This window comes from Mirounga angustirostris, unplaced genomic scaffold (assembly GCF_029215605.1).
Source record: "Mirounga angustirostris isolate CCGP_5_RB_7025 unplaced genomic scaffold, mMirAng1.0.hap1 SCAF_3, whole genome shotgun sequence".
Lineage (NCBI taxonomy): Eukaryota > Metazoa > Chordata > Mammalia > Carnivora > Phocidae > Mirounga > Mirounga angustirostris.
The window spans coordinates 153,371,424-153,659,781 of NW_026991711.1; the positions used below are offsets into that span (position 1 = coordinate 153,371,424).

Below are 288,358 nucleotides of genomic sequence, written 5' to 3' on the forward strand. Positions count from 1 at the left end.
GACAAGAGATGGCTTAATTCAAATAAATACCATTTTAGATAATAATAGACTACTATGGGGTTGTTGGGAGGATTCTATGCATATGCATCATTCAGGGTCCCAGTAGGGAAAAGACGGCCCACCCAAGTCAAGTGGTTGAAAAGAGTTTAATAGACAGAAAGAACAGGGGATGGTGCGACAGAATACTTCTCACCCCTAGGCCTTAAGGGGCAAGGGGAGGAATCTGTAGCTGTAGGGGTTGGCTGCTGGTTAGGGATTTTCTTTTTCTTTTTCTTTTTTTTTTTTGGTTAGGGATTTTCATAGCAGGACACAGCTGACTTGCTGTGACAGGGAAAAAAGGGAATAATACTCTGACCTCATTTTTCTCCCTTCCACCTACCTATCTGCTGCCAGTTACTTGTATCTGTAAGCAGAACCCAGCCAGAAGCCAAAAGGCAAGGGAGCCTAAAGACGCAGTCCAGAATGGTCAGCCTCCCAGGGCACAGAAAGGGGGACCCAGAGCAGGGGGCGGACATGTACAGAATGGCTCTGAAGGGCTTACATGGGCTTAATGCCAATGATATCAAAGAGTAAGTGCCCAGTTAATATGAACTGTTATTATAATTATTACAGCCAGCCAATGGGATATATAAATGGAGATAAACTGGGTAGAATGTGTGTGCGGGAGAGGGTAGAGAGATTTCCAAAAAACCCTAGTTTTTCTCCCCAGGAAGAAGAGGTGTGGCTCTCTCAGCATTAGGAAATTCAGGCACAGTGGAGTTTATTGTATTGCCTAGCATCATTTACCTACGTCACGTTAGGAGGCAAATCTCATTCAGTTTGCTAGTCTACCCACTGGCCCATCGAGAGGAGTTCTCTTCAATTTCTAATCATCTTGATGTAACAGAACACTTCGTACACAACATCTTCTAGCAACTCCCGAGATAAGCCTGCAGCTCCATCTCTGAGAGTCAGTCTTGCTCGGCAGGACATGTTGCTCCAGCAAAGCTCTTCTATCCCACTTTCCTCCCACCCAGCTGCCTGCTTCTCTTGGTTCAAATAGCTGTGAAAGGTGCCACTCCCACATAATTCGGCGCAGAGTATTCTGGGGTTTCCTAAGCAGCAAGTTGGCAACCAGCAACAGATGGAGATGCTGCGTAACACCGAGGAGAGGCTGCAAGGAGAGGTAGGCAGTGAGGCACAGAGCCAAGTGGGCAGTCTGGGAGATGGAGGGCCAGAAAGCGGGGAGAGCTCTTGTTGCCAAAATGGAGAGATTCCTGTGAAGTTGCAGACTTCACACTCTCATGTTCCCCTTCTGCCCCTCTTCCCCACAGCCCATCTCCAAACCCAGCAACCCTCATTTGCCCAGTTTTCTTGGACAGGAATGTGCCATCTCTGCCCCTGAGCCTGATTTTCCCTCTCAGGCTAGACTTCAACAAATCCATTGTGCCTTTAAGGAAGAAATCAACATGGTGCAGATGGTATTTCAAACATATTTGTTTCTGTGTCATCTGCTCTGAACATAAATATCAATTCAGTAACTTCACTGTTGTAAGTGATAAGTTGAAACATCATCAGTTGTTTTTTAGTTAAATGACAGTAACAAAATGAAAATCACCATTAAAAAGGCTATATTTGCATATTTTTTATGCTGTCAAAGAACATGGCACTAATGCAGCATAAGGAGAATTCTTAAACAGAAACATTACAGTTTTCAAAATCTAAGGATGATCAAAAAATAAATTCTGAAATTTCATGTATAAAAAGAAACAGGCAATAGTTATTCTACTGGCAGAATAATAAAAGCACTTTCCAATGACATTTTTAATAGCATAGTAATTCAAAATTGTGATTTTGAGAAGGAGTGATTCCATCTACATAAACACTAACTGCATTCTAAATGCTTGGTATTATCATAATGACTGGAAATTAAATTAATAATGCTAGGATAGTTAAAATCTGAGGTAACCTTCTTGAATCTTTTGTATCTACATGAATTATTTCTCATTCCCATTGAACTCTCATCCTGAACTTCATTTGTTGTTTTAATCTTTCAAAGATCTGAACAATTCTTCAATTTTAAGAGTGTGTCACTTTTGAAAGTTACTTTCAAAAGACATTGATAGTAATTTTGAGCCGACCGATCATTTTAACAGCGACGGGGCCCCACTGGTCACACGCATGTGGGTGCGGGCACGTGCAAGGGCACAAACACACACGCAATATCATAATGTTGCCAGTAAGTGTCCCACCCCACTGCTGTCCTTTACCATGATTTGAAACAAAGATGGCGGAACTAAATAGGTACTATTTTAATCCTAAATGAATAGAGGATGTCTTTCAATCTAAGTTATATGATCTGAGCAACATTTCATAAAATTAAGATCTGTAAGTCTGGGGAAAAGTTTTCTCATCCCATCTTGAAGAAGACTTTAAAAGCACTAGGTTTTGGTAAAGAGATTCCTGAGGGAGAGTTTCTTGGTTTCTTTTCTTCTCTTTCAAGTATTCATCAGGATGGTCAGCAAGTCTAATCCCGCTGCTCGGAGCGCCTTTAATGAGACACAGGGCAGCAGGCGGTCTTGGTTTCAACAGGTATGTACCATTTAGGGCTTCAGAGACTCACAGTCAAACTTAGAAGTTGACTGTCTGATGTGGGAGTATCTAGGGTGATTCACAGAGTGGACATCTCTCCTAGGAAATGTAAACACTATCCAAGATATTAAGCAACATGCTTCGCCTCACCACTTGGCAAGCTTCAATTATTATTTTCTAAGTCCTCAGATCTCTTTGTTTCCTAGACTTTGGCACACCTGAAACAGTGATTAGGACATGCAACTCATTATGATACAGCACCAAACCAAGCAGATTGTTCTTCACTCAGGATTTTCCTTCACTGCTAATGCACCCTGCTACCCAAATGCCAGTGTGGTATAGTCCTTGGCTATGATAGCTGTGGCCATCACGGTGCCCAGACAAGACTTGTCAAAGGGTGTGCAAAACATCCACCTTTCCCAATCAGGTATTTGTGCTCTGAGACTTGGTCCTCCTTGCCCCTTCCCCCAGGTCTCCCTACTTCTCAAGAATGGTACCAAGAATGGAAAACACAAGGAAATGTTAAACTGTAAATGTCCACGATCAATTAGAAATTATTTATTCTAAGAGTTTCATTGTTTTTCAACTGGAAAACTATAGTGATGTTTGTTTAAAAAAAAAAAGGACCCAGTGTGCATTATTCATAGGCAATTTGGCTTCATAGATCTCCTTGCAATTTGTTTTTAGAGCAAGCCTCTATGCAGAGATTGAAAGCGCATTGCTAACATCTTGCCTTGGTTCCCATATATTCGATGTGGAGGTCTTTGCAGTAAATCCCTTTATAGTTATCTAAGGCTGTCCTTGCACTGAATTTGTAGTTCCTAATATAGTTCTGTCCCTATAGCCTCCTCTTGGAATAGTTCATTGGACCCAGGACAGATTCAAGTGGACCCAATCCAGATAACAAATACAACCCAATTAAATCTCACTGGATATCCAGTTTACTTTTCTTATCCCAAGGAGGGTAAGAGTAATCAAATTTTAATAATAAACGTGCAAACACATAATAGTAATGTATGCAATTAAAAACAGTTTAATCTCCTATAGTATCTTATAGATTTTTCTCTCTAGCACACTTTGGGTCTGACCGATTCAGTGCCTTCTTCCTACTCATCATTTCTACAAACCATTAATGAAGCAGGTTCTTTCTACCTCTATTTTTAAAATAGGCAGGGGTAGAAGAAGAAGAATGTAGCAGGAGGGGAAGAATGAAGGGGGAAATCGGAGGGGGAGACGAACAATGAGAGACGATGGACTCTGAAAAACTGAGGGTTCTGGAGAGGAGGGGGGTGGGAGGATGGGTTAGCCTGGTGATGGGTATTGAGGAGGGCACATTCTGCATGGAGCACTGGGTGTTATGCACAAACAATGAATCATGGAACACTACATCTAAAACTAATGATGGAATGTATGGGGACTAACATAACAATAAAAAATTTAAAAAAATTTAAATATTAAAAAAAAAACAGGCAGGGGTAGCAATGTAGATCCTTAGGATTAGGTCACATACAATAGCATTTCCCCTCCTCTCTCTCCAATTTTCCATATGACAAAGTTTGGTGGGTAAAATCCAAAGGTACCCGCTCGCCTCACCGGGGAGTGCTCTCTGTTTGCCTTTGCCAGTGGTAATTTATTCTGAATACATCTCGTTCATTTACTGCTGACCTCATGGAAAGCAGGGTTCATTTTACAGTTTCTACCTCAGTAGCTTTGGAAGTACTGTTCTTCGGTAGCTAACATTTTTCTTTTTTACTTGCATCCCTTCACATGAATGGCTAATGATAGAACCAAGACCCATGTCTTGAACAAATGAAATCAGACTAGGTGCACCTTGTTCCTCTATTCCTGCCTAGATTTGTGTTTGAGCTTCATCCTACGTAGCAGTTCGCTTTTGGGCCATTCTGAGCTCTGCCTTGCAGAGCCATTAAACAAGGTTCCCTTCTTTAAAATCAGCTCAGAACTGATATTAATAAGAAATAAAACAAGAGCACGTTTCATTCTGCCTATTTAAAGGGAATGTGTATGCCAACTGTAGATTCCAAGAATGACTTCGCATTCCCTCATTGTCTTAGTGAGCTTTTTTGTGCACCTTTATTTGGCAGTCGGGGTAGCTACAAGGCATTACGTTGCTTTGTCCCAGGTACTGAAAGGGCAGAATGGGAGACGAGGCAGAAAACAACTTTACAGATGGATCTTAGAGTTCCAGTGCCTTTCAGAAACAACAAATCATTTTTAAACTGACAGCTTCTAATTAAATTGATCACGAGATAAAATGTACTCAGTACGTGTCAGATTCACCTGAGTTAAAAAAACAAACAAACAAACAAAAAAACCCTGGTGGGTTGCAAAAGGCATTTAATGCTCCTAAACCTTTCTGAAAGTAGATGCCCTTGAAAGCTCTCATAGCAATGAGTTAAAGGTCTCAGCTGGGGGGCTGCCGACATATTGTAATGACTGTAATTTATAGCACACCGGCTCCATACTACCCTTTGACCCACCAGGGTGCTGCCTGGAAGCTAGTATGGCCTACGGAGGGTTGGAAGGAAGAGAGGGGAAAAGAAACAGGACTCCAAGAGCCTTTCAGCAGCCTCTACGGGGTGAGTTGAGAAGCTGAGACCTTGAGGCCTCTTTCAGAGACCAGTAACTTTCAAACCACGTCCAAACATGTCTTATTCAACTTCTGCTGATTTATGCCATAATAACATAGTTATGTTCATGACTTACATAGCCAGTATTCCAGGTAGATTGGCAGAAGCTCAGAGATGACTTTAATTTCATTCATTCATTCATTCATTCATTCAACAAGTATTAATTGAGTAGCTACAATGTTCCAAGAGCTGTTCTAAGCACTGAGGTCATATAAACAAGACAGTCTTCTTGATCTCATTTAGCTTAACATGGTTTGGGGTGGAGAGGCCAGAGATGGAAAAAAGATGGAGAAACAAGTAAACATATACATGAACAAGTTCATGTCTGATATGATATCACGTATAGAAGTCTGAAATTATCTTGTTCAACTTTTTCCCCCTGGCATCTATACTTTAGGTAGAAAGAGCTATGTGGACAGCTGAGTTCATCAAAATTGGGTGAATAAGGAGGAGAGGGTGACAGGAGAGAAAGACAGGAATCTAAAGATGGCATCCTTTTAATACGTTGTAACATGTGTTCTGGTGTGACTCATAAGTTGTCTCTGAGGATAATTTCAGCAGCAAAATTTCAAAATAATTGGGGCAATGGCAGCATTATTGGAACAAGCATCTGGCTGGCCAATAGGTAACCCTGAAAGATGTACAATTTCTGACATGCTAGGATGAAACAAAAAGTAATGCAAACATCATGATATGGTGGAACAGAATGAATTTTGGGTTAATCTGGATTCAGATTTCGACTGTGGTCCATCCTGGCTCTGTGACCTTGGCCAAATGATCTACACCTGTACAAGTTACTTTACAGTAAAGTAAAGTAAAACTTTATCATAAAACTTATAATAATGACGTATCTCAGAGGCTCAATGTAAGAAATAAGTGAAATAGTATTCATAAAATACCTAAAACTATACCTCTCCCATAAGAGATGAGTAGGAAATTAATACATGTCGGTCTTGTTTTTGTTTTTTTTTTTTAAGATTTCATTTATCTATTTGAGAGAGAAAGAGCATGAGCAGGGGGAGGGGCAGAGGGAGAGGGAGAAGCAGACTCCCCGCTGAGCAAGGAGCCCAGTGTGGGACTCCATCCCAGGACCCCAGGATCATGACCTGAGCCAAAGGCAGACGCCCCAGGTGCCCCAGGCCTCTTAGTCATAAATGATAGTTTTATGTCTATCATACATTATCATAAGCAGTAAACCATAGTATCAATTCTTTTAAAATCTTCTGAGATAGTTAGAAAAAGCCAGTCCTTCAAGGACGGTTTCATTCCTTACTATCAGGTCCAACAAGGGGTTATGTCTGAAATGGAAGAAGTTTTGGTTCTGTGTGTTCAGGATTGATTCTGGCACAGTGTTCCTTTGAGCATGGCCACTATTCAAGTTAGCTTTGGAGGCTTTCTGATACTGCGGAACAACAATTCAACGAAGGATCAAAGGATGGAGAATTCAAGGTTGATTCATGAATTTTAAAGTGAGGATGTCTTACAGGATGGGGCATCATGTGAAGTGGTGAGTGCCAGGGAGATGGAAACTCAAGAGAACAGAAAGACCTTGATTTCAAAGAAAGAAAGAAAAAAAAAATCAACAACTTAATCTCTCTAATGCCTCAGATCCTGACAGAAAAATTTGCAATGATGAAAAGAAGGAAGCAAAATACAGATGACTAGACCAATTCTCCCCACAAGACCAGGTGATGGCACACTATGTCGAGCCTTTCCAGAGATGTCTTTGACAATCTCCCCCACAGGCACCCTCTTGGATACGAGGACTTGAAGTAGGTCTCTTCCCTTTATGTTTTGCTGCCAAATAAACAGGCAGGGATTATGAAGTAAAATAATTTTGTAGAGTACACCACGTGCTTCCACAGATGACATGCAATTTGGGGTTAAGGACCTTTTTTATAAAGCTCTTGGTATGACGCAGGTAGCTGGTTTACTAGGCAAAGTGTTTACAGGTATTGTAAAGAGAAATCAGCTCAGGCACTGAGTTAGGAGTGTGTTTCTCTATTTTTCAATTTTCTGAAAATGAAATCCAATTTGCCTAATTTCAATTTACAGTCCTTTGATTGCAAATGCAATCTGTTTTGAGTGTAAGATCTTGTTCTTCCATGAAGTTTTGCAGGAGCTCACGGGTTATCTGGTGTCTCTTTTGCCCCTTCAAAGCCTTTTCTTATGGTGTCCAGGGTTGACAGTGTGGCAAACGAAGTCGCCACCTTTTGTGGTTAGCCAGCGGGGTGAGCATTCAGGCCCCTTGAGGTGTTTTTGTGTGGCTTTTCAGAGAAGCATTGTCCCACCCCCACTGAACTGTAACAACGAAGGCTCAGTCCCCGTTGCCTTCAATCATCTTCTTACTTTTCCAACTCGGTAACTTTTCTCCATCTCCAGTTTTCTGACACCAGGTCTGGCAGAGGCTTGGGGAAAAAATTCCTCTGGTGTGGGCTGCAGTGAACTTCACTTCCAATTCCCCATTAACGTGCAATCTAAAGTCTTATTCAGAGAAAAATTGTGTTCATGTTTGTGGCCAAAAGGAATGCAGAAAAGTGACAGATGTACGATGAGAGAAGAGGCAGCCTTTAATCATTTTGTTGTCTAAGCAGCTTTGGATCGCCCTTTGAAGAAAACATTTTCTTTGCTGCTTCTGGAAAACTCGAGACTCATCTTCTCGCCCTTTGCAGATTCCTCACCCAGACGGTTAAACTCCACACTGTATGCAAGACTCCTGAACCCGAGATCCTCGCTACAAGGCACTCCAGTTTATACATTCTCATTTCAGAGGAGGCCTTCGGATCCTTTCGCTCTAACTGGATACAGACTCCGTGACTCGGGTGACGCATAATCCTGGGAGAAGGGACGAGAACGTAGGGTAAAGCCCAGAGACTGCCAAACTCGTTTTCATTCGTGATTGGGCCAGAAAGATTTCCTACGGAGGCTAAGTGTTGAAGCCGATAATGTTTCCAAAGTAAAAGCCCTTTCTCCCTTAATCCCTGTGTGACTGCAATTAAGCAGGAGAGTTAATTGTATGTAAATCATGCATTACTGTAATTGGGTGCCAGTGAACATTCATGTACATCTTATTTAAAAGGGAAATATAATGTTATTATGTGGATGCTGGTGCAGGGAAGTCTCAGCCATCTGGGGGGATGTTGGTAACGTCACCGGCTGTTTACAAGACTCCGGTGCGTGAGCGTCATCCAAAGTCACACCGCTCCTGCTGTCCTTCCAAGAACTGAGCTATGTGCCCTTGGAGGGGCTGAGGGGTGGAACCCGGGGGCCCCCATTCCCATTTCTTTCTTAACCTCCGCTTACAGAGCAGTCAATTTTCTTGCGCTACTCATCTTTTCAAACCTAAATGATACTTTCCAGTGGTTTGCTCTGCTTGGCAATTCTGACCCATATTTCCCTAGGCAGACCACAGATGGATTTGTCTTCTGGAAGCAGGGGTTAGTCCGCTTCCTTTTTTAGCATGGCTCTTCGAACGCTGCTCGGGCCGCTTGGAGACTCCAGGATTTTGTTTTCCAAGTGTAGCCAGATCAGATGCTATCCAGCGGCCTGCATTTGTGATTGCCAGGGCGTGTCCAGAGCCCGAGAGGGAGGGCTAGCCCCTGGGTGGACAGGATGAACTGTTCCTTTGTTCTCTATCTGGAGAGCAGATCGAGTGCTTCGGGACAAGGTTGTTCTGCAGAATATAAAGACTCTAATCTGCATATCTTGAGGTCAAGAATTGTGAGGAAGGAAATATGCACATGACAAAGCTCTTTATTTTAAACACATTCTCTTCCTCACCCAGAGGCTTGAAAAATCATGAGAGCCGTGCCTTGGCCTCATTCTGCCCAGCTTGCAAGCCAGCTCCTCACCTACCAACAACCCCGGACATGCAGCACGTCAGCCTTCCAAGGCTTCAGGGCCAGAGGCCTTCTGGGGCATCACCTTCCTGCTTCCTGTTTTCTTGCTGCCTTTCCATACCGTGCAACCCTGCTTAGGGGCTGTACTCGTGCTTCTTCTTCAAAGACTATTTGAACGAACCAACTTTAAATTCCTCTTCCCATAACCACCCCTCTCCTCCCAATCCAATTATTTGCTGTCTCCATTCCTCTCACCTTCTGGGGCCCTTGGCTCCTCTCTTAGCTCTTTCTCATTCGCTTTCTTCTCCCCCCACCCCTCATATTGTCAGTGTGCATTCTGAGGGTGTCTTGCTTGACATGCCATTGGTCCAGAGCTTATGGATATGAACAGGTGGGAAATCACAGCTAGCTAAGAGTTATTTTGTCGGGTAAGTAGTAAGGACCACAGTGACCACAGTGTTTTCAACTTTGTTTTGTAAAGAGACTCCTTGAAGTGACATGTAACAGAACTTGTTAGAAGAATAGACTGTCTTTCCTGGACCAGTTCATTGAGCGAAGTTCTCTGTCCTTTTACAGTAGCTAACTTCAGCTCAGGTGACTACGGGCTGCTATTTATGCATTAAGGAAGTAATACAACAGTCTTACGGTATTTTTAGTTAGTCATACTGTTTTATATTGTGTCCAAGTTTGAAAGTTGGTTCAAGTATTCTGAAGAGTCACGTAATACATTTTTGAGTAAATAAAAGTAAAAATAAGCACATTTCTTAGCTTAGTCATTGCTATTGTCATTTAACATTACACTACTTAAACTAACTCCTGGTTCTGAAAGAAATTGAATGCCTCAATTAATGCCAATGAATGGCTTCTTACTCTTAGCGATCAAGGCAGGGAAGGAGAGTCCCAGTTTGGGGAAGGACCCAGCTCAGAGGTTTGCACCATCATGAGCCGAGTATGACTGAAGTGCGAATTGTTGGGGAATGACAGCGGGGACACAGGGACGCTGTGGGCACGTGATGATGACCTGGCCAGGGGCTCAGACAGAGGCTTCTCGGGCTGCAAAGAGAAACATGGTGAACAGAGGGTAGGGCTGTTTAGGCATCTCTGGATTTAGGCACATGCCAATTAGGCAGAGGGACAATTAAGGAGACACTGTTGATCTGGCCGCCATCCTTCGTGGGCTCACACTGGACAGCGGCCGGGCGCCAGGCTGAGAGTCCCTTGCAAGGGCGCTAGGAGCGCTGAGAGTAGAAGGGCCCCTAGCAAGTCGCAGGGGAGGGGGTGGAAATTAGTGGTCTGGGGAGACAAAGAGAAAGATGCAAAGGAGGGATACTTTGAGATCCTCCGCTGAACTCTGAGGGCCTCACTGATTCATGACGGGGAAGGGTTAAACCTTCCACAGGAACCACACTGTATATGTGTATAGTTTGATAAATTATGCGTACATGACTGTGAAACTTTGTAGCTCATCCTTTAGTAAGGATTCCGTTTATTAAAAACTATTTTAGTGTCTTATAAAAACCTTAACATATATTCACAGAAATTATCAGAAAGGATACGCAAACACCGTGATGTTTATCTCTCGGTGGATTATTTGGCATTTCTGGCTTATCTGTGTTTTCTAATTTTAGTTAAATGTGATTTATGTAATACATGTATTTGTAATTTGGTGTACTGTGGTGACAACTTGAGACAGTATTCTGTGCTTTGTTTTCATAGCTGGACTCCTAAAAAGGCCTGTGTTTTCAACCCTTTGCTCCATGGAGGAGAATTAAGCCAGATTGCGGCAGGGAAGGGCGGTAACAGAGGATGCAGCCTTCGTGAAGTGAAGGAAAAAGGTGGTTAAGATATGGAGAAGGGGAGAAAGCCCAGCAAGTGGTGACCCTCATAGAGAGGAGGGGCATAGAGCCCTCTCAAAATGCCCCGCAGAATGGCTTCACTGTGTGGGTCTGGAGATCAGCTGCCCCCGGAGATCACTGTGGCCAAGCCTCCTGTGGATCAGGAAGAGTGGCAGGCTCATGATGGCAATGGAAGTCCTAGGAACAGAGGACCAGTTCTTGTTTCTGTCCTCTCTCCCGTGTAACACCTGATTTTGGACTTCTCATTAACTCTGAGTTAGCTTCTTGTGCTGAACTGAATTTGGTTTGGAAAATAAAGGAAGGTGTCATTTCCTTCACTCTTTATCTGATGCAAGAGAAATCATGAAAAATAATTAAAAAGGTAGAAGTAAATTAAAAACCTGATTTAAAATAACTCATGTAGTATTACTGGAGATAGATATCAATGAAGGTCACATTCTGAGTAGGTGGAATTATAAAGTAGATTTTCATCCAGAACGAGGCTGGAAGGAGGCCTGAATATGACCAGCTGGGCTGCACATCGCCTATACCTTCCGGATGCTGACTGCACATATTCATTTGTATGTTCATGTGTTAGTTATAAACCAATACCCTTACTTTATATAATCCTTCATCCTTCATATCATGTGAATGCTCATATAAAAATAGCAATTAATTAAATGAAAAGGTTTTTGTTATTGATAGCCAGATGATTAATTATATGAGATGTCTACTCTACTTGAGGAACAGGTGCTGCGTGACGTTGGAGAAGGGAGGTAGCATCTGAAGATAAACATTAGCAGAGAGTCTAATATGACTCTGAGATAATCTCTGTCATATTTTGATAGTCTGCACTGACGTCTCCTCAAGGATTCATGAAAGTAAAGAATTCAGCCCTGCGAAGTCACTGCAATATTGACTTACTCATCCTGTGCCTGGAAACACACACACAAGAGGTTTAACAGTACGTGTTTTATCAGGCTAGACCTCTTTTAAAATGAAAGAATGATCCCTTTTCTTGTTCAGACATGATGCCAGTGAACCCATTTGAAAAAAAAATTAGAGGAGCTGTATTGTTTCTTAACTCTGTATTGCCTCATTTTTCCAGAACCAGCTTTCTTGTCTCCATAAGAGACAATCCTTTGAGTAAGTGTGAAAGCTTGATGCCTCCTAACTCTAGCCATATGATTCCCTTTACGTTTCATTGAACTGGTGAAATACGGTTTCTTCTTCCTAATTCCTTGTACAACAAGTATTTATTATATCCCTGAAAAAAATTCCAGATATCGAAAATATACTTTGTGCATGTCATTGTTCTAAGTGTGACATGAATCATCTTGTCTACTTCTCACAGTAACGATATTGAGTATGGGAAGACGTCTTTGTCTCCGTTTTGAATATGATGCCTACTGAAATTAGGCAGCTTGCCAGAGGTTGAGTAGTTAGTGAAGTGGAACTTAGACTGGGACGCATTTCTGTCTTGCTTCTGAGGCCAAGTTTTAAGTACTACATTCTCCTTGGAGGGATCCAATCCCCACTCCCCACCCAGCCATCCCGAATCACCTCGTTCTATCTTTAGTTCTTTGAATAGAACTTATAACTTTATAGCTTTGTTGTTGTTTTTCTCTATTGTTTAGTTAATCCTCTCCTCTCTCTCCTTTGCTAGAGTGTAAGCTTGAGAGCAGAGATCTGTTACCTACTTCAGCGCTATATAACAGCACCTAGAATAATGTCTGGCATGGTGTAGGCACCCAGTACATGATAGTTGAACAAATGGAAACAATTGGCAAGGTGCTAATTTTCTGCTTTCTTGTTGCTCCCAGGCTAAGGAAAAGACAGCCTTGTGTAGACAATTAAGGAACAACATGGTAAGTGCTGTAACAGAATTGGGAAGACTGCCAATGGGATCATGGAGGCTTCACTGATAAGCTGGTATTTGCTCTGGGTATTGTGGAGAAAAGAAAGGTATAAAGAGAGCAATGAGAAGTGGATAAAATCTCAGAAGCAAGAAGTCAGAATTTGTATAGAGAATGAGGAAGTCATCCAGTGTATCTCACTGTGAAGAGGCACATCTACCTGGCCTTGAGATTCCTCCTGCAGGGTCGCCAAGCACTCTGAACTGACCATTCACATTGCCTTTGTGACATTCTTTGTAATGGTTCATTTACCTCTCTGTCTCCCGCCAGGGATGTGAGATTTTTGATGCAAGGAACCAGGACAATCTGACAGTGAGCTCCTATCAGGCAGGGATTTTGTCTTATTTATCTTTGTATTCTCATAGCTTGGTATGGTGCTGCTAATTGGTGGCCCTCGGTACATGTATAATGCAAAATAAATGTATAATGAATGAATGGGTGAATGACATGGCTTAATAGCAGTTTATTTAAAAAGTTTTAAATTTAAGTTGAGAACAAGCAGCAAAAATAGTTAATGTGGTCTTGGGTAGCAACAATGAAAGGGTAGTGTCTGGTTTCTGAATATATAGAATCTTGGACCTATGGAGATAGAAATGATAAGGAAAATAAGACTGGTGGACCGGTGATGTGAAATGACTTGCTCATGGTTCCACAACAAATTTGTGATGGGAGTAGGAACTTGAATTTAGAGATCGTGGCTTTCAGTTAAATTTGATTTTTTACCAGTTCAACTATATTCTCTTCTGGTGAGACCACAACTGTGCAATTCTGAGCTCTACACTTAAAGAAATGTGTAGACAAAGTAGAATTTGTCCAAGGAAGGCTGATGCAGATGCTAGGGGAGAGTGGAAACTGTATCACGTGAAGATCAGGTGAGAACATTAAGGATATTTCACCTGGAGAAGAAAGTACTTGCAAAAGGGCTGCCAGGTGAGTGGAAAAATCATATGTGTTCTAATATTTTTAAATATATAAGTCATTATTCCTTTGCTCCAGAAAGGAAAAACAAGAGCCATGGGTAGAAATCACAGAGAAGTAAATTTCAACTCAATCTGAGACAAAGAATAATGTCTCAAGATTAGAAGTAACCAAGAATGAAATTCCAAACTATAAGAAATATGCAAGTAGAGGTTGGATGATTATCTGTCAGGACTAGATTGAGTTCCTTTAGAGTAAAGATCCCGTTTTACTTGTATTTCCCTAAGACTTTGAATGGTGCTTGGCACATAGTATATGCTCACTTCCGACTCACTATGTATCTTTTAAAAGGACTTCCTTTATGGGGTAGGTGAGCATGGAGGTGAATAAGAATGCACTGTATTATTAACCCATGGACTTTTCCAACACTTAGGTTTGTGATTCTTTGATAAAAAATCCTGCAAAATAGCATGCCAATATTTAGCAAAGCAAGTCATTTCATACTCTTTACAGGCAAAGGTTGGTGGAATTGCTGTTTCTTTCTTTCTTTTTTTTTTTTTAAAGATTTTATTTATTAATTTGACAGAGAGAGAGACAGCGAGAGAGGGAACACAAGCAGGGGGAGTGGGAGAGGGAGAAGCAGGCTTCCCGCCGAGCAGGGAGCCCGATGCGGGGCTCGATCCCAGGACCCTGGGATCATGACCTGAGCCGAAGGCAGACACTTAACAGACTGAGCCACCCAGGCGCCCCTATTTCTTTTAAACTCTACTAAGCTCTATAGTGTTACGTTGTTGCTCTTCCTTTAGGTGGAAGGGTTTGCCATTGACTACGGTCACTGCTAGTGTATCTCTGCACTTGTTAATCAAACTAAAGTTCCATGTGCAAGTTCAAATGGAGTGTGTTTTGTACAAGTAGCATAAGACCGGTTTACGGAACCACTTGCGTGATGATTATGCCCATAGATTCACACTTTCCAGAGTGCCGACTAACCTAGAAAACCAAGTGTTTCAGCATCCTAAATCTTATTTCGATTGTCACCATTTTTGAATGTTTTAATAAATATCATAAATATCACTTCAGGAAACCTATTTTCACTGAATATTTTATATCCAGAATGTGTTGATTTGATATTTGTCTTTTTTTTTTTTTTTTTTTTTAACACAGGAGTGTCGTTCCTTTTAGTCCATGTGGAGGTCATTTAAAGGAGGCAAAGAAAGCTCTAGATTTACTATATTAGCCACGAAAAGCTGGGGAGAACTAAGCGAGAATAAGGCAATTATTTGATTTGTTATTTACCTCATATTCTTTGAGAATTTTCATATTTTATTTCTTTCCAAAGTGATCATACCTATTTATATGCTCAAGAATTCCTATCAACTTCCCACTAAATTCTTTTAGGTGCTATGGGATTAGTTTGCTTTCTTATCTCAGCATTTAAATATGCTTACAGTGTATTTTTCTGTTTTTTTATGAACTATCATCATCACCACAGTCCCACTTCAAATAATGGGTCAGCATTTGCCATAAAGCTATTCAGAAGGAATTTGGTGGTGATTCCAACTTCTTTTTAAAGAACTCTATGCCATAAATGTAGCAAGGTGCTTCTGAGAATCTATGATTGTGGTGTTTCACTTTTAATGATGTTAATAAATTTTTCTGCAAGTTCTTAATTCCACTCACGTAAATGGAACAGGTTTTGTGCTCTGCGTATTCCTGATATGTAACTTGTTCCCGACCCTTCAGGTAAATGCACTTAACAGCGAGATTCTCAGATGCTTTCCAAATAAAAACCAATATCTTCTTTCCCTCTCTTTTATGAGTTATAGAACACTTTCCCTCCCCTTTTTCTTTGATTTAATTTATATGCCAGGGATTTTTCAGCTCTGGGGATGAAAATGGAAGACCAGGGAAGAAAGTTGATGAAATAGAGATGATTCAAAGATCTGAAATATTTTATCCTCACTCGATATAAAGTAAGTTATTTTTTCTCTTTTCCAATAACCATCATTTCCCTTGATCTTGGAATCACTCAAAACCTAGCCACCGAGTCCTGTATAAACTAATGCTCTGTCTCAAGATGTGGGGAAAGATGAACTACCGGTACCTGCAGATTGTACCAGCTTGATTATATTTACAGTTATGAGATACCGCAAATTTAAGAATGCCAATTTTTTCTCATCACTGAGTATTTATTATATATAACAAATACATGGGAAAGAAAAAACTATATTGTGTGATATAAATAGTTTATTTACATTACAGAAAAAACATCAAGACAATGTATACTATTTCAAATATATCCATACATAATCAAATATAGCTGTAGTACATGTTTTCATTGGTGTAGATTACCACAAATGCAAGGCAACATGTGTAGATCTCTTGTCTTATTCTTTTGTCTATAATACTGTATTGTGTAGTCCCAGCTCTCAGAAGTCCGGCCACTGTGCAGCATGCTCCCTTTAGATTAACCTCGTGGATGCTCTTGTTGTGTTGTCTGAACTGTAGTGCCCTGTATTTTGCTTCTGTCTGTGAATTCTGTTGCTTCTGGGGCATTTCCTAGAAGGTTGGAAAGTTTACAAATCTTAGTCCAGTGCTGTTACCTGAAGTTTGGTCCTACAATTACAGAGTGAAGTTGTTGATTAAGCCAATTGTTAAAATATTTCAGACAAAAGAATTTATTATTAGTAGAAGCTGGGATTATTTTGGAAGGTTTTTTTTTTTTTTTGCGCTTCTCCTTGCCGTTGTCTTTAAGCGTCTGTTGGGGAGCGCTGAAGAGCAGAGGCAGAAGGTGAAGAGGAATACATTTACCTGGTCCTCAACCGCTTACTCAGGAAGGCAGAAGAATGACTCAGCACAAGGCAGTCAAGCAAGTTGTGAGCTCATCTAATCTCACTTTAAATGTCTTCAACAATTTTATATTTTAAATGTCCTCAGGATGAATGTTATATTGACATTTCACTGCTACAAGTTTAAATCCTATCCAACCAGAGAATGAGCCAACTCTTAATATCTGATATGTAATGAAAAGGGATATTGTTTTGGTTCAGCCTGATATTATTTTTATAAATTAGTACCATAAGCTGGAGACATAAATTGGTGCCAACTATTTTGCTTCTATAAAAGCTAAATTGAGTCAAATTATCTGAAAAGCTCTGGTCTGGTGTCTTTTCTCTTAAAATAAACAAATGCTTTGATGATGCAAATAAGAACAATATAAAGTTCATATAAAATCTTATTACAATAAGATGGCTTTCAGAGATTATATATTCATATATATGTTCATATATGAATAAATAAATATATATAATATATATATATATTTTTTACAGAGGTGTGGTAGATCAGTCAAAATGAACATGGAGCTGAAAGTCACATTCCCAGCAAGTGGGAGCTGGAGACAAAAAGATTGAAAATCCATCTTCTCAACAGGGCAACTCTTTTCATTCCAGAGCATGTCTCTAGATGTCTATATTTTTATGACACATGCTCTATTTAGAAGGAGGGCAGATGTTTGACTAAAATAATAAAAACAAGGGGAAGCAATTAGAAAAAAAGAAATTGGGAGGAGGGGAAGAGAGAGAAAAGAAGAGAGACCAGGGGATGGAGAAATTAAAAGAAAATTAAAGAGAATGAAAGGACCTCTGCTTGGTGCAATTTGTCAATCTTTTAGCAACGGCATATGTTGGAATAGGTCTTGACAGACAAGTGTGGTCAAGGTGGTCAGAAAAGGGGAGGGTTAGGGGAGGGGCAGATGACCTAGGTGGAAAATCTGGTTTTTGAGTAGAACATTCTCAAGTGAGTAGAATGAATCCACACTGGGAAGAGTGTGGCTTTTTGACTAGTGTGACTCCTGGAAAGACTTTGGAAGACTTGGACATCCTAAGACAGCTTTATGAAATGCATTACAAAAATGCTAATTTAGCTCATGTACTCTTCCTCAAAAGTAAATGGAGACTAGATGTTGTTTTGTTTTAACATGGAAAATGAAAATGGCCATATGCCTTGAAAAAATGTCTTCCTTCTAATTTGGAGCTCATTTTAGGTTGTCTTGAGCATCGGAACACACGACGTTATGACTAGCCGAGGGGCAGTATGAGCAGGGTGTAAGTGCACAGGATCTGACACCAGGCAGCCTGGACTCCACAGCTGTGTACGCTTAGCAATTGGCTAACTTCTCATACCTCAGGATTCCTATTTTGAAAATGGGGATCACTGTTCCTTCTTCGTATGTTATCAAATGTATATGTGTGTGTACACACATGTATGATACACACACACACATAACATATACACAATGCTTGGTGAAATAAGAACCCTACATATTCCAGCTATTCTTATAACATATGGGAACAGAACTGTGATTAATAACAAACTTGAGAACATCTGCTAAAGTATTGAAAGTTTTGCATTTTTGTCAGTACATGAAGTACAAAGTACAAATCCAATTGTAATGAGATTAGATCTATTGAATGGGAATCTGGTTTTTCATGTGCTGACATGGTGTACATATCGGAAGACTCGAGACCCTTAGAGTAATAAGGCACCGCTTCTTGTGTTTTAGATTCTTTTCTATCTTTCCTTTATACTCAGTATTTTTGGTTTCTTGAGTTATCTTTATGTTCCCCAGAATCTATTTTAGTATAATCCATTGACTCACTTGGCATCTAAACGTGAGAGTCTAGTTGATGAGCTCAGCTTGGCTTTGAGCAGCACAAAGCTCCAGTCGATGATCTTCCCTTAAGCTTTTAGGCCCGGCAAGGATTTATGAACCATATTTTGTCTTTTTCAAGAGCAAATGCCACACTTGTCCTCAAAGAAGATAGGGCAGCACAGCTACGGAGACGTATTATGGCCTTTATTCTCTAAGGATATGGTACTTTCTTTTATTTTCTTGTCTTTAGAAAAATAATTTTGGGGGAAACATTCTGATTTACTGTAGAGCTGTACAAATGAACGAAAGTTTAAATGTCTTGTGAATTTGGCAAAAAACTTAAAAAACTTTCTTGGAACTTTTTCTCAAGTAGTGTGAAATCAGGTCAGAAAGAAGCGTCTTCAATAGTATTTCCGGTTAGACAGGGCATAAATAATACGGATTTGGTTGCCATGAATTTACACACTGATGAAGTTAAGCAAGTAAATACCTGGCCTTACCCCTTTACTCCAAGCACAGTGTCAGACATCACTAATTAACCATGATTTTCTCTCCTATTGAAACTGGATGAGGTCTCTGGATCCCTTTCAATCTTAGTCTCCAGAAACAATTACCATTTGATTGTTCTGGGGGTTTGGTATAAACGCTTGTTGTCATATTTGCTGCATGTTTCCATATATCAAAGGTTTTCATGTACTGCAACATAATCTTTTTTATTGTAGCTATTTTCTTCGAATTTTGTGATTAAAAGCTATTTTAACTTAACGTAAAAATGCACCTGTTGTTTACATCAAATATGTTAAAAATGATTATATCAGCGTTATAATTGGAAATAAGTACCATAAATGAAAGCTATCCTTGAACACTATTCTAGGCCTTGTGTACAATCTCTTCTCACCTCTTTTGGCTTACTGATCTGGGTAAATAAGACAACACTGTCATCTAAATAGTCTGTTAGTAGTTTGAACGAAAACTGACTTTCCATAGCTAAAAGAGAAAAGCATATTTAAACAAAGATTGGCATCACATAGTAGAGAAAAACAGATCTTTGCCTCAAAAATAAATAATCCTCATCAAAAGGCAAAAATAAGGAAAATACTTGGTAGCACTCCAGCATGAAAATCGATGCTATTCACATGCTGTTATGATGAGGAAACAGGACTCCTGAGAATGGATGGCTGCCGAGTCCACAAAGGGACTCCTACGTAGAGTAACCTAAGTAAGGCAAGGAGGAACACCAGATTCCCTTATCTGGGTGGCCATCGAGCACATTACTGACCTTGTGATGCAGAGAACCACCACACAGATGACAGCAATTTGAATGGTCCCAATCACAGCTGCGATTAAGACATACTGAAATCGTACAGGGCCGGGAACAACGTACAGCACACTGTAGTCCTTTTTTTCACAGTGTTGTCCAGTATAACCAGCATCACACCTGGAAGGAAGGATAGTGTCCAGTTACCTGTAGCTGCTGGACTCATTTTTATAGTCGGCCCATACACAGTTATCTTCATTGTGAAATCGGGGCTGTTTATTTCCCTCTTTAAAGAAATGCTGCTTTGTAGATATGGCTTTCGACTGTATCCTTTCAATGAGATTTCCTTGTGTTTTTGGTTTCAAAGGTATAAGGTTTTCTTTTATACTTATAATAAGATTTTGTGACAGGAGGGTTGGTACGTAGTTTGTGATGATGATATAGAGAAGCAGTGGCTGTCCAGAAATACTATTCTTTCCATATTTTTTTTCAGATGAGTTTCACATTTTATTTAACTTGTCCTTTAATCGACCTAAGTCGACATGATTACTTGAGAAAAGGTTTGTTTCTGAGGATATGGGTGTAAATTGGGGCTATTTATTTATTTACTTTTGGATAAAGCATTCCCTGGCTACTGTGAGAATAAATGTTGAAAAATGTTTAGACCAAGGATACAATAAGTGATTTCTTTAATTTGTCGATCCTAAAGTTGTCTACTTATGTTAGAGAGCTAAATTTCAGTAGAAAAAAAAAACCAATTATGGTGTAAGCAACAGAGTTCTGCAAAATAAACCCATGCGCTATTCATCTGAGAATGAACGCTGCTTCTCACTCACTCAAGCCTCATCAGAAAGCATCAGGAGACCATCTGCGTGTTAAAATTAGCATTTGACAACGAAATGAAGAAACTGTTCACATAATAATACCAACAAGGGTCAACTTGTCATTGGCTTTGTGCAATTATTTTAGTGCTTCACTTGGAATTTCTCCATTCTGGGGTCTTTCCTCTTTGCCTTGAAGGGTTTAATAATGGGGACCCTGCTAAGGATGACAGGGCAGCAGGACCAGCCTCCCAGTTATGTTGACTGTACCTGGCTTCACTGGAAGGTGCTACTGTATTCAATTAAGGAAGATATAAAAGGAAGACAGTTCTTGAGCGTAGAGAGAGAAGAAAGAGTGAGGAGGAGGAGGAGGAGAAGAGAGAGAAACTCCTTTCGCTGTGTAACAATACACAACCTATTTCATCATATGCCACTTGTAGATTCCTTTAATAAAAATACATTTGTTTTTCCACCTTGGGTTTACCGTATTTTTACCATCTCAGTAATTATGTTCTATTCATGAATATTCAGCAGATATTTATATTTATTAACTAAGTCCAGACAAGCAATTTCTTTGTGTCTCAACTGAGTTAGAATCTGTGGAGGTACAGCTAATAATCGCACTGTACAAGGCTTGTGGGTAGCCGACCCACAGCAATGAGTAGGTGCCTAGCAAAACCAAGATTGATAAAATTGATTGGACACCTGAAGGACTTTGGAAAAGATGACCTCCCCAAAGCAACGACGTTATCTTATATACCCTAAGTCCTCATCCATTCATTTCAGAAATATTTATTGACCTCCTGTTATGTGCCAAGAGCTATTCTATGTCCATGGGAAAGGGCAATGAATAAAACAGAGGAAGCTGAGTCTTTAAGAAGCTTGTAATGCCCAAAGTACAATTTGAAATTCTACCAGAAGAGTATACATAATGATATGTTACATAGTACTCAGGTATGTAAGGCACACACATTTCATGGTTTTCTAGTGGGTGTCTGTGTGTGTGTGTGTAGGAGAGTCAGTGAAAAGTTTTGCTGCTGATCACCCAGTCAGGCAGAATGCCATGCAATTCTTTGCAAACATCCAGAATTTAGTTCTCTGTGTTTACTTTATACATTTTAAAAATTAAAGAGTGAAAACATTACCTGCAAGATGGCTCCTGCATATTGATAGAATGTTCACACTTCCCATGCATGCAGAAACCATCGTAATGTTCTGGGCAAGGTATGTGGTGTTCTCTTGCACTTTCTTCTAACTTGTTAGCATTCTCTGTGAATACAGATAAAAACAGGCACCCCTTGTAAATAGTTTCTCAGCCCAGTAAGATCAACCAGTACATTAAGAAGCAAAGCTATGGTAGGCAAAGATATTTAAAAGGGCAAGAACTAAAAGGCCATGCTTCAGAAGAAAGAAGAAGAATTGAAAGACAGACATCTTCACAAGTGTGTTTAGAGATGAAACTGCAAAATTACCCAGTGCTTTTCATGCTTTTATGCAATTTTTTCCATATTTAATAGGCAGTGATGTTTCTATAAGTAGTCAGACAGCTTTAATTTTCCTTGGGTAGAGACCGTACATTGATCATAAAATAATTCAAGAAGAACTATCTTATTTTTTGAATTTCAAAGCCCAGCATAATGTCCCTAAGAGTGAATGGCTGCAATACCTTGATACTTTCTCAGTGTGGTAGCTTAAAAGTTAAAATATAGCTGTGTTCAGTTGTTAAACAGATGTTTTCCAAAACTAAATGCAAATTGCAACAAACATATTCTTTCAGGCTTTTTTCATTTACTGTGAAGGGGAATTCTACTAGCACCGTACATTTTCTTATTGCCAAAATAAAGCTATTGAAAGAGCAAACGTTATTTCAGAATCATTTATGGAGATACTAACACAGTACATATTGAATTCTCTAAGTGTATTCCAATGCATAATAGCTGGCCTATGTTAACAATGTGATGTGAAAGCTAAACTTACAATAAAGAAAAAATTTGTGTTCTAAAGTGAACCCTTTCCTCTGTCATTAACAAGTTTTGTTTTCTTATGTTTCTACAAAGATATTAAAATATGTTTTCTGACCTTCAGCTCAAATACATTTGCTTCATATTTGTAATGCTATCTCTAAATAGTCTTGATTATGGTCATCTTATAATATCAAGTTTGCTTTTTTTGAGTCTTTTCCATAATCCGTGACCTGACTTGACAAACTTTAAAATTCTTGCCTAAACACATGAAAAATATAATTGTCTTGACTTCAATCTGAGATGCTCTTCAATCCACAGCAAGAGAAGTAATGGAAGCAGCGGTAATAGAAGATTAAAAATGAACTACTATTTTTATGAAATAAATTATTTCCTATTATTTCACATACAGGCATAGCTTTTATTACAGTGCGTCCTTATAGTTTGGTACTGGCAGTCATGGATGATGCATATATTCATCAGGAGAAAAAATACCTTTAATATGGGTGAATCAGACAAATGCATTATTTATGTTTAAGCAGAGCTGTAAAATATCTATAATTTTAAGATCTAGTTAGTCATCTGCAGAACTTTTAAGTTTGAAGTATATTGTTAAATATGTTAAGTGTTTTCCTGTGTAGGAATATTTATGCACATTTGTATGATGGGTAATATTTCAAATCACAGCTCAAATTAATCAAGGATTTATCATAAGTATGCTAGAGAGACTGGAGATGGCATTTAAATCATTCATTTGTCCTATATTTGTGTCTCTTTACCTATTTAGGTGATATTTTGTTTGTATTATATTCCTACTTTGATGACTGTCGTTAAAATGAATGAACCACTTCCATGGAAAAGACTAAAAATATACAAAATTTTCTCTTTTGGTTTCCCCCATTCTTCCAAGGTACTTTAGAATTTTATGTCATGGTGTTTTTAGTAACAAATTACAGCTGTAATGAGCAAACACACAAAAACTGAAATAAATAATGTTGGGTGAATTTTTCAATATGGGAATATGTGACCAAAACAGAAGCAGGGCGAGGATGCTATTTTGATGCAGCTTGAGATGGCTTGTGGTCATTCCTGAATCTGTGGTGAAGACTAGGCTCATTTGTTGCCGCAGCCAGGAGGCTAGAAGCTAGAGTGGTCAAACCATGCACCTGCTGTTTAAAGGCGACTTTCCCAGTGGGGTTTGCCAGCCCACTGCTGATGTAACGGACCAGCACTGATTTTCACTCTTATTCCTGGATCTTCTCCCCATAACAAGCAATTCAACACTTCTAGTTAGTGTTTGTTAGTAACCCTTCAGTGCTTCCTCACACCTGCATGCAGGAGAATTTTCTGTAACTTCCCTCTCCTTCAGTTATGCATTGTGATTTCAGGCATGGTATTTTTCAAACACATCTTATTAGGACTATTTTTCTTTTTGTCAGTTGCAAAAGAAGATCAAGAATTTTCTTAACTCAAAATCCATTTTTAGGCTATTTTATTTTTAACTCCATCCCTCGCCCCATACTGTTTTTGTTTTTGGATTTGTACCATATTCATAATTATGAACCGAAGTCCAAGGGCAAAGTAAGAGCTTGTTTGAGTGAGGCTGCGGCCTTAGTGTAGTAGGAACCAGATATTTCCACAAGGTTCATTATCCAGACAGGATGATCACGTGTGAGGAGAAGAGTTTCCATCATAAAATCTGCTAATTAGTTTACACCATTCCTTATGAGCTTGGAGTGCTCTGTTATGCTGCTCGTAGGATACTGTCAGATAAGAAAGTTAGAGAGATTGAAAATAAATGAATAGAAGAAATGATCCCTGAGCAAGAAAATGAGGAATCATCAATATATGTCAACAAATTTATAGTCAATCCAATCAAGTAAACCAGTTGATTGAAAACCTGAATATATAACCACTTCTAGTAATGCAATAGACATATTTTAGAAACGAGATTTGAGTATATTAAGAAGAATAGAGACACAGAAAATCTAATATTCCAACCAAGTTTGTGTATGGACGACGGTATTCGTGACCCTGATGTTTATGCCTAGGTATTCAAGCAATCCTGAAGCACTTAAAAGATTTAAAATCAACTAAAAATGATACTTTGGAAGTCCATATGTTTCCTACAGTGCCTGATGATTTAGACATCCATTTCTCTGTCCTCCACTGAAAGAGGTTTAATGTAAGGGTTGTGTTCTTTCTGCTAAAAGAGATAGTGACAACGGTAGAAACTCTCCATGTTTTTGTGTAAAGTCTTCAACTAGTTTCCTACTAAATGTTCACGAATGATTTATGCTGAAAGGGATCCTGACCTTTTTAAGAAACCATTTCTGGTATAATCTGAGTTAATTGCAGCAGAGCTAACAGGGTTGCATGCCCATTGCTAGTCAATGCTCTAGTCAAGAGCTATAGAAGTGGGTCGCTCTAAAGCACAGCTATATGTATTGTTTCTATCCTGGCGCGTTCAGGGAAAGAGATGGGGGAGGGAGGCAAGAGACAGAGGGAATGAAGACTGGCAAGGTTTTAACTTATCATAACTCAAGTAAGGGAAGTGGGTAGAAAAGGGGCAGAGCCAGGCATGGCGGTTCAGAGACTTAAGTCAATATAGCCCAGAGTGTGTGTACGTGTGTGTTTAGCATTATCCCTGCCTTTTTCTTCCCCAAAAGCTGTAAATAAGATGTTGTTCAGATAATTAATCTACCAAGCAACACATTATGGATTGAAGCAGAAATATGACAGTGTAAAACTTGCCTAAAACTATCCATGTACCCAAAGAAAGAATGTTTCCTGGGGCAAGGGTTAGAGCTTGGTGAAAGAAGCTTCTGAAAGTCGTGTTCTCTATTCAAGTGGTCTCCAGGGTGGTGTTGCCCTGAGAAGCCAACCCGAACTTGCGAACCTAGAGTCCCAGGTGCAGAAATGGATGCACAAAACTATTAGCGTCTGATGCTGCTAACTATTCACTCAGTCAACCCATTTCCCTTGTTCTGATGGTCTGTTGTCTGAGCAGTCTTAAAATAATTTGATTTCTTTGTAGCCTACAGTATCACCTGGATTTCTTATCCATTTGACAGTTATATATTTCATATGAGTTGAATTGATTAGTTCTGACTTACTGTGTTTTTTTTTTTTTTTTTTTTTTTTTTTTTTTTTTTTTGGCATAAGTCAGCTTTCTCCAGCCCACTCAGTTCTGGCATTTTGTAAGATCAAACTTCTGCACTTACAAGCTAGAGGACCGGCCGGGCCTGGCCCATGGTGCACTGTAGTCTGGGAGGCCTTGTGGGGGCTGGTCAGATGATATTTCTCTGGAGATAGCACTACTTTGCTTTAATCAGGCCTTTCTTTGGAATATCTACAGATCCCTGTGCCACTGATTCACTTCTGTGTAAGAATTTCAGAGTTAAGTTGGAAAGATCCTGAACTAGAGGTAACATGAAGGATTCAGTAGATGTTTTAGAGAGCCAGATTTCTACTGCACATTTTTAAGCAACTAAAGCTGTTCAGTAAGTGAGTGAGTAGTATACTGAAGTAGTGAATTTCTGGTGGTAAAAAGAAGCCTTCTTACTACTGCTGAGATTCTGTAGAGTGTTACTGTGTAGGAGATTTGATTATTTCAGATCTCTAGGTTCTTTGAACTCTAAAAGTAATATTTATTTCTACTGCTAATGTTTACTTAAAATAAATTACCAATAAATATATACTGATATTTATTGTACAATATTATTCTTGATATGCTGGGAAAAAGAATTAAACAAGTAGGAACATTATTTAGGTATAGTAAATAAAGGAAATCACTTTGGTTTAATTATGGGGACATTTTACTTTATCAAAGGGCATACGATATCTTAAATATTTACAATGTCTATAGTTCGGACATTCTAGCATAAAGTGAACTCTTTTATGCATTATCTTCCTTTGTGGGAACAATATGTTTGTGGATTAAATTCAATTTCTTTTTTTATTTTATTTTATTTTTTGTTTGGGAACACATATATTTAGTAAAATTGCAAAGAAAAACAAGGAAATAGTAAACACAGAATTTACAGTAATGCTTAATTTTGAAGGCAAAAGAGAGGCAACGGGAGAGACTCGAGTTTTTGGTTTTTTTGGGGATTGAATACTTCTTTTTTTAAAATTTTATTTTATTATGTTATGTTAGTCACCATACAATACATCATTAGTTTTTGATGTAGTGTTCCATGACTCATTGTTTTCGTATAACACCCAGTGCTCCATGCAGTACGTGCCTCCCTTAATATCCCTTCACCAGGTTAACCCATCTCCCCCGCCCCCCTCCCCTCTAAAACCCTCAGTTTGTTTCTCAGAGTCCATAGTTTTATGGTTCATCTCTCCCTCCCATTTCCCCCACTTCATTTTTCCCTTCCTTCTCTTAATGTCCTCCATGCTATTCCTTATGATCCACAATAAGTAAAACCATATGATAATTGACTCTCCCTGTTTGACTTATTTCACTTAGCATAATCTCCTCCAGTCCCATCCATGTCGATGTAAAAGTTGGGTATTCATCCTTTCTGATGGCTGAGTAATATTCCATTGAATATATGGACCACATCTTCTTTATCCATTCATCTGTTGAAGGGCATCTTGGCTCTTCCCACAGTTTGGCTATTGCGACATCGCTGCTATGAACATTAGGGTGCATATGGCTCTTCTTTTCACTACATCTGTGTCTTTGGGGTAAATACCCAGGAGTGCAATTGCTAGGTCATAGGGTAGCACTATTTTTAATTTTTTGAGGAACCTCCACACTGTTTTCCAAAGTGGCTGTACCAACTTGCATTCCCACCAAGAGTGTAAGAGGGTTCCCCTTTCTCCAAAACCTCTCCAACATTTGTTGTTTCTTGCCCTGTCCATTTTGGCCATTCTAACTGGTGTAAGGTGGTATCTCAGTGTGGTTTTGATTTGGATTGCCCTGATGGCTAATGATGATGAACATTTTTTCATGTGTCTGTTAGCCATTTGTATGTCTTCTTTGAAGAAGTGTCTGTTCATGTCTTCTGCCCATTTTTTGACTTGATTATTTGTTTTTTGGGTGTTGAGTTTGAGAAGTTCTTTATAGATCTTGGATACCAGCCCTTTATCTGTAGTGTCATTTGCAAATATCTTCTCCCATTCTGTGGGTTGCCTCTTTGTTTTGTTGACTGTTTCCTTTGCTGTGCAGAAGCATTTTATCTTGATGAAGTCCCAAAAGTTCATTTTTGCTTTTGTTTCACTAGCTTTTGGAGATGTATCTTGAAAGAAGTTGCTGTGGCCGATGTCAAAGAGGTTACTGCCTATGTTCTCCTCTAGGATTTGGATGGATTCCTGTCTCACATTGAGGTCTTTCATCCATTTTGAGTTTATCTTTGTGTATGGTGTTAGAGAACAGGTGAGTTTCATTCTTCTGCATGTGGCTGTCCAATTTTCCCAGCACCATTTATTGAAGAGACTGTCTTTTTTCCTTTGCATGTTTTTTCCTGCTTTGTCAAAGATTATTTGACCATAGAGTTGAGGGTCCATATCTGGGTTCTCTATTCTGTTCCATTGGTCTGTATGTCTGTTTTTGTGCCAGTACCATGCTGTCTTGGTGATCACAGCTTTGTAATATAGCTTGAAATTGGGCAATGTGATGCCCCCAGCTTTGTTTTTCTTTTAAATTCAATTTCTAACATCATGCTTTAACATCGCAAATTATCTTTGACAAGCACAGGCACACGCACACGAGTAGTGCCATCTCATTTGTTATGTTTTTAACAAGCTTTTCCTGTGGGCAAAGTGGGCCACATTTTTCCAGAAAACTAAAATTTTCCATTTTGAATATATTTGCATAATACTTCTATTTTTTTTTACATTTAATAATGGTGCAAGGAAACCCCTTGTATTCATGCACTTGCACACCTATTGGGATTACTCGATTTTACCTGTCTCCTACTTACTGCCATAGCGCCAAAGCCATTTGAAAATATGAAAAAAAAATGTCTTTCTTTCTATTATATTTATATTGTGCCTGGGACAGAATCAAATTATGAATTTGGAAGTGAAGTCATGATTATTCCCGTTGTGTTGATTAGAGCTGGTTTCAGAGAAGATATATAATTCTTAGGATTTCCTCTCCTTATCAGGTATATACGAATGAGGTGGCAGGAAAGCCTCATATCTAGCTTGAGTTGCAATAGTTTTTTAAAGACCAGAAAAGCGTTCCTATTGAACAGGTTCTGAATGTAATGCAATAGGAGTTCTTGCAACTTAACAAATTCCATAATAGCTTTACCTGCTGTCATAGTTTCTTCAAAGCACAGATGAGTAGATGAGAAGGGTCTCTCCTTTTTTAAGCCTCTAAGACAGAGACTCAAATGAGAATGCCAGCTACAGGTGACTGGCGAGTGCAAGGGACACGAAAGCATTTCAGGACACAATCAATTCTCAAGTTTTGTAAAGAGCAGAGACTCAGTCACAATGTTCTTAGTTATTTAATCTCTGTTAAAGATTTGGAAAAATAACTTCAAAACAGAAACCAAGTCCTTTGCTACAAACGTAATATTTCTTCTACCAGTTGAACCTATTTTTTTCAGAAGAGTCATTGAAACTATTTGGATCCAAAATTTTCCCAGTTAGGCAGTGATCTGGGTTGGGAGTAGGATGGGCAGAGATTGGGAGAAATTCTTTTTACCCCACCATCGATCAGGCACTAATATAAGATGTGAAATATGATTATCCATATTACCACTTGTGTGTATAAATTTCCTATTGGACATACAAATTAAAATAAAGCAGAGGAAAACTAATTTTCATGTTACTACATTCTCAGGCAAGGCCTTAATGACATTATTCAAAAATTGCTTGAATTTAAATTGGAAAAAGTACTAGCATCTGAAATAGAATAGTAATTTGGAGGCTGGACTGATTGAAATGCAACAATATTGCACGATTATTTGCATGGGGTTTTATTATCTCAGTTTCTACTGGTAATATATTTACATAGATAAAAGCTGAGAAATCTGTACAATCTTGGGAAAGAAACTTGTATGTAAGCATTTTAACTTATGACACCCAAATACAGTTATTACAATTCCAGGACTTGGCATCACAAGGCTAAATCACAGATTTAGCTATAAATTCTCGACCTCCAAAAAATATGTATCATATATGTATATTATATATATATAAGATAAAATAAATATATACTTACCTGTTTATTATTAAAAGAAAAATAAGCAGATTTTTAGCCATTTGCTCTATCCTCTGCCCTGAAATGCCCTGCCTGGCTTCGGATGGCAGAGTCCTCAAAAGTGTGAAGGGAGCAGGCTACTGGGAGAAACTGTACTCGGCCTCTAATGGTCCTTTTCAAACTTCACCATTCAGTCAAGAGCCTATTAACTCTCAGCAAGTGGGTAACTCCTATAGGTTTAGAGGATTTAGCTTGAAGACCTTTTAAAAATATAGTATTTTATGGAACTTTAGATGTCTTTGACAACACTTCATAAATATCAGGCCTTGAGAAGAGGTAGGGATCATTAACCTCTCAGGAGTCCAGAGCTGGAGGTGCCTTAAGCTTATCTGGGGCAATTTGCTAGAGCTTTCCCCACTGAGCTTTTGCTGCAGCGACCCTTCTTACTTCCAAGCTATTCTTCGACGACAAAGTTTACTACAAACTTTAGAGAAAGAAAAAAAAAATTCAGGAAGCCATTTTATGTCAAGAATACACCCCTTCCCTTCTTTCTTTAGTCTTAAACTAAATCTATACATTTCTGGCCAAGTTTATTTGCTCAGTGGCTGACTGGGCATCCTTTCTTAATGAGCCTGTTCAGTGACAATGCTGAAAATGACAGAGCAAGTGACAGAGGGTTCAGGTCCTGTTCACTTCTGCCTTCTGGGCTATGTGAGTGAGCCATTTTTCCCTTCATGGGCTGCATTTGCAGAAATGGTTAAACCGCTCAGATAATCCTTTCTAGGTGACACATTTGTTTTCCCCTGTGACTCTGAAGTTATTAACCAACAGAGAGTGAGGAGGATTTAGGCTGGAGCATTCACTGAAGTGCAGCAGAAATAAAGGTTTTAATAATGTCAATAAGACAAAAAATGGCTTTTGGTAATTTGTTAAATGAATATTTCCTGAGTACCTACTATGTGTCTTGTGCTGTGCTATGCACTGCATGTAACATACTATATCTATTGGCTGTCTCCCCATGATTTTGTTTGTTGTCTTCTAAACATAGCCAAGAAAACAGATTTGCAAGACAAGATGATGATAAATATTATCTACATTCACTGGAGAATCTACAACATGCCCAACATTGTTAATACTTAACATGAGAAAAATGTATTCCTTATTACAGCTCTTTAAGGTAGATTTATAAAAATCCCATTTTGCGTAAATGAGGAAAAGTAAGCTCAAATAGGTTGAATTGCTTATCTTAGAAATTGACACAATCAGTAAGCAGAACCGGGGTCAAAGCCAGCTCTTGCCAGTGTAATATGCAGACCATGTAGTTAAGAACTCATTAAAAAGAAGACAGTATCTGGCCTCCATATCTTATTTATTGTTTGCCCTTTATGATTTTTGATTCTTTATCCCACATGGATCCTACTGCTGCTCTGAAAACCAGTTCTTTTCTTTTCTTTTCTCTTCCTCCTATCCTGGGAGAGATATTTTGTCAGAGGGCAAACCATCATGAATCCCAACTTCTCCATCCTCCTCAAGGGCTCTCTCCATCAGTGATCTCCTTCCTCTCCTGTGTCTTCAATTCTCCTTCACTCTTTGCTCCTTGCCACTAGCATTTAAACATTTTCGAATGTCTTCCTTCTTAAAACAAGAATTTACAAACTTCTCATAATGCATGTGCCTTTGTAGGCCTCTTGTCTCCCTTCTCTTCTTCTTAAGAAGCTAAACTTCATAAAAGTATTGTCTCCACTCCTGTTTCTTTACTTCCTGCACTAACTTCCATTCACTATTTACCCATGGCTCTCTGGTCACCCCTTCAGAAAAACTGCTGTGACCTCGGTCAACCCACAGCATCTTTAGTGATAAAACCAGTAGTCTCCTCTCTGATTTCCAATGTCCCGATCTCTCAGTAATTTGATACAGCTGACCACTTCCACCTTTTTGAAGGTTTCTCTTCCCTAGACTTCCATACTAGGTTTTTGGTTTTTGTTGGTTATTTTTGGGTTTTTTTTTTTTCCTAGACTGTTTTGTAGGCTTCTCTTTTCCAACGGATTCTTCAAGTATTGATGCTTTCTTAAAGTTCTTCTCTTTTTACACTTTAATCATTCTCCCTGCAGGAGCCCATACTAACTCACTAAATGCCTCTGATTTCCAAATTCTGATTAGTCAGCCTAGATCACCTTTTCTGAGTCTTAAAAGGCTAACTTGTATTGTGAGATGACAAGAAAGGACGCACATTATGGGGTGTTCCTAAATTTATTTGTTTAGCGAACCTCTCTTACAGGAATATTTTGTGGGACTGTTCCATCAGACTCCATTCTGGGAAACGCTGCATTGGACCAAGGCATCTTTAGATTTTTCACATAGTGACACACATAGAAAATGATAACATTTGGTTTTAGGTAAAAGAAGGAGACCACCATCCTGGGGGCTCTAGTCACCCAAGCTTCCTGAAAGCTGAGGTGGATTGATGAATTAACATACCAGTTATTCATTCAGGGCACATAAGAAAGCTTTGCATTGGACTCTACGTTCCCTTAGGGCAAAGACTATGTACTGTTTACTGTACTCTCTCCAGGGTATAGAACAAGGACTAGCACAAAATGGGTGTTTACTAAGTAGTATGAATAAATGAATAAATACTATAGGCATAGGCAATATATGTGGAAGCCCCAGGTACCTTGGTGTGGCAGCTTTCAAAAGATTAGTTGTTTGCCTCAAACAGCCAGCTGCATTTTGGTAACGTGTCCTTAAAGTCACAGACAATCCCTACTTTAAATGACAAGGTAAAGGATGCCTGGGCGGCTCGGTTAAGCGTCTGACTCTTGATCTCAGCTCAGGTCTTGATCTCCGGTGGTGAGTTTAAGCCCTGCGTTGGGCTCTATGCTGGGCATAGAGCCTACTAAAAAAAATGGGGGTGCTTGGGTGGTTCAGTCGGTTGAGCGTCTGACTCAATTTCTGCTCAGGTCATGATCTCAGGGTCTTGGGATCACACCCTGCATCTGGCTCCATCCTCGGCAGAGAGTCTGCTTGAGGTTCTCTCTCCCTCACCCACCCTTTCCCTCTGCCCCTGCCCCCTCTCAAATAAGTAAGTAAATCTTTAAAAAAATGACAGGTAAGGTGCAATATGGTGGAGAACTCTAGTGTACTCACTAGAATGTATATATTCAGTATGACAGGAATAGATGCACAAGTAAAAGCCATATTTGCTGTGCATCTTCAGTCTTCTTCAGGGAAAGATAAAAGGCTGGAGAGCAAAAATGTGTTGCTAACCATAAAAGACAAGAAAGATACCTATAAATGACTCGAATATGCAAATATAGGCAATTGATGGGTTGATGAGTTTGCACATTTCTCCTGTATGATGTCATGGCCCAAAAAGGGCAATCTGAGAATTTATAGTGTAGATTTGGATTCATTTGCAAAGTTGGAGTACTGCCATATGTTAGTACTTGACCAAATTAATGTAAGTGATTCTCATTGAAAGGGTTAGAAGGTACACCATCTTTTCTAATATGCAGTGATGAGACAAAATAATTTTAAGAAACAAATATAGTTGATTGTGCTATGAGTATTTCTGAAAGTTGGTTTAACATTTCAAATTAGCATTCTAAATAAAACTGATAATAAAAAAGTCATGGAGTCAATTCTAAGCAGAATTTTATAGTTTTTCTAAGAAGTAATTTCTGAACATAGCATAGCCTCTGAACAGTTTAATGGCATTGAAAAGTTATTCTGTTTTGATGGTATTTCTCAATTATATCTTAGTATATGTCTACAAATCAAATATCTTTGTGTTTAAGCAGAATAAGACAGCTAATAAAGGTGGTATTGTTTCCTAAAATAAAAGCTTTAATGATGTGATAATCCATCATAGATTTCTGGGTAGTTTCTCCATTTAACCTCTTACATTAGAGACATGATAATACGAATGAACAAGTCTTTCTCATGCCCTGTATTATACATTTTTTTACCCTCAGTAAAACTTTCTGTCTAATGGTAATATAATAACCAAATATTTTATTAGTTACTGTACTGGGAGGAATAATGCTCCCCCTCCTGCCTGCCCTGGAACTCACGCCTACCTGGAACTTCAGAATGCAATCTTATTTGGAAATACATAATCAGTTCAGATGAGTTCATACTGAATTAGACCAAACCCTAAATCCAATAAAAAGGCTACATGAAGACACACAAGAAAAGGTTCTTATAAAAAGGCTACATGAAGACACACAAGCGGATAGTCCAGTGAAGATGGAAGCAGAGATCAGAGCTATCCTTCTACAAGCCAAGGAATGCAGGAGCCACCAGAAGCTGGAAGAGGCAAGGAAGGAGTTCCTCCCTCTTTGAGCCTTTGGAGAGAGTGTGGCACTGCTAACCCCACCTTAATTTCAGACTTTTAGTCTCCAGAACTATGAGATTATAAACTTCTGTTTTTTTAAGTCACCCAGTTCATGGTAATTTATTATGACAGCCCTAGCAAACTAATACAGTTACAGTTAAGCAATCAAACCCTTACACTAATGAAATATATTTTCTAATAACCTATATGGAATTAGTGAAAATGAGCTGAAAGATTGGTTTCAGTCAGTATGTGACTTGGGCAGTCTCAGTTTATGTTTATTTTTCCAGCATAATTTTACTCTCAAAAGCTTCTGCATTTGGGTGATAAATGATATGATTACCTTAGTTTAAATTTATGTTGAAATATCCATGGTTCATTGCATTTGTAACACAAAAACTATGTAAAGGTGCTGATATATCAAAGGATGCTAATCACCCCGGTAAAGAAGAATTTTTGAGAGGAGAGGAAAACTTCATGGAAGGGGCTACATTTGTTTTTGACTTATTAATTCATCTTGTAAGAAAGGCAGTCATCTTACATAATCATTTTGTCATACAACAAATGGTGCTGCATTTTACCTTTATTAGAAAGAAGCAAATGACCAAGAATCAAACTGACACCAAAGACCTTTCAAACAAAAAAATTCCAGGTCACAGGTGGGGTATGACCTCCCACTCTATCTGCGATTTCAAAATGCCTGAATAGATAATGCTTTATGGAATTCTTACTCATTAAGAAAATGTTAGTTTATTTAGCATCTTCTGTTTAAGAAGGATGGGAGTTTATAGTACTCCATTAAGAAAATTTGAACATTAAATGTTCTTTGAAGTGTTATCCTTCAGTAAAATGCAAATCTTTTAAATCTAGGACAGTTCATTCCCCAAATATTCTAAATAGCTATGGGTTCATTCTCTCTCTCTCCCTTCTTCCCAGTTTTGAATAACTGATTTGCTTCTGGTACTTCCCTAATTTCTGGTCAGTGATAACTCTGAGTACAAAAAGCTGCTCTAAACATAGTTAATGATGAGGTGTGGCTCTTAGCTTCTTTCCACTTGGACAGCATTTAGGGCTCGAAATTAGTTCTAAATGGTACTTTGTGGTATCCAGTGTTAGTTTACCTTTTAACAAGTCTAACACACTCCCAGTGCATAATTTACACTCTCCAAGTACATGGTTAACCACTCAAGAAATCAATAGGGGTTATAAAACATGTACAAATTTGAATTTGGAGAAAGTCAAACACCTATTTTATTCGTTAGAAATAAAACAGCCGACATTTAGAACTGGAGCTTATAAGGAACCATTTATTTTGAAATAGAAAAAGCCCAAAATGACTCTGTTTAGAGATGGGAGTGGAATGTGGCATAGATAATTCAAACAAAGCACCTCACTCGTTCTATAATGAATCCTATCAGTATCAACCCACGACTTTTGGCTCTTGGTGTGTGACCATGTAGAGCTTTGGATCCATGGTAGATAAGAAACATTTTCTCTTATGATGTTTGGAATTTACTAGATCTTGGTCATATCTATGCCAAATTAATTCATCAACTTACTTGTTCAATTAAAAATATTGACTGATCTCCTCCTATATGCCAATTATTATACAGTGGTGAGTCAAACAGACAAAATTTCTCTCCTGAAGGACATACATGTTAGAGAGACAGAGATGGGCAGCCTACAGAATGAAAAACAAACAAAAACCCAACATCTCAATTAGAAATGTTACATGGAAAAATAGCGTGTTCAGATATAGCAGACTAGGGTGGGAGACCTACTTTAGAGAGTAAGGGAAGGCATAGTAGAGAAGGAAGGATGAAGAAGAGCTGTCCAGAAGAGCCTTGGGAAGACTCCTGGCCTAAGTGAATGGTACAAATGGAAAAATATGCTAATGTAGGGAAGAGGTGTTCCAGGAACCAGCATTGTGGCTATCGTGGAGGGTGTCAGGTGGAATAGAGAGATGGGCAGGATGAATTAGAGAATCAGTGAGTTCCTTTTTACATAGAACTTTGTAAGCCATGTTAAGGAGTACCAATTTAAAGTGCAATCGGCAACGCTTTGGATAGTTTTGAGCAGATCTGACTGATATGGAAAAGAGATCATCAAGTGGAAAAAGAAAGGACAAAGAACAAATAGGAGACCATTGTTGTAGTGTGGGTGAAAGACAATTTCTAAGTCTTGGACTTGGGTAGCAGCAAAGAAGGGAGAAAACGAAACAACAAAACTTCTATTGCACATAAATCTGAAAGGTAGACTGAATATGATTTGTTTGTGAATTGTAACATGGGAGGAATGAATCAAAGATGACTAGGTTTTTGGCTTGTACATCTGGGTAGTGTCTTTTTTGTGTAATGGAGAAGACTGAAAGAGAATCAATTAAGCACTGATGTATAAACACGATGGATCTCTGATTACGATTTTTGAAAACTCTATGTTTATGTTTGGGTATGTATACAACATAATTGATGTTAACTGGAATAAATTCATAGTTTAGTAAGAAAATTATTAAGTGGTGAAATGGTGAAATGTCTATTACTAATATTAAGCAAATTTTTGATTATTAAATGGAAATCTTTAGTAGGTTGAAGGACATCTGAAGTAGGAGGAAGGACATTTATAATGGTCTACAAGGGATTTCAAGATGTAAATTTAAAGACAAGATAAAAAATACCATGAAATGAAAAGAAAAATTAGACTGAAAAAACATCACTGATGAATGCTTTTAAGCAAAGCACTTTTCTCTCTTTTTGAAAAAATTATCTCAAGAAAATATAAAGTATTCAAAGATAAGTTTGTTGTCTTTAATTTCCATTATATAAAATAGGTTCTATTTTGGCCAATAGATTATTAAATTATATTATTATTTCACTCTGTTTAATGATTTGTATTTTTTAAAGTTTTTTTGTAGCTAATATTTTATATGTGACTGCAATACCCCTAAACGTTAGGTAATGAACATGAATGTGTGTGTGTGTGTGTATGTATTTTTTTTCCTTGATATATTAGGAGGTAGAGGCCAGAAATATTCAATTATTCCCTAATGTCATACAGTAGCTCAAAGGCAGAAAACTAGCTCCAGAGGCCATGTGTTCTCATTTTTTTAAATGAACTTTTTTTTAGAATAGTTTATGTTTATAGAAAAGTTACAAAGATAGTACAAAGAGTTCTCATATACCCACAACCCAATTTTTCTGTTTCCCTTCTTTTTTTTTTTTTTAAGAGACTGTTTTCTTTCTTTCTTTTTTTTTTTTTTAAGATTTTTATTTATTTATCTGAGAGAGAATGAGAGACAGAGAGCACGAGAGGGAGGAGGGTCAGAGGAAGAAGCAGACCCCCCGCGGAGCAGGGAGCCCGGTGTGGACTCGATCCCTGGACTCCAGGATCATGACCCGAGCCGAAGGCAGTCGCTTAACCAACTGAGCCACCCAGGCGCCCTTCTGTTTCCCTTCTTAATCTGGAGTTTTCTTCTCAATTTTTCAATGGTAAAGGATTGTCTTAGAGTTGTACATGTAGAGTTAGGGGAAAAAATGAAAGAGGCAGTCATCTGGATAATTCCAGGCCAGAAAACAATTTTGTCTGAAAGATACAGATAATTGAGACAGAAATGGTTTTTTTTTGCCTGGAGAGATCCCTGTGATTGCCTTCCTCCTCCACTTGGATTGTAGGTGTGGCTATGACTATAGGGGTTTCACTTACTAATGGGAAACTGTGTATCATTCAATGTGAAGAATGTGAGGTTTTTGAGAGGGCTAAATTGCTTAGTTTCTATATTTTTTTCTTAAAAATAAAGTATTTTGGGTATTTTTCATTATAAAAGCGATTCATATTGATTTAAGAATAGTATAAAATATAGAAAGTAAAAGAAGGATAGAAAGTCCTCATTGTTTACAACCTAAAGAAAACCACTGTCAACATTTAATTTATTTACTTCTAGCCTTTTTACTACATGTATTGTTTGGGTCTGTTTACTTAGATTAGACGATACGTGGGACATTATTTTTTTTTAAGCTTTGTATCAGTCTGTGTCTAAAAGCTGATAGCAAATAGTAGGACAGTTCTGTTGTTCAGCACGGTATCTGATAAGTAGGCCCTTTAGTCTATCTGGACAAGAACTCTGTTAATTGGCAGTCCACAGCTTATGTTAGTTAGGCAGGGGCTGAGAGTGCAGAGGCCAGAATTTAAGATATCACTGGTGGAAAAGAAAATACAAACTTTCAGAAACTAATATGGTATTATACATAAGGAGGCTTGGAAGCAAAGACTCATGTTATGAATAAATCAACTGCAACATCCTTTATAAAAATGAAAACTGGGAAACTACCAACATTTTCAGCAATAGTATAATATAGTTAAATAAGTTGTGTTGTAACTAAATGATAAAATATTGCTCAAGCAGAAAAAATTGTGAAGGATTTTGGTGACATGGGAAAATGAGTAGGATACTGAAATATATAATGTGTGCAAAATACAAAAGTCTGGAAAGAAATCACCAGAATTTTGACAGCTATTTTGGCAGTCAGTATCTCTGGGTAGCAGAGATAATTTCCTATAATATAAATATTTTATTTTTACAAAAAATACACTAATTAAAAAAAATAAAAGTATCAAGTGATTCTTCCTTTCTGTGTGTGTGGGGAGATTAAAAAGGAATGATTTGGTCTTTGAGTTTAAGATTTACTCTTTGAGTTTAAGAATTTACTCTTACAGGGCACTTGGGTGGCTCAGGTCATGATCTCAGGAGCCTGGAATCGAGCCCCACATAGGTTTCCCCCACTCAGCAGGGAGTCTGTTTGTCTCTCGTTCTCTCCCTCTGTTCCTCCCCCAACTCGTGCCCTCTCTCTCTCTCAAATAAATAAATAAATAAAATCTATCTATTTATCTATCTATCTATCATCTATCTATCTATCATCTATTATCTATCATCTATCTATCTATCTATCTATCTATCTATCTATCATCTATCTATCTATAAAAATTTACTCTTATTTGATTAGCTCAGATTTAAGGCTTTTTATTACTTATTAACAACATCTCATAGTAGAAATGTGAAATCATACTTCCCTTAGCTTATTAAAACTTCAATATTCACCGTCTTCGTGTCCTCATACTGTTTTTAGAAAACAGATTGTCTAGTTCCCAAACTTGACTGAGTGTATTTCCATGCCCTTGGAGCTCCACAATGTTTTCTATCATAGAAGGCAGTGCCAGGGATGAACTAATTGTTTTTGAGGGTCAAAACTTCTTTCATATCTCTATTTTTTTATTGGTCTCAGGTCACTGGAAGCATATTACAGTGTCCCGACTGCGCTTAGACATGACAAGACTGTCCTTTCAGAGCCCTGCCAGGCTTAAACACATACAGTGTGGGAATCCTTGTCTGAGAGTCAGAACAATGAATCTTCCACACCAATTAAAGAAGCTCAGTTTATATAGAGAAGATGAAGTATGCCCAGCAGAGGAACAGCTTTGCAGAATCCCCAGATCCCATCTGTCTTTGTGCTAAACAAAGTTGGACCCATACAAACCTTTTATCATCTTTTCAAGCTAGGCCATTCCAAAGAAATTAGGAGCAAAATATGAGCATGAAGTGCTTTAGGCACACTCATTTCTCTCTTATTCTCTAAGGATTTATCAGTTTCTCTGAAGGGTAGTGAACATAAGGCAAGTTTGCTGTTAGTCTCATAATATACAACTGATATGTTATATGAGTCAAAGAGTTTTGTAATTGACAGTGAATTTTTGGTAATGCTGAAAATAATGTCATTTTTCCTACAAATGAGGAGTTATGTCAAATTAAGTTCAAGATCCAGTTCCTGCACCTACCAGTTGTGGATTTAAAGCAAGCCCCTCTGTGGATCAGTTTCCTCACCTGCAAAATGGGGATAATAATAGGGTTTGCATCACAGGGTTACTGTGAGGAATAAATGAGAATATCCACATAAAACCCTCCAAAGAATAGCTAGCAGATAATAAGCACTTAATAAACTTTTTAGTTATTACTAGTTGTTGTCATCACATGTCCTCATAGTCATGTTTTAAAACATATTATCTAAAGAACCAAACAAGAATGAAGCAATAGACCTAGAAATATTCTCTGTATCCTTGTAAGTCATTTTGCTTTCATTTTTACTGGCATGCACATCTGTGGAGAAATTCCCTGGCTCACATTTACAAGAGATTGTTCAGCAGGGGGAAAAATGCAGACTTTGGAACAGAGAGAGCCCAAATCTCAGCATGAACATTTAATATTGTTAACGGTCTTCTGGCAAGTGACTTCCCTCCTCAAGGCTTCTGTTTCCTCATCGAGAAAGAAGGAAACAGAAAACCAAAATGGCAAATACAATGTGACATGATGACTGGGTAAGGGGAGAGGCCAAACAGCACGTAGAAGAATTTATGCCCAGACTCCAGGGTGAAGGTGGGGAGTGAAGGGCCTCTGCTTCATCATTTTTAAAACGGTTGAAATGATGGTCCTACCCATGAACACTTGTGAGGCAATAAGATTGCAGGCTTGGGAGCTTGACTTAATGTGTGGGTTTAATTTTGGCCCCCCCCACACCACACTCCCCAACTCTGTGACCACAACCACGTTATTTAACCTTTATGAATGTCTGTAAAATATCTATAAAACATTTAAAGCAATATCTGGCCCACAGTAAGTACTCAATAAATTATAGTTCTTTTTAACTAATATACATAATGAGTAAATGAGCTTCTAAATATAAAGAAGCATTTATTAAGCTCAATGCCTGGCACATAGTAAGTGCTCAGTAAATGAAAGTGGCTGTCTTAATCATCTTCATTCCCAGAGGAAGGTTATCTATGCTGAAACATGAAGAATACGTAAGAATTAGACAAATGAAAGAAGCATGTGAGTATTCCATACATATATACAAAAACCCAGATGGCAGATAGAACATGGTTTGTAGGGAAACTGGCAGTTTCTGGAGCATAGGGTAAAGGAAGTGAGGGTAGGGGGTGTGGATTAAGGAGTGCAGTACATGTCATAAAAGCTATCACATCATCCTGCTATAAAGTAGGCACCCACCAAAGGGCACATGCAAATACGTGTAGTGTTCCCACTCATGGAGAGGATGCCTCTCCATCAGGAACTGCAGTTCCACAGTCATGCTGATCTTAGCCAGCCTTTGAAGACATGCTCTTGCTGGTGTTTTATGGAAGAGATTCAGTTATATTCAGTAGTAGATACTTGTAAGAACTCTGTGAAGATGAAGGAGCCCTCGATAAAAGCCAGGGGTAGGATTATAGAGTCAGTAAAGATATACTTCATTTTGACAATCTACAAAGGAGACAAAGCCATGTGTCTCTATCTCTAATAAAATAATCTCTCTTCCATGAAGTCTTATGAAAGAAATGGAATTATCTCTTGGCAAAACAAAAAAAAAAATGTATAACAGATTTAGGTCATTTTTCAAACTAAAGGCAATATTAATAGTGTAATTTGAATCACTTATTAATAACAAGTCTTATGACTTGAAATGTATTCTTATGTCTTAAATACAAGAGTTGCTGACTCAATACGATCTATTCTGATGGGAAACAAGTTTGTTACAAGAAGATAACATCCATATTCCACTTTTTAAAAATAACTATGTTTTTCTATTTGATGGAATGATGAGATTCTATAATACATTGGAAAAAACACGCATAATATTCATTCATTGTGGCAGTGTATCATAATTACTCAGCTTCCTTTTATCATTATTAATGGAAGACTGTGAATAAAAACATACTAATATCCACCAGATGTTCAGAAAAACATAAATATCTCCAAATGTCAGCACATTTTAGCAAAAAGTCAACAAAATTTTGTCTACTTCTTTTTCCTTTTTTAGTTTTCTGAACATGTTCTTTGATATGATATTTTTAATCCTCATAAAGGATTTGCTTTTGGTTTTCTTAATATCTGCCACAAGAGACTGACTACATAGTTCAAATGTAGCCAACATACGTCTTGCTACCCTTTTCCCTATTACTCTATATGCCAAGAGGCAGGCTGGTGTAATAGAAAGAGATCAGCCAGCCTTGCGGTCAAAGTATCAGTTTACACATTTTCTCGACTTCTTATGGCTAGGTGACCTTGGGAAAATTGCTTAAACTTTCTGAGCCTAAATTTCTTTATCTTTACAATGGTGATAATAATTCTTTCTTTGAAGGGTCTTTTCAAAGAGAAGCACTAATAAAATGCCAAGCATTCGGCCATATTCAATAAAAGGTAGCAATTATATTACTCATCTGAAGACCATTCTGATTTCTTGGGTTCCTCTGACTATTGCATTTTCCCTTTTCTTCCACACTGATACCTCCAGCCTATTAAAAAGGTTTTTTTCTAGTGTTTCCCTTCAGTAATCATTCTAGAAGCTTACTCTGTTAGCCCCAGCGCCCTCATAAATATGCTGTGCAAGGATGAGGGCAGGCTTCGTTACGCTTTTTAACACCCAACATGCAATTTTGATGTAGGCACCACCTGACAGATTTCTGGTAGCTCCTGCTGTTGGGTAAACACTATTCCCACATGGACCCCATAAAATGGCTAGTAAGAGCTGCGTAAGACAATTTGTTAATTTTTCTTTTTCCTGTGATGAACTCTATAGTCTTAACTTGGAAAGGAACAAATGACCTATAGTAAAAATAACACCTGGGTACCTGGTCCCCATGAATGGGCTGCCTGTTTGGATGAGGCTAATTAACCTTTCCAGGAGCAAGGAGCACCCTAACGGTGCAGAAAAAATATACTTGGTAGAGTGGTACCCTGGTGTCCTGGAAGGATAATTCATTTAATATAAAGGAGTTATTTATCCCCATCTGGTAGTTTACATGCTGTGGTTTACTAGAGGAATTTTTCCAAAGTAATCATTTTGTACCAAGGCAATAGTACAAATATGAAATAGCAAAGAGGTAAGAATTATAAGTCTTTCTAATACAATCTTTAAAATTTCACATGAAAAACAATCATGAGGCCCTTGATTTCTATGTCAATATTTAGAAGGAAGCAAATACCTGATAGGAAGTTGTCTCTCTCTCTCTCTCTCTCTCCCCCCTCCCTTTTTTTTTCATCTGCGAGTCCTTTTTCTTCTAGCTGGTTCATTTCTATTACTAGTCAAGTATTGTGGGATTTGATTTCATTTTGGTTTGAATTTGGCCAGGTGGTCTATGACCTGAAGTGCCACAGATGTATGAAGAGGTAGTGAAGATGTGTTCTTCCATGTATTAATTCATTGCTACTCTATCAGTTTATTTTATTTTGATATAGAAATTGGCTGATACTATACAAAATCTCCCTTCCCTGGAATTCATAGAGCAGCTTATTTATATGTAGATGTAGCTATATGACATTTTCAAATGCCATACATTTGCATATGAAGGTCTCTTTCTTCCCCTTTTAGTAAACAGTCTTTGCTATTACTTCCAAAGCAATGTTTAGAATTATATTTTCTATACAAGTCCTTCCTTAAAATGTTCTTTAAATGCCCAGTAGAGATAAAAAATTAAACCCTCAAACTGGAATACATTTTTTAGGGGTGAAAATTTATATATATATATATATACATATATATGTCTTTTAGCACCTTCTGTTTCTGTAATTTTGCACTAAAAGTTTTGTAAAATATTAATATGGTCAAAATTTCTTAAGAACAAAGCAAAAGTGACATTAATTTGTTATGGAGCTTCCTTTAAAAGTTTACATAGTTTTGTTTCTAGAACGATGACTGTCAGTCTTATTTATTTATTCAACAAATAATTATTTAGTGTCTACTATATGCCAGGCATTTTTTCCAGACACTGCATTTACAGAACAAGAAAAATTCCCTGCCTTCAGGAAGTTTATATTGTACCAAAAGAAGACAGAAAACAAAAAGGTAAAAACACAAATACAATTCTGTTCTCACTCAACACTGTGAAGAAAATCAAACATAATATTGGCAGAGAGAATTCATAGGGTGCAAGTGGACCTCAAGTATGGTAGTCAAGCAGGCTTTCTCCTGAACGGTGTGAAGAGTCCTGCTAGGGGAAGTTAAGAGGGAAGGACATCTCTGAGAACATAGAAAAGGCTAGGTTAGACGTTAACTGTCCAGAAAAACAAGTTGCAATAAGAAGGGCGTTTTTCAATGCAACTCTCAAAGTGAAATGACCATTTCTTTGACTTCAGAGTTTTAAGAAACGTGAAGAAGGAAGAAAGGAAACAAAGGAGAGAGGATAGTGAGCGTTTCCACAATTTCCACTTGCTTCCAGAACTCTCTGTTATAGGCCCCACTGCTCTCCAGGGATTTATTCTTGGTAGTCTTTGCTTTTCCCTGTACCTGAGTTCCCTGGCACTCTGAGACTCAGCTTCTACTTGAAGATATTACTTCATTATTTTTAACTTCACTTCTCTCCAGACCTCCAGCCTCATATGTTTACGTCAATGCTGATTCCCTTGAGCAAAGCAGGGGGAAAAAAACCAATGACATATTCTCTTCTTTCTCATACTGAGGAAACTTCACACCGATTCTCCTTCTCTTGGCATTCATATCTGCTCAGTTAGCAAATATGGTGACCTTTTATCTCCTGAATCCTCACAAAGTCTGTTTCTCTGCTGTGATCACCATCTACAACATTCAAGCTTCATTGTCCTCTCTTTGGTTAATACCGTATTCTCCTACCTCATCTTGCCTAGGGTCCTTCCCCTCTAGCCTTATTTCCCACTTTGCTGTCAGTGTTTTGCTGTTTTTTTAAAATTTTTTAAGATTTTATTTTATTATTATTTTTTTATTTTTTGACAGAGAGAGAGAGAGAGAATGCCAAGCAGGGGGAGTGGGAGAAGCAGGCTTCCTGCCGAGCAGGGAGCCCGATGTGGGACTCGATCCCAGGACCCTGGGATCATGACCTGAGCCGAAGGCAGACACTTAACGACTGAGCCACCCAGGCACCCAGTGTTTTTTTTTTTTTAATTTAAAAATTAAAAAAAAAATTTTAATAAAAATATGACATCATTTAAGATTCTTCAGTGTACCTCTATTGAGCAGAGGGCAAATTTCTACTTTCCTTGTAAATGAGGAAAGAGCCTTGTTTGAAGATCCAAACCACTATTCCAATTTTAGTCCATTTATTCCTCCTCCTTATTCCATGCTTCAGCCACTCCGAAGTATTTGCATTCCCTAAAAATGCCTGCTCATCAAAGCCTTTTTGCATTTATCAATGCTGTTCCTTATGTTTTTAATGATCTTTTCTCTCCTTTGCCAGGTGAGCCCAATACAAGTACCACCTTCTCCGTGACGCCCCTGACTTCTTGTATTGCCAGGCACAGTTACTCCATCAGCTTGACTCTCTGCTCTATTACATAAGTATCTCTGAGTTATATACTTATTTCTAGAAAGGACTCCTTATACTTCCTCTCTGGGCAGGTTGTGAGGAGATAAGTCAGTGTATTGTATATATAATAGATGACACAAAGTGAATAAAAATAAATATGGTTTTCTATTATTTTGTTTCTACTTCAATACTCCTAATGCTTTATTTTTTATTTGTTGTAAAAAAGTTATTTGAATAATCATCATTTAGTATGAGTGCTTATTAGAGTGACATGCCTCTCTGAATTTAAAGTTAGAGAGAGGCTTGGGTATAGTTTGCCTCTGAATTTCCTGTTTCCAAAAAGTAAAAGCAAGAAAGGAAGAAAGGAAAGAAACAAAGAAACAAAGAAACAAAGAAGGAAAGAAAGAAGAAAACATTACCAGTATCAGCGAGGTACTGATCACCCCTCATAAGATGTTCATCAATTAAAATTCTGAAGCCAAATAACTAACTAATCACAATCTCTTGAAGGCACTTTGTCTTCCACATGAGCAGATTTTGTGGGTCTCAGGTTATATCTGCCACTCTGAAGTCCCGGGTACCACCATCCCGAGAACCAGTACATTTTACTTCAAGGGTGTCACAGTTAAACTTATGTCACTTGATAGTGTCTGAAAATAACTGGCACTGTTCTAGGCTTATAATTTATTTTGATGAACTTGGAGCAACAATGTTGACTATAGCAAGAATGATTCTGAGGAGACACTGTACTAATTTGCTAACCATTTTCAGGATTTCATGATATTTATGCAAATTCTGGGGAAAATCATTCTTTTTTTTTTTTAAATGTTTTTATTTATTTATTTATTCATGAGAGTCGGGGGGGGGGCAGAGGCAGAGGGAGAAGCAGGCTCCCCGCCTAGCAGGGAGCCTGATGCGGGACTCGATCCCAGGACCCTAGGATCATGACCTGAGCTGAAGGCAGACGCTCAACCATCTGAGCCACCCAGGCGCCCCTGGGGAAAGTCATTCTTTAGCAAGGACTGAACACTTCAGTCTGTGGCTTTGTATGTCATCGCTGTATAGGTTATACATGAGACTCTTACCTGGGAGACATTGAGATCACCAATATAAGACTTGTGATTTACACATAAGAACACTAAGGCTAGCCATCAAAAAAAAAAATATATGAATCTTACCATTTGCAACAATGTGGATGGAACTAGGGAGTATTATGCTAAGCAAAATAAGTCAGTCAGAGAAAGATAATTATCATATGACTTCACTCATATGTGGAAGATAAGAAACAAGACAGAGGATCAAAGGGGAAGGGAGGGAAAAATGAAACAAGACGAAACCAGAGAGGGAGACAAACCATAAGAGACAACCTCAGGAAACAAACTGAGGGTTGCTGGAGTGGAGGGGGGTGGGAGGGATGGGGTGGCTGGGTGATAGACATTGGGGAGGGTAAGTAATATGGTGAGCCCTGTGAATTGTGTAAGACTGATGAATCACAGACCTGTACCCCTGAAACAAATAATACATTATATGTTAATAAAAAAAAAGAATAAAATCAGATGAAATCAGAGAGGGAGACAAACCATAAGACTCTTGACTATAGGAAACAAACTAAGGGTTGCTAGAGGGGAGTTGGGTGGAGGGATGGGGTAATTGGGTGATAGACATTAAGGAGGGCACTTGATATAATGAGCATATACATACAACTGGGTATGCAACTGATGAATCACTAAATTCTACCTCTGAAACGAATAATATACTATATGTTAATTAATTAAATTTAATAATAAAAACAAACAAATAAAAACACTAAGGCTCAGGGAGGTTATGACCAAATGCAGGAGCTAACACGGTCTCCCTGAGGACTACCATGTAGCAATGATCAGAATCAAGGGTGCAGTAAATCTCAATCCTGTGATTTTCCGACCTGGGTGGAAATGCTTCTCTCTCGAAGATACTATAACCCATTTCACAGGTGTTAGCAGGAGATAATGGACACAGGTAAAAGGGGAACAAAAGGTGAGGAGGGTAGATGAAGAGTTATATTAGTTTTAAAATTATATTAGATATAAAAGAAAACATGTAAAACTAAGATCAGTAAAAAATTTGACTTGCCCATTTTAGGAATTATGACTTTTATATTAAGAATAATAGATGAGATGTACCATCATATTTTTTAAGTTTCTGATGCTGAATCATATTTTCCTATCAAAATTTTAAATTAATTCAGAATTTTTCATGGAACATAATATTTCTAGGCATTTGAATAGTGACAGTTTTATCAGAAGAGCTTTTCTTTAACTCTTAATTTTAAAAGGTTTCTTTCATTTGTAAGGTGTTTTTAACCCTTTGGAATCATTTCCCAAGACAGGAATATTGTGGAATTTATAATGAAAGTCATTTACCAGAAATTAGTTGGTAACAGAACTTGCAATAGACACGGAAACCCCCAATATATGCATTTTCCATTAAGCATGGGGAGACACTGAGCATAGTAATTTCCTGGTGAGAACCGTGGCCCATGGCAAGATTTCACAGCCTCTTATACATTTGATAACTTCAAAAACATCCTATACCCTAATGCTCTAGAAACACAATGCAAAGAGGAAATGACCAGTAATAGACATTGGTAGATCAGGATAATATGACAAATTGGATGAACTGACAGGTAGGTGATGAATAATTTTAACATGACCCTAAAAATAGTGGAGGGATGTTTGCACATTGACACTTCTTTAAAGGCAGATGGATATGCATGACCTGCGCTTTCAGACAGGTGTCAGGAATATTGATGGTTGGTATGGGAATGATCATTTTCTTGGCAATGTTGCAGTAGACAGTTTGCATGATTAATGATGCAACTTAGTCTCTTTTTTTCTTCCTAGGGGCAGAAAGGAATATGAACTTTTGTCACCCTGAGGAATGTAAGAACTCTGCCTGAAGGGAAAGGCAGGAGAGCTCTGTTCACCTGAAAGCACCGATTTCTTTTTGGGGGGTGAAGAAATAGTAAAATGTATAAATGATCTTGGCATCTGAGATGATCTTGGCACCTGGTAAGATGATTATAACATGCTCCTTATTAACAGTGTTCTACCCCAGGGCCTAGAAGCCTTGTGCAGCTGGGAAATGTGGAGTGCAGTAAGCCTGGGCTCTGGCAAAAGCGAAAGTGACCTGGGGCTTTGGGATGGATCTGATCACATACAGTGTTTGAGTGAATATTGAGAACCACTCAAAAGAAACAGCACAAGACCAAGGCAGGAAGTAAGAGGTGAGATCATCTTCGTCATGTTTGTATTCATTTCAGGTTTGCAGAGACAATTTTCTGATTCAAATCAATTCAATATTGTTTCTAAATCCTGAACCTAGTGAGAAAGAGCTTTTCTTTTCCAAGAATAATATGTTTTCTCAGGTTTTTAAAATGTCACACAGAATAGTGAATGAACTATGCTTTTTCAAGACTCAAAATTAAATACAAAGTCTAATAATAGTTTGTGGATGTATTCTGCTAAACCCTGAGTAGCGTTATCTACTAAAAATATCATGGTAAGTAATGGTAAATATAAACTATGGAAACAAACTACAAAAGTTTTTTTCTTTTCTTTTTAAAGGAAGAAAGGGCAACCGTGGAAATCAAGTCCCAATGTGGGGAAAAGCATTTTCTTTTTTTTTTATATTGAGAGTTATTAGCTAATAGATTTAGGTGATTAAGAAAGCAGGCAAAAAAAAAAAAGCTGATAATTTATATCTACAAAGAAATTTAAATACAGAATAGTGGCTCATTTATATGAGGGGAAGGGAAGGTGTAAGAATTTAATCTTTATGAACACAAGGGACTAGATTATTTCTTTATTTTTTGTTTACCAGAGAGAGGACAAGAGTTACAACTTAAAATTCCTCTTTTGCCTTACTAGAAATATTTATGTATTTATTGATGAAATTCTCAGTAGGTAAAACTCATAACCAAAATGTGGGAATGATGGAGTGTGTCTTATCTAGAATAGGCCCTTAACATTTGTAACTCATAATTTTAATTGGTATACTGCTACATTCAAATTCTGTAATAGAGTTCTCTTAACAGGGCTAAGTAACATTACCTTAGAATAATATAATTTTTACTCAAATTCTGAAATATTCTATACATGTTGAGTACAATGAACTCTTCCATTACTTGGGAACATATTAGGGGGGGAAAAAAAAACCATTGTAACAATATGAATAGTTGACCCAAATAGCTCTTGTGCTTTTGGAAAAAGGAGTTTGAACAAGGTATAAGCCAATCAGCAGGGAACAGAACTACCTGGGGCATAAATTCAAAGCTTTAGATGTAGTCAAAAGAAGATTGAGTCAAATAGTTTTGTCATTTATTTTTTTAATATCACTCAATTAATATATCCATATGCAGAATTAGAAAAAAATGGAAATTTAGAACCTAAAAACCTTCAGTTTGAATTTTGTTAAAATTAGATCAAATTATATTATCCAAATTAAATAATTATTTCAATCTGAAAAATAATTAAAACTTTGATGACAATATGGAAAACATGTCAGAATAGGTTTTCACATCCTAAATTTGTGCCAATAATAATACCTTGTAACTGCATAGTGAGTCACATCTCACAAAAGGACTTTCATTTCTAAAACATGTGAAAAAGGCAGAAAATATATAATCTTCATTTTAAAGATTTCAGAGAGGCTAGGAGACTTTCCAAGATCATGTAACATTTGTAAATTGAGCAGCTAGGTTTAGAATTTAGGTCTTTTGATACTCTGTCCAGTGTGTTTTCCACAAAATCAAAACATTTCAGTAGGGAATTAACAAACTATATACAGAATAACTTTCAATAAATGGATTTCAATAAATGGATACTTCTACGTTATTTTGTTTGTCCATCCCAGAAAGATTTACTGCATTTTTTTTTTTTTTAACAATTAACTTTTGGCATAAAGCTAGTGTAGATGAAAAAAAAATTGTCCCCTCTTTCCGAGATAGGCTGGTTTCAAAAAGAACATAAAATCTTAAAAACGTTAACACAAAGCTCTCAGTCAATCTCAGAAACTCCTCTTTCTTAGATACCTTTTTGTTCTAGTATAAAGGCCAATAGTACACATAATCTATGAATTGGTAGTAGTATAATCTAAGACAGAAAATAGCATTGCTGTGAAAGTTATTCATTTGTTTCAATACTAAAGTAATTACTGTAGCAAAGACTTGCTCATTTATCATTTCCTGTTGTCTCTGCTATTTTTTCAAGTTGTCTTTTTAAACAAATATCCTCATTGTCCTTGTTACAAAACCAATAACTTTATTTTACTAGCTACGACAGCAAACCGATGCAGCAAGGTTTATTCCGCATTCCAAGGAGGTCTGTACCTGGGAGCTTCTAAACAGTATTGCCCATTAGTGTCCTTCCCTGAGGAGTGTGGCACAGTCTAGGTGACCACGAATTACATTTAAGAGACATCTTCAGTTTCCCTCTCCATTTCAAATATGAAGGTTTTCATGAATACCTGAGATCTAACGTCTTCTCAAGCATTTTGTTCCATGAACAGCACAATTTTAGTCTTAAGAATTGCTGTTGGATACTTTAATAGAATTTAGCCAGTTGATTTGAAATATATTCCTATGAACAAAGGTTTACAAATATTTATTCTGTGAAAGTGCCTGATAATAAAAAGAAGCTTTGAAATACTTTGTTTTGGCTTCTCAAAGAATATCATTAAAGATCTTTCAAACAAGTCAGCAATTTGGTCAAAATTTGTAAGGAACAGCAAATGTGAACTAAAAGGTGACACAGCTTTGAATAGAAGCAAGCAGGGACCCAGGTTATTAGGATACTAGTGAGGAATAGTGAATAAGATAAGAGGTCCAATTATGACTGAGACTTTCCTCAATTACTTATGATAACTAAGAATATAACTTCCTTGTTAGCTAGATGAAGTTTTATTATTCTGATAAGGCTTTTCAGGAACCAATATTCCCTCTTATTCGTGAAACCCTGAAGCACATTTCTATTAATGGGACTGCTGTCATTTTAGAAAAAGCATGTGTGTGTTCGAAGCAGTGAAATAAAAAGTTTGGACTAAGCCAATGATCCTTGGTCTGGGATTGTATCTCCTTTTGGGGCACAGGAGAATTGAAAAATGCTCAGGAAGCCCAGCTCCGGACTTCATAGTGTCACTTAATTTCTAGAACCCATGTCATATATGCTTGACCATAATTTCTAACACTACAGAGCAGGATTTTCAAACCTTGGCACTATTTGGCATTTGGCTTTGTTGTGGAGCCCTGTCTTGTGCATTGAGGGATGTTTAGCAGCATCCCTGTCCTCCACCCACTAGATGCAAGCAGTACCCCCTCTCTCCCAGACAATCAAATATGTCTTTAGACATTGTCATATGTCACCCTATTTGAGGACCTCTGTCATAAGGTAATGGTCAACAAGTTTCGCTCAAGTTCATGATTTCTGAACTAAAGCTACATACTTGGTCATAGAATCCTAAACCCAGAAAAAAATACATATAATATTATTACCAAATTTTACTCATGGGAAAACTGAGGTTCTGAGAGGCTAAATACCTATTTAAGTTTCAAGTTAGCTTGAAGTTAGCTTGCACTAGAGATGAGACTAAGGCAAAAGTTTCTACATTCCTATTCCAGCCTCTTTCTTCGACAAAATGCTATTTGCAAGTCATGTGCTCTGAAACTCAAATGGAATTAAGAAATAAATATGACTACTCATGTTATTGGAGAAGAGTTTTGTGGAATTTTCAAAACAAGAGATAACAAAGATGATTTCTAGTTGATTTTGGTATAAACTAATAATCTTATTCCAGTGGTATTATTGTCCTGATGATGATGATGATAATCATGATTATAATGAGGATGACAATGGTTTTCTTAGGGTAACATTACAATTAGCTTTGTTTCCTAAGCATATACCAATTCAAGGCCAAAGTGAACAGCTAAGAAACATGCTAAATTGCAGAAAGCACCCAGCTAGAAAGTTAGAATATAGGCCTGATAATCTACTGAGATAACTGAGAGTTAATGGTTGTTTATTGTTGTTGATGGGGTGTTATGATTACTGTTGATTATCATACTTATAGAAGACAGTGTGGATACTTTACTAAAACTACCCCATAGATAAGCTTCCCTGGCCTGCTAGTTCTTTCTCATGCTTCCACAGCTAGATTTCATTAAAAAATCAGAAACCAGAACAAAGGCATATGTGCCAACCGTGGGGAAGGATGAGTAGCTAGGGACGTGGGGACAGAAATGGGATTTGCGCAGAGATTATTTCAAACAACTGGAAACCTCCAGCTTCCCTGGGGCTCTTTAAATAACAGAGAAATAAATAGGAAAAAGAACCAGTGGTGTAAGATTTGTAAAATAATTGTGACAGTACATGAACAGTCGGTCGGCAGGAGTGGATTTGGATGTGGACTGCCTGACAAAACACTAATTGCTTGTGGGTTTAAACTCTGTAGACTAAAAACATGCTCTTTCTGGAATACTTAATTTCTGGAGGACAAATAGGGCTCCTTTTTAAGCTTTACTTTAGGAGTGACTTTGAAACATTTATTTAAACATTTTTTTTAGTTAGACACTTATTTCCATTATTAAATGAAATTTTTAATGAAATACTCCTGGGAGGAGTTTTCTGATGTATGACATGCACAGCTTTGAATCTTAGAAAATGTAAAAGGAAATGGAGAAACAGTGGATATTTTTTTTAGTGGCATGGAATGTGTTTCACAGGAATTATTAGGTAACACTGTTAAACATTGATAATGCATTCACAGCTCTTTGCAGAACTCTCCATCTCGTTCTGTGTGGGATAATTAATAAATTCACTCTATTTGTTTTATGAAATTAAACATTAACACTGTCACCAGAAAGGACATTTGTTAGCATAAATGCTAAGAATTATCTTAGTAAATACCAAAATATCAAACTCGCCTTCTAAGTTTTATTCATTCTTCTTTGTTATTGGTCAGATGTCTGGATTATATGTTAAAGAATGGCCTTCAGAGTTAACTTTGTGTAAAAACTTTTGTAGGTGTCACAGTGAAGAAGGACCTACCTATCCAATATGGCTAATGCTGACATTCTGTACTAATGTTGTCATTTCTAGGGTTATTGAGTGAGATCTCAGAGGAATTCAGAAGTAAGGAGAACAAGATTGCTCTGTACTTTTTGAGAGCACCAGAATGCCTTAAAGTCATGAAAAGCTTCTGGGAGAACAGGCCTAACTTTACCCTGATTATATTTATTATATCTAGGAAAAGAGGTAGATTGGACAAGCATTAGCCAGAAATGGAAATGGAAGCTCAGACAAAGGAGAATAACACAGGGCAATAGTGAGAGGTAAGCTCTGAGGATGTCCTGGTCAAAGGTATTTATCCTGATTTGAGGGTAGGGGTGTAGTCATTTGCATCTTAGCTTGATACCTTAGACAATTGAAAAAATATATCTTCTATTCAGGCTCATTCATTATGACTGGACTTCTCAGAGAATTCAACTCTAAGAAGAGGATGCATTGGTCAGGGGGCCCAAGTCCTCCAGGTAATGCTTTCTCATTGCAAATAAATACACAGATATTGAATTTGGTTAATTTGAGTTCACTGCTGAACAACAGCTTACTCTTGGTGTGTTGAAAATTTAGATTTCTAAGTCTACAAGTCCAAATGCTTTTATAATGAATTTAGTCAATATCCAATTCCTGCCCTGTCCTGTCCGAGTTGTCTATCTCCACTGAATCACTATGTCCATGATGTGCTGCCATTGTTGGTTCTCTACCCTAGACTAAGCTTATCTTTCTGCCCCCAATTTCCAACCACTTCCCAAAGCTCACCAGGAACTGTGCTCCATAATCAGCAAACTCCCCCTTATCTTCAGAAGTTTTGTGGAAATTCTCATCTCTCTTCTTACATCCAGAAGTACTAGCTTTCTCCTAGAATACCACACCCCTTGAGTCTTCTCACAAAGAGGCCATATGCTCTCCCCTCTTCTGTATCTTAGGACTCAGAGATAGGGGTGGGTGCTGACCTTCTTGGTCCTTATTATTATTTTCAGGTTACTGGATCACCTCTTCCCTTAAGCCTTATCACTGATTTCCATACATTGTTATGCTTGGAGTTTGGCTCACAAGTTAGATTTCTTTTGATTACATTTGAGTTCAAACTAAAAGTCGAAGCAATTTCCAAATGGACAACTAACAAGCTATGGCCCATGAAATAAGTAACAGTGTTTAGAAACACAATTTTTCTGAGATATTTTTAGTTTCACAGATATTTAAAAATACTTTTAGTTGATTATATTTGTACACAGTCTCCAATCATCAAGATGAGAGAATTGAATTTTTAATGTGCTTGATAATATGGGTTCATATATTTGAAGCAGATCAGACTCATTAAAAAAAAGCAGCAATCAAAGTGCTCTGGATATTTCATTTTTTTGGAAACTTCTTGAATTCTATTTATTAGTTTTGTGGAAAACAGTGTGTCTTGAAATTACACAGAGCATTCGGACATATCCCACTCTTCTTCCAGTTTCTCACATTCGGGCCATACTAATACCACTTTTCCTGGGAATGGAAATAACATGCTTGAGGTAAAAAGGTAAGTTAAGGTGGAGAAATATGTCCCTTTCATGAGTGATATCTAGATGTTTGAGTTCATCTAGCTTTTCCTCTTCTCCTCCTGTGCTAAACAAAACAACAAAAACTGATCATCAAGGAAAGACAACTCTTTTCCTTGATGATCAGTTTTTGTTGTAAGCATTTATTTTGACCTTGATGCTCTGACTCTTCAAGGTGTGTGAGCGTATGTGTGTGTGTGTGTGTGTGTGCGTGCTTATTGATGATATATAAACATTAGCTTTTCTGAGTCGAAATAATGTTTTCATAACAGACATAAATTCTTATATACCACATTCCTGTTATTTTTGCTTGATACCTTCCCATCACTATAATCACCCATTACACAGGTTTCTTTTAAATAATGAATATGTAGGTCTTTCATACATATATCCTGGGATATAAATGACTAATTTTAAAGATCAAGTAGAAAAGAAACATAAGTGATATCGTGATCTTGCCATTCTGTCATATCTTATGTCCTCCTACTAAATTTCTATTTGAATCTCATGTTTTAATAATCTGGTGGTCATGTTTTTTTAAAGTGATCAAACTATACTATACATAAAATTATGTCGACTGGAGGAAAACTGAAAAGTTAGTCATGTGAAAATTTAGACACATCAGTGTGCTGAAGACTTGTAAATGGTAGGTGCTCAATGAATACTTTTTTTATAGATGAATCAAAAAGTCAGCCAGAATATCTTGCAACAAGTTGTTATATGTCTTGAGTAGGAGAAAAATAAACCTTTGTAATTGTATGAGTTCACAAATGAAAATATTTGTACAAAAACTCTGAATATATATCGTATGGACACACCATAGCCCATACAGTGTGTTAAATTTCCCATAAATAAATTTTCAATTGTCAGACCAAAAATAAAATAATAACAACAGCTAGCTTACTAGTTTCTCGCTAATATCATCTATAATGTCTTTTAATTCAATCTTTAACCCTAAGGAAGTAGGCTTATTATATCCACTGAACAGACGAAGAAACTGAGGCTCAGAAAGGTCAATTAATTGGCTCACGGTTAAATAATCAAAAGCATGGCCAGGGTTTAAACTCAACCCTGTCCAATTTTTAGCGGTCTTAAACCATTAAACTCTCCGCCACACCTTTATAGAAGAGAAAAGTAGATGAGTAACACCTCAAGGTGAACAATCTGTTTCAGGAAGGAGCATTTCAAACAGGAAAAAGTGCACATAAATGATGCAGAATGCATTTATGAACTGGGGCATAAACACAAAGTTTTCCAGAGTCTACCAGGGCCCAAGGCAACTCTTCAGTAGAAAACCTTCATCTGTATTGCAAATACTATTTCTGTGTTTATCTATAACCATGAACATAACATAATATTACAGATGACTGGCTACATGATTTTATGGGGAAAACAATGAAAGCACAGAAGTTCAAGAGAGCAGGAAAAATTGTGAGTTAGAGTTCATAGAAAGCTTTATGAATTTTGCAACACTCTAATGTAAATCCCAGAGGGGAAAATACTTGAATTGAGACACTTTCCCTGAGAAATCTTGAGAAAATCTTGACATCTTAATTCATTTCTCGAGCTTAAATATTCTAGGCTAGCCTGGTGGCACAGTAATAGTCTGGGCAAACATTTTTATTTATTTCACTGTTGATACCAATATTTGCGCTACATGCTGCTGCCTGCATTTGCTACTATTTATTTCTTTCCTACAGATCAAATTATTGGCCTAGACATAACATGCTTTCCGGGGAAGTGTTCCTTGTGTTCACGAGCGAATGAAAAAAGCTCCCATTTTAAATGCAGATTTTTTTCCACATGACTGAATTAATTCATGTTATAAATATGATTTGTAACTGCTGGATATTCATGTCGATACATACATAGTGGAAGAGCAATCGAGGCAAATAGTAGATAAATCAAGCAAGTGCTATATTTGCATGGGTGGGTGGTCAACGTGCCAAAATGCTGCGTCCAGTTCTGGGTCAACCACTTAGCTTTTCGGAGCTACCATTTTACTTCCCTTAGTATTTGTAACCCTGTTTTATTGGATTGACCTGAGAGCAAATAAGGTAATGTGAACAGATCTTTGTAAACCTAGAGAGTATTGCACACATCTTTTCTATTAATGTAGGATTACTTGGTAGCAAACACTTCTCTTTGGTTTCTCTTGTCTATGTGGGGAAATAGAAAACAGAACAGCAAAACTTAGGAATCAAACAAGATAGTGCTTGTAGGATGCTTGTGAGATACAGACAAATCAAAGAGAGGAGTAACTCTTTGGAGCATTTCACAGCAATGTAGATGTCGCGGTGAAACATTTTTGAGTCTGAAACTCTCAAGGGGTTAACCTCTAAGGTGCAGAGTGGGTCCCAAAGTCTCTAAGAATGTTAGATAGTGACACTTCTCCCCTGGTCCCATACCATTCACACTTTGCTGGGTTCTGGAATTAGCGATGATGTTTTGAACCTCAGCTCTATCACATACTCCCTTTTTAGTTAATCTCCCTGAACCTCCATTTCTCACCTGTCAAATGCATATAATATCTCCCTCACATTTCTGTCGCCAAGACTGAAGGAGACAGGCCTTTGTCAATTGCAAAGGCCTCCACAGAGAACAAGTTATTATGACAATTCACTTAGACTAGATACCCTTTCAAGATGTCAGTTCCCTCTTAGTGTGAACAACTGAAGAATAATAGGATGGAATTCAGTGGAATAACAGGATGTATGGAATTTGGTTTAAATGTATATTTCTGGTTTCTTTCTTTCTTTTTTTAGACCTGAGCTTAATATTTAAATTATTGCTTAAAGATAAGGGAGAGGTTTCTAAAGAGAAAATTTCCTAAAAAAATTAAGCCTCCCTCAATGTTACAAGCAATGGTGAATGGCCACAGTATAATGCACAATAAGAAGACACAGACTCCATGCATGCCTGTACCTAGACTCAGAGCTGGGGAGACCCTGGTTCCCTCCCAAGGCTGTGGAGATGACTCAGGGCTAACTTTTCTCATTAACTGCTAATAAAAGCAGGGGAAATTTCTTTTCCCCATATAGATACTATAATTTAACATATTCTTTATCTTTTTTCAAGCTTTCTGACTGTTCTTCTAATCCAGCTCCTGTTAAACTTGTAGATACATGAGGAAGATAAGCTGAACACACTCCGCCTCCTAGCCATTTCCCTTAGGACTCGGTGTTATTTTTTTCCAACTTGGAAATATACATAAATATAACTCATTATTTAATCTGCCACAGAAAGACTATCATTGATTTACACATATTCTAATGCGATGCTCTAGAATCTTATAAAAATTGTTATAAAAAATCCCCAGCCATGTGAAAAGCCTTGGCATATTTTATAAAAATCACTATTGAAGATATTATCCATTCTATGTCTCCCAGCTATAAGAAGATCTGTGCCAAATATTTCTTTTGAGAACTGAACATTAGAGAAATTATGTGTTTGGTTTCTGAACTAATTATTTATTCTTTTTTTTTTTATCAGGCGATGGAAACCTAAGCTCCATTTTGGCAGAGCCCTAGAATGAGGAGTTCACCTTTGTAAAGCCCAGTGGAGTGCATATAGCAGGGACTCTAAATATTTTCTGAATGAATTGATTTGATCATATTTTCTCTTTTTACACTGGTTACAAGGAAGCTTAGGGCTAAATGCAGTAACTATAATAGTCCATGTTGCTGATATATTTATTTTCCTCTACAGTTCTGCCTTATGCTTTCACTTTCTCTTTAAACGATCTCATTGAATATATTTTAATTATAAGCCGCTACAAATCCTTTCGGAAACTGGTGCAAAATGTCATAAAAGAAAACTCATTTTATTTTCTAGATGATAAAAGACAAAATCGTTTAAATTCATGGTTTGTTTTGTTTTTCATGTGTGTGTTTATGTGTATGTGTATATTTTTTACATCTAACAATTTATAAAATCAAGTACATTTTCCCTGGAAAAATACGCAGCTACTTTTCCGGAAGCATGATCAGACTTCTAGGCAGAAAAGCAATACAATCAGAAAATACACACACCAGATGAGGAAAAACAAAATGGTTGAACTTCATTTTTTCATTCTAAGACATGAGGGGAAATTTTTTAAAAAAGAAAATGTTGCAGATTTCAAGAGGTATAAAACATTTGCTATTTATAAAATATGCTATTTATAAAAACTTCCAGAAGGAAAGTTTAATATTAGCATTTTGAAACAATGGAAATCCCTGAAAGCTTCAGTTCTGTGGTTTTATAAAATGTTGTTCTCTGAGCCTTTTTTGCAAGTAAAGAGAAAGACCTAAATGTAAGCCCAAGTCTTAGACTGATGAAGGGAGAATGACATTAAGTAGCCAGTTTAGCTTATCAGACAGAGATCCTGTCACTCTGCCTTGAAACAGAGATCCAAAGCTCTTGACTCAGGACTCACTACTGCCTTGGGTCTCATTAAAGAAGAGAGGGCAGAATAGAGACCCAAGTCAAGCACAACCAGAAAGGAATGCTGGCTGGGATGATCTGGCAAATTCTTTGGCTTCCTAGAGTCCGTTTCAGGTCTATCTTGGACTTCATAGCTCTGCACAAGTTCGGTCACCCTGTAGTTGACCTCCTCTTAGCCTTGTTGGGGGCATGGCTCTCTTTGTATTTGTTTTTTTGTGAATTGGCCCTTGCCCGTCCTTACTGCAGTCTCTATTTTGTAAATGATATTAAATATGAGACACAGCATATTTATTTTTAGATTTAGGTTCTCTTTATATTATTTTTCATTTTTGTAATCAGTAATGTGTGGTTTTTGTACTAACATCGTTAAGGTAGGCTTAAACAGGAAAAATAGGGGTGTTGCTAAAGGTTTTTAACCTCTAGTATTAACAACATCTAAGAAAAAAACGAGTGTGTTAAGATCTGTACTTCCCTCCAGTGGGAGCGTCCATCGATGTTTGTCTAACAAGGGAAGTGACTGTGACATTAAATGAACTTGTGAGCAGATAGCAAACTTCTAGGAATGTGAGTCACACAGTTTTTGTTTTCCCTCCTTGGAGAGTTTTGAAAACGTGAAACAAAAATTAAGAGGACAGTGACATACTGAGTCTCCATTTGGTTCCTTTTATTTTTCCAAAGTTTGTATCCCAAAATTTATGAAACTGCAAATACTATTGAAAGCCTGGAAATGTTGAGGGACGTGGCTATTATTTATATATTGTCTAATGAGGGGTATACATTGTATTTTTAATAAGATTACCGTTGAAGATAAAGACATCTAAATTAACTTCCATGGTAGTTTTAAAGTATGTAATCAATGCTTAATTAGAAATTGCAGGCTTCAATTGACATTATCTTTGTTCCTGTCTTAAATTTGGATTTCAACAAACATGTATTTTTAAACTTTACTTTTATCTTAAAAGTTTTTCTGTGGAATTTACTAGATAAATCTGATGTCAAGCTCGCAGACCTTGGACAACACTGAGGGTCTGAACAGTTTTCATTCACACGGATATAAAAACACATTCTCTTTCCTTCTCATGTTCAATAAAGGGGTAAGATAGGAAATAATGCCAACTAAAAGCATTGACATTGAAGGTCAGAAATTATCTCTTTGAAATCAAATTCAAGTATGAATTCTTTGGAACAAAAAAATATTTAACTCCCAAACTCTTTGAAAGTGGGCAATCTGTAAATAGGTAATATGAATGACAATGACAGAGTGGTAAACTCCAATATGATATGTAATGTACAGTTTTATAAACTCACATATATTTGCATATTGATGCTAATTAACTTGAAAAGCTTTTTGTTTCAGGGAGAAGCTTGATTTTCCTATGAGTTCAATGATGAATATTTCAATAGAGAAGTTATTCATATAATGTTACATTTTTGAAGATTTTTTTCCAAGTGAATTAGTTTGCAAAACAAGTATAAAGGTATTTTAAGCACAGTTAGTTACTCTTTATATGAAAGGGAAATCCTTATGAAATCTTCAAACACTTTAGGCTACAGTAAAATTAAATATGCCAGGTAGTGGCTTACAGTACCTTCAAGATATAGCTATTGTTTATAACAAAATATAGAATTTAAATTTGATTTCATTTAACATTTAAAATGTATATTATTAGTTTCAGACCTTGATTTTTCATTATCTTTTATCACTTTAATACTTTCCTGTGGATCAGCATATTTCAAAGTGCATTCTTGGGAATCCTAGTACTGCAAAAGTGCTGCAAAGGCATGTGTTATTTATCAAATAAGTTTGATAAAAGCTATATACTATAAGGAATCATTCAAAATTATCTTAGGTGTGATAATAACGTAATTTTATTTAAAAAGGGTTGATCTTTTAGAGTTGAAGGCTAAAGTATTTATGAATAAAATGATGCAATTTCTGGGATTTCTTTCCACATACTTTGAAAATGCTGAAAGAGGATGCAGTTGGAGATGGGGCTAGGTTAGTCATGGGTTGATGTTACTGCATTTGAGTGATGAATACATGGGGTTCATTATACTAACCAGCCTACATCTATGTGTATTTTGTATCTATTAGAACAAAAATTAAAAAAATAAATAAATAAAAGATGCGTATCTCTTAAAGATTTTACAGTGCACACCAGAGCTATGAGGTGTTCTGGGTAAGAAAGTCATTTGTTTATCTGGGCTTCTCCCAAACTTATTGATCATGGACTGTTCTTTTCAAGGAACACCTGCTAATAGCTCTCCTGGACATTTGGGAACAGCTATACAATAGTAGAACTAATGTTTTTCCATGTATAATTGTCCATGATACTTCCAGGCTTCTAGCACATGAATAGTTTTATTTACATGTTGAAAACCACTAAGATAAAAGTGAAAAATTAAAAAAAAAATTTTTGTTATTTCTAAATTCTAACAGGTGTGAGGGATCCATAGTATAACATCTGATTAACTTTTTTCAATTTCATTGAGAGTAATTTTGTATATAAATATGATGTCAGAAATACTGTAGAAATACAATTTCAGAAAAAAATGAACGATAATACATATTTTGAAAGATAAGAGAATTTCTTGATTGACTATTGGCCATAAATTTAGTTAGAGCTGTTTAATAGTTGAGTGAAAAGCTCTTTAAAACACAAAACTCCAAATATCATTATCCACATCAATAATTTTACTTTATATTTTTAATCCTAAGTTTTTATAAAATTTAATAATTTGTTAAAATCCTATTTGCATACCCATAAATTATTTCTCACCCTGGAAAAATTATATTAGATAGAAATAATTCTCAAAATAATATTCTATAATAGCTAAATAAAATTTATATTTTATATAAATGCTTGATAATTCTGCATGTCAGAAGCTACATTGTACTTTTAAAATAATAATTTACTTAAATATAAATTATATTTATTAAAATAATAATAAGTTAATATTTTAAAAGTAAGTTACAGATAGCTTTTTAACTTTGCATTTAAAGAGAGATAGCCTGTATTATTTATAGCTGTCCTTTCTAGTTATTTTAGAGACTAGCAAAATTTTTTATCGTTGACTTTAATGAAAATTCAAACAAGAATGTTTGCATTCATTACAATATACTGCCAAAAACTACATTAATTTCCACTGATGCCCATTAATTTGATAAATGTTTTGTCATTTGTACCATTTGCACTGTCGAAACAAGTTAGTTATATCTTACTGACATTTTTGACAATTGCTTTAACTCTGGCAAAAAAAAAAGGCATTTTATTTGCTTCAAAAAAATTCACTATTGTCTATTGAAAGTTTGAACCAAGCAAGAGAAGATTAGTACATGTCAGAAGTCTTGCAAGATTCAAATTAGGATCAATGGTAAGAAAAAAATGATTCCCCCAGGACTCTTTTATAGAAGTGCTCATATTCTATTGTAGAAAATATTATAATATACCTGCATAATCCGTTCTTGCATAATGCCCATCTTCAGATTTAGTAGTTGTAGTTGTGTTATCTGTGTTAAAAAAAATTAACAACGAAGATTGATTAATTGCTTCCTAAACATCAAATGTTAAATTTATATTATTCTTCTAATAGTACCTTCACTGTGATTAAGGAAATTTTATAACTATAGTTCTAAGCTACCTTTATGCAAAGACATATTTACATCAATTTGCTTGAGAGTGAATAATAAAATGGTATCAGCTTTCTAGAGTTTGGGGCAAAGAGAAGGTTCACAATTATAACTGAGATAAGGTGGGTAAAGGAATAACAAGTCAAAACCCAAGAAAATGTTTGTTTCTGAATAAGAAACAAAATAAAACATTCTCGTACATCCTGCTTTAAAAAATGTACTTGAGGGACACCTGGGTGGCTCAGTTGGTTAAGCGACTGCCTTCGGCTCAGGTCATGATCCTGGAGTCCCTGGATCGAGTCCCGCATCGGGCTCCCTGCTCAGCAGGGAGTCTGCTTCTCCCTCTGACCCTCCCCCCTCTCATGCTCTCTCTCTCTCATTCTCTCTCTCAAATAAATAAATAAAAATATTTTTTAAAAATGTACTTGAAATATTTCTATTGATTCAATACATAAAAATGGTGTCATTTGTTTTTAATTTCAAGGTTTTCTAATAAATCCTCAGATTCTTTGCTAAAGACGATTTTGACTTTTTTTTTTTTTTTTCCCTGTGCAAGGAGAATGTCTGCTGAATATTGGCTTCTGTGTTTATGGCATTGTGAAGATACAGTCCCGTTATATAGAAAAAGATATAGACTGTTGCTCATAGGCTCTCAAACTCCTATAATCACCATAAATGCTACAGCAGACTTTAGTATCCATTATAAATCAGAACCGTCTTCCGGAAAGGAAATAGCTTGCCTAATAAGGAGTTATCTTCACTTTTCATTTCTACACTAAGACTAAAAACATTCTTTGAGATGAATTTTGGTATGAACATTACCTTGACATCGACCCAACGACATAACTTCAATTTTCTCCTGTTTCTGACATGATGCTTCTTTGATTTGACATGCATTATCATAAGATTTCCCATCAGAAGCACAGAGGGGATTGAAGTTGGTTTGAGAACAGTCGATGTTGCACACACACCTAAAGGAAGAGAGAAACAAAAATGGGTGAAGGGGTTTAATTGTATGGTGATGGGTAGTAACGAGACTTATGATGGTGATCACTTTGAAGTGCATACAAATATCAATTTATAATGTCATGTGCCTGAAACTTGTATAATGTCATATACCAATTTACCTCAATCAAAAAAAAAGTAACATTAATAGTGTTGCTATCACATTATACATTAACCACAGAGTGGAAGAATTGCTAGATTGGCAACATACAAGTCCACAAAACTGAATTGTATCCTTCCAGGGAAGTTCCTTCATTTTCCTACCAGAGATGAAAAGAAGCACAGAACTAATTGAAAATAATTCAAAAGATTGATAAATGGATAAAAAAAAAAATAAAAAGGGGAAACGCAGAAAATAATCATCAGTAAATCTCTGCCATTGGAACTTTTGAAACATGTACATAAACTTCCATGCTGATGTTGGCAGAATTTGAATAGGCTGAGGTAGCCATGAAAGTCTGCTTTACAATTTCCTCAAATGAGATCTTACTGTGTTACTTTATTCTCAGGATATTTGAATGGTGAGAGCGTGAGGAAAATGATTCAGAGGACATTTGCAAGAAAGTAAGCCAGGAGATTATTTGGAGTGTAATCAGGAGTTATATTTCTTCAGCTACATGAAGATGCACAAGACATGTGCTAAGCGGGAATCTTTGGTGGTCCTTAACTTTTGTGGGGGGGGCAGCGCAAAACCCTTTGAGAATCAAATGAAAGGTATGGCTCTCTCTTCAGAAATACTCATACTCACACAAAACAACTTTTTTGCATAAAATTACAGAGTATTTGTGGGCCGCTTGATGCCTGTCCCATGGATCCCTTTCCCAGATATATGCTATTTTTTCTAATTCTAGTTTTAAGTAATAAATACAAGTTGATTACCACTCATGATTTTAATACTTTTCTATAATATACATACAAATTTGAATTAATGAGAATTAGGTTGCCTGAATTAGAAGAATGAGATATTTTCAAGCAAACTTTATATGACTTTTCCTATGTTATCATTCTCTGTAGACAAAGTAGACTGTTTCACTCAGAATATTTTTATATGTGTGTAAATATGTTATTGCCTTAGAATATAAACTCATATTTTAGATTTCTGTTAATTAATTTTCTATTAATATTTACATTATTTTTCTAAATGGATTATATGCTTCCCAAAGTGGTGAAGCACACATTTTACTTCTGTAGATCTTACTTAGAGCTGGGCATATAATATAATGATTACAATAACAACTAGCTTACTACATGCTGGGTTCTTAACATGCATTGCTTTATTTAATCTTTACAACAGCCATTTCATAGACCAACGATAGCGCAATTATAAGATCAGAGAGCTAGTAAATTGTGGAACAAGGGCCACCTACGGGTGTGTTAAAGCAACATATAACCCCTTTCCTCTCACCATGGGCTGTGTATTAGAATTTCCTGGAAAACTTTTAAATATACTGATTCACAAGCAGGTTTCTGGCCCTAATAACTCTGGGGGTAGAGCTTAGGATTCTACCTTTTTAGGCAGTCAGACTGGCACCAGATTCACTTCCTGGGAATCAGTGCTTGATCCGTTTGTTGATTAAGTGAGAGAAGGTTTGTCTACACAACAGTGCTTCTCGGAGTGTAGTCCTTAGACCATCTGTATCAGAATTACCTAGATCTCTGTTAAAAGTACTGGCAGAAATTGTGCCAATGCACTTAATTTTTTTTTTTTTTTTTTGGTCAGAGAATTGCTTTAGGAACACTTGGTTATTTTTACTTTCGCATGCTTAGGAACAAATAGCTAGGACAGATGGTTACCATCTCCAAATGCATAAGTCATTGAGGAGTGGTGTTCCTACCTCGGTCGCGATGTAGCTACTGAGATCACAACATTGTTACCTGGCCTGATTCTTGGCATCTGAGAGATCTGAGATTGAGAGTTGCCTACATGTTCAAGACTTTTTGGTCCTTTTCACCGTGCATTTGGGGAAGTTACTTTGTAGATGAGCCTTGTTTTCCTTAACAATCTGTAGTAAATAAAGAGGTGAGGAGACGGACATTGTGTGTTTTTTAAAAGTTGGTTCTAATTGCCTTCAAGCCAGTTTACTATTGTTGTGTTAGACTCTGGGACTATCTCCTTGAAAGACACCAGCATAATTATCTGTTACTAACAGCAGAACAGACAGAAAGTCATATTTTCTCATCTATCTAAAAAGTAAATCACATAGGGTACAAGGGTATCTTCAAATTATTTTTAGTATCTGAGTTTATTAAACCTAATTAGTTCAAAAACCATGCAGGATTCCAGGACCATAGTCTGACACTCTATCGGTAGTCGCTAAATTATCTTTGTATTCCCCGCACCACCCAATACTTTCCATACACTCATCATTCAGTAACTGCATGTAGTAGATAAATAAATGAAATGAATAAATATAGTGACATGATCTTATATTCTTAAAAAAAGATGAAACGAATATAAATCATCATTACTATATTGTCATAAAAACAGACATAGAGTAGCTAATTTTCTTGGCAGATATTAAGTGTTCTCACTGAGATCAGATAATGACAATAATAATAGTAGCTTACTTAATGATAGTGCTGTATGCTTTATATGCCATTACTCCTTTCATCCTTCTATCTCGGTGAGGTGGCTACTATTACTATCTCTATCTTACAGATGAGAAAATTGAAGCTTAGAGAAGTCACATAGCTTTTATGGGGAAGAACCAATTTCCAATATAGGCAGTTTGATGCTGTTCTACATACTGTTCCGTACAGTGAAAAACAAGGCAAACCCAAATTCCTATTATAAACTAATTAAAGGAATACCTTGGATGACTAGACTTGAAAAAATAAGACTAGGTCTACTCTTAGAGTATTTATCATGATGTTATGAATCTAAGTCATAATGCCTCTTAGTCTCTGTCTTCCCAAACAAGTGATCCAGACTTTTTAGTATCATAGGGATATATCAGTGAATATTCATTTGAAGGCATTCTGAACTAATACCCGGGAATTAGAACAAATAACAAATTGATATGAATTAAGTTAATCTGACTACTTAAGACATCAATTGCTTAGACTATTTTATCCTTAACAAAATTCTACATAATGTTGTTTCTACTTTTTTACAAAAATACAGGTTTTACACACACATGCACACACATGCACACACATACAAACTCTCCAACTGACTCCAAGTTTTAGCACCAAATCTTAGCACCAAGTCACTCCTTCAAAACTTTTAAAGAGCCTGGAATTTTTGAAAGTTCAGATTCATGGGGCAGAGAGATTTTGCATGTTGACACGAGTACACGAATTTGTGTGTGTGTGTGTGTGTGTGAAGAATGGGCTCTGTGGTGGCATTTACTGCATTCTTTTTTTTTTTTTTAAAGATTTTATTTATTTATTTGAGAGAGAGAGTGAGAGAGAGAGCACAAGAGGGGGGAGTGGGAGAGGGAGAAGCAGACTCCCTGCTGAGCAGGGAGCCCGATGCGGGACTCCATCCTGGGACTCCAGGATCATGACCTGAGCCAAAGGCAGTCGCTTAACCAACTGAGCCACCCAGGCGCCCGGCATTTACTGCATTCTTAATGTGCCTGTTTATTAGTTCATACCTTCACTTTCTGCAACCTTCTTAAAGGCTATCTGTCTTTTTTACCTTTGAATTTCTGGAACCTAGTAGAGGGCATCATAGCAAGTCATCAATAAATGGTTACTGAATGAATTACTGAAAGAAAGGCAGGATAGACTTGGACGAAGTTAAAGAGATTAGTTTTTGTCTGGACATTAACACATAGGAGAAAGAACTAGTGATATGTTCATATAAACTCTCACTTAACTCTGTGCTAATTGGCACTTGAAGAAGGCCACTTGCCTCTTTTAATTTGTGTCCCACAGACAGAGGAGACAGAGCACTAGCCCATAGCGACCTCAATGACATCAGAATACAGTTGTGAAAGGGACATGTTTCACCATGCAACTCACTACTTATATTTTATGGTATTTGGGCGCAGTTTTTAAGAACCAGTATAATTTAAACATGGTAGTGACTTGTCAGTTTATTGCTATTTCAAACCATTGAAAAATACAAGGCTCCAATAACAAGGTGACAGAATTATCATATACTGTAATGGTGAAATTGCAGGTCACTCTATGTTTTAGCAGCTTATGTAAATTAATCCAGGGGTTTTCTTTTTACAGAAATGAAAGGCAGATATTTTTGAAAACAGAAACTATCCCTTCTTCACTGCTTTTGGCAAATAATTGCATTATTATTCATTCTGAGAGGAGTAACTAGTTAATTACAGCATGTCACAAGTATTTTATGTGAGCCAAGGATTTGTAAGCCTGAGGACTGCATGGATGCCTTTAAGGGCCCTGTGTGTGTGTGTGTGTGTGTTTTTTTCCTCTTCTTCTTTTTCCCACCCTATCTCAGTCTTTTGACATTTTGACACTGCGATTACATAGATCTCTTTTCTTCTAGGCTACAGAGAAAAAGAACCAGCCCTACTTGAAAATAATAATTTTAGGGTTTGTATGTGGAAATACTACCCTCTGAAATCCTTCAAAGAAAGTTAACATTGACTGAAAACCTTAGTTCTCTGAATTGTAAGAAAGAAGAGAAGCATCCAATAATTTAAAAAGACCACTTGATGGAGTAAAGAACTGAAGTTATAGGAAGTGAAAGGTGGTGTCTACGATGGCCCACATGCATTTATAAGTATCTCATGAGTATTTTGGAGGCTTTACATTACCTTAGTTCCCTGCCTCTCTCGAAATGGCTCCTCCGAAGGTGCTCAGCAATGAGGTACAGAAACCTTTCCCTTACATTTAGGAATGCCTCATTGTCCTCCAGAGTGTGAGGATGCAAAAGCTGCCAGGTAGCAAATTACTTATTCATGAGTCTGGTGGGTGCCTGTCCTCAAATTTCACTAGATTTCGTCTCATCTATTAAACATGTCTATCACTGGTTCCTTCCCAAGGTCCTTGACTTGCCCATTCCAAATTTTGTCCATACCACATCCCTAATCAGTTCTAAAGTACCCAATTGTACTGCAGTGAGGATGGCTTTCTGGGTTGTTTTGAACCTTGACTGGTTTCTTTCCCTTGAGCCCGGCTGTCCCTGGGGCTGTTATGCAGACCCTTTCTAGCCTGGCCAGACAATGAGGTCAGGGCCACTGTCTGTGCTCTCCATCAGGACTGTAATGGATGAGCTGCATTATATTAATAACAGTGAAAACAGTGTGTATTTTTCATTCAAGACTCTTGTGATACTTTAAGCCCATTTACTCATTAACTCTCATGTAACTCCTTTTGATGGAACTTGATTATAATTATTTTATCTGTAAAGAAACTACAATTCAGGAATGACTGGGTTGTGAGGGAAAAAATGAAATAAGAGATATGAAAATCCACTGAAAACAAAAAGCCTATAGAGTGTGGAAAAGCATTGACTGGGAGGTAATACTAGTAAGTCTGCTATATTGTTACTCAGGCGATATATGTGAGCTTGTTTATTTCTTTGTTTTTGTTTTTAAATTTGAGAAGGGCTATCCTTTTAGCTTTGAAATCTAGGATGATGGAATAATGCCCTTCTCCAGACATATTACCAAGGACTACAGTGAGGCTTTCCAAGGGGGACGAGAGTTATCTTGTACATGGAAAAAACTTAGTTGCCATTAATATCTCTCTCTTTATAAGGAGGTAAAGTATAGAAGTTGGTCTGTTAGATGGAAGCTCTTGGGACTATTGAGAAAAAGCCAAGGGCAACAAATAGCCAGTCAATGGATGTCTGAATGAAGAAAAATGAAGCTGAGAGACCCTTCCCCGGGGTGGTGTCAGAACTTTCAAAAGCAGAATTGCCTATTGAACAAGTGCAACCATTCCTGGGTAAAAGACTGATGGCCATGTATCAGAATGATGTCTAATACAATAAAGGTAGATGAGGAATGGAACTAGAGCCTGGAATTTGGTATCAGATAGACCTGTGTTTAATGGAGGCTTGATCAGTTACTGTATGGCATTGAACTAGTTACTTAACTTCCCTGAGCCTGTGAAAATGGAGCTACTAACTCAAGATTGTGGGGATTAAATGGAATGAGGCACATAAATTGCTTAATAAAGTTTCCGAGAAGTTGTAATTACCCAATAATTATTGGTCATCATAATTTTTGGCTTAGTGGTTTCTAATCTTGGATGCAAAGAAAAATTTTCTGTGGAATAGTTCGACCTTGGGCAGCAACGCAGAGATTTCCACTTAGGAGGTCTCGTGTGAGGCTGCAGTAACTAACTGGAGTTGTCAAAAATACTGCAGGGGATTCTGATGTGCAGATGTGGTGAGCTGCAATTACAGAAAATGCTCTTTCTCACCCTCTAAGACTAAGAGACTTTCTAATTTAGTGTATGTTACATCCATATGAGAAATTCTGATGCGTTGGGTCTGAGGTAGGACTCAAGCAAAATTTTCAGCAAGTTCCTTGGCTCTTTCTAAGGCAGATAGCTTGCATGGCCTATTGAGAAACCTCAAATATTTTGGCTCGAAAACACCCTTTTTTCTCTCCCCTTCATTCCAACAGAAGGAATTTAATATTCTCATTTAATGTACATGATTCAGTGACCTGCGGGAAAAGGTTTTCCTCCATGTGCTATAGGTGACAGGTATGTGGTGTCAGATGACAGGGACAGGTGCCTACATGCACTGATACAAAACCATCATTGTTGGAGCCGTTAGCAGAAGTGATTCACCAAGTAAAACCAAGGTAGAGTGGTGGGAAAGGACGTGAAGCTATGGAGGGGCTCCCCTGTGCCAGGCGCTTAGCTCCAACTTCCACAATACTGCTAGGTTCTAATGCTTATGAGATAGGGAGGAAAAGGAGGAAACTAACTATGTCCGAAGGTGAGAGGGATTTAACAGATCTGGGATGGAGCACATGAAGTGGGGAAATGTGCGGACGCAGACCTTAACACGGAGCTGGGGAGCTGCAAATAGATCAGTCTGATTGGAATGAACTCTTCTCAACCAAAGTGGCAGGATACAGCACTCTAGACAGATTGTAAAGGGGCTCGATTCCACCTAAGGAGTGTGGCCTTTATCTTCTGCACAATGAAGAGTCCCGAAAGCTTTTTGAGCACAGGGTGATAAGAAGGTCAACATGATGGAAGGGGTGTTTTAGGGAGATTACACTTGCAGGGGAGTGCAGGCGGAGGGACTAATCACCAGGCTATTGCTGTAAACTTGGGGGCTAGATAGGAAAACTCAGGGCAGCGGTGTTCACTCCAATGAAGAAAAGGAAGAATCCATGGCGCTTAGTGGCTCCATACTTAAGGTGTATTATAACGAGGTACTAAGGCACAAATGTCACCACCATGCCCTTCCTGCTCTACCCTTTCCTGCTTTTTTCCTGATTTGTGTTGTGGTCCAAAGAGGAAACTGATGCGAGGGGCAGCCGGGCAGCTGTGTGTGGGACTCAGGAAGGCATGATTTCCTGGTAGGGAGAGTTTTCTTTCTTTGCTGTTGGGACAGGGGCAAACAGAGTTCCATCATGATAGCTGTATCATGTCAGCACCCTTATCTGCAGTTTAAGGAGAATGATTCTTTGTAGTACTGTGTATCCTGCTTGATTCCAGGACTGGTTTAAGATGACTTCAACAAAACTGGCAGCAGGTACCTATTAATGCCTGCTGCCTCGGAGAGCAAACGAGGCTCCCTCCAAGGCAGCAAGTGACCCCACGCCCCTCTTCCATGTAGACAATACAGATGAAGCAGGGTTTGACTGGAGCTCCCTTTTCATGTATCATGCTTGCATTTTTCTCAGGATTATTTTTTCCTTCTTGAAGTAGCTGCATTTACATCTTAAAATAATCAAAGTAAACAATTCTTCTTACTCATATACATTTTTAAAAGCATCCTGAAGCAAAAATCCCTCATTAGCATTATGTGTACGCTCTTGCTCATTAAGCTGGAAAACATATTCAATAACCAAGGGTGACTCTGCGATTACTAAGAAGTGCGGTCTCTCTCTGATTGGATGGCTCTTACTACACAGCGAAGTCAGAAAGCATGAAAACCCCAGAATAAAAACTTGGAAGTTAAAACAATACAATGAACTCGACATTTGAATAAGGAGATGTACTGAATTCCCACTCGCTCCTTTCCGTCAGGATCCTGTTGCATATTCTGGCACTTTCCTTCAGGCCCAGCTGCAGGATTCCTACTTTGCAAACTGGCTTGAGAGGTAGGCTTTCGACCGACCAAAGACTTTCAGGAATAAATATGTATGAACATCATTACAGTCTAGATTTTCCACAAAACTACAATTTAATATCATACCCTTGGATTTCATCCATGAGATATAAAAAAAATAGATGAATACTAGCTCTGCATTGTGATAAAACTGCTACTTTGAAAATATTGTTCAATACATTGTTCAGGTGGTTTTCATGATAATGGTTTCAGGTCCTGGCCTGAACTCATTCCATTCATAATTAAAATTTGCATTACATGATCTCCCTTATGCTTATGTCATTCTTTATTTTTCATTTATTAGTCTAAGGGTCAATATAATTTAAATTTGTTTTTAAAATAACATTAAATATACATTATAACATGCTATCAAAAATTTCATTATGTGAATAATGAAAAAATATAATAAAAATATTCACGGCGGGGGGTACATGGGTGGCTCAGTTGGTTAAACGTCTGCCTTTGGCTCAGGTCATGTACCTGGGTCCTGGGATGGAGCCCTGAGTCCAGCGCCTTGCTCAGTGGGGAGTTTGCTTCTCCTTCTCCCTTTGCCCCTCCACCCAGCCCATGCTCTCTCTCTCTCAAATAAATAAATAAATAAATAAAATCTTTAAAAAAAATTCATGGGGATGCTATGTTGTAACCCTACAAAGGGAAGGTGGGCAATATGACTGAGGAGGGAGGATGCCCTAACCTTATCTGTAATGTTATGGTTCTTAAGAAACAACTAAAAGTAAATATGCTAAAATGTTTATATTTGTTAAAACTAGGTGGTGAATGTCCAAGTGTTATATTATTTTTGATAATTTCAAAATAAAAATAAAAATATGAGATTAGACATTTTGCTTAAAATGATTAAATTACCAAGCTTGGTAGATATTTTTTTTCACTAATTTGATCTGGATAATTTATTTCTAAATTATTTAAACAAAATTTAAAAAAATATATGTATATGTATGGAGAAATCCCAGTGGAATAAAATCACATTTCTTTGTAAATAACTACTTAAAATTGATCTTCTGTCCGTATAAAAATGACTTTCAAGAAGAGTTTATGATACGAAGAGACTCATCTCTGTGTTTCTTCCTCTCTCCTCATCTTACTTGCTCGCCCACTGAAATGTGAAACTCGTGAACACATGGTGGCATTTTCGTTAACGGGCCCAAGCCAGCATTCTTCATTGACTTCCTGCTGCATTGCCGGTGAGTTTTGATTGCTCCGAAGCAGGGCTGTATGGCAGTGCTGTCGGCCAGGAATAGTCATGAGCTATTCTGAAACCCTTGGGATGAAGGACTCTCAGTTAGAAATGTTTGAACATTTTGCCTTGAAATAAGAATACTGTAGTTTCTCAAAAACATTAAGCTTAAAAGGTAAGAAGGGGAAGGAGGTATGCCTGCCTCCCTGCGGCCAGCTCCTGGGGAAGGTCCTGTTGTTGAAGGTGTTGGGAGGGCTGCAGCCATTGCTGCTGTTCTTTGTTCATTTGTTTTCTTTGCCCTCTTCGGCACGTTCATTTTCATTTATCACACATCTCATTTAATTCAGTCTAATCCCCTCAGTGCAGTTGAGCTCCCACTTGGTGCGAGGTACGGGGCTAAACATCAGAGACGCCAGGATGGCTCGGGTGATCCCTACTGGCAGCGGAGATCACAACTAAAGGAGAAAAACAAATATCTGTACAACGGTGTCATCAGAGCGAGACTTTGTGGGAGTGAACAGCAATGTTTTGAGAGCACTGAGGAGGAATAATGACTTCTACCTAGAGGCTCTAGGAAGGTTTCATAGAGAATGTGACTCTTGAACTGGAAGTTTAAGGGGAAGTAGAATTTCCACAGAGAGTTTCCATGATGACTCGTAGCCAGAGGACTTTGAAATCCATTACTCCACTGAGGATACCTCCCTAACAACTCATTTCTCATTCTCGTCCCTCAGCGGATGCCTCTCTTATGTGTTCATGTATACAGTAAGTGATACATCAAAACATTTTTCTCCTTCCCTAAAACTCTTGCGTCATGTTCCATGTCGGAAATGACGGCATATGTGTCCTCTTTGGGCCCCAGAGCCACAGAGGTTTCTGGAAGTCAAGCCAGGCCATTGAAAGAACCCCACTCAGGAGTCAGGGCTCTGGGGTCTGGTTTGGATGATATCATTCTCCACCTGCTGGCCCTCTGGCTGCAGGATACTGAAGGACAAGCTGACCCAGTAAGATGATGTCCAGGGTGGTCAGCTCTAAAATTCTGACACTTTGTTTCCTGATATTCATATTATTAATTATTTCCATTTATCTAGCACATCCTTGCCTTCCAATCATCCTACAGTCTTTGCTGCTGCTTCTCTGCTAAAGCCTCTATTAGATGAGTTTGACATTCATCAGAATGCTTCCTTCCTAGGGCGGATGCTTCTGCTACTGGGTTGTTTGCTCTTTCATCATCTATAGCCTTCCCACTTGCCCTCTGACCTGTCTGGCGTTACACGTCTCTGCAGCTGAGTGGGAAGAATATGGACTCATGAACTGTGTAATAAGGGCCTCAGCCCACTGTTTGTATCTAATAAATGATGAATAAATAATAGACTTGAATTAAAATCTTAATTCTGCAAGTTGACACATCTGTAAAAGGTGGAAAATAACTTCTGGCTCATAATAACACCTACCCCAAAAGGTTTTTCTGAGAGTATAAATCAGGAAGAATGGAAGCAACTTCATGGGATATTTGGATCGCTTCCCTTGTTCACAGAGAGTTCATTCTTCCTTTTGTATTAGATTAGTCTAGTCCTTGCCAGGCTGGTGACCAAACGACAATATTTTCCCACATACCCTTAATTGATCAACTGCAGATAAGCTTTGACCCAATGTGGATGAAAGAACCACTTGCCATCCATATTTATCTAAAATCTATAAATTAAGGTTTTTTTCCTGCCATATTTGGGAGTACAAAAAGTTTAACATCTCTCTCGCTCTCTCTCTCTCTTTTTTTTTTTTGGTTAAAAAAGAAAGAAGCTATCAATAGATAGCATTTCTAATGTATTCTATTTTATTTTATTATTTTATTTTATCTTGGGGGGGTGGGGGCAGGAGTGGCACAGAGAGAGAGAGAGAGAGAGAGAGAGAGAGAATCTTAAGCAGGCTCCATGCTTAGGGTGGAGCCTGACACAGGGCTCCATCTCATGACCCTGAGATCATGACCTAAGCTGAAATCAAGAATCAGGCGCTTAACTGAGACACCCAGGCACCCCTAATGTATTCTATTTTATTTATTTATTTATTTATTAAAAGATTTTTTATTTATTTATCTGAGAGAATGGGAGACAGAGAGCATGAGAGGGGGAGGGTCAGAGGGAGAAGCAGACTCCCCGCTGAGCAGGGAGCCTGATGCGGGACTCGATCCCGGGACTCCAGGATCATGACCTGAGCCGAAGGCAGTCGCTTAACCAACTGAGCCACCCAGGTGCCCCTAATGTATTCTATTTTAAAGATGAGATATTTGGCATTGTCCTCTCGATTTTAATATCTTTAAATTTTGTGTAACTTTCAAAAAGTAGAAACCTATTTACCAGAATCATTTTAAACTTACTTATCTGAGTTACCAGAAATATTATAAATTCTTGTAAAAGTTTAGAATATCATTATACTGACTAATGCTAAAAATAAGTTAGTTTCACTCCTACCTTTTTTTTAGCCCTTGTTATCTCCGTCCTCTTCTTCCTTCCCTTTCTCTCTTTACTACTTGCTCTCTCTCTAAAGTGTACAGTCTAAGTTCTTAGGAAAACACTTCCTGCCACTGATGGAGCTTACCATGTAACAGAGAAGCTTACTGTTCAGAACATAGAAAGGTTCAAAATTTCTGCTAATAATGTAGAAAAACATTTTTAAAATATGCTTTCTATTAAGACGATGTAAATGTATTTATTTGCGAAGACAAAATAAATGAAATGAAAGAGAAATGAATCTACTTGCTTTTTTTTTTTTTTTTTTTTTTTTTTTTAAAGATTTTATTTATTTGTTTGACAGAGAGATAGAGAGAGAACACAAGTAGGCAGAGGGAGAGGGAGAAGCAGGCTCCCCACAGAGCAGGGAGCCCGATGCGGGACTCGATCCCAGGACGCTGGGATCATGACCTGAGCCGAAGGCAGTCGCTCAACCGACTGAGCCACCCAGGCGCCCGAATCTACTTGCTTTTAAACACAGTAGAAACAAACTCAATTTATAGATTTCAGATAAATATACAGAGCAACATGCAAAAGTCACATTGAATTCTTCTCCTCTCATTCATTTTTTCATGCTAGAGTTATTTGCTAATGGTGCTATTCTTTTTACTCTAATTAAAATGTCTGCACTTCTGTTCTTAAGCATGGCTGTGCAAAATGGTCCTGCTCTTGATTTCATCTCGGAAGGCTTTTTTTTTTTTTTTTAAAGATTTTTATTTATTTATTTGTCAGAGAGAGAGAGAGCACAAGTGGGGAGAGCAGCAGAGGGAGAGGGAGAAGCAGGCTCCCCACTGAGCAGGGAGCCCGATGTGGGACTTGATCCCAGGACCCTGGGATCATGACCTGAGCTGAAGGCAGACGCTTAACGACTGAGCCACCCGGGCGTCCCTCGGAAGGCTTTTTAAGCTGCATAATCAAATGTGAACTTTCTTTTAGTAATAGCGAATGGCCACTACAGGAACACGATTTATTTTTTAAAAGAGGATTTTGAATTACTTCTAAGAGGAGAGATTGTTTTAATGAAACCAATAAGCTATTGACTATAACAAACACGAGAATTATCATAAGTAATTACTTGAAACTTGGAAATTGATTCATTATTTTAACTTTGTTGTGACTATTATATATAGTATATATTAGGGATTTGATTTATCCTTACCCATGCTATCCTATCCATTTCATAAATTGTCAATCTTCTATCTTAAGTAAGTTATATTACAATCTCTTTGAATTAAAAACAATATTATTATCATATATTATCTTTTATTTTCTTCAAAATAAGTACCTTTAAGTGTCATACTGTAAATGAGCATATCATAAAGCATAAATAAGTCCTATTTAAATAAATCAGCTTATAGTTGATTATAATTTAAAATCATTGAATACATGTATTCTACACCTTTTTCACTTACAAATGATCTACCGAGGTTTGACGATTGTCATGCAGGCAGACTTGGGGCTTGCTGAGATCATTATCAGGTACATATCAAGGCACCAATGGGACCAATGCCAACAATCCATACAGGATGCTCTCATTATTCATCCAGATGTTGTATCAGTCAGGGGTCCCTTCAACATGAGCTGGAGTTCAAGCTTATGTTTTCCTTGATGAAATGTTAGCCCTAAATAAATAAACTGTTCTGAACTCTAGTTTGGGATTTTTCTAATATGAAAAAAAACAACAACACTTTTTAAATGCGAAGTTCTAATCAAGGTAACATAATATAATTAAAAATACACAAAACTTCTAGAAAGAAATGGGATGACTTTAGCTTTGTATTTATACTCCTAGATCAGAGAGTAACTTGGATCACAAGAAATTCAAAATACTGTATTGAGAAAAATTATCAGTAAATAAATTGGAATACCAAGGTATAGAAAATTAGTAAGAGTATATAGAAATTAAAAATAATCTTTTCTGGAACATAGATAAAAAATTAGGGACTAATCCAGAATTAGGACATTATAATGCTCAGAATCAAAACAGCTAAGGATATGTATGCACATACTCTATACTATAAGTCATCAGGGAAATGAAAGGGCCTCTCAATCGCTCTATTTCTCCTCTGCCTCCCTTGAGTTGGTTCACAGCACAGCCCAGGTGATGCTTTTAAAATGTAAATAGGATCAAATCATTTCCTTGCTCAAAACCCAGCAAAGCCTCCCCATCAACCTTAGAATAAAATCTATGGTTCTTACTATGGTTGATGAGGCCCTGCATAATCTGGCCCTTGGCTACCTCTCCAATTTCATTTCTTGTCCATCTTTCCCACCTTTTCCCTGCTCCAACCACACTGGATTTTTACTGCTTCCCAAACACACCATATATACTTCTGCTACGGGATATTTCACTTGCTCTTCCCTCTGCCTGGCATGTTCTAAATAATGTACTAAGGACTTCTTTACAGAGAAGTCCTCCTCAACTACCCTGTCAAAATCAGCACACTTCTATCTCTGAATCCTGACATTATATTGCATATTTAAATTGCCTGTTTTCTCCACTTCAGTGTGTACTATGTGTAAAAAGCGACTTTGTTTTGTCTACTGCTGTTTTTTTCTCAGGCCTAGAACAATATCTGACACATAATAGGCACTCAATAAATATTTGTTAAATAAATGAATAAATAAATAAATATACTTCTGACTTTAAAATATGCTTATATTTTAGTCACCTAGACAAAGTTTTGATTTGAATTATATGATTAATTAGATCGATGCATATTATTTTGCTTCAATTATCAGGAAAAGTATTTCTGATTCTTATATACAATAAATATTTATTAATTTCTGTTAAAGTTGTGCAGTAAATATTTGCTAAATAAATGGAATGCCACCATGTACAAGTTATTAGACAATGGTACTTATAAAAAAAAAGAAAAGGCCAGCTCTGCCTGTTAGTTGGATTGAGTTGTTTTTAACACGTTTGATAGATTTCATGTCCCAAGAATCAGTCTCCAGTTAGGGTAAAGGTCCCCACAGTTTGACAGCCTTAGGCTTCATGCAGTACATACAATTAGACTTTTCATTATCTATGTACATTTTTGGCAGTGAAATCCATATTATATAACTTCAATCTTTTTTTTTAATTGCAATGCTTAAAATGGTGTGGACTCCCCATCTGTTAGAATCTTCTTCTGAACAAAAACTCAAATCAACCCTCTTTCTTTTAATGATTATTTAATTTGTACCAACCTTTGTTATTACTATCCTTAACATCACTTCTTCTTTAAAGTATGAGTCAGCGTTTACTGCAGTGGTAGAGAATGATTGAAAGCTACTGTCTGCCATAAGCCTTTGCCAATCAAGCAGTTTCTTCATCCTTAAGTGATTCAATTTATTTGTCTAATTTAAGTAATTTGGTCATTTGATCATTCTGATCTGAATTCCAATTATACTTATATCAACAGATCTATTTCATTTTAAAGATGCAGCAGTAACCACTGAAAACTGAATAAACCTGGGCCTGTACTGGTTAAAAGTGCTCTCTGTAGGTTCAAAAATTTAGATAGAACAAGGAGACAAATATTTATCCATGTATTGCTTATATTACATGCAACTATTACTAAATCAGGAGGCATGTTAAATACTACATAAATATCTTGGAGTGAAAGACTTTGCATTTTCACAGACATTTTTTTTAATTTTACCTATGGTTTCTGGAGACTACTATTTATAGGGTCTACTCTGCAGTAAATGTGGGTAACCAACAAGCAAATGCAACAAGCAATACCTCCTTTTGCTTAGCAAGATTTCTTAGGCAACAGCAATGATCTACTTTTCGGATACATATGTTGTGCCCAGGCAGCCAGCATGTGGCGAGGGTGGTTTTTAGGGAATACTAGGGATTGGACTATATGTTGCTATATAAAGTCATATTTACAAAGATGATTTAAAAAGTTAAATCTAAAAATTGTAACTGTGACTTGTTGGAATATTATTGTTGACAGAGGGACATTAGGATGTATGAATAGCATTCTGGAGGTTGTCGTTAAACTTTTCTTGCCAGGCTAGTCAGGACTAAAAACTGGTTACAGGGTTTTAGATATTAATTCTGAAGGTGATCCATTTGGCTACATATTCTGCAACATGTGTGTCCCTTTGAAAGAATTTATGATTAAAGGCTGAAACTGGGGCAAAATTGCACAGTTTATAAACTAGTCTATTTCTTTAAAGGCTAAAGAATGATCATCTTTTTGATAATGTTTTTAAATCTCAGGAAACAAGCCTATGAAATATACTTTACAGGAATCTTATTTAAGCAACCTATACTAAAGAAAATTTCGACTCTATTTTTAAAAGAATAATCTATATGCAGGAAACAATGGTCATTTAATAAGTAGATCAAAACATACGAGTAAGTGTGACATTTAGAGGACAGCTCCTTTCTATGGAAGGTGCACACCATTTTACTTGGTATCATTTTCAAGACAGTGGTACGAGAGCTGTCAGGTGGTTTGAGAGACTAGGGTCCGTCCTCTTTTCCTTGAAGCATAACGCCCGTGTCCCGAAGTGGTGGTGGTGTCTCACTATAGCATAGCGCAGTGTCATAGCTCCAGCAGTCACTTTGTCAGCCTAACCCAACTGCACTGTACACTTGCAGTCATAGATAATGAAAAGTTTCACAGGACAAGATTTTAAAATGAATGTTGGCGGAATATAAGGGCCATACAGAGATGAACCAATATATCTATACCATGTCTTGAGTCACACAGGAGGATACTCACTTTTTAACTTATCAATTCTAAAGACTGCTTTCAATGGAGAATGATGCTGGTACCAAGTGTTGGAGTGGTGGCCATATCATAAAAAAGAACTTGCATATGGACCAAAGATGATAGAATCCCATGAATTGAGAGGTAGGATTAACTTAACTCTGTTAACAAATTATTAGAAACATGCAAAGATGTATTAGACTACAGGGAACTGAATGGGATGATTCGCATTTCCAGTCAACATAATCGAATTAGTGAATATATATCTTCCTTCTTTTATTAACAATTCATAATTAGATTAGATTGGTCAAGGGCCATTTACTCGTTCAATCTTTTTGAACACTATGGTTTGACCATAGTAACCCAAAACTCTTTGACAACTATCTGTGTAAAGCGTTCAGTCAAATAACTAATATAATTTTAATCCCATGCCTTATCTACTGGGACATGAACTGTGAATCACTGATCCTCCTGGTCTGAGAGCCTGCTCTCAATTGGTGAGATGAACCTAGGACCCTGTGAGTTCACCTCATGGCCTTTCACACTTTCACACATGCTCTTTTACCAGCTGGTTATTAGAAGTTCAGTGAAATTGGACATTTCTCTATTTCAGCCAGCAAGTGAGATTCAGAGTCCAAAAGGTGATTCCTTCAAACGGAGGAAGAAGAAAGAAACTAGGTTACATTTTCTTTAACATTACCAAATTTTATATCTTCCCCTGGATAATAATAAGGCCGCATGGCAGAAAGCTATAAAAGAAAAATTACAAAAGGCAGAATCTTGATATACTCATTCGTTCATTTACTCAGTAGATTTCTGTTAAAGATCTAACTTGTGGCCTCATTGTTTTGTTTTCTTTTGTTTTTGTTTTTTGTTTTTTGTTTTTTTGGCACAAGGTAAACATGCCTCTACCTACAGTTAAGGGCAAAGGGCAAAAAATTAATTAGAGAGTGCTGTTCTAGAGGCATGGGCAAGGTTGAGAGATTAACTGAGTGTGGATGTGGAGTGTCAAGGCTTCCTTGAAGAGGAATGGAAGTTGATAGCATTTAGTTGGGCTCAGGAGTGGGAGACAAATCTACAAACTGAAGGGAAGAGCTTGTGCCCAGGCACAGAGGCATGAAGCCTCTGCTCAAGGAGCTGCAGGTGGCTTGGTAGACCTGGAAGTCCTGTGTGCCAAGAAAGGAGTAGAGTAAGGTTGCAGAGGTAAGTGGAGTCAGATCATGGGTAGATTCACGACTGGCTAGGGACTTTGAACTTTACTGGGAAGGCTCACAGAACTTTGTAGAATGGAAGCAGAAGAGTAACAGGGGTAATGGGAATGGGTTGGAAAGATGGGGCCAAGAAGCAGGGAGACCCGTTCAAAATCCACGCACCCATATAGAGGAGAAATGGTGAGGCCTGAAAGATCTGGTTACCTCTGTAACCAGCTGACCCTTCTTTTCCTCTTTTCACTTTCTGTGTTAGTGTTCTTTCCTGGTTTTCTTGTTCTTCTCTGGTCCACCCTTCTCAGCCTGTTTAACCTCTCTTTTTCTCTCTCATACTCTACAGTTTGGCATTCTTCAAAGCTCAGTCCTATTTTCCCCTTCCTTCTCTTTTCATTGTGTTTCTCTAGGAAATCTCTTCTATTCACCACCTGACAGGTTCAAATTTATTTTTCCAGCCCAGAATCCACTAGAATCCAACCCCTGAAGTCCAGCTGCCTACTTGACATTCCCACTTAGGTGTGTCACAGGCACCATCAATTAACATTAAAAATTAAACTCTTGTTCTTTTTCCAGAAATTTACTTCTACTTCAGTTTTCCCACCTACATCAACCACATGAGCAAACCAGAGCTGAAAAAGCAGGGTCGGTGCTTCCTTTCTCTCTTACCTCTCACCAGATCTACTCCTCACTCACTCCACTGCTACCTAAAATGGCGAGCTTATCTGAGATGACAAACCTCTGCTTGTTGGCAGAGTGAGAGCAACGGACCGGGGGTGGGGGGTGGGGGGTGGGGTATGCGGGGTTGGGGGTGATTCACTATTTGATTCTGTGAGGATGATAAGTTCTGTTCAAGTCTGAAAAAATGCAAGCTCTGTTAGGGGCAATTTTAATTCCTCTGAGCCTCAGATTACTACTCTCGGTCAATAAACAGATATTCTTTCTAATTGGTAAAGTCATTAAAAATAACCAGAAAAAAATTCTATATAACTATTTTAGACTTTTCATTCAGAAAAAATTAAAGAGGGTCCACATTTTCCCTTTGCTTATAAGCCTTTAGCTTATTCTTATTAGTTTTTTTAACCTTATACATAAAGATACTATAAATAACCACTTCCTGATTCTCCCTTCTTCTCAGTTTTGCAAACAGTTTTTGTTTATTCACACTCTGAGCATTTAATCTAATGTATTTGTCTTTCTTTCTCTCATTTTATTTTATTCAATCATTATTTAAAAGGGGATTTGATTGGTTTTGTCCAACGAAATTGGCATCTTGCAGTTATCAGTGTCAGGGGGGGATTGGCTGGGAATGACATTAGATCTTCTCTTTCTTTTCTCCCTCTCTTGCCCTTCCCCACTCAAGTCCCCTGATGATTTCTCTGTGAAACTTTGATCCAATTACAGTTACAGTTTTTCTATGAAATTAGACAAATTGTATTTTTGGTTTATTTGCTGTATTTTTTCAAAGCAGCAAAATTAACTTTGCTACATTTATGAAGTAGCCAGGATATACTAAGATCTTAATCTTAATTCACTGTACCTATGGAATCAAACCAGTTCCTTCCAACCACAACAACAGCAATATTATTACATAATATTATTACTCTCTATTACACACCTTCACACAACATCTACTGTAATTCTTGGTATTTATTTTAAGGCAAAACATTCTTGGAAATAATTCTTCTGGAAGGAAATATCTGGTGAAATTTTATGCTAACATTTACTTTGTTTTATTTATAACAACACTTATTTTTTTTTAAAGATTTTATTTATTTGAGAGAGAGAGAGAGAGAAAGCATGAGCAGGGGGAGGGGCAGAAGGAGAAAGAGGCTCCCTGCTCAGTAGGGGCTTGATCTCCGGACCCTGGGATCATGACCTGAGCCATGGGCAGACTCTTACTGACTAAGCCACCCAGGCGCCCCATAACATTTATTCTTATAAGTTAAAAAAAGTAAATAAATATGTAAAAGTCTAACATTTTATTACTTGTCACTATTTGGATGGTTATGAGCACTATCACAAAATATTGTGTTGAAGACTATTTTTTCTATTAATGATCATTTGCCAACTACTTGATTTCAATAAAAGAGGAGAGCCATTAAAACAGATGATGCCATTTTTTTTACGTTTATTATTGGAACTCTTAACATAAAAGATGTTAATAGATTACTGAACACAGAATCACTGAGAAGTATTAGGAATATCTTCACCTAGATATGCTATGTAGAATTTGTCTCACAGTGCCTTCAGATGTTTAAATAATGGGCACTCTGATCTAACAATTTAAATTCTCAATTCTCAATCTAACAATTTAAAGATTTTATTTATTTATTTGAGAGAGAGAATGAGATAGAGAGCATGAGAGGGGGAGGGTCAGAGAGAGAGGCAGACTCCCTGCTGAGCAGGGAGCCCGATGCGGGACTCGATCCAGGGACTCCAGGATCATGACCTGAGCCGAAGGCAGTCGCTTAACCAACTGAGCCACCCAGGCGCCCCTCAATCTAACAATTTAAATAACAAAAAATAAAAGCACATTGCATACCAGGAAATTAACTGACAATTCTGAGCTTAAGGAAGGAAAAGATAACTCTACCATAATGGGTGTACATTTAGAAAAAAATGTTAGTGTAAAAATAGCTTTCAGAATTTGTTTTCAGAATTGCTTCCTTCCTCTGAAATGATTATTATAACATGCACAAGATATTGCGCTTATAAATATTGTCTTTTTTTATCTTTAGGGTTCTTGTATTTTGTATTGACTTTTCATGATGGTTTATCTATATTAAAGTTTGCACATTTTTCTTTACTGGGAATAAGAAGCATTTAGAAGTTGCTAGGTGGCAATTCAAGACGACAGAAAAAGTTACTCAAATAATTAAAATAACACTTAAATAAACTATGCTCAAAATGATCAGAACATTATATGGAGAACTGGTTTGGCATGATGAGAATTATTTTAAAGGCCTTCAGGTTTCATAATATGAAGAAACTTACTGTAATACTATTTTTGTTTGCTCATGCAGAGAAAGTGCTCTGTTTTGGAAACGTGTCTGAGCCGACACACACTAAAATAGTAGGTTTCATATGCTTCTAGGAAAGGATTGTGTTGGGAGCTCAACCAAGATGTTCTGCCACTAAAATAAAATAATAACAGCTTTTTTTCCAATTCTCTGAGAAAAACAGAATATTTTTTTCTGATTTGTAAGTTTTTCTCCTCCAGTTTTTCTTTTTTTTTCTTTCTTTCTTTTTTTTAGTTTCCTTGGTTCTTCAATTTGTAATTGGCATGGGCTGCTATGTGATGATAAAATGAATGAACCAAGAGTACATAAGAAAGAAATGAATCTTGTAGGTGTTAATTCTCAAATATATGTTATGAATCATTATTCTTTATGTGTAGAAACTTGCATACATATAAAGAGAGTCATGTTTCTGCAGGTGAATTTCCTCCTAGTTCTTTTAATCAATTAAAATACCATTATTTCATGAGAATCTGCAAAGAATGTCATAATGTTCAGGTGCTCAAGCACTTAAGCATGACTGAGAACACTGAATTAAAATGTTAAATTTATTTATTAGGATTTTTTTTTTTAATTTTTTGAGTGTAAATTGCTATCCAGAGATTTTCAGCTATATTTGAGAATCATGGTTAAGTATGACGACAGTACTCTATACTGTTTGGGCTCAACATTTTCTCTGAAATAGCAAAGAAAATTACAAAGAAGTTAGAAAACACATTAACTCATGTCTGTGTTGGGGAAGTTATTTTCAAAAAGCTTTATGTTAAGAGACACTATTATTGGCTGCACATCTAATCTAACTCAAGACCTTGAAGATGGTCTCTGGTTTGCATTCCATTAAAAGTTTTTAATGAGATTTCAACAAAAAATAATAATAAAAAGCATTCCATTTCACCTTTGCTTCCCTTTAACAATTCAGAGTATCAATTATAACATAACCTTCATTTGCCTTGCAACCATCCCTGTGCTCTCAACAGCATATTAAATTGTATGTGAACACTTTAAGGGCAAAATAAATGTCTTGTTTTACTTTTTAACTTCTGTACCATTTTAAAGTGACCTCTCCAATGTGTAACACTCAACTATATCTACTGAATAGTATTTATAAGCACTTGTTTTATTTTACAAGCATTTTGAATAGTTGGAAAAGTATTTTAAAAAGTTTAAGAATACATAGTTCATTTTCACATCTTAAAGACAGACTGCATCTCTCCATATACAGGTGGTGTCTTTCTTTCTAAATTATCACATAATACTATTGTGGGATTGGCATAGTTGCTTAGTGAACTTCCTTTTATTTTACCAGTCACTGGCCTAGGAGGACTGATCACAGGATTCTTAGAAGAAATAGGCTAAGGCAAAATGTCAAAGAAAGAAAAAGGAATTTTGATTATTAAAAGATCCAGAGTTTGCCACCCCCTTGAAGGAGTGTAGAAATTAAGGAAGCAAAATAAAATTCGAAAAGAAAGGAAAATGAAAATATATAGGAAAAGCTGAAGGATAAAACAGATGAAACACCTTTGGTGCCCAGAGAACTATCATTTTTAAAAGCAGACTCAGCAGTTCCTACCCTCTGTTGATCAGTGAACAAATATACCATTAATCTGCTTTCACAATAGTGTTTCTCAAAGTCTGGTCTGCAAAGAAGATGAAATGAGGGCCTCTGGGAGTTTGCCGCAAATGGGCTGGGGTCAGCCCCAATGCAAGCAACAGTATAAGGCATGGGGACTTCAGACTGATTAGCTAGGATCGTTTGCCTGGAGGGTATCACTGTTTCAGGAATATTTTTGTTAATTTAACTTAACCATGTAGAAAATGAGACTGAGTTTTTATTTATTATCAGTGGATTGTCTAAACCACTTGACTTTGGTGAAGAGTTTCAACATAGCTCTTAAGTGACACCCAAAGAAAGAGATAAGCCCTTGTATTATACAAGGAAAAGTTCATGTTACAGCAAGGATCATACCAAATTGATTTATACTCTATTTTCCTTTTTTTTTTGTTGTTATTTTTTAAAAAGGGAAGATTTAGTTAATGGTATCTTGCCTATGTATGCCATTGATTTTAATTAACAGGGAATGAAACTGTTAGCTCTTTCCCCCCTAAAATTCAAACTTACATAAAACTTATATATTAAGCTAACCGATTTATGGAGGATACAAACAAAAACAAAACAAACATATATTCCAGAGTACCTACAATTTGTGGGCTGAATTTGGTGACTGGAATGGGGAAGCAAAGTTTAGGAATCACATGAAGAAAAGCATGGCAGGAATTAGGATCAAAGAGGGCCTGGAATTTTGTTAACGAGCAAGGATTTGGATGACCCTAAAGATTGTCTTTTTAGGTATTGATTTTATGGTAAACTTGGGCCTCTGATCGAAAGAACCACAGCAGGGGCACTGGGGTGGCTCAGTTGGTTAAACATCTGTCTTCAGCTCAGATCATGATCCCAGGGTCCTGAGATGGAGCCCCACGTCAGGCTCTCTGCTCAGTGGGGAGCCTGCTTCTCCCTCCCCCTCTGCCTGCCACTTCCCCCTGCTTGTGCTCTCTCCCTCTTTGTCAAATAAATAAATAAAATCTTAAAAAAAAAGAAAAGATACCACATACCCTCCCCATATAGTGAGTGCTGTAAATTGTAAAATTGATGAATCACAGACCTGTACCCCTGAAACAAATAATACATTATATGTTAATAGAAAAAATGTAAACAGGCTAGAAAAAAAAAAAAAAAAAAAAGAAAGAACCGTAGTATGCCAGAGGCCAGTTTAAAGGATGACTATGGCTGGACATGAAATAAAGCGATATAAAAATAAAGTTTGAGTCTAAGATTCAGGACTCCATGGACCATAGCTAAGAGTGAAAAAATGTAAGCAGACACATGAAATTTGGAGAATTGTTCAAAGGATCATCATAACCATGAGCTATGGAGGATTTCAAACAGAGAAAGAGCAGTGTTGGATGGGGGTATGGCAAACCTGACAATATTCTGAAAATCTGAGTGAACCAAAGAGGATAGAGATCTTCAAACATGAAACTAATTCAGGAACTATACCTTTGGCTCATAGCTTAGTTCTCTCATAATTCAGTTGCTATTGTTCCACTGTCTTTTGGAATTGAAATTTTCAGAGAAGTCCGAGGTCACTCTCACTTTGTTACATTGTAGGTACATAAACAGGAACTACATTTCCCAGAAATCCCTTTTCTGCTTTGGTTCTGGGCCACAAGAAAACTGGCTAGGAGTGAGCCCCAGCCATGATACTCTGAGAGCATCGGTGAAGCTGCAGGCCACACTGACTGTCACGGATCTGTTGCTACCTCACTTCATTGTGGGGCAGCAGCTGAGCCTGCAGCATCTCAAGCTCCCACTAGACTCCTCCATCAGCTTCTCTGTCCTGAGCAACGGGGTGTGCAGCTCCGCAGTACAACATACAAACTTCTGCAGATCACCTGCATCGTTGAGGATGGAGGCTTTGAGAGACAGATGTGTGTTCCAGTTGGTCCCTGACAGTTCCAGGCTGTCCCTGCTGTCTGCCTTGTCTCTTACCCAGCTTTTCTTTCTTACTGATGACCCTGCTGGCCTATAGCAATATCAGGGCCAACACCAGATGCAGAGGCAGCCATCTTTCTTCTTACTTCTTCCCAGTTCCCACAAATGTGTAAGATCTTATTCCTATATAAAATCCCTAATTCTATAACATTCACAGTGGTGCTATTTTCTGGACTGAACCCTTTTGAGGGGGTAGGTTGCTTGTTTCTTTCTACCTAGGAGTTCATCAGGTTTTTTTTTTTTTTTTTTCCTCTATATTAATAAAAACATTTCCAGAATATGTCTTGGGATCTATTCACTAATTCATTGATTCTGCCTGAGAATGTTTTCTTTTAAACAGCACTCAGGTTTTGGATTGTTTGTTTACAACTCAAGAAAGTAGTTTCTGATTATCTGTTTAGCTCCAATTGTTTACTAATAATTTTTATTTATTTTAAAAATATATTTTTAAATCTCATTACAATAATCCTATGAGTTATGTATCTCCCAATGAGAATATTAAGTATTATGTTGCATTTCCCAATGTCATGAGTATGAAAAATAGAGGAGATGTTGGGGATTTTTATTTAGTTGGTGTTTTGGCTTGCTTATTCATTTATGAATAAGTCCTGATTTACCTCAGTCTAGTTTGGCAATATACAAGGTGTGTGGATTATGATTTGTATTCCCTGACCTTTTCCCCTTCTACGTCTGACTGGTAAATTGATGACCACATCGCCTACTCCCAGGTCCAATGCCTAGGCTTTTATCTAAAATGACCAGTCCTTCCACCTTTCCTGTAAGACACTTTGAGTAGTTGAGTACACAAAATTCGACAATCATGAATATGCCCAGCATCTCTCTATGTCACCCCCTACCTGTAGGATTTGTGCATGTGTGCACGAGTGGGGGACTGCACCAACACCAGGTACTTCCTGCTTCTTGTTTAACTATATTCCAGGAACCGTAGTTTCTGCCTGCCCTTCAAGAGAGAGAGGTGACAATGGGAATGAGGAGGGGGCCAACAGAATTTTTGGCTTTCTCCAAAAGTGGCTTTATGTATATAGGAAAGGCTGGCCAGTTTTCTGATTGGTTGCTTTTATGTTTTTCAAAACATGCTGGAGGTAGGAATGGGCAGTCTTTGTTTCTGCAGGCAAAGAATTAGTGGGTGCTGACTGCATTTTTAAATCCAGTTTTTTTTCCCCTAAAAATTGTAAAATACCTGCAGGTTTTGGTAGTTTTTTGTTTTTTGGTTTTTTTTATACATTATCTATCTATCTATCTATCATCTATCTATCTATCTATCTATCTATCTATCTATCTATCATCTACCTATCATCTATCTATCTATCACTTATATTTCTAGTTGCTTTATTACTAGGAAAAAGTTTCATTAGGTTTGCTAGCCAGACCCAATATTAAACTGGGACCTCTTTCTCCTCACCACACCCAGAATCCCCTTTTTAAGGATGTTTCTGTTATCCTTAGATTACCTGAATTTGGGACAGACTATACTTGTTGTAGGAAGGGTTGGCAACTCACATTGATGAAAGATAATCACAAGTTTCAAAGTGATTAAAAGTCATGTTAAAGGAAGATTAACACTAAATAGAGTCTTTCCTCTGAAATTCTGTGAAAGAACACTGTAGGGGGAGGGTTTCGAGACCAAAGCTGGACCAGATCACAGATGTATTTGCAACAAATCTCCCTTATGCACTTATTTATTATTGTGAAAGCACAATAGTCCCATATTTCTTTATTCATGAAATAATTTTGAAGGTATTTCCCATATAAGAGGGTTTTTCATAGTTGATTTATTATACATACTGAAGGGGAATTATATTTTATGGATACTTTCTGTTCCTCATTTTGTTACAAGTTGCGTTAAGTCAACACAAGCTGTATTAAGCCAACACATTATTTCAATTTAAACATAGCATAAGATTATAGTCTGTAAAAAATTCATGAGTGCCCTTCAGTATTTTGTTAGTTTTGTTGTGTTTTTTAAATTTGATGGGTTCTTGTCTTTTTACAAGTAAAATAAAAAAGAAGCTATGAAATTTATCAAATTAAGTGGAGTACTTCCTTATGTTAGTATCATACACCGTAGAGCTGTGTCAGGCATGTAGAGAACATTGGTAGTTCTTGAATGGAATTCTAAAACTATTCTACAATAAAATTTAAAAAATTTGAGTTAGAATTTACCTGTTATAAATTGTTTATAGCAAGGGCACCTGGGTGGCTCAGTCATTAAGCGCCTGCCTTCGGCTCAGGTCATGATCTCAGGGTCCTGGGATCGAGCCCTGCATCAGGCTCCCTGCTCGGCGGGAAGCCTGCTTCTCCCTCTCCCACTCCTACTCCCCCTGCTTGTATTCCCTCTCTCGCTGTGTCTCTCTCTGTCAAATAAAAAAAAATTGTTTATAGCGGACATATTTTCTAATATTGAGGACATGTTTTAAAATATACACTCTGAATATCGGGTCAGTGTTTCCTGTGCATTTTTTTTTTTTTTTTTTTTTACTTTAAGGATAAAGAAGATGAACGCCAGAGTTTACTCTTTCAAGCACTTAATTTAGAGTCTATCCTCAGTGTTATTTAACAGTTGTCCAATGGTTTCTACAAACATCTTAAATTCAGTGTCTACTTCTATGTCAGTGACCACTGAAAGGCTATAGCATGAAAAATAAACATAAATTGGACTCTGAGAAGAATAATGTTGCCACCTCTTTATGCACAGAGTTTTCTAAATGAAGCTCATTGCATGGATAATTTCCTATAACTACAGGGGTCCGGAGCTGGCTGGTCGGCTGGGAGAAAATTAACAAGGAAGAGAAAGGCATGCACAAAGAGCGAAAGGATAAGGTATGCTGTTGCCTAATGTAAAAGGAGATAGACTAATGTTCCCATGAAGGGAGGTGATCAGAAGTTTACTCAGTCGGGACTAAATAATTGATCTGGAGAAAATGCACTGGCAGTCAGTGAGAAATCCATACTTTAAGCTATGTCGGGTGTTGTGTTGGTGACTGAGAAAGTGCCTATGGTTGTTTTGCTTGAATCATGCCCACTTTTCTAGGACTGTTAATGGTGGTTCAATTTCAATTTAAAGCATTTCTATCAAGCTTTTGAATTATTGAGTAGGGGATAATGATGGGCCTACGATCAAGTTGTGAACTTACTGATTAAGTCAGTGCTGGGAAACATCTTATCTGAGAAAGAAATGCAACACACAGGAAAGTCTTTCACTATAATATAGGATTTTTGTTGAAAAAAAAAAGCGCATGCTTGGAGCACCTGGTGGCTCAGTTGGTTAAGCCTCCAGCTCTTGTCTGTGGCTCAGGTCATGATCTCAGGGTGGTGAGATGGAGTCCTGCGACGGGCTGTGTGCTCAGTGGGGAGTCTGCTGGAAATTCTCTCTCTCCCTCTCCCTCGGGCCCTCCCTCCCATTCTCTCTTGCTCTCAAATAAATAAATTTAAAAAAGGGAAGAAAGAAAAAAAAAGCATGCTGGATGAGGAAGACATAGAAAACAGCACAGTTCAAATCCAAGAAGTTGGTGAATCTCTCAGCCATCAGTTATAAAGGGTAGAAATGTCTTTCTGTGTAATGAAAAGCAACATTTCCGCTTCAACATATTATCATGGTATAAAATTCAGTACTTGAGTTTTCTATAGGAAAAGATCTGAAGATGTGCCACAGTGATAGAAAATCTGTCTGGAAGCAGTACTTTGATTTCTGGCATATGTCTTTTTAAATTGGGAGATTTAGGAATGCATAAACAGATTTCCCAGTACTTCCTTCCTATCTAGGTGTGGTACTGGCCTAAAGTGAAGCAGGATATGGGATGGGTGCTGGCTTGAGGGGGCGTGATAAACAGTGGGTAGGTGGAACGGCTGAGTGCAGTGTAGCGATGCAGCTCACCGGGTTTGTAGCTTTGTGCAAAAAGAAAAATACATACTTGACCGAACTCTTTAACCAACACATTTATTTCTAAACTGCAGAGTTGAGTTGTTGCTTGGTTATTCATACATTCATACAGGAAACATGATGAAAATACAATGCATTTATCATTCAAATGCTGGTAAGAAATTGGTAAAGAAATAAACACACATGGTTTGTGAACTTCTGCCCTCCTCTCCATCCCCCTAAGCTCCTGCCTGGCTCTCACTTTTGCTCGGTTCACATTATCATAAATTGGAAACAATAAATATCATTCCTTTCTTGACCACACATTAGCCAATAGGTATTCTATCGTGAGGAAGTAGACCACTGTGAGGACACTTTGCTGCCAGAATCTCCCTGGAGCTGTTGGTTAGGGTACAATGTGCTTTGTTTTGTTGGGGTCTCCGGAGAGGAGGGAAAGCTGAAGTGTGAAGACAAAGGTGAAGAAAGGCATAACCCTACCGTAGCTCAGAATGGGCACTTTGCTGCTATAATAGATGACTATGTGTCAACGGGCATTAATATTTGATGTGCATCATCGTATTATCCTGTATGTGTACCTTCACAATACTGTGAAGAAGCAGGTTGCTCTAGACAAGGATTTATATGGCCAAATGCAGTGGCTTTTACTTGGTGAAATTAGCACACATCCTGTTCTTACAACGTCAAAAGGGATGCTTCTGTTTATCCTGAATAAACAGGCAGAGGCTGGGTCCAGCCTTTTTTTTTTTTTTCAAACACTGTATTATCTTGAGTGCATAAACAAGACTGACAAAATAGTTTTTCTTAAATGGCACACTGATGCATTTTGTATTCTGCTCCGTGGAAACAAAGACTTAGCTTCCGTCGTTATAAAAGACCCTTGAAACAGATCTGGAAGTGAAAGCTTATGTATTATGGGATAGACCAATGAAGAAAACTGAAGAAAATGCTTAGATCTACAAAGGCTTCTGCTCATTTTTATTTTCTTTTTCTGAAAATTGAATACAAGCTCTTAGAAGCATTATTTGCTCACACAATGCCTGACCACATGTGCAAACCATTAAAAGGGCGTAGTTCCCCTACCATTTTGATGTAGTCCAAAATAAAAATATAAATGCTAATGGAACAGTTTCTCCAGATATGCTCCAGCTGTCCTTTATATCATTAATTCTCTTCTCAAATACAGTGATTCATTCATGATAATAACCTAAGTCAGACTTTTTAGAGGTCAGAAAAAACCCATGCGTGAAGGGAGGACAGTCCATGATAAGGGGGTAAAAAAAGAAACCAGCATATGTGGTTTGTGGAAAGATAAGAATCTGAAATGACAAAGGCAGTCAGTCATAAGATCTTGCAACATTTGAGGAATACATTAAGGTCAATTTCTCCTATTGATTGTTTTTCACAAAGACCACTCACCAGAATATAAATCAAGCTTCCACATAATTTATTCATTCATCCATTCACTCATTCCATAAGCATGTTTTCAGTGCTTGCTCTGGGTTGCATATTACATATGACAAAGGACTGCCAGGATGCATATCCGGGAGGAATCCTGTCCTTGAGGAGATTACCATCTAGTACAGTACTGAAGACAATATGCACATAAGTAACTATAGAATACAAGGGAGAAAGGAGCAACTCAAAAGAGAAAAATGATATGAATGTGGTAGGCAGCATCTAACATGGCCCTTAATGACCCCAGCCACCTGGTATTCATTTCCTTGTGTAATCCCCTCCCTTTGAGTGTGGGGCTGGACTCAGGAACTCTTCTTAGCAAAAGTGATGGGCAGGGCTGGTTTCATGGATATATGACCTGTCCACAAAGGGCCCTGTACTTGATTTAATGGTCTGTTGTCATCAACTTGAAATTTTTATCTTTGAATTTCGTAAGTGAAATTCAGTGACACAATGGAACTTGCACATCAGCAGAAGAATGAGATTCAGTATGTGTGTTGTCTGTCTCCTTTTCTTGGCCATCCTATTCCCATATAAGTGTTGGTGATGCTCCATGAGCACAGAATTCCAAGGGGAGCCTTGATTCATGGGAATTCAGTGAGCCTCAAAGCAAGTACAAAGTCAGCAGTTTACTTCTACAGTTGAGTAAATGGGACATGGACAGCCTGACCTGATGTCTTTCTGTTCAACCAAGAACTTGCTTAGAGCACAGGAAGAAGGCAATAGCATCTTAAGAAGCATGAATGTCCAAGGGACTCGATCATTGTATTTTTTTGCATGTTACTTCCCTCAATTAACCGACCACTTGCACTAAAAATTATGACTTAGCAGGAAAAAGAAAGGATGTCCTTTTGGATGTCCTTGTCTTTTTGATCCTTCCTTACTTACCAGTAAACCAAAGGTAGAGAAGGTTGGTAGACTGTGTGAGCATCAAGACATAAAATAAAAGCAGTTGAGTTAGTTTTGTACAGCAGTTTCCACTGTTCTGGTAAGGATGAAATATACGTGTGTGTATGAACTACAAAGTATGATCGTATAATTTTAGTGGCTTTATATACAAATGAAAAGCTCCTACATTTGCATTTACTTGGCTTTGTACAATATAAAAATTAACAGTAAAATACATACTCATAATTTAAAATTTTAACCTTTTTCTATTCAGAATGACATAGCAAATAAAAATCACTATGACAACTCAAGAAAGAGAGACTAACAGAAGAAAGGAAGAATGCCTTTAATAGAACTTTTCTCTGCCTTTTGAACCAGGGACATCACATTTTCCTTTTGCATCGGGCCAAGCAAAGGACAAGCATGATGATGACATGTCACTTCTAAAATTAGGTTATTGAAATATTCTGGCTTTAGTGATAGAAGAAATGGCATTGCAGGTAGAGGAGACTATGTAATCTAAGCTAGGGCAACATTTCTCAAATCTTTTGATCACAAGACCCTTACAGTCTTAACAAATACTGAGGGCCTCAAAGAACTTTTATTTATGCAAATTATTGACATTCACCACAATAGAAACTAAAGCTGAGGCATTAAAAAAATTGTATTTATTAATTCATTTAAAATCAATAATATACTTATTGCATATTGACATAAATAACATTTTAATAAAATGATATATTTTAAGAATAATTTTAGTGAGAAGAATGGCAATGTGTACATTTTTGAAAATCCCTTAATGTTTAACTTAACAAAAGAAAGCTAGATAGAATTGAATCTGTTGAATAACATATTAAGTAGCCTGTAGAAAGCTCCACTATGCATTTATCTGAAAATGAGAATGAAAAAGCCAAATATCTTAGCCCCTGGACCACACATTGGGAACAACTGGTCTAAGCCATGAAGATAGGAGAGATCAGAGTACATATTCATTAAAGCATGCTATAAAAGGAAAAAAAAAATCTCAGGAAGATGGATCTCAGAAGACTTGAGTATCATACTCAATATTTTCTTTAATAGAGGATTTGGCAGAAATTCTTTGTTGTTAATCCCAAATCTACTCCTACTCTCCTTACTTGTTAAAGAATTCTTGATCCTAGTCAGATATTGGAAGCTCATGTTTTTTGGGGGGGGTGCATGTTGATTGGTCTTCTCCCTTTCCCATGATTGTTAGAAGCCCAAAGATGCGACAGAAGTTGTAATGAAAAGAGGTCTGCCATTGCAAGTGGTGATGGCAATGTGTAAGTTCTCTTTCAGACAGAGCTTTGCTCCTTTCTGCCCTTGGATGCTGGGCTGTAAGAATATGATGCATGAGCTTGCTGTAACAATCCTGTTTAATGATGAGAAGGCCAAGGGAATCTGAGAGAGCTGATTCAGAGCCTGGATCTGGTTAAGCCAGTGAATTGTTGAAGATTATGAAACCATGAACTGACAAGCCCATTGATGTCTATGAAGATTGAACTGATTGGATTTGAGGCACCAACTACATGGCTATTAAAATAGCCCAAATAATATGGGTCTGAAATATACCAGTATCAACAGAAACAAAAGAGAATAGAACAGGCATGAAAGAATTACAGCAGTAAAATCTGTAGGACTTGGCAGCTGAGTAGATGGACATTGGTGTGTATGGACAGGGGAATGGAAAGGAAACATCAACAATGACACCGTTAATTGTTCACTTGAGGGATGAGAAAAATGGTGGTGCCAGAGACCCCGCAGATGTAGTAAGTTCGGGGTGGGGGGAGATGATGGATTAAATTTGGACACACGGAGTGAAGGAGATACCTAAAATACACGGCACATGGTTGGAGCTCAATAAATGTTTGTCATACTATAGGACAGAATCGATCTGATATCTATAGGGTTTGTTTCCTCATATCCTTCATCCTTTTATTAAAATGTTGCCTTCTTATGAAAGCCTCTCTTTTTTAAAATTTTTAAAAATTATGTTAATCACCATACATTACATCATTAGTTTTTGATGTAGTGTTCCATGATTCATCGTTTGGATATAACACCCGGTGCTCCATGCAGAACGTGCCCTCCTCAATACCCATCACCAGGCTAACCCATCCTCCCACCCCCCTCCCCTCTAGAACCCTCAGTTTGTTTCTCAGAGTCCATAGTCTCTCATGGGTCGTCTCCCCCTCCGATTTCCCCCACGAAAGCCTTTCTTGAGCACTCTATCTGAAATTATAATATTCACTCCTCACTTCCTTAATATGTGTTCAATACGTCCTAATAAGTTCCATGTTACTTTCATGCTCTTTTTTTTAACCTGTGCATTTATCGCTAATAAACTACTTATGTTTACTTATTTATCATGTTTTCCTAATAGAAAGTAAGTTCAATAATGAAACTTTTTATTTGTTTTGTTCACTTCTGTAACTCCAGCACCTTGATCAACATCCGACACAGAGTGGATAATAAATATGTGTTAAATGAATAAATGAATGCTCAGGCCATGGGAGTCAGAGCTGCAAAATATTTGTTGATCATATACCTAAAGGTAGCAATTGAAACCTCAGGACTAGATGAATGTAATATAATTGGATACTGAACTCACAAAGATAGTATCAGATATTTGCTGAGTACCAAGCATTGTCCTAGACGTCCTATTAAGTCTTAGCATCTAACACTTATAAACATCCTGTGTGTAGACAGTTAGCTCTCCCACTTTGCAGATAGAGACACTGAGGCTCAGAAAGTTTAGGTAATGCAACTAACATCCCAAAACTTGTGAGGGAGCTGGGCCTTTATGTGAAAGACCAGAATAAGCTCTTGTGGAGAACCTTTAACAGAAATTTCACCTCTGGGGGCACCTGGGTGGCTCAGTCGTTGAGCGTCTGCCTTCAGCTCAGGTCATGATCCCAGGGTCCTGGGATCGAGTCCCACATCGGGCTCTCTGCTCGGCCGGAAGCCTGCTTCTCTCTCTCCCACTCCCCCTGCTTGTGTTCCCTCTCTCGCTGTGTCTCTCTCTGTCAAATAAATAAAATCTTAAAAAAAAAAAAAAGAAATTTCACCTCTAACAGATTTTAAATTGTGTTCAGCCATGTATGTAGTTTTCAAAGAAAATGATCTAGAGTTGTTCCTGCTTTCTGGCTTTGTAAAAGGTAGAAGTGACCCCTTTGTAAACTTTCAGGAAAAATAATTCCTAACTTTGAAATCAGAAGATTATTCAGATAACTATACATACTTGTACACACCTCTTCTAAAGTCTGAATAAAGCAATAGTAAAGATTGATCAAATAAAAAATCAACATTCAGAAATAAAAGTAATTGGTCTATTGAAGAGGTAGAGCACTGTTAGCCTCATTGGTTTTCCACCTGGAACTGTAGTGAAGTGACCTGGAGGACCTTCAGAAAGGTATATTACTGGCCGTGTAGGAGAGATCACACTTTTCTTAAAGTCATGTGTGGGCTGTAAGTTAAAGTTATGTGACTTAGAAGGTCAGTCCTGACATCTTTTCCTTTAATGCCTCAGAGGTGTTCTTCACAAAGAAAATGACTACATGCTTATTTCATCTAAAACAGACTCAGCGTAAGGATGGTTTTCCTCCTTCCATGAAAAAGCAGGCTATTAGTGGAGATAAGGACTCTCAGCTTCACAACATGTTTTTACATTTCATTCATGGACAGGAGATGGAAAAACAAGATGAAAATGATTCTTTTATTGAGCATTCAATTAAAAAATGTCATGACTTCACCACTAGTTTGTATAAATCCTGGAAATGAGTTTTAAACGAGAGTGTGTTATTATGTTGAGGAAAAGATGGAAGTGTATAACCTTGGGCAGATCATTTAACTTCTCTCTGCTTTACATTTACAGGCAGTAATACAAAGAGACAGGATTATATGATCTCCAAAGTGGATTTAACGCACTATGATTATTTGAGAGGCAATTTAGTGTGGTAGTGAGGAGCCTGGGCTCTGGAACCAGATTGCCTACATTTAGATCCTGCTTCATTCCACTTATTAGCCATAATATATGAAATAGGGTTTATTGTGGCCCTGTAAGCCTCAGTTTCCTCACTGATGAAGTGAGGATAACAACCCTCATAGGATCCTTTTGCATATTAAACATAATCATCTTTGTAAACTATTTAGCATTGGATTTAATACAAAATCAATAAACAGTAGTGTGAACAATTGCTATTTACTTTATATTGTAAATTAAACTCTCTTTTTCCCTCTAACAACCACAAAAAATAACTTTCCTAAGAATTCGGGATGGTGTTATTTTTCATGGTTTAAACTCTTTAATCTATTTAACATCTATACTATTTTTTGAAGTATAACAAAAAATTCAAAGCATTCATTTCATTTATTCAATCCCAAACAATCAGTTCGATTGTTTTCACTTCCTCTCCATCCCCCACCTCAGTGGAAAAAGTGCTAGGATTCAAGGCCTATTTAAAAGGTTGCTTTGGAGACATGAATTTCTGAGATAAGCTAGGACACCATCATACAAGTCACCAATAATGAGAATGAATAGTATTTCTCCAAATCACAGTCTGAACTATAAGGTATTACAATATAGGTAAAGAGAAACATTTCTGAGATATATGTTTATGAATAAAAAATTCAAACAGAACTCAAGTTAATGAATATTCTTATTAACCTTCATAATACCCTTATATAATAAATGTTCCAATTCACTTTACAGGGATGAAAACACGGAGATGCAAGAAGGTTAAGGAGCTTGCCTAAGGCCACCAGAAGTAAGTGGCAACACCAAAATTTAAGCTCAGACAGTCTAACTTCAGTATCTGCGCTCTCAGACTGATTTTAGCACAAAAATCCTCTTTTCATTCAGCCTTCTGCCTTCTGTTTGTTTTATATAAAATCTATGGTTTCTCAAGACACTGATCTGCCTCATTATATCTATCTATCTATCTATATGGCATATATCTCTCCATACAATCACCTGTCCATCTATCCACCCATCTATCCATCCATCAAAGCATGCTTTTGTCTATTAAAATATGACCAGCAAGATTTGAATTCTTGGCTCGTGGCCAATGAATATAGTTTTCTCAGATATATTTTAAGTATAATTCCTCAGACTTAAAATTAGGTCACTACAAGTAGTCAAAGATTGAGCTAAAAAATATATTTGTCTCCCCCCCTTCCTCCCTCTTCCTCATCCCTCCATGGGAAAAAAATCATGGATATGTTGCACATTATAGGAATAAAAATGAGTTTACCTCTTTTTTTTTTTCCTTTTACTAGTCTCTATTTTGTAGGCCTCAAATGGAAAATTAATTTCTGCTTTATTCTTATAAGCTCAGTTTTATCTCTCTAAATATATCCTTCTTATCAGAAACCAATCAAGCATTTTTCTCTCCCCTGTTTATAAACTGTCGTCCTATTTATGCTTCTTTTTTTTTATTTTAAAGATTTTATTTATTTATTTGACACACAAGCAGAGGGAGTGGGAGAGGGAGAAGCAGGCTTCCCGCTGAGCAGGGAGCCCGATGCGGGGCTCGATCCCAGGACCCTGGGATCATGACCTGAGCTGAAGGCAGACTCTTAATGACTGAGCCACCCAGGTGCCCCTATTTTATGCTTGTGATTCTGATTATCTCCAGTACTTTTTCTTCTTTTTTACAGTACTATGGTGCTGGAGATCTGGAAGTACCACTGACTGTCTTCTCAACTTCCTGATCCTCAGCAAGTCAACCCAATTCATGTTAGGCCTGAAGACGAGGCAGGGAGAGTGACACAGCCGGCCAGCTGGAGGACTTCACCAGTCTCCCTAAAGGAGATGGCCTAGCCTATTTCTCACTGGGTGGAGTGTGGATGGGCAGGTCGATACATCTGCAGTTAAGTTTTCAGGGCCACCCTACTGAAAGGCCTTTGGGGATAAGCATGTTGGAAGCTTGGCCAATGTTTTGATCCATTTGGGCTGCTATAATAAAAATACTATAAACTGGGTGGCTTATACAAACAGAATTAATTTCTCACAGCTCTTGAGAAGTCCGAGATCATGGCACCAGTGTCTAGTGGTGTCCACTTCCTCACAGATAGCTGTCTGTAACATCACAAGGCAGAAGAGGTGCGCTAGCATTCTGAGTTCTTTTTTATAATGACACTAATCTCATTCATTAAGGCTCCATTCTCATGATGTAATCACCTTCCAGAGGCCCCACGTCCTACTACCATCACTTTGGAGGTTAGGTTTCAACATAAGATTTTGGAGGGAAACAAATGTTCAGACCATAGCAGTATGGATCATTTGCCAACTTTGAGTCTCTGTCTTCTTTAATGACCCTTAATTTCTCCATTGTTTCCTATCTCAAGAGTCAATTTCACTCCACATCTATGTTTTCTCACTGATATCATGTTTATCAGTTAGGATAAGATGTTATGTTGTAGTAATAAACATCCTACCTCAATATCTCAGTGGCTTAATGCAGCAAAGATCTATTTCTTGTCCATGTTATGTTTCACCCAAGGGCCCAGGATGATGAAGCAGTCACCTACTTGAACACCGAGAGTTACTATGCCAGAAAAACAAAAGAATTTGGCAGAGTTGTGTGTTGGTAATCAAATACTCAGTCCCTGGTCAAGGTATTGGACTAGACACATGAGTTATCCCAACGTCAAGGGAGCCAGAAAGTACAACCCTGTAACACAGTCCTATTTTCTCTACTCTGGATCTGGGAAATCAGAAATATTTAGTGAGGAACAGGGCGGTAATTTTATCTTTTAATTAAACAAATGGAGGACAGTGGCTCCTTAGTTTTTTTCTTCTTTGGTCTATTTTTAATTTCTTGTCTCTTAATTAACATATACTGATATATTTCTGTTTTTTTTTTTATTTAGTTTGTCCTTTCTTTCCAGCATCACATTATTTTTCGCAAATATTTTGTGTCCTTTTACCTAGCAGTCTAACATTTTGCTATTCCAGTGTCTATTTTCATTGCTCGTTCCCAAATTCACTTTATTAGATGTCTCTGAACTCCTGCAGCTCTTTCCGTCTGCACCACACAACTTAACCTTTAATCATCTGCCTACAGGGCATTCCATGGGTTTCTGCCTTTTATCAACTGAATCAGAATGTAACTTTTTCTCATCACCTTCCTCTCATGCTCCAAATCAACTCCACCTCCTGATCCCAATTCCCCTTATTCTTCCCCAGTGCTCAGCCTCAAAAATCTTAATTTCTCTTTGACTCTTTTTCTAATCTCTTGCTTCTCATAATTGTGCCGTTACCAAACTCTTCTGCACGTACCCATTGTGCTCACGTGGATCAAATGACATAGCGAAAGTGACAAGCACATCGCAGACTCCAAATACAAGGGGATATTGCTCTTTATCCCTTTCGCTGGTTTTCTTTCCTTCATTTATTTATTCATCATTCATGTATTCATGTACTTACTCAGGCCCTAAGTGCTTTCTTGGAACTGTGCTTGTTACTGAGGGAGCCACAAATTATATACTGCTCTCCGGGAGGTTATGTTTCAGTTGAGGAAATCACATATCTACACTTCCAGGTAACTAACTACTGAGAAGATTGAAACGAGGGAAAGTGCTGTGGGATATGGGAGAAGGGGGCAGTGACCCTGTTCTGGAGTGGTCTCGTAAAGTTCAGGAGGGAGGGGCAGTGCAGATGACTAAATCATATCACTTCCAGATTAACACATCGGAAGGCTTCTCACTATACTTAGAATAAAATCAACATTTGTCACTAAGGCCTGCTAGAAGCTTCATGATCAGGCCCCCTTTTCAACTTCATCTAAGACCTTCTTTTTAATTTTCTGGCTCTAGCTGCACTAAGCTTCAATCAGTTCCTTCAGCACACCAAGCTCACCTGCACTTTTGTGCCTTTGGACCAGATGTTCTCTTTGCTCAGAATTCTGCTTCTACAGATTTTTGTGAGGCTGGATCTTGCCCCCTATTTGACTCCAATGACAATCGCAGAGAGGCATACCCAATCTTAAGTAGCAGCTCCTTCTCCCAGGACCTCGATTTTCAGAACATTTATTACCTGAAAGTATCTTGCTTGCTTACTACTTTATTTCTTTATCACTTATCCCCCCCTATATCTCCTCTTCCTAGCATGTCTACGTCACCCTCTTGGATGAGAAGCTCCCCAAAACATAAGCTCTCTATGGGCTGGAACTTTGTGTCATACGTGGTATTGTCATGGCTTCAGACAGAGGATGACCCATTATACATGCTAAATAAATATCTACTGCTACTGTACAGCTTTCTTGATTCCAATCTCTCTCTTTTAGGGCCATTACCGAACTTTATTACTGGTTTCTTTCTCCTTAATGCTACTTTTACAATATAGCAAATGTTCTGGCCAGAGGGAGGGATATATGTGGAATCGAGAAATGCCGTTTCCAAGACTGGCTGATAAAAATTCCCATGTATGATCTTTTCTTCTCTTTTGCTTCCTATTAAATGAGTGAATAGAACCTCAGTGATTTAGGGAAGGGCAGGCCCATGATATGGAAAGAGACACAGTTCTTAAAAGACCATGTGAAGACTCTCTGATTAAAAACACTTGCTTGGACTGTGATAAGAGGAAGAAGTAAGTGTGTGTGTGTATGTGTGTGTGTGTTATACCTCTAAGAATTTGACACTTATCTGTTATAACATTTAGTGTTGTTAGGTAGAAGCTAGACTTGAGCAGTGGAAGGAACACCGCAAGGCAGAGCCCCAAGCTCCTTGAAGGGGTATGATAGAGACAGGAGCTGGAGGCAGGGCCGGTGATAAATAAGCTACACATTAAAAGCCCAGGGGCAAAACATCCTGACCTTGTGTCTTCCAAGACCTTGGGTCTGACAAATCAAGAGCCACAGGTGCAGAGCATGGGCTCTCCTCTTCCACCTCTGCCCCAGGGTAACCCCTAGATTCATTATAATGCACTTGCATTGCAGGAACAACCCTACCGGATGAAGAAAGGTTGCCATGAGCATTCTGGTACAAACCTTGTAGGGTCAAAAACTCCCCTCCCAACCTGTGGGAGGAGTTTCCAGATGATTGAAAGCAGCGCTCATTGGAGACCTCCTCACTATACATCACTGCTCCTCTCAGCCCAGACAGACCCAATAATACCCAATACCAAAACTATTTAGGGTCGGTTCCACTTTGTGGAACCTGACCACTCCCCGACCTTGAGAGTGTACTTTTTGCTTTAGTAAATTGCTTTGTCCTTGCTATTTTCCTTCTGGCTGTCTTTATTTCAGCATGGATCCCCATGTAAATCTTGTGGGGAATCCAAGGACTGAGACCTCCATTCATACAATGCAGACTCTCCGACCAGTAACAGTGTTACCCTAACTATAATATACCCTAATATATTTGACAACTAAGTCTTCCATCATTTGGCTATGAATACTTTTTCAACCTTTCATTTACTATACACAATCTCAGTCATAAGCTATTCTTCCCTCTGAAAGAACAGTTTTCTTAACTAACTTAATTCTACCTTGACATCTACTCTCTAGCATTATGCAAGAAAAAGGGCACGCAGCTTGGAATTATGTTAAAAAAAATCTGAGGTTGAACTCGAGAACTGCCCCTACCTAGCAACATATGTTTGGCATGTTACTGATCTCCCCAAAACTTGGTTTCCTCCTTTCTATAAGTGGAGGAAAATTAAGACCTAACTTACCATACCTTTGTGAAAGATTAAATGAGATGACCCACTTGGCTTCTATAGAGGGTGCACTTGACTTCCAGCCTAATTAAACATATGTTTCTTTCTCTGTTTCCCCAAGAAAATGTAAAACTCCTCTGAGTCTTGCAAGTCCTCCACTATGCCCCCAGGTTTCTGGGGCACAATGTTTACAAAATAGATCAGAGTATGTCCTCTGGGTTCAAATCTTGACTTTGAACCTTAATAGCTAAGTAAATTTAGATGAGTTACTTAACACCTTTGTGCTTCAATTTCATCATATTTAAAACTGGAATGTTAATAATACCTAAATTTTAGTTTTATGAAGATTACACCAGTTAATCAACACATAGCCCTTAGAGGAGCACAGGGAACAAAGTAAGTGCTCACTAATGCTTAATTATTATTTTCAAGAAAAGTATAATCAATTAAAATTAAACTGCATATTTCAAGCAAATATTTTATTTCTTTGTCATAATTGACAATTCGATGTTATATTTGAATGTTTTACAGTACTACATTTATGGGGCACTTGGGTGGCTCAGTCAGTTGAGTGTTTGATTCTTGGTTTCAGCTCAGGTCATGATCTCAGGGTCGGGGGATCAAGCCCCACATTGGGCTCTGCACTCAGTGGGTAGTCTGCTTGAGAATTCTCTTCCTCTGCCCCTCCCCCCACTGTCTCTCTCTCATAAATAAATCTTAAAAATAAATAAAGTACTATGTTTATGTAGATATCTATGCTTATTACAGAAATATATCACTAATTTTTGCTAATGTGAAGCTAGCATTTTACTTTTTATTATTTTTGCATTTCCCCCAATTTTTGTGTATCTTTTAATAGCTGCTGATTATAGACACTATAGCTAGTTGTGGGCTAACATTACTTTTATTATCCTGGATAGTACAATTTTGATAGTAGAAAGCTCATTTTATTTAATTTATTTTTTTTAAGATTTTATTTATTTATTTGACACAGAGAGCGAGAGAGTACAAGCAGGGGGAGCAGGAGAAGGAGAGGGAGAAGCAGGTTCCCCGCTGAGCAGGGACCCCAATGCCGGACTCGATCCCAGGACCCTGGGATCATGACCTGAGCTGAAGGCAGATGCTTAACCATCTGAGCCACCCAGGCGCCCCAATAGAAAGCTCATTTTAGAATGAGCTCAGAGAACAGAGTAAACTACTATGTCAGACTTTGAAAAGACTGCAATGAATAAAAAAAGAGCTGTGGTAAACAATCTTTAGAAGATCATCCGTCCGAAGTGCATCATCCTGATTTCTTATGTTTCATTCATAGCTTAGTGATGAAGGTATGAATGGATCCACTCCTGATTAATTTTACTAGGCATCGGCTGGGGGTCTAGAAAAATCAGATATCCCTTTCCTTCATTTCATTTCTTTTCTTTTTCTTCTTCTTCTTCTTCTTTTTTTTTTTTTTACTATAATAAGCATTTAGATCTCCAGTAATATTGATTGTTCGATTGGGTGTTGCATGTAATTTTGCAGTTTGTTCAATCACTATTAGATAGTACACATCCTGTTTGTAGGGGAATGTGTTTGGAACAGACTGATGTTGGTTACCGAGGATGGCTTGCTGATTTGTTGTTTAGATGAACCAACACATACAATATATTACTATTTGGAAGTAAACCACTGAAGACTAGCAATGGTTTCTACCCAATTTAAAACACCTTTGGGAGGACAGTTTCTCTGTAAATAATGCTTATACCTCAGAAAGCTATTTATTATGAATGCTCTGGATACAGACAATGAAATGTTTTCAGTACACATACTATCCAGTCTCTTGGCATTAACCAAGAAAAATGTCTAATGTAGACTTAGAAGGGATTGACGCTTTGGTAAATTTTTTAGATCAAAAATGTTAGGACAGTACTCTCAAATCCATTTGTTTTGAGAAGTGCATAAATTTTAAAAGGATAATTAGAATATGGGCCACAGAAATCATGCTCAAATCTAAGTATATTCTCCATCAATTTGATTAGCATTCCCAACAATCTCCAAACTCAGCCTTAACGTTAAGTGAAATTTTTAAGAGAGAGGCTCTGTTGATGTGTAAAATATGATTCGATTATCATTAGAAACGTATACAGACACATGTATGCACACGTACATAAACACAGAGTTGGGGCGGGGAATATACCTTTTACAGTGGTTATCTTGGAATGGTGGGATGATGGGATGACATCTTAATGGAGTTTTTATATTTCTAGTTTTTTTTCAAATTCTCTATGATAAACATGTACCACTTTTATAATTAGGAAAAAAATCCATCTTAATGTAAACTTCAAGAAGATACATTAGATTGAGAAATAAGAGGCTTGACATGATATGTTTAAGTGCCAAATAGAAAGATAGAACAGGGCAGTGCCCCTAGGACAGGGATTAAAACCCACTGGCATGTGGGTCATTTTAGTTGCCCTTTAATTCAGTGATTTTCTCCTCTTTCTCTACATATCACAGTTTCTGTTGTTACAGTAAGAATATGCATTTGTGACAAACTCTCTTTTGCTATTTGGAAAGGGGCATGTAGTCCATCAGCTATTCCCAGAGATAGTAAGGACAACTTTACTTGTCGGATGGCTTACTGGACAGGGAGGGCCCTTGCTCCTCAAGGCTCCTCAGTGCTCTCTGCCCTTTGCAATGATGCTGAGAATGGCCCACCAGCACTCGAGCAAGGAGGAGTGTTAAATGGCTCGTCTCTAACAGCTGTGTCACGTGCCTCCTGCCTGGAAAAGAAAAGATCTGAAACCTATCCGTGGTTACTGTATAAATAGTGTTTACCCTGGTCCATAATCAGGGTGGCTGCTATCATTTCAATACCAGCTACCCAAAGCTGAAGCAGCTCAAAATAACCAGGTTTTGGTGAAGATATGTCTGTTCTTAGCCACCCTATGCCTAATAACCTCACCTAATTGGGCACGCATATTGTCCTAAGGATATTCTCCACAGATAATTCAATGCTTCCACAAAAAAACAAAACAACAACAAAAAAGGAAAACCACACAGTTTCTAAGGAAGTAAAGTATATATACCTAGTGAGAAAGAAAATACACTGAGGCCATCATAGACAATGTGGACCTTTTAGTGGTGGATTTCATCACTTAAGTCTTGGTTTTCATGTTCTATTTCAAGAAAAAAAATGTGAAATTCAGTATATGTGTGTGTGTACACATAATTTTTGCTACACACACACACTATGTCACTAAATATCTGAGAAGACAGGGAGTGGTGGTCTCTGGAGTCAGTCTGAAGGGGTTCAAATCCTAGCACTGCCACTTCCTATTGGGCTTTGGGCAAACCACTTTGTTTAACTACTCTGTGCGTCAGTTTCCTTTCTTATAAAATTGGAATTATTAGTGTATCTAACTTCATGAGATTATGAAAAGGATTAAATAGCTCCATGAATGTAAACATTATAATGGTGCCTGCAACATGGGAAACAAGCTTTTGAAAGTTCTGATATTTTGGTTAACTATGAGATTCATATTTTTATTTCTGAGACTGGGGTGTTACACTGGGATGCTGGAACATGGAACAGGTGTTCTCTGATTCTGAGGGACAGGAATCTTTGACTCGGAGTATACTAGAAACTGAGACTCAGGGGCACCTGGGTGGCTCAGTGGGTTGTGTCTGCCTTGGGCTCAAGTTATGATCTCTGGGTCCTGGGATCGAGTCCCGCATCGGGTTTCCTGCTCGGTGGGGAGTCTGCTTCTCTCTCTCTCTCTCTATCCCCCTCTGCCCCTCCTCCCCGCTTGTTCTCTCTCTCTCTCTCAAATAAATAAATAAAATCTAAAAAAAAAAAAAAAGAAAGAAACTGAGACTCAGAAAAGTCAAGAGGAAACTGAGCGTGAGCGTTTGGTGAGTGAGCACCAGAAGTAAGGCAACACGCCATTAGCAAGGGACAGTGCAAAATAAGATTCAAACAGCAAGTAAGAAGAGAAACCGGTAACAACAACAACAAAAAGTTAGTGGTAGAAACACCATATGTATTTAGGAATTTTGTTTCTTTTGTTCTGCCCTCATGCAATATTTCATTATTTTTATGTAAAATGGAAGTTTACATGATTTATACTGCATGAGTTAAATAAAGTATAAAAACATATACAACATATGTGAAAGTTGAGAATAGTTTATTCTTTGCTTCTGGGCAGTTCACCCCAGATTATGTTCGTTATCTGTCATACCCTGATTAAGTTTCATTAATCCCTGTATGATAGCAGAGTGGTGGCATCGCTACTGAGAAAGAATCAGAAGGTTCCAGAACTTAGGTGAAAATCCGAGCCCTTTCCAAAGAGCCAAGCAACACAGAAGACCTGAGGTAAGCCTTTGTTTTAAAGACCATGGTTTGTTTTCAAATTTCAATTTTATTTTTTAAGGTCTACTTTTCACAAAGTATAAATAAAGGTCCATTTTTGGAAGGTGGGTTAGTTGTCTATTTGTTGCTTGTTTTTTCAGATTGCCTGTTGTGCATTTGAAGGGTACTGTTATTCATTTATCTTTTGAAGTAACACTTAAAGTGTTCAGATTCCATTTGCGGGTTTGTCTACTTATTGGCAGCCACACTAGAAAGAAGTCTGGGTCACAGATAAGGTATTTGTTGTCACAGATCTTTGTACAGACCATGTAACAAATACTAGTCTTCTTTAACTCTCATTGCATTGTAAATCTTATTTCATTGTGCGGAATTAAAATAGAATACAAGATTTTTTCCCCTTGATTCAGATAAGTAGAGGAATACATAAAAGAAGGAAATAAAATCAAACTTTTACATTTGGTTATGGATTAGCTATAAATATCAGCATTTTCTCTTGAAATTGTAGGAATGGAAATATGTGTTACCCCAAATCAAGAGCTGCATATTTCATTCTCTGAAAAAATTTTCTGGGCAAATGGAGGCATGGAAGAGAGAAGAGATTTGTCTTATAAATAAATAACATCTTAAAGAAAAATAAAAGGGGTGCCTGGGTGTCTCAGTCAGTTAAGCGTCTACCTTCGGCTCAGGTCATGATCCCAGGGTCCTGGGATTGAGCCCCGCATCAGGCTCCCTGCTTCTCTCCCTCTCCCTCTGCCTGCCCCTCCCCCCCAGCTTGTGCTCTCTCTCTGGCAAAGAAATAAATAAAATCTTAAAAAAAATTATAAAAATTGAAATTAAAAAAAAAAAGAAAAAGATCTGTCTTTATTCTTCAGTTCCCCACCCACCTGTAGAAACAGAAAATGCCATGGCAGTTTTCAGAGGTGACTGCATTGTCTTCATGGTGGAGGAGAAGAGGCAGTTTGAGGGAGAACAAGACTCCCTAGGAATCTTGAAATCAAAAAGGTTTTCTCATGAAGCCATATTTACATACAACAAAAACCTTGGATTTTCAAGAACAGACCTGTTTTTCTTGTTGTGTGAGTGTTTTTAGTCTCTCCATGAGTAAACTTCTGTTAGAAGTCAGTCCTAATTATGGTAAGCACATTTATAGTTCTGGGGCAAGAGAGCAAAGGAAATCCACAAAAGGCAAACACCCTGAGGGGAGACTGAATGGACTCTTGGATCACTAAGATTCTGTGACTAATCAGCATCCTCTTCTTTAGATATCCCATATATGATCCTAACCAATCTTCTTTTTACTTAGTAGAAAACAACTGGAAACTTTCCAAATGCAACACAATCCTTTTGTTCAATTGTTGACTGGTAGTAGTTTTAAAAGAAACCATTTTCTGTATTCTCCTCAGAGGTATCTTAATTTTCCCTATCAAGCTCATAATCCAAAAGCACTAAAGTCAGCAGGACCTGATGCCTAATTTGCTTATATGTATGGTGAAATCTAGTGCCGGCGATCATCCACGGCCATTGCCCTGCTTCAAATATTCATGATTCTCCACAGTCCAAAATGCATTAAGAGTGGGAATGGTGCCAGCAACAGTCTTCCTAGTGACAAGGAGCCTTCTCAGATCAAAGAAGCAAGATGTTAAAGACTTCAAACTAAACTGTCTTTGTAAGAGACACTCACAAAAGTAATGCCAAAGCCTACACCCTGTCTCAGTTATGGAACGTCAGTGAAATAAAGAAAAACATGGATGCTCATTCTGTTTTTCTGAACTCATTTTACTGCAACTACTTTGCTTTTCTCCTTTCTTCCCATTGCAGTCAAACTCAAGGATGTGACGCAGTGAAACTGGAAAACATGATTAATGTTTTCAAAGATAAAATGAATGACTACTGAGGAATTAATAGCATTTTAGCCAATATGATTTTGCTAATGGAGCCTGAGTAGCATGTAGAGAATGATACAAAAGCAAAGTTAAAATGGGAATAGGAGCTATCAAGCATACATGTGAAGCAAATACACATAATTTAAATTGTCCCTTTATATCATTTGTCATGAGCCACATCTGCTTTTACACCTGTGCTCCTTCCTTGATCTATCCTGACACTCTGGAAATGTTAGGCATGCAGCCAATTTCTTACCCAGCCATTCCTATGATCAGACCTAGCTATCAGCTTGCTTTTTTCTTACATTAAATCAAGTATCAACCCCGGGGCTCTGAACCATTTCTGACTGACAGGACCAACAGAAAGTTCTAGGCTAATTACTTCTTAGGAGTAGCTCCCAGTGCAAAGAGAGTTACCATTGACCTACTTTGGACTTACTGAAATAATTTATCAGGTACGATAATTAAGGGAATAAAAAGCTGTTTCTAAAACTAACCAAGTACCAGAAGTATTTGTTGAAATCATAAGTTGGTATTCCCAGTGCTATCAGATGGGGCTTTATTACTTTGCAATGAGTCAATTTTATTATGTTTGACTTATTTATAAACCATTCTTTTTCTTTATAAATTATATTTGGCAGGATATATTTGAGAGTCTCTTTGATGTATAAACATATTAGTTTTGAATTTTTTCAGTCTAGATATCAAGAGACACAATCTTTTAAGCCCTTCTTTCCTTCCCCTCTTAACCTTTTCCCTATAAATAAGCTTTCACATTTCTTTGCACAGGTGTTCCATTTGTTTGAAGTCCATCCTAAATAAAGGAATGCCTCCATATGAGAGTGGATATATCTGTGTTGTGAGCCACTTCCCATGTGGACTTTTAATTCTCTCTTTTGGAAGCTTAATTCTTTCCTACACCTAGGTCAATAAATATAACTGAAGAATCTTCTGAAGCAATGGTGTTTTTTTGCTATTGAGTAAACCTGACCATCTTCTGATTTCTACAGCCTTGATGTTCTCCATAAGAAGAAAAAGGGAAGAGAAAAACCTTGAAATGAAATCAGAGAATATAAGTGAGAGGCTTATATGAGCTTATAAACCATCTATTCTCTCAAAGGTATTAAAATGTAATGTGTTTAGGATCATGGTTTATCAATGCCGTCCTCTAATTGTTATTTTTTCCTCCTTTCCTCCATTTTCCTTACCCCCTACCATCTATCTAGCTATTATCTATCTATCTATCTATCTATCTATCTATCTATCTATCTATCTATCTATCTATCTATCATCTATCTTTCTTCATGTCCAGTGTGACTTGTGTAACTCAAAAACTCATCTAACTATGAAAAGAAGATCAATTGATTATGATTGATTGTAATTGATCAACTGGCTTTTTAATTCTAACAAAGATTTAACTTCATCCAGAAAGTACCTAAGCATTTTTTGAATAACTAGACTTATTTTTTTGTGGTGAAATGTATAATATTAATTTCTTCGGCCAGGGTTAAAGAAAGATCAGGAATTAATTTTTCGTCTTTGTTTCAGTATTGCAGATACAATAATAACATAATAGTAGTATTTCATATCTTGTTGCTTCATAATTCAGGATTGAGGATATTTGTGTGCATAAAATTATAGTTTAGTTAGTATCAAAGGAAAAAATAAAATTGAAGACTGAGTTGCACTCTTTGTTGCCACACAGCATATGCAGTGTTTTATGTTTGGGAGAGGACCTGGTCGTGGTTTCATCCAAAATCAACAGCACATCAACTCTCCTCTGCTTCAGTTGACTAGTACTAGAGTCAGATCACTCCCCAACTGCTTCCTATCATATTTTATAGCCTCTCTCATTCCACGCCTATTTAATTTCATTTACTGCTTTATTCTTGTGTCCTTCAGCTGTTCCAATCTGCCCTTCATGGTCATAACTAAATACAATATGTTAACATACAAAGGTATTTATGTAAATGAAAATCAATACTTTTACCATTTTCAGCACCATTCCTTCTTGCTTACGTTGGACATTTTAAGTACATTTTATTTAAATGCTAACAACTTTTCATTCTTGCCTGGGAAGTATAATGATCTTCTTGGCTCCCTGCCCCCTGAATCCCTCTAATCTTCACAGCTATAGCCACTTAGCCCCATCTGGAGGTTCAGCTTTATTCCGCATTTTGGAACTAATCTTGTCTCTAGGCTGGGGGCGTACAAGATGTCCTAGCCAAAAGCTAACTGATTCAGCATCCAGTCAGCCTTGCTGCTGGTTTCATTCTGACCTTGTAATTTATTTCTGAGATCTAGATGCTTGTCTCAGCCCCTTGTAACCAAGGCTTGGCTTTCTACATCAGTTCCGGCAACTGGGTATCTAACCAGTCTTGCCCGTATCTGTCTCTGTTTTCCTGATTGATAACCAGTTCCTTGATAATTGAAGTTCTGCTTTGCCCTTCTCCTTGTTCCCTTTGTAATTGAGTTTCTTTTTCTGAAGACTGGGACCTATGACCTACTGTTGAATCTTTCTGATGCCACCAGCCTTGTCCATATCTCCTCATTCTACCTGCCCTCAGACCATAGATCTGAACTTTTGCTAGAATACCAGGAGTGACACTGCCTGCCTGGACATTTTCCCATTGCCTGCTGCAGGCATCTCCCTTGTCACCAGCTCTAACCCTGCAGGTCTTGAGTCACTACATCTAAGCTGCCCGCAATCTGGCTATCTTATTATTCCAGACATGGCAGGAAAGAAATACGATTTTAATTGCATCTTTGGTTGAATTGTTTTGTTTTTTTGTTTTTTTTTTGAAGATTTTATTTATTTCTTTGACAGAGAGAGAGAGACAGCGAGAGCAGGAACACAAGCAGGGGGAGCAGGAGAGGGAGAAGCAGGCTTCCCGCTGAGCAGGGAGCCCGACGTGGGACTCGATCCCAGGACCCTGGGATCATGACCCGAGCCAAAGGCAGACGCATAACGACTGAGCCACCCAGGCGCCCCTGGTTGAATTGTTAATGCTAACATCTTCTAGTTACTTTCACCTCATATCTTCACTGTGGCCCTACCACTTAAACACCTCAAAACTCAGTTTCCTCTTTGCAAAGGGAAATAATGGTGGAATCTACCCCTAGGGTTATTTTGAAGGTAACTGAGAATTGAAAAACTAAACAGATGGACCAAAACCCATAGTAAGCAACTAGTAGTTTTTAGCTGTTATTTATCTCATTTCTTAAATCTTTGCATTTGCAAAATGAGCTTTGTTACCTAAAGATGATCACTGAAGAGATGAGAAGTTAGGGGAATGGAAATTCTTAAGAAAAAATTAGGAACCCATGTGAATTTTTTTAAAAGTAAAATAACTGACAGCAAGATAATTAACAGCTTTAAAAATGATGTTGAACTACAGATGTGGTCACCAGCAAACATTAAAAATGGGATATTTAAAGGATACATTTCCTATCTGTGTGTCTTAATATATAATGACTATGAGTATATAGAGCCCTAAAGCATTTAGGGAGCAAAGATTCTCTGAGTCAGTCATTTATTTTACAGAAGTGTTTCATAGTCATTTGGGAAGTTTTAGATAAGTAAAATTTTAAGTCCTACTTCTCTGAAATTCTGATTCATTAATTTTGGGGTGGAACTAAAGAAAATATACATTTATTGACCTCAGGACAGTCAAATCAGTACATAAACTACCACTGGCTGCTAGCTACTCATTGGTGAGAAATGTTTGACAGGTACGAAAACTCTACTGATGTTTGCTTTTATTAATGGATGGCTATTTCACTGGGGTATAGTGTTTACCTACAAGTACCTGATTAATTTACCCTAAGAACTCCAGTTGCTCCCTTGGAATCCTAAAAATCCTTAAAATATTTTAAGTGCAGACTGTTTAACTCTTGCCAAAATTATCTTGCCTTTAGTTTTTTCTTTTTGTCCCTTAGATGAATTGCTTCCTCCACCCACAAAAGTTTGATCAAAACTATTGTTTTTTTCCTCCAACTCTATTGAGATATAATAGACATATAACATTGTATAAATTTGAGGTGTACATCGTGTTGATTTGATATGCTTATATATTGCAATATGATTACCACCATAGTGTTAACTAACACCTCCATCATGTCACATAATTACTATTTCTTTTTTTGTGGTGAGAAGATTTAATCTCTTAGCCAACTTGATCAAAACGATCATAAACTCCTCTAGACAAACATAGTCTGCATAATGTAGAAAACAAAGGGCACTTGGCTGTTTTTCTGAAAGATATCTGTGTAAAATTGAGGTGTGTAAACCAGGGAGAACTCTGCCTCTTTCCACTATCATGCCACAAAGACCTCACTCTGGTGAATTTTGGGTTGCTCCCTTTGGGTATGATTAGGGCAGGACCAATACATGTGGAGGCCCTAGAAGACTAACATTTTGGGACTCATGCAAAATAATGAATGTTATTCATTATTTGTTTAGTGTATCTTTTCAGAAGAAGCTGAGTATTACTCAGATGAAGGGAGAAGTTGATCCTAGAGAGTAGCCCAGAAGTCATTCTTTGCTTTACTGCCTTCCCAGTTCAGCTATGGGTGTGCATATGCATATACCTTAAATAAATTCTCTGCAGTTACCCAGATCCACCATCCTAGAAAGCAGAGTAGCAACTCTCCATTGTTGATTGACCATGGTTCTTGAGGGATGTTCTGATAAATATGATTTTCTTTCCATCTCTTAACATTGACAGTATTTGGGGGCCTAAGTGATATTTTAAATATATCTTATCAAGTAATGCTCTTAACAGCTGCCTGGCTAGTTCAGCTCTTAATTCAGCTTCAGAAACTCCTTGCTGTTATTATAGCCCTCATTTTCCCCCCTTCAGAACTGGATAAGAAAAAATGCTGAAAATGTCTTTTAGGATATGGTTGATGGAGTAAAAAGAAATTAATTATTGTTATAATTTGTTTAAAGAGTAAAAAGAACACGTTACCAGACATCCTCAGCATCTTCATCACATTCTGCACCGAACTGGCAAATATCACAGGTTGAAGTCTCCTTTTGACTGGTTTCTCCTGAGCCTTCATGGACTAGAGAACAGAAGAAAGTAAACAAAAGTAATTCAGATAAATATGCTTGATACCAACACTCTTAAGACTATTCTGTATCAAAGCTGTTACTTTTCCAATAGACCTGTTTGCTTTTTGGGGTTTCAAAGAATGTCTTACTCACTTCCTTTCTTCCCTAAATTTAAGGGAAACACTAGCAATAATTGATATGTAGTAAACACTTCACTTTTTACAAGCAAAAAGAAACAACAAACAGGAGGGTTTACTGGATTTATCAAAAAACTTGGCTAATAAGTAGACCATATGAAAGAGTTATTAATTAAAAGGGATTTAGACTGTTACTTGCCTAGAGGAAATATCTAGTGTTTATTTTATGAAGAATACTTAACATTTTCACTTTCCCAAATTACAGATTTTTTTTTTCATTTAAAGGCTTTTATACATAATTAAAAATATTTGGATGGGCCGTCTTGACATTAGATAGGTCTTACTTTTTTTCTCAAGATGTTTCATACTTAGAAGGAAAATATATTGATTATAAGTTTTTAGAAAACTGCTTTCAGTTGGTTTATACAGTAAGTTTTGTATTTTATATAAATATTGCACAGAGCCTGTCATAGTGATTTCCTCTAGGAGGATTATGAACATATATTTCATTTTAAAAATATATATTCTCGGGGTGCCTGGGTGGCTCAGTCGTTAAGCGTCTGCCTTCGGCTCAGGTCATGATCCCAGGGTCCTGGGATCAGCCCCGCATCGGGCTCCCTGCTCGGCAGGAGGCCTGTTTCTCCCTCTCCCACTCCCCTTGCTTGTGTTCCTGCTCTTGCTATTTCTCTCTGTCAAATAAATAAATAAAATCTTTAAAAAATATATATATATATTCTCACTGATGATGATTATTGATATTAATCTTTTTTTCCTATAAATTACAAGTACAGAAATATGCAATATATAACTTAATTATAAAAGTAACTTTTCAAAATCAGGACACAATAGTGTAAGTTGGACTTAAATATTTTGCCCCCAAGGAATGAAAATCTGAGAGCACTTTTGAGATGATGGATTACTATTTACCCAATTAAAAAATATGTAGTTGAAAGCAAAAATAGGTTTGGATATAGATGAAAAATTGCAACAACATAACTACTATATAGATAATTTTATTCTATGGACAGACAGTATATTTAAAAATGGATGTTAAATCAAGAGAACCTTTAAAAAAGTGTACTTCTGCCAAAGGTTAGATATTTTCAATAGAAAAAGAACACAAGCTCTTAAGTATGGCATTGGCTCCAATCTTTATGAGACTAATAAGATAACATCTTTAACAAAGACACATATATTAACATGCACCCTGAAACTAACAAATCCAGTCTGACTTATTTTGTTTTAATATGATATTTTCCTCATTTCTTCTTTGTCTATTAGCAAGAGAGTTTTTAATATTTATAAAAGCAGAGGTCTTAATTCCTTGATTTTCTTTAATTTACTTCTGTGCAGGTAAGTGATTTAATTAACCCCCCCCCCCAAATAAAAGACAAGAAGCCATCTAAGGAAGTTCTCTATTTTATAGTTTTTCTTTTTTCTTTTTTTAAATTTTTTTTAAGATTTTACTTATTTATTTGACAGAGAGGGACACAGCGAGAGAGGGAACACAAGCAGGGGGAGCGAGAGAGAGAGAAGCAGGCTTCCCGTGGAGCAGGAAGCCTGACATGGGACTGGATCCCAGGACCCTGGGATCATGACCTGAGCCGAAGGCAGACGCTTAACGACTGAGCCACCCAGGTGCCCCTGTTTTATAGTTTTTCCAGGAAAGGTAGAAATTTATTTTTTCTAAAGCAACTTACCCACCCCCGTACTTGATGGTTTGCAATTACATGTCAAAAAGGTTATGAATTAAACAGATCAACTTCAATTGCAAAAGTATGGATGGTATAGTTTTACATTTGGAAGTCTTAAGAAAAGGTATTCCTCCCCAGAAAGAAGAGGGAATTTTAGACTTTGATAGAATAGACAACACTTATTATCCACTCTATTACTTTAAAACAGGCAAGACCATTAGAGTGGACCATGGGGATAAGAAGGAAGCTGTGGCCTCTCCTCAGGAGAGACTGAACAGCTGCGGTCTCTTTATTACTTTCTTATTATTAATGCAACACAGAAGCTGCTAATGGGAGAGAGCCTTTTAGTGTTAGCAAGATTAGCAGCTTCCAGGCTGAAACTTCCCACCACTCAGGAAACATACTAACGCAACGGGAAGGTCCTTAATGAGCAGTTATAGTCACTTAGGGGCAGCCCCATTTTCTTTTGCAGTAGAGATCCTTGGTTAGGGATCTACTGGAAGTAACCTAGGGAATGAGTTGTGCTAACTCAGCACAACTAATAATATTTCTACTGGAAATCATACTACATTTCTATAAATGGACAGTTATCGGTAGAATCAAGATGTTTGCAAATTCTCCCATATGGATGAAGCGGCAAATTCAGAAGTAGCAGTAGCAATGCCTCCATCAATAAATATTCCGGGAATAAAATGATATTATATGAAGTCATCCACAGTGAAAACTAAAGTAAAATCTTTCCATACTCCCCGAAGCACAGGCTTGCTCCTTTGTAATAAACAAATCAGTACAGAGTTTTCATTTAACCAAGTCGACCAGTGGTTCTTAATGGGGCTCAGAAGCTCTGGTAAATTTTGTTTGTTCATTTATTTATCGTTTTTAGCATAACTGCCCTGGGATATCCTTGGAGATACTGAATTGTAACCTTGATGCTTGGAAATGAGTATTCTAAAAGATGAACCATCCCTGTGTCAGAATCTCAGCCCTAAATAATACCAACAAGACTCTGTCTGTCCCAAGCATTCTCTCCACGCATTGTTTAGCACAGGACTTGTGACAGGTCACCATGCACGGGGAGCACCTGGAGGTTTGGTTAAAATGCAGATTCTGATTCAGCAGGTGGGAGATGTGGCCTGAGGTTATGCTTTTCTTGCAAGCCCCCACCTACTGTTGTTGCAGGCCCACAGACGACATGCTGGGGAGCAAGGATAGCACCGTGTTTTTCAAACCACCATTCACAATTTATTAGTGGGTAATGAAATGCAGTTGGTGGGTCACTTACCAGAGTTTTTGTAAACATGAAACAGAATATACTAGAATAGAAAACACTGAGTGCATCTCATTTAGAAAGCATAGGTTTTATTTTATAACACTGTTTTAGTCATCCATATGTACAGCTACACAGAGCTGCGATATAAATTTCATTTCCTACTAAAGGTCACAGTCATAAAAGCTTGGAAACCACTGATTTAGCACGCGGTAGATGCTCAGTAAATGTGTGTTGAATAGGACTGTTTCTTCTTCCTGTTCTTTCTATGTTATCAGAAATGAGAAGGGCCAGTTCTTAATCATAATCGTTCATCCACTGATTACACAGGAATAAAATTCATGTATCCTAAAGTATTATTTCAATTATACATTTGTATTTTAATCCTTGTTTTGTGAAGTAAAATAATTATTTCCTTTTATTCTATAGAAACTTAGATTTCAGCAAGTGACTGAGGGAAATTTGAGGGGTAAAGGAGGCAGAGCTCCTGAAAGCATATTTTATCAAATGTGCTGCCCTTAGTTAGAACTGATTTAATCCTTTAAGATTCTGGATTGGGGGGACGCCTGGGTGGCTCAGTTGGTTAGGCGACTGCCTTCGGCTCAGGTCATGATCCTGGAGTCCCGGAATCGAGTCCCGCATCGGGCTCCCTGCTCAGCAGGGAATCTGCTTCTCCCTCTGACCCTCCCCTCTCTCATGTGCGCTCTCTCTCACTCATTCTCTCTCTCTCAAATAAATAAATAAAATCTTAAAAAAAAATCTAGATTGGGGGCTTATTAAGAGATAATCTAAATGAAGGGGAGGAATTGGAGGGGGAGACGAACCATGAGAGACTATGGACTCTGAGAAATAAACTGAGGGTTCTAGAGGGGAGGTGGGTGGGGAGATGGGTTAGCCCAGTGATGGGTATTAAAGAGGGCACGTATTGAATGGAGCACTGGGTGTTATACACAAACAATGAATCATGGAACATCCCATCAAAAACTAATGATGTAATGCATGGTGATTAACATAACATAATAAAATAAAAAAAGGAAAAAAAAAGAGATAATCAAATTACTTCTCTCTCAACTCTCCTTGCCCCAGTGGTTTCATCTGGAGGTTACCGAAGTTCCTTTATCACCACCTTGTTCTGGCCCAGTATGGGTCTTCACACCGGATGTGCCAGCTGGAGGCCATTCTCTTCCTGACCCACTAGAGTGACTCCTGGGCCTCTTATAATAGCCTAACCCATGTTATGATATTTGTGAAAACATGGTGAAATATAATGTTCAGTTATTCAATGCCATTTATTTTGTTAAAAACTGCAGTAAAATTTATATTTATTGAAATGCTCAGATCTTAAGTGTATCTTTCAATCAATTTTGAAGAATGCATATCAAGGCAAGGAACAACTCTACCATCCCAGCAGATTCCTTTGTGACCCTCCCAGCCATTATCCTACTGCCACCCTGTCTCTATATATAGACAGTTTAGTGATCTGATTTCTGTCACCACAGATTTGTTTTAACTATTTTAGAATATCACATCAATGGAATCCCACAATATTTAATTATGGTGCCCACCTTTTTCACTCAGCATCATAGCTTTTGAGATTAATTCAGGTGGTTGTGTGGATCTGTAGTTTATTTCTCTGTACTGCTTGGTATTCAAACGAATGAATATATTATAGCTCATTTATCCATTTTCTTATTGAAAGACATGATTGCTTTTAGTTACTAGCCAGAAACAATAACTGTATTTATTAATAAAGCTGCCATAAATATTGTTGTAAAGGACTTTTTGTGCATATTAGTTTTTTATATCTCTTGGACAAATATCTAGCAGTGGTATAACTGGGTTTCAAGGTAAAAATTATTCTTGTTTCTCTTTTTATTCTTGAGTTGCGGGAATTTTTAATATAATTTGGGTATCAGTTTTTGTCAGCTGTGAAAACTGTCAGATGACGTGAAGTAGAGGTTGAGGTCCTATCTCTGTTTTTCCCCTATGGACATGAATTTTCTCTCATGACCTATGAATGTAGTGAAATACGTTGATTGATTTTCTTACGTTAAGCGAACCTCCCATTCTTGGGATAAGTTCAACTTAATCATGGTATGTAATCCTTCTATGTAATGCCGGATTTCATTTGATGCTATTTTGTTCAATTTTTTAAAATCTGTGTTCATAAGATATACTGGCTGTAATTTTCTTTCCTTATATTGTCCTTGTTTGATCTTACTATCAGGCTTAAAATTGTCTCATGATAAGAGGTGGAAGTGTTCCCACTTCCTCTGTTTTACGAAAGAGTTTGGGTATGATAGCATTATTGTTTGAGTTCTTTATACAAGGTTGTTTAAATTTTCTATTTTATTGATTTCTGCTCTTATTTTTATAATTTCCTTTGTGCCATATACTTACGGTTTAATTTATTATTTTTCTAGTTTCTTAAAATGGAAGCTTGATTTTATACCTTTCTTATTTCCTAAGATAGTCATTTAAATCTATAAATTTCTTTCTATAGGCTGTTTTAGCTGCATCCCATAAATACGGATATATTGTGTTTTCATGTATTTATGTTCAAAATATGTATTGTAATATCTTTTGAGTTTTTTTCTCTGACCCATGCATTATTTCGTAAGTATGTTTTTAACTTCCAACTATTGAGGGTTTTCCAAGTTACATTATTTTTATTCATGTTTAATAACTCTATCATGGATGAAGAACATATTCTGTTTAATTTAAATCCTTTGAAATTTATTGAAACTTGTTTTACGGCTCAGAACCTGGTCTATCTTTTTGAATATTCCATATGCCTCTTAGAAGTTGTAACTTCTTTTGAGGAGTAAATTTCTATAAATGTTAATGGGCTTAAGTTGATGGTTAGCATTGTTCAAATCATCCATAATTGTACTGAGTTTTTGTTTAATTGATCTATCTTTTCCTGAGAAAGGAGTGTTAAAATCCCTCTCAATGACTATAAAATTGTTTCTAGTTCTCTTCTGTTTGTTCTTTTGTTTTGTCCTGTATTTAGAAGCTTTGATATTAGGTATATAAACATTTAATAGTCTTATGTCTTAAAGAAATGACCCTTTTGTCATTAGGAAATGCCCCTTTTAATCTCTGGTAACACTATTCACCTTGAAGTCAACTTTGTTCTGATATTTATATAGCTATACCAGCTTTTGTTTGCTTAGGTAAAAATTATTCTTGTTTAAAGGGTGTTTCTTGAAAACAACATAGAGGTGGATCTTGATTTTTTCTATTCAGTCTGAACACGTCTGCATTTAATCAGGGTGTTTAGTCTATTTATTTTAATGCAATTATTATTATTTTAAAGATTTTATTTAAAATTAGTTTTACTTTACAGAGCTGCCCTACTCATTTTTGTTAATTTCCAAGACAAAAGCCAGAGATTTCAGTACTAATGAAGACTCATGCCTATCGTTGTTAAGTGATTGACTTCTGACACGTGTGTGTTCTAACATTTCAAACTTACTTAGAGTCTCACATTCTCCATGGAAGACACTATTGACATATGAAACTATAGATTGTTTTATTTTTTCCATTATTTTTCTACTCTTTCTGATAAAAGGACCATATATTCCTTTCCATAGCCATATTTCCATTGAATTCCATGATACCACTGTTGGTCTTGTGACTTGCTTTTGCCATTGAAATGTGAATGGAAATGAGAAGCTATATAAAAGCCATCATGTGGATTTTTACTTTCTTGCTCTTTCCCTTTGCATTAAAAAAAAGCATATTCCAGAATAGGAGTGGTTCCTTTAACCAATCCCAGAATGAAATTATATTTAGAGCAGAGCCACAGTTGAGAGAAAGCCATGAGAGCAAGAATTATGCCATTGATGCTATAAGCCTCTCAGATTTCAAGTCATTTGTAACTATAGCTTTGCCTAGTGAAAGATGAATAATAAGATGCAATTAATGCTATTAATAAATTCTAAGGAAATGTATTTTCACATCATTTTCCACACCTCAGATTTTGGTTGCATTGCTCATCTATACAACCCTAGCTCTACTTTTAATTCTCTCCAAATCTGCCTTCAAATTTTTTACAATTTATTTTCTGTACCAGCAATGGTTAAGGCATGTTTCTTTTTTTATATTTTCATAACATAGCAGTATGTATCCCACTCTATGCATGATTCCCATTTTCTTCACTATGTAGCTCTGTAGTATATCGCTTTGACAGATATATAAGGTGTCCCATTTAAATGAAACATAGCACAAACATTAAACACAATATAAACATGTATGAATAGAAACCTCCACATGCATCATCTAAAATAAAACAGGCAGTCCCTAAAACATCAGATTGTATCAACAAAAAGAATGAGACTTCTAAGCTTAAATATGACCCATATATATAGGTTCTAAACTTATTTGAATTACTCTAAAATTGAAGCAAAAATTACACAAATTTTACATAGATCTTAATCTGATTTTTTTTCAAAATCTAGAATACATTTTTTTTTCTATTTAGTATCAATCTAGTATTCAGGTTTCTTTCCCTAAATAGTAAGATGACAAAGTAATTCTTGGCAGACTTAATTTTTTCCACTTTGTTTACATAGAAAAAAGACTTATCAGTGATAACATTCAATGTATCTGTTGTAACTAAAATTACTTTGATTACCAAATTATAAACAGCAATATTTTCAAATAGAAACAACATTTTTTTTATTTTGAATAACTTCCATAAGTTATTATTTCATTATCACCAAAAAGCTGAACTTTGAGTTTACCTTCCAATGAAGGAAACATTCCACTTAAACAATAGAAGGAAATTTTTAAATCAAAACTCTCCGTTCTATTCTTTAATTGGTACAACTTGTCAATTTTGCCTTTTGTATGCCAGTTTTACCTCCCATGTGCCTTTCCCACACATTAGCTGAACTTAAATGATGGGAGTTGCTGACAGTTCCTAGAGGCTCAGACAATTCCAAGCCGTGGTTTTTGAGCCAGAGTCATGTTCCCTTTTACATTTTCCAACATTTCCCTAGAAACCCAAATAGGGCTTTAAAGAAAAATGAGAATAAGAAATATTTTCCTTTTATTCATATTCTAATGTGAGGATATTGTAATGTGACTAATAATGACACCGTTACATCATATTATTGAAATGCTAAAGCAAGAGAGGTAGCATTTTGGTCCGCTGTTTATAAAACAGAGATGCATTGTGTGTACGTATCAATGCCCGAAGATGTGTTCAGATGTTCAGATTTTAGGGACGAAATCCATTATCTTTGTTTCATTTTAATTAAAAGAGGTACAATTCCACTGGTAATTTTTAATTTTTAAGTGATTTAAATGCCAAAAACTAAAGGAAGGCTGAAATTACGCTTACACATAATAATTTAAAATTCTAAAAACCACTTGAAAATCTAAGAACTAAGTTCATGACTGAGCAAATGTAATGTTATATTAAACACTCAAAAGAAGAGATCATTACAGAAAATTTAATTTTTCATAATTAAACTAATTTGCTAGAGCTTGACAAGGCTTCTTTAGAAATCACACGTAATTTATCTTCTACACAACTAAAAATAATTTAAGAGATTAGTACAATGCTACTATGTTGAGGCACAATTCTACTGCCATCACTGAAGTCTGACTGATTTCATTCAGTCCTATCTGAGCTAGAACTGAAGATACTAGGTTGATTAAAAAAAAAAAAAGGAACAGATAAACGAAATAAAGAAAAAAGAAATGAGAGAAGGAAGGAAGGATGAGATGAAGGAAAGAAGAAAAGAAAAAAGGAAAAATGCTTATTTAGTTTGCTATCATGCATGCCAGAATTCATAGGAGCAAGTTACTATGCCAGACTTCAGGAAACTCTATCATGTCAATCATATGATAATTATAAACAAAATATTTTTCTCAGTCTAATTAATTTTAATTATTTTATCAAATTCATATAAATAATTTAAATTTTTTTCTTGTTAAATTCCTAAAAGATGAGAAATTTATTTTTCATTGGTAAATTATGAACACTGGCTTGGGCTGAATGAGCTACTATAGAGCATGGTGGATACCACATCCCCATGAGAGGAGACTGAGGAAAGATTAGGAGGTTAGTAAGTGGAAACAGCAAACGTGGGGGATAGTTTTGTACAGAGTTGCTGATGAGGACAACACAGAATGAGGCACTAGTCGGATAAGGATGTATAGTCAAGAAACAGATTTTTATGGAAGGCTGGAGTTGAGGCATCGCTGTATGCTGACAGGAATAATGGAGTGGAGAGGAACAAGTGTATGCAGGAGAGAAAGAGGACAATTGGGGAAGCAATGTTCCTGAGAAGGGATGGGTTTACATGTAGGTATAGTGGGTGGTCTCAGAGGTAGACACACGTCTTCCACTCCAGGAGGGATGGCAGAGTATGTGGGTGCAGATCTACGGAGGAGGTGACACTGGAAAGGGAAAGATGAAACAGATCTCCTCTGGTTGTCTTAATTGTCTCTACTGTATCTTTACTTAAGAGAAGGGCTGGTGGTTGACAGGACACGATAAGAAAGGAGAAGAGGTGAAATACTGTAGGAGAGTGAAGGCAAATGAAGACCGAAGGCTTTCTAAATCTTTTTTATACTAATTAGTTGCTTTCCAATTTTGTGCTTAATTCTTTCAGTTAGCAAATCTCCAATGAATAAAGATATGTTTTTATTAACTTGCACTTCTGTATGTTTTTAGTACATGACGTTTGGTGTTGGTAACTTTAAGGCATTCTGTGATGTTTAAAGTTTCACTTGAATCATCACATAAAGACTAACTTGGCAACAGAATTAACTCGAACCTACTTAATGTTTGTTTTGGTAAAGGGGCTTCACAATCTGGTAACATCTTATATGCCATGTTTATTTCCTAAATATTTTCCCATTCCGTCACCACTGAGCTAGTTGAGATCTGTATCATGCCTTGCCTAAACTTCTAACCTGACCTCTGTACTTGCAAACTTGCCTCTCTTAAATACATCTCCATCTATCTCTTTGAGATGCAAATCTGATCATAATATTTAAAATTGAAAATGACATGAAATAATCTAAAGGCAGTTGCATGATATACAAAATTCTGGCCAAGGGCTGGGAGAACTGGATTTGGGTTGCCTAGACCCCAGAAGGCTTATTTATAAAATGAAAAGCTTGCCCTGCTCAGCTTACAGGCCGTGGTGAAGATGAAATAGGTGGATGTGTGAGAGCATTTTGCACCCTCTACCTTGCTCTGTTACCTTAAGGTGTTAACGTTAAGAAAGTGTTAAAGGTGAATAAAGTCATTATCTTATTCCAGGCAAGAAGGTTCTTTGAAGGATGTCTAAGGCCAAACGTCACAAACATTAATTTTTGCCCCTTGTAATTGGCTTTGTACTGATACTGAAGTAGGAGTCTTTGTGGGAACGGGGAAACAAGAATCCCAAACAATATAACAAACTAGGGAAATAAGAATATTGAGGAACTTACAGAGGAAGTCCAGCACCAAAACATGCTCATTTAGTTTCTTATGTTAAGGAGTAAAAAGGATTGAAGAAGGTGCAAGTGAGAAGTGGTTGGGAAGTCCCTGACAGATATGCTCAGAAATTGTCCAGAGCGCCAAGGCTTTTTGTTCTAGTACACCGGATCTTAGAACAAACAAAGCACTGAAGTAATACTTTACTTCTTTTTTTTTTTTTTATAGATGAAGAAAAGAATTCAATAGGGCTTTATCTGTTTTTTCCCTGTACTTGCCTGTGATGGGCTTTAGTTTTCACTGAAAGCCTGAAAAACATATTCCATGTGGTTCTGACTTCCAAGTCCAAATGAGACTTAAAAATGAAATTTATAAAGATCAAGACTTGTTTAAATATATAACATATTGATATAAACAGGCCAAAGAAATAAAAGAGCAGCAGTAATAATAAAGCAAATTTTAAGAGGTCACAGCATTTCATAAAATTGGTAGTTAAAGCAATAAAGCAATAATTTTTCGGAATTGCCTGTATTATTTTCCAGCCTAGTTTTGCTATCTCAGGTCCAGTCTTTAATTTTGGGAATCACAAATACTAAAATAATAGGAAAATGTCAGGGCTAGAATTCAGTGTTTGTGATTAGTTTGTGATTAGATCGGTCTTGAGCTCGATCTAGCAACAAACACATCTTCCTCCACTCTCACTTGTTCTATATTGAGAGTCCTGTTTCATTTCTACAATTTCCCTTCTGCCTATGGGCTCCAACTGGTGGAGTTTGGTTACTCTTGTGATTTTCTTTTCCACTTTATAGCTGTCTCTCAAATTCTTGTTTCCAATCTGTAGCTTATTGCTTACTCTCTAGTACACTTGAAGACTTCTCTTGTGATGCCCCACTTTGGAATCAGCCTCTGCTAGCAGCCAGGTAAGGCAGTCCCCACTAGTCTCTGTTTCTTTCCCTCCCAGAAATAGTGCTTTCACATATTTTACTTCAAGTCAACATAAACAAAAGAAAACAAGGAAAAAAATGTCTTCTCAAAAGTGTAAGGATAGAAAGGTCAGAATTATCCAATTTGAGGTGTGAAATAAGACATGAACGACTTCCACAAAATGGAAAAAAACCCCACAAAACAAAACAAAACAAAACCCACAAAAAGGTCTAAGAAAGCTAAATGCTGGAATAGGTTAGAAATTGACTTCAACTAATCAATATGTCTACTTACGGAACCATTAGCTCAGTCTGAATCTGCCAAGTGGAAAGAATGAATAATTGTGGAAAGGACAACTAGATTTTTTAAAAAATTGCATGGATTTTAGAAAAAATGTTATTGCCAGTAGATTGCCAAAGATATCCAGAGATAAATGGAAAATGATAAAATTTTTAAAATTAACAATGTTCTATTCAGGATTTCATAATGAGACCAATTTTCTCAACTCCAGGTTTTTTTAAACTCAGACCACTTTCATTTATAGTTTCATCAAGATTCATGGACCTTTTATTTTTGAACACCTTACACCTGCATTGTAAGATAATTGAAACTAAATTAATTTCTTTGTTTTTGCAGATTTGGGGAAAAAAATCTTCTGTTTTAGGAAAATTTGCTGTTTGCCTAAACCATGAAGATTTAGGTTTAATAGGGACTGCAGCTTCTTACTTCTGTTTAATTTTTATTTTAATAATTACAGTATTGAAAAACATGTATGCTAAAATTATCAGGCATAAAGATATGATTTAAATTTGTGAGTAAATAAAAACACATTGGTAAATATAATAGATCCAAGAAGAAAACGTCTTAAAAGGACAACCCATTTGTATTATGGCATTGGGGGTTACACTGACAAAATTAATAACAAAATTTTAAAGGATTTTATTTATTTATTTGACAGAGAGAGACACAGCGAGAGAGGGAACACAAGCAGGGGGAGTGGGAGAGGGAGAAGCAGGCTTCCCGCCGAGCAGGGAGCCCCATGCGGGGCTCGATCCCAGTACCCTGGGATCATGACCTGAGCTGAAGGCGGATGCTTAACGACTGAGCCACCCAGTCGCCCCCCCAATTTTTTTTTTTAAAGATTTTATTTATTTATTTGACAGAGAGAGAGATAGCGAGAGCAGGAACACAAGCAGGGGGAGTGGGAGAGGGAGAAGCAGGCTTCCTGCCGAGCAGAGAGCCCGATGTGGGACTCGATCCCAGGACCCTGGGATCATGACCTGAGGCGAAGGCAGACGCTTAACGACTGAGCCACCCAGGCACCCCAAAATTTTGTTTTTAAGTCATATTTTTGCAGAGCTTTACTGTTGTTTATTTAATTTAAGATTGTGGTTTCAGTTTAGAAGTCAATGAAGTATTTCTAATGACTGAAATAGTGGTCAATAAGCAAATTGGAATGATACGTATTACATTTAAAAATACAGATCTTGATTATGATACAACTCTGTTTAAAGGCTTCCCATTACCTTTCAGATAAAAAACCCAGTCCTTATCACTGTATTTAAAGTCTTTTATGAATTCCCACCAGCCTATCACTCCGTCCTCATCTCTAGGCTCCTGGCACCCTCCTCATGCTATAGCTGTACTTGCTGCTTGGCTGGGATTTACACATGCAGTTTCCACTGTCCAATGGCTGATTCTGATTTTAACTTGAAGACTCAGCTGTAGCACCACACTGTTCAGGAAAGATGCCCTCACTTTCCTGCCTTGTTCTTTACCCCCAGGCTGGGTAAAGTTCTTGGTCTGTGACCCCAACACATTCTTTCTACTTATCACACTGTAGAAGTAGGGTTACTTTCCTGATTCTCCCAATAGTCCTGTGAGTTCTTCAAGGTCAAGTCACATGCCTTATTTGCATTTATATCTATTCCTAGCACAGGACTTGGGAGATGATAGGAAGCAAGGGTCAGAGGGGGCATTTCCAGAATTTGAGGTCTTTGTGTTGTAGCAATTCCGGGTAATGACCAGGTATGACCACATTTCCAGTCAGCTTAAATGAAGTGGAGGAGTCTGAGGAACTATGGAGCCAGTATTGAGAAGAAATACAAGACAGACTCTGTGGTAGTTACATGTTGTCCATAAAATGTTTGGGCACCGGGTAAGATGACCTTTCCCCAGATGTTACCAGGCCCTGGAATTAGTTCTGGCTAATGAATTGTTGAGTGAAGGTGATTGCTGGTTGAAGACCTTCCCTACTATTGAAGAGTGCCCGAGAGGGGCTGGAATGGAGGCCAAATGAAAAGGCTATGGCACAGGGTTAGTAAAAAATTGTTAGATGTGGCACAGAATTTGGAGAGAGAACTGGAAAGATCTACTGATGGATTAAGTGCAAGTATAAAGTCAACATTCAAGAGAGCTGCTCCATCTGCCCAGGGTCCCGAGTGATTGCAATAAGCAGAGCCCTTACCCAGCACCTTACCCAGTCAACCTGCAGTAAACATGTAGTGAGCATAAAAAATAAACCTTGGTTTTTTTAAGCCATTAAGTTTTAGGAGGTATTTGTTTCCACTGCATACCCTCGCGTAAGCTAGCATAACTTGACTATGTTAGAAGAGGAGGCTAAGAGGCATGAATGCAATGTGTTCCACTGTGCCCATTTCACCAACTTCCAGTTATCTAACTGATAGTTACCCTTGAATAGACTACATGAAAGTGAGCCAAGCACTGATTCATTGAGGAAAATGGCAGCGATGTGAGGTTCAGCAGCTTATACCTAAAGTATGGGCAAGGTAGTTTCAGTAAATAGCATGAGTTTTGAATAAGAAACAGTTTATTGAGTAATGATGGCAGCTTCCCTGATGATGGTTTGAAGAGGAGGGTATGAAGCCAGAGATATTTGGCCTCTCCCTAGCTTTGTATGGGAAGGTAGAGAAGTAAATAAGGCTTGGAATCATATTATACTGTCACCGGGGAGAATATAAAAAAGAAATTATTGAAACATTTAGGACAACTTAACCTTACTCCTTCACCAGAGCTAATATTGATAACAGCTATCCGAAAAAGGCAAGAATATACCAAGTTCTTGTATCTTTAAATAAGCCCTATTTTACTTTTACAGAGCATACAGGAAATATTTCCTAATAATTATTGGTATTTTAAAAGCTATACTCACATGCATGCTTTTAATACCTTAAAGCCCTTTGACATAAAAGTCAGATTGTGGTTGATTCGGGGTATCCCCAAATGGAAAACATTTTTTTTTTCCTATCTCAAAACACATTCTGCTTCCTGCCCAAATTCATGCCCACAAAACATTCTGTACTGTTGCTTTCATTTTCCCCAACGCTGCTTAGATTTCTTCATGCATATTCGTATTTTTAGATCAGATAAAATGAATAGAAGTTTCTCTCCCTGAAAAATATGTAGTGTGATTCAAAGAAAATGTTAATTAAATGAAGTACTTAAAGTCTTGTGAAATACTGATATGTAGCAACTAATTTTGTCTCTGTACTCAATTGCTTTGTCTTTGTGTGTCTGCAGCACCGTTCTTATGGAATCATGTAGCTGTGCAAGCACGGGTATGGACAGCATTTTTAAATGGAAGAGAAGGGGGTTAGGGAAGAACTTAAATGTGCTAAACACCATCTCTTCAAAATACGCCTGAATCTGAGGTAGTACTCAGGGACTTATCATATCTTTACTGTGTTATATTCATTTTTAAGAAAAACCACCTCCATACAGAAATACTTCCCATCAATGCAAATCAAAAACAGGTATCAAAATGAAGAGGACTCTCCCTGTGTTGTCAAGTTCCGTGTCAGAAACATGGGCTGTCTTTCATGACAACAGGTTCACACCTCCTCTGCTCCCACACTGCCTGACAAGCAGGTCACAGAGAAAGGTTGTAAACCACATTCCTTTGCCTAAGAAGGGATTCCAAAAAAACATGTACTTTAGCTTTACTGAAAAGAGGGTCAGATGGCTGAGGCAGTGATTTGTTTGTGTACAGATGAGCAAGTGCAAAGGGATGGAAAAATATTCAGGTGAAGAATTTCTAAATGGGGAAGATGTCTTTTAAAGACAGCCTCTATGACATACCAGCCGTACCTGGCAGTCCCAGGGCAAGGTGAGTGTACTAGAAATGATGGAGTCTTCTTAGTGAAAACTCCTGCATACTGAGAGAGATCTGTGGGTGGGATAACAGCCAGGAGTGTCACTTTTAGAGTATATGTTTTTAAAAGCAGGTTCACATCAGTTTTAATGCAACTGGGAAGGATTTCAACTTTTTTTTTTTTTTAAAGACAAATTACTTGGATTTTACTCCTATTAAAAAGCCCAAGACTAGATACGGTAAGCAGCCACATTAGATTGGAAATAAAATTTCAGTAAAATTAAGAAGCCAGTTTGATGCATTCTTGGCACATAGAAATGTACATTAAAAAGACGACTAGTTCGTTTAGTGCATTTGTTAAATGATACAATGTCCATATCTATGATTACTCCAGAGATCAAATTAAGAACATTCCTCATTTGTTGGTTTGTCTCTAAGGAAAATACAGGAAAACAAATGCTAATCAAAAGACTAATGGACTTCTCAACGTATAATACATTAACCACCCCTTCAAACCTTCGGGAAACAAAATAAGAATAAAAGAAAAATAAAGTGTTGTCTAACATATCCTTGGTAATTATTGTATTGTTTTCAGGTCCTTGTCAGTATGAAATTGACTAAGTCTGTGAATCTTTCTAGAATATTCCTATAGCTATCCAGATCGAAACATCACACATAAAAATGTTCTTTATTCCAGAACAGACGAAACTCCCAGTGGTAAAAGATTTACGTATCTCTGAAGGTTTCTTATCACCCAGCAACATAACTCTCTGATGGTTCAGTGCCTGAAAGGGTTGTCTGAGATCACTCATCAAATAAATCAAATAGGTGGCTGGCTAGAAGAGTGGGAACCCAAAGTAATCTCATGTCTTTGCTTTCAGACATCAAATCTTTCTTCTAAGAAGCCAGTAGAGAAGTTAACAAGTACTTGGCATATCCAACCCCGAATATCATGTTGCTGCTACTGGTTCTGAGAAGATGTGACCGACTAGGCAATGACCATATCTAGTGTTAACATTTTAAACTACAAATTCCAAAACCTTGATATGTTAAACGAAAGGTGGTGGTGAGAAGCCTGGAAACGTACTGAGTTTCATCTCTAAATACCTTGAAGGAATCTTATTGAAACATAGAAAATCCACTTCAGTGGGGTGATCTTAAAATATTCTATAAACATTTATTGAATGATGATAAAATTATGTTTTATGTAACTTCTTGGTTAACATTTGACTAAAAACCGTATTTTAAATTACTATGGTAAAAAACGAGTCTTTAAAAAACTAAAAGTCGGGTGCTGTAGGATCATATTGTCCCTGTAGCTGCTTAAATATATGTTACATTAAAATGAAATAAAATAAAAAATTCAGTTGCTCAGTTGCACTCGCTCCATTTCAAGAAATCAATAGCAACATGTGGCTAGTGATGACCTGTACTGGACAGGACAGATACAGAACATTTCCATCAACACAGAAAGTTCTACCGGACAACACTGCTCTAGAAAGATGTAACTCAGATACAGCATATGATCGTATTCATGAGTCAGTTTTCCCCATTCAGTACTTTTGTTTTAGAGCCTTACAACCTATATAAAGTAAGAGATGGTGTCACTGCCATTTTCATCTTCCCATGAGCTGGAGACAATATCTTACCATGATGCATACATGTGTGGTATGACTATGTGCATAGCTTTGATGTATGTCCTTGATGAATAAATAAACACAGTAGAGATTCTTTTTAGAAGATTTTATTTATTTATTAATGAGAGACAGAGAGAGAGAGAGAGAGGCAGAGGCAGAGAGGGAAGCAGGGTCCCCACTTAGCAGGGATCCCGATGCGGGACTCCATCCCAGGACCCTGGGATCATGACCTGAGTCGAAGGCAGACGTCTAACTGACTGAGCCACCCAGATGCCCTAACACAATAGAAATTCTTAATTAACAAAACCTTGTTTTCTTACTGTATCTCAAGTGGTCAAAACATAGCTATCTTCTAATGTAGTCTCTAAACATCCTGATGATGAGCATCAGTATCACTGTGGCATCAAACTCAACAGGTTAGAACTAGCACGATAGAGTAAATGTGGCTTTAATGGATATGTTTTGTTCCTCTGTCCAAGGCTCTGGCTACCAACTTGCATTTATATTTATAATTTGGGTTAGCGTGCCTACCTCATATACCAAGAATAATTGTTGTGCCTGGAGTTCAGCACCGATATATACACACTGCTTAGCATAGATCCTTGAAAAAAAATGTCTCCTTTTCATGTGGGCCTAATTCTTCCATATATAAACTTAGCCATGTGAGTTTAAAACAAGACAACATGGGAGCCTTGCGAAGTATATTATTTGTAATAGAACAGGCTTGATTTTTGGAGGTTAAAACCTTCCTACAGAAGAATTATCTTCCCAACTGACATCAACAGGCTTTTCATTACTAGCAGTTTGAGGAGGGAGATTAAAGCAAAATGAAGGCATATAGAGATTTAATTCTGTGTTCACATCTAGCAGCAGTGATAAGCTGGGGATCTGCCATTACCTTGATATTTTAGAGATAAATGGATATCTGAATAAATAGAAGCCTTTGGTTTCTGCAGCTGTCACTAACATATCTCACCCTAATTGCAAAATACTTATTTTAAACACTAGAAAACACACCAAGGAAACTAACCTCAGCTGGTGAAAAGGAGATTTTCAATTGCTAACTTTTCTAAATTAATTCAGTGTGAGAGATACTAAGGATGTCATTTTATCCTTTATACTTTTCACTTTGTATTCTGGATGTGAGGAAGAAAGAGACTACCTCTGTGGTTTCTCTGTGGGTAAGAACTGTTTTATTTTGCTCTGTACCCTAGTACTCACATATTACTTGGCACATGGTAAGGCACTTAGAAAATATTTATGAATAAAAGAAGGAATATGTTTTGGCTGAGACAAGAAAAAAGGTCATTTTTAAACTTAATATTTACAGGTATATATTTATAGTGATAATGTTTCTTTATTCAAATACATGCATTTATATATTGCTTTCTTACATTTGAGAATACAGTGTGTATCATTGTCCCCCCCACCTCTCTTCCTTCCCTCTCTCCCCAATCCTTTCACTCCCTCTTCTATTATCGAGTGTTTTAGATAATCAATCACATTCCCGATCATGGAACTCTGCACCACAAAAATATCTTCTTCATATGTTGATTTACTTAAAAATACAATGACATTAAGAGATTAAGATAAAACTAGATATTGAATTTTTAATTCAGTGATATCACCATTTCTCTTGCACATTCATTCATTCCACCAAGTTTTACCAAACACCACCTATCTGGTAATAATGGGGACAAAGCAGTGAACTAACTAAAGTTCCCATCATCATGGAAATTAGACTATTGTGAGGAAATATTTTTAAACATTTTTTAATAGTTTAGGACTGCACATACTCTCTTTTAAAAATCAGTGAGTTCATTCACTCATTTAGTCCAACTCATTCCCCCCATCTCACCACCACCAGAGAGTAAAACTGAAGGGACCAATTTTGCAGAACTGAACATTAATATTGTGGAACCTGGGCTCTGGAGGGTCCAGCCACAGATGGTGAAGTGGCATGTGGGCGAGCAGGGAGGAGCCAGTGAGCCAAAAAGTCTGCACAGAAAGGGCCTACATGTGTATTTAGGGTAGGAGTGAGGATCAAACTCAAGGCTCAGTCTTCTGACCATATGCCACCCCTTATAATTCTCCAAAAAGGGCCATCCAAGCTTCAGTTTGACCCTTTTCCTACTCTTTTTCTTTCTCGGAGAAATCTGTTTTCGGAAAATGGTATCTAAATGATAATGTGTCATTGTGCTGATGAGTAGGGTTACAATGCTTGAGACAGATAGATACAAGCAAGAAAGGCAGCTAGATGGCAGATCAAAGGCATTTCTTGACCAGAAGGTGGAAAATAGCAGTTGGGAGTTTTAGCAATGCACTTAAGAATTTAGAGGAGCTTCTCAGGCATTTATTAGAAGCTAATTCAAACCCTTAGGGTTATGGAAGACTTTGTGAAAAGCACCTCTTAACTGACCAACTGTCAATTAGCAAAGGAGAAAATGCCTCAAGTACTCCATTATGATGATGATCAAATAAACGGGCTCTGATTACTGTAATAATGGTAGAATAATTTATAAAAAATCTCTGGTTTTAGATATGAAAAGAATTCATAACTGGTGATCATCTGTAAAACCTACTGTGGAAAACTACAAGTATAATTGCCCGGTGATGCCAATTTATTTTTTCTTTCTCAAACTTTTCAGGTGATCTAATATAATGAGAAATAATAATCATTAAGGTTTGATCATGCTAATCTAATTTTCTGGATGGCTTATTAACCTTCCAAGGATGTCTTTATTCTACTTCTTGATCATTAGATCAGGCAATAATTAGGGCAAGAATGAGGAATGCCAATTATATAATGATATGTGAGAAGATATCCTGGATATTTAGGCTTATGTTTCAAGTTTGGCTACATACATGTACACACACACACACATACACACACACACAACTTGCTGATTTCTTATAAGAAAGAGATTTAACAACATATATATATATGTATATTTAAAGATTTTATTTATTTATTTGACAAAGAGTGCACAAGCAGGTGGAGTGGCAGGAAGGCAGAGGGAGAGGGAGAACTAGGCTCCCCGCTGAGTGAGATGCAGGGCTCCATCCCAGGACCCTGGAATCATGACCTGAGCCGAAGGCTGACGCTTAACCGACTGAGGCCACCCAGGCGCCCCAACAAAACATATATTTTAAAATGTAATTCAAGTATTTTTCCTAAACTGAATCTGGTCCCACGCGTGTGAGCTCCAGAAAATACAGTAGCAAGTAAAAAGCCTATTAAACAGCTACACACAAATTTCTCTCACCTTAATTTGTACTGAATTAAAGTCCTTTAGGAACAGCAATAAGTTCCAAATATGACTAAATGTAAACACTCTTACAAGAATGATTATTCCACAAGGATAGTTGATTTTAGAAAGACAATGGAATTACTGAGGATTGATGGGTGCTGGTATCATGGGTTCTATGCTCAACTCCAGGTAAACTCTATATTAGTCATATGCCTTTATGCAATCACTGAAACTCTCTGAGCCTTTGTTCCATCATCTGCAAAATGGGGATAACAGCAACTATCGCAGGGATGTTACAAGATTGGACGTAACATACATACAGATCTTGATATATAGTAAGACCTTCAATGAATGGTAGACATTATTATCCTTTACCCTTCTGAATGGGGAGCTATTTCTTTACTGAATTCATTTATTGAATGCGGACAAAGATATTTATAGTCAAACCTAGTCTTTTGTGTTTTCTTCCATCTGAATTAATTCCAGTTGTTGGATTTGGATAACAATGGAGAGTAAGAATTCTTAAAAACACCATTTTATCATGGGTGTTAAAGGTATACTACAGTAACGCTTTTGTTGTGAAACAGAAAAATTTACAATTTATCCCTGCTGATTTTCTGTATCTATATTACAAATTATTTGTGGTGACTTCAGGCATAGGGCCCTCATTAGATCTTTCTCAGTGTTTCAGCTGAATCTCATTTCATACAAACCGACAATTACAATTACATTCTACGTGGTGTCAGCTTATAAATAAAAAATAAATCACAAACTTGACAAAAAGTGCACCCTATGATACTAATTGTGTGAGCGCATGTGTGCTCATACTGTGTCAATTGCTGGTGTTCCCTAAATCCATTCTGCTTTTATTATACAACCTAGCAGCTATGGAGTTTCCCATCTCAGATTTCATTTTAAGGAAGAGCTTGCCAGGTAGCTGGAACATATACAGTCAGTTGGGAATCTCCAGCAGCCAGTAACTGCATGATTCACCTCAGATTTTAAGCCCAGGCCACTTTCCTCTTGTGCAGCAACAGCCAAAGACCAAGCATAGTGGGGGCACTAGGGTCTGGCAATTCCTGCCCGACATAGGACTCGCCTAATGGGCAATATTGACCTAATTTTTGCCAGATTTGCATCTTGGTCTGAGGTTTGCCCTGCCCAATCCCTCTTCCCTTCTTCTTTCCTTTTTCACAGGTATTAGATCTGCATCAGTTTGAGGACTTTCCCAGCCCAATTCTGCTTCCTCTACATTTTATCTTTCACTTCTCTAATAAACTTTTTGTACTCCTAAATTCGTCTTGGTGTCTACTTCCCAGAGGACCAAACTGACACATATGGTACTAGAGCTTTAGCAGGGTATGTGGAAATCTACGTTGAGACTTCATTTGCCAGCCCGTCTTATGCCTAGATATGGCCATATGGCTAAATTCTTGGCAATGGAATATGGCTGAAAGTGATGTGTAGAACTAGTGCTTTAATTCCTTAAGAGGAAATTGCTTGCCTTCTACTTCTGTTGTTTTCCTTTTCCTGAAGCTGGTACATTGATGTGGCATTGATCAAGCGTCTCATATGCAGGACATTTCCTTAAAGAAGGGGTTAGCAAACTGCAGCCCACAGGCAAAAGCTGACCTGTGGACTATTTTGTACAATCTGTAAGCTAAAAATGTTTTTCACAATTTTTAAAGTATTGCTAAAAGAATAAAAAGCAGCAGAATATGTAACAGAAACCATATATGGCCCACCACCCTTTAGGGAAAAAGATTGCTGATCCCTGGTTTAGAGGACTGCAGATCAGCAAGTTAGAAAAAACCTGGGTCTCTGAATGACCACGTGGAGCAAAGCTATCCGACTGTCCTGCAGGCCTGGTCTGTAATGTGAGAGCAAAATAACCTTTTTTGTCTTCTGAGCCACAATATTGTTGTGTCTTGCTGTTATGGCAATAGATCTTAGCTAATATATGTACAAATAAATAAACGGTTAAAGATTAAAATGATTTTCCCTTCCTCCCCAAATTTTATATAACTCAACCATTTCTTCCTCTAACCTTGACCAGTCTTTTAAAACTGAATTTTTCAGTTTTTTATTAGTTTTTAAAAACCTAAAGCATTTTTAATGCTTGTTACTTGTATATCATGTTGTACAAACACCACCTAGGAAGATAGAAAAATATGTAAACTCAAGATATCACAATAAGTATAAAGTCTATTTGAACTCCCTCTAATTCTAAATATCTTACCATTATTTCTAGAACTGCCTCTACCTTACACAAAAACATGGTGATGGTAGTGATGTAATTGAGGTTGGGGAACAAAGATAATTTTACAAATGGCTAAACAATGATTGCATATGCTAGAGGGTAATTTATTATAAACATAGGGTCCATTATGACAAAATCATTTACCATCATATAGGCTTTCTATAGTCAGTCATTGAGGAACTTATGCAGCATACATTTTTTTGTATACTTTTGTGAGCCTGGATTGAGGTAGAGAAAAGTAACTTATTTTGGTATTTCCGGATACACAGCAACTACACAAATTTTATATGTATCAATTTAAATGACCAGTCTTCCTGCACACTAATTTTCTTTTTTCATAGCAATAAAGAGTTGAACTCTATAATCTCTTTGCCAAACCCTGAACATGTCCTCATTTAGGCTACTGTTTTATATACCTGAGAGCTTATTTGCTTGCCAAATTCTTATCTGCTTCTCATTCCACAAAGTGTTTTGCAAAATGTTTAATCAAATAGGTGTGATATTTACAAGCAAATCTTTAAAAAAAAGACAAAAAACCCCTTTTATAATTTTACTTGTGCTACCTAAATAAAATATATTTTTAAAAAATCAGCATTGTAGTGGTATTTAGAAAGATAATAAAAGAAGGCTGTGAGAACAAACAAATTTTGTTATGACAGACGATGAAGAATGCAAAAAGAGCTTTCTGTGATAGGTATTTTCAGATGCAATACTGGGACCTAATTCAAAACATTTTAAGTACTGGAACAGTAAAATGTAACTCTGTTCTTCTAGCAGCCTCCTGGTGCATAGCTTATTGGTTTACCACAAATCTGCGGAAAATGCAGTATACTTTGTAATTTAGTCTTGCAGCTTTCTCTGAAAAATGTCTTTGCAAAGAACCTTGTCTACTCTAATACTAAGCCTATAAATGCAGGGCATAAAAATATGTTTTGCTCCTAAGTAGTCTGAGGTTTTGTTTAATTAGTAAATTTCACTATAAAGAGGCAGAAGATGGAAGTCATTTCTTTCTAGTCTTATTAATTTTAATTTAATAAAGATAGAACATCAGCCTGATGATATGCTAATTTATTAAATTCATATACCTGAAATTTAATTTCTACCAAATTAACTGTGATAAAATATCAAGCTTTCTTTTCCAAAGAATCAGGAAATCATAACTATTACCAAAAAATGCCAAAGGGGAGGGAAATAATACAAAACTGATCTCAGTGGCAAAAAAGTCTCAGTGCTTTTAAATTAATTCAGTTATTATTTTATTTGCTTACCCTGGGCATGTTACATAGAGAAAATATAATGGAGGAAGTGTTAGAGTTTTCTATGTGGTCTATAAAACTATACTTTTAATGTATAAAACTCAATGATGAGGCTCATGGTTTATTAATCTATTTTACTTGTTTTTGAAGTTGCTCTTTTTTTCTTTCTTTTTTTTTTTTTTGGCTCTGATATTTAATTCTGTGACGAAAACCTTCATAAATACATCATTGTTTTGTCTTGTGTTGAAACATGTGCATAGGAGTGGAGGTTTTTTAATCAAAGAATTTGAAAATCTTCTATCTTTATTTTTATGCCCTTACCCACAGCAGTCACTTCTTGTCAAGTCTAGTGCTCTTTCCTCACAAGACCCCATGTGGTTTAGAATTCTTAGAGCACTGTGTTCCAAACAGCCACTGCAGTTAGAGTTAGCATGCCGAATATCACCTGTCTGTCATCTTTCTCCTGTGATTTTCTAAAACAATCATCCAAATTTCAATGCTACTGAGAACAAATGAATTTAGCAACATCTTTGAAACTTTGCTAATATTTCATCATTTTTAAACTTTGTTTCACTTTTACCTTTTTAAAAATTTTTTAAAATTTTTTATTATGTTAGTCACCATACATTACATCGTTAGTTTTTGATGTAGTGTTCCATGATTCATTATTTGCGTATAACACCCAGTGCTCCATGCAGAACGTGTCCTCTTTAATACCCATCACCAGGCTAACCCATCCCCCACCCCCCTCCCCTCTAGAACCCTCAGTTTGTTTCTCAGAGTCCATAGTCTCTCATGGTTCATCTCCCCCTCTGATTTTCCCCTCTTCTGTCTTCCCCTCCTGCTATCTTCTTCTTCCTTTTTTTTTTTTTTAAACATGTAATGTATTATTTGTTTCAGAGGTATAGGTCTGTGATTCAACAGTCTTACACAATTCACAGCGCTCACCATAGCACATACCCTCCCCAATGCCTATCACTTCTATCATAAAGCTATGGTATTTGCATTCCCTGTACCACGTGTGAGGATGAACTTTCTCGCATATGTATGTTTGCTAATTACCTTTACTCTGAAATGAATTTTTATTAAAATTGCTTTGCCTGGGGCGCGTGGGTGGCTCAGTTGGTTGAGAGTCAAGACTCTTGATTTCGGCTTCGGTCATGATCTCAGGCTCGTGAGATGGAGTCTTGTGTCGGTCTCTGCACTGGGCATGGAGCCTACTTAAGATTCTCTCTCTCCCTCTCCCTCTATCCCTCCTCCTCTACTCTCTCTCTTTAACAAACAACAATTGTTTTGCCTATTTATTGGGATTCTATAGATGAATGACCTTTGGTAGTTAAGATTTATGTATCTTTTCTCTACCTGGTATTTAGCTTATTTCCCCAACAGCTTATCCCTAAAACCAGTTTTTATCACTTTGAGTAACATGATTTATTTTTAACCGTAAAATGTTTTCAATAAAATAAAAATAGAAGACAGTAAAAGATGTCAAAATACTAAACAGAACATTGCATTTTACCAATTATGTTTCTTGCATTTGGGAACATGTCTACACTAGCAAAATTTTTATAGCTATAGGAGAAAAGATGTTGTTATTTTGTTTGAAGTCAAAAAGTAGGAGGAAAAACCCTCTACCTGACAATTACCACATGCAGTATTTAGACAGCTCATCATCATCTCTTAAAATGGATATCATAATATCCCTCTACACAATCAACACTTACCACCTCCCCCCACACATAACATAATAAAATAAAAACCAGTATTGTTTCTTGAGTGCCCCAATTACATTTTCAACTTGCAGACTTTGTTCACTCTTATTCACATCTGAAATGTCCATCTACAGTTCTTTCTTTTTAAAAAAAAAATTTTTATTTATTATTTGAGAGAGAGAGAGCACAAGCAGAGGGAGGGCAGAAGGAGAAGGAAAGCAGACTCCCTGTTGAGCAGGGAGCCCGATGCAGGACTGATCCCAGGACCCTGCGATCATGACCTGAGCAGAAGGCAGATGCTTAACTGACTGAGCCACATAGGCGGCCCTGTCCATCTCCATTTCTGAACTTCTAAGATTTATTTTGACTTTCAGTTCAACTCAAGCAATTAGAGAATTAGATTGTATTGTAGATGAAGAGAGGGCTTAGGAAAAGGAACTAAATTTTATTTGGGGCCTTTTCTATGCCAGACTCTGGTCCCAGGCACTACAAAAATGCCCTTAATACTATCACTACTAGAACCCTTGTACCACTGAATTACGCCTACCTAGAGATTAACTCTGTTTTATTAAGGAGATACTTATGTACACCTCCTAATTTAGTACACAGAATAACTCTACAGGGTAGGTGTAATCATACCTACTAATACGTGTGGAATCAGAGTAGTTAAAAATTCTGCTGAACGGCACACAGCTATAGTCGTGGTAGAGATGGGATTTGCAGATAGTTCCATTATAATCCTGAAGTCATGCTCTTCTTACCGTCCTTTATTGTCTCCTGTGCCTCTGCTCTGATGGGAAAGGTTCACTCTTTGCTCCGACATTAGTTATTTCCTATCTAAACACCTGTTTTATTTACTGTGAGTGCCACTTACTTGGCATTCCCTTCTTTGCATCATAGATGTATGCTTGTATCATTAAATGTGTGCTCTGCTCCACAACCAAACTGCAAAATCCTTGAGTGAGGAGGTGATATTTATTACCCAAATAGTGCCAATTCTGATGCCTTACACATAGTTGGTGTTTAAGTGATTCTTACTAAGGATCATTATTAATCTAAGTATCTGTGTGAAAGAAAATGGGATTTCCTTATATTTAAAAAATAAAAGAAGAATGGATCCAGAGGAGAATTCTTTTATTGAAGGAGAAAAAAAAGACAAAAGTCTAGATGTTGAGTTTTTGTTTCTTGTGACATTATTTTGTACTGGAGCTCTATATGTGGTTGCTCTATTATCATTTCAATTCTCTATTTAACTGGAAAATGAGATTCCACCAAAAAAGGGAATTGATGCTATGTATTTTTTGATGGCAGTAAGTATTTAAAAATGTGTGAGTGGGTGTCTAGCACAGGTTGATTTTTTTTATTTAGTTTTTTTTTTAAGATTTTATTTATTTATTCGTCAGAGAGAGAGCACAAGCAGGGGGAGTGGGAGAGGGAGAAGCAGGCTCCCCGCTGAGCAGGGAGCCCGATGCGGGACTCGATCCCAGGACCCTGGGATCATGACCTGAGCTGAAGGCAGTTGCTTAACCGACTGAGTCACCCAGGCGCCCGTTTTTTTTTTTTTTTTTTAATTTAGTTTTACATTAACGTTTAATCTGGAGGAGATTCATTAGGTTCTTGCCACTGAATTACAGGCACTTTTTAGTTTCCTTGCTTTACCTACTGCTAAAAAATGCAGTTGTAGCTATTCTTAACCTAACACTGCTTGGTTTTCCTTTTAATATTTTAAACTGAAAACTGGAATAAAAGCCCTTTTAAGATGAAGAAGCAGCCTCCAATACAACTAAAGGTTTAACTTCTTTTCGTGTCTTCTTCTCAGAAATGAAATCTGTATTCAGGATGTAACGCTTCTTCTGAAGTGCTTGGAGAATCAGAGAAAATGGCCCATTTTCATTTTAATGAATCATGCTGGAGAATAAATTTACATGATGTTAATACTGAGACCTGGAAGATGGTATGGTATAATGCTCATAATAAAGGATTTAGGAACCATGACAGTTCTGGGGTATGAATTCTGGTAAGCCACTCATGTGTGACTTTGGATAAGTTACTTGAGCTCACAGTTGCTCAGTAAATTGAGATGGAGTGCTAGGGAGAGGTAGCTCATCGCTGAAAACCAACTCCGTGAGGCCAAAATGAAATAAACAAGGCATCAGGGCTATACTTTCCTTATGCACCCCAGGATTTTGTGCACATAAAACAGCACGATGCGGTCAGGCGTCACTCATTGTGGGTTCTTTAAATGAAACTGACAGCAGCTGAGAGGCTTTTCTCATAGAGGTTGAGGGACATAAGCCCATCTCAGACAGTCTATGAAGAGGTAAATTGGGAAGATGCAGACCTCGAAACAGTGTGTCTGGCTCCATCTCTCTCTCTGCTGTGGAATCTTCAGCAATATATATCTAATAATCATTTTGAAGAGAAATATGAAGGGGAAATCCATATCTATGGAGACAGAGAGATGAACTCATAGAAGCAGGGAAAAAAAAACCACTAAGGAGGTAATTTCAGGACTCAGTAAACTAGCTGGATCAGAAAAGTCAAGTGTGCAAAGATACAAAGCTGGTTGCAAAGCTATTGAGAGAGACTTTTACCATTACCTCCCAGCATTGCCTCATCGTGCAATTAGCACTCCAGAGAGCTCTGCATTTCGAAGGATTTACTCACATGGGCGGGAGCCATTTCCCAAGTGTGAAGCAGATCCATTTTAAAATGGCTACTGTGGGCTTTAGTAGGTTGCTTTATCTCTTCTGTGTGTCAGTTCCCTCACTAGGAACTGGAACCCTATCAAATTCCACAGGCCATTGTAAAGATTAAAGTCCTAAACATATGACAAATGAAATGTCTGCATCTTTGGCCAATATAAATCAACAGCACTATCAGAAAAGAAAAGGAAGTATTTAATAAGTAATTGGTTGTTGGATTCATTGACATCTCTCCACAAATAAGAGCATTTAAGTTTTTGGTACATTCAGTTATTTGTGGGTTTGTTTTTGCCTTCATAATCATTATGCAATATCAGTGAGCTGCCATGAAAACTGTATAAAAATACGTTTAAAGTGTTTTTTTCTTTCAAAAATCGTACATAAGTAAAAGTAATTTTGATTATCATGTAATTTATCCTTCTTTTTCTTTTTGAAAAAATAGGCTTCTGACAAGGTTTTTGCTTGAGTAAAAGTTTATGTAGACTATTTCAAATCACGGATTATGGAAACTGCTTGCAATCTGGTTGCCCATGAAATATTCCTACTACAATTCTTTTTTTAGTAGTGCATTTTCTGTAGTATGTTCCACCCTGGTAACACTCCAAAAAAGGAAAAGGGCTGTTAGCTGATGAGATAAAATGTTCATAGTAACGATCAAACTTTATGATCCTTCTATACCATGGTAGGTGCTAAACTAATAGGGAATTAGACAAATCTACCAAGGGACAAGGAGCCTTAAGTTCACATGTCTTATTCCTTATTTCCATAAGGAATATACTGCCATTGTGTTTGGCCTATATGCAACCTCTGAAGACACCTGCCTTGAAATATTTTTATTTTGTTAACATATAGTGCTGCGATTTATTACCTCACTATTATACATGGCAGAAAAAATATATTAGAAGCCAATTTTCTCTTTTAATATGGCGTGTAATAAAAATTAGGCCTCGTTTGCTAGATTAGACTTGAGAAGGAAAGACTTGGAATGTATGTCTTCTTGACATTAAAAAAATTCACACTATACATAAAACTCAATCTGGGAGCTCATAGGTAGATATTTATACACTACTCTGGGCAAGAACACTAGGGGAAAAAAATCTAGCTCTTTAATCAATGAGGAGGACTTTGCCTGTTCATTGGGAAAAAACAAACAGGAATTCACTCATTTATTTCCTAACCACAAAATATTTAAGCCCCAACCATGATGACTCTAAGGAAGTATATGAAATACCTTGAGAGAAAACAGCCTATAATTCTATTCAATAATGTGTCAGGGTTGTGGAAGTTGTTAGGCATAAAGAAGACAATATCCAGGAAAGAGGAGAAGAATCTAAGGAATAAACACTGTGTGTGGAATCCCCAAAGTGTTATGGATTTCACTTTCGCAGTGTCCTGAGCCTCAACACCAGCAGAGTGAAAGGTCACCTTAGGGGTAATATTACAGCTGCAAGAATTACCTGAGGGGCTAGGGTTTAGAGACAGCCCATCAAAACTTTGTTTATTTAATAAACTTAAGGCATAGTGCCAAATTGGTTAAATGTACCATGTCTGTGCTTACTCAAGCATGTGACCACAGTGAAATTAAAAAAGATAGGAAAAGGGAACTGATCCATTATAACTAGATGCAATGAAAGAGACCACAGATGATATTACAAACTTTTCTGTTTAATGTCCAGTAATGTGATGCTGACAAATAGTATTTCTGAGGAAGTTCTTTATATCATCCCTGATAGACTCAGATCCCTGTATTATGTCTGCTGACTTCTTCCATGAACATCTTTATTGATAAAACTATATATATATTTTTAAAGATTTTATTTATTTATTTATTTGAGACAGAGAGAGAGACAGAGAGCATGAGAGGGAGGAGGGTCAGAGGGAGAAGCAGACTCCCTGCCGAGCAGGGAGCCCGATGCGGGTCTCGATCCCGGGACTCCAGGATCATGACCTGAGCCGAAGGCAGTCGCTTAACCAACTGAGCCACCCAGGCGCCCGATAAAACTATATTTTTAATCATTCATTATCTTTCTACATTGCTTATTTCAATTGTATGTTTGAATACAAAAGACGGAATTGCTTGCTTATTAAACCCAAAATAAATTCATTTATAAAGAAGTCATGTGGGAGGCAACATTTAGTACAATTAGTTCTTGTTGTTCCACTTGATCCAAATGTTGATTTAGAAAAGACAAACTCCTTCCAGGATGGTCCCAATCCCTATAGCTACCCGATTCACTTAGGGAACTGTAGAGTTTCAGTGTTGGGTTTTCTGTCTGTAGCTCAACAGTGAGAAAACAGTTTCCGTAAACAGGTTCTGCAAGGCAATATAGGTGTTGGGACTTTAAGTCCTTCCAGCGCATCCAGAAACTTTCTATTAGTTCAAACAAATAAATTTTTTGAACACATCCAAGGAGGCTGAATTGTGCCCATATTGAAGAAAGAACTGTGTCCATGAAGAGCCATGGAAGATTGAAGGAGTAGTGGAAAAGGAACGGCTCATACTTTTACTAACACTATTTACAGGGTCTCTCTGCCCACCAGCCATAGGCATATGAGGTTTAATGTATTTTTAGCTGATGGGATCCTTGCATTTTCCCAGACCACCATCGGCTGCAGAATTTGTAAGGAGAGAAGGATCTCATCCCACCTGATTGGCAGAAGCAGTGAGTGACATTTGGCTCGGGGCAAGTTGACCCTCCTAACATGACTAGTGGTGTCAGTGTCAGCTGTTTTGAATGAAACAACAGACATGCAGAATATAGCACAAAATTGAATCAATTATCTTGATATTTTCTGAAATATTCAGGTACCCTTTTCTGCCTAGGCAAACCCAAGTACTATGTTTCTTATTCATATTTCATGCTTTCCTACCTTTCAGTCTTTTAACTCATGCTCTTCCTTTTGCCAAAAACAGGCTTTCTTTCTTCTCCCATCTCTGAATGTCATCACACACATTTCAAATACCACCTCCAAAATAGCTTTTGTGCTCAGGCTTTCACCTATCCTTGTCCTCTTTTTCTTGAAGTAGGTCTTCCTCTTCCGAAATGGAGACTTAGCTCTTAACTTGGGCTGTCAATTATGTTCACCTTGGCTGTGAAGGTTAATTATAGGTATGTGGTCTCATAATTCTCAACGAACTCCTTGAGGGTAGGATCTGTGTCTAGATTATATTTGTATCCTTTAAGCCACTTACTGTATTAGGCACTCAATAGATTTTTATTTAACAAACACACATATTGAAAATAGAGACAAAAATGACATTTGGGAATTGAAACAACTAATTGCTGCAATTTGTCACTGAGTTTAGGATATCTAGACAAAACCTCAGCTCCCTGGACTCCAGCACAGTCTTTCCTAACCTCCTTTCCTTTTCTTTTTAAATCTCTCTAGGTTCAGGTGAGGTCTTTCTCCCCACCCCCACTCATCCGCTCTTCCTCCTGCTTGACCTAGTTACTTTGATAGAAGAACCAGGTCAGCAGTCTGGGGACCAATCATCTCACCCTTTTTTTCTCCCAAAGGTGAAGATGACTGAATATTAGTCTCTAAATGGCAAAGAATCCTGCTCTTGAAGTTCCTCGATAACTCCAAAGAGTGTGGGATCTAAGAGAAGAGACTCTTATCTCTCTTTCTGAGTCTTAAGGTCAACATTCACCTTGCAGGTTAAAATCTTTAGAGTCCTCTTTGACAATCCCCGTGCCTTCCTCGATACCCAGATAGCCCTGAACTTTTTTCCAAGAAAGCATCTGTGCTCTGGGTCCACTTCTGGGTTCTCACAGCTCCCACCCTAGACTGAGCCTGCAGGCACCCACTATGTGCCCTGTGCTCTTCTCAGGGTGCATGCATAGACTGGGCTTGAGTTCAACTTCTTTTGTTTCCCAGCTGTGGGAACACTTTATGGAACAGTCCTAAGGTTTTGTTTCCTTATCTATAAAATGGGAATGATAATGTCTACTTTATGAGAGGATTAAACAAGAAAAAGCATATAAATCAGGTGGCACAAATGCCTAGAACATGGTCACCTTTAAGCTTAAGAAATGGTCTCACCTGTTCCCTGTATAACCACATTCTTTTCTTCTTCCATGCATTGATCTCCTTAAGTTGTCTTCCTTTCTCCTTTTTTTTTTTTTTTTTTTTTTAACAAAATCCTATTCATCCACCACTTAACTGTCAGACTGGCCTATATAATTCTGCTTCTCTCTTCTGTAAGCATCACTTATTTTCTGTAGCATATAAGTTAGAAATAGTATGTATGATCTTGTATTCTTTCATGTTGCATTATATAAACTTGACTACAGGATCTTTAAGGACAGGGTCGTGTATACGGTCAAGTGTTCTACATGGGCTAAGCCCAGTGCTAGCATGTAGACAGTAATGAACATTTATTTATTGACAACTGAAAGAAATGCCAAAAGACAAAAATTGTGCATTTTTTAGTGGAATGACTCTGTGGTTTTCCAAGATTGTTTATTACTGTTCTAGGTTGCTAATTTTAAGCGTGACAAAAATGCACTAGCCCATTCATAAAATTCTCTGGCATCGTGACATGTCTTTAATTTTCTGTAGTTAAATATCATCACAGCCAAATGCAGTGATATAATAAAAAGCAATCTATTATCATAATAAGTTGCCAGGAGTACAATCAGTCAAAATGGCAGTTCTCTGACATCTTGCCATCCCCAGGCTCTCCCTCCACAGTGTGTGGCATAAGATAATTTACATGTTTCCATATAAAGGGGAATCAAGGAAATCTGGTAACTGACGTAGAAACTGACTGGCATAGATTAAAAATGGTAACATCAAATTTGCCTACTACATCAGGATGCAACTTAGATAAGGGCATTTGTCTATTAATTTATTATAGTGTTACTCAATTCTGAAAACGTCTACCTCATATAGTCCGGGTGCCACAGGTACTTGAACAGCTGAACTAGTCTAAGAAATCGAATTGACCAGGTATGATGGCCCAGGAGTCTCGTTAGTTATACACGGAATTTTTATAGGATACAAAAGACTTCATTGCTCTGACAAGAAGTTATTCATCTATATTTTAAAACTGGCAAGACATTACCAATTTCATGGTTCTATTCCTGTCACTAAGCATGCCACGAACCCTAATGCTCTGTTAATGTGTTGGAATATCACACGTGGGAGACGGTGAACGCAGCAGGAAGGAGCATCTGTCTCACACACTCAAGCCGCATGCTCTTTCGCCTCCAGTCCTTTGGACATGTTGTCAACACCCAGCTCCCAAGACTCCTACTCTAAGTAATATCACACCTGCTGCAAGGCTTAGGGATTCTCTCCAGCCAGCTCATGGCAGCACTTGTGGTAGGTTCCCACGTGTGTAGCTGCTTAATGCTTTGATAGTTGTTTAAAGGCTCCTTTCAAACACCTATTCCTGGATGACAGAATTATAAATCCCAGCCAAAGCAAAAGTCACACAGTGGCAGCAACGTCAGGAAAACCACGGAGATTGTTAGGACAGTGGAGGAGTAACTGAGCAGTTATGCTCAACACCCTCCTCCTCTGCCCTACCCCCATTTCCACACCCCCAAGGCACCTACTAACTTTGTAAATTCATAAAAGAAAAAAAGGATAGAGTACTAGCTCTCCAAAAGAGAGAAAATGACTTCCTTTGCTTATCTGCTATCGAGTTTATTCATACGTTTTAAATTAAACTCTTATTTTAATAGCTAAATACAAAGAACAAACATTTGGAAAGTGGACTGTCTGTGTAACATTTGCTGGGAGAGTTTTCCATGCTGCAGTTGGCATTCTGGTTTTATTATGTGACTTTATGGGCAATAAGATTAGATTTTTTTTTTCAAATGCAATTTATCTGAAGGAAAATATTAATTTGGAGGTTATTATCACAGTACTGAATTTCAATGTAAATCTCCAACTCATTAAAAACCATGAAATGAAATGTGCACTTCATGTGCAAGTATTCAAAAACTGAGAAAAAGATGGGGATAAAATTTCTAAAGTCCAGTGATATTTATGCCCTACTACTTACTCTGTTCTCTTTCCAACAGGTGTGCATTACTCTTTCTTCAAAATTATTTATTGTTTATGATATTGTGACTATTTTCACTTAAAAGTTTGTTTTAAAAACACATGGATTGCACCGTTTATCAGAAACTTAAACATCTGAAGTCCTGGTATTTGCCCAGCATTTGAGCCTTCATTTCTGAGCTCTTCCTGTCTTATTAAACCTCAGTTACAAACAATAATATTCCTGGAATATTGTCTAGTTATTTATTGGTGATGGCAATTCCTGTTGTATTCTGTGTGATGCTGTCTCCTATTTCTGATCGAATCAATGTAAACAAAGCGGAATCATGATAAAGTTTGACTTTACTACTCAGAAATTCTCTTCAACATCCTTCATTTATTTTGAAATATGTGGGATTCTATGTATTTATTTTCTAATATATAATATTCTTTTATATTATCATATGGTAACTGACATTAATAAAATGTATGGTACTTGAAGATAAATGATATTTATCTGGTTAAAAAGAATTTGAGAACTTTATAAATGGCCAAGTAAAAAATGTTCCATGTTTCAGAGAAGGCTTCAGTGTCCCCAGGGACATTTAATGTTTTTGTCATTGATTGGGGATCACTGGGAAGGAGTTTTGTATAGAAGTCTGGGACAGAATAGATAGACTAATGGCCCCCCCAAAGATGTTCACATCCTATTCTCTAGAACCTACGAAGCAAAAGGGTCTTTGCAGATGTGATTAAGGATTTTGAGATGGGAAGATCCTCTTGATCATCTAGGTGGGCCCAACATAATCACAAGGATGCTTCCAAGTGATAGGCATCAGAGCAAATGAGCAGAAGGCAATGTTGACAATGAGAATAGAGTGAAAAGTCAGTGGGATGCAGGGCCATGAGCCAGGAAAGGTGGGTGGCCTTAGAAGTTGGAAAAGGCAAGAAAACAGATACTCCCCTAGAGCATCAATAAGAAACATACCCCTTCTCATACTTCACCCCCTATAAGATTCATTTTGGACTTTTGACCTTTAGACCTGTAAGAAAAAAAATGTGTTGTTTTTAAGCCACTAAGTTTGTGGTACTTTGTTACAGCAGAAATAGAAACCTGATATAAATCTAAAAAACAAAGGGTTTACTTAGGAAAGCCTCTTTTGATATTTTCTCTAGCTGCCCCTTTCTTGGGCAGATGCATGTCGCTGCTGTCTTTTGAGCTGTTCTTCCTTCCCCAGATTTATTCATAGACTAGGGATCATTTTAAGGCAGGTGCTTTCCCTAAATTGTGCATCCCTGTTCTCACAGAGCTCACATTTTACTGGGAAGAAATAGATGCTATATAAATGGATGAATAGGTACAGGATACAGTAGGTGGCAAAAAAAAAAATAATTAAAACAAGGAGATGGAGGAGAGCAATGCTTTAGCCCTAGTTACTTATTTTGGAGGGAGTATTTGATCTGGTTTAATAGCTTTTTTCTAGAATGTATTTCAAATTCTGTTCCTATGTTATTATCAGTTATCTGTCTATAGATAAGTATTCATTTGATACTCCTAAGACTCCTGCCTTTTCTTAAATAGCATCTCACTGACTTTTCAGATTTTGGAAGGCTAGGTGTACCTCATCTGTAAGAACTAGCCATAATTCAACATGTAGAAAACATTACAACAAATCGTTTGGATACCAGTACCACATCTGAACTTCAAGGCCTCAACTGCAACAGCATATCAACATTTGATTCTCTTCCTTAGCAGTTGGCAAGATGGGAACCAGGAGGAAGAGACTGTGCCAGAAATCTCCAGGTAAAATTGTCCACTTCATGACATGTCAACCTAGGCCCAATCAGATCTTATTGGTCACTTATAGATCAACTGCAGGGACTTTAGAGTGGAAACCCAAGGTGAAAGCCTTTGAGATCATATTTAAACCACGATAGCTCTACAGTTAGAAGGGACAAACAGGACAAACAAACAGAAAAATAAAGGAAAGAAGAAAAGAAAAAGAAAAGTAAGGGAAAGGAAGTCCTGGGTTTTCATATATATTGGGGCTGGTCTTAGAGACACAACTATTTGCCCAAGACTAGGTTTTTGTTTTATTTTGTTTTGTTTTCTAAACCTCTGGATTGTTTTTAGACTCATGGTATTAGCAGTAGGACATGGTAATTCTCAACATGGTGCATTCATGTGTCTTGAACTTTGATCTTCTAGGCAGTTACTTTTGAATGTACTTACTATTAATTTGGCTTGAATCAAGCTTATCTGCTTTATTTAAATAACCTTTTGGAAAGGAGGAATGTTGATAGACTGTATTCTAGTTGATGTCTATGAGGTCTGCTGAGACTAAGAGGGTCAAGTAAAGTTGAGGCCCAGGACACAGATAAAAGTTTCATATTATGTGAATTCTATTATACTGCTTTTCAATATTCAAACTTAAAAAGAGAAGTCTCTTCATAATATATATTAACATATATTTGATTAGACATCATGTTCTAACATTTAGTCAGATTTTACGTACAGTCAACTGAAGCCCTTTAAATGTATCCTATAATTTTAATATGTAATTAAGAAAGTATTTGGAAACATCCTTCCTCCCCTCTACTGTTAAATTCATCCTTAAGAATTATTACACTTTCTATTTCTGTCTTGACTTGCAAAGGGCATAGTAATCAATAATAACTGTAAAATAATGTGGAACAATTAGTTTTTCTTGCATGCTCATAATTTGTGTTGACATCAGTTGGCATTAGTTAATGCATATATTGGAGATGGGGAAATTAAGGTGCCAATAATCAAGTTTCATGTTCACTTTTATTAATAACATTTTTTTTGCTTTAGATAAAGAATTTTTTGAAAATTTGTGTTCTAGAATCCCACTAGTAACAGAAATGGATATACAGTATTTTCTCTTAAAACCCAATGACTTTCTAAACAAGGACTCTCTTAAAAAATGACTCAACATATTCCTTTGATTTTTACCAGATTAACTGGTTATACCTGTTTCAAAACTGAGTCTATGCTGCTTTTCATATCCTGAAAGCTCATGATAATTTACTTGAGTAAGGCAGTTTTCACATTTATATTAAACATAACAATTGATCACAAAAGTTGAATTTAAACATCAGAGTTGAACTTTCCTCAAATGCACATGATTCCCTATAATGATAATGGTCTACCAACTTAAATTATCTTCCTCATCATTTCTTTCTTGCCTTTGTTATGTCCTGGGTAGGTTTGCTACTGTTTTCTTAGTCTCCCTTCATTTTGTGTGTGTATGTATGTATATATTTATATACATTATGTAAATGTATATATATTACATATATATATAATAACAATTATTTTTCTTGCCATGTGGTTCTGATTCATCCATAGCCAGCTTTCATTTCACCGTAGATGGGAAAGTCCTCTTGAGCTTCTCTCCTCAGATTTTACAAAGGTGGGAGCTTGAAAGGTAACTTGAGTGAGGGGACAGAGCTGAAGACATAAAGAGGTCCATGTTTTGAGCCTAACAATATTTACACCTAAAATCCTAGACGGCAGTAGAATTGATTATACACAGTCTACTATTAGACTCAGAACTTGCTTATTTTGCCACTGAGCCAAAACCCTAAATGATCAACTATAACTTTTAAATAACAGCTTAAAGAGGAATATAATTTAATTCCTTTCAGCACCATATTTATTGGAGACTGAAAAATTTTATAAATATAAATGGAGAAAGTAAAAATTGATCCCAATGAAGGACAGAAATGGATAGAAATATACTTTTCAATTGGATAGATGCTTTTGTCAGGGTGCTCCCATGTATTATCGTATAGGTATGGCATGGTAGAGAATTCTTAAGGAAGTTTTGAAATAACAACATCATGGACTTCAGTAAGAGAAAAATGCAGTTATCCTACTTGCCTTGAAAATAAATTCTAAAAATAAAATCACATGCTTTAAAATGACAAATAAGGTCACAAACTATCCTAATTTTATTTTCAAAAGTGTTCACAGTAATATCAAAATTATAAAGTTGTGGGACAACTCAATAAAACCAACACTTTTCTTGAAGAAAAAGAAATTTAAAAAACATTTTTAAAGCAAAAATAAAGAAACAATAATAACACAAATCCTTATGATATAGAAAATCTTGTCGATATAGAGAATCTTGTCACTAATTCACTCTGGAGGCAAAGACCAAAAGACTTTCCATAATGGTACTGGGATAAGTTAATTGCAAAGCTGGATATTATCAGAGAATTTAATTAAGGCTTCTAATTCAAGCCTAGTGCTTCCTGCACTCTCGGAATAAAAGTCATCTGTAACTTACTTTAAACACAAAATAAATAGATAAACTGTCAACCAACAAATGCAATGTATATAAGATAAATATGCCACAGTCAACAAATGCAATGTATATAAGATAAATATGCTTCATAGTTTTTGACATAATCCGTACTTTGAGGTTAAGTTATATTCATAGGTCATATGACTAACTTAAAAATTGCTTTGGACTTTTGTCATGGCTTAGTCTTCTGTTCTCACCCTGTAAACTGTGAAGAGGTTTTTGTAATGAGAGGAAGGGTTATTATGGTATTTGGAGACATTGTTCCATAGAACATAAAAAATAGAATTTGGATGGATGTTCTACTGCTTTAAAGAGGAAGGGGTTGACATTACTTAACTTTATCTTCTGCTTGGGCTGTGACCTGGTTATCCATGTGGTAATAACAATGAAATCAATGGACTATTACTTGGGCCTTATTCCAAAGGACAGTTAGGATTTTTTACGTGAAGAGATTTGCAACTGAAATTGAAAATTTTATATATATAAATGTAGATGAAGCATTAATATAAAAAAAACAGAAATGTGACTATATTTATTTGACAGGTGATTTTTTAATGGTTTAAGGAGTACTATTCCAAAGCTTATTCTTTGCCATTTAAAAATTAGATGCACATTCTGCATATAAGAGAATGTTTCTTGCATGACTGATTTCTTTCAAATTAGTCTTCTATGTTTATAAACTTAATTTCAGGCTACAAATGTACTCATTTAGAAAATTATGAAGAGAAAATATATTTTAAAATTTGGATGTATCTTTAAGTTTGAGTCTTCTGAAATTGTTCTAAAAACACAAATCTATTTTTGCATCACTTTTACTATTATTTTTTTATTTACACATACAAACATAATATTTAATAAGGAATTAAATTATCAGATTTGTGTATACAATAAATTTTGCAGACAGAATAGTTATAAGCACATACATTTTTAAACAACTTAAGCAAATCATGTTGACTTCACTTTAGGTATTTATTGAGGTAATTTTTTAAAAAATTGCTTGTACATTTCTCCATGTAAGAAGCTGCCTTAATTGTTTATTACAAGCACACTTACCACACTGTGCCAGCATGCTTTACAAAGAATTGCAAGTTAAGGACATTTCACAATAGAATTATGTGGATTTAGCTATAATTCCAGTTTATTCGTTTCCTAATTCATGTACCATATCATCTTATCTACAGCCAAAGCTTATAAACAGCATATTTTTTAACATAGTCCCTTTTGATTTATGCTAACAGAAATATATTGTTAGCTTGGATAGCAATCACCTGTCAATTTAGACAATAATTCACTCGAACATTTCAAATAGATTTTAAGATACAACAGATACCTTCAGTTGACCTACCATACACTCTTCTCTGAGAGAAATAAGCATTTGACCGCTCATTTTAAATCTAACCAAAATGGAATAAATTTTCATTGCAATTCTAAGTACTGCCTTTTGTTCTTGTGGTGGAGCAGAAGGAGTAAGACAATTGTAGGTCATCATGTCTCCCTGGTACTTCACTGTGCTCTTTGACCTCCATTATTAGTATCTTTTATGGTCCTCACATTCCTATATTTAATTGGGTTATGGAAATCTGTCACTGACAAAATATATTCCCATTCATAGTTCCTGTTAACCTAAAAATCTTTTAAATGAAGTGAAGAAGGTGCAAGGCTATGATTATGGGTACATTACACATTATCACCTTTAGACTTCATCAAAGTAGTAATAACACTCTGTTTAAACAACAGCTTAGAAGAAAAGAAAGATGAAGAAAGGTCATAAGCATCTGTGCCTCAGTTAACCAAATACAAGAGTGAAATGTATATAATTCTGTGCTTGCCATTTAATAGCATATAATATCATTTAATAATCCTTCAGTGTAGGAAGTGGCCCCCCAAATAATAATATCTAACTTAAATTTAACCACAATAGCAGGGTAAAATAAAACACTAACATATACTCTTTAAAAACAAACTGACTTTTACCCAGTGAATAATATGAAACGTATAAGGTCATATCCTACTGAGCAAAAAACACTCTCAATCCAAATTTCATTTGAATGGACCCCGATCTCCTTTTGTGGAAAAAACCTTCTTTTTAAAAATTTTATTAATGTGTAATTTTAAAACTTTTTGGTCATTATAAAATCAATGTTTTCAAATTAGTTTTCTTGCCATTCAGAATTAAAATAATTTACTCCAAAAGTGCTAAAGTCACAATAGGTAAAGTATTAAGAAATCAAGTCTTAAGGAAACAGAGTTTCCCTGTAGATGCTTCCTGATTACATAGGAGAGTTTTAGAAACAAGGGTGAACCAAGGTTCTGCCACGTTTTCCAGTATCACGTATATAGCAGGGCAGCTGAGCTAGAGGCAGAAGCCGTCTGCTGCTCTTCTCTCTATGGTATGATAAAATAAAGCTTGAAATATAAGGACAAATTAGCTAAATTGACAGTTCAGTAAAACTAATTCCTGAAGATGTTTTCTTATGGGTAAATGGCCATCCTCTGGAAGGAAGCAGAGTAGGATCTCTAAAAGCATATCTTCTGCCAGCTGATCATCATAATTCATTACAGGTATCTGAGTGAGTATTGCAAACTTTTTCTTAAAGTAAGTATTGAAAAAAACTTTGGTAAAATACCAGTCAGTTTAGTTATTCAAAAGGAATTGACATGAATTTTTCAGAGTATTTCAGCATTAGAAACCAGGAATGAAATTGTGTTTAGAGTTAGTTTTTAAAACCAGAGGTATTATATTTTTGAAATTTCCAAGAATGTCAACTTTTTAAAACTACATTAGCACTTGGTTAATATTCTCAAAAGACAGCCAGGTAGCAGTCCCAGGGCATACACATTGGGAATTAAGGAAAAATCAATATAGACCTCCATCCTTCTTTTCTCTCCCCTTCTTCCATCTATTCCAGTTGTTTCTACTTCAATCTTCAGAACAAACAAATGGAATTTTTTTCTTCTTACTAGAAATAGGAACTGAGAGAACTTGAGGAATATTCACAGTTAAATTGCACTCTTTAGTAGTCAGTCAACATGCCTATTGTATTTGTTTGATTATTGGTTTGTATGTTTAGTATCTGAGAAATATTGAATTGGGTTTCACTACTTTAAGGGAGGTCCATGAACTTATTTTTGGGAAGCTTGGGACATTAGGGACTCTGACAGATTTCAGATCCATGTTTTTATTCAAATCAAGTTTTCTTTTAAAGGCTCATTTATTTATTTTAGAGAGAGAGAGAGCATGAGCAGGAGGGGTAGAGGGAGAGGGAGAGAAAATCTCAAGCGGACTCCGCTCTGAGCATAGAACCCAGCGTGGGGCTCAATGTCGTGACCCCGAGATCACGACCTGAGCTGAAACCAAGAGTCCGACCTCAACTGACTGTGCCACCCAGGTGCCCCTCAAACCAAGTATTTTTGTGTGTCCATCTGTTGTTACTATAGTGTTTCACTTGGATTGGTAACGTTCAGTTTTCCTAAACCCTTGAACTAAGACCAAAATGAGTTTCCTTATTCACAATTATGTAAGCATAACTTGAATTGTCCCAATTCTCTGGTAGTTCCAGATGGCTCATAGACAGATCCCCACAACTCAGAGAGATTGGCTTCAGTTTTTTAACAACTATGTCAAATTAATTACTGGCAGCTTCAAAGGCTGTTTAAAGGAAAAAGGGTTTTCCACTCGATTTTCTTGGTTTGGCATGCAGAATTGCATCATATGCCTCAGACTACGCTGCTACCCAACAGCTTCAGGCACTAAAAGCACATAGACGTCTATGTTCATTTCAAGATTTATTTTTCCCAACTTCATTAGGTAGACCTAATCCCACTGCCTTATTTTACATCTAAGGAATCCGTGTCACAAAACATTTAATGAATTGCTCAAAATCACAACAGCAAGTACAAATTAAGCTTGGGTAAGAAGCCAGGATCTTGTTTCCATGCCTATACCCTCCCATACCACGTGGTAACAGCTGAATCACTCTTTTTACACCTCAGGAGTAACAGCATATTTTGGTTGCACAAAGCTTCTGGATAAAAATAGGTTAATTAACAGAAAAAATGTAGATGGATTTTAGTTTTTCAAATCGTTTTATAAACATTACTCATATTCAAGTGTATTATAAATTTATATACCACTCTATGTCATAGACAAAAGTTTCTGACAAACGTTCACAGAAGAAGAAATATTATCCTAATAATGGATTATGGTTCTGTTCACATTTGTTCACATTTTTATTATCAAAGTTAGTAAATGCCTTAAAATAGCAAAAAAAGTTTGTTTGTTTTTTTTTTTTTAGATTTATTTATTTATTTTTGAGAGAGAGTGAGTGAGAGAGAGGGGGTGGATAGGCAGGGGAGAGGGAGACAGAGAATCTCAAGCAGATTCCCTGCTGAGTGCAGAGCCCCATGAAGGACTCAATCTCAAGCCTCTGAAATCATGACCTGAGCCAAAATCAAGAGTTGGAGGCTTAACTGACTGAACCACCCTGGAGCCCCAATAAATATTCACTTTTATAACTAATTTTATATTCTTTCTTTTAAAATTGAAGTCAAAATCTTCTAGGCTTGATAGAGACTGCATTAAATCTGTAAATTGCTTTGGGTAGTGTGGAAATTTTAACAATATTAATTCTTCCAGCCCATGAGCACAGTATATCTTTCCATTTCAATTTCTTTTGTTAATGTCTTATATAAGGTTTTCAGAATACAGGTCTTTCACCTCCTTAGTTAAATTTATTTCTTGGTATTTTATTCTTTCTGATGTGATTGTGAATGGAATTTTTTTCTTAATTTCTCTTTCTGATAGTTTCTTATTAGTTTATAGAAATACAACAGATATCTGTATATTAATTTCATATCCTGCAACTTTATGGAATTCACTTATTTTAAAAGAGTTTTTTGGTAGAAATTGTAGGGTTTCTATATATAGTATCATGTCATCTACAGATAGCGACACTTTTACTTCCTCCTTTCCAATGTGGATGCCTTTTATTTATTTTTCTTATTAATTGTGCTGCTGGCTAGAACTTCCAATACTGTGTTGAATAAAAGTGGCAAGAGTGGGCATCCTTGTCTTGTTCCTGATCCTTGAGAAAAGCTTTCAGCTCTTCACTGCTGAATATGTTAGCTTTGTGTTTCTCGTAGATGGCCCTTATTATGTTGAGGTATGTTCCCTCTATATACATTTTGTTGAGAGTTTTAATCATAAATAGATACTAAATTTTGTTAAATGCTTTTTCTGCATCTAGCAAGATGATCATATGATCTATATCCTTCATTTTGTTAATGTGGTATATCACACTGATTGATTTGCAGATGTTAAACCATCCATGCATTTCTGGAATGAATCCCACTTGTTGTGGTGTACGATCCTTTTATTTATTTATTTTTATTTTTTTAATTTTTAATTTTTAAATTTATTTTTTATTATTTTTATTTTGGTGTGTGATCTTTTTAACGTATTAAGTTGAATTTGAATTTGATGTGCTAATATTTTGTTGAGGACAATTTCATGATGTATAAAAATATTGAATTCCTATCATGTATACTTGACACTAATATAATATTGTATGTCAATTGTAATTTAATAAAAGAATTATAGGCTTGGATCCTACTTTAGGTACTATTATTTTACAGAAGAATCAAAAGGAAAGGGAAGTCATGCAGTTGGTAAATGGAAGAGTTGGGATAGGAATGCCTGTGTTCCCATTCAAATGCACATGTGCTGAATCACTAGACTATACTGCATCCTGGGCTGTACCTCAGGCTGTAACAAGCATCTGAGGATGCAGACTCTGACTTCTTGATTAGAAATCTGGTAAACATGGCAAAAGTACTTTCTCCTACCGAAATATTAGTCAATCTAAAGAAAACATCTGAAGAGGGAATTCAGATGCACAAAAACAAGTATTATGCCAACATTAGGCAAAGCACATGCTGTGGAATTCTAAAGTCCTCTGCATTACAGTTTCCTTATCCACATAATGGAGATAATGATTAGTCTAAGTTGTTGGAGGAATAAATGAGATCCTTCATGTAAATCATATGGCACAGTATCTGGTATATACAAAGACTCAATAAATGTAATTTAGTTTTAGGGCAGCTGATCTAAAAAATTAGAAGGAATTGAAATGTTAAGTAATAATAGCATGTCAGGGAGATGTGTATAAAACATAGCACACACAAATTATTGAAGCTTATATATATATAAAAGACACTATAATCACATAAAAAATAAGAACAAACAAAATTAGTCATTTGCTTCTCTTTTAGCTTTTAGTCATTTTGCAATGTTAGTCCAAGAATGAAGCTCATGCTTTGAGCCTACCATCATTACACAGATCATGTATTCTTCTGTTAAAAGCCACTTAATGGCATTCTATCTCACTCACAATAAATGGCAGAGTACACACAATGGTGGTGTGTAAGGCCCCCAGAATGTGCCCTGACCCCAACCTCATTTTCCATGTTTCTTTCCTTCACTCTGCTCCAGCTACACTAGTCTTGTAATTCTTCAAACAAGACCCAGAATGCTCTGCCCCTCAGATATCTCCATGGCTCATTCTTCCTCACATCTTTAAGTTTTTATTTTAATGTCACTTTTCAGTAAGGCTTTTCTAACCATCGTATGGGAAATTGCAACCTTTAGTGTATTCCTAAATTGAAGATCATTATTTTTTTTTTCCTCTATGAGCATTCTTTGGTGTGAAATATTGAAGCTGAGTCTCCTTGAGTTTTTCCCCAAATCCTAGGATGGATCACTTTGGGACCCAAGTAATGGGAATAATTTAGAATTAGAGCTGGTTGTTCAGAAACTCAGAAACTGAGTTTTATTATTCTGTTAACCATGTTTGTTGCCCTATAACTCAATTTCTCATTGAATAATGGTTTTTCTGGATATTATCTTTTCCTAAAATTCTGTTTTCTGATTGTTATTCCTGATTCCAAGGGATATCCTTTTACTGAACAGGAGTATACCAAACTGTACAGTTGCTGCCTGTATTTCCTTTCCTTATGTCCATTTGCTAGCATCAACTGACCAATGAGTACCTTTATCAATGACATGATTATTAGATTTCCTCCCATATCATGTCATACCTATGCTTGGATCTTGGCCAATATATGGACCTTTTGGTTTTGAGTTCACCTTCATACATGTGTCCTCATGTGTTTGTCCTTAGAACAATTGGCCTTTGTTTTACTTCTATTTCAGAATTGTGGCAATCTTTTAGTTTCATGAGGGGTCAGATCTAACCTTTGTACCTTGTCTGATTCTTTTGCCAATTATATATTAACAAAACCCTAATTATGACTCAGTACCTAATTCTTAATAGAAGCTTTTAAGAAGGTAGACTTGCTTTCAATTCTGCAAATAAAACACCTGGTAGAGTGCTATATAAATCATAAATTATTATGTATATTGAGTCAGGCAGTCTGTCTGTTAGCATTTAGAGTTGGACTCCAGGGTTCTCTTGGTGAAAATCAAATCAATGGTGAGGTCACTAGTAGAAGGAGAATGAAAATGAAATTATATGTCTTTGTTTTATATGCAAAGCTGCTGTAACTTTGAGATGATAGCATACTTGGTATGTCTAAAGAGCTGAGGAAAAAAGAAAAAGAGTGGGAGGAGATAAAATCAGAGATATAGCAGGGGTGAGATAATTATATTGTTGTGAAGTTCATTGTATGACTTTTGAATTTTATCTGAATGAGATGGAAAGCCATTGGAAGTTTTGAGTAGAGGAGTGACACATTCTGACTTTTATTCATAAATTTTTATTTATAAATTTATTATATTTATTTATAAAACTTTTTATTCTGGTTGCTTTATTGGAAAGAGGCTGTAGGAAAGCAACCATCAAAGCAGGGAGAAACATTAAGAGACTACTTTAAGAGAGAAAGACAGAATCAGACACAGAGACTGACTGAGACTGAGACTGAGGCAGAGGAAGGGACAGAATGATGGTGGCTTAGGTAGAGGTGGTAGCTGTAGGCACTTGTGAGAACACTGTATAGGTTTTGTATGTAGCTTCTGACAGGATTTCCTGATAGATAAGATGTGGATTTTGAGAGAAAAAAGAAGATAAGTGTTTTGGGCTAAAATTTTTGGTATGAACAATTGGAGAAGGCCCTTAGACACAGAAATTGGGAGAATAAGGTGGGTCAAATTTGGGGGAGATTATCAGAATAATTTCCAGCTATGTTAGTTTTCTTTGAGAGAACATAAACCTACTTATATGAGATTTTATTTTAATGTCTGAAGATATAGGTCAAATATTTATAACCCTGCAAACTCACTATATTGTATACTTTAGCTTAGTCTTCTAATTCATATTGCAATAATATAAAACCATTAAAATAGCAATAAAAAACAGAAAGTGGTTATTGGCAAACATTTTAATGCAAAAATCTAACAATTTTAAACCTCTTCTATTCATATTGTATTCATCTTGGATAATTTAACTGGATGAATTAAAGATAACATAAATTATTCAACTGTAAATGATTTAAAAGCAAACAGCACATTCATTTTATCATTTTTTTTCTTAGAGCCTTTCATTAAAATTCAGCCATTCTGCAATTAATTGTCACAATTTTCTGGCCAATACATTCATTTCCTATCATATTCAAAGAAAATTATTTGAATTTAAAAAATCTTATTCTACATGTAGTTTATTGAACATTTCAAGTCTTGACAGTTTAAGTCTATATTTGTGTTATGAAAGGCACTTCTTTTCTTTTTACCTGTCGTATTTCTTTAAGTTAGTTATAGGTGAAATTGTAACCCTGACTGTTACCTCATGTTAACTCAAGACAAGAAAATATGTATGAATATCGTGAAGAGATTTGACCTGCAAACTTTTCATTTATTGAAAAGGCTGTTTTTGGATTTTACCACATGAATTATTACCAGAATGCTTTAAATATTCATAAGAAGTCTAATTGATGTTGTAATGTCGAGCAACACACTCTTCATTTGACCTATTCCAAAATGACACAATTTTTTTTAACCAAATTATTTCAATGTTCATGAGATAGAAGTTGATTATATATGTATTTCATGAAGTATTAGGGAAGTGAACCTAAAGTTTAATATTGCTTTTGCATGTCCCTCTCTCCCTTAAGTAATATAATCCATTTTATAACAAATATATATAAGCATTTATTGAACATATCTACCAAATCATGAACCTGTATTTTAGGTAGTTATTTTCCAAATATTGTAGGTAAAAGTAATAACAGCTACTATTTTGCAGGGATCTTCTAGGTAGCAGGCCCTGGGCAATGCACTCTCTGTCATTATCCCACCCACCTTTCACAGTACCCTTCAAAGAAGATGCTCTTGTAATTTCTATTTTGTGAATACAGAAATGGGAGCTAAGAGCTATTATGTGTGTGGCCCGACATCACACAACGGTACTGTTAGGTAATAGTTTAACTGGGCGGTATAACTCCGGAATTGGAATACTAAATACTAAATACAATGGCATGTTTCTTTAATTCAATTGGCATTTCTGAACTTGCAATATTGAGTCACCATACACTATCTACCAGGACTGTGTCATGATGCAACTACAGAACATGTATTTTCAGATGTAGAAAATATAAAAGAGAACCTTTATTATTACATCCTTAATCCCATTGCTTTTTCTTCAGTAAGGACTTCAGCTAATGTCTTTCAAGCAGATAAGAATTATAATATTTTCCAATTTTGAGGAATACTTTAGAAAATGCAGCTTGAGTCCGAAAAAGGAAGTTTAAGAAAGTCACTACCGGGCACTCTAAAGTACTCTTGCTCCCAGGAGAAACTGGCAAACAAGACAAAAAAAAGCTTGAAGGGCAAGTTATTAATGCATATGAATAGCTTTAACACTATATGTATATCCTGAGTAGGATAATTCTATTTCTAGGAATTCATCCCAAGTAATGAAGATGAGCATAGAGATTAAATCTCATGGATGAAGGTTAAAATGATTTAGATACAGTGAAAAACTAGAATCTGACATTTCTAAGAACAGGGGTTATATAAACAATAAAGGAATGCTAGGCTTTCATTAAACACGATGTTTGAGAAGCATATTTATTGATATAGAAATAAGGTCACAGCAAACCATTATCAGGAAAACACAAACTATGGAAAAATATATAAACTATGTTCCTCTTTTGGGGTTTAAATTTTATCTTGGTATATTTGGGGGTTATCTTCAGTAATGCAAGTAAAAGTAATTTTATTTTGTGGATTTTTTTGTTTCTCATTATTTTCTAAAATAAACAGATAATGACAACAAAACCAGTTATTTCAAGAAAGCCACCATTTCATGTGTCTTCCTTTCCAGAAACATTGCCATTGCTCAGCTTATATCATTTTCAAAAGAGGTCCATGATTTACTAATTTGTTAATTATCTTACTGAATGAAGAATAAATTTTACTATTTTTAAAATGACTTTTTTTTTAAAGATTTTATTTGTTTATTTGACAGAGAGATAGAGAGAGAGCACAAGTAGGCAGAGAGGCAGGCAGAGGGAGAGGGAGAAGCAGGCTTTCTGCTGAGCAGGGAACCCGATGTGGGGCTTGATCCCAGGACCCGGGGATCATGACCTGAGCCAAAGGCAGCCACTTAACCAACTGAGCCACCCAGGCGCCCCTTAAAATGACTTTTAAAAAATAATCTATACTTGAAAATGTGAAATCCATTCGTTCAAAATAATGAACTTTATTTTAAGTACTTCTTGTCTGCATGACACTTTTTTAATGCTTTGGGAGATTCTAAGATGAGGTGTATATGGCCCCAGCCCCTATGGAGCTCAGAAATGGAAGAAGAAATAAAACACATAAAACCTAACTATAATTTCAGACAAAACATAGAAGTATGTCAGTAGTGATTAAAAGTCTTACAGTAGCAGGGAGATGGAAAACATTTTTCAATCATTGAACCAAGAGAAATATAATAGAGATGATGGCATTTGATCTTGATGTTACACTTGAGGAAAAGATTGGACTTTTGTAGAGGAAGTAAAGGAATTCAGCATTCCAGAGGATGGGAGTTACATGAGAAATACTTTGGAGAGAATCAGAGTAAATAGTATGGTTTGTTTTATATAGTGAGTATTTGATAAGTAATAGTGAAATATAAGTCTGGGAGAGGAGTTAAAGTAAGGTCTAAACATTCTGGGGGAAAAAAGGCTAAATTGTTTGTACTTTATTATCTATTGATTAAGGAGCTACCGAAAACTTTTGAATAAAAAAATGACATTACCTATATTAAGTATAAATAATATTAAGGTTAAATATACTTAGGATCAAGGGACTATTAAATCATATACAGATCAACTGAGCCATAGATTCTGAGTACTTCAGCATTACATGAAATAAAGAATCTTGGTATCTTGAGTGATCAGTACGAAAGTAAAAGAGAAAAATCTTCAGAATTTCTTTATTTCAATTATAGTATGTAGAAAATAATCTGTTCTCTTACTAGAGATTTTTTTAAAGATTCTTAAATTGACTTAAACAATATTCTAAATCTTACCATGAATATCAGTGCAAAATATTCATGCTAGTTACAATCATTTGTGGATAATAAAGAACCATAATTAGGAAAAAAAATAGCTTTTCTAAAGCAGAACTGTCCAAAGGTATGATATTATGTGCTGATAAAACAGTCTATCAAAACAAGGGTTAAAATTTTTTGTGGACCTGGAAAATGTGCATGCATTCAAAATGTATTTATTCTATGTTTATAAGACACCAATATCTCTGTTAATTTCCCAAATAAAATGATTCAAGTGACTTCTCCACATATGCCATTATGAGTGCATATGCTGCAGTAAACATTTCTCTATCTCAAGGAGAATTGTTTCAATATATAAGTAGTGTTGGATAGTGAAGGAATCACAAGGCAACAAGGGAATTAACAGATCATCTTGCTCATCTTCTGTTTGCCTTATCAATATCTCTTGGGTTCTCTACCAAAGAAACCATGTGACCTCTTTTTTAGAAAATACTCAAAACAGATAATTTCTGTTTAATAATGTTATAATGACTATGTGTTATAAAATAAGTTCACTTTGTTGTTGTTCTGAAATTGAGTGAGAAAATGAAAATAGTTAGCCAGTCCTCTAATAAAAGTGATCCATTATCTTAGTTAATTCAAGCAGGTCAACCTCTTAAATTGATTTTCCAGGTAGGTGATTAACTGCTCATTTCCACAAACAGGTTACTAAACTGGCCAGCAAGCTCAGAATGGGTACATTTGGTTAAATAGAGCTTGGATACAACAAGTAAGATAAGTGGCTGAATCAAAACAATTTTTTGATAACCCCAACAACAATTTGAATTGCATATCATACTCATAAAGGTTGTTAGTATAATCTACTTCCAGGAAGGACAGGACTTTATTTAAGCATAAATCTTTTTGTAATAAAAATGAATGTTAGACAGTTCCATAGCCTTCTCTAGACTAAAAGATTTTCCAGGTCATTGTGCTATGCCTTATAATTTTCATTTTTAAATTCTTTAATAATCTTTATTAATCCATTGCAACAAATTCTCTATGGCAATCCTAAATTGTTAAGCATTAAACTAATACTTATTCTTGAAGAAGTATCTGTGAGACGGATACTGTACATTACAGGTGCAAATGTAAAATGGTGCAGCTGCTGTGGAAAATAGTTTGGTAATTCCTTAGAAAGTTAAACCTAATTATCATATGCCCCAGTACTTTCAATCTTTGGTATACACCTGAAATAATTGAAAATAGGGACTCAAAAAGACACTTGTATACCATGTTCATTGCAACATTAGCCTGAAGGTCAAAAGGTGTAAACAATCCAATTGTTCATCAAATGATGAATAAACACAATGTAGCATAAATGTACAGTAGAATATTATTCAGCTATACAAAAGCAATAAAGCTCTGATATATGTTACAACATGGATGAACCTTTGAAAACATTATGCCAAGTGAAATAAGCAAGACACAAAAGGACAAATGTTACATGATTCCACTTATGAGAAATATCTAGAATATCTAGGCAAATTCATAGAGCACAAAGCAGATAAGAGTTTATCAGTGGGGAGTTATTGTTAATTGATAGAGTTCCTGTTTAGAGTGATGGGAATGTTTTTGAAATAGAAAGTGGTGATGGTTGCACAATTTTGTGAATGTAATTAATGCCACTGATTGTACATTTACCAATGGTTAAAATGGCAAATTTTATGTTACACATAGTTTACATTTATACACAAATGCATCAGTGAAAGCCATGTGTAATAAATAATTAGTATGGGTCCATGCACTATATTTTTATTTATGGATCCTAGGGTGCACTTTTAAAAAATCAATAGAGCATATAGTTGGTTCATATATAATCTCCTGCAGGCTAAATCTCTACAAATCCCTTTCTGCTATATTGAGGCATTGCTGGTTGCCCTTTTTACCAATTTTTCCATCTCCTCAAGGTATTTTTTTTCTCTAGTGCATTGATGCTCATTGCATTTAAGTCTAACCACTTCTATTTGAACAGGACATGTTAAATTGTTAACCAATAATAAACGGTTAATTATTGATGATGCTTTTGGACTTAATGAACACTCTCCTTATTATCACTATTATGGATGATGAAGAAGGGAAGAAGTAGACAGCTTCAAGATAGACTTTGTGTGCCAGGTCTAGCCAGGTCCATTTTACACAATATTACAGTGTACATGGTGAGGAGGTATGAAGGAGGGACAGATATCATAATGACTACTAGGTTTTTGGCTTACAAAATTGAATTGAAATAGGAAATTCTGGAAAACCAGATTTTGATATGTGTAATATGTTTGCATGTATGTGTGGGGGAGATTAATTTGGATCTGGACATATTAAGTTGCAGGTGCTTTTAAAGAAATTTTGAGATATATCTAATGGCCATGTTGTGTAGGCAGTTACATTTCCAAGTTTGAAAGTCAAAGAGTTTTGTACTGGAGACATAAGTTAAGAAGCCATTAACACATAGATCACAATTAAAATCATAGGTATAGATGATACAGTTTTGGGGGAAATTTTAGAGTAAGACATGGAGATGAAACAAAAAAAAAAGAGAGGAAAGAATAGTAGAGAATCGTCAACCTTCCATTGAGTAACTTTAATATTTAATGCCTGGATGATGAGGATGAGCCAACAAAAGAGAGAGAGAAGTTGCTATTGGAGCTGTAAGAGGAAACGGCCTGGCAAGCCATGCAAACTGAAGAAACAGGGTTTTCAAAGACTAGGAGGTCAGTGGAGTCGCCTTCTTGTAAGCACTTCAAATTGAGGACTGAAAAACGTCCTTTATATTTCATAACCCATACATCACTGGTAACTTTATAGAGAGCTGTTTATGTGGCAAGGTGAGGTAGAAATCCAAGTTGAAGTGGGTTGAATGGTGAGTAGGAAGTGAAATAATTGAGTCAGAGAGTATAAACGCTATTAAACAAGGAGAGAAAAGGGATTGGTACCTAGAGGTAGAAGGAGATTTTGGTGGTTTTTAGCTGATGTCCTTCATCTTTAGAATAAAAATCAAGCTATACTGTTTTTTTTTTTTTTTAGATTTACTAATTTACTTGAGAGAGAGAGAGCACAGGGAGAGGGAGAAGAGAGAAAATCTTAAGCAGACTCCCTGATGAGTGTGGAGCCTGACGTGGGGTTCCATCTAAACCCCGAGATCATGATCTGAACCGAAATCAAGAGTCAGCTGCTTAACCAACTGAGCCACCCAGGTGCCCCCCAAATCTAACTATACTTATATCTTCTTTTCTGTCTAAACAACAAATCTCTCCTCCCTTTCAAGGCTAAACCCTTGCCTAACCCTTCTACCTTTTCCAGGACATATATCATTTATTAAGTATTTACTATATGCCAATTTATTATAAGCAAAAAATTTTAAGATTTGTTCCAATTCTTGCACATCCTTCTTGCACATTAAGAATTTACTCCTTTTCTTTCTAACATAGCTGAGTCAATTTTTTAAAGATGCTTGCTCTATTAATGTATACATATGGCTTTTCTTTGATAATAAGTATAAATATATATTTCACAATTTCATGTGTTTTAATTTGCTTTAGCTAATGCTGAAAGTTGTACAAAAGCACTTAAAATTAATATTACCATTTATTAAAGGTATTTGTTGATTTCAAAATGTTTAGGCTTATGTACTATTAAAAATACCAGCACTGCAGCAAATGTTAGAAGATTATTTCAGTTGTATTCTTATTTCTACCAGTGATTGCTAATAATGAAAAGATTCATCATTGGGTAGTTTGAGTAGACAAGTCCTCATCTTGCTATTTTTCAGGCATAAATTACAATGTTCTATAGAAAAGATGACTTTTTGGGTGCCTGGGTGGCTCAGTTGGTTAAGCGACTGCCTTCGGCTCAGGTTATGATCCTGGAGTCCCCGGATCGAGTCCCACATCGGGCTCCCTGCTCAGCAGGGGGTCTGCTTCTCCCTCTGCCCTCTTCCCTCTCGTGCTCTCTGTCTCTCATTCTCTCTCTCTCAAATAAATAAATAAAATCTTCTTTTTAAAAAAAAGAAAAGATGACTTTTTAAATATAGTTTTGAATGTCTTAGTTATCATATATCATATATTAACATGAAATAAGAAAACTAACATATGAATTAATACTAGTCTTGTGATTATGAAAAGTAAAAGGATGCACAGGTTATAAAACATGTTTTTGTTTTGAATATTTCTTCATTAAGAAATTTCTCTTAATAGAAATGATATAAAATAAATATGGCATTTAACCACATTAAATTAATTCTAATAAGTTGTTTAGATTGTTTAGAATATAGATGATGGTAAATATAATTAACATCTCTAAGAATAGTAGAATAAAATGAAAGATATTTTTCAATAAATACTGAGCTTATAAAATGGACATAATACAAATTCTGAAGTAGTGATTTTAATGTGGGCAGTTGCTCAAAAGTAAGCGACATTAAGAGTAGCTACCAGTTGCTGAGTATTTAGTTTTCCCTAGATACGTTATCTCATTGTTTATCTACAAATCCTTAATGAGGTAAGTATTATTATTATCCCTGTACATTGACAGCAATTGAAGCTTGGAGAAGGGGACATCACCAAAAAGCCGTAGAGCAGGCACTTAGACTTAGATCTGATTTCAAAGTTTGGCTGTTATCCTTGATGCTTTAGTAACATTCACAACCAAAGCTGATACAGGGCTTCTTCTTAGAATTACTCTTTTCCCTGAGAACAATAAAGAATTAAGTTTGGAAAATGTGTGTGTGTGTGTGTGTGTATTATAGCCCTTAATCGATGCTAAGTTTGGGGGTATTTTTCATTAAAAAGCAAAAAACACAAAAGCAAATATTAAATTAACAGCTCACATTATGGAGAACATGAATATAGTTCTTAGGCCAAAAGAGTTATGTGAAAATAAAATTCACATACCAATCATCTGTTTTTGTAGAAGATAATTTTACATTATCATGTAATATTTAATCTCAAATTCTGAAAATATATTTGGAGTAAAAAAATGAAAATTAAAAATATAATGATACATATAAGCTTAATTTAATCATTATGTTTAATAAGGTAAATCACAAGACTTGCCTGATAGAAGTCTGAATGTTACTCAGTAAGCAAAATGAAGGTAAACAAATGAATCAATTCAATGCATATACAGTGAAGTTATTATATTTTACCAAAAGAATATTATATGTTGCTATTATTAGTCATTGAGTATAACCATAAAGGAAATAATTTTGTAAATTTTGTTGTTGATGTTAACAATCTGAACAGATTAACAAAAGAGCTCATGATTTTATTCAAAATGTAACAACTTCTATCTAAGAAAGTATTCCCTGAGAGCTGATCTGCATCTGTGGAAGAATCATCTTTTAGAAATATTTTGATATAAGTTAACATTACTGCCAGTACTGTGATGTAAGAAATGAAGGAATCAGTTCTCACATGAATATCAGAATTCCAGAAAATGTTAAATCTCATGCAGCATGTTATTTATGATTGCTGATGCAAATTTGCAAAACTTTTAAGCAAGAGATCAAACATTTACTACTCAATAATCATTCAGAATTTTATTGAATTTTTTATTTTATTTATGGAGTTGTTTTATTGAAAGAATAAGTATTTTTTTCTTACTTTCATCACTATCTAACAGCTCCATTTTAATAAGTGCTGCTATATATATTCCCAATAGATAACCATCTATTGGTTAAGAACAGTCATTCTTTTTCTTAGCTCTAATATTTGTGATTTTTTTAACCAACTATTTTTTATAACAAATGAGACTTTAAAATATAATTCCCAATAGATGGGAGCTATCAGAGAATAGCTGTAATCTAAGGTGACAAAAAAGATTATTTGCTTCAGAAATCTTATATAAGTGTGGTACTCTTTCAAAGTTATGAAAAGTTACATTTAAAGATATTTTTCATAAACTGTGGATGATATCAAATATATTTCTGATAACTATAATCAACTCAATGATAAGCAGACTTAAAAATGATCTAACATCAAATTGGTATATACTCATATAAATGGCATAAGAAAAATAAAAATATTGGCAATAAGTTAACTACTAAGTAGAAGTGATAGACACTTGAAGTGGAGAGGAATGGCAGTTTTTTTAAAAAGAAAACTAGGGATCCAAATAGACTCTCAGGAAAGAAAAAATGAGTTAAAAGTGTTTAAGTAAATGGAATGCGCTTGGTTTCTACTGATAAAATTGACAGAATTGGACTAAATCTAATCCACTAGAGAATAGCTTGCATTTATGCCTTTATTGATTCACATCTGAAAGACTACGAACTTTTTCAGTCTCAACTTTATGAACTCAACAATATTCTAATCAAAATGTACACATGGAGGATGTGTACCAAGAATTTTAAACTAGAGCTCACTTTATAACAGAAGTATGTGCCAACAGATGTCTTGGATCCTCCTCAGTTGACTACCTCAAGTGACTACTAGTTTTTGAGCAAGTTCTCTGAGAATCCTGTGTCTAATGGGCAACCACTTTGTGGTGAAAATTTCAGGAATGATACAACTACTCCACTATGATAGCTCTAAGAGAATCAAAGTTGCAACACAGAAAATTGTTTTGTGTTTAAGGGCTATATGCAAGTTATAGTGAAACAAAACATCTTTCCTCTTTCTCCAGCTCTGAAGAGCCCTCAGCATGTGCTCCATAATGCCTCCATATGATGAGATGCTCAGTAAACAGTGAAAAGATACTTGCTGAGTTTAATTATATAACTTGTTTCAGGAACTGAGAGCTTATTCAGCACAATTAAATATGAAGGCTGTTTTCTACTTTTAAAAAATTATAACAATTTATGCCTGAAAAAGATAAATTCTCTGAAGACAGGTTTCTTTATATAGCAGATTTAAAATGTTTATAAAGGCAATCTGATCTAGACCTGAGTTGTTCAGATATGGAAACTTTTTATGTTTATTTCCATTTTTGCTTCCCATACAGTTTTTGTAACCTTTTCTCCTGATGACTATTCTCAGAAAATAATTCAAATACATCTTTAAAAACATACAATTTTTATTGTCATATATTTTACCAAGATTATTTAGGGAATACATGATAATATAACTTCTAAATTGGTGAGAATGTTTACACACTATTCCCAGACTTATTAAATATGTTACCCACTTTTAAATGTCTAATATCTCTGCCTTTGGTTCTAGAGCAGAGGTCAGCAATTTTTTTTCTGTAAGGTGACAGATAGTAAATATTTTAGAATCATGGATCACAAGGCAAATGAAGGACATTATATAGGTACTTATATGACAAGACAGAAACTAAGTTTCCACAATTTTTTTATTGATGAAATTCAAAATGTAATAAAAATTGAGTACAGTTTTGTGTAATACAGATCTACTCTTGAGAAAATGTAATTCTTCTTCGGGAGGAAGATAACATTTTGCTTAATTATGGTCCAAAGTTAGTGTTCCCTATCATCAAAATTAATTGTAAATGTTCTTCTGTAATGTGATTTCATATATTAATTCTTTGAATATATTTTTTACCCCAGTAGGTAATGCCAAATGCTGATATAAATGCATGAATACACGGTTTTAATTGAGTATATTTATCTCTTGGGAGGAATTTATAGAATTCTATTAGATCATCTTGATATTTGCCTTTTAACTTGTCTTTAAATTGTAGATTAATGACTTCCAGTTGAAGGTTAGGTGGAAGCTCCTCAAATGCAAAGTAAAATGCATTTTGAAAAAATGCAAATTTCCCTTGCACTTGCATCGAGGCTTGAAGAGTGCTGTGGGACTATTGTTTGAACTCAGAAAATATATCTGCTACATATTTGTGTGAAAATGGAGATCTCACTTCTTGATTTAACTTTGTAGCAAGAGTGGCTAAAACAGCTTGACATTACCTGTGAGTCAAACAACATCAGGGTTCTCAAAATTACTTTATAGCAGTGTGAACGTAATATGTGGTCGCTGTTTGCTTTGTAATTTTAGGCTGAATTTATTAAGAAACATTATCAAATCTGCAGCAAACACGAATTTCTAAAGCCAACTTGGCATAAATTACAGTGGCTAAAGTTTAGACTTGGCCTTGAGGTTGTAGGTTTCAGACCCTGTTCTAAAGGATACCAAAGGCAATGCTTTGCATTGTTCCACTATAAATATTTATTGTTTTTTATTTGCCTTGAGCAAGATGTAAAGAACCCTCCTAGTGGCCATTCTTTCATGAATTTCTTGAACAATCATTTGTTAAGGGCTTACCATGTTATTTGAAGTCTACTAGGTATCACGGAACTAAAAACAGTCATGTTGGAGACATGGCAGCAGGCATTCCCATATAATATAGTAAGTATTGAAAATAAATATGCAAATGTACTATAGGAGCAAAGAGGAGAAAGCCAATTAATTGTGATTTATCAGATTTATCGGACTATACTTCGAATTAGATGCCAAATGAGAAGATATCAGGTGTTAGTCACAAAGCATCTGTAGTAATTTCTTAAGTAGAGAAGTCAAGAAAGGGAACTCTAGACAAAGAGACTACTTTGTATATGGAGGGCTGGAGGCATGAAAAGTCGCCAGAGAAATGAGAACCAGTGGAAACCAAGTGGAAGGAGAGGAAGAGAGTGGGGGAAAGATGTGGCTGGAGAAGCAAGAGAGGTCACTGAGGTGGCCTGGGGAACCAAGGCTTCGCAAGCTTTGATGTGCAAACAAATCACCTGGACAATCTGGATACAATGTAATTTCCGATCCAGTTGGTGGGGCCTCCACTCTGCATCTCTAACAAGATCCCAGGTGGTGGTGAAGCTGGCTGGAGGAGCACACCACACTTGAATAGCAAGACTCCATACAACAACACTAAGGTTTGAGCTCTCCCTCTTCTGCTAGTGAATCTAATGCTGTGGATATTTTAAGCCAGGAAGTAACACAATCAAATTCTGGAATTTCAAAGATAAAGCTGTAGCTAGAAAGAGTATGGACCACATGTAGGAAAAGAATGAGGATAGAGTAGAGCTGCTGAGAGAAACTTGTTCAAGAGAGAAATCCTGAGAGCCCACGGTAAGATGTGATAATGATGATACAAATTGTAAAAACATTCAACAGGTAAATATGCAAATTATGTGGAATGGCTTGATAAAAATAGTGAAGTAGCAATAGCAGTGTTCCCTGAAAAATATTCATCAGGCAGCCATAATAAAATCTGGCCTCACTCCATCCCAACCTTTCTATTCTCCAGTGAAAAAGCAAAAGCAGGATTTGATTTCCTCAGTGCTAAAAAAACGTACTTAGTAACAGGACTCATTCCAACAGGATATATACAAGAGAAATATTTTGGCATATAATAGCTAACCTCCACTCTGCTAAAAGTGATGTCAGAGGAACTTAGACTCTGCCAAAGTAGGAGCTTTATTTTAAGGTTTCAGAAAAAAATTCAGATGGTAAATTATGTGGATTTTCTTAAGAATGGGACAGGCATTTCTCCTTTTGGAGTGGCTTAGTTCTGTCAAGAACTGTGTGATTTTTACTGTCCTTTTAAATACAGTGCATGGTACTTCACTGTATAGCTCCTGTAGTGATCAATAGGCAGTGAAATCAAGCTTGTTTATGAAATTAACTGTATACAGCTGCTTGGTCCAAAGACTAATTTAGTGCAGAATAATGAGATCAGAAGATTACCCTTACAGAATGAATATTCATGTGAACACTACATATAAATAAAAATACCCTCTATTTTATATACCTTTTAAAAGAATACTATCAGGTATTAATAAATAGAATTATATACTTGCCTTACTCAATGTGATTTAATCACTTACAAATACAGAAAAACATAACAGAATGGCAAGAATGTAAAGTGAGGGTACAAGAATCAGATTGGAATCCAGAACTGAAATTAAGGAATGCATATTACTTTAAGATGTATATGTAATAACAAGGCACACAGATTGGGCTCTGAGCTTTAAAGCAGCAATGCAATAGATAAAGCTATTTATCTATTTTTCTATGTGAATGTTAAAACAACTTCTCCTTTATACCAAATGGGAGAAAAGTGAATAAGCTACCATATAGCTGCACTGTAAAATTATATTAAAGGAGAAAATGACTTTTCAACCTTTGGCAAGTTACGTGTAGCTCATTTTTGATGTGCTAATGTTGCTGTTTTGTAGTTCTTCTGAAGTAAAGATTTGTTCTTTAGTGTACTTACTGAGGCATTATTTGTGATATTTGGCAGCATCTTTATTTCACATTTAGTTATCCTGTGTTGAACTTCTGATATGATGAGGTAATTTGATTTTCTTTTACTTGTTTTGATAAAGAAATTTACATTTTTTTCTATAGTCGAAAACTGAGGTAATTTCTCTGACTTACAAAGACACTTAAATTGAGTGAATCATGGGAAGTCAACAACACTTATTAAATCTTTGAAGTTTAGAAACATGACCTACCGTGTGCATACAGAATTGGTTTCCCTAGTGTAGCCTGTAGTGACCGGCAAATAGGTAGTAAGTCCACACGATCATTATTAGGATGACAACTAGGAGACATACTATATCTGCTGTCGGAAAAGAATAGTTTAAAACTGACCTTTCTCCCGTGGCCCTGATTTGCTATTACATCACTACAAGGGAATCCTTAATGTAAGGTTTCAAAATCTGTATCAACTGCTCTTCCCACCTAAATCTTATTCTCTTAAAATCAATATTCTTGTTTATAAACTAGTTCTCTGAGTTATTGCAAATCATGATGATGTTTTGAACAAGGTAATGGTCACAAGAATGTTAATCGATTTTCCTGCTTCGAAAAAAAAAAAAAAAAAAACCTGTGCAGATAGCTGCCTTTAATTCAATATCTAGTTGGTTCATTTGTAGACTGATTTAATTTTGATTCAGGAGGATTATGAGAAGTAAGAAAATGTTTGAATTTTCAACTCACTCCTTTTTGTTGTGACATTTTGTTCTTTCATTCCATCATCTCCACTAGTTTGCCAACTGGCACTGACAGGAGTGTAAAACTACTGCAAATTGTTACTTCAGCGGTACCCTGCCTGCCAAGATCTGATCAGCTGCTCCTCTAAATGCACCTTTCACTCTTTCCTAACTGAAGCAGTCTGAGCCTACAGTGCTGCTGGGTAATGAATCTCATCCAGCAGCATTTAGTGGAATCACCTGACTTCCACCTCTTTCAGATAAACATGCATGAATGCAATCATTATGAAAATGAATGTCTAGTCTGCAAATTGGAGGGGTTGTGGGGTACAGTACCACAGCGGCAAGCACTCACACTCTTTTCTATTTGCGGCTTCATCTGAACTGATTTATCCATCTCTTTCTCATCTCCCCTGTCTCAGCAGTTAGAAACTGCACCCTCTTTCCTTAACCTGAGAATGCACTCAAGCTTTTCCCTATTGAAGACATTCTAACGGGGCTCTGTGGGTCACCTGACAAAAACTGGCAGAAGTGATGGATGCTGTATTCTTCCTTCTGTGGATCTGGATGCTTTCCGCCTTTCCTGGGTCAAATTAGGACTCCTGAGAATAATACCTGGATCCCCTACACAGTTGTGAAATGTCATGATCTTCGAATGGATAAGATCAGCAAGTATTTCAAATTTATGTAGTCAACCTCAGAGAACTAGACTGAACACATAAAACTTTTCAGATGACAGAAAACATGAATAAGCAGGTAGAAAATGGGTTTCTTGGCTGACATCTGGCAAATGAAGTTTAAACACGTAAGGACAGGAGAGTAATTCATATTGGATTGTAAAACTAAAATGAAACACAAATATACTCTTCCAGTATTTCAAATTTTGTCATAATCATGGGTGCCTCCTTATTTCCCATAATCCATCCTCATTGCCCAACAGGGACATCCCTTCTCAAGACTAGATATTAGTCACTCTAGAACAATTTTGCTTCTTGCATAGTAGTGACCTTTTAATCTTTTTTATCTATAATATACCCAGAATTAAGTCTTTCCCATTAGCTAGTAGGGCCTTATATTCTCTCAAAAGCTGTTATGACCAAACTTCTCACAGTAGGGGCATTAATTGGGAAAGCATACCATGAAAGAGCCATTCCCATTTATTGTCCCAAATAACGTCACGTGTATGAAATTATATACTACAGAAATATTTTTTTTAAGTTTTCTCATTTGGAAGGGAACACGTTTAGAAACCAGTGTGTCTCTAAGGTTCTAAGGCTTGAGAAATTACCTTCCTTGTCTTAGCTCTAACTGAATATTATCTTAAAGTAGAAGTCAGGTCTTAAAATATATGCAGCAGAGAGGAGATAAACATAAGTAAAACAGATAAAATTATTCTTCAGCTATTATATAAGGAAAGTCCACTTATGCAGTAAGAAGAAAACTCATTCACCACAACTTCAACTTAAAAAGTATACCTTGTAATTTTTTAAAAATAAATGCTACAGAGATATAAATGTTCTTGTATTATAATCAATATTACATTGTATGGAATGTTTCATTTAGACATCGTTCTAAAGGGTTAATTTTTAGGGGCGCCTGGGTGGCTCAGTCAGTTAAGCGTCTGCCTTTGGCTCAGGTCATGATCCCAGGGTCCTGGGATAGAACTCCTTCAGCAGGGAGCCTGCTTCTCCCTCTCCCTCTGCCTGCAGGTCTGCCTACTTGTGTGCTTTCTCTCTCCCTGTCAAATAAATAAAATCTTTAAAAAAATAAAGGATTAATTTTTAAATTCACCAAGAATATCCTTACACTTGAAGTATGCTATTAATTTCACCTAAGTTCAGAGAAAAGTAAAATATTTTAGAGAAAGTTTAATAAAATTTTTGTTTTAGAAAATAAACATAGAGATATCTACCAAAAATCCAAATGGAAATGGAACAATTCAGTCTATTATTCAGATATTTGAGAAAGAAGCAAACAAAAAAATTGAGGCATTTGTAGAGCACTTTCTGAAACATTTTTATCTTCATCCATTACATCTAGTTGGATACTGCTTTATGCATAAAATAAGTCCTTAATATGCTGTGCTAATTAATTAGGTGATGGGGAAAAAGTACAATCTGAATAATTTACCATTCCTTTTCTATGGAAATGTTCTCATTGTGAATACATTTGCCAAGTCTATATGACAGGCTGGGTAACAGAGAAAATCCTATAAATTATTCAAGTATCTCAAATACATTCAATTATTTGTATGATGATACTATCTGATATATTTCAGAAAAAAAATCACCAGGATTTGTATGAGAACAAAAGGTGACAACTAAAACTGCCAGTCCCGAACTGAAGATAGTGACATTTTTCAGGTCTCATGTCATAGCTTGATGCACTGTAGATACTGCCATGCTAAATGCATTCGGAATAAAGGAAAAGACACACTTGCAGCTAGAAGGAAGGGAAATGAATTAACACTTATTCAATTATTTGGTGTTTCTTAGGACCTTGGTATCTTCTCCTCAGTCGTATTAGGGAAACTGAGGCTCAGAGAGGCTGTGTAAATTCTGCAGGGTAGTAAAACCCATGTTAGCTAGACCTAAAACCTGCCCTCTTTCACTACGTGGGGCTATCTCCCAACCACATAGAAACACCTGCTTCGGCTGCTTTAAAAGAACGCCTCCTCTTTCCTCATAGGCAATTCATTCATTCATTCATTTTCTCTGTGGTCTTTATGGTTTTATTTTTATAAGTAAAGGAGTAATTCTTGCTTTGGGTGTTTAAATTCTGTTGTTTCGCTAAATAACTTAGAACTACTGTATTTAGTGATACGTTATGTCAGCGAAGCATTCTTACTCTGACAGCTATAATGCTGAGTACATGAATGAGGTTATTATCGCCAAGCAACTCTTCCCTCCACCAAGCTTTCTGACAGATGAGTCTGCAGCTCCTTCCTCAGTCTTGAGAGAACCTAGTGCACTAAGGGCATCCCGATGGCCTCGGGACCATTTCCAAATGATTCTCTATCAGCAAGGAGAAAGAAAAATTTACCGGACCTTATTGTTCATCAAGGTATAATTCTGTAAATGCTTACAGAAAGCCACATATTGACTAACAATAGAGCAAATTATACAGGGTTCATTAAATAGCACAAGCCACCTAATTCACAGCTGTTATCTCTGTGAATTCTTGAGGGTGTTAGAATAGCTCCCCTCTGTCTTTAAGTGCTGTCCCTCCTGCCTTCTCTCCTACCTCTTCCTTTCCTAAATCCAAAATGTAAAAAATTATTCATTTCGGGAACATTTGAGAAATCAATAAAGCAGTTTTTGTTTCTTTAAACTAGATTAGAAGTCTTTCTATTTATTTTGGAGAAATCAGTGACTTGCTGGCATGGAACGATTATTTAGGGCCAATGTTGAAGCATGTGCTAAGGCATGACAAGAACAGAGCTGACCATGTCTAAAGTACAAAAAAAAAAAAAAATGGGGCAGCAGTTCAACTTTATAATTTTAACTTTATCTTACATTAACTGAAAAGCTCAATCCTTTAAAAATCTTAAATCTGCTAGTTTGAGAAGTCGGGGGCATTTTAAGTAATAATCTCTTTATATTTCTATATTATTCTTTCTCCTAAAGATAATCTCCTAAAGATTCCTCCTACTAAAGAAACTTAGCAAAAATCCTTAAAACTATAAGAAAAGTTGCCCACCATAACTTACACTACTACATCCATTGATCTTAATTTTAATGATGATATCATATGTACGTACTCTCTGACAACCCATTACTTTAAAGTTTTGAGATATATAGGTCTGGGCTACATTGTAGTATTTCTTAGTGCAAAGTTGCACAATTCCATTGCGCAGAACATTGATATGATTCAAACTTGCAACCTTGATTTGCCACTGCAACCTTAGATTTCAGATCACTGCCAAGTTTAGCCTTTTATATAAGGTTAGTCTTTCACTGATTAAACTTAAGTCCAAATAAATTGCATCCGTCACATTTTTTAAAATTTAGTATTTCAGATAAAGCCTATTTTCAAAAAGCTAAAAATTTTATTTTACTCAATGCCTATACATATATTTTTCATTTTTTCCAAATCTCTCAATTTTAAAAATATCTAAGAACTGACATATGAAGTAGCAACCCAGCATTAGCATAATATAATGATAGTCTTAGTTTTTATTTAGATTACTAACAAATATTCTAAATCACTTAAACTTTCAGATTTACTTTTATTATCACCTATTATAAATATGCTCAAATTAGTGTTCCTTTATAAATTCTTGCACAGATATTACATTCTGACAAAAGGCTATGCTAAAAATGAATACTCAAATTTACAAGTAGAAAATTAACTTCGGAACAAGTTCTGTTGCTGCCTTATCTCAAGAAAAAAGTAGACAAACAGCATATATTTTAGTTCTTGTGAAACCCACTTTCAATGAGAAAGAATTAGTTGCAGCATTAGTAAAGCTGCAATATTGTGAATATGCCAGAAGCTTATCAGGTACAGTATGTTAATTTTTTTCTAATCGTGTGATGAAGTCTGAAGCTTTCAGGGAGATGTGGCTTTGATAATGGGCCCGTTTAAAACAACATTAAGAAAACCTGGATTGTGAGTTTCTCGGCAGCTTCCAAATGCTAAAGGAGAAGGCAATTCCTTCATAGAGGTTGCTGTTCACAGGAAATGTGCTTCTACTCCAAGTACTGCAGCAGCACATTCCGGCATCCCTCTGGAGCGAGTGGGACTCTAGCGTGTGGTGCAGACGTGCAGTCCAGGTACTTTGTGTGTCTGATATGTATTGCCATTGTAGATCTTTCAATAGCCACATATTTCCTCTGGGACGTTCCCGGGTGCCCCTTATGTGCGTTGAGCACAGAGTAACCTTAACCTGTTCTGGCCTGGGGCTCCTAAATTAGGTATTTTAGCTCTGGTGCCAGTTTATATTTCTGTGTACCTAGGTGGGCAAGGCTGAATAAACTACTAGGACTCCTGCAATCCTCCCGCAGGCCTGAGAATCAGCTCTTTGAGAGTTCCCCAGTTGCATATTCTGGATTTTTTTTTTTAGGTCTACAAGTTCTCTCATTTGGATACCTCTAATCATCTTAAAAATATAACCCAGTGGTAGGTTTATAAGGGGAAAAAGTGAAATATACTGACACTTTTTACCAACCTGTTATTTTATATAAATAGTATTATCCTCAGAGCAATGCTTTCTGGTCATGACCTAGGGAGTCCTTGGGCTATTCAAGGAGAAAGGACACTTTTAGAGGGAAACATTTTAGTACTTTAGCTCTTGTCACCCTGAAAAATCCCCCATGTGGTGGGATAAGAGTTTGAAAACCTCATATTTGTTCTTACATTTCAATTTTAAGATGCATCCTGATTTTTAAAATGTTAAAATATAAAACTACTGTAGCATAGAATTAAGGAAATATGATCTTATGATTAAGGATTTGCCCGTATTACTCCAGAACTGCACCGTCTGAAGACCTGGCCTTAATGTGTACATCTATGGGAAGGTAGTCCTTTTTGATATGTGCATAGAAGTAGCTGGAAAGATTGAGGCACACCACACTGTATAATCTATATTATGCACATAATAAAATAGTCATTTAATTTTAGTTGTGTAATTATTTGCCATACTAAGAGTCATTAATTTTTTTAGACATCTCTTTTATTCATGTTTCCATAGCTCTTCTAAAAAAATGCACTCATATTAAAATATTCCATCTGATACTAACATAGGTCAGTTGGACTAATTTAACTGAAACTGCATGATTTTTGGTAAATATGCAACAAACAGATACAAAATGTCTATACTTGACTTAGATTGTGTTGCATTGTGATTTGTAATCTTAAAAGTAAAGTTGTCATTTAATAGTTATTATTATTTTCAATTATTATTGTATTATATATTAATAAACTTAATTTATCCAAGGAAAGGAGAAATTAAAAATTCCTACAATTTTTTTCTTTCAAGATTGAGGGTATAAAAGAATAATTTAAATACAAGAAATATAAAATTAGGAACTTAGATTTTCCCCCCAATTTTATGTTATACCATTTTTTCCTGGGCTTCTTCCATTTTTTGTTTGTTTGTTTTTAAATAATACAACCTCCACAATTTTAAGTTTATACCAAAATTTTAAAGTTTTCGCGTATTTCAAAAAATATTTTTTCATTCTTTCAAAATACACAGGAATCTACTAATTAAACTCGGTATTTCATGACCTATTAATTCAACAGTTATTATAATCCATCTTTAATTGGATTAGCTATAATTACAATTAAATGGCTCTCTGAATCATGAAAGGTTAAATACAAGTCATTTTCCATCTAAAGACTTAAATGTGAGTTGATTATGGTAAGAAAGGAAAGATAAAGATACTTCATCCTAAGGTTAATTGCTAAGCTTTTTCCCCTATTTTCATGAAAACAACTTCCTTATCTTGTGCTTTTTTTTTATGGTTCATAAAACCTTTCAACTCTACAACATACTGTCCAAATACATGGTATCTTCGACAAATAATTTTTTATAATTTATAACTCTTATAATAAAACCACTACTTACCTGTATGTCAATGTGGAATAAAATAATTCTGTCCCTATAGTCAATAGGTTATATTTCTACTTAAATTAAGTGTATAACTATTAAGTAATAGTTAAACTACTTACAGGAGGGGACAGAAAGATTGAAGACCTTTGTGGCCAATTCAGTCTCTGTGAATTTTCTTTTTTCTTCTCTTTCTCCTTCCCTGCCTCCCTTTCTTCCTCCTCTACTTACTTCTTCCCCCCACCACACACATATACATTTATTATGTCATTTTTTAACACCAAGTTTTTAAAGTTAATATTTTTCACCTATTTCCATTAGAAGCAAGTCATCCAAAGGTGAACAATTAACTTTAGGTTTATCAAAAGAACATTATGCTCATTATACTTTCATCAAAAAGATAATACGTTATTGTTTTGAATTGCTAAATTCAAATAATTTAGAAGTAAAGCCCTGGATTTCCTATTTAGGCACTTGGAAATTAACTATATCATTTGAGAAAATTTTTGAAGGAGAATAAAAAGGAAAGAAAAAGATGCATAGAAGAAATAACAGAGTGTGTTGCTACAGCATGATATTTACTTTACTTCCATATATCAGTTAAGGAGAAAGCATATATCAGAAGTCCCTTCTTAATAGAAGTATATGTAAGTCCCCAATCATGTATTGTACAAAGTAGTAGTTCATCAGGAACATAAAGTATGGCATTTTGTGTTCTATTGGTGTTCACCAGAGGGAGAGGAGGAGAGAGATGACATCTGATCAAGTTACATAGCAAAGGATTCATGAGGGTGGGGTCCCCAAGGGGGTATGAAATAAGAGAATGATGGTAAATATCATGGCAAGAGGAAGGACAAGCATAGCCAAAGGCCTGTAGTCAGGAAAGTCCCAGGAATAATACCTAGTCCCATTGAATTGGGATGTTGGCTATAAAGAAGGGGGTCATGAAATGAAATTCTGGAGAAAATGGTTGAAGTTATATTATCGAGAGCTTCAAATGCCAGTTTGACGAGTCCAAAATCAACAAAGAATTTTCAGCGAGGAAATGACATAATTAGGGCTGTGTTTTAGGTCAATTCGTAGAGGAACAGATCAGAGTGAAGGGAGTCTGGGAGTAGAGAGAGTAGGTATAGAGTGGCTGTTATAGTCTGAGCAAGACCAATAGCGGAGAGGGTGCCAAGAAGTTCTCAGGAGGAAATAATCATGAATGAGTCAGATTAAATGAAAGTCCTCAGTTACATGCTTATACACTGAGTCTGATGGGTAACATTTTTGGAAACACTGGCAATTTAACATTAGAAGTTGAATTATCTTACAAGTATCACAATATTTTGGGTGATGCAATTATATCTGTGATATAGAAGACTCCGTGTTCAAAAGAAGTAAGTCAATAGGAAAGGTAGGAACATTCTACTATGTGGTAATAAATACCTCTGCTTAAAACCTGTGAGGTTAATAGAGACAATACCTGAGTCAGCATGAGTGGTTAAGGGATAATACTCTGCCCTGCTCTTCAGTCAGATGATATGGATGATGCTTAACAACAGTGGTTCTCAAACTTTTTTACCCCAAGGGCTTGTTGAAATGCAGATTGCTGAGATCCATCACCTCAGTTTCCGATACAGGCATCAGAATTTACATTTCTAATAATATTTCTAATAATAATGCTGATGTTTCATTACAAAGGTCACACAAGTGTTAAAAAACAGGCAACTTATGGAAAATTAAAACACCTGGACATTTACTAGAAAGCCCTTTCTCCTAATAAAGAACATCAGAAAATTATGCTGTCATGCTGAAATACCATTCCTCAGGTTGAAAACCAAACATTGAAGGTAGTTTCTATTCGTGATTTAATTTTTACCGGCAATGAAGAGCTTAGTCCTGAATCTAAAATAATGTAAACTTTTAGAGAACACATGATATTTTAGTAGTTGAGAAAAGGCTACTAAGCATTTCCTAATTTTTAGGAAATTATATCAAAAAACAATTTAAGAAGAAACAGCTATTATAGTTCCCCTGGGGGTTCCATGGCCAGAAAATTTAAAGGAGGTAGAGAATAAAAATTGAGAATCTGATAATACAATCACAAATGATACTGATGAGGAAAATAAAGAATCAGTATCCAAGGAAACCAGTGTGGTTGCTTAGGGCTCTCTTTCTGATGAGCTCCAATTTAAATGAGACGTGTGTAAAATATGAAGGGAAGAACATATAACCAAAGATGAATACAAAAGAGAAGGAACAATCTATGAATAAGACCAAGAGGCTAAAATATCTGATATTTCTTACCTATACTAAGTATACTAAAGAGTTTTATCTTAAATGTGCATAAAATATGTGTATATATGAGGTAAGTACAGGATCAGACTAAAAATATTTTTTAAATGATGGATACAATCACTGCTTAGGAAAAATGATATACTGTTAAATGTGATAAAATGGTGGCTTGCTTCAATTTCCCTCCACTGGGAGAATTATCTTCACATTAGGAATGATAGCATCATAAAGAGGTAACTGAAGCACAAAATAAAAGCAAAGATTATGAGAGCATTTAGCCTCTTTAAATGAATGTTCAAGTCCAGAAAGGTTGTGAAACAAATCATTCTGAGGAATCACTAGGAAATGATGGTGAATAGAGGAAATCTCATAAGATTAGAGATGAGCAAATAATCCAATTTTCAAAAATGGATAGAAGTCAAAGTATGGAATTCATAGAGTTGTCAGATAATTACCAAAGCTAAAAAATTTCATAAAATATTGTCAAACTATTAGTTGGAAACCTCTAGTGAGTGGTGAACATGCAAATAGAATAAATGAATGAATAAATAAGTAAATAAACAACACTAAGAATGCACTCAGATTTAAGGCACACCAAGCCAATTTCGTATTTCATGGGATTTCTATCATACTATAATTAAGACACTTAAAAGAAATTTCATGATGCCTCTGTGGCTACGACAGAGAATGTACAACAAATGCTAGACCATTTAGGTAAATTTGTTGCTATAGAAGAGCTCTCCGTAGGGACTCTAATTACGAATCACAAGAATGGACTCTAGAGAGCTAGCTTCCCTCCTTAGCTCTGCTCCATTCAGTTCAACTTTTTTCTATCAATAACTTAGCTGAAAACTAAATGGTGTCCTTATCAAATATGTAGTTGACTCAAAGCTAGGGAAGCTACTATCTTTGACACCAGAAACAGGATATAAATCAGTCTTGACAGGCTAAAGAAATGAGGCAAATCCAACATAATGAAATTTAACTGGGATAAATGAAAAATCCTAGATTTGTGTTGGGATAACAATTTTATGTGTTGAAGACAGAAAATCTTTTCTTAACAGCAGTTCGGGTGACAATGACTTCAGAGCTTTAATCAACTACACATTTACTGAGACAACATATGTGGAAGGGCTTTATGATGCCTGGCAGATAGCAGGCACTCACTAAATAGTCGTTTTTTGTTGAATCTCACTTTGAGGCAACCACATGATTTGGCGGCTGAAGCTGTCAGCCGAATCGCAGGAGTAAGGTATCCACAGTGAGGGAGAGAATATTTCTAATGCATCCTGGACCAGTCATATAATTCATAGAGCATTTTGCCCAGTTCTGAGTTCCTCATTAAAAGAAGTAAACTGATGAAATAAATAACATTTTAGAAGGGGTGGCTGAAATGTTATCTTATTGGGAAAACAGAATGTGGGGGTAAGGGTAGGTGAGGTTTAACAGGAGAAGAGAATGACTAGGATAAGCACAGTATTAATGTTTAAAGGGTGGCCATGTGGAAGAGGGAAATTTTCAATGTTTAAATTCTACAGGAAGAGCTGAGAGCAAGGTAAAAAGAGAAAAATATTTCAGTTCTAAACAAGAAAGACTGTCTAATGATTTCAATTTTCCAACAAGGAAAAGTACTATGTAATGAAGTAATGAGATTCCACATGTTTCCGCCAGAGGCTGAGCAGTGGGGAAGGTTTAGAGGGGATTTCTAAATTAGTTTAGGAAGCCAGTCTTAACGGCTCCCATGGTTTCTACCAAATCAATTCAATAAATAATTATTGAACATTTACTATGTGGAAGGCAACCTCCCCCTTTTGTGAGTGTACAAAAGTGAATGGGATAAAGACTTTATCCTAAACATACATGTGATCTTGTAAGTGAGCGGAGGTGTGTACTTCATTAATTTTAAGGCAGTAATAGGATTTTAAAACCACACAATGCTCTGGAGGTAGAGAAGGGGAAGTGGTGTAGGAATATTCCATTGAACTGGGCCCCAAGGATGTGTAAGATTTTTATAGGCTGTAATTGGTGAGGGACAGAGGTAGTAAAATAATTTCAAGTAGATGGAAAATTATAGTAAAGATATTAACCTGAGAGAGAAGCTAAAGAGAAAATTGTTTAGTTTGGATAAAGCATGATGGTAAAAAGGGAAGGAATGAAAGATAAGCTCAGAGAGGGCCTTGAAAGCTATGTTCTATCTTCCAGAGGCAGGAAGAATCCACTAACATGTTGGAGTATAGAATTATCATGACTGGAATTTTATTTTAACAATTGGCATATATGGGCAAGTTGGATACAATGGGTGCATTTGGAAAAAAGGTGGCCAAAATAGAGGCAACTAAAGATATTTGTGTTTATTGAGTATCATGTATATTCTAGGGCACTAAGTAAGATCCTTTACATAAAAACACCTCTCTTAATCCTCAAAAGCTTATATGAGCAAATATAACTGAAAAAGTGGTATAGAATCAAGTGTATGTTACCACACTGTGATAATATAAACCAGAAACACAGCTGTAGATTTCAGGCAATGGAGTCTTCTCAGGAAACATAAGAAAGCAATTCATTAGGATACTTTTGAAGACCCTCTTTGGGGAGTCAAAGGGGAAAAGGAAGAGATCCATGTGTGTTTTCATTATGTCTAGGATCAAAATATTATATTTAGGATCTTAGATGAGAATGTAGGTGTGCAAATTTAAATTTTAAACATGATCTAAATGTTGGGAATGTGTTTGTTGCATGTAGATTGAAAACTCGGGCTTTCCTACAAACAATGGAACTTAATCTGGCATATAGAGATCACTAGTGAATGAGTTACTTCTCAGGGGGCCAAAAATGGTACCCTTTGGTTTAAAATCATACATACTTTACAACTTTGAAAATAGCACCTTTATTTATTTTTTTATTCTAGAGCCATGAATGAATGAGTTTACATTAATTTGTATCACAAAGATAGTTGTTCACTGCTGTTCCTGAGGCAAAAATTCTGTCTGAAGATTGACAAATAATAAAAGTAAAAATTAGTCAATTCTTTGATTAGAATCTATTTAAACTTCTGTTGTGAACCACAAATGATTGATAACTAAAAAATAAATCCATGGTCTGGAGTGCAAGAAATAATAGATAGGGTTTATCTGGTGTGCACCTGAGATCCAGTGGCCTTATGAAATGCACACTTATACCTACAGACTGAAACAGTTATCATTCATTAAAAGCCTGCACTGATAAAACACAGTGGGCTATTTCATATTCCTAAACCTATGGCTGAGAAAATGCAACAAGATTCCAGCCAGATTCCAACCAAGAAATTCCCTATCAGATGTTAACCTCTTACCTAGGACAACTGTACAGGAAGACCTCCGAGAAGGGCACAGACTAGTTACTGACAGCTGTTCTTTTTTGACCCATTAGATGATTTCAATGTTTTATATTACTTGCCCACATTCAAAAATTAGGTTTTGCATAAAAACGTAGGTCTCTGGCTTCCCATGAAAAATCAGAGCTAGCAAGGGGCACCCGGGTGGCTCAGTGGGTTAAGCATCTGCCTTCAGCTCGGGCCATGATCCCAGGGTCCTGGGATCAAGTCCCGCATTGGGCTCCCTGCTCAGTGGGGAGCCTGCTTCTCCTTCTGCCTGCCGCTCCCCTTGCTTGAGCTCTCTCTCTCTGTCAAATAAATAAAATCTTAAAGAGAAATCAGAGCTAGCATGTATGAGTACAAATTCATACAGAATAACTATTAGAGAAATTAACTTGCTCATTTGGACAAGGCATGAACTCTAGTTCACTGTGGGCTTTACCAATCTCTATTACTTCTTCTTCTTCTTTTTTTAAACACCCATAGTATTCACTTACTTGCCTGATCTATTTCTCCAATATTGTTGTTTTTCTATCTCACATTAGCAGCAAAGTTGGGCATTTGAAAGCTGCTCGAATTCCATCTGAAGGTGTGGTCTAGTGCTCAGCATTATAGCAATTTTTTACACATCAGATGACTTCTGATGTATTTGGCTATTACATTCACTTTGATTTATTTTGTTCCTATTAAAAAGTGCAAAAAGTAACAAAAATTTAGACTTTTGTTTTTATAAATGTACTTACATATTTATTTATGCAAACACATGAGAAAATTAAAGTCATCAGTGAATAACTACACTTTACTGTATTTGCTGTGAACTTCAATGACAAAATTTGCCTAATTTACATTTATTGCAAATATGGTATTTATTCATTTTTTTAATATCACGGGTGGCTAGACATTCACATAATAAATATGCTTTTACCTTGCATCAGTTGAACTTCAAGAAAAATTAATTACATTCATCATTTCCTGATTTCTTTCTTTTTGTAATTTAAGTATCTCCATGACAGTGACAATTTTTTGCTAATTTCTGAGTAGTAGGTGCATCTTCCTGTAGTATTCTCTGCATTTATCAAGTGGTTTCTTTGAAGGACGTAAGATCTATAGTCTCTTCTTAGTGGTGTTTCTTTAAAAGTCACCCTTAATTCAGAATGAATGATCATATGTGCATTACAACTGTTTATTTCTCTTGAGTTCTTCATAATATCCTGTTCTTAGTTGAGCCAGTCTGAATTCCATTTAAACATTTATTAGCTATGTGTTTATATAAGCAGTTACATTAAAAAATAACACTACCTGTGTTACTGGGTCATTTTGAAACCTCAACTGATATAAAAACACTTACAAAATTATAAATCTTGAGTTATTTGGTATGAAAAACATATAATTCCTGTTTGTTTTAAATTTCTGTTCAAGTATACTGAGGAGAACAAAGAAAACACATTCAAGGCTTGTATTCCTTCCCAAATTGTCCCCAACACCATCACTGTCCTCATTGATTTCATTTGTTAAATACCACTTGGGAACACTTCCCCCCTTTTTTCTATATTTTATTTTATTTTTATTTTTTTTGAAAGATTTACTTATTTATTTTAGAGGGAGAGAGAGAGACAGAGAGCATGCCCATGTGGCAGGGGGAGGGGCAGAGGGAGAGGGGGAGCAAGAAGCTTAAGCATACTCCCTGCTGAGCACAGAGCCAGACCTGGGGCTTCATATCACAACCCTGAGATCATGACCTGACCTGAGCCAAAATCAAGAGTCAGATGCTTAAGTGACTGAGCCACCCAGGAGCCCCATCCCTCCTTTTTTTAAAATATATATATTTTAAGAAAGATTAGTATGAAAAATTAATTTTTCCTAATTGTCAAGGGCGAATGACAATAAGATAATGGTATTTATATAATGGAAAATAAGTAAGTATATTTAAATTTAAATTTAAAAAAATTGACTCCACACATTTCCATCTTTCCATTCCCACTCCATTTTGTTTCCTCTGAGTATCCCACTCTCTTTGTTCACTAACAGTGGAACAAAGACAGGCCACTCTCAGTTCTTGTTTACCCATCCCTCAGCCAGCAATATTTTTACTGAATTGTTTTCCATACTTCTTTTATTTTGATTCTGTCTTTTGTTTTGTAAACAACCGTTAGATGGCTAAATAAATGTGTGTGTGTGTGTGTGTGTGTGTTTTAAGGCTGATTTAATACTTTGAGTCTCATTCCAGAGTGAATGACAGCAGGTGAAACAGCTTATTTAAATGTAATAAGGTCAAATGCAGAATTGTTTTGCTTTCATTCAGTTTTTATGTTACCTTATTCAAAGAGAAAATAGTGCCCTTGTACATGTTGAAAATAGGTTGTTTAACATGTGTAGTTTCTCTATTAAATATCATATTCACTCGTGGGATTATTTCCCACTTGACTTTAGGCTTGTCAACTCTTCTGGTGTAAAGATTAAAGTAATTAAAGGCCAAATAAAAACTGGTTTAAGATTTGGGAGTTTCCTGGAAGTTTCAAAAAATACAAATTTTAATGACTTAAAACAATAACATCATTGTGAGTTGACATACTTGAAACAAATAGATATTATTTTCTGGAATATTTTCCCTTTAAGGAAAATTGGAAAACTTTTTTTTTAAAGATTTTATTTATTTATTTGAGGGGGGAGGGGCAGAGGGAAAGGGAGATACAGTCTTAAGCGGACCACAGAGCCCCAACACCCAGGGCTCTATCTCAGGACCTGGAGATCACGAACTGAGCCGAAACCATGAGTCGATCACTTAACCAACTATGCCACCCAGGCACCCCTGGAAAAACACTTTTAACAGAACAAAATCCATTTTCTAACGATGTAAAAGTACATGTTATATGGTGCTAGCCATAGTACGTAGAACATTAAGTTATTTAACAATATTTAACATTAACATCATTTAATACAAGGAATCTGAGTTTGTATTTTTTGCAAGTTACCAATGTATTTTAATTTAACCAACAATTTTCACTAAAAAGTGTGTAATTATGTATCTATGATTCTGCTTGTGTATTCTATAAAGTAGCCAATGAATGTCTTCTATTATCATTGTACATATGAACCTTTAAATACATATGCATTTTTTACTATAAAATTTTTAGCTGAAAAGGGAAGTAATAAAGAATGTGATAACCCATATACCAACTTTTAAGATAATTTTTAATTAAAATAAGATATTTATTTTTATATGAACTTGATACTAACGTATTTCAAAGTCTATATTATGCTAGGAATCAGAACAATTCCAATTAATAATAATTTAATATTTTTAAAGTAGCATGTCCACTGATCTTATGTAAACTTCTTGGGGATATCCCTTATATATAATTGAAGAAACATGAGTAAATTTTTATATGAAGAAGAATAGAGTAGTATAGCTAAAGTCATATTCTGGACACAATTTGCTTACGTTCACTCCCTGACTTGGCCAATTACCAGATGTATAATCTTGGAAAATTCTATGCCTCAGTTCTCATCTATGTTTTAGAGTTGCTGCAGTGATTAAGTGTTTTATTTTAACTGTAGAACTTATAATAGAGAGCAGCATAGCAAGTACCATATAAATGTGTTCTATTATATCAATGTGGCACTTCTAAAAATTGGAATCCTCTTGAAGAAGAAAAAAACTGAAAAGTAATTCAGTTGTGTAAGTGAACTGATTAAGTGAAAAGCCCTCACATCCAATGGTAGCAGGTGAGTGAAATAAAATACGTTTACTTCTGTGTTTACTATCCTGAGACATCCAGAAGAATGAGCTCATTAAGGGAAGATATAAAAATAACCATAAAGAATCTTTGTAAAAATGTAAATACCACACAGGACAAAATAACTGAAACCTTGCCATTTTACAAGAAGCTATCCTTATTAGCAAGTATGGAAAATTAAAAAAATCTTTATTGTTAGGAAAAACTAGATTATTCTCAGAAGGTAGGCTACTGGCCAATAAAAATATTGTGAAAAAAATAACAGAAACTCCAGGTTTGGTTTTTAAAGAGTCTGACATTTGATATATTGTTTTTTGTTTTTTGTTTTTTGTTTTTTTGTATTGGGTTAGATTAGAACACTACAGGGGGTGGGTGTGAAAGGGGAAGGAGTATGAGAACTAGAAAAATTAATGGCCTAAAAATATTTTAATTAATTTTCCACATTGACTTTCCTTAAGTGATAATTATGTTAGATTTTTAGAGTCTGATGACAGCATTCTCCCTACAGCCTGATTTGCAAGCTCTTCTCCAGAGTGTCTGCTTAGTCATGTGGACTGTTACATTTCTGATTCATTGAGAGAATGTGAATATCCTATTTTCTGAATTTGTAAGCTTTATAGAGCTCCATAGCGACAGCCTGTAATTTGTGTGTGTGTCTGTCTGTGTAAATTATTTTCCAATTGCACATTTTCCAGCAACTCTTTCAAATAAAAAAAAAAAATCTTCCAACAAAGTATTGGATAATACTGGCTAGAAAAACTTGAATAAGAGCACCCAATGCCATATTAAGGGTTTGGTGATTACCCTTGAACTACTCTGTCCCTATTTACGGGCTAGTGAAATCTAAGCAGTGTTGACGCTCTGAGGTTGCATGGGAATTTTTTATTTGGAAAGCTCAAAGGAAGAACTTTAATCACAATAAAGAAAACATAAGCATTTCAGTTTTAATTTTCAAGACCTAACATGTAGGTTTTATTTTTAACCAGAATAATATATTAAGAGACATCATGAAGATACTCTGGGGATATAAAGATTACTACTGGATTCCACTTTAGGCTACTGTTGTTGGGGTGGGGGGACACACTTCATCTTTAAAATAACTTTAAGATTTCTCTTTCTAGTATCATTGGTATCAATAGTCATATAAACAAGCAGGAACTCTTGTATATATGTTGAAATATGCACTGATATCTAATAGCATGGTAAAGACTAAATCACAGTGAGTATACATATATTCAGGTATACACTGTGGGCTAGAGGTAGCATGCAGTAGTTTAAAAGGCTTATAATGACAAAGAATGCACTTCGGTTCTCTTCCTTCGTGTTTTCGACTAACATTAAAGAGAATTAATATCCAATTGTGCTTACATCTCGATTCCATTTCAACTAACCCTTCTATCTCATTATAACCAATTCCAACCACTTGACTGAGGTCCAATGGAAGCATTTTTTTGGACTTCCAGCACCACAGCCATTAGTTATTGAATGCCTATGTTTTTCAAGCAGTAAGCAGTTTGCTTTTTTTGCCTTACATCCCCAAGGTGCAAATAAATAGATACAGTACTGTATTAATGCCTGTTTTACAAAACTGCTTCAGTTGTGATATACATTTTTAATATAATAAACTGACAGCATTATGAAAAAAATTCCAGAATGAATAAACTCATAAAAATTCATTGGTAATGCCTGTTTCTCAATTAAGGAAAGCCTGTCTATCGAGCTTAGGAGAATTGCTTGTGGTGAGTGGAAAGCTCCATCATGTTTCCCACAATCACTGCAGCTAATGCTTACATTGCATGGAGTTATCAATTTGGGCTATATTTCAAGGACAAGTTCCACTGACCTTTTTGTTCCTTTCATCAGCAGTGATACTTTGGTTCGGTCAAAAAGAAAAAAGCCTGATTTTTAAGATCCTGTTACCATTCCATTTGGAAAAGCAGCCATGTTATTTGTCCAAATATAACATGTATTCTGAGGAGAAGGTGTGCTAGATCTGAAAGGTTTCAGTTTCCAGTATAATATGAATGTCATAGAAGGGGAAGCCGAGGTTATCAGAAATTATAATCATAGACTTGATTGACAGTCCATGGAGAAACTTGAGATTTCTGTTCCCCTAGGTTTCTGTTTCCTTGCCTTGTCCTTCTTCCCACACTTGACATGTTACAGAATTTTGACAATTGAAGAACATCTCTAGAGTACTGATTACTCTGCCTGTGATCTCCTTGCCTATGTGGAGCTGTGTAGTAAGTCACTATCAGAGGAGTCTTTAAAAAGACAGTTTACTCTTCATTATTATTGAAGAATGCTACAGTGAGTGAGTGATCTGAGGAAGTTCAAATGGCCAAAGGACACATTTTAAATTCGTTTTGTTCCAAGGCATTATAGAGTAAGAGCATGGTGCAAAATTAATCTCATCGGCAAGAGAGTGCAGGGTACACAAAGCATCTGCTGGCTGCCTCTGGAATAAAAACACTGCAAATGTCTAGACTTTATTTATGATCCGTTTTTGGCATAACTAGTCGTTACTGTTGAAAGCCAAATTATAGCAACCCTGTGTAACAGATTACCTCAAAAGAAGACAAATTCTAGAGTGGACTTTTTAAAAACATTTCAAACAAATGTATTTTTAGACTATCTTCTATGTCCAGGAGGTCCCTAAGTCCCACAGCATTTCCAGCTTTTTTAGAATGACAAGAAAACCACAAAGAGAAGAGAGAGGGAACAAGAGAATTGCTTATTTTTTTCGCCCATTTCCCCACAATCATAATCCACCAATCACTTTGTGACTACGATTTTCAGGCCTTTAATTTTGCCTTCAAATCCTGTTTATTGTCTAACGGGTTTTGGGGAATTGGGAGGTCCCGTGGTTCATGTGCCGGGCCTCGAGAGGAAGGGAGCTGCATTCCTCAGGATGGCATTCAGTGAAAGATTTTCCAGAAGTACTTGTTAGTCTGATGAGTGAATTTCAGCTTCACATCAACATTTTTTTTTTCTTTTTGCAATTTAATTTGCACAAAAAGCAAGCAGTGATCTTCTGCCTCCAAAAATATGTATGAGTGGGTGTGTATACAAGAGCGAGAGAGACAAGCATAGTGAAGGGAAAGGAAGGAGGAATTGAAGAAAAAGCTCAAATTATGCTTGTTCCATCTTTCAAGCTTCATTTGGGCTTTTTCTTTATTAGAAAGCAGTGCTTATTAAAGACTCTCCAGGGAGTTTTTAATATTTGAAGAAATGGAGCTTTGAACTAAGAAGATGGGAAGGAAATATTGGAGGCACATTGAATCTATTTTTCTTAATCTTTTCATATTTCCCTTTTTTTTTGGTTTCAGGTTTTTATTTAAATTCTAGTTAGTTAACATACAGGGTAACATAATATTGGTTTCAGGAGTAGAATTTAGTGATTCATCATTTACATATATCACCCAGTGCTCTTCCTTAATATCCATCACCCAATTAGCCCATCCCCCACCCCTCCCTCCATCAACCCTCATTTAGTTCTCTATAGTTCAGAGTCTCTTATGGTTTGCTTCCCTCTCTCTCTCTCTCTTTCTCCCTCTTTTTCCCTTCCCCTATGTTCATCTGTTTTGTTTCTTAAATTCCACAGAAGAGTGAAATCCCATGGTATCTGTCTCTCTCTGACTGACTTATTTCCCTTAGCATAATGCCTTTTAGCTCCATTCACATCATTGCAAATAGTAAGATTTCATTTTTTTTTTTGATGGCTGAAAACCTGTCCAAATATGAAGTTCAGAGTAAGAACTTAGTTGGTAAATTCCTTTCTACACTTGCACCATGTAATTGGACTCAAAATTAATGTTTATAGTAATGATAGTGATGATTACACTACTATACCCTGAAGAACAGTAAGTAACCTGTGGTGAACTGTGTTGTAATCACACATTCCAATTAGAAAGTCTATCTTATCCTTACCATCATGTGCTTCTACACAATTTCTTGGTGATGGAAGTGACTAAATACAAAATCCAATGAAAACAAAATATTGTATAACCTCATGGCTAGCATTCAATTACAATAAATTAGTTTTCTGGTGCCTTTATGAAGTACAACCTCTACCTAGTATTGACTGCTCCAGAAGCCCCATTATAGAGCAATCCCATTTAAAGCTCTGGAAACCAAATTGTTGAATCACTATGTGGTACATCTGAAACTACTGTAACACTGTACGTTAACTAACTGGAATTCAAATAAAAACTTAAAAAGCCCCCCAAAAAAGTAAAGCTCTGGAAACCAATGTTTTATTGCCATACACCATTTATAGCTGATATTAATAAGTTCCATGTGTGATTTTTGACACATACCTTGTTCATCTATATATGGCTGCAAAATTAACTTTAAAAAAATTAATCAGTGGGGATCCTGAGCAGCTCAGTTGGTTGAGCATCAGACTCTTGATTTTGGTTCAGCTCTTGATCTCAGGGTCCTGGGATGGAGCCCCCACATCAGGTTCTGCACTCAGCATGGAGTCTCCTTGGGATTCTCTCTTTTTCCCTCTTCCTCTGCCCCTCCCCCTTCTCTCTCTCTAAAATAAATAAATAAAATCTTTAAAAAAATTAATTAGTGGGCCTCCTGGGTGGCTCAGTCAGCTAAGCGTCTGCCTTTGGCTCAGGTCATGATCCCAGGGTCCTGGGATCAAGTCCCACATCAGGGTCTCTGCTCAGCAGGGAGCCTGCTGCTTCCTCTCTCTCTGCCTGCCACTCTGCCTCCTTGTGCTCTCTCTCTGTCAAATAAATAAATAAAAACTTTAAAAAAATTAATTAGTGAGCAAATCAACAAACTACACTATCTTTTTGATCTTTATAAATTTGTGTTTTTTTCTTAATGGAAACTCAGCTACCAAACTGTATCTCTAAAAAAAAAAAATAAACAAGGATAGTGATGCATAGGAATTATTACTATGGACAATGAAATATCGACCTACACTGACCAAAGGATAAAAGGAGTAGCCAGGTGTCAGCCATGCCCCTGAGAATAAGGGCCACTGTGGGAAGTGTCATTTGTCTTAATTAAGTTTTGATTCAGCATCTTGGAAAAACCCTCACTTGCTCAGCCCAACACTGTCCAGGTGAAGACTCTTTGCAATGTTTAAGAAACAAATCTAAGTTGCAGAAAACAAAATTATCATTTTGCAAGGTGATTCTGGTGTATCTTACAATGAATAATTATTCTCCAGAGATAGGCCCAATGGGCATATTCTACCCTTGCGTTGTATTCTAAGTTCTTTGTGCCATTCTCATTATCTTCTGATTTGGTCATTTTCCTTAATGTGTATCACACTCAAGCCACTGAGAGTGTTCCCTGGGCATATACTTATGGTCCAAGCAGCAGATACCTCATAATTTCCTTTTACATTCAATCCTATTATAACTTCCTAGGGAACAAGTGGAGCTGGGGGGAAAGAACCTCCCACTCAGCATTCCTCTCCTCATCAGCCTCTCCTTTGTCTTCAGGTACAAGTCCTCCTTACTATATTGGAGAAAATGCTGAATTTAGTACATGGAATTTACGTTTTTTTTTTTTTTCCTTCCAAGTTTTTATTTAAATTCCGGTTAATTAACAAACAGCGTAATATTAGTTTCACGTGTAAGATTTAGTGGTTCATCGCTTACATACAATACCCAGTGCTCATCACTTGAGTTTACATTTTACTTCTTTTTAGAAAGTTCTAGATGGGGTGGGTCATTCATTATATCCTTTGAGTTTTTCTCCTTTAGAGATGTCTTATTACCTAGGTTAAGAACACCGGCACTAGGTATTTTTTAAAAGCTCTCCAGGTGATTCCAATGTCTAGCAAAATCTAAGAACCACTGACCCAAGGGGCATTTTAAGATGATCACTATGGCTATAGTATGGAGAACTGTTTAGAGAAACCAAGCATTCCATTTTTACATGCTAATTGTGAAATATTGATAGTCTAGAACTATTAAGGAACTATAGGGGAAAACTGGGAAACATGAGATTTTGTTTTAATGAAAATCAAGGAAGAGATGATTGGAGTTTGGAGGTTAATTTCAAAGATCAGTCCCGTAGACTAGAGGTATACCTAGAAACTAAAGAATAAGTTGTTTTCACACAAACTTTGACACTTGGAAGTGCCACTTGTTAGGGAGCATCATGTCATGGCCTCCTTATTCTCTCCACTCCTGCAGAGGGACTTTAGTGATGTGTTTTTACAAAGTCTGACCTTGGGGTAGCATGAACAAGTGACAATACCAGTGGGAAGAAGCTGTACTCCTAGCAGGCCTGCAGCTGTTGTCCTGAGCAATATGACCAATGAACGTCAGGCACAAGAGGATGAAAATTGGTAGATGTTCTACATTGGCTGAGGGTAATTGTTCAGAAATCTTGTGAGTCATGTCCTTAGGGGACACTAGAGTAGTTGGGAAAGATTTGTTCAGGGAGGAAGAGGGCTGGAGGTCCCATAATAGCAATTAGGGGGTGGTAATCCAAAGAAACATGTGTTACCCGCAAAAGAATAATGAATGCATTCATGCATAATCAAGAACTGAGTGCACTAGGATGTCTGCCAATTTTTATCTCATACATAACTCAGTAATCCGTACTGTCCGGCTCAGGACAACACTGAGGTGACTGTGAGTGACTGTGAAGAGCTGTCTTCTGTATCGTTAAATACTAATGCAAGGCTTGCAGTAAGATAAGATAATTGGCCATAGGGTCTTTTCACTTCCATATCGATACCATTTTCAAAGGACTAAAGTAGGCACTACAATCAGAGCTCTCCTTCCACTTTGTTGTATAGGCACTAAATTATTTGGCACTATTGCTATTATAATTATTTCTAACCTCATGGAAGATCGTTAAGCAAGAAAGAGACCAAGACATCATATAATACAGGAGTCATGCAAAAAAGATTTGATGCTGCTATAAAAGTAATGAGTGGCCTCAGGGAACACAGTCACACTTACCAATTGCAAAAGTTCTTATTTGAGGGTTGTTGTAAAGATCACAAAATATAACATCGATGAAGTTAGCTAGTATAGTCCTTGCACATAGTAAATAGTCAGCAAATATTTTATTAGAAGTGAGCATTAATTAGTAAAATTTTTTTAATAAACTTAGAATCATTTGATCCATTAATGACATCGGATTTATTTAGCTAACAATTGCATTTGTCTGATATGTACAAAAGAACTATGTACAAGCCATAAATATTAAAAATTGAGAAATGCAGAAAACTGTTGTCTAATTATTGTTACAAGCAGAGACAACTATCCTTAGAGTATAGTGAATCAAAATCTTGTTTCAGAGAATTAATTAGCATGCACAGTAAGAATGAACTGGTCTTATGTCAGTCTCCATTAGAACCCTACAATTTAGAATCTTATGCATAAAAATATTAATTTAGTATCTCATTTAAATTGTGTAACAATGTTATTTTTAAGAAAATTCTTCAATACTCAGCAGAAAGCCTACATTTAAATATTTAAATTATTATTCTTTATAATAAGTCTAAGAATTAGTTTATTTGCTCAAGAGACACATTAGACCTTTATAAAAGAAATACATTTTAGATATGAGGAAAAAAGTAGAGACTGAGCTAAATTATGTGTTCATTGGGGCACCTGGGTGGCTTAGTCGTTAAGCGTCTGCCTTCGGCTCAGGTCATGATCCCAGGGTCCTGGGATTGAGCCCCGCATCGGGCTCCCTGCTCTGCGGGAAGCTTGCTTCTCCCTCTCCCACTCCCCCTGCTTGCGTTCACTCTCTCGCTGTGTCTCTCTCTGTCAAATAAATAAATAAAATCTTTAAAGAAAAAAAATAAATTATGTGTTCGTATTTTTTTTTTAAGATTTTCTTTCTTTCTTTACTTTAGAGAAAGAGCTCGTGTGCGGGTGTGTAAGCGGGGGGGCGGAGCAGAGGAGGAGGGAGAGGGAGGTGGAAAGAATTTCAAGCAGACTCCATGTTGAGGGCAGAGCCTGACCTCACGACCCTGAGATCATGACCTGAGCCAAAATCAAAAGTCGGATGCTTAACCAACTGAGCCACCTAGGCGTCCCTGTGTTCATATAATTGTTAATGCTAACCTTATAAATAATTTGAAAGCATCTTATACAACATGATATTCCTGAATAATGGTACGTTTTGGAAAAATTAAGAATTTTCACAGATGATTCTGCATCCCTTTTTCCACTACACTTTTTCCTGGTATATATTCACGTCATATCTGCTAACGTACGGATGCATTGTCAATTTTTCATTGCATAATGTGCTGATGCATCACCACTTGTGTGCATGCACTGATGCGGGCCAATGATCAGGTGCTAGTGTCTACTCTTACCCTGACCATGATAGACTAACAACTATTGAGCAGGCTGACCATCATGTATTTTGCCAACCATATGACATTCTAATTAGTCTATTTAAAACTGACATTCAGAAGACAGATCATAACTCATGAGGGCTGATAACGGTTGATTTACCATTCTTATATTTCCTAGGGGAGAAATCAACACCTGTGGTATGAAAAATGCATACTGTGGACTATCTCCGGTGTTTGTTTTCTGTTTTGAAAGATGCTGATCTGCCGCAGATGCTGATGTACATTGTAATACTTGAAATACTGTACACTCGACTAGAGGTAAAAGTGCTGATGCTGCTCAACTATGCATGAGGTGGCTGGTGCCTACTTGGGAATGCATCAGAACTCCTGGCACAGCTTCAATCAGTAAATAAACATAAAACAGCTTTTTCATTTTTAGATACAATTTTATCAAAACCAGCTTATATTCTTTCATGGTGGCGGAGGGAGGGGGTGAATACAAAACAGTGCTTGTATCTTAAATTTGAAGGCAGAGGAAACTGAATGCAATGCTAATTCCATTAGCTGGTTTTTGATTAGGGACATGGTTGCTTTTGAAAATGGGCGAGATTTTCTGCGTGCTTCCAGTGGCTCTCTTGGGTTCCTTTGATTAGAGAAGACTGAGACTGTAAGTGTCACACTGCTGTGACTTGCCTCACAGAGAAGTGGTAGGTGCACATGGGCGGGGATGGGGGGCACCAAATAATACTGTATCACACTGTATCAGCTGTCTCTGATGGATAGGACGGAGTTGGTTAGAGCTCTGTGTAAAAGAGATGGTTCTGATTGAGGATATGATTGGAGGACATAATGGTAACATGAACACTTTACACATTAGCACAATAAGCATGCTAACTTAAATTTCTGACTTAGACATGACTAATATTCACTCCTCAAATTCCACAGATCAAGAATGGTGGAGAGTTTTTATTTAGAAACTACTTGGATGCCTCTATCTCCTATGAGAACCATAGACAGAGCTTTATATAAACTTTAATAAATTTTATCATTTTACTTTCATCCTGTATTTCATTGTTTTGTAGCAATGAGTAAAGTAGCATCTCTTTTGAATAATCTATCTAAATTATGTGTGCCTCCATATTGCTGATAGCAGTTACGTTCTCTTCTCTATTTTTTCTGGAGACTGTTCCGGCAGTCTCTAGAGGGTTGGCTCTGCTTGGATTCCCCTCCACGGTCTAGTGAAACAGAGGGATACCCTCATGAGGCTGGGGATGGGTGCAGCTACTTCTGCATACAGCTGATTTTAAAGGCTCCCTGCTCTTGTCACTCTCCTCTTTGGAAAGCATCTTCCTCCAGTCTGACAGGTTTCTCTAATATTGCATCTTAGAAGAATGGCTTTAGCAGAGGGTTTTTTGTTTGTTTGTTTGTTTTGTCTTTTTTCCTCCCAGAAAGCCTGTGAGATCTTTTTTTTTAATTTTTTTTTTAAAGATTTTATTTATTTATTTGAGAGAGAGAGAATGAGATGGAGAGAGCATGAGAGGGGGGAGGGTCAGAGAGAGAAGCAGACTTCCTGCCGAGCAGGGAGCCCGATGCGGGACTCGATCCAGGGACTCCAGGATCATGACCTGAGCCGAAGGCAGTCGCCTAACCAACTGAGCCACCCAGGCGCCCCAAGCCTGTGAGATCTTGATGCAAAATCTTCCATAGCCTACCCAGAAACATTAAATTGGATATCTATAGCTCTTTCTGTAACAAAAAGTGAAGTTTCTTTCACTGGCTCATGTACCCCACTGGATGACAACCACTAGACTTTGTGTTATACATAACTCTTTGTTTTCAAGGCTTCTACTTCCAATAAAATCATTTAGACAACAATAAAATACTAAAATAGTATACACCTGGAAGACACCTTAAATATCAGCATGTTTTTGACTTTAAGCCTATTGGGAGCAGTGATTTAGTTTCATTAACTAAAGTGACTGTCCTTGCCATTCTGGCAGATCAACAGTGACTTGGGAACATAAAGAGGAGCAGTTTTTTTGTTTTTGTTTTTGTTTTTTAAATAGGCTCCATGCCTAGTGTGGAACCCAATGCAGGGCTTAAACTCACAACCCTGAGATCAAGACCTGAGCTGAGACCAAGAGTCAGACTCGCAACCAAATGAGGCACTCTGATGCCCTGAAAGCATAGGTTTTTAAATAAAATAATATAAAAATTGTGAAAATCCTATAAACACTTGGATACATAACTGTAATTCTGAAATATTGTTACTAAAACTGAGACTGTGTGTAAGATTTTCATCAAACTTAGAAGATTTAAGATAGGCGTGGATTTGTATCAGGGGGCAGGATTCTTAAATTTGGAATCTATGGTTCTAGGGCATAGCTTCTAATTGAACAAGGGATGGGAGGCTTATCAGGATTTCTGGAGTTCCTAGGCTGGTTTTCTCTCTGAAATCAGTTTAAAACCATCCGAGGTAGTTGGCCATGCTGCCCAGCAGCTGACCAAGTAGCAACTGCAACAGCTGGATCAATACAGCTACAGTTGTGACACAGAGGATGGCCAAGACCCATGAAATGTCTAAAAAAGTAGAGGTCTGTTTTGTTTTTGTTTTTTTTTAAAGATGAAGCCTAATAATTGTTTCTATGATATCTAAGATTTTCAGATATATCTGCTTGCAATATCACAAAGGAACTGGAACAGACATTGGGCTAGAGACCAAAGCTGTTAGCACTCATTATGTTATATGATTTATGACATACAGGATAATGCATTTGAATATAAGAAACATTAAAATACAGAGGAAAGTTGAGAATAAACAGGACAATAGAATCTTCAACACCATTTACTCTTGACCTATTCTTTCATTCAACAAATATCTACCGAACCCCTAATCTGAGCCAGGCACTTAGGTTGGCACTGAGAACACAGCTAAGAAAGAAAGAAAAAAAAAAACCAAAAACCCTGTCCTCTTGGAGCTTACCTTCAGTGTTTTTATTTCATACACTAATTCTATAGTTTCTTTAGTTCAAATAAATGGTGTCTCATCCAAAATGTTAATAGCAGGTAACATTTCATGAATGTTCATATAGGCCGGGCGCTGTTCTAGGTACTATACATACATTGTTGGTACATTTAATCCTCACGGCAACCCTGCAAGGCAGAAACTATTTTACAGTTGAGAAAATGAAGACCCAGAGCATGGAATTCACTTGCTTAAAGTTCTACAGTTAGGAAGTAGCGGCACTTGAAAGGGTTTAAAGCCACAGTCTGGTCACAGAATGAGCCTGCATCCTTAACCCCTCCACCCTACTGCCTTTCACGATAACAAACAGTCTGCAATGTTATTAGTAGGTATTCCTGATTATTTTGTTTCTATTGATTTAAGTATTAAACACATTGGTACTTTGTTTTTAAAGAATAACTTTCTGTTTATAAACTGCATGTATCACTAGTAACAAATCCTACATATGCCAGAAATATATGCAGGCCATGAGAGTACTTAAAAATAAACACAAAAATCACAGTTCTCCAATCTGATTCTGAATTTGGCATTTATAAATAATTACACTGAATTACTCTTACCTCTATGTCAGCTTTTACGGTATCTATAGAATTAAATGCCATTTATTTTGCCGTGTGTGCAGAATCCTGAGGCCAAGCAAAGGGACCATTGGGATTGTTGGTCCAAACCCTTCATTTCAGAGATGAGAAACTGAGATCGAGAGAGGTGTTCTAAGGTCACACTTGAGATCTTCGTCTCACTTAGAGACTTCCCACTTGTTCTTTAAACAAGTTTGAGAATTAATGGACCAAGATACAGTTTGTATAGAAAGCTGAAGATAAGATAGCTATGAAATTCTCTCTCTGGTAATTTCCAGAATGTTTAATATGAATATGGTGACTTAGGGAAGTCAACGCCAACATTTCCTACCTGACTTTTGGGACGGTTTAATGAAAGATTTAAGTTTTCTTCAGAACAGAGAACGTTCACATTCAGATATGACATAGATGAGGCCTGAGCAAGGGAAAGTGGCAGCACGGTATTAACCAATAAGCTTGGTGTCAAACAGAACTATGCTTGAATCTTGATTTTGTCTCTTAGTAACCTGGAAATCTTGGGCAATTTTTTTCCTGAGCCTTAGTTTTCCCATCTGTAAAGTGGAGAGATGAAGGTCTATTACTTAGGTTGTTGTATAAATTAAATAGGACAATGCATTTTAAGTACTCAAACAATAAAAACACCCCGAATTGAGTTTCAGAAGCTTCTGTGGTTAAAAAAGTGAAATAATTAGCTCACAAAAAAGTGGACATCACTTTGATACCACACACTGCACTTCCAGGCTTGTCTGTACCATTGGTTCTTCCTGTCCTGAATCTCTCAAATTTTAGTAAAAGTTTCCCTGAACAGCTTACTAGAACTTTCTTCTAGACTATGGCAAAAAAAGGCAGATAAAATCTTTGATAATGCAAAGTCTTTTTGAGCTTAAAAAAATATTTCATTGTCTGGCTTAAAATAACATTTTTTAGCATCACGTGCACTCTTCTTCTCCTTGCATTTTACGTTCGAGTCATGCCAAGCCATCTGTTGTTCCCTGAAAATGCCATGCTGTTCCATACTTTACACGCCATTTCCTTTGTCTCAAATGGCCCTTTTCTTCTTGTTCATTTGCCAAACTCTTGCCTGTCCTCTTGTACTAACGAAGCCCCTAAGAGGCAGGACTCATGCCTTTCTGGCACAGTGCCTGGAACACAGAGCTTATGAGGACCATGCAAATGTTTGTCCCAGGAATGAATGAGGAAGATGGTCAAGCAGGACAATACCATTTTTGTTTTAATTAGATTTCATAATAATGTAAGGGAAATTGTGCAGTTATAAAATGGTTCTCTACAAAAGAAAGAAACACAGACTCAGAAAATCCAATGGCTGATGGAATTATTGTTCAACTGTGAATTATATTTTCATGAAGGGTCAAATTTGAAGGACAATCCTTATTTGCATATGTTTTGATGATTATACCTCTAATATATTGTGTGTCAAAAAATTTTAAATCTAGAGTTATTTTTAATGTGACAGATTTAATCAGATCTAGACAGATCTAATACTAGCCAAACATCTTAACCATCAGTAAAGTACATTACATGGCACTTAGCTGGCACTATTAATATGGTTTCCAAAATAATATTACATGGTATTCAGTGGAAGATATATATTCAAAATCTATCTTAAAATATTTATATCAGAATTTCACAAGTCATAAAAATTACCTATGGTTACAATGATGAGACTGGAAATTGCTAATTTTTCCTATCTTTTTGTCTCCAGTAAGGTTCCCTGACACTAGAATTTATTACTCAGCACATTAGTACCTCTAGTATGAATTTTCTCTTAGAGCTAAAAAAATAAAACTGGGGAACCTGGGTGGCTTGGTCGGTTAAGAGTCTGACTTTTGGCTCAGGTCATGATCTCAGTGTCAGGAGATGGAGCCCCAGGTTGGGCTCCACACTCAGCACAGAATCTGCTTGAGATTCTTTCCCTCTCCCTCTCCTTCTGCCCCTACCCCCACGTTCACTTTTTCTCTTTACAATAAACAAACAAATAAAATCTTAAAAAAAGAAAAATAACTAAAACTATTCATAAAATGATCATCTGAAACCAGAAATAAGAATAATTTTTCAGGGGTCCTAGGTGGCTCAGTTGGTTAAGCGGCTGCCTTCAGCTCAGGTCATGATCCCAGGATCTGGGGATCGAGCCCCACCACGAGCTCCCTGCTCAGTGGGGAGTCTGTTTCTCCCTCTGTCCCTGCCCCTGCTTGTGCTCTCTCTCTCAAAGAAATGAAAAATAAAATAAAAAAAAATAATAATTTTTCATTATCCATTTGTCAATAGGAAATGGTTAGTGTGTGAATTAAAAAAAAAAAAAAGCAAATTGGAAAATGACAAAAAATGCCAAATTATCAAAACCCAAACTCCTTTTCAAAGTTTAACTCATATCTTATCTCCTTTCTGAGGTTCTCCCTACCATTTGATCATTCCTTCCTAAATGACTACATACCACATCATGCCTTTTGGTCTGATTATTTCACATATGTATGTTTTCACTCTCCTAGAGGACGATGAGCTCCTCCTCAAGGAGAAGAGATTATCTTATAAAGATTCCTTCTTAACCCCACTGTGCTGTAAACACAGTAAATACATAATAAATATTTGGTGGTTCCTATTTGTTAACAAACGCCAAATGGGGAATTGCAATCACAATAACTGAGATTGTTTTGTACTACTATTATTTGTCATTAAGGAAAGCCCCCAAGGCAAGAATGTGTTCAAGGAGGAACAGAGCAGATAGTCTTGTGAGGGGAGTCAAGAAAGAAGCATAGCATCAGGGACTAATTCATCATCTGAAAAATAGATTGTCTCCTGTTCCCTAGGCAGTCTACTGCTGAGCATAGATGAGCTACAGTAACCAGATTGGTTCATTAAAATACGGTCCCTTTGGTTCACCATGACTCATCTTTATGATGAAGCTGTGACTCTGAGAACTGGATGTGCTAATTTTGCTACTCTCATGACACACAAAAGAATAACATAAAACTTAATTTTTAATGACTTCATACTCAGTTTACTGCCATTGTATAGCTCAACCTCTGTATGGCCCAACATGTAATAAAATTTGGTAATACAAAGAACTGTCATAGCAGTCACTTTGAGCAATGGCCTACTCTAACTGCTTGGTATTGAAAGTTTGTAGATCTGCCTCAAGGACATGCTCTAGATAACTCCCCATCCTTTAGTATCTCCCATTTCATTGCCCTATTCCACTAAACATCACTGCCATGTTAACATGATTATTGTTTGTTTTTCACATCTATATCCCCAGAACAAGTGCCTGATACATAAAATGTTGAATTAATAAATAAAAATCATTTGCCAGATCAGTTCTAGACCTGAAAGTCTAAACCAAGGACTTGAACTTCAGTTTTATCTGAGACCAGATGAAAAGTAACAGGGGCAGTGAGAATTAATGGGTCACCATTTGCTTTAGCGATGAGTTAGGCAGACTGTATGGTTGCCAGAGGCTTAGTATTCTGAGGAAATTTTCCATTGTGATATTACTGCCTAGGGGCACCTAGGGGGCACCTTGTTGGAACTGCCTTCTAAAATTTTTGAGAGGCTTCGACCTCTGAGGAGGAGCAAGTGTCTGTGTGTATGTGTGTGTGTGTGTGTGTGTATGAGGGATGGGGGGAAGAGGCAGAGGTGGGTGGAATTGAGGGATACCCAGTAGATTTCACAAGGAGCCTGGTTTCAAAGTCAGTGTAGAGCTGAAATTTGAGTCCCCGGAGGAGTCACATTAATGGTATATATCACCATTTCGTTTAGTTCAAATATTGTGCATTTTATTGAATACATTCATATAATATCTATATTATAAGATCTAGTATTAGAGATTTAAAAGGCGAAAGATTTATACGATCTGAAGAGAAACCAGAGTATTAGTATTAGAGATTTAAATACGACATCTTGTAAGAATAGTTGAAAAATCCATTAAGTTTCATTAGAAAACCTAGCTTCTGACACAACTCTGGACTAAGAAGTTGTTTGGAAGAAAAATAAATAAATTAAAAATATTCATTAAGAAAAGAACCAGCACTACCACAAGCTACCTGCAGAACCACAAAACAACAAAGCAATTGAACAATGAGCCAAAGGTCTGAATATTAAAACTCATAGGCAGGGACAGATCCAAGTTTCTGTAGAGCCTGAGCATCTACCATTTAGTGGAACTTCTTTGGAAACCATACGAAACAATATTACAAAGGCACAGTTACGTATGGAGGACTGGAAGGGGCCGGGAAGTTGAAGCTACACCCATTTCATGCCGTAGTAGGTTCTGCATGTTGCCATGGTCAGTCTGCTCATGCAGGACTGACGGTGTTTATAGAATAGCTGTGCAGGTAAATTCAAGTCAGAAAAAATAAGATTCATGGAAAAAGAAATGTGGGAAGAATAGGGAAAGAGGCATGGTAGCAGCCATGATGCCATGGTAATTAAGCACTGAAGCGGGAACAATACATAATAGTAATACTGACAGCAGAAGAAAGTCTATTTTGAGGGGAGATAGCAAAAAGGAGCTTTGCTTTGTGGGAGACAAAGAGCTATTTAAATCTGAGAATCCAGTCTAGGGTCATCACTCTGTCATACTAAAGGCTTATCAACCATAGGACAGCTATTTTATTGCTAGAAAATTGCTAGACAATTGCAAAGAATTCACCCTGAGGACACAAGAGCCAAGGCCTAGGAACATTTTTCCACCTTCCAGTCTCTACTTCCCACTTCACCTCACATTCCTCTCTGCTCTTTCTCCAGTCCTGCCACTTCCACACCATTTTTTTTTTTTAAGATTTTAGTTATTCATTTGACAGAGAGAGACACAGCGAGAGAGGGAACACAAGCAGGGGGAGTGGGAGAGGGAGAAGCGGCTTCCCGCCCAGTGGGGAGCCCGATGCGGGGCTCGATCCCAGGACCCCGGGATCATGACCTGAGCCGAAGGCAGACGCTCAACGACTGAGCCACCCAGGTGCCCCCACACCAATGTTTCCATACAGATTCTATCTATGAAATAGCGCATTCTTTTGGGTGAAAATTACATAACGAAAGTGATTACCTAGATAAAGTCCATCCAAATGCAGGGATTGTACACTTTCAAATGCAAAGATTTTCAAATTTGTCATACATAATGTAAGCCATTAGTCAAGTGGCCTGAGTGAGAAATGATTGGAAAGTCAAACATTCAGACTAGTTTGGAGACAGCTGTGCCTTTTTCTTCTGATGAAGAAGAAAGGCTTTGGAGGCATTCTTTCCCTAGCCCACTGGGTGGTGAATTGCCTAGATCATGAGCTTGTTGTGGTAGAAACCAGTCTTGTTCATTTTTACTTTTAATCTCAGGTCTCTCATTCAGGGTGGCATTAATGGGTGCTCAATAAAGTGTAAGAAACGAACGTTTCCTGTGAGCACATTAAATGCCCGGAGAGAAGAAAAAACTACATTCAGCACGAGATGCTCAATGTCCACCATATTAGAGATTCTAAAATTACAGAGAGTGCTTTGAAGGGTGCTGACCACTCAAATGACATAACAACCTTGAAGAAGAAAAAAGAATGTGAGAAGGATGCTTCAGGCCCTGCGTCCTTACTGATTTGGGTACAAGTTAGCTAATAATGATCCCAGTGTCTGTCAGATAACATTTGACACCAATTTAGTAAGAAAGGCAAATAGCCCCAAAGTAAACTTATTTAACAGACATTTATGAGGAAAAACAAGTTTAAGAGTGTAAGCAGTATCATTCAACCCCATGTCCACTGCCACTTCATCTGTGATTGGCCATGTTTATATTGACCTATACTCATAAAAAAACAAACGAACAGAAACCCTTAAAATCAGGTGCTGTGTCTGTTATTTATGGAGGAAAGTAATTTGATAATACACACCAGGGAAGAAATCTTTTAACATGCTTTAAAGGCTTCACATTTCAGCTATCTGACAAAATTTAACCACAAAATGCAGTTTCATTAACCAAAGCTACCTTAGCTTTTACTGTAGTTGAGATTTACAACTTTAGTAAATTTTAACTTTTCAACTGGAGCAAATAACTTTTTATTCCAATCCATTATCTTTGTTGGCTTTAGAATTAAAATAGCTCCACCCTAAGTGTACAAACCTACGCAAGTAACTTTGCTACAACCCACAAAATAGGCATGGTATGAGCTCCCCCTACTGGTACAACACTATTCCCACTTCATGAATCCAGTTAAGGGACCATGCCTGTGAGTTCCAGGGTAAAACAGAATTGCAATCAAATGTTCAAGTTTTAAAAAACCAAGTAACAACCCCAAACAAAACAAAACAGAAAAACAACTATACTCATTCTAAAATAATCCCTGTGAAAGAAATATGCAAAGGACATCTTTACAAACACTTGACAGCACCTTTTAAGTCCCCACCCAAGATTGGACAGGGGAAGGAGGGTGAATTAAATCACTGTCACTCTCAGGATGTTCTGGTGTCCTCATTTGCTTTTGGAAACATCAACAAGTGGAGGTGGGTTTGTTTTGAAGATTTTATTTATTTTTATTTGACAGAGAGAGAGAGGGCGAGAGAGCACAACCAGGGGGAGCACCAGGAGGAGAGGGAGAAGCAGGCTCTCTGTGAGCAGGTAGCCTAATGTGGGACTCAATCCCAGAATCATGACTTGAACTGAAAGCAGAGGCTTCACCACCTGAGCCACCCAGGCTCCCCTAACAAGCAGAGTTTAATTATAGTGGTGTTTATATATCCCTCTAACAGCACATGTAAAATTTTTCCCTCTAACAGCACACGTGAGAGGCTACAGGCTTTAGAGAAAAATAGGGTAGCACCATGGGGGCTCAACAAAGTCTATCTAAGGGCCTTGGGGTTTTTTTGCATTTGAAAGTGATTTCTAATATATAGCTGTGTGAACCGGGAAACTAAAGGTGGAAGTCATAAGTTTTATATTTCAAGCCACTCAAATTAGTTGTCTCCAGAGGAAAAAAATTCAATGTGAGAGTCATAGCAAATATAGGTAAAAGTGCTATTGTGGAGACATTCGCACTGACAAAGCAGAAGAACTGCTACAAAGGTGTTGCTAGTGATAAGCTGTTACAGAAAAAATATAATGAAAGAAATGGAACTCCCACTCCTTGAGTCAGCAGAAGGGAACTGTTTCATGATATTTGCTATATTCGTAAGGCTGCAATTTGATTATATTGGATTCTGTTATCACAATCTGTTACATATCCTACATAGAATATAAATACATAAAGCTATTTAAAGGCCAAATTATAGAGCTGTCTATTTTTATATTTTACCTTTTACTGCCATACCAGTGGTGATGCTTAAGTGGTATAAATTAAAAACGGTAAATGAAAAACAAAAACATTAATATATGAAGGCTTTATTGAAAAGCCACTGGTTGAAATCCCAAAAGTACATCAATTTGCTTCCCTCTTGAAGTCTGAGAAAATTGCCTTAATGAGCATAATAGGCCCAATGCATGGGCTTATTTTTCATTATTTTTATTTTATTTTCTTAGTGATACTTTTTACGAAACATTTTCATGTCCTAAAAGTAAAGCTCCGTATTCATTCATGCTGAATGTGAATGGAGAATTTGAGGATTACAAAATGAGGTAATGGGATTATCTGTTTTCCTTCGCCTTTCCAGATCCTTCTTTACATCGGCATATAACATTTTTGCTCATGCCAATGTCACTATGGAAAGGAGTGGAAAGTAACTGAAGTAGATGTGGGACATTAGTACATTGTCATCTTCTTACCATCTTTGTTGCCACTTCCCTGGCCAGGTCAAAGTCATCTTTACTTGTCCTACCACAATAATCCTTTTCACTGGTTTCTTTGCTTCCTCTCTTATTTCATCTACAACACATTCTCTACACAGCTGAGAGTAGTCTTTTAAAAAATATAAGCCAGATTATACTACTCCCCTTCTAAGTCTTCGCCTGACACTCTGAGTAAAATCTAATTCCTTATCACTTCTCCACTCTCTGCTTCTACCATCTTCCTGCTCAATCACCTTTAGAATTAAGCTTCTTGTTAACAAGGACTTTTTCTGTATCTCAAGCATCTAAAGCACAGCTGGTACAAAGGGAAGAAAGAGACATAAAGTAAGCAAATAAATAGATAAGAATGTTTCATCGAGTGATCATTCCTTTTAATAAAGTAAAACAAGGGGATGTAATACAAAGTGACTGGATTTTGTGGGAAGAGAGAGATTTGCACTGAACTCCTGAATTATAGAAAAGAAAGGTGCTCTAAGATTCAGAGGCAGAGCATTTGGAGCAAAGAAAGAGCGAATGTCAATGCTCTAAGGGAGATCTTAGTGCAATCCAGAAACAGAAAGAAACTAAGTGTAGTTTGAGCACAGTGATTGAGCAGGAAAATAGTAGAAGCAGAGAGTGTAGAAGTGATAAGGAATTGGATTTTACTCATAGTGTCAGGGGAAGCCTTTGAAGGGGAGTAATATAATCTGGCTTATATTTTTTCAAAAGACTACTCTCTGCTGTGTGAACACACACATGCATAGGGAACTAATAAGCCAACGTCACAGCACACGGAACAGACAGATGTTCCTCTGACTAGTGCAAAATTCCTACGTAATAGCAACACTTTCCTTTCAGTCAAATTAATAAATGTTTAGTATATTTCCACATAAAAGACGGCGATTTTTAAATTTAAATCCCTGACTTTAAAATATGTGGCAGACTGCACATGAAACAATGGACAAATGGGAAAAATTGGACCTCCAGGGGCTTGAGTTTAAACCCTGGCTGGGCCCCTAACTACACGGTCCTTGACAAGTAACTCAATCTTTGTGTCTTTTATTTTCTTCATCAGAAAAATAGAGACAATATGTCTTTCTTGAAGAGTTATAGCAGGTATTCACTGTATGGCTATAAAATACCTGACACATAGTAGGCACTCATTATAAGTTACTTAATAAAAGTATGAATTAGTCTTTGGAGTGTTACACCAAGCTTATCAATTACTCAACTAATGTTAGTGGTTCATGTAATTCTATATACATACATATTTGTAAATTAGCAGTGATGTGTCTTTACCAGTGTTTCTGTAATTACTCCGTTCGAAAGCAACATACCTAAAAGTAATGCTCTACTTGACGCACTTTCTCATCTATTCCTTATCATTCCCAGTAAGCTCAGGGACTAGTATGCAACTATTGCATTTTTCTCCTGCTTGGCCTTGTCCCAGACATACAAAAATTATAAACTTTGTCAAAAGAAAAGCTCCCTCAGCCTTATCAGTAAATACTGTGTGCTAGAAATGTCAGTAATAATACTTTTTAATTCTCAGATATTTAGAGCTAAAAACTACTAAGAAAAAGTTAGAAAAATATCTCTGAATTCAGAAAAAAATAAGTCTTTGTTGAACCAAATACATCATTAAATACAACAGAGTCCCTTTCATAAATTCATTCAGCCAATGATTTGGAGTTCAAAGTATGCATCATAAATTGTGAATTCCTCTGATTTTTTTTAAGATTTTTTATTTATTTGAGAGAGAGAGAGAGGGACAGCATGAGCAGGGGGAGGGGCACAGGGAGAGGGATAAGCAGACTCCGTGCTGAGCAGGGAGTCCAACCCGGGCTCCATGCCAGGACCCCAAGATCAATGAGCTGAGTGTAAGTCAGATGCTTAACCCACTGAGCCACCCAGGCACCCCTCCTTTGATTTTTAATATCTTTTTTGTTACTTATTTATTTAGAGTGTGCGCGTGCATGAGTGGGGGTTGGGGGAGGAGCAGAGGGAAAGGGAGAGAATCTAAAACAGACACCAACCTTAGCACGGACCCTATGCGGGGCTGGATCCCACAACCCTGAGATCATAACCTGACCTGAGGCGAAATAGAGTTGGATGCTTAACTGACTGAGCCACCTGGGCTCCCCTGATTTTTAATATTTTTGTTTAAGAAAAATGTTTCATGGTCAGGTGTTCTTGAAAAACACTGTTTAAACGAAGTGTAACATGCTTCTTACTGGAAGATTTTTCAGTCTTTCGCATGTGACTAAGGTAAGCAATGGCTTCAGTTTTAGCAGAACTGAGGAGTTTGTTGAATTTTCTGTGCTAAAACTGGAAAAGTCTTGGGCAAACGGAAACAAGTTGGTTATCCTACATGTCACTCTTCAATAGGGGTGAAAATATATTACATTTCCCAATCTCACTTACCTGGATACCCTCTGGTATAATAACATCCTGAAGCATTCAAGTTCCACAGAACACATTTTCAAAAGTGCCAGGGGAGGGGAAGGTTGTCAGTTCTCCTACTCGGCAGTATTAAACATTGATTTCAATCTTTGTCTTGTCTGGAAAGAATGAAACCAATTTTTTCCTAATGAAGTATGTTCAGGCAGCATTAAATGCTATTTTAGAGGGTGGGGAAAATGTGTGTGTGTTAGAGTTAAGAAGAAAACCTACAGCTGGGACACATTTTTCTTAAAAAAATGTGTTAGGGGTATAAAAACAATTGAGAGGGGAAGTGCATTAAATGAGTAAATATTATATGGACTAATAATGGAAAGAAATGTTAAGAGTTGGAACATACAAAAAACAATAACAGTCTACCCAAGCCCAAAACTACTGAAAATTCCACCTGCATTGTTTCTTGCTTGGACACTAAAACTCTATTTTTTTTTTAAAGATTTTATTTATTTATTTGAGAGAGAATGAGAGAGAGCACATGAGAGGGGGGAGGGTCAGAGGGAGAAGCAGACTCCCTGCCAAGCAGGGAGCCCGATGCGGGACTCGATCCAGGGACTCCAGGATCATGACCTGAGCCGAAGGCAGTCGCTTAACCAACTGAGCCACCCAGGCGCCCTAAAACTCTATTTCTACAAAATATTAAACATCACTGCTTTCTCCTTTCTTCTTCTGACGTTTTGCATTGAAACATCCTTTTCTCTCTCATCATATTGCTCTCCTATCTTGTTTCTCCAAACTCTCCTTTTTATCTCCCGCAAATACCTTCTTTTATATCTGAGCACAGCATTACCACATTTCTCCAATTTCATTTATGGGGGGAAATAGATGGGATAGAAAAGGATGGGGTGAGAGCTGTGACTCAGAGTTGGTAAAAGAAATAGAATCACTCTCTCCTCATTTCTTAAGGAATGATATCTCTTCTGGCATTTCCAGTGCCTTATCTAAGTAAGTTGAGGGGCATACTTAGCAGTTACTGGGAAGGAGGAAGGTGGACTCCATATTCAAATATGCATCAATTAATTGCAATTGTAGGAATTGATATCATTGCCCTGTCATTCATTTATCCGTCCATTATTTTATCCGATATTTATCAAGCACCTACTATATGCCAAGCTCCGTTCTATGAAATTGTGCTGGCTGCATCTTTACTTTATACTCGAAAATCATTGCTCTAGAATCCCCATGGCATCACATGCAGGCTCCATCTTCCTCTTCCCTAGATTGTTGCATATTTCTTAACGCTGAAGTTCACAGAGTTCTGCTTCCTTATGTCATTAGATCAAGAAAACTTCTAGATGGAAGGAACTAATATCCAGCGTTTTATTTTGCAAGTAATATTCTTTGATGCTAAAGTACATTTTATGTGGGGTAATCATTGTAATTCCTTGAAAACTCAGAAAAGACAGGCTTTTTTCACTGGTTCAATGTCAAATAAATGAAGGCATCAAATGGATTTCCAATTGATTCTATTCTCTGGCCAAAGTCATTTGGTATTTTAATAAGTAATCTGGATGTGAAATAAAGTATTCACATAAGGTAAAATTACCTCAATTATCTACAAACTAACTAACTAGAATCTTAAAATAACCTCAGTTTTTTTTGTCTGCACACTACTTTTAGGAGAATGAAGTAAATCACAAGGGAACAAGCTGATATACTAATATCAGATCATGCTTTTCAAAAATAAAGAAAATGCAAATGAAAAAACCTTTCAGATTAAGCTTGCAGCCTATTTTTGCTAGACTCCTCTTTGATTATCTTGATTTTCTTTGGGTCTTGGATATATAAGAGGGTGCTTATTTTTGAAGCTGGTTTAGGTTTGTAAATATCCTCTTGCATATTCTTGGTGGGATGGGTTATGCTCTAATTTTTTATGTTGTTTTTCAGTCCTCTTTCATGAAATTAAAATAATTCTACAGTTTTTTAGTACACAAAGCCCTACAAATTCAACTTTTATTTCAGATTTCAGATAATTTAATCTGTAGCTTGTAAATGTGAATGGAGACATTTTGAAATTCAAGCACAGTTTTTTTGCTGTTAGTGTCAGAGCCTTATTTCAGCTGAACAAATATTTAATGAGATCCTATTAAGCACCAGGTCTTTTGGTCTGTGTATAGGGGTATTAATAACAATTATCTCCAGGCAAATACACAAACAGATTATTTCAATGAATCAGGTTGATGATACAAAGTAGAATTGAGGAGAGGTATTTAGACCAATGAGGGGAGAGAAGGAAATCTTCCTGTAGAATATGATCCCTGATTTAGTCTTGGAAGATGAATAATATTTAAGCAAAATCATGGGAAGAGTTTCAGGAAGAAAGAAGAGCATTGGCAAAGCAAAGAGGCATGAAATCAACTGCATTGTATCCCAATGAACTACGGTCAATGAAAAGGTATGCTGGAGTGTCGAGTCTGAGGTGAAGAAGACTAATGATGAGGATGGAGAGGCAGGTACTGGAGTAATTCTGGAGGTCTTTGTTTCTCCTACTGGAAGACTGACTTTAATCTTAAGGATGATGGACAGCCATTGTTGGGGTGTAAGCAGGACAATGATATGTTCAGGTAAGTGTTTTATATAAATCATTCTGACTCTGTGAGTAAGACAAATTTTAGGATGACAAGACAAAGCAGGGAGACCTGTTAGGAGGCTTTTTTTCAACATTATAGACGAGGGATGACTAGGGACTGAAATAGGGGATTGGTGGATGGTCTAGAGATACAGATTTGGGAACTATCCACAATGGAAAATCCACAGTGTGTGCTGATTTATAGGATAAGATTGACTTTATAACTCTGCCACATCCTATTTCAAAGCACAGCTTGGCATATGGGAGCTCTCTCTTAGTGAAAGACCAAGGGAGTTTCCTGCATCGATGTCTGAACATTGGACACTATGGACCTCAAAAGCAGTGAGAGTGTGAGCTTCCAGAGAATAACAATTTCATATCATCCCACCATTTAAGAAGCAGTATAATAACTCTACTACTAATTCCCTTCTTTTTCTAAACTGCCAGCTGTGTTTCTCTTTAATTATATTTTAAAATAACACCTACTTTCAAAGACGACCATATTCAAGCTGCTATTATGGTTGTCTTTTGAGTAACTGAATAAAGTCTTCAACGTTGTACACTCTCCAACCCTTAAAATCTCAAAAAGCATCATGAAGCTGGAAGGGTTGAGGAAAGATAATGCTCTCTAGCTCAACATGTCTTTTCACCAAGTTTCCAACCAATACCCTTTAAATCAATGCATCAGAAATTCTACTTGCCAAAGGCCATGTTTTTCCGTTAGCGCTACGGTCTCTGGAGAGGACTGTCAGTGTAGCTGGAATGACTCTTGTCCTAATTCAGTGCTTACAAGATCATGAGAAATTTCTCAATTTTGCCAGGAACAAATATGTATAGAGCACATCAATTTTACATAGAAGCCATCATAAAGATGGGTTTCCTTTTTAACTGATTTCATAATAATGATCTTTCTGTTTGTGGCCTTTACCAAAAAAAAAAAAAAAAAAGTAATAACAGAACAGTCACTTATTCAGGCAAACTATGGGATTAAGGTATGAGAAAAGCATCTGGAAAATGAGAAAATGGGGGAAGAGATTAAGGTTATAAGAAATATTTAATTAGGAATCGATTCAGTTTAAATGATCCATCTGAAGAACAGGTTCTTGGAAGCATCAGACCTTATTTAAAATCCAGTTAGTTCTCTTTTTATTCTTCTCAAAGGAATCAGTAAGAATACAAAACTGTAAGATTTTTCAGAACGAGTTTACGAACTGACAGGTTCTGGAATAATTCTTTTGGTTTGACTCACTGAGCCAGGATGCTAACATTATTTAAACATTGTTTTCTATTTATTCCTGGATTTGTTTTCTTAATTCTAAAGTTATAACAACTATATAATTTACCAGAGAAAATGAAATTGCTCTTTGTTAAGTACACATTGAAAATCATATGCTACAACATGTATTGTACATTTAGTACAGTAAAAAAAAAGCTATATTTTCATATCCAAATTTGAAACCAATTCAGTGCAATTTGGCATGCACTGCAGCATACAAAGAAACTCCTATGTATTGGTAACAAGTAAAATTTTCTACTTGCTTAAAAATATCAAAACAGAAGAAGGACATCTTAAATAAAACCCCAAATAAAAAGTACCTTAAGAGAAAAAAATGGATTAGACTATGGTAAAACCTAGAATATCTGTTCAATATAGGACCGCAGAAAATGTCCCTCAGATGGGTAGCGGATTGATATATCTAAGATACACAAGTGATACTCTAGAGAATATAACACCAACTCCTGAAAATCAACAACCACCAGACAAAAGAAACTTTATCTCCTTACTTCAACACAGTGCGTTCTCAACACAGATCTTGTGAAATCACCAGTCAGATCACAACATCCTCTTCTGCTCCGGACCTCCGATGGCTTCCAGTTCAGTCACAGGAAGAGCCAAGGCCTGCATGAAGGTCTACAGGGTCACCCCCACCTCTCTTTCTCATCTCCAAACACCATCTCCTTCACTTAGTCCAGCTACCATCCTCGGATCCCCCAGGTATGCTTTCGCATTTGCAGTTATCCTGGAATGCCCTCTCTTTGCTTATCTGCAAGGTTTGCTCCTTCATTTCCTCCTTATCTTTGTCCAAGCCTTCCTGATCATCCCAAACTAATTAATGGCCTCCCCCCACTCCTCTGCACACAAAACCTTTCCTTATCCCACTTTTTTCTTCCCACAGAGAAGTCATTACCATATGACGATCTATGTTTTCCCTTGCTTATTTGTTAACTGTTTGGGTCTCTTCACAAGAAATAAGCTCTACAAAATCAGAAATGTTGTCTTTTTTCCTTGTTTTAAATTTACAAGGATTATAAAGGATGCCTTGCTGCAATGTTCACATTTTCCCCTTCTCAGCTACTAGGAGTATTGTATACAGGCAGTCCATAGCTGAATCTCTCCCTAGGTCTAGTGTGCAGTTAAAGAGAGCCACCTGGCCCAAGGTAGCACTCCTTTTCTGGGGTTGCCCACATCAGTGGTGATCAATGGTGGATGTGAAGGCCAGCCCCACTGCTCTGATTCAGCACGACTAAAAGGGGCCCTCCCATCTTGAGAGCTCCATTCCAGCCCTGCCAGGGCTTTTCTTTTTAACTGCACCAGTTCAGCTTCTCCTTCTGCTCAGTCTTAGTTTCCACCTTCCACAGACACTTATTGTGAGACTACTGCTCAGTATACTTCGAATGCACAAATTTCAACCTTAAGGTCTACTTCCTGGGAATCCCCGACAGGATCACAGATGAAGGAAACAAAAACAGAGAATCTAAGTAAACAGCCCATGGTCACTTTGCTAGTAAGTGGTGGAGCCAGGATCAAACCTACAGACTCTAGCTCCAGAGCTTGTGTTTTTAATCATTTCTTCCTGCTGCTACACACATAACCATACTTCCCCCTCCCACCACCAATAATTTAAAATATACTGAATTCCTTGGAGTGAATACTTAGGAATGGGATCAGGGATGGAGGATGAAGGGAAAAATTAACAGAAGAGAATAAATGGCAATCATTATGTGCCTTGGACTGAGGAGTATGATTAACTTAGGTAATAGACAACAAAAACCCATAGTGGTTTGAGTACTGTGTTGAATAGACCACATGGTTTCAGTGGGAAGTGAGAGTGGGAAGGGGGCAAGGCGATGGGATAATGAAATCTCATATGATTGTTGATAGGATTTATGATTTATATAAACCACAGAATATGGGGTGTAGTTGCGGCACACAGCTACTGCAAGAGGTAGGGCAACCTTGTGCCCTATCATTTCCTCCATTCTTGGAGTTCAAGGACTGATTTAATTATCATATTCACTGTTGTTGGGTTTGCAGGTAAGCTGTTCATCCTTCATTGTCATCATTCAAACATCCAAAGGCTATTGTTGTGGATAAATAAATTAATGCCACGATAGTGCTTTTTATAAACCATAAAGTGTTTTACAAATAGTTAAAAATGTGTATAGACATCCTTACAGATTTATCTAATCATGCTCTGACATCGAGTGGAACTCTAATAAAATCTTTCCACCTACATTATATATATATATATAATATAATATATAATTATGTATATTATTCTATTATATTATCCTATTGGGGGAAAAGTTATTTTTTATTTTTAAGATGGTAGTCATGTGTGAAAACAAAGTATAGCCAAGTGGAAACAAAGGTTCCTTTCTCCTCCCTTTTCTCACTGTTTCCCCATTCTGTTTGCTTTTTGTATTCTTTTCAATTTCATTATCCATTACATGTTCCTCATTCATTCTATCTCTATTTCATTACTCCACTGCAATATTGCTTTTCTTTGAGGTAAAGAAAAAGTAAAATGGATTGCAACCCAGGAAAAGGGGGGATAAAATTTCAGTCGCAGTTCTGATGGCTATATGCCCATCTCCAGGCAAAAGAGCAGCTCTCAGGTATAGGAGAGCAAAAGCAAGGATAGTTTCCACTTTCTCCCCATGTGTATTGCCCTGGAAGAATTTCAGACTTTGCATACATGGTAGGATTTCTTTATCGAATCAGTACTTCAGCTGAAGCTGTTTACAAATGATGCCTGTCAGACTTTGGTTGTCATGGAGAAAATGCATGGTGAGGCATATTGTGCTCACTAGAACTTGACCCCATGACAGTAAGGTAGAGAAGGTACAAATCGAGGTTAGGAAAGGGAATGTGTACAGCAACATGGAAGAGAAGAATTACTGAGCCTTATATAAGAATATTTTATGGAATGAATATTCAGTTTCTTGTTATTTACAGTATATTTAACATTTTATTTCTGCAGGGGATTATTTTTCTTTTGATAATTAGAATCATAATTTTTCCCATTGTGGGCTGAGAAGAGAATTTACATGTAATCTCCTTGAGAGTAAAACACTGTGTCATATTCATTGTTACAGCTGCAGAAACTTTGCCACAATACCTAGATTATATTAGGTTTGTTCAATTCAACCGAATTCCTGAATATCATCAAATTTAGATTAGAAACATAAGGATTTTTAAAAAATAATTTTCAAGTTCTCAAACTTCTTACAATACTGTTTGCCAGTTTTTAGCAAGCCCCACAATCAGAAATAGTAGCTTAGGGTCTAAAATTTGTTGCAATGTGAACATCTCTTGCTCTACGCAAAATATATATAAAGTAAATGTCTTAATTATGGACATCTGAGTAATACCATATACAGTTAATTTGCACAGGGCAATTTTGCATTAAATAAAAATATATCATAAATGGTTTCACACAGTGAAGTTATCACAATTACCTGGATATTAAAAATCAGTCTTTATACTAATAATGGATGTAAAATTGATTTGTTACTATACATATCTGACAATCATCTATTAAATAATTCTTTTAAAACTATATAATTATATAAATTCTATAATAAGACCCAGGGCTTCCTTTAACCTCATGAAATGAAAATATACCCATGGTATCTATGCTGTATACCTTAGAGACATTTCATTTCTATAGACATTATCATACAACTGTCCATAAGACGTTATTAAAATTTAATTGTGGATTTTCCCAGACCCATAGCAGGATAATACATTTGTAAATATTTTAATAGTTAAAATATAGTTTTCACTTTACTGGACTAATTTTTTGTTTTTAGGAATCTATCAAAAATCTAATCAATCCAGAAATATTTTTAAAAGAGAAAATGGAAAATATTCACAGTTTTGTCTTCCTAATATGACTAAAAGACTGAAAGAAAAGCAGGGGTTAAAAATTATCCTTTAACCACCCACACACCCCTGGATTTTGAGAAGGGGTTTCTTTAATACTTTTTTCTTACTGCAGTATTTGTTGCTTAAGGAAGTCTGTGGGTGGATAAGATGTTATTATCCCTCCTACACACACCCGTTTTCTTATTTACAACATTAAATCTCCATTTATATAAGTCCTTGAAACACCAACCCTTTTCTTTCAATACGTTCTGAAATTCTTTGGAATTGGGTCCACACATTACCACACATTACCTTCCTATAGGACACATTCATAGTAAATTGTAGGTTATCCTGATTTTTTTCAAGGGTGAGTCTATCCAAAAAGGGTGTCTGAAGTGGATGCCTTTCTAACTTTTTTTCTGAAAACAGAATTCCAACTTCTTGTCAGAAAACAGCAAGTCTTATGCTCAAAACTAATAATACAAAACTATTCTTTGTATTAATGTGTTTCCTTAAATACTAAGAAGATACAGTCATTAACATAGGAAAAGCCAACCTTTAAGATTTGTATGCAGTATTTCTTATTACACTACAGATTACCTTTGTAAGTGAACGCACATTTGTAGTTCATGCTGGAAACATAATAAACATGTTTTACCTAAATATAGTTAGCTCCTTGAGTTGTTTCATCTGAATAAATACATCGATAATTAAAAATTTTTTAAACTCCCTATAAAATACATATAATGTTATTAAGCCTTTATATCCCTTTCTAATTGTAGTAAAAATGTTCCCTCAAATATAGTAAATGACAGATATGCCCTTGTGCAAATGGGTTAAACTTAAATTATTTTAAAGTGATCAGGTCTCATCTTCATTGCTAATATAAAATTTATTCATTTAAAAAATACAAGACAATTTTTAAAAAGCAAAAAATGTATGTATTTTAAAGTGATTTTGGATTTGGAGATTTAATGATATCATTTATAATAGCCACACATACAATGTGTTTTGCAAATAAATTTTTTAACTTCACTATTCAGATCAATTCTTTCCAGATGAGAATTATATTAACTTTTGTTAAAAGAAATTAGAAAAATAATCATTAACCACCCAAAGTGCTTGCAAAGATGCCCCAATTATTAACTAAATACACATTACTGAGAATATATCCTACAGAGGCCAGTTAGAACAATCACTAGCTAGGATTGATGTATTAACCAAACAATCACAGGTAATTTAATCACTTTTGGTTAATTCAAAGGAAACTATTTCTGGCTCTTCTGATACCTTGATAATAGGAACTGTCAGAATACAGAGGCAAGTCCATCTTCTATATAGCAGAGGTAGTGAGTCAAATATATTTTATGAACAATGCAATGGATATGTGAATTGGAATTCTGCAGGTTACTCTAAACTAGGTTTTTAGGTTATAGTTATTCAGCTTTTTGGCACCTTGTAATAGAGTAAAAAATTAAAGAAAATTAAAATCATTACTATTTCAGAGCAAAGGAAAACAAAGACTAGAAAAAGAGTAATTTAGTTAAAAAAAAACTTGTTTGGTCTCTAATTTAAAAAAATAGTTTATGCAGTAGGAGTAAATACTCATTATCACAACTTCCAGAACAACAACTATTTAAAAAGAGTACAACTCAGAATTAAATAGGTTATATGGTCTTTTCTTTTTCTAAAGCAATTATCTTTAAGAAGTTGCTTTGTTTTTTTCCCCTCGAAGTTACTATAAAGTACCTATAATTGAAAGGAAGAGTAAAAAGCAAACAGGAGAAGAAAATAAGAAAAGGAAAGTGGTTTCCAACTTAAGTACAAAGTTCAAGTTATAAACATCATATCCTTGACATCAAAATTATTTCCTAAAAAATTACCTTATTTAGATCACTGGATAACATAATGAACCCCAAATTTCAATATGGAATGCAACAAGGAAGAGTGAAGTTGATTTCATTTTCACTTGCATGAGCTAATTACAATGAATGAAAGCTGGACACCAGTGTCTGAGACATAAACTATGTCTTCTTAAAAAATCAATTAAAATGAAGAAATGATATGTGATATGATAAGGGACTCAAATAGAAAAAGCATATCATGACATTTTAATAGAAAGCGCAATGACGATTTTCTGTGTTCTGTGGTTTAGCTTGTTTTGTTTTTGAAGATGCTAAAAAATTAACAAGACTTGTTGCATGAAAAGCGGCACAGTTGAAACTCAACACAGGATCTGCAAGATCAGGTAATCTATATATAAAGACTAAATGTATCTGGGAAATAAACAGGATTTTGCGTAGGAACAACTCCCTTCCAAAAGCAACACTATTAAAATTGATTAATTCCTTAATATTCCAATGGTGAAATATCTACGTAAGCAACTATCTTTTTCCTTTCTTTTTCTCTTTAAGATTTAATTTGTTCTTTTAAGCTCTTCTTTTCAAACAGCTGGAGAAGCTTTCTTAGGAATACTATATTAATCAGCCAGAGGGGTTGGCAGGAAAACAATTTCTTAGAAGAAGTGAAAGACTGTCCTAACATCAAATGACTGTCCAATGTCATGTAACACTGAAATAAATTTTATGTTCTCAATGTACTAAATCTTGACTCCTTCAGTTTTAGTCTTTATGGGAAAAAATTGTGCTCCAATATTTTGCTGTAATTGTGTTCTCTACGTATTGTTTATTTAAACTAGTTAAGCCTTTCATTATATAAAGCACCTTGATAAGTCTTTGAAATATTGCCCAAACTAGATAAGGTGTGATAAGTCAGATCTTTCCTGAACCCCAAATCTTTTATTTATCTTTTATCAAATTCTGTATTTAAAAACTAAAATTTACTTTGAATCATACATTTGATCAGTTTATACAACTTAAGCAAGGCCTTAAGAATGTATGTTTTTGTTCATTCTCTTTTTATTTTTCTTGTTGAAATTTTATATAATTTTTTTTCTTGCTGTGTATAGGGGTGGGATTTTGTTGGGATTTCATTTGAAAAAGCATTTTAAGAAATTTACAATGAAGATTCAATTCATAAATAAAGTCTTATTTGGCAGGCAGTAAGTACATCGGATAAAATTTTAAAAGTTTCTCCCTCTCTTTTATCTTACATACTTCCTTAAACACATAATTTAATAATGAAAACATGTCTTACTTAGCAAAAATTAATTTAACCAAAGAAGTAAAGATACTATATTATTTTCATTGGCTTAAATTCTGTTTATCATTTTTACTTTCTTTTATGAAAAGAAAGTTTTCAGTTTCAAATTATTGATTTGATAATTAAGACCTGCTCACATGGTAGTTATGTGTGTGTTAATATCAATACTTGGCAATTTAGGGCAATATTACATATTTTAAAATCTCATTATTTAAGTGATTTCTTCATGAATTCTTTCTGCCCTGCCAAATGATCTTGGAAGCTTCTGTTAGGAAGTTTTGACATGCAAATCTATCTCAAAGGTAAGTTGGGCACAAACAAATAAAGGAACAAGAAAGATTAGATGAGGTAAAGTTCTTAAGTAAGATTCATAAATATATTAAATAATTTGCATGGTATATACATTTGCTTCATAAGTAGAATGATACTTTTTCATTTGCCTCTTTCCTAAAATGCAAAATGTGAATTTGTCTCAGATATCTGTAATGGTAAATACATAAGCAAATATCCATAAATGATATCCACACGTAAGTCTTCAAATATATAAAAAGACAAATCTTACCTCCATCTCCAGATCCTGATCCTGCATCTGCGGGGGGAAGAGAAATAATTTGGTTTTGTTTGAGAAACATACTCAAAAACTATTTATGACTTTATTTGGTTCATGCTTACTTCCTTTATTAAGACAGTAATATAATGGAGAAAATTACTAATATTTAATCTGAAAGTGTATATTCACATCAGTTTAATTTAATTTGTGTAATATAGCTTATCAAATAAATTTTCTATTATTTTCATTCTTAAACTTCATAAAAAATTATTATCTAGCTTTGATATTATAGCTTATTTTAATTATTACATTCTAAAATTGACTATGTAAAATGTCATATTTTTATTTTAACCAGGATGAATTTGGTGCCATTAACAAAAAAAAAAAAAAAGAAAATGAAATGCTTATTAACAGTGAGATTCAGAAATTAAACAGGCTAAGACATGTGGCAAATAAACTCATAATTAAGGCTTATATTATTGTAAATCACATATACACAAAAAGAAAAACAGTTTATAGATAATTATCTTTTATATAATTGCTAATATATTTTCCAAATACCACAATTGTGGATGAGTTTATCTGCCACCAACATCCTTTGTTTTTTTTTAATTAATTAACTTATTTTTTTATTATGTTAATCACCATACATCATTAGTTTTTGATGTAGTGTTCCATGATTCATTGTTTGCATATAACACCCAGTGCTCCATGCAGTACGTGCCCTCTTTAATACCCATCACCAGGCTAACTCATCCCCCCACCCCCACCCCTCTAGAACCCTCAGTTTGTTTCTCAGAGTCCATAGTTTCTCATGGTTCGTCTCCTCCACCGATTTCCCCCCCTTAATTTCTCCCTTCCTGTCTTCTTCTTTTTTTTTTTTTTAACATATAATGTATTATTTGTTTCAGAGGTACAGGTCTGTGATTCAACAGTCTTACACAATTCACAGTGCTCACCATAGCACATACCCTCCCCAATGTCTATCACCCAGCCACCCCATCCCTCCCACACCCCACCCTCCAGCAGCCCTCAGTTAAGAATTCCTCATATCAGTGAGGTCATATGATACATGTCTTTCTCTGATTGACTTATTTCGCTCAGCATAATACCCTCCAGTTCTTTGTTTTTGAAATCAATAGAAGAGAGAGATTAACTTTTGTCTTTGTGTTTAAAATTGGATACACCCTAAATGATGCTGGCAGAGAAAAAGGATACCCTCCTTCTGCATTTCTCTTTATTTCTTCTCTCCCCTCCTTCCTACAGAATTGCAGTTGGTCAAAGTTGTCTATTTCTGACAACTGAGTTCCCAGAGACACCCAGTTTTCTCATTGGGAGTCAAGACCATTGAGTTTCCATCTGGTTCTACCTGTGAAGTGTAAACATCATCTGCCTTCTGCCTCCCTACTTCTTTTCATTCTAAATACATTTGGTTATGTATTTTTAATGTTAATACTGGGGAATAAGACTAATATTGGTATTTTCTGTCTGAAATGTTTCATCTCACACTGAAATCTCAACCAGGATTCAAGAACTATACTGAATGCCATTTCTATGAATTTGTGTTTGATGCTTTAGTACAATTTAAGAAATAAAACAAAGCAAAAACCCAAGCCTCCATTATTTCTACTTGTTTGGCTCCATGACAGTTTATGAGAGGCATGGTGTAAAAAATGATATGGTATATGAAAATCCACAGAAGGCTGACATATGGAAGAATAGATGCCTCCTTCAACAGCTATGCTTGTCATCATGTTAGGCATTAGCAGTGTCATGAAGGAGCAGTAGTTTAAATAATGAGCCTTGGTGGAGACTCCTATTAACTAAATTCACAGGGTCTAACACTGTATTAAATCAGAAAGCCAAGTTATTTATTAACTGCTAATGTGACTAAAACATGTCTTTAAGCCAACAGATTTTTTCTTTAAAGCAAGCTAATTGGTAAAACAATTTATAATAAAAACCCTTCTTAGTAAATATATAATCAAATAAGGATTTTAAACATACGCCTTGACTATTTAATGATAACAGATCAAGAAAGGCTGAAGCATTTGTCACCGTAATAGAATCGTCTTGTCAACTGAACTGCTAATCATAACTCATGGCACCGTCACTTTTGGATGGGACAATGCTTGAATGGTCAATGTTTGTACACTTCCACAGTAAAATTTTAACTAAATTTCTTTCAACTAATTTGAAAATTTAATTCAGTATTACTTATAATCATCAGAGGCTAACAGGTTGTACTATTATAGCACTAATATATTTTATGTGTTTTGGTTGAATGTGTAGAGTTTCTCTTTTCTTCCTCATTACAACTGTAAATTTCTTTAAATCAAGAACCATGTCTTGTTCAGCTTTATATACTTATATGCACATAAGAGGAAATACCTAAAAGTTATAGATTCAAACCTTCAAACATTACTCATTTGATAACATAAGGAATGTTATCTAATCTTCCTAAGCTTATTTGTCCTCTATTCAATGAGTATAATAATGTCTATCTCATTGATAGATTTTGAGACTTACTGCACAATAGCAAATTGTAAATGATTATCACTGTGTCTGGAACATAAAAATTAAGATTTGAATAAACATCTTGCCTATTCATCTACAGGTTTTCTAATAAATACATAGGGTTTGGAAAAAGCAAAAAAAAAAAAATGGCAGTAGTATATTGGCTTGTGTTTCTCATGTATCTTTCTAAAAAGTCAAGGGGCATGGTTCTTAAGACAACTTTTGTTTGATTTGACCCAAATCAGGTAAGTAGGAAACAAAGAAGGAATAGGTGGAAAAAATAATCACAAGTCCACTGAATCATTATGAAATAGTGATGGGAAGCTTTAATGGTTTCTCTAGTATAAGATAAATAAGTAGCTTACTGAGGTCTTACTGGTGAGACAGAAACACCTAAGAAGTCATGCTCTTGATCCTGAAAGTCTGAACTCCTAGTCAATGCATTTCTTATAACACAAAAAAGCGAAATTGACAGCGAGGCTATTGAGCAGACTGTCCAGTAAGAAATAATTTTTGGATCAAAAAAAAAAAAAGATTTGTAAGTTCAATGAAGTATAATAAAGTTATATCTTCTACTGCCTTTTATTCCTAGAGATCACAATTTGCCATCTCTATTCAGTGTCAAATAGCATTAAAAAATAAATGGAAAATCTGCAAAGAAAAGAATGAGAATTTATTTTAGATCAAAAGTCAGAACTCTAATTTATTTACAGTCAGACCTGGTTAATCAAAATTACTTTGGTTCCTCCATCATTATTCAGATCAAAAATCTTTTAGATTTACAAGTCAATGGGAGACACATTCAGCAAGATTGGCTTACTAATTAAATCCTACAGAATTCTAAGTATGTGACTCAGCTAGGTATGGATTACTCAATTGTGATTAAATGTTCTACTTGGCTAAGTATTTATTTTCATAGTATAAACAACACGTTAGAGTCTAGCATGTAAAAACTTGAATGAATCAGGAGAATGTGATTGCCTAAGCCTATGGGCAATCTTGGAGGTTAGCAAGTAAGAAAGAGAGATTTTGGTACCAAATGTTGTTAGCCACACCATAACTTCCTGACTCTATTTTGACAACTGATTCTCATTTGGCTACTGTCAGAGACAGATTGGTATCCTATATGATCTAGAGTAGATAAACCCTATCCTCAGTACTCACTGGTGTTGCCTCTATCATTCTTGTTTTCTAAGAGTCAGAGTTTCCATATTATTTTTTCCTATGCAATTTGTCTTAAAATATCACTTTAAATTTTCTCCATAGATATGGCAGATTGATTTTTCATAATTAGTTTGCTCTTTGTTTTTCTTTCTGTTTCCCCCATCTTTACTATGAGTAGAACGCTGGTCCTCCTCCCTCCCTACTAGGGAAGCAAGTCCAATGACTCTCACCTGCTGCTGTCATTTTCATTCATTACTTCTCAGACAGATGAAGTGGCAATGATCTGTTTGCTTTAGCAAGTAAGAAGCAAGTGGGGCACCAGAAAGGACATTCACTTCATGAGGCAAAGAATCATATAAAAGAAAAGACTACTTAAAAACCAAAATCAGGGTGCCTGGGTGGCTCAGTTGGTTAAGCGACTGCCTTCGGCTCAGGTCATGATCCTGGAGTCCCGGGATCGAGTCCCACATCGGGCTCCCTGCTCAGCAGGGAGTCTGCTTCTCCCTCTGACCCTCCTCCCTCTCATGTTCTCTGTCTCTCATTCTCTTTCTCGCAAATAAATAAAATCTTAAAAAAAAAAAAAAAATCAACACAAAAAAGCCTACATCATCATCTGTGAGTAATAATATCATTCTCTTCTAATTCTTAGGAACTTTAGTAGTCAATGATATAATTTGGAACACTATCAATTACTAACAATCAATAGACTTAAGATAATCTTTTAAAGAATACAAGCCTTTCTTCTTGGTCATTTACGATCCTGCCCCAACCTACATACGACTTTTAACATAGTTCCCCAGAATAGAAATACTTGTTATCAAAGAAATACTTGTTACCTTTCCAATAAAATAGATTTTTCCTGGCACTCTTCTATATTCTCACTTTTGAAGAAAGTTCATACTTTGTGTCATTATTATTTTTCCCTGATATGCTTATGCCATCCAATTCCTCAGAAATTATGACTTTCTAGAAAGATGCTTATGTATCATTCAAGACAACTATCATGGATACTAAAGTTTCTTTAATATATGTGATTCTAATATGTCAAGCCTAACCTGTAAACTCAGCTTTATTTTAAGGCATTGCTCTATCAAGTTGGGCTATGTTCCCTTTGTTTATTTTTCTTCCTGTAATGCTGTTCAGCTCTAACAGTCACTGTACACGAAAGGAAAACCTGAAAAACTGAAGAGCATATGAGGTTACTCTTCCTCCTCACTTCCTTCAGAGCATTCTTGGTAAAGACAGCTAAAAAGCTTTGTGGAATCCCAGGCTGACTGTGTTAAAAAGGATAGATGTCCTTCACAAATACATTCTTCAATATAATCAGCTAAATGATAAGAACATTTTATAGCACTGCTGAGGTTACCCACATTTTCACTTTCAAACCCAGATCTGCAAACTACCCTCCAGCAGACGATACTATTGTTCGAAACAAACAAACCAACTTTACGTGTGCGTGGATAGGTTTCTCTATATTTGACACCTAGGCAGGAAACCTAGATTTCTAATTATATTATTCAACTGTCTGCACTTCATTAAATAACATATGTATTAAAATCAACATCCTTATGGCAGATTTTCTCTTTCTTCCAGAAGTGATTTGAAATGTAAAAAAGACAAAATAAGAATAATGTGTGCTTTGTACAAAAGAATGAGAGGCTTATCCAGGCAGTATATAGTCTGAATTATTTATTTGGCGATAACATAACAGAAAAAGCAAGACATGGTTTCCAAAGGTTTCAGGGAGTCTTCAGGATCGCACACATACCTGTGGCACATGATCCTTCAGACACTGCAAGTATCTCGCTCTGCTGTTTGCAGGCAGCCTGCCGCAGGTAGCACTCATTCTGGTAGCTCTCCCCATTGGAGCCACAGACAGGCACGTAGTCACTGTTGCACTGGGGGGAGGGGGGGCGGGCACAGAGATAGAAGCTAATGGTTAGTACTGGAGCCTGCATACCTTTGACACCTCGAACAGAAATAATCCTTTACAAAAGAAAGCGGTTGTTTTCATTTTCAGCAATCTCCATTGTATCCATGAAAGTCTTTGACCTTGCAAGAGCATCATTCAAAGATACACAAAAGTAATGTCAAGTCAGCTAATCAGTCATTTGATTCAGATGGGGTAAAAAGAAAAAGCTTCTCAATTGATCAGGGTAATTCCAACAAAGTGATCTGGGCAACAATACTGAAAAGATACAGCAACAAAATGTATCAACATTATTTAATACTGTTTTTCAGATATACACCCATCTGGCTTGGTGGAAAAAATCAAAACATGCTATAATATTCAAGTTATTAAAAATAGGTAATGCCTATCTGTGTTTAGAATAGAAGTATACAGTTGAAATGCCAATGAAATCATTTACTCCTTAGTATGTTTTTTTTTTTCTGTTTAATTTTAATCTTTACAAATTTCTAAATATTTGGATAAGACATTTGGATTGCTAATTAATTTGTCATATATCTTTAGATATTGGCAGATATAGTGCAAGAAAAAACAACAGAATATGGAATACAGGGGGAAAAATCAACAACTATTGAACTATATGTAAACTTTATTGATTATTGGAAAGTATGACTATTAATATATATTTCATAAGAGAAAAGTTCATTTTTAAAACAGCCTCATTACATAAAAGTACACATTTTACAATGGAAATTAGGCAACCTACAAGGTATACTCATCATAATATAATCACACTCTAAGGCATTAGAGATACTTGGCTGTGTCCTATACCTGCTAATTACACTAGAGATGTGATTATCTCATGATTACTATTACTGATGTGTTTCATTGTTTAATTGTAACAAATGTAATAACCAAGATGATTATTTAAAAATATCCACCTATGCCAGAAACTAAGTAAAGCAAGTCATACATACACATGCATATGAAAACACTTTTCTGTTTTCCAGTTCTTATCAAAACATTTGGATTTTTGATGGCTATAAATTTATAACACATACAAAATAAACGAACGGTCTAGTGAGATGGCTAGGAAAGTTTTAATATATATGATAATAAACCTAAAACTCTATCGTAAGTTAAATTCAACTCAAAGATATATGCCAAAAAAGGAACAAATTTCCAATAAGGTTATAATCTTATAATAAAAACCTGAAATTTATTTTTTTTACTCTATTTCCTTAGAATATCTGTACTTCCTCCTTTTCCATCAACCATTTAACTCTTGATCTTTGCCTTAATGTAACAATGGCTTAATCATCCTAGTTATTTATACATGAAATGGGATAAGTCAATGTTCTCTGAAATGAAAGTCTCATTTTATGAGTCTTTGTTATTGAAAAAATGAAATATAGCTTAGTAACAGTGATATACTTTTCTTGCAATACTCATATTATGATCTCTATAATTGCTAAGACAATGATTTAGATGTTAAATCATATCTATTTAGAAATTACTTACATGTGATTAAAATGATTTAAATATTTTAAATATGACATATTTTAGAAATCTTTATTTCTACAATTTCTAATCTAGTTATTCTGGAAGCCCTCTATGCAGTATTTCATTTTTACAGTTACACAACTGGCTCCCAGACTCAGCCTATCTATGTGACTATATTTTAAAACTGTTTGGATTAGAACCTTTTACTAATGAGGATCTTTAACTCAACAGGCATTCATTTCTGATCAGGTGATACCTGTATAAAGGCTGCCTTCCACAAGATTTCTGAAGAGATATGTATTTTTTAACTTACATCTGAGAATTGACCTACCATAGGACCCCAAATCATTATCACTACTGAAGAAAAAAGGCAATGGCAGAATGTCAGTGAGGAGTCGAATTCTCCAGTGAACAGCACAGAGGTAACACCAACTAAATGGGGCTGGTGCTTATGTCAGAACCATAGCCTGAGAGGCAGGTGGATGGACAGGTGCTTGATAAATGTGCTGTGTTCTGGACCAGGGAGGATTTATGAGGACCCACTAACACTAAAATGGTATCTGAGCTAATGGAGGAGAGATCAGAAAGAAATGAACAACTGGTAACATATAATAGTCATATTCAGTAGACTTGCTGACACTTTCAGTAGGCAGAAGAGAGTCAAAATTAGTGTGATGGCTGGACTAGTTAGCTTCTCATGTTCGGGTCCTAGCATTGTTGTCTTTGGCTACCTTTTAATCTCCATCTTCAAACCTGCCTATAACAGTTTGTAGATTATTTGGGTCCACATTTTCTTCTCTCCAATCCCTGGAACCTCTCTATTTATCTTTCTTATCTACTTCTGCAGAATACTCCGATGTAGTCAGTGGACGGGGGTGAAGGGTGGGAAGTATTTATTATCTCTGTCAAGTGCTAGTACACAATGCTGATATGCATCTTAAAATATGGAATAAACTGATAAAGCACTCATATGCCACTTCTGAGGGATGCAGTAAGCCAAATGTGAACAGTGCGAAAAACAGAGCTGCCAAGTTCCATGCACAAGCCAAAAGGGAGATTTGTATGGAGCTGAAAAGAGCTTAACTGTAGATTATCAGCACAATGTTTTTGGCCTTTAGTACCATGACTTGCACTCATTAGTATGAATAATACGAGGAGGAAGCATACTTTAAATCATTATGGCTCAGGAACAGGAGTCTGGTCCTAGTTTCACCGATTTCTCTCATTGCTCTTGTGTACATCACTCAACTATTAAATATTTAACAAGTTTATAGCTCAATTTCCCCAACTGAAATGGTTAACAAGGGTATTTGGGAGGATTAACAGAGTCATGTTTTTAAAATACTTTGGAATATTCATCTATAAAAAGAAAAGTAAATTATTTGTCTCATGATGAGCATTTTTTAATATAGTTGATGCACCGTCTAACACTGACACCAAATGCACATATTTAAATTAGAGAAATAAAGGAAAACAGAATAACCCTGCTCATAAAAATAAGCTAAGTACTATGTTAAAATACGCCAAATTATTGGAAATAGTTTTTAGTGGTAATCATGATACTGCTCAGTTTCAGACGAAGGGACAGATTCAGATGTTAAGTGACTTGCTAAAGGCCACCTAGTTGGCTGGTAAGAGAAAAAACAAGACTCAGGCCCAGATGGTTAGACCCATAAATGTATGTGTTGTACAAACTTCCTCTCAGGGGAAAAGTGATTATATTTTCTTAAGATGTTATAAAAATCCGAAGTTTATTTTCCAAATATGTGTTTTTCAGTGGAATGATTTTGCCCCAAAGTGTCCACATTGCTTAAGAAAGTAGCTACATATCACACTCATGGATTCAATGACTTGACACTCTAGAATATATGGAATTCATTTTACTACAAATGAACAAAAAATGTATGTGAGAAGTTTTTCCATATGATTTATTGCTTGTTTGGTTAATAAAGATTTCTTTCAGCTGAGATTTCAGCATCTAGAAGCCATGTATAACTTCTTTTTTTATAGATTGTCGGCACCTTCCATACAGTCTGGCATGTAGAAGGTACTCCACAGATGTTAAGTGAATTCTTGTTATATTCCCAGTTGTCAAAGGCTTAAGAATAATGGCTTAGGATATGGTATGTTTCTCTTCCAAAAAAGAAAAAGATAAAAAACCTGCACATGTCCCAATCCTTTGATCATTCCATAAGTAACTTTTCCTTCTCTGTAACCACATTTCTTTAAATGAAAGAAAATATGACTTTAAGAGTAGGCAAGCCTGTGGCTATGGTGAAAGTGACTCTGTGTGACTTCTCAGGCTAGGTCATTAAAGGATACAGCTTCTATCTGGCTCTTTCTCTCTTTCTGGATGCTTGCCCTTGACACCCAGCCATTGTGGTATGAGGAAGCTCAAAGTAGCACATATGGAGAGATCCACATTAAGGACCAAGGTGTCCAGCTGACATATGAGTGGGAGCCCTGAGAAGAGTACAAGACCAAGCCTTTGAGTTCTCTCCCTCCCTCAGTTAATGCCAAGGGAAGGAGAGATGAGATGTTTCCATTAAGCCCTGTCCAATTGTAGATTCATTAGCAAAGGAAATGTTCATTATTTTTGAGCCACTAAGTTCTGGGCAATTTATTATGCAGTCCTAGTAAGTGGAACAATTGTACATCTAAAGCATGCTTATTAAATGCAAATATTGAGTATTTGAAATAAATAATATCTAAAAAACAGAAGGCTTCATCATATTTTTAAATTACAAACTGATATTTGGTCATTGTATGACCAATGCTATCTATCAATAACTACATATGCATGCTCCTTCCTTCTTTCCTTCTTTCTTTCATTCATCCATCCATCCATCCACCCATCCATCTAATTGTCTCTAAATTTTTCTCTCCACAACTGATTTATCGGATTGAACAGAATGCCATCTGATAGATAGGAACCAGGTTCTGCCATTTCTGGAACTCACATCATCACCCAAAAATCAGTTGTACTACCTTTGATATTGAATTGTCTACAATAACTTGGTATTGTTGTTGCTGTTACTGATATTTTCATTTGCATGTATAATGTTTTGGGAGAAAATTAGACTTGGTTTCAAAGGACCTAGGTTCTTACTTTAAGATCACCACTTAATGATTGTTATTTATATTTCTGGGCCTTAATTTCCTCATCTGTAAAAGGAGGAGAAAATAATTACCTCACTTGGCTGTAATTAATAAAGAGGAGAATATGTTTATTTTCAATCATCTAAGAGAAGTGAAGGCAAATATATGTTTATTTTAGTGTTCCAAGCTGGAAAACTATAGATCACATACACACACTTCTCTTTGAAATTTATCTCTCAGCTAGAATGACCATAGTTTGCATCCTAATTTGAATGAAAGAATTTGTGATTGTATCTGTAAAAACAGGAGAAACAGAGAGTAGATGACCTCAGCTAGTTTAGAATAGTATGTAGGAAAATAGATTATCAGGACATCTCCCTTTTTATCAGAAACTGAGGGGGGGGGGAAACCCCTCAAATTCATTGTAATGTATTGGAAAGGACTGAATCAAGATAGTTTTAGCCTAAAATATCCTATTATTCTTTGCACAACTTGCACATTTTCTTTGATCTTCAACTTAAACCAGCCACTCTATATTCTTGCTATGTGTAGAGTTTAAATTTTCCAGGAAGGAAATGTTTATTTTCTCTTGACAGACGTCTGACAACTATCACAAAGCACAAGCTAATGGCAGTAGTAATCTCGCAGCAAATTTAAATGCTACAGGTATTAGGAAAAAAAAATACATTTTAGCTCCTTATTCAAACTTGCATTCATTGCCCACTCCCTGACCTACTCCACTCAAAAAGTATTTAAATTAGTGACAAATGTAACTGGCTGGCCAAAGCACGAAAAACACAAATATTTTTGTTGATAAAAGTTTTACCAAAATCCTTTGTGGAACCTGAAAACTGAACACAATTTCTTAAATAAGAAAACCATACATCCCTTTTAGTAGCATGCATCGATTTAGATTTTGTGAACTCCATTATTTTTCTCTTGTTGAAATCTTGTTAGAATTATGGCTTTCCATTTGAGGAACATTCTTTTTGGTTCATTTTGTACTGTTTATGAATTCACTTCTTATGTCTACCCTTGGTTATGAAAGCAAGACAAATTTATGGGAATCACAAACTGAAAGGGGGGAAAATCCACAAGATCCTTTGGGCCTTTAATTAATGATTTATCCCCCTGTATTTTCTCTTTAGTTAACATTTGGAGAAAGTATGAATTGGAGAGCTTTCATGCTCCATCTCTCCCATGTAGTTCATTGAAAGAACATAATTACATTGTTCAGTGTGGCTGGAGACCTTAAAGGTTGGTGTCACATGCATATTAAGTAGGCACAAATATGTTTTTTAACACTATAGTATGGTCTGAAGGAGTGTAGCATGGTCACACCAATACTCACCCACCAGCAGGTGGTGCACTTTGCAGTCGTTTTATTGCTTTTCTTAGAAAGAATAATGTCCAAGCAACTTTGAGCTTATCTACAAACAATTCAAACTATATTTAAATATGAATTCCCTTATCTCTCTCACTGGGAGGTTGAATTCAATTTAAAATATTCAGTTTCATCAACAATTCTAAATACTACATACTGTAACAATTGTTTAGACCTGAATTTGAGTTTATGTTTTCATTTGTTCTGTACCTTTTTTCTTTTTCTTTCTTTCTTTTTTCTTTTTTTAGTTTTGCTTACAATCTTAGAAAAGTTTTCCTTGATCCCACTAATATAGTTGTTTATGCACATATTTCCTGGTTGAACCCTGTGTTAGATTTCATGTGTATTTGAAAAATCCAGCAACACTTAAAGGTGAATATAAGACATTAGTACAACACCTATGATAGTTGACGGTATGTATGCTTGTATAAACATTTTGAGAGAAAAGAAGGTTTATAATTTACACGGTATAAAGCATTTGTTAGATGATGACTATAATAATGACATGAAGAGTTCTATCTTCAAGAGATACTCATAACCTAGTTTTGATGATGTCCCTTTCTTTTAAAAAAATTAATTTTTATTTATTTTTCAAACATGTGGTAAAGTACATTTTTCTAACGTTTATGAAATAACTTGCAGCTATTTGCTCTCTCTTGGATTCCTGGGAGATTCAGCTGTAATTGAATGTGGTACCCATGAAAAGTTGATATATATATTAATAAGTTCCATGATTTCAAAAACTAGCACAGTAGTTTTGAAGTCCCGTTAATAAGGAGTTTATTTAAATACATAACCATTTTGCCCGGAGAGTAAAACCCAAAGCCATTAAAACAGAGCAATATGATCAAAAAATGATAGCCCCAATAAAAAAGAACAAAAGTTCGAATCCATACTTCCTATCCATTGATTATTTTGGCTATTAACCCCAGCAGTTGATTTATAAAATGCATGCTAGATGGGACACATAAACATAATGTACCTCGGACACACCAACAGAACAACCTGAAGCTTTCTACCTCCACTGGCATTTATAACTCTGGCATACACATTTCTCCAAAAAGCTATGCCTTTTTGACATCCGTTGGCTCTCCTGGTAGTACAGCGCTTTTGCGTGGTGCGAGATTTCCTCTTAGCTTGCATAGCTATAAATTGCCAAAGGAGATCCCTCCTTTGTAGTCTCATTAATGAATAAGAAGATACAAAAATCAGACTTCTTACCTTGAACTGACAGACGCAAGTCACAGTGTCTCCAATTCTTAAACATTCCCCATCAAATTTACAGGTGTTGGTGTCACAGAGGAAGAGATCATTTTCTCTGTCATCATAACCTCAAATTTAAAGAGAATACTCCAGTCATTAAAAAATGTTATAGACTTCAGCAAAAAAAAAAAAAAAAAAAAAAAGCACTATCTTGAAGCTTTAAAAGAATTGCTCTAAATTTTAATTCCAATAACCACAGCTGTACTGCAAGGTCATTCTCTACTGATCACCTCCAAAATCTAGTTAAGTGATCAATATTCATTTCTTTTTTTCACAATTCCTTTCTAGTCAATTCTCTTTTAATATTCTTTTTTGATATTGCTATTTTATTTTAACCAAGGTTAATACTGGCAGCAGTGAATAAAGGTTTAACACTTGCTTCCTAGCTTCCTTAATTTTTTCTTATTAAGTAGACTATAGTTTATGACCCCCAAACTCCACATTTTAGAAAAGAGCTGGTGATGGTCTCTGAGTGTCATTTTACCATTTCTCCATTCTTAATCATTCTTTTGCTTTAAGATCTGGAACAACCCCTTATTTGGAATGTCTCCAGACAAAGAAGAAACAAAGCCCCAATAATAAAGATAAACAGGCACAGTGTTTTCTGTGATGGTCTGTCTGGCTCAAATGAAGATTGATCACCTCTAAGTTAACAGGGGTGGAGGGGTGTGCCAGGTTCTTGAAAATCTGCTTGGAAAACAAGTTTATTCTTCTTAGTTTCTGCAGATCTCCTTAAGATACCTGGCTAATAATAAATTTCTTAATTGCCAACCTCAATTTCAAATTTAAGTTAGTTATTTCCTAAAACAATACTACACTTGGGATGAAGCAAACCAGTCATGTTGGACTACAAAGCTGTGCCCATTTCAAACAAGTGATTTTTGCAGGTTGTTTAATATATCTATGATAAGGCACCTAAAAAGTAATTAGACACCTGCAAAGTGGAACTTAGCTTTTCAAAAATAACATATATGCACCCATGAACCACGAATAAGTTAAAGTAAACATGTTAAATTCTATAAAAATACCAAATTTAGAAATTGCCAAAAACAGAACAAAGGCAATCTATTGACCCAAATCTAATAGGGTTGCAAATCTCAACCTGTCTTTAAAAAGCACAAGCTACAGTGATGCATAATAATTTTCCTCATGCAATTTACATCAGTAACAACCTAGAACTACATATTCTTTCATCCTATGAGTTACAGTTGGTCATTCCCACCTCTCCAAAGTTACATACACTTCAGCTTACATACATCCCTGGAAGCCACTTTATTCAGAGCCAGATTTAACTACAGCAGAATTATATTTACAGAAGATGAAAAATTACATGCACACTTGCTAAAACTAGAACAAACCAGACCTAGGGGACAATACCCAGGCATGTTAATGCAATTTAAAATGCCAATGAAATCACACCAGAATCCCGCCAGGGTATACTATGGGCTGTCATACTGAAATGCGAAGCCAGCTCGGAGTACAGCAACTCCCGTCCTCGGGCCCTATTTAATTAGGAGGCTTCAGCAGAGCAAAGTCTGCCAAGCTCTGGCTTTCAGACTCTGAAGGGACCCAGCGAGCAAGAAGAGCGCCTGACCCATTCCAAGGAAGCCTGCCCAGAAATGGAGTCAGCGTCCACCCGGGTCGGTTCCGCCCGCCTGCGCATAAGCCTGCCTGGCTCAGTTATGCCCACCCAGGCCTGGGAGACGGACGAATGATCTTTTCTCAACTTCCCTTCACCATCAAGGAGCTTAGGGAGGCAAGAGAGAAGCATCTCTGGGCTGCAAAAACAACGTCTTTTGCAGCCAAGTAGACTAGGAGGATGTGAGAGAGAGGAAGAGAGGGAGGGAGGGAGAGAGGGAGGAATGAGGGAGGGAGGGAGAGAGAGAATGAATCTCTTGAAACCTAAGCTCCTTCGGAATCCGTGTGACCTGGTCTTGAAAGCGAGACCGGGGCACCTCGTGGCACTTTTGCCAGGAATCAGTGTTTCCTCTACAGTCATTATTTGATTTATTGCTTTCTCGCTTGTTCTTTCTCACAAAGTTATTTCTCGCTCGTTTTAGCCAGACTTTTTTCTTTAATGATGCGAAAGGTTGCGTTTTAGTCTTTCCCCCAAGGGCTGGTGCTCTTTTCGATGGATCCACAAAGCCATCCCGTTTAGTATTTCTTAACATACCCGCAGTTCTAAGTGCAAGGATGCGAAGGTCCCTACACCTGCACTTTCTGCCCACCCCAGACCCCCTCGGCCCCCAGCTTCCTTAGCGGCCTGGAATGGTTCCCTGTGCCCCTCTGGGTGGGGGTCGATGGTCTCAGAGGTCTGGGGCAGTAGGAAGCGAGGGGCCGAGGAGACGCACTAAGGTAGGCTGGTCTGTGCTGGAAACACGTTTCCCCCGCGGGACTAAAGGGGTCGGCGGCTGCGGTTCTGGACTTACCGGAGCAGTTCCAGCCGGTGGGCGTTTGGCAGTCACTCAAGGAGGTAGGGAACGCCGCGAGCTTCGCCGGGCGGGCTACGATGAGCAGCATCACCGGCAGCAGCAGCAGCCAGCAAAAGCCCTCGCAAAGTGTCCAGCTGCTGCACTGCCGCGGGGACTCCCACGGCACCATGACTAGTTCGCGCAACTCTGCAGTAGCAAACGGCTTCCGAAGAACACGCGATCGCGGGGGCCGGGCGGCGGGCTACTGAGCATCCCGCGGGCGGCGGCAGCACGGGCGGCGGCGGTGGCAGGGGCACCCGACGGGGAAGCAGCGGCCAAACCCGCGCATGGTCTCCGGAGTTTCAGAAACATCCAGCGACCCGGCCCAGCCCCGGGAGCGAGAGGGTCGTCCGCTGGGAAGCCGCGCCGGAGACTCGGGGGGCCGCTGCCATGGGGGGGGGCTCTGGGCAGCCGGGGGGTCACGAGGGGGCCGGAGTCCAGAGGGCAGAGGAGAGGAGTCCAAGGAGGCTGGGTGGAAGGAGAGTCAAGGCGCCCCGCAGCCCAGCAGCCGCCTCTCGCGCTCTGCCGCCCGCATCCCTCTGGCGTTTGGGAAGCAGCAGGTCCTTAGCCCGCCCGAGATCACGTGGGAAGAGGCAATCGGGCGCTGATTGGCGGAGCGGGATGCAGGTCCCGGGAGGGAGGGGTCGGCGAGGAGGTGCAAGGAGGAGGCGGCGGCGGATGCCACAGATGGGCTAGCTCGCCAGGCGCTGGCCCGAGCGGGGCTGCGCGGGGACGGCTCAGGGGAGAAGCGCGGGCTTCGGAGTGGGCGACTCCCACACCTTTATATACCACCTGTCCTTTCACTCTCCGCCCCAGGACGCCCCCTACCGAGCCCTGGGTCCGGTCTAGGGCCCCCGATCTAGCTCCCCTCTTCAGTGCGTGACCCCGGGCCTCGAGTACCCGCCGCGGCTGGGTGGCGTCTCTCCGAGCTGGAGCTGGTGAGGGCGGAGGTGGAGGAGAAGCGGTAGCAGCAGGGCTGAGAGGGGAGAGCGGGCCCAGAGAGGGTGTCCTGCTGGAACCCGGGGCTCCTGCGTGCCGGACACGCCGCCTGTAACCGGGTTCAAGCTGGGAATATCGCGGCCAGAGCCCAGGGACCTTTCCTGAGGGAGGTGCAGAGACCGGGAGAGGGTGAGAGGCGCTGGTGTGAGAAGAGCTCTGGTCGGCCTGGAAGCAGCCCCGGTTCCCACAGGAACCTGCGACCCTGAGGCTGCTCGCCTAGCTGACTCAGCCAGCCTTCCAGGCTCTCTCCTCTTCCTTCCTCCCTCTCTCTCTCTCTGCTCCCCTCCCTGGCCCCCTGCAGCTCCGACCCTGCCTGAGGAGCCGAGGGTTTGGAGCCTTCCCCTCATCACACGCTCCTCTCCAGCCGGGAACCTATTAGTGTGGCTGCCTGGGAGGTGCGGGTAAATGTGTTTCGGAGGTCAGATTTGGTCCGCACAAGTGGTCCGAGAGAGGCAGGGAGGGCTCCTCGGCATCAGCAACGGGTGGGTAGCAGGCGCATCCTCCAGGAAGCGGCTTCCGAGAAGAGCGGCTCACTTCGGCGGCGCGGGTGGCGGCCCTGGGCGCTTTAGCGGATCTCTCTGCCGGATCTCCGGTGGCCTGGGGAGGCGAGAAGGTCTAACTCCACAGGAGTGTGTCGCTCAGTGCCCTTCGTTCTTTCGCTCCTGCCGGCGCTGAGCAAAGGCGTAGCGGGACCCGCCTTCCGCCCGCTGCATTCTTCACGCAGTTAGACACTCTTTAGCCTAATGGTATTTCAGTCGCTAGTAACTGGTCCAAGAGCTTCCCGGGACACGGATGGAGAGGAGCATCTTTCTGTAGTGACCCGGGTCGTTTTTGCGGTCACAGTGTTTTGGATGACCTACAAGGAAGAATTTTCTTTTCTGTGTGATTGCTCAGTGATTCAAGATTTTTTTCTCTCCCTTCTCTCCCCCAGCACCCTCCTTCTAAATCTCTTTCCCTCCTTCTTGCCTTTCTTTCCTCTTCCTCCCTCCTTCCCTCTTACCTCCCTTCGTTCCTTCTATCCTTCCTTTGTCTCTCCCACCCTCCTTCTCCTTCCTTCCTTCCTTCTTTCTTCCTAACTCCCTCCCTTCCTCTTTTTCTCTCTCCCCCTCTCTTTTCCTTCCTTCCTCCTTCCCTTGCTTTCTTACACCCTTCCTTCCATTTTCTTTTCTTTTCTTTTTTTCTTTCCTTTTCTTTCTTTCTCTATTTCAAGAGCCCTCATCTCTGTTTCTCTCTTTTTAAATCTCATCTTTCCTTCTGGTCCCCCGAATTTAGAAAAGCATATTTGATAGCACCTCACAGGCAATTAGCGTCCATCTCCAATCACTTAAAAGAGGCACCAGTACACTTTGAAATCAGGGACTATCTATCTTTCGCAGGCATCGCCAGAAAAACAAATTGTGCCCGAGCTATCCTTTTAAGTACTTTAACCTCCAACCTCCTCCCACTTCCTTGCTTTTTAACTTCTCCTTTGAGAGATGTGATCATGCAGCACCTCAGAGCCTCAAAGAAATCTCATCTTTTTTCCTGTGTGAAACCCATTCCTTTATCTTACATCTCTGCCTCCGCCCCAAGATTACCCCCCAACCCTCGCCCACGGCCAAAGATTTCTGAACCTCAGTGTCTCTCACTCCCGGCAATTAAGCAGAAGATCCCAGCATTCTAGTCGGTGGCATCTCGCTCCTCACCGACAAAGACTCCATTAAAACAGATCAATTAGACCAGACGTTGGAGGCATCAGAAAATCGGCTTCTAGACAGCGCAGCTAAATTCTTTAAGGAAACGGAATGCCTGTTAGATAGAGCTGCCAGCCGATATTGCAAAAACAAGGAATCAGAGATGTCTTTCGCTGCACCCTTTCAGCAGAAGCGGCAACATAAATATACGCTTAATGTAGATCTAGATTTAAGAACTCCCAGTTCAGAGTGAGAACATGTCATTTTCCATAGCAAGGCTGGTGTGGTAACTAATCAGGCTTATGAAAATAAGTCATGCTTAAAACTAAAGGCAAAGTCCTTAAAAGTGTTTACCAGTAATTATGATAATGAGACAGGACCTGCTAGGATTTCAACACTTGGCTATATAAGTAGAATTTTACAGAACCTCTTAGCAGAGTAGAACTGTTATTGAATTCTCTGCTAAGTAAGTTTTTGTCATGCTTTCTAATAATATGTACTCTTCCTAAGACATTTTGCCCAAAGTAACTTAAAACTCCAAAGGAGTTAATTACTGGTTGTGACTGGTTAACAAATGCAGTTACTTCCACAGAGGTTCTTTAAATTATTAAACAGTTTCAAGCAAAGCCTTTCCAAGAGGAATGCAGTGATTTTGTTCAGCTTGCTTTGTACTTAGTGTTACAGTGCCACCAAGAAACAAATTCTGAAACTGGCAAGCACCACCAAGTGGCAGAAGAACATCACTCACTGAACAGAGCATAGTATCATTGAACATGTAAATAAAAATATATACATTATTTAACCTCATTATTAGTACCACAGAAATGGACAGGAATTACATTTTATGACAATGAAGATTGGATTAGTGATTGGATGAGTGCTTGAACTTTTCCCCCAACAGGGTCAAATCAGTTTACTTATTAGAACTGAATTTAAAACTATGTCTACAAATTGCACTTTGCATTGTGCATCATATGAATACTAGTTATACAATCCAATTGTGTCATGCCTTTGCAAAATTTCTTATTTTAAAAGAGTACAGGATATTTGCTTTCAATATTCCTGAGTTAAAACAGCTTATTTGTGGTATACACATTCTAGAATCGACTCAGAGGGTATAGAGTTAAGTTGTCATATTTTTAGTAGAAACAGCACAGAAATTCTTTCCATAGAACTTTTTAAAAACATTTTTTTCCCTCTACGTGGAAAAGGCATTGTTAAGAATTGTGAGATTACTCAGAGCTTTAATAGGGGTGCAGTTGGGGGAAGGGAGAAAAAATTATTCTAGAGCAAGAATAATTTAAGATAAATAAATGAATAAATTAAATTATTCTAGAACAAGAATAATTTAAGATAAATAAATGAACCTGGAGAAAATAAGACACTGTCAGTCAGAACTCTATCCTTTTTCTGATCTTTACTACTTTCTGATATTTCAATAATGGTAAGCTATATAGTATGCTTCTTAAGGGTCAAACATTGTGTCATGCAGGGGGAAACACATTTTTAATCCCCACAAAACCCTTATGAAACAAGGAATTCCTTATCCCCATTTTATAGAAAAGACATATAGCTTTTAAAGCATAAAGGGACTTGCCCAATGTGACAAACCTAGTCGGTGGCACAGCTGGGACTCAGCACAGTTTTGTCTGATGTCAGAGCCCAAAACCTACATCATCATTTTCTGCTGTATGACTACCTCTTAGCCTCTGAGAAAGGAAACTAACTGGAATATATTCATTCTGTCCATGCAGTCTCTTTGCCTTTTCTATGGAGTACCAGTAAGACCTAAATATTAAATCTCAACCATAAGCAATGAGATCCAGTGGTTTCCATACTTGCAATTCTTATGAATTAATTCATATGAATTATTTAAGAAGCTTTTTAAAAGATGGACAGATTCTAGGTCTCAACAGCAGGGATGCTAATTCAGAAAGTTTGGGGTTGGACCATGGAATCTGTATTTTAATATTCACCCTTGTTTAAGAAGTACTACTCTACTTATATGACAAATGAAAGGATACCTGGATTCTTGCCCAGCTGTCACAGGACTTTTGGCAGAGAAGTTTCTAAGACAAGATAAGGTTTTATACTAAAAAACAGACAAACAAAAATGGTGGGGGGGAATGCCTGGCTGGCTCAGTCAGTAGAGCATGCTACTCTTAATCTTCAGGTCATGAGTTCATGTGTTTGAGCACCACATTGGGTGTACAGATTACTTAAAAATTAAAAAAAAAAAAGATAAAGGCTTATACTCAGTGTGTAGATGAGCTGTTATACACATCCATGTTTATATCTACCATTAAGTATTGAATTTCTCTAGCATATCTTTACCAAATATGTAGTAAGCTTCTGTTATGTCTGACTTACTAGCTTTGTGACCATGGACAGTTTCCTCATTTGTAAAATATAGGTAAAAGTAATATCTACCTCCAAGGGTTCTTCTGAAGATTAAGGGATATATATGATTTAATGATAATGACCTTGGGGTGAATCCCTATGAATGAATGAATACCTAAATATGTATACATGTAGTCAGCTATATATTTCTATATAATAATCATATAAATATATAATCAAAAATAATTGAGTATATACAAGTTATATGTGTGTGACATTAAAGTGCACAATATGTTGATTACTAATAATGAAATACAGTATCATTTTCATATCTAATCCAAAACCTTAATATTTTATCTCTTAATTTCTAGCCTACATAAAATATGTAGACTCAAATAATTATTTCATCAGCTTTCATTTATAATTTATTAATATAAAAATACATATTATATTATCAGTAACAAATATATTGGTATATCAAGTGTTTAATTTGTAGATCAAATGCTATTGATAATGTTTCCAAGAAGTCATCTTCATTTCAGGTTGATTTTTTTTTTTTAACTGAAAGTAAATTTGCTATTTTTTCCACCCTTCGCTGTAATTATTTAATGATGCATAAATAACGAGCCATGATTTAAAGAAATCATTTTATAATGTAAGTTCCTATGCCTTATTGATTCCTGTGCCTTTAATTATTTCTGATAGTTTATGTGTAGAATTATAATTTTAGTGCTAGAGAAATAGTTTATTTCCTCTTAAGGCAGTGGGCCCCAGTCATGACTGTACATTGTAATCACCTGGGGGATTAAAAAACACTGATGCGGAGTCTTTACTCCAAGGCTTTCAATCTCTGGAGGTGAGGTGGAGGCACTGGATTTTTAAAAGTTTCATGATGACTGTAATGCACAGCTTTGGTTGATAGCCACTGCCATGGGGAAAGTAAATGAGTGGGTATTTCCTCATTATCCAAAGATCCAAGTTTCAGCAAGTAAAAGGGTAATTGTTTTTCACTTAAAACTTTAAAATAAACATTTCACAAAAGATGTTGTCTGATTAAGATATTTAACCAAAGTAATATGCAGCAGTTAACGTTTGCTGCAAGCTTGCCAATAGTTTGAAAAAAAAAAAAAAACACTATTGTTTTTGAAAAGCTACATATAAAAAGCAGTAGGCATCTCAATACAATGTGGTGTCTTTTTATTTACAAATTCAGACAGTTCCCTATCTCTATTTAACTTAATCATAGCCTTATCTTAGAGCTTAAGACTTTTCTTCAAATCATGATGAAACTTTATTTTTTTTGCAGTTAGAACCAGAAGTTTGAACCAATTTGGAATGAAACTGCTTTTCAAGTCCCTCTTTGTTTTAATTTAGTGGGGCTTTTGGTTTTTGTTTGTTTTTTGGTTTGGGTTTTGTTTTGTTCGCTTTTTGCCCAACTTACTTGTCAGTGGCAGACTAGGTCTCTTAGGAACTAACATTCTCAACTATTTTGACACTTCTTTTACCCAAGTGTTTCTTCCTCCTGTCCCTCACTCCCCCCAAAAGAGGAAAAAGACAAATTGAAGAGGCTTCTGTCATAAAATAAATTTGGGAAACGCTTCATAGAAACTCTCCTTAACTTCACAACGCACATTTGCATATTAAGGGCTCTGAGGAGCCCTGCAGTAAAATCAAGCCAAAACAGCATCAGATAAAACTAAACACCTATTTAACTTTATTGAACTCAGGTTTTCCAGTATTATTTGATTATGGAATCCCTTTTAGCAAGAGAGTACTGCAATAAACTATGGCAATGGATTTCATTTATTACACCATTAGTAACAATAGTTTAAAGGAATGAGGCTTTAAAAAAAGTTGTGTCCGCATGCTAGCGAAGGCTGGTCATTTCCTCTGACTTCTGTTTCACAGAAACAGCAGAAAGCCAGCTCACAGTCGGGTAAATATTCTGCAACTCTTATCATCTGATACAACTTGGCCTGTCATTATGAACATCATAAACATTTACAACCTTTAATTTTTTTCTGCAGTTTTATCTTACAGAGCAGTGATTGTAACACAGGATCAGATACAGATCGTGTCTAATAACACTATTTTCTGAAAAGCTGTATTTTACACTGTTGAACACGCTAAAAATGTTTAAATAGAAAATTCCGCAAAATTTTAAAGAGAGTTTAAATTGACTTCTTTACACTTCTATACTTACCTCTTTGCTTTGCAGCATAAATCTGGACACTTAGCCACTCACTAGCTATTATTAGAGCTTCTGATATAATGGGAAAGCAAGGCTATATGGCAAGGCAACAGTGCATGCCTGAGTTGGGAACCTTGCCCTGACACAAGCTGGGTATTCATGGGCAAGATACTTAGCTTCTCTGAGTCTCAGTTTTCTCTCGTCCAGAGTTATTGTTATTACTTGAGTATCAAGAAAGTTAGCCTGGTGTAAGAAAATGGAGAATCAGGTGTGGGGCTCTGGAGAAGAAAGAAGGCAAGTTACAGGAAGGACTAAAGTCTATAAATAGAAAGCCATCCAGAGAGTTAAGGCGGACATTCATTTCATCTTTCTGGGGCAGTAGCGTATTTTTTTTCTTTTTTTTTAACTTCGCTATTTCCATTATTCTTTTTCCTATAGTTTTCTCTGCAATCCGAACGTCCCCATCTCACATATGTGTTTATAAATTGCATTTAGCTGCATTAGATGTCTGCTGAACATTATCTGTGTATCATTGTGATATTGTAAATATTTTAAATTTTAGTACATCTGATAATGGAGAAGGGATGTTTCCATGGCAAATTATTTAAATTATTTAACAACTATAAAACTAGTTTATTTTTTAGTTTATATAAGTTCTCCCATTTTCTTTCTTTCTTTCTTTCTTTCTTTCTTTCTTTCTTTCTTTCTTTCTTTCTTTCTTTCTTTCTTCTTTCTTCTTTTTTTTTAGTTGTTGTCAATAAGGAATTTACTTGTTTAAAAAAAAAAAAATCCAACTGCTGGTATTGTCCAGAAAAATTTAACAGGTTTATTTATAATTGTTATAAAGTGGAACTGCTGAGACTTGTTCACTGGAACATTTTGACTTGCATTAATGTTTTATGTCCCCACATTTATATTAAAAATTCACACACAAATGAAAATGGAAAAACTGCTGAGACCTGATTTCTGTCCCCTATTTTTCCGCTTGCAATAATATATTTAGGTACTTTTTGATCCCATGGTGGGGAAAAATATCTGACGTTCAAAACTACCAATAACAGGAAGAAAAGAAATTTTGTTTAAAGAATGAAATATGTTCCATCATGTGTGTTTCGTACACACATTCTCCACCTATGGGGTGTGCTAGCTAGATGTCTTTGGCATAACTGTTACACATTTGACACGGATTGCACACAGGCTGGTATCTTCGAAAAAAAGCCCACCAGATAGGCCTCACTGGCTTCCTGCAAAGCACCAACAGCTGCACTCCGGAAGCTCAGATCTGTTTGAAGTCATAAGCAATTTCTCGCACCGGACTCTGGAAAGGAAGTTAGCGAATCAGAAGTCCAGTCACCTTTTGATAAGGTCTACTTTCACGGAGGTTGCCACAGGACCATGCTTTAACTATGAGGTTTCTCCACTAGTCCAGTAGAGGGCGCACTCTTGAGAGCGGGTTTTGTAGCTAGTTGCTTCCTGGGTGTTTTAGCACTGGTGGATTTGTGGGCAGTTTTGGCTTTGTAGGAGCCATGTAACTAAGAGTTACTTAGCCCCCTTCTCCTTAGGCGGGAGCCTGGTGAGCTAGAGGCGGCGCTGGGGTTAGAGAGCGACCTTCCCTATTTACTTTTTATAAATCCTGACTTTCATATGTAAGATTTACTTTCCATGCACAATAATTAGTCAAATAACATTGAATTTCAAAGATCTTTAATTTCAGCTCAGGGACATCATTCTTTGTCTATGTATATTCTAAGGATGTAGCAAAATGCTTTATACATAGTTGGCAATCAACAGATGACACTAAATTAAGTTAAAATGCTAAAGCTAAGCACATTAATCAACACACTCCAGAAAGAGTGGACCTATTTACACTTTTACCAGAAAAGATAGTGAAATCCCTTTGGAATAACCTGGGAGTTCTTAGGACACTTCTTTTAAAAGGCAAGACTTATTTTGGAGTAAAAAACTGGCACTAAGAAGGTGATGTTTAGGTCACATCAGGGAGTGCCTCAGCAATGGACGGTGGTGTTGAACTTCTCACTTCCTCTACCCGGGTATTCCCTACTAAGTCACTATTAGTCTCAGTGCGTCCCATGGGCAGTACTTTTTTCTATTCCCAGACTGTAATTGTGCCTTTATTTTTTACCACCTTTGTATTTCCCATTGCTCAAGTCAGGAGATCAGCCACTCAATTCATCAGACCGTGAAACAAATAACAATTATTTGATGTGAAATTTGAGGTTTTCAAGTGATATGAATAAAGAGAGAAGACAGTAGGCAACAGGTGGTATTTGGGGGCCTCTTACACACATACCATATATATGTGTGTGTGTATCTACGTGTATGTATATACACATGCCTATGCATACATGTATATAATATATACGTATGTCTGTTTATATGTTTGTGTGCATGCATAACTCTACACATGATAAACAATTCCAATAATAAATAGATTATACAGAGTCATCCTGGCATTGTAACTTCTAGGTCTTCTCATTCTATAAAGGTAACTCGTGCCTACTTTTTTAGAATCCTTCTACTTCATGTGATTTGGTAGAATTTCATGTTGGATGTCTCATAATTTATTCAGGGCCTTGTTTATGGACATTTAACTTATTTTACTTTCAAATAAAAACTAATGCAGCAGGGTTATATGATATACTGTCTTTTCTATAAAGGTATCTACCCCACTCGCCCAATAAAGAGACTAAAGGACACATTGACAGCACAGCTATGTTTTTAGAGGGGAATGCTGAGGTAGCTAACAAAACAAAGCCTCACATTTTGGTTCTTAACTACTCTCAATGAGGAATGTATTTAACCTGAGTATAATATTGGAAATATTAGGAATATCTTTCAAACTTAATTCTGATATTCTTGCACACAAATGTTACAGTTAGAGCATAATTTTTTACCAGCTGATTTTCTTCCATTTGCTGTCATACTACATAATGACACTGGTGAAATCTAATGTAATATCAGCTGCCATATTATAAAATTCAATGTAATGTCAGTTGGTCTTGAACTCTTTCCAAGGAAGTTTAATTATATCGTACAAAGAGAGTTGCATCTGTGAGACATACAAAGGACAGTGTTTAACACGATACACCAGTGTAGACAGAGTGAATTAGCTCTTTCCTCTCATAAAGCTAACTCTTCCTTTGAGTTACAGAATCTTTAAAAATGGCATCTTTTCCCCTTACACAGACAATTGTCTAGGGATTAGCAATGACACAAGCCGCTTTAGGGTAATGACTAGGACTCTGAATTTGAGTTGGAATCTGATTTCAAAGTCTGGCTCTGACCCTTGAAGCATGTGAAGCCTCATCTCACTGATTCTCTTTATACCCTTTGTAGATATGTAACTTGACAGTTACAATATGAGGATTAAATGAGGTCTGTAATCTGCAAGGCTCTCTGTAACAGAATAGGTATTATGGCTGAAGTGTATATAAAACAGAGGCAGTGCATGTGATTTGATCTTTGCTGCTCAAGTCTGAGTCAGAAACCGTGACAATGACGGGTGACATCGCAGCCCCCAGCCCTCTGCTTTGAGAAATTACTCCTAATTGAAGAGCAGGGTAGATATAAGAAAATGTAAATATTTGGAACTGTTGGTTAAGTATATTGTAAATCATCTTATAAATGAGATTTTCCATTTTTTATATGTGAACTAAATCCACTAATTCCAGAAAACTAGGAAATTTTATAAGATAGGACTTATGTACTATAAACACAACTAATTCATTTGTCTAAAGCAGAAAATAATGGGTTTTCTTCATAAATCCATCATTGTTTTGAAAGTTTGATCTATGATTTTCCTTAAGTAAATCAAACTTAATAATTCAGAAGTTTCTTAATGTTTTTTTTGTAAGAGTTTTGTATTTGACTTTTACATCTTTAATGTATTTGTGACATATGATGCCATGGATAGATGAGGAAACAATGTCATTGGTGAATGTGGTAAAAGCCAATGTTAATTTTATGACCAAATATACTTTTTGTAGGTCAACTATTTAATTATAAATTAATACTAATGTTAATAATATCTACACAGCACTTGCTTTTTACAAAACTGTTTAAATAATTCCCATCATCCATACAACATAGGTATTTTTTATTTCTATGTTAGAAGACAGGAAATTAATACTAAAGATTTATCCAATGTTTTCTAACCTAAGATTCAATGTTAAGAATGAACTTACTTTTTGAGTTGTCAAGATAACTACAAAGAACTGGCAGAAAGCTTCTCTAGCCAGACTACATGGATTGCAAATATCAGTTTTTTAAACTGTTATTATAAGGTAAGTGATCACTTCCTTGTTGCACGGATTCTCTCACTTGCCGAGTTGTACTGGAAATGGATGCTAATAACTTGCATTTGGCTTCTGCTTTAATGCAGTGAAATAGCACATTTCTTAATTGCATATCACTTAGAATGGTCTACCATTTAGAAGAAAGCTCTGTTCAGAGGCATTGCACACATGACCGGGAGGATACTGTGGTGAAAAGATTCAACAATAGCTCCATTAATGTTTAGCTTATACTTGCATCTAATGGGTACTAATGCATCTTACATGACATATGCGAAGATAAATTTACAACATTAATAGACTTACATTCCATAACAATAACCTATTTCTCTAACAAGTTCTATTTCTCTAATAAAATATTGTCTTGCCAGTGTCATCTGATTGAAAGGTACAGGGTTAGATGGTGCTGCTTCTATTGACTTGCAATAAAATGCCCTCGTCTTGGCATACAATATGTATTTGTTTTCTATGTAAACATATTAAGAGCATTATTGTTTTGTTGATAGTTACATTTCATGAAAATGCACATTTAAGAAACATTAAGTTATCTATCTGGAGACATAGGTCATTTCCATATAACATCTAAGATTTCAGTTCAATTTTTAAATGTTATTTATTTTTACTATACTTTCTGTCAAATAAGATTTAAGACAATTTAAGCCAGTTGATTTGTCATTTTGATATCTCTGAAATTGTGCACATGAGGTGGCAATCAATCATTTCAACCATTTTAAAATCTGACTTCAATAGACACACCTAAGTTATTTCAGTTATAGATTCCTCATCTTAAAATCATTTACCATGAATTTTAAACACATGAAAGTCTAAATAATGTTAATTCACAGATGAAATAAATTTTAAATTCATTGTTTTTCCCATTTTAGTACTATTATGTATAAAAAATCTTCTGAAATCTCATTAATTTCACTACCTATTTCACTGTGGACTTGTAGATCCTTTTCTATATATTATTGGTACTTGTATTTTAGACAATTACATAACTGAGAAGTGGTTAGAAAATAAGGTTCTTCTTCCACAAAAATCCTCAAGAGCGTACACCGCAATATTTTTGAATGTGGTTTCAGGAAATCAAAAACCCCCTCCATTCATGACCCTTATGATAAACAGTCTATTTTATATGAGTCATTTTTTATTACTTATGGGGAAGATAACATCACCAAATTATACAAACCATTTCATAAAAAAGAAGCAATTTGGTATGGAAACATAATAGGTTATTTCCAAATTACTTGGTTCACTTTTTCTTTCTATTATATATATCTACCCTTTGATTTAAAAAAAAAAGTAGCCTTTTTAAGAAGTTCAACTGAGGAAGTTGGTTGCATATGATTAATGAGCTAGTTAGCATTATATTATTATTATATTATATTATATTATTATTGTTATTATTATATAATATGTAGCTATTGTATGTATGGTAATGATATTAAGTTGCATAAAATTTCCAACTGGGCAACATAGGAGGTGCAGTAAAATATGAAGAAATTCTATGTTCAATGCATATCTTATTACCGAAGAACATATTTGTATACATGTCTGTGATTGTTTCAATATTTGTGTATGTATCAATCTAAACTTAGGTAAGAGGACAAATATATTTCAAATTTTTGTACACTGGTACAGCTTATAAAGCACGTCTATTGATAACATTGTCCCACTTCTTTCATTATCCAGTGCTCTCTTTAGGAGTAAAATTTCTTTTTTTTTTTTAAGATTTTATTTATTTATTTGAGAGAGAGAGAATGAGAGAGAGCACATGAGAGGGGGGAGGGTCAGAGGGAGAAGCAGACTCCCTGCCGAGCAGGGAGCCCGATGCGGGACTCGATCCAGGGACTCCAGGATCATGACCTGAGCCGAAGGCAGTCGCTTAACCAACTGAGCCACCCAGGCGCCCCAGGAGTAAAATTTCTAACTAAAACCAAAAAAAAATCAGTGTTCCCAAAAGGATTTGTAGACCATTTTTAAAATTATGGTGACTTTGAAAAATATCTCTGTATCTTTGAATAAACTACATCTCAGAACCTTGAATTAGATACTTTTACTGATAAGTACACAGACAGTATAGAAGTTCACTCCATTGTTGCTTAGTATATGACTGCATATTTTTTCTTGATTCACATTACTTGTTATAAGATCATCCAGTGAGGGCGCCTGGGTGGCTCAGTTGGTTAAGCGACTGCCTTCGGCTCAGGTCATGATCCTGGAGTCCCGGGATCGAGTCCCACGTTGGGCTCCCTGTTCATCAGGGAGTCTGCCTCTCTCTCCGACCCTCCCCCCTCTCATGCTCTCTCTATCTCATTCTCTCTCTCAAATAAATAAAATCTTTAAAAAAAAAATAAGATCATCCAGTGAATTTATGATAGGATAAAATAAGCAAAACAAAAAACACCTTCTATAACAAGAGGGAGGTGGGAATGCACTTGGATCTATCAGAGTCTTGTATTTAATTTTCTCAACTTTTGGCCTCATTTCTCTTCTATATACTTGCCTCTGCAACATTTTAATCACTATCTGTTTTTACTTTCTAGGTTAAGTTAAGGTCTAATTGGGAAACATTATTAGAACAGTAAAATAACAGAAATACTTAAATCCCTCATCGATGATCATTGGTAAAATTAGCAAAGATCATTTTGCTGCAGGAGTAACCATAACTTACTAGTACTTTTTATTTTCAGTTGTTGGGTGGCAACCTTGAGGATTCCCTCAGTGAAATCCAAAACTGGCCCTATGTATGGAAAACAAGGACAGACCAGAAAAACAGGCGGACAGACCACTCCAGATAATAGACAAGGGAACCTACATACAAGGCTTGTCTTGGCTTGTCTTGGATGGCCTCAAGATGAGTAAATCTCCACATCGGCCCATCACAAACTTAAAAGTTTACGTAAAGGCCTTACCCGTCCAGATGGTCTCAATAACATACTGCTCTCTCAAGACTACGTCCTCGAAACCAGATCTCCCTGTGGGAACAATGGGCAGAACATCCTTTCTGTGGACTAGCAAGGGGGTGAGGACCCTCCAACTGCTCAGGTCCAGCTCAAGGGTCAACCAGTGATCACATTTTGTCAATGATGTCCCCCAACACTCCCCGCCTTGTGACCGGTCTTACAATCTTAAGCTCCCCTTTTCTATGATGTGCCCTGAACAGTCACCAAGAGGGTTTTTTTGTTTGTTTATTTAGCATGGAGGTGGCTTGTTTGGTGGCTGTTTGGTTGCCCTAGAGGCAGATACCTCAGCAACAGTACAGACACATGCAAGAGAAAATACAGATTAAGATAATGGTTCCCAACATAAGTAACTTTTTTTTTTTTTAACAACAAGAGCCCCCTGATCTGAACAGCTGATTTATTAAGCTCCATAGGCTGAGGGTCAGGTCAAACAAGGAATTCACCTGTGTCTTCGTGTGATTTAATAAATATGAGAAATTAGCATACTCATCAGATATGAACCCCTAGCATTCTGTTTGGAAAATGGCACACGTGCCTCCTTGCAAGGCAGTAATAATGTCCAACGCCACTCTATTTTGGAGGATAGCTTTTCTCATTAGAGACATTTCGGCATTAACTAAACCTAGGTTTTATTGGCTATCATTTAAATCTTGCTGGGTAAATTTAGTGAGAAGTTTTATATGTACTATAGTATGTAACAAAAGTTTAAAGTCTAAAAGACAGTTATTTAGTAGAAACTTGTATGGGAAGATATTCCCCTTCTATAAAAAATTACAAATGTGCCCTGATCCTTAGATAATGAAGCTGCAGCTTTAGGAATTCGACCTGGTTGAGCATACCATACATGTTGGCTGGGGGAAGCAACACTATCAGGCATGAGATGGGCTGGGGGAGGGATAGGACCCCCAGCTTCTCCCCTCTTTCAAAGGTGTGTGTTCCATTTCAGGTAGTACATTTCAACACTCTGGCTTGCAGCTATTTTACCCAAGCAAGCAACTCCTAAAACCTTTGCAGCAGTGCTGGGCCTTGAATTTTCTGTGGCAGACTGTTCATGTTCTCTCTCATAGATGTTCCGGTAAAGGCAAATCTTCACAGCTTACTATTATACCTTCAACACTGGGCCTATTTTACTGATGTGGGGAAAGAGAACAGGGACAGGTCTTCGGCTACCATCCCATGACATATTGTGGGCCTGTGCAGGTAGCCTTTGGGGGGCATTTGAAAGATCCATTTTTGCCTTTCTCTTGTGAAGGCATATTGATACTGTGACTCAGAGGCCATACTCAGCAATATACTGGATAAAAAAAAATGTTGAATTCAATACAGCAGAGTACACTCTTAGGATCATGAACAAGGAATCTAAGATGGTGACAACTTTGGACACAGCTGCGTAGATGAGGGGACACCTCCTTATTCAATCCTCAGTAGTCCATGATCTGCCATGAGTCATCTGGCTTTTTTACTGGCCATACTGAGCTGTTGAAAGCATTATGTGCAGAGTGTATAATACTCATTCAGTGTGATTCTTGGATGGTTTCTCCTCTCCTTATGCTCCCAGGCAGTTTGTATTATTTGATGGTTACAACTCTTTGAGGGGCCAGTAGACTTACTGGTTCCCGTTGGTGTTTCCTCTCAGCACTGGTGTGAGTATGCTAACCCAGAGGTAAAATTCACTGATAGAACCCTCTTGCACTGTTGGTGGGAATGAAAACTGGTACATCTACTCTGGAAAACAGTATGGAGGTTCCTCAAAAAGTTAAAAATAGAGCTACCCTAGGGTGCCTCGGTGGCTCAGTTGGTTAAGCAACTGCCTTCGGCTCAGGTCATGATCCCGGAATCCTGGGATCGAATCCCACATCGGGCTACCTGCTCAGCGGGGAGCCTGCTTCTCCCTCTGACCCTCTCCCCTCTCATGCTGTTTCTCTCTCTCTCTCAAATAAATAAATAAATAAAATCTTAAAAAAAAAACGTTTAAAAACTAGAGCTACGCTATGATCCAGCAATTGAACTACTAGGCATTTACCCAAAGAATCCAAAAATACTAATTTGAAGGGATACATGCACTCCAATATTTATAGCAACATTATCTACAATAGCCAAATTATGGAAACAGCCCAAGTGTCCATAGACTGATGAATGGATAAAGAAGAGGTGGTATATAAATACAATGGAATATTACTCATCCATAAAAAAGAATGAAATCTTGACATTTGTAACGACATGGATGGAGCTAGAGAGTATCATGCTAAGTGAACTAAGTTAGAGAACAACAAACACTATATGATTTCACTCATATGTAGAATTTAAGAAACAAAACAAATGAGCAAACGGGAAAAAAAGAGAGAGGGAGAGGGGCATGAGTGGCTCAGTTGGTTAAGCATCGACTCTTGGTTTTGCCTCAGGTCATGATCTCAGGGTCCTGAGATGGAGCCCCAAATCAGGCTCCCTCCTCAGCAGGCAGTCTGCTTCCTCTCTCTCTCCCCCTGCCCCTCCTCCTACTGGTGAATTCTCTCTCTTAAATAAATAAATAAATAAATAAATAAATAAATAAATAAATAAATCTTTTAAAAAAGAGAGAGGCAAACCAAGAAACAGCCTTTTAACTATAGAGAACAAATTGGTGGTTATCAGAGGGGAGGTGGGGGGATGGGTAAAACAGGTGATGGGGATTAAGAAGGGCACTTGCTGTGATGAGCACTGGGTGTCGTATGGAAGTGTTAAATCACTATATTGTACATCTGAAACTAACATTACACTGTATGTTAGCTAACTGAAATTTAAATAAAACTAAAAAAAAAAAAAGAAGTTTGCAGAGTTTGACCTTGTAGGATGTCAGTGCCTAAAATGTTCTCCAGTATTGCACAGATGAAAACCTCATATTCTCATGGGAGAGAACACCCAATTTTCAGGGACTATCGTGACCATAACAGTTTGCCCTCTGTAACCACTGAGGACACCAGAAAACTTTTGAGGTTACCATGTATTAGAGTATATTCAGCTCTAATATCAACCAGAGCTATCACTTTTTGTTTATTTTTGGGGGACCAGTGAACACTAACTCAACATGAGACCTACAATGACTTCCAGTGTTTCACCTGGAGGCAGTCTTGGCCTACATGCTATGCCCTGAGCATGGGAGGCACCCCTTCTGAAAAGGACTGTATCCCTGAGGCCTATTCTGGAGCAGGCAGGGCATCAGGGATGGTAGAAGCAGGTGGGGTAGATGTGAACTGTTGTTCAGGTTTTAAGGCTTTCCACAGGCTTACCAACACAGCACTGGGTTGCCAGTCTATATTTCAAATGGGGTCCTGGCAGCAATGAGGTCAAACCACATCTATATCCAGTTACTTTTACTCTACACTTGACAGCTGACTGGGGGGAATCTTTTGACTTCTCAAGTTCCCTCTCTGTCTTGAGCCTTTCCCACAACCCGTACCCATTCCTGAGATCTGTCTGTTTCCCCCAGGACAGTAGAGCTGATGCACATCAAACCAGCCAGCTTTTTGGGGGCATCTCTGTACTTACGGTGGTCCACAAGCATCTAACACTTGGGTCACCCCTCCCCGCATCGAAGTTGATTGTCAACTCTGGATCTCCCTTGTGGATGCTTCTTTCCCAAGCCATATTTCTTTGGTCTCCATGCTGGCTCACCAAGTGTTGGTTCCCAAAATGGCCTCCATACGTGGAGGGCAAGGATAGACCTAAGAAAGATGCCGATCACCCCAGATTGGTAGGTGGCAGCTTTCAGCCTGAAAATTTACACGAGTCTTATCTTGGGCAGCTGCAAAACAAATATATCTCCACACCAGCCTGCAAAATCTTAAAAGTTTATAGAGAGGCCTTAATGACGTTCAGTCACATTAAGTGGCTTCAACAACGCATAGTGTTCTCAAGCCTGCATCCCTGAAACCAGTTCCTCCAGTGGGAACAGTGGGCAAAACATATATTCCAAAGAGAGGGGAAAGAGGAAGGGCCTCTAATTGCCCAGATCCAGCGCAAGGGTCAATCAGTGATTACATCCTCTCGATGACCTCCAACATCAGTATATTGATTTATTGTTAGTAATTTAAGGGCAGTAATCTACCTTTTTCACCACCTGAGTGTCATACACACAGTCACACAACTATGCACTGGAAAGTATATATATATATACACATACACACACACAATTCTACATGGTAGGATTGTACACTCATTTATTCCACAACATTAAATGTTTACTATGAATCAGACCCCAAGCTACCTCTGAGGATGCCACAGGGAACAAGATTGACAACTTTAGGGGGTTTAATGGGGTAATGGGTTTAGTGGGAAAGATAAAGATTAAATAAGTAATTACACAAATAAGAAACTCTGAAAATTTCCGTGGAGGAGGAGTAGTAGTAGACTACAGCACTTGAGTCTGTAGAGGTGTACGATAGAGTAAACTGATCTGATTTGACTCAGGCAGCAATCCATTCTTTTCCTACTCCCCTCATTTAAATATTAAAGTTTCTGGGTGCTTCTCTCTCTCTCCAACTTTTTCTCATCTTCTGCCTTGGGTGAATTGTTATAGGAGTTGGAGAACGTGTCATTGTTTAGGTAAGGAAAAATCATGACACAAGAGTGCTTATAGGGGGAGCGAGGGGACAATTTGCCAAAGGTTTTGGAGATGCTGAGTAAGATTAGGGTTAAAAATATAACACTTGATTTTTCATTGTGATGTTTATTGGTGACTTATTAAGGGCAGTATTAATGGGATGGAATCCAGAGAGATGTTGGGTTGGGGGGTGGTATAAAGAGATTGATTTAGCTTCACCTGACCAGCAAAGCAAACTCAATGAGGGCAGGAGTTCTGCATCCACAGCAAAGAAAACAATGTCTAGCATATATTGCTGTCTTAAATATTTGTCAAATAAATGACTGATAGGAGTTATGGAGTGTAAGTGTAAGTCAAATCTTATAGATTATGCATGGTCTTGTAAATCATGTTAAGGATTTTGACTTGCTGATTTCTGAGTATAATGCTTTCAAGAGTTTAATTCAGAGCCTCACCAGACTAGATTTATGTTTTAAAATGATCCCTTGGCTCCTGGGTGTAAAATGGATTTTAAAGGAGTAGGGAGACCAGTTAAAAGGGCTTCCTTAGTTTTCTTGATTGAAAAAGAGAATTTGGAGTGATTGATCAAGCAATCTACAGCAAATGACCAGAGAAAGGGTGGTTAGAAAGTAGTATGTTTGAATCTGTTTTGGGTAATGACCAGATTAATGATCTCAAGCATATAATGATGGAATGTCGTATCTCTACTCTTTGGATTACTGATATTTACAGGTGGCATAATTCCTGATGCTTTTATCATTTAGCAAATACAACCACTCTGTGACTGAGGCCTGGCACTGTCCCAGTATAACTCTGAACTTGTAAGGACTATTTCAAACCTGAAAATCATTCACTATTTCCACAAACTAGTAATTCTGTGCTAATTTATTTAGCTCCTACCATATTCTAAGCACTCTTTTAAGTATTGTAGGTAAAATGGTAAATAGAGACATGATCTCTGCCTTCACAGTTTAGAAGGAAGGCCAAAGATGAAATAAATCAAGTATGAGGAGTAGTATGAAAGAGTTAGAACCAGAAGATGTTTTGGGGCATCATAAAACATGGAGATTAAACCTAGTCTAGAGGGTCAGGAAAGCCCAGCTCAAGAAAAAAAAAAAAAATTAAACTGAGACTTTGTTATCCTGGGTCAGATGGAAATGGGGAGGAATAGCTTTTTGGTAAAGAAAAGGTGAAATATTGGGTCCAGGATTTATACAGAGTCAGGCTTACTAAAAGGAATTTAATCACTACAACAATGTGAACAATGATGTTGTTTTGGTAGACAAGGGCTAAATGAAGTAGTCTTATAATTCATGTCAACGATTTGGGATGTTATTTTCAGGACAATGGGTAATTGAAGAGGCTTCAAGCAGACAATGATGCAACTCACAATTTAAATTGAAGCCAGATGACATATCATGGTTTCTTGCTCTTGAAGATTTTGTTTGGCTTGGCCTGAGTTCCTCCATCTGTCATGGAATTCATATCCTTCCCCACAGTTTCCGCGAATTTCAAAAGCTTACTATTTTATGCTTCTCTCTGATTCTGTGCTCCAGGTTGCTTGAGGATTGTATCTGCTCTTCCCCCACATAGTGCAGGGATTTACAATTCAACTGCTGAATCTATTCCATAAGCAATCTACACAGTAAGCATTACATGGTTCTAGTGGGCTTTCCCATGGCTCTAGGAGGTTGCTGGGCAGAGACTCATCTCAAAATATGTTCCCTTTGCTATCTTCCTTGTTTAATCTCATTATCTCATCTTTTCTCTTTCAAGGAACCATAAGCAATGTTTTTCCATGTCTTACTTAGAACAATTTCACTTATAATAATAACTCAGTGTTTTATCTTCTATAATCAAACACCTATCAATACATTTTCCCAAACAATACAGTTCTCTTCCTAAGATGAATTTTGGTGATGACTATTTACATAGACTATATTGTTTTATCCTGTAATAAATTTAACTCTAACCTCTGCATGGAGCAGTTATAGCTTATTAGAAGTAAATGGAATTATTCACAAAGATAATCTAATCTAATTCTTTTATATAAAAGATGAAGACATTTAAACTCAAAGAGATCAAGTTACTTGCCATATTGATCATAGCAGAGTCTGGACAAAGATTTAGGCACATCTATTTTAGTGTTCTTTCTGTTGGGATAGTGGCCCTTCTTAGTGTGTTCTTTATATCTCAGGAGAACACATCTAGGCTCCTAAGTTCTCTCCATAAATATATCTTTTCCGCTAATGCCAAGTTGCCTATGTGTCTTGGTCAATATATTCATCCGTCCAAAATATTCATCCGGTAAAAAGTAGCTTTTATTATACCAATTGTGTTGCAGAATTATGCCCACTCCTTCACATACCAGTTCTCCACCATCATAAGTTTATTTCCCTTAATGCTATCTGTTTTAATGTGCCAATGTGTAGTTTTGAGGTTGTAACCAAGTACAGAAAAAACAAAATTAAGATTCAAAGCTAAAGACCTCAGTTATAGGAACTCTTGAGCTAGAGGTACAAAATAAGTGAAATTATGTATGAGGAGATATTATAAAAATCATCCATTAGAAGGACCATTTTAATGGGGTGAGGGTAAATCTGTAAAAGGCACAGTTATGAGGCAAAGATACCATGTTCTGGTATGGCTTGTCAAGATTTTATTTCCTGGCAAACGGTTCTGTACAGCAGGTAAATCTTAGAAATATAGAAGTAAAATGAACTGTTGTATTTGGGAAATATAGCAAGTAGAATGTAGGCAGTTGCAAATGGACACAGAATCAAAGTGATAATAGTAATGCTACCTTCTTTCTTAAACAAAGAGAAGAATACAAAGATTGCTTGTGTATTATAGTATAGATCAGCATATACATAAAATAACCAAAATGCCTAAACTTTAAGGTTTAATCCTCGACTCTGTCCTCCAACTTTCCTGTCTTCTTCTGGTTCTGTATTCCAGGCTATTCTTTTTTTCTAATTTCAAGATTAAGTTGTTCCTACTAAATGAATGATTCTTATATCTACGTAGATGGCATCATTTTTTAACATTTTCAAATACTAGTTTGCATTTTTAACAACCTTTTGGAAGTTTTGATGTGGATGTACAATTATCAATCTCAACTTGTTTAAAACACTCCCTGTCATTTTCTCCAGTTTTTCTCCTAAGTGCTCTTCTAATGTGACTCTTACTTTTGTGCTCCATTTTTTTGTGCTATCATCCTATTAACCTTCCATAAAAATAAATTCTATCATGATCCTACCATCAGGAAGGGACTGCATCATCTGACCCTAGCTATTGAAAAAGACCTTGTAATAAAGAATTTTCTCCAGGGTCTGCATTGAAAAACTCTACCTGATACCCATTTGCCTGATAAATAAGAGGGCATGGTCATCATTTCATCTTCTCAAGTGAGATCATCAATGCAAAAGAGGTCTCTAAATTTTAAAGAAAGGCTGAAACATATTTTATGTATTGTATTATTATTTTTATATCTTATCATTAAGCTTGTTGCACTCGCATAGAATGCTGCCAAGGTGAAACAGCAAAATTGCAAATATTCCAAGTTAAAACTATTGCTATAGGTAATATCTATGGCAATAGGTAAATTTAGTTTCTTCTATTTGCTTTGTTTCCTGAATTATTTATTTTTGCTCTTTTACAAACAATCCCATGTTCTATTTTAAGAATTATAATGCATAACATAAATACGTAACTTTTTCTCTGCTTACATTTATTACATATTAAATTGCCTTAGAGAAAAAAATAAATATTTAATGAGTAACAAATTTATTGAGCTTTTCCCCAAAACAGAAGACTTCTGTAGTAGCTGTCTTCAAGTGCTAGTTTTCAATTTTTCAATTTGATCCTTTATAGTCAAGGAAATGTACCCAAACATAGTTGTAGAAATACAGACTTTTTTTTTTTAATTGGGGAATTATCAAGACCATTGACTCCAATCTCTACATGATCTAAATATCATTTAAATAGTAAATTGAGGAATAAGTAACATACAACGTACTTAAATGTTTCTGATTTTTTTCTCACTTTTAATGAAAAACCTTTTGAAAAAAATCTTTAACCACTCTACTATTCTTTATAGACATCAAATTCTATGTAGACTGGGTTTGAATTCCAAGTGCCACCCCTTAGTAGCTGTATGACTTTGTGCAAGTTACTTAACCTCTCTATTTTTGATTTCTTATATGTGAAAAATGGGGATAATATGAAGGTTGTGAAGAAAATTACACTGAATAACATATAATAGACAACACTAAAAGACTCTGGTGTCTGGCACATAATAAGTGTTCACTTAATGTTATCTGTTATTCTTATTATAAAGAAAACACTAAAGGGTAAAGACTTAGGAACATTTTAAAAAAGAGATTCTCTAATTTCATTCATATTACAGAATGCCGTAATTGTCCTATTAACTAGCATGAAGAGTGGAAGATCAATGTACTCAGCATATTTTTTTTATGTTACGTTAATCACCATACATTACATCATTAGTTTTTGATGTAGTGTTCCATGACTCATTGTTTGCGTAGAACACCCAGTGCTCCATTCAGTACGTGCCCTCTTTAATACCCATCACCAGGCTAACACATCCCTCCACCCCCTCCCCTCTAGAACCCTCAGTTTGTTTCTCAGAGTCCATAGTCTCTCATGGTTCATCTCCCCCTCCAATTTCCCCCCCTTCATTCTCCCCCTCCTGCTATCTTCTTCTTTTTTTTTTTTAACATATATTGCATTATTTGTTTCAGAGGTACAGATCTGTGATTCAACAGTCTTGCACAATTCACAGCGCTCACCATAGCACATACCCGCCCCAATGTCTATCACCCAGCCACCCCATCCCTCCCACCCCCCACTACTCCAGCAACCCTCAGTTTGTTTCCTGAGATTAAGAATTCCTCATATCAGTGAGGTCATATGATACATGTCTTTCTCTGATTGACTTATTTTGCTCAGCATAACACCCTCCAGCTCCATCCACGTCATTCAGCACATTTTTTTAATGAGTCTGCATCAGTTGTCTTAATCCATTACAGGTGTTTTCAGATTCCTCCTTTACCCAATTCCTGTACCTAATATGGAGCTTTTTGGCCTTCAGTCTCCTCTCTATATTTTCAATTGCGAAGGAAAATATATCTAAGTCATGATAATAGGAACATTAGGATAATAAGTTCTTATACCCAGCTTAATACAAAAAGTATCTTTATTAAATACAGTTAATAAAGTGTAAAGTCATCAATATATCATCTGGGTTTTTTTTAAGATTTATTTATTTATTTATTTATTTATATTTATTTGAGAGAGAGAGAATGAGAGAGAGAGCACATGAGAGGGGGGAGGGTCAGAGGGAGAAGCAGACTCCCCGCCGAGCAGGGAGCCCCATGCGGGACTCGATCCCGGGACTCCAGGATCATGACCTGAGCCGAAGGCAGTGGCTTAACCAACTGAACCACCCAGGCGCCCAATATATCATCTGTTTTGAAGCTTTACTGGAACATGTAAAATTATCATAATCCATAATGATATTAATTCTGAGAAATTATAGAATCTAAAGCTTTTTCCTAAAGTTGAACAATGTGTTGTTGACTGTTTTATATTGTGGAGCAGATTATTCACAAATATCATAAATCCTAAAGAAATGCAATACTGATTGCACCCAGGAAGCCAATACCAAGGCGGACTAAAAAAAAAAAATTTAATCAAGTTTACAATTCAACTATTTTTAGCCAATCAGTTATTCTCTAGCAAGCATTTCATCAGGAAATAGCATTTTATGTTTATATCAAATTTCTTTCCTGCTTAGAAACAAAGGACAAACACTAAAATTTTTCGATGGGCATTTATTTATCCTTTCCAATATTACTTAAAAATTAAAAGAAAAAAGAGAAAAAATTAATGTGATGCTTCTTTTTATGGTTTTTAAAGAGATCACCTCTTTGCCTTTAGTAAAATGGAAGAACTTAGCAGGATTCTTAGCTATCACCTTCAAATGTTCAGAGCTGAGATTGTGCCAGAAAGGGGAGGTGACATTGCTTTTTACAGGTGCAGCTCACTGCTTCACCCATAGGCTTCCTTAGGAGCAAGTTGCCCAGGATATTCCAAGGAGACTTCACTATTTACAGTTGCTCAAGTTGAATAAAATCCAAGGATTTTATCTAGTCATTCTGCTGAATATCTTAATAATATTAGGATGAAGGGGGTTTGTTTTTGAGGTTGATTTATTTTTCTTCTGAAAGCATGAAATCTGAACAGATGGGATCACAGATTCGGCTTAGTGAGAACTGAAGTTTTTTCATACACTTTTTCTTTCTTTTTTGTCTTCAGAAACAAAACGAACAGCATTATTGTTGCCCGAATCTGTACAGTACCAGTATTGTCCATCATAGCTCAATGATGGAATGTTAACTGCAGCTGTAGATTCAGTAACTTGAGCTTTGTTTTATTTTTTAGGGTGCAATTAATAGGCACTCTTTTTTGGCTTAGGGCTTTTCCTCTTTTTTATTTGCATATGTTCTTTCAACAAAAAACTTAATTTGCTAAAAGCTGGCATCAGTAATAACAAGCATGCTTCGATAAACTATTTTGGAATTAAACTTGAATTAATTCTCGTTATCTCTTACTTCCTTAAGAAGGGAGAAAGAAAAAATTATATGTTGTTAAATTTATGATTATATTTATTGGCAACTATTTGTAAACTTCTGTCCTGCTATTGACTAGTGGGTTGTAAAAAATTTCTGTTATTTCCTTCCTTACTGGGTAAATCATTATAACTAAGTCTCAGAATTTCTCTTGTATTAGGTGTGATATAACTTAGAATCTCTGGGTTTCTCATTTACCAAAAATGTATTTTATATCATTTCACTTTAAGAGTCTTTCTCTGTATAACTCAAGATAGTTAGGGCATTAATTAGAGATTAAAAAATGTTCCGTGTTACCTCACACAGTACTTTTCTGAGCAATGATCATATATTCACTCATCAGGCAATAAAAATGGTTGCATTATAGAGTTTTAGAGCCCAAAGGAAATACAGAGCTGATATAGACCTACCCCCTTGGTTTTCAGATGACGCAGAACTTTTTTCATATGTGTTAAGTGACAGGCAGCAGGTCACATATCTGCCCAGTGACAAAGCCGAGGTGAGATTCCTGAGTGCCAATGCAATCTGTTTTGTGATACCTCATGAGTGTTTTCAGTGGGCTTGATCCTGTGGTTGTTGCTTTCCCCTGTGATGTACAGTTATTCATTGTTTGACCCTCTAGTTATGTTAATTATATAAACTACAATTCATCCATTGCACGAAAGCAGAATAAAGCCATTCATACATGCCAAGGTTAAAGCACACTTTGGACAATGCATTTTATTGTGTTTTGTGAATAAAGACATTAAAACTTTCATATCCTGTGAGCTAAGCTCACGTGTACCTCTCAAACCCAGAAAGAATGCTTCTCAAAAAATATGAGATTCGGGCGCCTGGGTGGCTCAGTTGGTTAAGCGACTGCCTTCGGCTCAGGTCATGATCCTGGCGTCCCAGGATCGAGTCCCGCATCGGGCTCCCTGCTCAGCAGGGAGTCTGCTTCTCCCTCTGACCCTCCCCCCTCTCGTGCTCTCTCTCCCATTCTCTCTCTCAAATGAATAAATAAAATCTTTAAAAAAAAATATGAGATTCTTGAAAGTACGATGAAATTCTTGATAATAGTTTATGTGAATTGGTTTTGACATACGGTTTTTACTTACTACTGGTCATCTTTAGTTCTTTATAGTCTTTATGATGATGATGATGATGATGATGATGATGATGTTATGTTAATCACCATACATTACATCATTAGTTTTTTTTATTATGTTATGTTAATCATCATACATTACCTCATTAGTTTTTGATGTAGTGTTCCATGACTCGTTGTTTGCGTATAACACCCAGTGCTCCATTCAGTACGTGCCCTCTTTAACACCCATCACCAGGGTAACCCATCCTCCCACCACCCCTCCCCTCCATAACCCTCAGTTTGTTTCTCAGAGTCCATAGTCTCTCATGGTTTGTCTCCTCCTCCGATTTCCCCCCCTTCATTTTTCCCTTCCTACTATCTTTTTTTTTTTTAACATATAATGTATTATTTGTTTCAGAGGTACAGATCTGTGATTCAACAGTCTTGTACAATTCACAGCGCTCACCATAGTACATACGCTCCCCAATGTCTATCACCCAGCCACCCCATCCCTCCCACCCCCACCACTCCAGCAACCCTCAGTTTGTTTCCTGAGATTAAGAATTCCTCATATCAGTGACGTCATATGATACATGTCTTTCACTGACTGACTTATTTCACTCAGCATAATACCCTCCAGTTCCATCCACGTCGTTGCAAATGGCAAGATTTCATTCCTTTTGATGGCTCCATAATATTCCATTGTATATATATACCACATCTTCTTTATCCATTCATCTGTCAATGGACATCTTGGCTCTTTCACTACGGGGTATTTACCCCAAAGATACAAATATAGTGATCCGAAGGGGTACATTCACACTGATGTTTATAGCAGCAATGTCCACAATAGCCAAACTCTGGAAAGTTCTTTATAGTCTTAATCACTTATCTAGACTTTTTCATGTCAGTTAAGAAAAACAAATGTGAATTAACCTTAATGAGATTTATTAATTCTGGAAGCTACTTCCAATGTTGTCACTGACGCAAATGTTTTGGTAAAAAGATTTTTATATTTAAGTCTCACCTCTATGAAAACAGCACATTCTTTATTGTAACAATGAAAATGTTGCAATAAGTAGAACCACCATACTAGGTAGTGAATGGATTTTGAAGTCTGGAATACTTAAGGTGAAACACTGAATTCCAAAGAATCCTTATGTGTTTGTATTGCCACTTTATCAAGATGTGTTCAGCAAGCATTATCACATATTTATATAGAAATAGATATCTGTCAATATAGATCTCTCTCCCTCTCTGATATTTATTTTATATATATATATATAAACTACAATTCATCCATTGCACGAAAGCAGAATAAAGCCATTCATACATGCCAAGGTTAAAGCACACTTTGGACAATGCATTTTATTGTGTTTTGTGAATAAAGACATTAAAACTTTCATATCCTGTGAGCTAAGCTCACGTGTACCTCTCAAACCCAGAAAGAATGCTTCTCAAAAAATATGAGATTCTTGAAAGTACGATGAAATTCTTGATAATAGTTTATGTGATATATATATAGTATATATATAATAGTATATATATAACGTATATATCTCTGTATTTGTATTTGTATACAAATACACACACATATATAACATATACATATATTTGTATAAATGCTTACATAATATATACATATATACAAATATATACACATATAAATATATGGTATATGAATATATACATATATACAAATACATACATATGTATATATGACATATACAAATAAATATCACCTCTATTCATTCTTCAAAGTCCCATCTGCATGTTATTTTTAAGAAGAATATTGTCCAACCCATTCTCCAAAGCCAGCTTAGTTGTTCTCTTTGCTGTATCCTGACAGCAAGATGCTCAGTTATAATTACCTACTTACTTTTCTGAAATTTAATCTGCCTGTGAACTCTTCAGTGATGGATCCCAATCATATTTCTATTGTTCATCATATTGCCTGGAATATAATAGTAACTTAATAATTTTTTTGTTGATATTAAAATAATGAGTAGTACAAATTAATAAATCAATATTGTAGTACTTATATAATTAAATAAAAACTTCTGGAACTTATCAAGAGGAGTTAAAAAAATCATGTATAGATGACAGGTGGCGGCATAAAACCTGGATCTAATAAGGTAAGGTTTGTAATGACCATCAGATTTCCAAAATTACATTTTAATTCCAAAATAATTTTGCATTTCTGTATAGAAAAGGCTTAAGTATGACCTATCAGTTTAGAAACATCTTATTTTACTATTGGTTCCTGACCACATTTACAGTCTTTTATTTTATAAATCATAAATAAGATAAAATTATTAATCCTTACATACCATCAGAACTCTCATTTTCCTGAAAAAATTCCTCTTCTATTCTGTTCTGTTCTTGGAATAACATGCCAAAAATTATTCTAATACCCTTGAAATGTTTACTCCTAACATTAAAAAAAATCTTTTATGTAACTATTATTTTAAAATTTTAATGTATTAAATTGTATTTATTTTAAAATATTGACATTAAAATGGGACGCCTTGGTGGCTCAGTCGGTTGAGTGTCAGACTCATGATTTTGGCTCAGGTCATGATCTCATGGGTCATGAGATGGAGCCCTGCAAGGGGCTCTGTGCTCAGCAGGGAGTCTGCTTGAAGATTCTCTCCCTCTGCCCTTCCCCCCACTCACACACGTGTGTGCTCTCTGTCTTCTCTCTCAAATAAGTAAATCCTAATAAAAAATAAAGTAAGTAAAATAAAATATTGACATTAAAATAAGCTAATGTTTATAATTTAGTTATCTGTTATTTCAATCTCTTCGTTAATTAAAAGAAATGAAATCTCATGTTTGAATCTGGTGGTAAACAGTTGAAAAGACAGAGATCAGAGTTTGTGGAAGTGAAGAGAGCTCAAATTTGTAGTGTGAAATACCTAAGAGGAAAGAAGAGAAAGACACAGAGAGTTATAGAAATCTGCAAAGAGGTTTTCCTGTCTTTAGCTGAACAGCAATCTATATATGCATAGGGAGAGACTCCATGAGGTCAGTCAGGCTCAACTTCTGATGAAAGGAAAATTACTGTGGGGTTGTAAGATAGAAAATTTCCAGAACTCACACGGGGTTGGGTATTTTACTTTTCACCTTGTTAAATACGTGGGCATTCAGTAACCATCCTAGAAGGACCAGGTCTTACACAAAAGGTTAATTCAACCCTAGAATAAAGGCCACTCTAAAATATTATAAAAGAAAATATCCAAAGATCACAGTAATCTGCAAGTAATTTTAGTGTCCGCCAGAAAAAAGTAATCACTTAAAAGAATACCAAAAAACACAACACTCGACATAAATGCATGTCTGTAATCCAATAAAAAATTACTAGATAACAAAGAAACAGAAAAATGCAAATCAACTCCAAATATAAGTTTTAAGCTTCTTTAATTTCAGTTAGTCAAAAATGGGAGTTCAGGGCTACCTGGCTGGCTCAATCGGAAAAGCATGTGACTCTTGACTATGGATTGTGGGTTCGAGCTTCAATTGGGTATAGAGATTACTTAAATAAATAAGCTTCAAAAAAAGGTGAGAATTCAATTACTAAACTAATAGCTATAATTCTACTGTCACTAGAATATATAAATACCACATGTTGTGGACACTTTCGTATAAAAGCAAGCAATATAATTATAGCTTATCATCACTTACCAAGAGCTTTTCAAAACTTTAAATAAATAATAACATTATTCATAAAAAGCTGTGTGGTCACTACTATTATTTGTTAAATTTATACTTTGGGCCAGGGAGGCTCAAAAATGTAAAAATACTTGAAGTGTAATAACTGGGACTTCAATCTACTGTCCCCAAATATACTTAATTTTTTATTTCAGTGCATTATCTAAAGTAGGTGTATAATTATTAAAAGTTGCATGATTCCATTAATGATTTATTTAATGATTCCATTAAATAAACATTCCTGACATTAATGATGTCATGGTTTGTCTCCTAAACATATATCTCTCATATATCTGATGGTGATACTTTCCACCTAAAAGGTCTTCCCTAAAAAACTTAAAATCAAGGCTCAAAGGATCATAGTAAAAAAGCTAATACTATGTTATATATTTTTAGATGTCTCTTATGGCAATATCAAAAGGATTTATAAAATCACAAAGAGAAATGATTGACAGCATTACTTTGAGATTATTATATTGTACATGAATGGTAAATATTGTAAAGCAATTATTTATGGGGAAAAGAAAACTAACATTGATTAATTATAATGTGCCTAGTTTTTCTTCTACATCACTAGCTGATTCTTCTCAGTTTCTCTTATTGTTTTGTCTCTAAATCTAATCCTATTAGATTACAATAATGCTACTCTAATCTGGCCCAGTTAGTTGTTTCTTTCTAATTACTTATTTATACATTGGATCTATCATGTAGATTTTGTTTATTGGGTTTGCTTAGGAGTGAGATCATTGTTTTAGGATTCTGGTAAGAATGACAGAATTGGGTTTGATGCAACCAGGAAGTATAAAATAATGGAGAGATACATATGCATATACATTTACAAATGTATGAATTACTCTGAAGTCTTAAAATAATAACATATCTAATGAAATTTCATGCATACCTTCTTTTTTTTCTTTTAGAGATTTTATTTATTCATTTGAGAGAGAGTGAGAGCACAAGGGGGGGGAGGGCAGGGAGAGAGGGAGAAGCAGACTCCCTGCTGAGCAGGGAGCCCGACACTGGGGCTCAATCCCAGGACCCCGGGATCATGACCTGAGCCGAAGGCAGATGCTTAGCCAACTGAGCCCCCCACGTGCCCCTCATTCATAGTTTCAAGAAGCACTGGTAATGATCATGAAAGTGACTAAGTCCACATCTATAGGTAAGTCAACATGGAGCTTCAGTGGTGGTTTCAACCTCAATTTCAAAGAAATGAACAAGTGATTATTAAATATTCATAAATCTTAAGTAGGTCAGAATGGCATATTGAAAAGAAAAAGTGAAAATCACATAAAGAAAGATTTTCTGGAGAAATCTGAAAATCACCTGTGAGGAAACACAGCCAAGGGTAATTGACCTCCCGATGGTGAAATACATAATAGAACAGACACTTATCTACCTAGTAGCTTGAGTGTTTTGTTGATTTTCTTATTTTTAACATGAAAATGAAAGTTTTTAATTTCTAGTCCTTTCCAACTTTTTATTATCTTTGCAAAAAAGTAGTTCAGGTTATTGAAATCACTTCCAAACTCAAAAATTTTATTTCTGATCTCAGACTACACAATTGCCATCAAGAAGCAAATGAAAAGCACTCTTTTGATATGCAAATTAGAATATCAAACAGCCAATTTTGTGTATACTTCATATATTCTGAAATGTCATTACACTTTGTAGAAGACCAGGTGTGCAATCAGAGATAAGCTTTCTATCCTAGTAACAGTAATCAATATGACTTCATATTTTGACTTGATAAAAGTGAACTTGACTATATGACTCCATTCCAAAGAAATCACAATAAGAAAAAGCTAAACAAAAGGATTTGCGTTGTCCCTAATTTTTATGTTTCTAGGTCTGTTACTATCATTTGTGTTCTCTTTGTCTCATTTGATGTCACATTTTCTATTTTATTTTATTGGTAGGAAGATAAAGTTTCCTATAAGGCTGATTAATAAATAAAATAAATAAGAGTTTAGATGCATTAGATACCAAAGTTATTTTTTGTGTAGGAAATAAAAATTACAGAAATCCACTAGCTTATGTTACCTGATTTATGGCACTATATTTGATCCACCTAAATATATGTCAGTGATGAAGACACTTATCTGAAAACCCATTTGGTAGAACTTTCAAGTAGTTCATTTAATAGCTCATTTAACTATTATGAGAAGTATAATGAGGTGATTCAGAGGAATCCTGGTTTGGGTGAACTGGATTTTTATTCCTTATTCCGATCATATCTGCATGTACCTGAGCAAGTTACTTAATATTCGATGATCTCACTCTCCATATTTGGAAGGTGGAAGAGTTGGCCTTTATGATCTCTTTATATAAAAGTTAATGTTCTATCCAAATACCAAATAAATTGTTTTTAATGAATATGTGGTAGTTTATGATGTCTTCCCCCTTAGCTTGTTAATACTAGTGCTAGAATTTGATTAGAATGACAAGGTACAACTTCAAAAAACTGGAAGCAACCTTACAACTGTGTCCTTTCAGATCAACCAACAAGTGATTGAGTTCCTTTTGTTGCAAAAAAACGCATAAAATATAATTGCTGCTCCCAAAGAATTTGAAATCCCCCATATATGAAAGACCAATAAAAACATGCTATCCTGTAACTTTAAAGAATGATATTGGTGTAACAATTTGCTACCTTTCAATTTCTAGTATAGAAATCTATCTTGAAGAACCCACAAGGGTGTAAAGAGATAGCTAGACCTCATACATGATTAAAACCAAGATTGCAATCACTGTACTCCAAAACTCTCAATCTCTGTCTCTCTGTCTCTCTTTGCCTGTGTGCATACCCCTCTTCTCTGCATGTCAGTTTTATTCTCTGGTATTAGCCACTTCAACCAGGATATTAGAAGATGGGTCCCAAGTTCACATTTCTTAGATTTACTATAATAGATGGGTTATGAATGAGATTTCTTGTCCCAAGTTAAAAACAAAACAAAATAAAACAAACACACCAACTAACAAAAAAACCAAGAAGGGGGCGCCTGGGTGGCTCAGTTGGTTAAGCAGCTGCCTTCGGCTCAGGTCATGATCCTGGAGTCCCGGGATCGAGTCCCGCATCGGGCTCCCTGCTCGGCAGGGAGTCTGCTTCTCCCTCTGACCCTCCTCCCTCTCATGCTCTCTGTCTCTCATTCTCTCTGTCTCAAATAAATAAATAAATAAATAAAATCTTAAAAAAAAAAAAAAAAAAAAAAAACCAAGAAGGAAGAAAATTGGCCAGGCATGGGAATGTAATAATATGATTGGCCTGGTGTTGGTCAGGTGTATTGGCCAAGTGACCACGGGATCTGTGAAATGAGGCCAGGTCCACTTGAACTGCAAGTTTCAGCAGGAAGCAAGGAAGGAGCTTGCACTAGAAGAGGAGTACTGTCTGGGGAAACTGAAAAAATAGCTACCAATAAAAATAGCTAATAAGCTCATTCAGAGAATAAAATGGCCAACCCCAGCTCCTGGACGAGTAAAGCATGATCCAATAGCTAAAGACTGGATGCCATCTAGCTGGGTAACAGCACAAAACTGGGAGCACCAGCATGGAGGAGTGCAGGTAGGAATATGCTTGGGGACAGTGAGTGGGTTAGTTTGGTGGGAACCCTGCACAAATCCAATCAAGCAAGGTCAGTTCCTCGGGAAACGTTATGATTTTAATTCCCTCTTCATATTTCCACTTCAGAGCACATTGCCAATTTCTCTATATTTAGAAGTTTCTGTGTGGTTGCTCTTTTCCTTTGTCATAAATGATATGATGCCTGCAAAGAAACACGTATGCTTGTTTTCTGAAGATACCAGGATTAGTATAACCTGGGAAGACAGAATTGATCTAATAAGAAAGAGTTGGGGGGCTTGTAGAAAAAAGAGAGTACTCAGGTTATCTGAACCAAAAGAGAAGAAGGCTTAAGATTATTGCTGGCATCAGGCAGAGAGCAGTGGTCTGCTGGTAATTCTAGCGAAACACAAAGAACTTAGACTTGATAAAATAAATAGAACATTTCACTCTCCACTGGGGAAAATTATTTACATAAAAATAATAATCTTTCTCTACTAGATACCAAGGGATCCTAAATGTCAGGTAAAAATTTGCATGTTTGGATTAGTTTGAAATATAAATTTAGAGCCAAGTTATTATGATGATTATTTTATTTTATTTTTGACCTCATTTAATATTACTAAGAACTTTTACTTCTGTTTTATATAAGATAAAATCATATTACCCAGAGATAGGAGTAGAGCAGCAACAGAAATACAGCCCCAAATTGATTAACTTCAATAAGAAACTCTCTTTTGGGATAAAAATTATTTTTTCGATACAGAATAAATATGTCTTTCTAGTCTTCTAGGACTAATCCTTTGATTATATAGCCCTTTCTTCATTCTTCTTCTGAAGAAGTATTATGCTTCCCTCTTTTCCTTGATTAATTCTCTTCCAACTGAAGACCAATTGAAACACTTTTAAAACAAGAAATTGGTTTTCATTGGCAGGAATTGCGGGTTCTTTTGTGACTTAGAGAACAAGGGGAAACCGATATCAAGAATGAATTTACAAGCAATCACTTCTAAAGCTAAGAGAATTGGAATGGGAAGGGTAGTGTGAAATTAGTGCAATTTTCCAATAGACCTGGTAGTGTAACTTTTGACTCAGGCTCTGTCCTTATGGTAAATCTGAGGTTCACTAATATCTATACACACTTGCTACATCAGCCTCCCTGTATCTTGATTTGTTGAAATATCACATCAGGCCATACATTAAAACAATTTTTTTCCTTATAATCCTAATTGTTCATTATGCCCTGATAACTTTCTTTTTCAGTTGTGGAATTTATTCTTTCTTGGTTTCTGTGTGATTCATTGGGACTTTCTACTAAAACGTAAGAGTAAACAAACAAAAACTACTTCCAGAGAAATGTAATTTAGTGCATAATTACCACTTAGTGAGAAGGTTGTTAAATAGAGTCTGGGGGCTGATATCTAGGGATAAAGATGGAGGAACACACTGGACTCCCAACCATTCTCAATCCATATGTGGTATCACCCTATTTCCAATTTGTTGAGTAATATTGAAGCAAGTGAAGAATATTAAAATAACATCAATGTATTTTGGAGGACTGAAATTAAATTTTATTAATAACAGAAGTTTTTATAAACTTTAATAAAACTACATTTATATAATATATCTAAAATATGTTCAGCATATCACCAAAACCTTACAGGAAAATATTGGGCCAACAGTGATGAAATGTTAATAAGAGGCATGGATAAACTAAGTTTTTCATCATCCAATGTACATTGAAAGCAATAAACTCTGAGAAACAAACTGAGGGTTCTAGAGGGGAGGGGGGTGGGGGATGGGTTAGCCTGGTGATGGGTATTAAAGAGGGCATGTACTGAATGGAGCACTGGGTGTTATACGCAAACAATGAATCATGGAACACTACATCAAAAACTAATGATGTAATGTATGGTGATTAACATAACATAATAAAATAAAAAAAACAATAGAAAACTTAAAAATTCATTTTAAAAAATGTGGGTAAGGCATCAACGGGCAGCTTGTTGATATCAGAAATCATTCGTTTAAACTTCATCCCTATATCATTAAGAAGACAGTCTTGGGGTGCCTGGGTGGCTCAGTCGGTTAAGCGTCTGCCTTCAGCTCAGGTCTGGGATTGAGTCTGGCATGGGGCTCCCCCCCCTCAGTGGGGAGTCTGATTCTCCCTTTGCCCCTCCCCCTGCTCGTGCTCTCTCTCTCTCCAGTAAATAAATAAAATCTTTCACAATAAAAAGAAGACAGTCTTGCTGCTTGTGGTTTTTCTAGAAAATAAAGCATTTATCTATCATTTATACATTCATCTCAATTAAATATTTTATGCTAGTCAAATAAAAATTGACATCTGAACACACAGAACTTATAATTTAGTAGTTTATCACAATCTATTTCCCACAAAATTAAGGATGTATTACAATGGTGGTGCAAAAAAATTTCCATAAGAATACAAACAGGGGAGATTCTAGTTTTAATGCCTTTTAAAGAAAAGGCTTCAAACAGAAGGTAAATTTGAGGGATGGAGGAATAACAATAGTTAGGAAGAGAGGCCAAAAATCACATGAAGAAGAGAGGCCAAAAATCACATGAAGAAACAATTGTATGTTATAACTTATTATTATTATTATTTTTTAAAAGAATGGACACATAGAAATAATGTGATAGAACATTACCTTTCTATCACCTCCGAATCAGATCTACATACATTCAAGGAAACTGTGAAGAGTTTAGTTTGACTAGAAATTGAGGAAAAGCAACAAAACTAATATTTACTGACCATATAATATACGACAAAGATCAATATTAGGTGTTTAATATATTTCCTTATTAATTACTACAGTGACTTCTAAGTTAAACCCAATTCTCCCAATTTTTCTGGCAAAAAACACAAGTCTAGAGTTTTATGTGTCCATGGTCAAATCACTGGTGAGTAGTGAGGTTAGGATTTGACCCCAAGGCCATCAGATTTCAAATGCTATGCTCTTCTCAACATCTCCATTTTTCCTAAACTATGTCCTTCAACGCTGTTCTCAATAGGTACCCCATAAAAAAGGTATTTTGTGAAAAAAATTCATTTGGGAAATATTTCAATCTACATCCAATCCCTGACTATTAATTCACACTAGCATCCTAAAGGGTCTGAGAATTACAGAAAAGCAACTTGATTAACTTTCCTTATCATACCAATGCCCAAATGCCCTTGACTTTGGAGACTTTTTTTTACTAAAATATAACACCTATTAGTCTCCCCAAATGGGAATCCTGTGGGAAACACTACCTTACTGGAAAAGCATAGAGTGCATGAGTGGGACTGTTAGGACATTTTTAAGAGTTAAAATAAAAATACTGAATCAGCAGCAGAACACAGAATGCTTACAAGGACAAGCTGAGGAGAATGGACTTATTCCCACAAGCAACTGGGAAAGAATTTTTGAAGGATTTTGGAAAAGAAAGTGATGCGGTACTATAATATCCCAAATATCCCATGTATCTTGAATATTTAATAATAATTATAGATTTTTCAGCAATAATTTTTCAGACATCACAACCTCTGCTAATTTAATGCCTCCATCTTTATATAAGAAAATTTGCATCTCTTGAGTCGAGTGAATGCCAAACTTCACTAGAATAATGGTTCTACTGTTTTTGGTTTGCCACCATCCATCTTTTAAAATCATTATTTTAATGCATTTATGATTTACCATGATGAAAAATTGTTGAATACTAATACCCAGAATAACTTTCTTAGAGGCAGCTCTGTGCAATTAATGGCTAAAATGTTTTCATCCTTGACACGTCAATTAAAGTTTGCTTTTCTATAAATTGTGTGAATTGTTTCTATGGATAAATAATGTATTAAATGGAAAGTTTATAGCTGCTTATGTTATACCTGCCTGTGCCACAGAGGTATACACCCTTTATGGAAAGAGATGGCTTCGAACCAAGTTTTCTAAACCGCCAAAGTGTCCCAGTCCCATGAGGCTTATCATTTGTTGTTGATACAATGTTAAAATACAATGTCAAAAGTGTAGTTGTTGGGAGGACCTTCTCATACCGGTGAAAAGTACAGATTGTGGGGCTTCCTTCCAGACGAACTGAAACAATATCTTGGATGGGGACAAAATATAGGCATTTCGGAGAGTTTCCAGGGGACGCAGATGCCCACAAAGACTTAAAAATCCTGACTTAGTAAGTCAGGTCAGAGAGAGGGAAAAAAAATCTCACTCGAATTTCAAAAGTAGCTGTATAAGAGCAGTAAACCAGATGAAGACTTATTAAACAACCATTTTATGTAAAAATGCCACTGAGACGCTGTAAGATGCCCTCATGTAAAACTAAAAAATTGTAAAAGCAGAAGAAAGCATAAATGAAAAAGACAATAAACATTGGCTGTAATCTTATAAATACACAGGATTCGTATGTGTTAATAATATGTATAAGAGCCTCAAGTTTTTATAAATAGTGATAAATTGCCCAACCAGCACATTTTATAAACATGAAAACCAAGACTCAAGAACCTAGCCATACCTCAACGATGCAGACATGTTCCCGACCCAAGGACTTGAAAAATTCCCTCTGCCTACAGGCTCTTTCTCTAGGAACTTTTCCTGGGTTTCTCACCCAGAAGCCTATGACTAAAGTTTTATGTGTTATGATATAATTTGGGAGTGCAATCTCAGAGATGCAGGAGTGAGGGAAAAAAGAGACTAATGAGATGGGAAACTAAGGCAAAGGGTGGAGAGAGCAAACAAAAAAGGTTGTGTTACAGTTGACCCCTGCTTGGTATCAAGGCAGGCTAATGTCTCCATCTCATGGGGCCATCTTCTGAGGTCATAAAAGACTGTCTCAGGATTTACTTCTGCTGATAAAGTGAGAAGAATATTTCATACATCATAAATATTCACATAACATGCCTTTATGTCTTCATTTATCTAGGTCAGCACTGTTGAATAGGAATTTATGGGATGAAAATGCTCTGTATCTGTCCTCTTCAATAGTATGGAAGCCACTAGGCCCATGTAAGTATGGAGCACTTGAAGTGTGGCTAGTGTGACTAAGTAACCAGATTTTAAATTTAATTTAGATGTAATTAATTTAATTTTAATTTAATTCACTTAAATTTAACTAGCCACATGTGGCTACTGGCTCTAAATTAGCGTGTCTATAGATATTTATTGATAATTTGCCAAACGAATTTTTAAAACAACTGCCAACTACAAATGAGTCACTTTTAAAGATTGAAATCATGTAGAAGCAACAGTTTGACCCACATTTTGTATTTTAAATTTCCCTTCTAGAATCTCACGTGAGGATTAAATAAATGAAGGGGCAGTTTGATTTATAACATTGGAACTAGAAGTGTTTCTTGGGACAGAGTTCATTGAATTGTCTGACTAGTCTAAGGCTTTCTATTTTCTCCCTGAATTATCTGATTGGACTCAGTACTAACAAGACTAGGACAAAGGTTCCTGAAAATGGAGTTTAAAATTCTTAAACTTAAAAAAAAAACAACAAAATACGATCTTTATTTTAACTCCCCCCAAAGTCTTCCTTAAGTCTGAAGATACCTGCTTCAGTTCTGCCTAGACAGCTTGGTGACCTGGCTTGCTAGGAGTAGCCTCCTGAGGAAAAGAAACCACAGGAATACCGGTCACAAGAGGGCACAGTGAAGTGAACCTTCCCCAAACCTGCTCCCAATACCACCCATCAGGGGCTAGAGGAATGGTTTTAAACTCTACAGAACACTAGCTTAATGAATACTTGGGATGCTTTTCATTTTCTTCCAGATTTCAGCCTTTCTAGAAGCAGTCAAGCTGTCCTAACCTTTTCTAAAAGTGAAATCTATGTGGAGACAAGAATATTCCCTGAAATATCTCTACAGAAAAGAACAAAGACAAAGGCACTGGGCTGCCACAAGCCATTTTGATTTTATTCCTTGTTTTTTTTTTTTTTTGCACATATTAAAAATAGAGAGTGAAAGCCATTCAGTGAAAGGGATAGATGTCATCATAATAAAAATACAATTTGTTATATTGCCAAAATAACAGGGGCAGTAATTTAACAGCACTGAAAGAAACATGTGATAGAAAATTAGAGACAACATTAATTAGGCTTAACCCAATTAAGTGGCATACATTTAATGACCTCCGGAGAAAGTTAATTTTTTAAACCACTCTCTCTCTCTCTCTCTACCTGGAAATATCTCTTTATGTCTAACTTAAATATCTCATGGTGCAATTTAAATTCATTTCCTTTTTGTGATACTCAATGGAGTAAAAAGTATAGACTACTTTCGTTTGAGGGATAAGCCATAATTTGTTTAAAGATCGATAAATATGCAGCTTCTCAGATTTCTCCAGGCTAATGACTCTATTTAATGTTTCCTTAGAGGTCTCCATTATTGTTGTCATTCTACCCTGAACTCCGTCTAAATTCTCTGCATTCTTTTTAAGTTGATGAGACTCTCAGTCATTGCCATAGACGGTGACCCTATATGCCAAGTGCATGGTGCACAGCACTGCACAGCGAGGCTTGGCTGCCATGCTTGCCATGCCATTGTACATAATCTGCTCTGTGCCCGGGGTTCAGTATTGTCTTAATGTACTATACTGGAGTGGAGTCCAGTATGAACAGAGATGCCAAGCAACTGACTCCACTTCAGTGATATTTGTAGATCCGTAGGTAAAAGTGGTCTTTCCAGTATTTACCTTTCTCACTTGATTTTTTTTCCTTTTTATTTTTCTCACTCTTAGAGAGTAAATTGCTGCGATCTGGCTGTGTATGTACACAGCTTGGTGGCTGTGTTTTAAAGTTTCCCCCTGTGTTGTTCTCTGAAAACCCTAACAGATTAGAATACCTGATTTCCTGCATTTTCCTTGCTTATCGCTATTTTCTTTTTCAAGCCTTGAGAAAATGACTTGACATGGTGTATGAATGTATACCTTTCATGCCTATATGCTTGCCTCTGATGTTTATAGCTCTGTTTATTTTTCTTCAGATTATTATTTCATCAGTTATCCTACTGCTTCCCTAGCGTTTCACAGGCAAATCTCTTTTACTTTCTTAGAGTTGTACAAAAAGGTAGTGAAATCATGAATAGCCTAGAGCTTTTAAATATAGAATGGATATTAACTGGACTCAAGTAACTATTTCATCGAGACTGGGAAAAATTATTGAATTTAGAGAGCTGGGTACAAGCGCCTTAAGAAAGATTCCTGAGTGATCACCGCTGTATCTCCTAAATGTTACTTTGTATTTGTGCTTCTATCTTTCCTTTTATGAATATAGTGTAATGAGTTACAAATTCTCATTTAATTTGTATTTTTCTATGGAATGACTGAGGTTATTGCTGGTTAGTTTTCTGTTTGCAAATTAAGCATTCAATTGTGGCGTGTTCAATAGCTTACGCTTGATGATCATAAGATCACACTAAAAAATACTGCTTTAAAAAAGGAGTTGAGGGACGACGACTGGGTGGCTCAGATTGTTTTGCGTCTGCCTTTGGCTCGGGTCGTGATCTCGGGGTCCTGGGATAGAGCCCCACATCAGGGTCCCAGCTCAGCGGGGAGTTTGCTTCTCCCTCTCCCTCTGCCCCTACCCCTGCTTGTGAGCGTGCTCTCTCTCTCTCTCAAATGAATAATAAAAAAAAAATCTTAAAAAAAATAAAAAAATAATAAATAAATAAAAAAGGAGTTAATCTGTGCAACATACTATATGTTGTCAAGGCATGTCTTCCACAATAAGAGTTCGATTTCTTGAACTTTTAATTTCACAATTTCTTGAGTAATTTTCACTTCAAGCTCTGGAATGCTGACAATTTTCACCTATTTTAGTACAATTGTTATAATTCATTATTCTTGTTAGGGGATCTGTTATACCCAGGGTTAAATTTGGCTTACTAGTTTTCTTAGAATCAACACAATGTCTTCTAATGAAACAAAATTTATGCATTTTTGAGAATGTAGATCATCATGTCCTCTCAAAAGAGCTTTGGATTGCAACTGAAAATGCTAAGTACATAAATTTACTTCAGAAACAAATACTTTACCATAAAAAAATGAGATGGGTAATCAGTTTCATTTTAGTTAATGTCCTTATCAGCAACTACATCCTTTTATAGTGGCAATCATTAATAGCTAATAATAGATTACTATAGATAACAGCATATGCTATAGTGACAAGAATTAGTCTAATAAAATAGCAATAATATTTAACATGTAGTTCAGATAGGTAAATTTCCCTTGCTAGTTTTTCTATGGGACTACTGTAAATGCATTATTCAACCAGAGGAGTAAAATTGATTCTTTTTTTTTTTTTTAGAGAGAGGGAGAGAGAAGGGTGGGGACGGGCAGAGAGAGAGAGAATCTTAAGCAGACTCCATGTCCAGTGAGGGGCCCTACACGGGGCCCTTTGGGGGGCTTGTTGCAGGGCTTGATCTAACGACCCTGAGATCATGACCTGAGCTGAGATCAAGAGTGAGAGGCTTAGCTGACTGAGCAACCCAGGCAGCCCTAAAACTGATTCTTAAAAAAGAAAGGCATTATTGCCATTCTAAAAGTGGTGAAGGTTTATGCTTAGCAAAATTGACATTACCCATAAAGTAAATACGAGGTGATGGACAAAAATGCTGAACCAAAAACTGGGGCCTGTTTACTTTATGAATATATTTATTATGTAATTATCAAACCAGCAGAAACTTAGTCAACACGTGTGGTGAAAAAAGCATGGTTTGGGATCAAAATACATGCAATACCACTTAATAATTGTGTGACCATGAGCAAATCACTCTGGAGAATTTCTTTCTTCCTAGTACAAAGGGTAATAACATCACTTCATATAATTAAGCGAAATTAATGTAAAAATTCCCATGGATAAGCTATTCACCCAACATAGAATATTTATTTTTTTAGACTATATCATGTGGGGAAATATAGCATATATGAGAATAGAAGACAGTCATGTTTTTCATCCTCTGCTTGTCTCGTTGGCAAAAATACATGATTCATATAATTAAAAATTATTACATTTGTGATGGGTACTATTTCTTTTATTAACTTACAATGTATTATTTGTTTCAGGGGTACAGGTCTGTGATTCATCAGTCTTACACAATTCACAGCGCTCACCATAGCACATAACCTCCCCAATGTCCATTACCCAGCCACCTCATCCCTCCCACCCCCCTGCCCTCTAGCAGCCCTCAGTTTGTTTCCTGAGATTAAGAGTCTCTTATGGTTTGTCTCCCTCTCTGGTTTCGTCTTGTTTCATTTTTCCCTTCCTTCTCCTATGATCCTCTGTCTTGTTTCTCAAATTCTTCATATCAATGAGATCATATGATACTTGTCTTTCTCTGATTGACTTATTTCGCTTAGCATAATACCCTCTAGTTCCATCCACGTCATTGCAAATGGCAAGATTTCATTTTTGAATGCTGCATAATATTTCATTGTATATATATACTACATCTTCTTTATCCATTCATCGGTTGATGGACATCTAGGCACTTTCCATAGTTTGGCTATTGTGGACATTGCTGCTATAAACAGTGGGGTGCATGTATCCTTTCTGATCCCTACATTTGTATCTTTGGGGTACCCAGTAGTGCAATTGCTGGGTCATAGGGTAGCTCTATTTTCAACTTTTTGAGAAACCTCCATACTGTTTTCCAGAGTGGCTGCACCAGCTTGCATTCCCACCAACAGTTTAGGAGGGTTCCCCTTTCTCTGCATTGTGATGGGTGGTACTATTAAGAAGAAGCAAATAGGTCCAGGATGGCAGCTATTTCTGGGATCTGGCCTAATCTCAAGGATAAATGAAGCCACACCCAACAAAGTAGCATTTAAGTTGGGATCTAAAGCAACAAGAAAAGGCTAATGAGTCAGTCTTTCTATCAGGGAAAAAAAAAAAAAAAGCAGCTGAACATTCTCAGATCCAAAGCTGCTTGTCATGAACCAGAAATGATGTGAAGGTTAGTGAAGCCATGAGTGGCCCTTAAATTTCGCTTTTCCATAATCCACCTGTTTGTGAACTCCCTAATATTTTTAAAATCTTTTTGCCCTCCTTAATGCTTAATATTGTAGTTTTGTTTATGATAGAGACAAAAAAATGCTAACTTGAAGTCTGGTTATTTTATGTGGGTAGGGCCAAACTAAGTATGCTTTCCCAAGCATCAAGCTTAGTCATAACTATATTTTCATTTGACCAAAAAAAATGATTGCACACATTTATATTAATAAGAATTCATTGACTGCCAGACTGGAGCCATCAGGAATTACAGGAATCTCATGGGCCTATTCCACATCTTAAAATTTGCTATTGTTTGTAGTTAACAGCACTCAAAAATGTGCTTTTGTACTTAGTGCTCCATTCTTTACCAGATCAATTGGGATATTTCCAGTTGAAAATATTTTTTAAAACACGAAGGTTTTTTTTATTAAACATATACATTTTGCTTCTTTCTTTTCAGTCCTCTAAAGGATTCGTGAATTCGTCAAATTCTTTACATAGGAGGCCATTTAACATTTTGTTTCAGAAAAAAAGAAAAGAAAAAATGAAGATTGCTGAGCTATCTTCCAGAGGCCCTATCACCAAACAATGTGCTCATTATTTTTAGTTTGAGCATGAACAGATGTGGATTTTTTCTTATTTATTTCAAATAAGAACTACCAGTATCATAAGCAATTTAACAGCCATTCTGCTTTAGGCCAAAGAACTCAATAAATGTTTATTGCAGTTGTCCTAAGGAGCCACTTCTAAATTAACCTGTTCCTACTACTACTGACCTTTAATATAGTGCCTTAAATATGGACCTGAGAAAGAAAATTAGCAAATGTGGCATAGTATCAAAATCGTTTGTTTTCATTTTTATACTTCTTTGGTATTTTGCAAATCCTAATTACATATCCCATATGTTTTGTGAGGGCACGAAACACTAAAAGAACTTCCTTGATTGTTTAGTTTAAAAGCTTTATTGCTAAACAGCAAATATATTCAGACTAAAATCTATCAAGTCAACCATCATTTAAATGAACAGGGAAAAGTGCGACAATAGATGTACTAAAATTACTTCTTTTAAATCAGTAACGTCAGTACCAGTTGAAGTAGACTCTAATTGAAATGCATTTTCATGTATTCAATTCATTCCAAATACAAGCTTTATGCAATTACCTCGTTAGCCAAGAATGGGCAAACATGAAAACACATTATTTCCGTTGACATTTAAAAGTTTGGATATTATTAACATACATTGATTGATTGATTGCTTAAGCTTTGCAGATACTTCCAATTTTTTAGGAGTAAAATTGCAGATCTGCCTGTGAATTTTTGTTATATTATGATTTTCTTGGTAGAATGTCATGCTTTCTCTTCCTTATAACACTTTCTTATATCATTATATCCTGTTATTTCATTTTCCTTGGCTCTTTCTTTTTGCCAATCTGGCTTTCAGGTTTTTTTTTTTTTTTTTAATTTAAAATCTTCCTAACCTAACAAGGAACTTTCTTTTTTTTTTCATTTTACTCTTTGTTGTTCCATTGTTCAAATGGGCTCTTGATTTTACCTGACACTCAGTCCTGTATAAGAGTGTGTTTATTTCCATTATCTGAAATATTTATTCTAATAGATTGAACAAGTAAAAGACAATGTTCAATGTAATATAATATGATTTTTCCTCCTTTGTAATCACAAAAATATAATCCCTTTCCCTTTTACTGATACTCCAATCAAACTAATTACTTGATATTTTAATTATGCTTTAATTCCTTAAACATTTAACATTTTATAATTATATTTTCATATTGTTATTATTAACAATTCCTTAATAAGTCAAATTTTTCTTATACTCATGCTCCCTTGCAAATATGAATAAATGCTGCTTGACATTTCAGGATTCCTACTTCCTGATATGCTTAATGGGTTAAAAATGAATAGGAGTTCATTATTCATCATGTATTATAGGGGTGCTTCTCTTTTACTGGCTGATTCAGTGGCTATAATTTTGACTGTTAATGAATTATGAAACCATGTTAACATGAAATGGTTATCAAATTTTCTATCAGCCTTTTCAAGAATAGTTTCAGCCTAAAACAAGAGTCCTAACAGGCTAGAATATAAATCACTTACATTTTGTTGGTGCAGTTTATTATTACTATATTAGATGGGGTGGATAAGATGTTATAACAGAGAACAATTATTAGCTCTTCAGGGTAATAGAGGATTGAGAGTAGCTGGGAGAGAATGTCAAGGGATGAGGTTTTCATATTTTGGGCTTTAGGTGAACAGTGAAGAGACATTGCTTGTTTTCTAACTTTGAGTATGGCAATGGAAGGAAGGCACTTTATTATTCTTACCTTTCTTCTGTACCTCCCACTGTTTTGAGTATCTCGTATCTTGTTTTCAACTCTGAACATACTTCTGTCTCCTGCATTTCTTTCCCTCTCCCTTACCCTTTTCCTGTGATCCTGATTTGGAATTTTCTAAGAAGTAATGTAAATGTTTGAAAGAATATCTTGGCACAAATGATTATAAACTTACCCCATGTCCAACAAGAAGATTATTTCTATACATGACCACATTTCTACTTAAAATTCAGTTCTTTTTTTTTTAATATTTTATTTATTCATTTGAGAAAGAGAGAGAGTGTGCAGGGGGAGGGGCAGAGAGAAAGGGAGAAGCAGACTCCCCACTGAATAGGGAGCCTCTTGCAGGGCTCTATCCCAGGACGCAAGGACACGACCTTAGTCAAAGGCAGATACTAAACCAACTGAGCCACCCAGGCATCCCTTAAAATTGAGTTCTTTGGAGGAACTACCAAATTA

At 36.6% G+C, this 288,358-nt stretch overlaps 1 protein-coding gene across 1 annotated transcript; it reads right to left on the minus strand.

The window, feature by feature from the left end:
- Positions 1 to 15,896: 15,896 nt before the first annotated feature.
- On the minus strand, positions 15,897 to 242,031 carry TMEFF2 (transmembrane protein with EGF like and two follistatin like domains 2). Its single transcript, XM_045868320.3, has 10 exons — positions 241,449 to 242,031; positions 238,978 to 239,087; positions 231,630 to 231,759; positions 226,193 to 226,219; positions 115,480 to 115,576; positions 63,757 to 63,905; positions 62,755 to 62,814; positions 21,606 to 21,729; positions 19,661 to 19,819; positions 15,897 to 16,286 (listed from the first exon to the last, which is right to left on the minus strand). Exons 1-10 carry the CDS (start codon positions 241,618 to 241,620, stop codon positions 16,190 to 16,192), a joined length of 1,125 nt encoding a protein of 374 aa, XP_045724276.1. The 5' UTR covers positions 241,621 to 242,031; the 3' UTR covers positions 15,897 to 16,189.
- Positions 242,032 to 288,358: the final 46,327 nt, after the last annotated feature.

Coding starts and splice junctions, on each gene's coding strand:
- TMEFF2 (XM_045868320.3), bottom strand. CDS start 241,620: ATGGTGCCGTGGGAGTCCCCGCGGCAGTGCAGCAGCTGGACACTTTGC. Junction 62,815..63,756: donor GTCGTTGGGTCGATGTCAAG/GTAATGTTCATA, acceptor TTTTTAACACAG/ATAACACAACTACAACTACT. Junction 21,730..62,754: donor TGCAAGAACGGATTATGCAG/GTATATTATAAT, acceptor CTGTATTCACAG/AGAATGCTAACAAGTTAGAA.